General features: G+C 40.8%; 9 protein-coding genes, 2 non-coding genes and 1 pseudogene across 18 annotated transcripts; 6 read left to right on the forward strand and 6 right to left on the reverse strand.

Moving 5' to 3' along the window:
- Positions 1-18,309: 18,309 nt before the first annotated feature.
- Positions 18,310-69,433, forward strand: LOC124152449. Of its 2 annotated transcripts, none has more exons than XM_046525386.2 (16): positions 18,310-20,051; positions 27,412-27,526; positions 49,342-49,470; positions 50,766-50,830; positions 52,245-52,389; positions 53,039-53,160; positions 54,325-54,519; positions 54,859-54,951; positions 55,556-55,723; positions 56,894-57,054; positions 58,701-58,833; positions 60,089-61,190; positions 62,427-62,757; positions 64,021-64,287; positions 66,535-66,592; positions 67,800-69,433. In XM_046525386.2, the coding sequence occupies exons 1-16, from the start codon at positions 19,815-19,817 to the stop codon at positions 67,965-67,967; spliced, it is 3,489 nt and encodes a 1,162-aa protein (XP_046381342.2). In that variant the 5' UTR covers positions 18,310-19,814; the 3' UTR covers positions 67,968-69,433. The 2 variants fall into 2 exon arrangements, with proteins under 2 accessions (XP_046381342.2, XP_046381343.2); XM_046525387.2 differs by lacking the exon at positions 18,310-20,051 and adding an exon at positions 22,988-23,124.
- A 3,685-nt stretch (positions 69,434-73,118) lies between these two features.
- On the reverse strand, positions 73,119-78,736 carry LOC125376759 (toll-like receptor 4). The gene is made up of 3 exons (XM_048388588.1): positions 78,729-78,736; positions 77,314-78,444; positions 73,119-73,275 (listed from the first exon to the last, which is right to left on the reverse strand). The coding sequence occupies exons 1-3, from the start codon at positions 78,734-78,736 to the stop codon at positions 73,119-73,121; spliced, it is 1,296 nt and encodes a 431-aa protein (XP_048244545.1).
- A 6,349-nt stretch (positions 78,737-85,085) lies between these two features.
- On the reverse strand, positions 85,086-87,902 carry LOC124152432 (toll-like receptor 4). The gene has a single exon (XM_046525368.2). The coding sequence runs from the start codon at positions 87,890-87,892 to the stop codon at positions 85,475-85,477; it is 2,418 nt and encodes an 805-aa protein (XP_046381324.2). The 5' UTR covers positions 87,893-87,902; the 3' UTR covers positions 85,086-85,474.
- A 6,329-nt stretch (positions 87,903-94,231) lies between these two features.
- On the reverse strand, positions 94,232-96,018 carry LOC124152433 (toll-like receptor 4). The gene has a single exon (XM_046525369.2). The coding sequence runs from the start codon at positions 96,016-96,018 to the stop codon at positions 94,630-94,632; it is 1,389 nt and encodes a 462-aa protein (XP_046381325.2). The 3' UTR covers positions 94,232-94,629.
- A 13,601-nt stretch (positions 96,019-109,619) lies between these two features.
- LOC124152451 (toll-like receptor 4) lies at positions 109,620-115,601 on the reverse strand. The gene is made up of 2 exons (XM_046525389.2): positions 115,442-115,601; positions 109,620-112,626 (listed from the first exon to the last, which is right to left on the reverse strand). Exon 2 carries the CDS (start codon positions 112,623-112,625, stop codon positions 110,178-110,180), a length of 2,448 nt encoding a protein of 815 aa, XP_046381345.2. The 5' UTR covers position 112,626; positions 115,442-115,601; the 3' UTR covers positions 109,620-110,177.
- A 2,575-nt stretch (positions 115,602-118,176) lies between these two features.
- Positions 118,177-162,082, forward strand: LOC124152454 (codanin-1-like). 2 transcript variants are annotated; one of them, XM_048388595.1, is made up of 28 exons: positions 118,177-118,282; positions 118,723-119,411; positions 121,065-121,280; positions 122,255-122,437; positions 124,117-124,337; positions 125,881-125,979; positions 127,223-127,301; positions 128,151-128,274; positions 129,073-129,185; positions 129,984-130,149; positions 133,173-133,270; positions 140,705-140,864; positions 142,580-142,654; positions 143,661-143,804; positions 145,014-145,180; positions 145,524-145,605; positions 145,995-146,087; positions 146,376-146,430; positions 148,306-148,430; positions 149,194-149,394; positions 151,658-151,740; positions 152,612-152,757; positions 153,518-153,681; positions 154,566-154,667; positions 155,483-155,546; positions 157,467-157,612; positions 158,500-158,607; positions 159,896-162,082. In XM_048388595.1, the coding sequence occupies exons 1-28, from the start codon at positions 118,199-118,201 to the stop codon at positions 160,508-160,510; spliced, it is 4,602 nt and encodes a 1,533-aa protein (XP_048244552.1). In that variant the 5' UTR covers positions 118,177-118,198; the 3' UTR covers positions 160,511-162,082. The 2 variants fall into 2 exon arrangements, with proteins under 2 accessions (XP_048244552.1, XP_048244553.1); XM_048388596.1 differs by having other exon boundaries at positions 158,503-158,607.
- Positions 136,605-136,797, forward strand: LOC124152472. Its single transcript, XR_006863521.1, has one exon. It is a non-coding gene; the product is annotated as a U2 spliceosomal RNA (small nuclear RNA).
- On the forward strand, positions 138,525-138,712 carry LOC124152474. The gene has a single exon (XR_006863522.1). It is a non-coding gene; the product is annotated as a U2 spliceosomal RNA (small nuclear RNA).
- A 5,992-nt stretch (positions 162,083-168,074) lies between the features above and the next one.
- Positions 168,075-193,257, forward strand: LOC124152457 (circularly permutated Ras protein 1-like). Its single transcript, XM_046525398.2, has 16 exons — positions 168,075-168,201; positions 172,351-172,449; positions 173,779-173,964; positions 174,701-174,883; positions 175,294-175,522; positions 176,844-177,135; positions 177,680-177,888; positions 182,218-182,296; positions 182,720-182,923; positions 183,158-183,347; positions 184,794-185,039; positions 185,840-185,956; positions 187,695-187,790; positions 189,058-189,149; positions 190,905-191,028; positions 192,334-193,257. Exons 2-16 carry the CDS (start codon positions 172,351-172,353, stop codon positions 192,493-192,495), a joined length of 2,508 nt encoding a protein of 835 aa, XP_046381354.2. The 5' UTR covers positions 168,075-168,201; the 3' UTR covers positions 192,496-193,257.
- A 4,086-nt stretch (positions 193,258-197,343) lies between these two features.
- On the forward strand, positions 197,344-212,815 carry LOC124152456 (circularly permutated Ras protein 1-like). Of its 3 annotated transcripts, none has more exons than XM_046525394.2 (16): positions 197,344-197,577; positions 199,971-200,082; positions 203,006-203,191; positions 203,469-203,651; positions 203,987-204,218; positions 204,787-204,970; positions 205,279-205,487; positions 205,923-206,001; positions 206,199-206,402; positions 206,604-206,793; positions 208,452-208,697; positions 208,864-208,980; positions 209,330-209,425; positions 209,580-209,671; positions 210,289-210,412; positions 211,406-212,815. In XM_046525394.2, the coding sequence occupies exons 2-16, from the start codon at positions 199,984-199,986 to the stop codon at positions 211,571-211,573; spliced, it is 2,409 nt and encodes an 802-aa protein (XP_046381350.2). In that variant the 5' UTR covers positions 197,344-197,577; positions 199,971-199,983; the 3' UTR covers positions 211,574-212,815. The 3 variants fall into 3 exon arrangements, with proteins under 3 accessions (XP_046381350.2, XP_046381351.2, XP_046381349.2); XM_046525395.2 differs by having other exon boundaries at positions 199,974-200,082; XM_046525393.2 differs by lacking the exon at positions 197,344-197,577 and adding an exon at positions 199,690-199,755.
- Positions 212,816-221,243: 8,428 nt separating this feature from the next.
- LOC124152459 (circularly permutated Ras protein 1-like) lies at positions 221,244-234,791 on the reverse strand. 4 transcript variants are annotated; one of them, XM_046525402.2, is made up of 17 exons: positions 233,933-234,791; positions 232,393-232,435; positions 232,084-232,192; positions 230,352-230,537; positions 229,893-230,075; positions 229,282-229,513; positions 228,538-228,721; positions 228,021-228,229; positions 227,470-227,548; positions 227,069-227,272; positions 226,679-226,868; positions 225,822-226,067; positions 225,539-225,655; positions 224,952-225,047; positions 224,711-224,802; positions 223,941-224,064; positions 221,244-222,208 (listed from the first exon to the last, which is right to left on the reverse strand). In XM_046525402.2, exons 3-17 carry the CDS (start codon positions 232,180-232,182, stop codon positions 222,041-222,043), a joined length of 2,409 nt encoding a protein of 802 aa, XP_046381358.2. In that variant the 5' UTR covers positions 232,183-232,192; positions 232,393-232,435; positions 233,933-234,791; the 3' UTR covers positions 221,244-222,040. The 4 variants fall into 4 exon arrangements, with proteins under 4 accessions (XP_046381358.2, XP_046381356.2, XP_046381359.2 ...); XM_046525400.2 differs by having other exon boundaries at positions 232,084-232,195; XM_046525403.2 differs by lacking the exon at positions 232,393-232,435.
- A 3,079-nt stretch (positions 234,792-237,870) lies between these two features.
- On the reverse strand, positions 237,871-265,403 carry LOC124152458 (annotated as a pseudogene).
- Positions 265,404-288,358: the final 22,955 nt, after the last annotated feature.

A 288,358-nucleotide genomic window follows, 5' to 3' on the forward strand; every position in this document is an offset into this window, starting at 1 on the left:
CTGAATCTTTTCATGTTTTTGATCAAGGTGCTCACGTGATTTAATGCACTTCGCGATGTAAGACTCGTTTCATCACAATATATAGATCTTTATTATCGATCAGATCGTCTTGACTGGGCGCCACCGTTTTGTTTGAAGCAAATGCAAGTGATACGAGAGGTGGAATCTGATTGGTCCATAGGAGAGGCATAGAAGGGACATAACTCGTAATAGCCACGATGGCGCTACGATCGAGCCCAGCATAGTTCCAGCCTAGTTCGGCAAGGGTGGAAACTGGACTTTTATAGCCAGTTAACTCTCTTGCCTCGGGAAGATGCGATTTTATATGTTTGGTGTGTGACTTATTTGTGCGTCTATATTAATATACATATGTGTGTGGTGTCCTTTGGCCACAACGTGGCAAGATTGTAATACATTATCTTTATAATTATTATTATTGAGCTAGGTGTCTCATAGGCCCTCTGGTCGGATATTTTAACAATGAATATTTTAATGAACTATATATACGTGACATGTACAATATGTGACACCAAAGTAATATAATTTTCTTCTTCTTCTTCTTCTTCTTCTAATGGTTGGGTGAGTGAGGTGGGTTAAACGCCGCTTTGAGCAATTCTATCTCGACGTAAATAAGCCCATAGTGACAGTCTCGGGTCGTAGCTGTAGATGTGGAGCAGTTTGGTGACATCGACGAGCTTTGGTATGAAGTCGACAGACCATGGATCGCAATCAGGCTGAATTTGGGAGTCAAAGCAACGACTAGTCTAGACAACTAAACAACACTGCACAGCATGTCGCTTAAATAAGAGGCCTATATACTGAATAAACCTGTTTCAAATAATAGTATATAGCGATGAGAAAAATAAAAGACGACAATGCAATTTTATAGCGAGAAAAACACAGCTGCGTTAAAAAACAAAAACAACATTTTTATAAACAAATAAAGAAACAGCAGTTGACATGATATATCATTAGATTGCCAAACAGCCCCCGGGATCTTAGAAATAAAAGCTATGTTCCGTTAATTCATTTTTTGTGTAATTATATTCATTTTGTTGTGACAAGTGTATTATTATGCATCAGTTGCATGCGAATGACGGTTTACGAAACACATCATTTTAGAAATACTTCTCTGTATTAATAATGACACGTGTTCTAATGATTCATTACGAGAAAAGCGTGCCTCTTTACAAACAATTCTGTAAGTAAAAAATATAATTGTTTTGTAAGCGTGGCTTTAAAATTATAGTCTTTCTGCGTTTAAATTACTCTCTATTAAATACGCTAGATATAGGTACAATAAACATATTATTAACCTACATAGATAATGATACGATAACCTACATTGCATTGTATAATTATAGAGATTAATGACCCGTTTTCAATAAAAGCAGTCCAAGAGAAATAAAGTCTGTTTTTTCCTACAATGAACGTTTTGTGTGCTGCACACGTGCCGCTAGTAGTTGACTTGGTGCTGTCAACAAAGCAGTGTTGTCAAGAACACGTGGAGACTTTAAACAACATTTTACAGTTTGGTATATGCTACACATATTCTACAAGGACCCTCTCACCCGACTCCCCGTTGCGAGGATTGACAAACAGACAGATATTAGTTCATTTTTTTCAAGTCATCGGCCCACAAAATCATTCGTGACCTGTGTGAATATCGATATGTATTGATAACGTGTAAAAGGTGGGATTAGTGGACAGGTTTTAATTAAATTATATAAACTGCCCAGCAAAAGAAAGAACACACTCATGTTTAATGGCGGCTAAAAATGAAACAAACAAGGAATTATCAATCGATTTTGACGTTTTTGATACGGATATGTCGTAATCATTGCTTTGCTAACGTTTCTAATATTTCGGTCAAAGAGTGTATTTTCTTTTCCCCTATATTGTAATGCATAACTATTGTGTGGGAATTAAAACTTCCATTTCAATGGTTTAAAACCTGTGAAGATCCGGGTTAGAATAGGTCTTCAGCAACCCATGCTTGTCAAAAGAGGCGACAATGCTTGTCGTAAGAGGCGACTAACGGGATCGGGTGGTCAGCTTCGCTGACTTGGTTGGTGCACGCAATCGTATCCCAATTGCGTGGATCGAAGCTCATGATATCAATCACAGGGTTGTCTGGTCCAGACTCGTTGATGACGATACATCGCCATCATCATCATCATCATCATCATCATCATCATCATCATCATCATCATCATCTTTATTCAGCATGAATTTAGGCCATCGTCCCATACATCTTAATTTACAAATGCAGCTAGCAGTGCATGAATTACACGTTAACACTATTGTTCTTAACTGCATTGCATGAAATACAAATACTGCCAAACTTTTAACAATTTCAATGTTATCAACACACATTAGTATATTTTAATTCAGTCGATTTCAACAGAGATGCATCTTGAAAATATCTCCTTAAAGATTATAGTTTACGATGTACAATTTATGTTCAACCGTTCCTTGTACGCTTGATATTGAGGCATTCGGATCCATTCGGCCTTTTCCGTTTTCTATATATTACCTCGGTCATCACATTGATGTTGTCGATGTTCACTTTAAACAGCATACCGACCAATCATTTCATAGTATGAATAAAAGATGCATTACGTTTAATGCATATTAGGTATCATTTTATATCTAGCAATATTTATATAAAGTAATACGTAATGTGAAAATCACGTGAACGAGCGAAACTAGTGAATCCAGGTCCTACATTGTTTCACCCTGATCTCATGAGATTGGGGTGAGCCGAGTGCCATCTGAGGAAGAAAATCTGGTACCAGAAAAATACTTTATAATAGAGGAATTAAAGAGGATTCAACCATCTGAATCCCTCTTTACGTCCAGGGGCGGTCGGGTAGCCTAGTGGTTAAAGCGTTCGCTTGTCACGCCGAAGACCCGGGTTCGATTCCCGACATGGGTACAATGTGGAAAGCCCATTTCTTGAGTCCCCCGCCGTGATATTGCTGGCGATATTGCTGGCGTTCGCTTGTCACACAGAAGGCCTGGGTTTGTTTACCCACATGGATACAATGGGTGAAACCTATTTCTTGTATTGCTCGAATATTGCTAAAAGCGGCGTAAAACCACACTCACTCACTCACTCCAGGTTTAGTCGAGGTCTCTGCCATGAGAGAAAAACTACCATACATCTAGAGCAATTAAGGTAACCGGAGACTGAATTCTATCATAAAGTTTAATCAGATAACGACTTGAGCCACTGTAATCCAACTTCCTAGAACTGCCGGAGACAACCACCTGTACAGAGAGACTGAATGTTGTTTTATGTCACAGTAGGCAATTTAATAGTTTTATCACAACGGCCTTTAAACGATCGAGCCTCCGACTGGACCAGACAAACCAGTGACTGATAGTTTATTTTTACAACGATCCAGGCAGTCTGGTTATAAGTACCAAGTACACTTTGAAACCGCCACAAAAATAAAATACAGTACTACAGTAAACTACGGTTATAACGAACACGCTTATAACGAACTAACAGATATAACGAACTAACTTTTTAGTCCCTACTATATTCTGTAGTTATCCTGTATATATGCTTATAACGAACTACGGTTATAACGAACTAAAATTAGTAGTCCCTTTGAGTTCGTTATAACCGTAGTTTACTGTACGTTTATATCGAACACCCTTATAACGAACTGACGGATATAACGAACTGTTTTGGGGCCTGTTCATTTGCTGTGTATATGCTGTATATATGCTTATAACGAACTACGGTTATAACAAACTAAAATTAGTGGTCCCTTTTAGTTCATTATAACCGTAGTTTATTGTGAATACATTTTATACAAAACATTCAATTTGAAGGTCTACCCGTGTGAAAATTGTCGTTCATGAGATGTTCGATATGGCTGTTTTTGTTTGTTGCATTAGTTTTTAAGGATATCTGAGTTGGATCACAATGATCAAACTGTTCCACACTTACAATATGTCCAGAATGGCCGTTGGGTATCTTTGTGATATATCTGTTTTAAACATATAGCACGGGCCTGCTTGTGTTTGGCCTGTGTTTGGCAAACGTTATAAGTGTCTTAAGAAACATGTACAACATGTTTGCTTACATTTTAATTTCCCCAAGCATCGCCCCTGAGATTATTCCCCTGTACAGTTCCCATACAATCAGCGAGCGTGTCAGGTATGCGCCGATTGTCTGACGCCCGGACTTACGTCACAACAATGTAAGTCAAAGCAGAACAAATAGGTCACGAAGATCCCCGAGGTGAGGGATGAGTCGGTCGTCTGGACAATCAGATCATCATTATAGGATATCCTTACCTCGGATTTTCTGTGCGAACGAATGAATCAGATCGGTTATCTGTAAATTCTGGGTCAGTGTGTAGATTGTTTGTCAAACAGGTCAGTTCACGCTAAACAGAAGGAATACCACAGACTATTCCATTCATTTCATGAAGTCGTTTTAAGAAAACTTGTGGAAACGATCATATAAAGAATTTTTCCAAAGAAATAAATGATTGAGAGCTTTTGACTGAAGGTACGCCTCGGGGGAATATTTTCGTTTTTAAAACGCTATTCATTTTACAGTTTTGTTCTGGAGCCTTCTATCACGTTTAAACAAATCATAAGGTGAACTGAAGAACATGAGTATTTTTTCCAAATAATACTACGTTTGATGTAACGTCTTTTATTTGACCGAACTATGTTTTTCTGAAAATATTTTTTCATCAGGTTGTTTTATGGCAGTGTAATATTTATTTTAAAACAATGTGTAATTGTATTAAAGTGTTTCTGTTAAGATTCAGTAAAAGTTCATGACCTTGTGTTTTAACAATAATTAGTTGTCAGGAATGTATTCGTATCTAAAGTAAGAAGTGGTGTAGAGGTTCCTATATTTTGATGCTTTTGGAGTCAAGTGTGACCTGGAATGTTCTAAAACAGCTGTAGGCCAATCCAGCGTGGTATGGAACTTTATAGAAGGTATTTAGACCATATAACTGGGCAAGTGCACATTACATCAAGAGGTTGTGTGAAGAATATATCTTCACTCCAGCCTGGCCTATTTTGGATAGCTTGACCACTGTTGCTGCTAGGTGAATTATTATCACTAAGTTAATTGCTATTACCACTGCTATTGTATTTTTACTGCTATAATCGTACTGCCATTGAATTTCTGTACTGCCACTCTATTGTGAACTGCCATTGTAATTACTTTGCAGTAATTTGTCTTGATTTGTAAACATAGTTATTGTATCAATTTGGAGTCGACCCGTAACAATACCCTGTAACATTGTGCCATGTTTTGTTCTATAACATAAACATCACGTATAGGTATGATGTTATTGGAATGAGGGGCGGTCGGGTAGCCCAGTGGTTAAAGCGTTCGCTCGTCACGCCGAAGACCCGGGTTCGATTCCCGACATGGGTACAATGTGTGAAGCCCATTTCTGGTGTCCCCTGTCGGATATTGCTGGGATATTGCTAAAAGCGGTGTAAAACCATACTCACTCACTCACTGTTATTGGAATGATTCCTGAAGAAAAAAATATTCCGAGTATTAAGTATCACAGCTGTGGAAACTCATTTGAAAACGTTCTTAATTGTTAGGGCTAACATCCGATTTCCAATGACGAATTTCGAACAATAATTGAGTTTCTTGGTATTTTCAAAACGCCCATGCTTACTTCCTTATTTTGGGGCAAAAGGTTATCACAGGCAGACACTACTTATTACATAAATTAAGCAACTCCATTCTAGATATTTCAGTATACATGCAGTTCCCGCAGTTATCGACATTCTGGGAGATTCGCCCTCGCAGAAAGGTGAGCTACGTCCCCGCTATTGTAACTGGTGTCTTGATTGGAATGCGGTTGCGTTGCAATTTGTCATCAATAGACAGGCGCCCTTCCCAGAGCCTCCTAAACTGACCACACCAGTGTCCAGACTGGCCTCTCTTTGGTCTTTGATGAACGTGATTAGACGTTTGATTGATACAGGGCTCAATGTACGGACATCAACAGCAGCTGTATACAGGAAGTCCTGGGAGTACAATACGCTTTGATAACGCTTGTCACAGCACGCCATGACACACTGATAGGGACCTACGCTGGTGCTGTCTCCATTTTAGTCAAACTAGTGTCTCACAAACAAACAAATAAACAAGCAAACACAACAAAAATAAATTTTAAGCATCCGAACAAACCAAAAACGAGGAAACTATTAACGTTGTTTTTAAATAAATCTTCAAAACACTTTACATTGGAAGCAGTGACTAGCATTGTTGCACGTCTAATACGGGTAAAGCTTAACATTTGTATATAGCCTTATGTGTTGTATACAAATGTAAAGCTTTATTGTTTATTTTAATATTTTCTAATCACTTGTTGTGACTTAGTAACCATCGGTATTTTTTTAGTCTATTTGACATGAATTAAAAATCCTTTTTCAGCACAGGATTTTTTCCGACAAATTGTAACAGACATTGTTCTTAATCCATGTCAGGATCTAATGTTACGTGTCATATTAACATTGTGTATCACCCGTACCTCAATGTCGTACCTTGTACCATATTTGTATCATTCTAACTCTCTCACTCATATCAGGCGCGTTGGCTCAGTTGTCAAACTGTTGACGTAGAGCAAAAAACGACACGACACGATAATTAACGCTGTAAACCTAGCAACGATCACAGCTGATTCCAACTGCACTTGTTTATATAGTTACTCAGTCTGAACACGAATCAGCGACATGTTTACATCTAATGTATACTTAAATTGTTCGTTGTTTAAATACATAAAAAATACAAGTGTCACTTTTTCACTTTCATTGTTAATTATTCTAGAAAGTTTCATTTTGCATGGCTATATTTGATGTAAAGTCATTCTGTCGGCACGGATACAGCATCAGACAAGGTAACAACTTACATCCTCATTCTCATCCTTTATTACATCCTCATCACGAGATGCTGCGTGACGTGTAGAGTGCACTTTATATATAGTCTTCTTTGTAACAGTTATGTTAATACGTCCATCTACAATAGAACAATGGTATTAATACCTCTTATCTGTCTATCGTATCAATTACAGGTTGTATATTTCAAGGCTGTATATATTTCAAGGCGTGCCACATTCTGATCATTGCTGTTGAAAGGTGTAGGATGGTTAACGTGGCTATGGATGGCAGTATTAAAATACCGTAACTACTCTAAATATGTTCAACAACCTTAATATTTCCGGAAAGGTGGCGATGTCGGTTTTGAATTATAACCAGCTGTTGCTAAATTGACACTCTAATTATTTGGCACTTTAATATCCACGTTAAAATTTGACATTTTAGTTTTAAATGTATGGTTATGTTGAGTGTCTATACAATGTTATGTCTGATATCTAGCGATGTCTAAGTGCTACACGTGTTGGTTGAGATAACACATAAAAAGTCGATCATTTAAATTTCTCGATAGGATAATACCTTTTCGAAAGACGATTTAAGCATTTATTGTACGACATTTAGCATTTTCCGCGATACTACAGTAGGTTACGAAATCTCTCAGCTATCCTAAATTTAGACTCCATGTATGAGATCTCGCTGACAAACCTAGAAACATAATCGGGGCGAACCGGGATTCGAATCCACAATCATAGGTTTCTGGCGTGCCCAAGGGACGCTACTCTGCACAGCGAATTGGCGCCTCGGACGACTTGGCCACCCGTGCCCACGCTCCATATGTGTTTTGAATGAACAAACAAACGCATATAATAATTATCATAAAACCAACTACAGGAGGTTCATATGTCGACGCAAACGGAGTTTCAATATTAGCTATAACATAGAGAAAATTCTGTCTGGACCATGACGGTATATCGTTCAAACCGATGTGTCACCCATCGCGAGAAAAGCGAATTCGAGTGAACGTTGTATTGGTGCAATCATTTTCTTCTTTATCTAAACAAATTCTGTTGACGGAGTAATTTTGTTGCATTTTATTTGTAATGAACAATATGTGTCCGTACGTCTTTAAGGGGAAGTCTATAAGGAAAAAAGTCCTATCTTAAATAAACGACGATAAGAATTACATTTTTTATTCAAGTGTTTCCGGTATATGTACATAAAGAACGTTTGTCCTGAATTGTAACAGCGGTGCGCATAATGCGTCATGCTCGACCTGCAACCAGATATGTGCAGTGGCAACCGGAAGTTGACTAGACTTTGCAATGTACAACAAAACCTCCAAAAGACATTCATAGCGGCGTGACGTCACAGCCCGCTTGCAGGTGCGGCCTGTCAAGACAAATGTGTTTTAAACGAAGCGGCTGTAAAATACCCCGTCATAATGCTCATTATTCGTCCCGTATTGTCCGTCTTGTTGCTTTCACTCTCGTATTGGGAGTTGTTGCTTGCGAGTGAGACAGTCAACTTGTCATTTCCTTCTATTGACAAGTATTAAATTATGTCTGCACATATTAATTCAAAATTCTGACGGCGATCGTTGGTTATGTAGAATTAACGATACGACAATAACTATAACAACCTGTTCCGTCAAGCAATGGAATAAATAAATAGTTAACTACGGTTATAACGAACTCAAAGGGATCACAGATGTTAGTTCGTAATAACCGTAGTTCCTTATGAGCATATACATAGCATACATACAGCAAATGGATGGGACTAAAAACAATTCGTTATATCCGTTGGTTCGTTATAAGCGTCTTCGGGATAAACGTAGTTTACTGTACCAGAATTATTTTAACACTTTTAACAATACTTATTATGTAGTGTGTCTGTAGGTATAATTGTACAGTGATCCAGGTATTGCTTACAAAGTATAAATGAGAGGTGTGTCACTCCCGCTTGATAGTCTCGTAATACGACACTGAAGAGCGTTACACCTTGGAGCAAGGAGTGAGTACACGACATGGGTGTTGTCTAGATAAGATACCTGGCATAGCTTCCTATTACCAATGGCGGATAATAATAACATAAGATAATGGGGATGTTCCTTTACCTGTATCGTGTTAGTATCTAATACCTTTATATGTTTGGCACTTGTATCTCGACTGCCTCCGTGGTCTAGTGGTAGAGCGTCCGCTCGGAGAGCGGAAGGTCGGGGGTTCGATCCCCTGCCGCGTCATACCAAAATACGTTAAAAGATGGTACTTGTTGTTACCCCGCCTGCATTCGGCATTAAGGGAATAAAACAAGAATTGGTCGACCCGGAGTCAGTATACTGTGTCTGAGTGGGAATTCATTTAACTGTGGCATGGTATCTCAGTGGTCTAGCACTATAAAATCGAAGTGCAATAATCTCGAGCGCAGCGTTAAACCCCTTTCATCTCAGATCACACGCTATCCCTGTGTATATACCACGGTAGAATAGATCCCAGTTAACCATGCTTGTCGTACAGCTAATCAACTCCATGGTCGGGTGGCTTGGTTGATCATCTGTCTTCATTATCTGAAATCTTACCCAGATCTCGAGGTTTGTTGCTTGTACTATGAACCACACCCAGACCAGTGGGCCAGACCCGATCCCCTACATCTACCAGGAGAGAGGTGGAGTACTGCTGGTAGAGGTACAACATTCATTCTCTCATCTCATTGTTTTGTCATCCACTTATCTGTTCCTCTATGCCGCGTGTTGTGTATCATCCTTAGTCTTCTGTTTCCCTCTGTCAAAAACTATGTTAATCTGTTAAGCGTTGTTGAAAATCGAATATGCTATATCTCGCCATGAAGTCGGGTCTTATGATTTACACAAGATAACTTGGATTCAGAGGATCGACACAGCGCGAAGATATCTTGTAACATACATACCTATTTGTGTAATTTAAAAGTAGAAAACAAACATATGAAAACAAAACTAGATATTTTTTCACGAAAGTTATTAATATTGTTTCATCAATTATCTTTTCAAAGTAATAATGCATATGTTGGTAAAATTGAAACCCACAACGTTGTGAGTGTGGCTGTTTTTAACCATAGATCATACTTCTCTGTGAGAGTTAACTCCGTAATGTTAATATGTTTAGTCCTGTAGCCTGACACGTCAATTATTCACACTGTCCAAAAGTGCTAACACCTCGCTATACAGAAACTGGGTCAACGTTTTCCGCATAAAAAAATGCTGTAGACCTGTCCCCGTCCCTCTCGACAGGCAGAGTGAGTGAGTGAGTGAGTTGGGTTTAACGTCGCTTTAAACAGTATTGCCGTTAAATCACGGCGTGTCAGCTTAATGTGGGAGAAAAGCCCGAAGTGATGCAGGTGTCAGTCGTTTACCGCTTCGCTGAAAGCCACGAGCACGGGTATGGTCCTGACAAACCTAGAAACATAATCGGGGCGAACCGGGATTCGAACCCACAATCATAAATTTCTGGCGTGCCCAAGGGACGCGACCCTGCACAGCGATTCGCGGCGCCTTAGACGACTAGGACACCCTTCCACCCTCGATAGGGAAAAACCTGCTACACGCAAATGGGTCAACGTTTCATCCCAGCGAAATGCCATGCGAGAAAAAGGTGAGCTAGAGCTAGACGAGTAACCTGCCCTCCGTAAGCGCTCTAAGGAAAGTAAACCAGTCTAGGAAAGAGCATGGCTCCCTCCTAAGATTGTGCCAGAAAAACATAAACATGTTAGCGTAAAAATTACAGTTAGGAATGTTTAGAAAAAAATAGTTTCATAATTAGTTATGTAGTTGGAATGAAAGAGGTCTTTGACTACTGGATTGATGCAGGTTCAAGTGATAGTAAGCCAAGGCAGGGTAAGCCGTTGGTTTATAGACAAGAGTGGAAGTTTTGTTCCATGCCGTCGGGGTACAATACCGAACCAACACAGCCAGGTGGTCGAGGGTTGTGGGTCAGATGCCACACTGATTATTCTAAACCAACTGATAACTTTAGAAACTGACCGAATATCGTCAATGATTGTGGGCGCTCACTATGTCGACAAGAGTAGCCTCCCTTTCTGGACGTCGCTTTGAATCCGTGCCAAAAGCTCCGAACATGTCACAACAATTACAATGTGCGTCTTTCATAAACCATTTTAACAAACAACGTTTATCTAATTATTCTGATTTCGAACGTGCATATAAGCTGTTCAACATTTATCGTTCATTCGTTTCGATGTTATCATTAAAGCAGTAGAATAGTATTCAGGAAAGAAGAGTGTGTTATTCTTGTTAATCAGTGACGGTGAATTGTCGTCTGCTGGATGCACCATCTGAAGCAGGTTCAGTGGGAGACCAGGAACCAACATATTTCGTAATATGTGGCTCTTATTTTTATTTAAATATGTATTGAGGTAACTAGTCTGAAGTATTATTAATCTATGTATAGTATGACTCTATATTATCGTGGTATCGGTAAATCTCGTAATCCACACCCCCTGTCGACTGTTTACTTGTATAGATAAATAAGCGGTGTTATTCTCTACCGATCCAAAAACGGCTTCTTTGAAATTTTCATCTTATCCCTTTCGTCCATCAAGATCTTTGGCGGTCATGACATCTACTGCCATACTTTACTACCGGTTGTACCGTGTTCCCAAGTCGTTCATTATTATCATACAAATATTACCAGAAACTAATATCTTTTAACAATTTTGGAAATTTTACGCTATTTCCGTGTATCCCCTACTTTTTAAACAATGGATGTTGCCATCAAAATGCGCCTTTTTCAAATATAAATTCAGGTGGTATATCACGTTAGTGAAGATATTGCGTATTTAATCGTCGACCGAGGGGAGACTTTTACACAAGCAGCATCATTCGTCACCACTCGCAGTTTTCCATCTCCTTTGAGCTTGTACCGGAATAGCACGAGTTGGTAACGAATTGAATGCACCAACTAAAGGGAGGTAACTCCGATAACGCTACTTGTTTCTGTGCGGGCACAAGGTGACCTACCTGTGTCCCAGTTCGTCCTGAGTCCATACTGCTGCCGCTGAGATCAGTGACTGGCTGAGTGAGACGGTTGGTTGCACAAATGAAAATCCGTGAACTCGAACTCCAAAATAACTCCATGGACCCAGCACCATGGTCTCCTATTGACACTTCGGATGTCTCGAACAACGGATAACTCAACATACGATTGTTGATTGATATGTTCTGAGCCTCACATAGAACGGCCGTCATATAGCTCGAATATTGCTCAGTGCGGGGTTAAACAACAAACAAACAAATCACATAGAACGACGTGACGTTAAGACGTAAAGATGCATTTTTCAACATCATGTCCTATTCACCATTATCCACGTTGATGCACAGATGCCAACGTTGTTTGAGGGATTTTATCCCAGTTTCGTAGAAGTCCTTCTTTTGTCTCTTTAATAAGTTCTCCACAGCTGCTGTGAAGCCATCATTCGAATGGAAATGGGTTTCGGCTGGAGCTTTCTTCATGTTTTGGAACAGATGGAGGTCGGATGGAGCCAGATCAGGAGAATAAGGTGGTGCTGAAAACGTTTAAGGCCACATTCGTGGATTGCAGCCATGGCAGTGACTTATTTGTGGACTGCCTCATTGTCCTGGAAGAGTACACCTTTTCGTCAGCTTCCCACGCCTCGTCGTCTTTATTTCATCCAGTAACTGTCTCAAACGTGCAGCATAATATACTCCGTTTATTGTCAGACCTTTTGGAAGATTGTCCACCATGATGACACCCTCGGCATCCCAGGAGGCCATAAGCTTTCAAGTATTCCACGGTTAGAACTGTTGTTGGGACAGGTTCAATCCATAGTCACAAATCGTTGCAAAAACCTTTCTGGGTAAGCGTCAAACAGAGCAAGATTATCACGAGACATTGTGCATTTATGATCAGATGTCAGAAGGTTTGGAACCCAACGAGCGTATACTTTCTTCAGTGCCAATTCATTCTGTTTGAGGACTGTACTCGGTCCAAGGGAATGTCAACTGAACTAGCAATATGTCTCCCTGTCCTTCTCCGGTCGGTCATCACCGCATCGTGTCCACCTCTTTACGGTGCCATAGGAAGGGACATCCTCCCATGGTGTTGTACCCTTGATTCATGGATGGCGTACTTCATTACTGCACGTTCACCGAGTTGGTCCATGTTCCAAAGGTCACAGACCCCTGCATATTTAGTTGTCTCCGCGAAACAGTTTGCTTAACTGACTCACGTTTCTGTGGATATACCTCCATGTCCACAACAACAAAATTCACTATTACGTTATTCCTTCTACGTGAGGCTCAGTACAATCAATCAACCCTCGTACTTGCCGAGTACAGATTGGATACCTCGTTATAAACACTGAATGAGTGCACGCACATAGTTCTAGGGCCTGTTACTTACTTCCGCTGCCACTTACAGGACCCGCTGTATGCATGGCCTGTTACTTATTGCTGTGGCCACTTGCAGGACCTGCTGTATGCATGGCCTGTTACTTATTGCTGCTACCACTTACAGGACCCGCTGCATGCATGGCCTGTTACTTATTGCTGTGGCCACTTACAGGACCAGCTGTATGCATGGCTTGTTACTTATTCCTGTGGCCACTTGCAGGACCCGCTGTATGCATGGCCTGTTACTTATTGCTGTGGCCACTTACAGGACCCGCTGTATGCATGGCATATTACTTATTGCTGCTGCCACTTGCAGGACCAGCTGTATGCATGGCCTGTTACTTATTGCTTCTGCCACTTGCAGGACCCGCTGTATGCATGGCGTGTTACTTATTGCTGCTGCCAATTACAGGACCCGCTGAATGCATGGCCTGTTACTTATTGCTGCTGCCATATACAGGACCCGCTGTATGCATGGCCTGTTACTTATTGCTGTGGCCACTTACAGGAACCGCTGTATGCATGGCCTGTTACTTATTGCTGCTACCACTTACAGGACCCGCTGCATGCATGGCATATTACTTATTGCTGCTGCCATATACAGGACCCGCTGTATGCATGGCGTGTTACTTATTGCTGCTGCCAATCACAGGAACCGCTGAATGCATGGCCTGTTACTTATTGCTGCTGCCATATACAGGACCCGCTGTATGCATGGCCTGTTACTTATTGCTGTGGCCACTTACAGGAACCGCTGTATGCATGGCCTGTTACTTATTGCTGCTACCACTTACAGGACCCGCTGCATGCATGGCATATTACTTATTGCTGCTGCCACTTACAGGACCCGCTGTATGCACGGCCTGTTACTTTTTGCTGCTGCCAATTACAGGACCCGCTGTATGCATGGCCTTTTACTTATCGATGCTGCCAATTTCAGGACCCGCTGTATGCATGGCCTGTTACTTATTGCTGCTGCCACTTACAGGACCCGCTGTATACATGGCCTGTTACTTATCGCTGCTGCAACTTACAGGACCCGCTGCATGCATGGCCTGTTACTTATTGCTGCTGCCTCTTACAGGACCCGCTGTATGCATGGCCTGTTACTTATCGCTGCTGCAACTTACAGGACCCGCTGCATGCATGGCCTGTTACTTATTGCTGTGGCCACTTACAGGAACCGCTGTATGCATGGCCTGTTACTTATTGCTGTGGCCACTTACAGGAACCGCTGTATGCATGGTCTGTTACTTATTGCTGCTGCCACTTACATGACCCGCTGTATGCATGGCCTGTTACTTATTGCTGCTGCCACTTGCAGGACCCGCTGTAGGCATGGCCTGTTACTTATTGCTGCCGCCAATTACAGGACCCGCTGTATGCATGGCCTGTTACTTATCGATGCTGCCAATTACAGGACCCGCTGTATGCATTGCCTGTTACTTATTGCTGTGGCCACTTACAGGACCCGCTGTATGCATGGCATATTACTTATTGCTGCTGCCACTTGCAGGACCAGCTGTATGCATGGCCTGTTACTTATTGCTGCTGCCAATAACAGGACCCGCTGAATGCATGGCCTGTTACTTATTGCTGCTGCCATATACAGGACCCGCTGTATGCATGGCCTGTTACTTATTGCTGTGGCCACTTACAGGAACCGCTGTATGCATGGCCTGTTACTTATTGCTGCTACCACTTACAGGACCCGCTGCATGCATGGCCTGTTACTTATTGCTGCTGCCATATACAGGACCCGCTGTATGCACGGCCTGTTACTTTTTGCTGCTGCCAATTACAGGACCCGCTGTATGCATGGCCTTTAACTTATCGATGCTGCCAATTTCAGGACCCGCTGTATGCATGGCCTGTTACTTATTGCTGCTGCCACTTACAGGACCCGCTGTATACATGGCCTGTTACTTATCGCTGCTGCAACTTACAGGACCCGCTGCATGCATGGCCTGTTACTTAATGCTGTGGCCACTTACAGGAACCGCTGTATGCATGGCCTGTTACTTATTGCTGTGGCCACTTACAGGAACCGCTGTATGCATGGTCTGTTACTTATTGCTGCTGCCACTTACATGACCCGCTGTATGCATGGCCTGTTACTTATTGCTGCTGCCGCTTGCAGGACCCGCTGTATACATGGCCTGTTACTTATTGCTGCCGCCAATTACAGGACCCGCTGTATGCATGGCCTGTTACTTATCGATGCTGCCAATTACAGGACCCGCTGTATGCATTGCCTGTTACTTATTGCTGCTGCCACTTGCAGGAACCGCTGTATGCATGGCCTGTTACTTATCGATGCTGCCAATTACAGGACCCGCTGTATGCATTGCCTGTTACTTATTGCTGTGGCCACTTACAGGACCCGCTGTATGCATGGCATATTACTTATTGCTGCTGCCACTTGCAGGACCAGCTGTATGCATGGCCTGTTACTTATTGCTTCTGCCACTTGCAGGACCCGCTGTATGCATGGCGTGTTACTTATTGCTGCTGCCAATAACAGGACCCGCTGAATGCATGGCCTGTTACTTATTGCTGCTGCCATATACAGGACCCGCTGTATGCATGGCCTGTTACTTATTGCTGTGGCCACTTACAGGAACCGCTGTATGCATGGCCTGTTACTTATTGCTGCTACCACTTACAGGACCCGCTGCATGCATGGCCTGTTACTTATTGCTGCTGCCATATACAGGACCCGCTGTATGCACGGCCTGTTACTTTTTGCTGCTGCCAATTACAGGACCCGCTGTATGCATGGCCTTTAACTTATCGATGCTGCCAATTTCAGGACCCGCTGTATGCATGGCCTGTTACTTATTGCTGCTGCCACTTACAGGACCCGCTGTATACATGGCCTGTTACTTATCGCTGCTGCAACTTACAGGACCCGCTGCATGCATGGCCTGTTACTTAATGCTGTGGCCACTTACAGGAACCGCTGTATGCATGGCCTGTTACTTATTGCTGTGGCCACTTACAGGAACCGCTGTATGCATGGTCTGTTACTTATTGCTGCTGCCACTTACATGACCCGCTGTATGCATGGCCTGTTACTTATTGCTGCTGCCGCTTGCAGGACCCGCTGTATACATGGCCTGTTACTTATTGCTGCCGCCAATTACAGGACCCGCTGTATGCATGGCCTGTTACTTATCGATGCTGCCAATTACAGGACCCGCTGTATGCATTGCCTGTTACTTATTGCTGCTGCCACTTGCAGGAACCGCTGTATGCATGGCCTGTTACTTATTGCTGCTGCCTCTTACAGGACCCGCTGTATGCATGGCCTGTTACTTATTGCTGCTGCCTCTTACAGGACCCGCTGTATGCATTGCATGTTACTTATTGCTGCTGTCACTTACAGAACCCGCTGTATGCATGGCCTGTTACTTATTGCTGCTGCCACTTACAGGACCCGCTGTATGCATGGCCTGTTACTTATTGCTGCTGCCTCTTACAGAACCCGCTGTATGCATGGCCTGTTACTTATTGCTGCTGCCACTTACAGAACCCGCTGTATGCATGGCCTGTTACTTATTGCTGCTACCACTTACAGGACCCGCTGTATGCATGGCCTGTTACTTATCGCTGCTGCCACTTACAGGACCTGCTGTATGCATGGCCTGTTACTAATAGTAGTAGTAGTAGTAGTACAAGTATTGTAGTAGTCGAGAATAGTATTGTGTAATATAATATTATTTAGACTATATGTTGGTCTACAGTAGTAGTAGTAGTAGTAGTAGTAGTAGTAGTAGTAGTAGTAGTAGTAGTAGTAGTAGTAGTAGTAGAACCAGTAGTAATATATTTTTGGTGATCAGTAGAATCTCACCCTCGTGCCTTTAGATATCAAATATGTCAATAAAAACTCCTCGGCAAGCATCGTGTCGACATATGTGATAAGAAAAGACACGAGGGTGAGATAAGTATATGATACAATCAGTTACCATGCGACTATTATCGATATTGCACGAAGAGTTACTAGTCTTAAAATTTATTGCTTTGTAATAATATCTTTGCTCTATTTTCAGTCGTTTTCTACCTTCTGCACTTGATTTACTTTGGCCTACATTCAGAAAATATTAACCAGAGTTTAATGATTTAGTATTCTAACCCAAATATTGACTCCATTGTTTAAAACATGGTCAGTCAAGTTTAACATTAGAATACACGGGCTTTGACTGACGACAGCTGTAACCCTGAAACACAGAGAGAAATATTTACGGCTTATCATAATCATTTATTTCCGCTGCAGGCAACAGCTAGTGCAGCCTACAAAGTTATTGCTTTCCAAAGTCTTTTGTATTTGCAATATTTATACCCAGGTCTTTTATCGTTGAACATGTGGTATAGTAACGAGGGGAGCGAAAAAGAGAAAATGGAATTTCGCACGCGAACAGGAAGTTCTGATCAGTCCACATCGTTCAACAAAGACCGGTTTCAACAACTTGTCATTTAATCAATACAGTCAAACTCAAATGAGGAGGTATTAGGAGAGACGGGTGTTTACTCCGACGTCCGCGCTCGACTAACCAATAATCTAGAATGTTTACATTATCTGCATGTTGCCTTCTATCACGTCCGCGCGATATTAATTACGTGTATGAGTAGATATATATTCTTCGTAGTTTAACATATGGTGCTTCCTTTTGTTAAGCCTGAGTTATGGGGTATTTATGAAAGGTATTCAAGTGAAATGTGTATATGCAAACTCGTTTTTCATAACCGTCATCTGATCTGATGGCCAAATATGTAACCTTTTCATTTATCGTTGTACCTATTTACGGTCTATTGTTTGGCCTCGTGAGAAAGTCTCTCTGTTAGTTGTTCACTGGAGTTCTCAGGACCTTTGGCATGCCTGCGTGCACCGATTTAAATGAATAAGTATCTTACATATTTATTTTTTATTACTAAATTATGACTCAAACACAACACACGCCGCAGAGCGCTAAGTCGTGAAAGAAGATTAATGTTAACCTGAAGACAGTGAATTTAGAGACCTTGTATTGAAAGTTCTCTGACTCATAAACCCAACACGGGGATGTTTTGATGGGAATTTGATGGCGAAGTGAACGACGGACGTTTTCAAAATATTGTTGTCACGGCTCATTGGATTTTAATGGTTTATTCTGACAAAACTTATCACATCAGTTGGCACTTGCAATCATGATCGTACCTACGGGTTATCTATCGGATGATGGGTTTTACAGATAACAGGTAATGACCTCGTTATGTTGTTGAAAAACATTGTCAGTTGTGGCGCATTAGGGCTGCAGAGGTCAGGCCTGTTAGTTAGTGAACTGTCCTCTGTACCTGCTGAACAGGTCAAAGTCGGACTTCTTTGAACTAATACCTCGACTGTAATTCATTGGAAAAAGGTTATCCCGAAGCCACAGGCCGTTGGATGATCTAATGTCAATATTTGCTCTGTTTACTGACAGGATCTTCAAATCGTGAGTAGTTTATCAATTAACATATTCGGGATAAACTTTGACCAAAGCCGTGAAATGAGGAAGATCTCCAACAAAAACGTATACAAATTTGAACAACGCCCGGGAGTCGGTACCTCGCTGGTTGGTCGACGATGCAAAGGTTGCGGCAACAGCTGACGAGGTTGAAAGCGTGTCGTCTGCCTTACCGGACCTCTCACACACGCGCTCAATGTTTGGAAACACAACACAACAGGAGAGGTTGATATGAGAGGAGGGACGATGAGCCGTTCAAACTTTTGTGAGTTACATGACGTTTGTGTGTGAAGTGCCATCCGTGGCGAGATGTTGGCGAGAAGATGGACCGCCGGGTTGGCCATTCACAGTGTTCAAATTGTCGTCTGCTTTTCACTGGAGGTTTGAATTTCATTGATCAGGATAAGTCTAAAGAGTCGATGTCGGATTAACGTCAGAACATCATAATGGATCTCGTTCTGTTTCAATAAGGTTTCTTTGAAATAGATTTGGAATATTGGCTCAGTTTCCAAGTAATGCCAATTTAATGAATATTCACCTGTACGATTCGTCATGTGTGTATGGAGCTTAAATGTCTTTGCGATTTATGGATCTTATCAAGATTGGATGTTAATGAGCTCAGTGGACGCTTGGATATAAAAGCACTTCAATTTGGTGTTGGTCAGTTACCTGGTTACCTTGACAACCTAATATCACGGTGATCCCCCTTTCCTCTTCCCCACCCTCCCGACAGCTTCATCATCGATAGCCTCTCAATCACGAGTCAATTGGTTCGGCTGAGTTCACAGTATTGTCACACGTTACTGTAATGTTCTGTGTTCTAGCCGCTGCATTCGATCGGATTACAACCGCTTTTGTGATTTACTCTGGCGTCCTATTCTGTTAGGATTGGCGTTACATTCGGGACTAGCGTTCTGCACTTCGCACAATGGATGTTTTCACACACACAGTCCCAGTCTTTACATACAATACCGTCCCCAAACAACCAGCATCTTAACACAACGGATATGTTTCTGGTTCTGGGAGCAGACGACAGTTGAGTTCCAATGCTGGGCTTGCTGAACCGAAAACAGGAGCCCGCTGACAAGGATGTAGGGGCTCCCCCCATTACCCCACGTCTGTCGTGGGCGGCGGACTATCCCTCCCCCCGCTCTAATGGGCCGAGAAAGACCCTGGGGGCGGAGCTGACCAACGGGACCCCACCTCGACCCCGTCACCCGCTAAAAGCACCCACCCCTGTCCGATTTACCGTTGGAGGCCCGTGGGCGCTTAAAGAATGCGAGGTGAGTTGATTTATTAAAGTTAATTTTAACTTAAAAAGCTAGAAATATTTCCTGTTTTGTAATTGGTTATGCTGACGTAAGATAATTGGTGCATATCGTGATGTCGTTAGGATGCTGTGGGTAAGGTATAATTATTAAAATAATTGTGGCAGGGTTTTTACGTGATTGGGAATGGATGTCGTTGTCGGTGTAGATGTTTAATTGGAAAATGATGTAGTGAACCATGATACCAATGAAACACATCTCCCCTCCAACTCTTCTTTATGACTCCATCAATGTCCCTAGCGCGGTATAACTAGATATGTCCGACCCCCACAACCTATATTTACAGGCTACTGATCGTTGATGCCTTTCAGTGCGAACATACATGGTGATTTATGGGAGTGTTTGCGGTCCACGTGACACCTCGGTGATGGCTTTGATGTAGAGGCTTGACTCTATCATTAGTCGGACCTGGGCGTCTTCACACTGACCCCCACACTGGGACTTAATCCCCGTGAGGATGGGCATTTAGTTGGGGGTGATGAGACGGATGGGGTGAGGAGGCTTGGGTGATATTCACTTATTGCTGGACCAGGCGATCATGTTATTGTCATGATCTCGATGGTTGTGGATTGTGTGTGTGTGTATATATATATATATATATATATATATATATATATATATAAATATATATATATATATATATATATATAGGATATATATATATATATATATATATATATATATATATAGGATATATAGGATGTTTTGATTGTCGTCTTAAATGTCGTGGAGTCTCATTTACACATTTTTCAAATGAAAGTTTTAATATACTTATTAATAACTATCCTCCTCTTCCTCCTCATCCTCCCCATCATCATCATCATCATCATCATCAACATCATCAACTTCATCACCTCATTATCGCCTTCTTTATTTCAACTCTCACCATTACCGTCATTGTTATTGGCATACTCGTCATCATCATCATCATCATCATCATCATCATCATCATCATTCCATTATCATTGTCCACGTGTATCTATAGCGCATGCTATGCCACAACGTTTAGTTAAGGATGGAGTTAATTCAACAATTTATTTTTAACTGTTTTTCGCATGTCTTTGTATCCCGACATAGTTGTGGGTCACCATAACTTATCACGGTTTAAGAATGACTGTCTGATCTCTCAAAGAAGCGCCCGGGCCGTTACCATGACACATCACTCGCGCTAAATCACTAAATATGAACCTACTGTTTGATAAAACGCTGTGTAAATACATGTCCGTTTCACGAGAGCAACAACGTCTTCAATACCCCGAATCATCAAGCTCATGCTAAACATTGAATAAACCACTTGTAAACAAACATAATGTTATCAAATGCGTAGCCTGCTCCTCAAGTTAAGTAAATCATCGAATGACCTGGAAAGCGAGGGTTACACATTCCATCACGTGGATGCTGAAGAGAGGTTAAATTGGGGTTGTTAGATCGCGGTTAAAGCTGACGTTACATTCCCCACATCATCATCACCATCATCATCACCATCATCATCATCATCATCATGTTCATCATCATTGCACGAGATACATACTGTATTTTGTATTGCATTTTCACATATATTTGAAGTCTTTAGACGTTGAAGGATTTCATGGTGAGTGAGTGAGTGTTGTTTAACGCCGCATCCATCATTATCATTTGTGACGAACCATGAGCTATGGGACTTTATGGGTGAAAAATGACATTTTGATTTTTCATTATATTTTAAAACTACAGCATCTTCGGAACACAAAAATACAATTCACAACTATCAATTCATATTTATTACAGCGACACATGACATCACATATCGATCTTCACTGAAGTAAATTGACGTCAAACGTCTTTGTGACGTCATAGCACAATTGTATCCTAGCGCCCATAGGGTCCCTTTTCCCCTGGTGGGTCACATTTGTTATTTCACGGTCGTCACCTTGATTTTGAAAGAAAGACCCCCAAAACACTTTGGTGAAACCCATGAGAACGAGGCTGACAGAACAAGGATCATATTCGTTGTTAATCTCGGATTCAGGCAGCTATGGGGACGCAACTCTGCAAATAGAGTTTGGGGCGTGGACTCCTGAGCCCGCCGTATCTCCTTGGATGAAAGAGAGTCATCGGGGGGTCAGCGGTGGGTCTGCGTCCGAGGGCTTGATCCACCCCCCACCCCCCCATTATTGATTTGAACACCGTCTCTAATAACCACGCTTCAATTTACAGCCATCAAAATTGGATCGGCTTGGTTTCCACGTGCTATCGTTTCCTCTCGGACCCTAGCCGTGTTAATCAGTGCTCATGCTATCACCCACAGGTTTGTGTGGGCAGATACAAAATGGGTATCACAGGCTGCTGCGAAATAGCTGTCATATTGTTATTTTTAACCCGTATATTGCAGTCAGCCAAAGCGTATATACGGTATAGGATATTGGATTCATGTTTAAACTATCAAGGTTAATAATTTGGTTGTAAATCCCGACCGATGTCGACTTATCTCGTTTTGTAAACGTTTGTAAACAACATTTGCTTAAAACATAACGTGTTTGTTGTTTAACGCCGAACTCCACAATATCCCAGCTGTATGACGGCGGTCTGTAAATAATCGAGGCTGGACCCGTCAATCCAGTGATTGACATCATGAGCATCAATCTACGAAATTAACATTCGATGGCATACATGATGGTGCAAAACTGTATTTTCAAACAGTGAGTGTTCGAAAGTCAGTCAATTGGATTATTTTAATCGATTTTAACTCTAATTGGACATGATTTAAATATAACACAATCAAGGGGTTTTGTTTAGCTATTTGAAAAAACGACGGATCATGGAACCCACATGCCAATCCGACTTTTTTAGTTCGTGTTTTGTATTGTTTCGGTATGTTTTTACTGTTCGACAAGGTGTTGATTGGCGGTGTTGAGTGATGGTGCTAAGTTTTAAGTCAGCACTTGCCTAGATGGACAGACCCTTGCCTGGCTTCATACAGCACAACAAAGTGTCCCGAACACGCGGGCCTCTCATTACACGGAGCTTTTGTCGTGAATATTCAATGCACGTAAGTAGGGTGTATTGTTTGAGGTATGAATGACCTCGGAAACCTGGCACCGTTCATATCTGATTTATGGCGGTGCTGACATGTCCACGCTGGGAGAGCCACTCAACCCGGGCGACAGCGATACTGCACTAGCTGGGTATTGTGCATGCGCTGATTGCATCTCGCCCAGACACTTTGACAAAGAGATGGTAGCAGATATATACAACAGAGGCTGCACCTGATGGTGTATACGTGCTGTTGTAGGGGTGCAGATAACAACCTGCACACGATGGTGTATACGTGCTGTTGTAGGGGTACAGATAACAACCTGTACATGATGGTGTGTACGTGCTGTTATAGGGGTGCAGATAACAACCTGTACATGATGGTGTATACCTGCTGTTATAGGGGTGCAGATAACAACCTGTACATGATGGTGTATACCTGCTGTTATAGGGGTGCAGATAACAACCTGTACATGATGGTGTATACGTGCTGTTGTAGGGGTGCAGATAACAACCTGCACATGATGGTGTATACGTGTTGTTGTAGGGGTGCAGATAGCAACCTGTACATGATGGTGTATACGTGCTGTTGTAGGGGTGCAGATAACAACCTGCACATGATGGTGTATACGTGCTGTTGTAGGGGTGCAGATAACAACCTGCACATGATGGTGTATACGTGCTGTTGTAGGGGTGCAGATAACAACCTGCACATGATGGTGTATACGTGCTGTTGTAGGGGTACAAACAACGACGCTGCACCTGATGGGGTATACGGGGCTGTTGTAGGGGTGCAGATAACAACCTGTACATGGTGGTGTATACGTGCTGTTGTAGTGGTACAAACAACGACGCTGCACCTGATGGGGTGTACGGGGCTGTTGTAGGGGTATACACGGTGCTGTTGTATGGGTACAAACAACAGCCTGCACCTGATGGTGTATACAAATGCTGTTGCACGGGTATAAAATGTTATTTCAAACACGTTTAAAAACAATTAGATATATGTATGTGGCCTTGTAATGTCATCCCTTTCTTATATCAAAGTGGATTGGGTCACCATGTTCTTTGAAGGTTGGGTTAGATTGTACGTGGATTCGAACCTGGGAACGTCTGATTTGCTGCGAACATGCCTACCACAGACCACCACATATATTTCAGCAGAGACCATATAATAGAGTCTCTGATTTCAGGAAATGTTTCACATGTACGAGGTGTAGTTTTGGTGAGTTTCTTCGTGTAGTGTATGCGTATTTGTACGCGTTTGTCCGAATACGCTGTGATATACTGGAATACTTTTCAAAGCGGCGTTAACTTTTGACCAAACTCCCTCCATGACAATATACGTATGTTAACACTGAAACTTGATGAGGTTGTTTGACAGTTGGTATAGGTACTTATTCATGGTTTTTATGCATTTCAGTTGGTGAACAGTTGCTATTAGTAGAATATTTGCCTTCCTATATTATGTTTTCCCAATACATTTTAAGCACTTTAGACAGCCTTTGACTTTATACAGATGGTCAAAAACATATGATTTCTGTTATAACCGGCTCACACATACCAACAGACATTCATAACTGTATGATACGCACCGTTCAGTGTATTACCCCGTTCTATGCTAGATGAGTACGAGCGATGCTACACGGTATTGCAATCTTACGAAATTCATGTACTTAACGAGGCATATGCTGTATTATATGCCGAGAATTTGATCCGTTGAAATTTATATTCTCACGAGATCTCACGAGATCTCACGACGGGATCTACTTTAAGAATCCTTTATTGCGAATTGCACAAGCCTCGCCCGGTATTTCAACTATTATATTATCAATGCAATGTAGTCATACATTGCCTCCAAGTGCGGAGACATGAGTTTAACACTTGGAACGTAACGGATTACATATTCTATACCGTTATCCGGACAGTTAATTGCATTCCCATTTCAACATGCCGTGTTATAATGTGATTAGAGATATGAATCAGTAATCGATCATTCATCGATCACTCAATAACCGATTATAACAAGATCAATGACACACCTGAACAGCCACGCACAGGTGCGTAAGTTATAGCGTTACACCTGTCGCGGGCTCTAATCGCCACCCCCTCTCTCAGGCAGATCAGATTCACAAACAAACTAAACCAGATTGAAAATAGTCCTCAAACCACGCAAAGGTGGAGTTCATATTTCGTTATCCGACGGCAGTGTGACCCTGGGCAATGCCGGGTGTTTAACATAGGTAACTTTGTACCACTGCCGACATTATGGGATTTAGTGTTGCTGTAATTGTTATTTCGTGCCTGTAAGTCAACACACTACTCCGTGCTGGGGGACCGCGTCAAGTGTTTAGTTCCCCGGGTCCCCGATTGCATTTCTGTCAGGTCTGGTCAGGAACGACCTGTCGGGTTTACAGCAGCACCAACGTAAGTTCAGACGGGGTTGAAAAACCAGGGTGAAATTGGGTTTAACGTCGCGTCCATGAGTATTACACTTATATAGCGACGTGTGTGTGTGTGTGTATGTGTGTGTGTGTGTGTGTATGTGTGTGTGTGTGTGTGTGTGTGTGTGTGTGTGTGTGTGTGTGTGTGTGTGTGTGTGTCTGTGTCTGTGTGTGTGTGTGTGTGTGTGCTTATAATAGTCCGGACTGATGCCGATTTATAGTGCTAGCTCACTGGGATAGCATGCTGCAGTTTAACTTCTGGTATTTCTCGAGCGAGAGCGATGGTTATACATGAGTTCTTATACGAGATTCGTAAAATCAGTATGAAACATACCAGTGTAATAATGTCTTTATTATCCATTATTTCTTCACACTTTTGAGCTTCCCTGTAGAAAAATACACTGATCACGACCTCCGCCTTAGAGTGAGTGAGTGAGTGAGTTGGGTTTAACGCCGCTTTTAACAGTATTTCAGTTATATCGCGGCGTGTCAGCTTAATGTGGGAGGAAAGCCCGAAGTGATGCAGGTCTCAAACGTTTACCACTTCGGTGAAACCCACGAGCACGGGTATGGTGCTGACAAACCTAGAAACATAATCGGGGCGAACCGGGATTCGAACCCACAATCATAGGTTTCTGGCGTGCCCAAGGGACGCAACTCTGCATAGCGAATCGCGGCGCCTTAGACAACTGGGCCACCCGTTTTGTGACACATTTTAAACACAATTGCACGAATATTGTACGCGAATTAAAAATCTCAAAAGCACCAGCATGAATATTGACTGAAATAGTCTCTGGCTATATTATGGAGGACATCAAGGAAGGGCTTCACATATTGTACCCATATCGGGATCGAATCCAGTCCTCTGTTTGACGAGGGAAAACATTAACCACTTGCCTACCACACCGCTAGATGATTGAAATATATAAACTGGTTCCATTGTTGGTACGCGACGCAAGCTTAGCGCTTTTTCTAGGTAGTCAGGAGCCCAGTCAAGAGCATATTAATCGAGACATCAACATTAAACCTGAATGTTTCTACTTTATAAACTAACAGCATGATACATATTTATACACATTTATTTTAATTCTTATTGTTTCAGTCAGATTGTTTACTTATATTTTTTTTTAAATATCATCGTGTTGAGGTGTAAATTTATAATGTCTGTCATATGTGTACTATACGTTGAATGAGGATTTTTATTTAAAAAACGAAACACAATTGTCAAAGAGATATTTCAACGATTTCACTTTTACAAAATATGTCCTGATTAAAGTGAGGAGCCGGTGTCTCAGATGTGTGATCTACAGATTGTGTTTCATTGTACACAGAAGGTGTGGTTGGTTGCTCGTACAGTTAATACACTGCCGGGCAAAGGGAAGTATACACTTGAAAATTGGGTTTGATAACAACAAAAATTACAAAAATTATCAATATTATATTAATATTATGCATGAAATATCGCCTATGGTACCCGTATCGAATACGTCACCATCGAACAATCATGTCTTGTTTGTTTCATATTAGCCACCTGCAAACATGGGTGTATACTTTCTTTTGCCCGCCAGTGTACTTCGCATACCTGGACCAGAGTATTTACGTGTCAAAGCTGGCAAAAAATAGCCTTAGTATGAATCAAGACCAACCTTAGCTTAAAACAACAGTAAGAGATAAACTGGACATAAACCTATTACTTCATCGCTACAGTCCAGTGCTAAGTTATGTGGTTTCTGCAGTATTATATGTGCCCATGCATGGCAGCGTCTTTCATTCACGAATACTCTACAGCACAGAAATGTCGCTGTGCAGAGCATACCTTAACGGCTAACACCAGTGCCCACTAAACTTATCCTTTTCAGGAACACACAACCTGGGTAAACGAGACCCTCAGGAAAGCAAAACTCCCACTAATCGACGATCTGAGACGGGCTGTTTCGGATGGAATAACCTTGGTGCGCCTGTTAGGAGCTCTAGGTGAGTACTCAGTTACCCGTAACCCGGAGCGCCACCTACCAGGCGTTATGCGGAGCACAGTCTACCCAGTGTGTGCGACAGGGGGATATACTATTACCCTGCTATTTCACTACTGAGTCCATACGCCACACAGTTGTACGGGGATAAGTTACCACATTTAACACAGGTAAGTGTTTGATGTTGTTAATCAGTTTTCGATCGGTTTGTCGTTTCCTACCTGTTCATATGATATGTTCTAGATGTCAGATCATGAACACATGATTTCTTCAGACACAAATATTACCCACTCGTGGGCTCACTGATAAGGAACTGTCGAGGCATTCAACACTAACTACACCCGCGGACATTTCAGCATAAACACTGTGTTGTGAACACCACAGACTCGACCATTCTGATACAAAATACGCAGGTCTTATTGTCTTGATTGAACTTGATTTAGGAATATCACGATCTGAGGTCAATGCATGTTTTCCATGTCAAATAGAAATTACGGCATGTAATAATAACCAATTAATAAAGCATGTTACACGAACTTTTAAGTATGTCACCAATTCATACTAATTCACATTTCGCATCATCAGTTTTTGCGTCAAGTTTCAGAATATTGAAATGTTTCATGTCATTTCAAGTGCATCTTGAGGCCTTTGAAAAAAAAAAAAAAATTTTTTTTCCAACATGTAGATGACAGTCGTTATTTGTTTATGCCGACTTCAAACATGGGGGGCCTCTGGTGACATTTGAGTTCAAGAGTAGATAAATGTCAGCAAGTTCGTGATATTTGCTCGAGTATTACATCCACGGCATGTTATAGACATGGCATAAACAAGGCTCTGTGTGTGTATATTACATTATGGCTTGCAATCGACATGCAATAAACACGGGTTTTCATTACACGTGTGGGTCACTTACATCTATCGACATGCTATATATCACAGCTAGGAGTGATATATAGCGTTGATTTTACTGACTGCCTAGTAACAATACAGGTGAAACTTGGAGCTTATTTATCTGTACTGAATTACCACTGAATAACAATATGGAAGCTATGAACTGGATTGAGTGAATATTTTATTGTGGACCGTTTCAATTCAAGAAGACTGCGATTTGCAGCCTATGATATATGAAACTTTGGGACATTAAGCTAATTTTAATTAATTATTGATACAATATTTTTGTTGAAATTTCAAAACGCTGCTGAACAATGAAAATGTGTTGAAATAAAAAATAATGCTTCCATGTGGTGCTTTAGGTTGAATCTGTATTAATGTCAACAAATAGGTTGTAATCTGACTTAACCAAAATAGGCCATCATATAAAAAAACAGCCTTTGTCTGTCAACGACATCTGCATATCACACCAAGCATGTCGTCAACCAGCAGTTTCTGACTCCCAAAAAATGTCGGATGGGTAGAACTACCCGTCAAGTTCTAAAGGGTGTCATTCACAAGCCCCCCTCTCATTGTCCCTCCCAAACCGCGCGTTCCGCCTCACGTGCCGATTCATGACCCTTGATCTGTCAACCCATACTTTCCCCAGCCCTATTCATTGACTTCATATCTCAGTTCCGCCTGCGACACAGCAAGCCTCTTCAGCTACCCCCATGTAGACTTATTAAATATGAATAAGTCATACAAAGTGCTATTTGTTGCCGAAAACAGATGATGACAAGTGACAGGTCAGGCCTTGAGGTAAATACAAGCTTACCTGACACACAACAAACCCTGTTGACGTGCATATATATCATAGCCCAGGACAGACAGGTGACCATTGATCGTCCAGACTCAATAAAGTTCACTGTGTGTGTATGTAAACGCGATTGGTATGTAGGTGTATTTGTTATACATATGTTTGTATACATATGTAGGTATGTTATGGTTGTATACATGAAACAAGCCTTTGTTGATGGATGTGTTTAGATTCGACAAAAAGGAAGTTATTGGATTCAAGGTAAATATATTCTCTGATGTGCAAAATAGTCTATATAAACAGCTGTATTGACAGATACGGAGATTGAAAGGAAGGTGTAACACGATTACTGCTATTTCAGATACGAATAAAGGGGCACGGGTGGCCCAGTCGTCTAAATCGCCGCGATTTGCTGTGCAGAGTTGCGTCCCTTGGGTACGCCAGAAATCAATGATTGTGGGTTCGAATCCCGGTTCGCCCCGATTAAGTTTCTGGGTCTGTCAGCATACCCCTGCTCGTGGGTTTCACCGAAGTGGTAAACGTCGGAGACCTGCGTCACTTCGGGCTTTCCTCCCACATTAAGCTGACACGCCGTGATATAACTGGAATACTGTTAAAAGCGGCGTTAAACCTAACTCACTCACACTCAGATATGAATAAGTAAATCGATATTGATACAAATGCATTATTTTTATCAACAACATTCTACTATAGCAATACAATATACAATTTATTCAAGCACAGAGATATATATGAAACAGCATAGCTCCAAAGTTGTGTTTGTTTGTTTGTTGTTTAACAGCGCACTCAGCAATATTCCACCTGTATGACAGCGGTCTGAAAATAATCGAGTCTGGCAGCTCCAAAGCCTTAATATTAATTCATATAACTATTTTCTCTCTATCTCGAAATGTATTTTATCCAATAATGTTTCTCTCTACTTCGAGAAAACCGAGCATGCTGTGCGTTGAGAAACTGGATATTTCGAATAGTACGAAGTAAGCATACCAAGAATAGAATTGTTCGAACTAATTAGCCCTGACTATGCGGCTCGTAAAAGTCTGTCTGTGTATGGAGTGAGTGAGTTTGGTTTTACGCCGCTTTTAGCAATATTCCAGCAATATCACGGCGGGGGACACCAGAAATGGGCTTCACACACTGTACCCATGTCGGGAATCAAACCCGGGTCTTAGGCGTGACGAGCGAACGTTTTAACCACTAGGCTACCCGACTGCCCCGTCTATATAGGAACAACCGTTTCAACGTAATGACTCAAAAATATTTACTGTGTAATCAATAATATTTTTCATCCAAAACTGACTCCCACAGGAGATATCGCTTGGGTGATATCAAGCGATATCTACACTGTAGATATCGCTGCACATACCATGACGTCACAATCAAATGACATCACTAATGGCTCTGCTACTCCGGCGATAAGCAGTACTTTTTACACTTAAGACACTGCTTATAACTGTCTACAAAGTGAAAAAGCTGTCTTTTGATATCAAATATATCAACACTCGTTGATAAAAGTGAAAAAAAACCCTCCTCGGCAAGCCTCGGAATTTTTCCACTTTTATCAACTCGTGTTGATATATTTGATATCAAAAGACACTCGGGTGAGATTGTCTACTTATTATCTCTGTAAGTCCTGTTACATTATTTGTTTTATTTTCTGCTATATTGTTTTTTTTATGCCAACTGGAGTCTGTTTTGTCGGATGATCAAGACTGTTAGTTCTCTGGCATTGACGTTTTATGTTATAATAAACAAACAAACAAACAAACAATACCTTAATGACATTAATGAAGGACATATATTAATTATTATATATTAATAATTGAATCATGAATTAATTGTCTGATTGTCGACCTGTGTTAAAGGAAGACTCTCATTACTCCAAGAAGACATGTTCTTAAACTTAAAAGTTCATTACATATATCCTTTGAATACCATTACGCTTAACTGTTCATATCGTCACGATGATACAAACTAGGAGCCTGTCTATATACTACGGTATACAGTTGAAATACCACACAAGGGTCATTGTCAGTCGTCGCTGAGTCGTAAAGCTGGTTAAGGATACAATGAGATGGGCTTATTGGGGCCCGTGTGACGTCAATCAAGCGATTTATTCTCGTTGTGAGATATAATGTACAATGTTCAGCATTAAATGTCAAAGTAACTGGTTATATGTTGGGATCTGCATGTGTGAGGAGGGTACAGCGGTGTGGTGGGACAATGGCGACACGCTATCAAGCGGAAATGTGGCATCTGTTGTTCATTTTATGAATCTGGTTGAATCATTCTGTGGTTTTAGGTTTATGTGTTGCGTAGCAACAGATGCAAGTTCGGCGCTGGCAGGCTACGGCTACTGACCCCGAAGACATAAACTAGAATGGGAAACTATCATACCATGACTTACAAACAACATGTGATCAACTGACATTGGTATCGAATACTCTTACGTTAATATTAGGGAGTAAGCGTAATGTTTTATGCCGTTTTTGGCAACGTTAAATACATAACGGCGGAAGCAGCAAGTATGGTCTTCGCCCATTGTTACATTCTGAGAACAGAACTTGGGTCATCGGCCTGGCGAGATAAGCCTTCAACCTGGTTTTCACCTCGCCTTAGCATGTAGGAATCTTTAAGAGTAGTTGTGATATTTACAAGATACTTTCGCGAACATACTATAGCTTCTAAAATTCCACTTAAAGATATACTAGAGTGAGTGAGTGAGTGGGTATTGTTGTACGCGGCTTTCAGGGAACACCAGAAATTGGCTTCACAGATTGTACCCATTTGGGAATCGAACCCGGGTCTTCGGCGTGACGAGCTTTAACCACTAGCCACCCCACCACCACAAATATATACACATTTGCCAGGATTTCATCTTATTTCGAAATATTGTTGTTTTAATTTGAAACGTGATGTAGGAAATGGTTATTATATTGGAATGTAGACTAATTGTAAATAGGGGAGCTATCGTAAATTACAACATACGTATGTAAGTATTCAATTACATTCCATATGATCATAATTGGCGATATGAAGCCTATCATCTCCAAATTGGTTCAGGCTAAGTGATACGCAAGGTCCAGTCGAATCACAACACAATGAGTGAGTGAGTGAGTGACTATAGTTTTACGCCGCTTTTACCAATATTCCAGCAATATCACGCTTTTACCACTTGGCTACCCGACCGCCCCTATAACACAATGAACGGTTCACACAACGGTGCGGGAACGGCCTATTCTGTTTCGAGGTAGATCGACAGCAAACTTTCATGAAAAAATAGCATTGCGCAATGATACAAATATTCAGAAAGTCCGACTTGTGCATACCATTCGGTTGAAACGTGATAAAAAATATAGTTCCAACAAATATCAGTAAACATGGGATTGGTCAAGGGAGCCTATTAAGCCAGCGTTGACGTAAAAGGTCGACAGTGTATTTATTATTGAAACAAAAGTGTCACAGCGATATTCATATATTATCTCCTGTAAATAAATCTTTAATCTCTGATATTTAACGCGAGTCATTGCGTTGAGTCATGTTGCCCGTTACGGAATGGCATAAGGACTTCGCGGCTTAGCTGTTCACATAACCATAGATTAGCGTGGATTATCTCAAGGAATGTGTAGACATATAGATCAACCGCGTTGACTAGTTTTGTTTGCCGTTAAAACAATATACCAAATGTGACGGACGATGTGATATATATCTTACCGCTTAACTGTCTTCATTACCAGGAATTATGTGGTATCTAAGCAGCACGTATTCAGCCGTGTCACGATCTTAGTACCCAACACAGACTCTATTATACGCTATGTAAACAGCTTAAAGAAACATACGTCCCGGTTATTATTAGACGCCGTAATTCGCTGCGCTGAGTTGCGTCCCTTGGGCACGCCAGGAACCTATGATTGAAGTTTCGAATGCAGAAACCATAGACTGCAGACCAATTTAGCAATATGCGAAATTGTTGATTTCAACCATGGCATGGCAACACCTTTACGTGTGTAGGTTTTCATATCAACGATGTTTTATTGTGATACAATGCATGGTGATTTGTCTTTTTCCGGCGACATTGTCACCAAATATAAATCGTAGTTTGGAAGGAAATTGTAAACCTGTTAAACCTTGCATACAAAATTATTTGGTGATATTCAGGTAGCATCCGCACGCAAGATGAATCACACTTTCGGCATCTTCAGTACCAAAAGATGAAGCTGTTGTTTTATGTTAATAGTCCTGGTCATAAGGCGCAGCATTTCATGATGACTATAGTAATAAGGAAGAAAATTGATTATTATGATGAACACAACGTTTCGGAGTATATACTTATTCCTTCATCAAAGACTTCACCTGATGAAGGAGTAAGTATATACTCCGAAACGTTGTGTTCCTCATTACAAAAAAGTTGACAGCCATCAATTATCTCCCTTATGAGTATCACTTCTAAATGGTTCAAAGACTTGACTATGGTGATGTCTATAGTAACGGTATCATTGTATTCAAGATGTATTCCTGGTTAAATGACAAACTCACATTGCCATGATATATGGAGCTTTTACCACTGTCAATTTTTACAACTAGTGACAAACACTGTTTATGAATAAGTTGTTGGGAAACATGGCCAATGTTTGATCGTGCAATCTCCCAACAGATCTGTATTGGCCATGTTTCCCAACAACTTATTCATAAACAGTGTTTGTCTCCAGTTGTCCAAATTGACAGTGGTCATCAGGAAAAGCTCCATATATCATGGCAATGTGCGTTTATCATTTATATACATAAATGCTGTTTGGATATTTCCTTAAAGAGGAATACTTGAACCATCAGACTCTCGGCTATGTTTGTCTTCAAATACCTAATTATAGACCGATTGTCTTTAACGTATTATCATAGTCCAGGTTTATCATATTTCATGTCAAGAAAAGTTGTTAACCAAACTCTTGTCCATGTCAACAACGGCAGATTTACCATAGATATTTGTAAGACTAGCGAGCAAGTGAGTATGGTTTTACGCCGCTTTTAGCAATATTCCAGCAATATCACGGCGGGGGACACCAGAAATGGGCGTCAAACATTGTACTCCTGTGGGGATTCGAACCCGGGTCTTCGGCGTGACGGGAGGACCCTTTAACCACTAGGCTACCCGACCGCCCCTTGTAAGACTAGATGCACGTTTAAATTTTCGCAGTGATCTTGGTTCGCGTTTGTTGCAAACATCAACGTGTACATGTCCTATACCCTACGTTTCCGTTATTAAAGACATATGAAATTCGTCTATGTTTCAAACATCCTATATCGTTTGACACTCATTGAGTTTTACACTCATTTTAAACTCATTGTCCAAAATAAAAAATTTCTCCAATGTCCAAAATATGAATTTTCTCCTATGTTCCGCAGTATATTGGAATTCATACCACGAATACCAACGATTCACAATTTTGTTATTTCTATCGGATACTCTCTGACACTCTATCCGTCCTTAATCGTTTGGGGATTACCGGGGGATTATATATAGTGAAGACCAATCATTTTCTAATTCACTGTTCATGAGACACTTTGTACCGTTTGGTGTTCCACACGCAACGATGCGTCACAAGCATGCCCAGAATGACATGGAGTGTCATGCCTTTTGACAGTCAAACATCGTTGTATTGTAATATGTAATCTCCCAACTTTCTGTGGCACTTCAACTTCAGGTATCTGCGGGCCTTGCTATACGTCACTGCACACTGACTGTGAAGAAACTCAAATTTTGATGCCTGTTTTCTAGATATCAAAGAAATAATCACGACACGGTATTCAATTCAGAGGACAGGTAGACTATACACACATACCGCCACTCCCCGTTAGGTGCTAACATAGTATGCTTACAGTCGTACAACGCAGAGATTTCTTTGTTTTTAACACATATCGTATTGATATACATGGTCAGTGGGAGTGGGCAAAAATTATGGAACTTAGGTTGGCCTGTACCTAATACATATGTACATATATTGATTTTTATCAATCCATATACATATTTATATATATTTTCTTATCTATCTATATATATATATATTAGAGTTCGAAGTAACAGGGTGGCCCAGTCGTCTAAGGCGCCGCGATTCGCCGTGCAGAGTTGCGTCCCTTGGGCACGCCAGAACCCTATGATTGTGGGTTCGAATCCCGGTTCGCCCCAATTATGTTTCTAGGTTTGTCAGCACCATACCCGTGCTCGTGGGTTTCACCGAAGTGGTAAACGTTTGAGACCTGCATCACTTCGGGCTTTCCTCCCACATTAAGCTGACACGCCGCGATATGACTGGAATACTGTTAAAAGCGGCGTTAAACCGAACTCACTCACTCACTCACTCACTCAAAGTAACAAAGAGAAATATATTTAGATGAAAAACATATGCCTTTTATCATTGTGTAAAAGGTTTTGTCGCTCTTACGTGTAGATTGTAATGGTTTGATTTGGGGGCAACGTAGGTGTCGTATTCACGCGTAAGTTCCAATCAATATATTTTCTCCTCTTTTTACTAAACTGTCGGGCAGAAGAAAGAATACACTTGAAAATTTAATGTGACGAAAAGAGTGCAAACGTTATCAAAACGTTACTAAGCTGAAAACAAACCCCGGAACATTGCTAATTTAAGATCCAAAAACACAACTATGATACCCGTGTCAAATATCATCAAATAACCATTTCATGTTTGTTTCATCTTTAACCTCCATCAGCCATGGATGTATTAGTACATCGTGATTCAGATAAATACAGATATTTGTTACTTTACGTCACAACCATCATACCAGATACAGCTGAAGCGGGTTGACCTACATGCCATAGTTGTCATTATCACATGCTGTTGTTTATTTGCTTGTGTATTTGATGTGTATTTTATTTAAAATGTTTACTGTTATTTTGTCTGTTGTATTACGCCGCACTCAGCAATATTCCAGCTAATAATCGAGTCTGGACCAGACAATCCAGTGATTGATATCAGGAGCATCGAACTACGTAAATGGGATACGATGAAATGCATCAACCAACTCAGCGCGTTTGACCACCCGATCCCGTTAGTCGCCTGCTACGACAAGCATAGTCGCCTTTTATGGCAAGCATGGTTTGCTGAAGACCAATTCTTTCCCGGATCTTAACGGGTTGTTTGCTATGTATGTGAATAGGAATGCCGGACTCTGTTTATAACTACGAAATAGTTAACCACGCAATGCTTTATTTCACTAACTTAACAAAGAACCGCACGGAGACATATCCATTGGAATTTATGACCAACAACTTTACGTGATCAGATCATGTTCTGCCTGTATATTTAACTCGTATAGTCTTTATGTCATTATGGACACAAGCAAGCGGGGGACTCCTCTGTCATATGATAGATATAAAGGTGTGTGGGCTTCATCTACTGCTGGTTATTACCTGATGACGTATACTTACCCGATGAGGACAGACTTCTTTTAATTTTTTTTTTTTTCTGGTTTGATAGTGAAAATATGCATTGTGCGTATTTAACCCTGTCTATGCCGACATCATGTCAGATTCGTTTGTCTCTCTGAGAATGTTTTTGTCGTGTAGCCATTGTTATCTGGAGTCATTGTTCTCCACCAGACATGACACGCATGGATTTGCATGTTTTTCATCACTTCCGGTCGACCTAACTGTCACGCTAAAGATTTAGAAAAAGGTTTACAGCCATTCACCACTTGAATTAATATCATATCTCCATAGAAATAAAAGCTTTTTGAATCAGTTTCCGGTTTCATCATAAAAAACAGCTGTGTTTTCCTTCATGTTATTTAAAGAAGGGAAGTAACAGCCATCGGGTCGCTTCTTCCCGGCTCTTATTCTCTTAGCTGTGTCGTCTTTAAAGCTCTGAACAGATGTTATACTTCTAATATAGTATAATAACAATCACACTTTGAACACTTTCATAATATCTCTGATAGCTATTGTCAGAGTTGCCATAGCAATGATTAACGTTTTACTATTTCATACAATAACATTTCAGACTCTGTCAGAATTGGCTCCCGCCGTCCACATAACCACGTGTTGCCTTACAGAAGAATTGAAATACCTTTGTGCTCTTTCTTACAATTTTTTCACCCAATACCTGCGAACAAACAAAGATATTTCTTAATCAATATTCCGATATACAGAAACTGTTCCAAAATACAGGACTGTTCATATGCCACAGGTGTCCGATAAACCATTCTCATCCTCGATCAGGTCCCTACCATATATCCCTCGAGACCATATCGAGGATAGTTTTCACACCAGCGTCCTCTGAATGGCAATTTCGTAACAGTCCTTAAGTTTTTGTTCAAGGCTCCTCGTTCTTTTCATGATCGTGAAAGTCAACATTTATAACCAGTTCTCCCGTGGAGCTCTTTATTGTTGCATTTTATTACAAGGATAATATTATAATATTTCTGTCTGTGCCCGATTTAATGAGGCTGGGACGAGTCCAAATTTAGTACCCGGGTACCCACCACCCTATTACCCGACCCTAACCGGGTACCCGCTGTAGATATTTAGAGATAGGTACAAACTGTCCGATTTGGAAAAGTTTAACCGTAGCCCTGGCAAAATGTATTTAGATACGCGTGTAAAAGTTTACTGCATGAAGTTTAATCTTTATTCAAACATATAAAAGTAAGAAGGAATGGGTGCATTGTCAGAAAGAAATGGGAACATTAGTGACTTATAGTGTAACCATAGAGTTTTAGATGTTTTTTGTCATTAAACAATATCTCACGTGACTAACCACGGGTCCGGGTAGTCCTATGGGTACCCGGGTCCTACTCAGTACCCACCCGACCCGAGTACCCGAGTGTCCCGTCCTAGCCCTACTAGAGACGCATGCAACTGTGAAGATCTTCCAAGCATAAATCAGTTAGAAGTAAATCAAGGACAGTCGGTGCGCCCATTGACCTGGTTCAAACGTCGACAATCTAAATGCCGTCACCGGAGCTGCAAACCATTAGTGAGGGATCCCACTGAGGACTTGTGTATGTAAACAGGAATGTTTGTTCATCGTAAACCTTCCTAAGTATGCCTCCTTTTCATATTATACAACAAACACCCCTTCTCTGTCCGCCCGGCTCTCAAGTCATACATATATCTCTTTGAATATAAGGGTTGTGAAAGAAAAATTGAATTAGATTACCTTTGTAAATGAAGGCGATTTTGTTGCTTAGCTGTCGGTCACTGTGATTTAGAGTAGTGTTAGGTTGTTTTGTGAAACGGAGACATAACTAATGATGTGATAGGTTGTAAATATACTGATGGAGTAAAATGAAGAAACATATGAAAATATTAAAGTACAGACCAAGTATCCTGTCCCAGCGATTACATCCGTCACAAAATCCATGCAAAGGCAAGTCAAGTGTTCACCTAAACAAACATGTGATGATATGGTACAAGTCAGAGTATGTAATTTCATAAGACATAATTTTAGTCACTGATGCGTCAATTTTGGAAATGTTATCCACATGTCAACCAAAAGACTTTTTGATAGGCTGAAATGGGTGAGGATCTAAACGGGTCTCGTACAGTGGAGGCAGACATGGGGTGTAAATTATGTTATTATTTACTTTACATAATTGGTCGTGTTACATTATGCATGCGTATGAGGATATATAGTATATACTCCATATTTTGAAAACCAACTATTTCGTAGCGTTTCATTATTATTATTACTCCGGTCACTGGATCAGTCTGCACTCGATTTTCATTGTCAGCTCACTTGGGAGTATACAACCCAAGCTGCCTGGTTCAATGGATCAATGTGCACTCGATTTTCATTCTCAGCTCCCTCAGGAGTATACAAACCAGGCTGCCTGGATCAATGGATCGGTGTGTACTCGATTTTCATTCTCAGCTCCCTCGGGAGTATACAACCCAGGCTGCCTGTGATTCGCTAGGAGGTTAACAGTCACATTACTATCGGGTACCCATTCAATGATAACAGAACACATTACTACCGGGTACCCATTCAATGAACAGATTTCGAACAAAGTCACATGCTTACGAAAACGTCACAAGTGTTACATGTGCTTCAGAGTAGGGCAAGACCAAAGTCATAGAAACTCTCAGGGGTCAAGCTTCCGACAACGGGCACCCATCCAGCTACTCTACGTGACCAGCGTTGCTAAACTTCACCAGAAATGTGATATGTGCTCTGTACACAGGACCACCGCATAATCATAAAATTAAACTGTTCTTTTTCAGCAATATTGATATCGTGTACAGTCTTTCTAATCCACACAAACACGAACCAATAACCGGAAGTGCATGCACGTGGCCCTGATATAAATAACAGCAACAGCAATGTCACGCCACTCCATGAAAACAAGTACGTTGCATTGAAATAGGTCAAGGAGGACATAAAAGCGATCGCATCTATATCGTTTAACCCATTTCAACCCAAAAAACCTTCATTACCATAATCTCTGCCTTTCCTCGCGGTGTGGATCTAAACGAGAGCCCAGGGCTGGTGACAGATTAGGCCGGGTAGGGTTTGGCTTTACGTTAGGAAATACAACACGATGTCAAATGGGCTTTGTAAAGGTTTGAAACATATACTGACAGTTAACGTAGATTGATTTTTGTACCAGTTTGATATGATGTTTTTTTCTTCACCTGAAGCTATTGCGAGAACGGTGTTACTGGTAGTGGGGGCAGTAATAGATAGTTTCAGATCGTGGATATGGGACACACAGATAGCCATCTTAATGGTCAGGTTAACGTCCTCGACGGTGTCTTCGAATTTCCACGGTGGTTTTTCTAGACATTCTAGAATTGACCTACTTCAATACAATTTATATGATAATGAAGACGCACTTAAGATATCCTTTGAATATATCAGACTTTTATTGTTGAAAATATGTTTCGTAAATTATTCAAATGTAGGCTTTATGTACTCGGTTACATGCGGTGACTGACTGGTATTGTAGAATGCATGACGGCCTTTCGCGATCTTGGACCGACCAAAGAAATGACTAACGGGAATTCGACATTAGCCAATCAGAAAGCTGCTTTCTCGAGCTTTACGTAACTGTTTCCGAAATGGCGACTTCCATTCCAGACTATGCTTTAAAAATATTTTTGCAAAGATGTCGATTTAAAATTTGAAATCTGAACAAAAGCAAATTCTGGAATGTCTAAGAGATGGTCGAGATTGTATGGCAGTATTTCCCACGGACTGGGGCAAGTCTCTTCTGTTTCAACTGTTTGTCCCCTTGAAGCGAGAGACAGAAGATGACTAGCATTCGAAATCAGTCGCAACGCCCCTTGTTAACCTTTTCGGGGTAGCATGATTAGAAAACAAATTCGGACTTTCACTTTCGCGATCTCGTAAGCGACGCTCTGATTGGTCGGATGAAAGGTCGTTCTGGCGAGACCTATAATGGGATGTCCTCATCTCTGTGTTTTCCACATTTGATGCCTGCGAATGTGATAGTTGTCCTTTAAATGTTTATGTGTGCTTTCCATATCACTGAAAGTACGAACATAAAATTAACCCTAATATATATATTTCCCTGATAAATATTATTTCAAATTGATATCGGTTACGTATATATTCAAATGAAGACGTAGTTCGATGTTGAATATCTTACATTTGGACGTCAGACAAGGGGGCTGTTTTAGACCTATTTTATTAATATTAGAAACTATAATAAGTTTAAAGACGCCTTAATTCATATGACAACACATTCAAAGAAACAATAGATGGCATGGTCATTAAAACCATAGACACATAAACACCAGGTGTGTTTACTTTTGTCTTTCTTTCTAAATCTGTCTTTGCACTGTGATTGCAGTGTTTATCTGTGGGATCGTCGTGCACATTTCCAAGTGTGGTTATGTTTGGTGAACAAACACGCCCATATCCAGTCTGGGGTCTCTTAACCCAAGGTTAACTCCCGTGTTTGACATGCCTGTCGCTACAAGCTGCCAACACAATTAACTCAATACCTGTGTGTGAAGAGTCTGTACAGGAACGTCAGAATTTGAATATGAATTAGTTTTATAACTTCTCTCAAGTATTTGGTGGGAAGACGCCCGAAGTGTGTTGGTATGACCCTGTTCACACGTTGTAAATGTATGTCAGAATTATGTCTCATGCAATTTTGCAAACATGAGATTATTAAAGAAGGGCATAGCAGTATGAACAAAGATGCTGTACGTTATGCTCCGTCCCTATCCATGGCAAATTTGTAAATGGAAAAGGAATACAGTTCGTAACGACGTTGAATCACAGGACCATGTAACTAATAATAACAAAAAACTCGCAGACGAGGCCGAGTTTGTTTATAAGTATTATTAGTTACATTGTCCTGTGGTTGAATAAAGAATATCTATCTGTAGATTTTAATCTAATAACTACATAATTGATGTATTATCATATGTATTATTATGATTATGAGCACGATTGTGATTATGATTATTATTATGATTGTTTTTATTATGATTACTATTATGATTAATATTATTCCAGCCAAAGATTAGAGTCGATCCTAAACATTGTTTCATGGCAGTGAACGTAATTCCCAAGTATATGTACTTTCAATTATTGTATGAGCACAAATCCCTGTTATCTTTAAAGGGGGGAGCCTTTGCTCCCCGGCTTGTTCCAATTTGCACATGTACGTGGTAATTCCTGTTTTTTTAAGTCTGTCTTACAGACCCTGATACAAGTATATCTAATACAGCCCATGCAAGTCTATTATGTTTGGCAAGTCTAGATTTCTGCTGAAAATGAAGAGAGTCTCGGGGCTCCTTTTTATTTAATTTTTATTAAGATAATTTAACAACTATTGTTTTCTGTACGATATGTTTATTTCAGAGACCAGTTAGTCTACTGGTTTTTATGACATTGGTTTCATAGACATTGGGCGTGTATTAACGGTGTTTTCATTAACTGTTAGGCTGATACACATAACTGTGAAATTAACTGAGAAACAGTGACTTCAGAGACCTAATCAAATCTGCTATGCCAGCCATTTTGCCCGAGTATTGTACTCCTTTAACTCTGCGTATCTTAAACTTATGACACAAAGTTAGAACGATGACACACAACCTGATCTATCCAAGTTCTATTCATCGCAGACACGATGAGCATAGGATTACCATTGGTGAAGTGAGGTGAAATGGGGTTTAACGCCGCGTTCAAGAATAAGCACTTATATAGCGACGACCACGTGTGTGAACCCGTGAAGATCCGGGTTAGAATAGGTCTTCAGCAACCCATCCTTGCGTAAAAGGCGAATGCTTGTCGTAAGAGGCGACAAACGGGATCGGGTAATCAGGCTCGCTGACTTGGTTGATGCATGTCATCGTATCCAAATTGCGTAGATCGATGCTCATAATGTCAATCACTGGATTGTCAGACGTGTGGCGTTAAACAACAAGCAAAAAGCATATGTTGCTGTTTGTAGTGGTCGGAACTAATGCCGTTTGATAGTTCTAGCCCACTAAGATACCATGCCACAGTTTAACATGGATATCCTCTCAGACACAGCATACTCACTCCGAGACGACCAGTCTGTGTTCTATACCCTTAATGCCGAGCGGCAGGCAGGGTAACAACAACTACCATATTTTAACGTCTTTTTTGTATAAGTAGGGGATCGAACCCCAACCTTCCGGGCAGACGCTCCATTAGACCACGGTGGTCGGATCTCCAATGGAGTCGCATTCATGATTAGGATCACATGAATGTGTCCCAACATGGTGGCACATCTACGTCAGCACGTGTTCTCATCCCCTCCCGCCACCCCACAACAACCCCCTCCCCGGTCACTCTCCATGGACAGACAGACATAGGTCCCCCTAGCTTCCACTTTTTAGGCTCCCCTTAGAAGGACAGGTCCGTGGATACAGTGTGTGCAAACTGAAGTTAATTGTTTAAATATTGACTTCGTGTCTTGTCTATAACCTACTGAAAACACCCCTCTCTAGCAAGGCTCGCTCCCCACACGATGTCGTGCTCGTGAATTATAATTTGTGATAGATTGGACCGCATACTTTCTCTGTCGTCGTTAACCTATCCATTGCAACGACATTGTAAGGGGGCGTCTCAAAAACGTTTGTATATTGTATATGTTTTATTTTATTTAGTTTCATTTGATCAATGTGATTATTGCTACAAACTAATTGGCATCGTTAGTTTCATTTGAAACGAGTTGTGTAAAATAATATATCTAAATCATGGAGGTGCTGATACAAATGACGTAATTTTGAAAAGGGTTTTGAAACACCCTTTAATCAGCGTTTCACCCGGTATGGGTGTGCAGGGAAGGTCACCCCAGCGTCAAAACACATTGACATTATCCGGTAGTCTGTGCTGGGAGATTCTGGTCCTCAGGACAGGTGCCGGTTTCATGCACTATTTTACAAATATTATATACTTACTTGTATTGTAATTAATAACATGTATTTCCTGAAATTAAATAGTCTTAATAATTAAAAATTATATTGCCGACGTAGATTTTATCTATAAAAAGCATCGTCGTAACAATACCATTCTTAAAAGATCAAGGTTCGTATGCATAAATGAATCTTAGCATTAAGACTGCTGGGTGGGTGCTACCGGTAGAGCAGGACATGCTGACACTCTTCGCGAACACCTGGTGTCATCGCTGATCAACTCTATTTTACCTTTTACGCCCGATGGAATTTGTTTCGGCGGATAATCGAGACTGGTTATTCTCTGGCGTTGCATTCTATATGACTCGATTACACAGATTATGGGTGTATTAACACAAGGATTCGTTCGTATCGCAGGGTATAAGTAACGGTGGCAAGGACGGGGATTCCATAATCTGAACCTTTCTGTCAGACAGTTTGACAAGCTTGGACAAATCTGTTCACCTAGAAGCTTGAGTGATTTCAAGAACAATGTATATACTACTCAAATGAAGTTAAGGATCACCTGATTCTTTCATATTACAATAGTTAATCTCTCATGCCATGACAGATTAACATTACCATTATGAAAGAATCGGATGATCCTTAACTTCTTTTGAGTAGTATATTAACCTCTTGTAACTATGTAGTACAGATCAGATCTGTGCAGAACAATAGTGCATCTAAGTTGATAGCATCATCTATTGATAATAAGTATTGCGTGCAACTAAATTCGTGTTTATCTTATATCGACAATAATCTGTTTTGGGATCATTAATTGTCAGTTCTCTAAGCCTCACTGGTCATGCAGAGCATCAGCCCCAGCCACAAGACGGGATATGTTCTCATGACGCAAAATGTCCCTTCAGGTAATTACTGTGAATCGATTACTTAACAATCGACTGGCTTAACGCTTTTAAGATCCTTGTCTTCTATCGCGAATTGCCAAGGCGTGTGTGGAAACATTAAAGTACTGTTTCCATAGCAACAGCACGGATATGGTCTTCCGAAATGGTTCTCAATTTTGTGATTTCATGATTTATTAAAAGCCAAATTGCGTGAAATTAAAAATCCTATATGACTTGAGTAAAGGCGACCTTGGAATCTAGGTCAATGTTCTCAAAGAACTGAGATTGATTTCTTTGAATCAGGTGAACAGGTACAGCCAAGACTTTTCAGGAGATTAGGAGATAATTATGAAAGTGAACTGTACATACATCAGACCCGTGAAGATCCGGGGTGGAATAGGTCTTTAGCAACCCATGCTTGTCGTAAATGACGACTTTGCTCGTCTTAAGAGGCGACTAACGGGATCAGGTGGTCAGGCTCTCTGACTTGATTGATGCATGTCATCGCATCATTTCGTGGATGGATGCTCATGATGTCAATCACTGGCTTGTTTGGTCCAGACTCGCTGAGATACAGACCGCCGTCATATAGTTGGAATATTGATGAGTTAAACAACAATCAAACAAACATGAACTGATACTATCCATTTACATATTTTGATATTGTTGTGAAACTTTATTTACAAATCACATCTAGAAATTCAGAAACAACTGGATAATTATTGAGGTAGGGGAATGTATGAGTAAGTAGGAGACTGTGTGAGCGTCTTCTGGGATGTATTGTGATATAGTCACGTAGAATTGGGAGAGGTCGATTGTGGGTTCACGGAGGGAGTACTACCACATACCAATGCTTCCAGAGTGTCATCGGTCGCCCATTGCAATATTACCCAGCAGTATAGATCGTCGAAAGCTGTGTCTACAGTGTACATTTCAGAAGCATTGCACTTAAACTTTCCCGAGACCTGTATTGTACTGTGCAAACGACAATACTGTATTAGGCGCGGTAGGGTAGCCTAGTGGTTTAGGCGTTCGCTTGTCACGCCGAAGACCCGGGTTCGATTCCCGACATGTGTACAATGTGTGAAGCCCATTTCTGGTGTCCCTCGCCGTGATATTGCTGGAATATTGCTAAAAGCGGCGTAAAGCCATACTCATTCACTCACGCAATACGTATACTGTATTATACTGTATTATGTAATATACCATCGGAGACAGAGCTGAATTAAAAAAACGTTTCTAACTGTGATTGAGTATGTTTGGTGGTGCGCCCTTTTGTACATATTCCGACCGCATCCGTGCTAAGGTGGATAGAGCGTCTGCCCGGAGAGTGGACGGTCGGTGGTTCGATCTAATAGCCGCATTTTACAAAAAAGACCTACAGAGATGGTGGCGCCGATGACGCCAACATAGCAAGATGATGGGAATTATTAAGCAGCGTTTGGTGTGAGCGCTTGATGTCTACCTTTTACACATATGTTGTCTCCTCAGGTATTTTAATGCAAACTTTTTATCATACAATGAATATATGTATGTAGTCGTACCTACTTTGACATAAACAGTTTTACACATACACTGTATACAGATTGCCCCCCCCCCCCCCCCTCTCCTTACACACGCACGCGCGCATCCACACAATGTGGGAAATATAGATTTCTGTGATTTATGTAGTTGCTCTCCGTTCATGATATAGCTTCAACACTACCATAGTCCCGACGCACGCTTCCTCTCACCCAGATAATTCCAAATCAAATATGGCCGCCGGTGTCGTCTGACATTTTCCAGGTTGAGCAGGTGATGAGCATTGATTGGGGAGGTATCGATTCGTCCTCTTTTAGTAGAGAGCGTCGCGTAAGCACAGAAATAGTGGTACTGTCGACTGGCAACAAGGCAGGGAAATACTTTGTTCTTCACGGGAGGGGTACGATCAGGCTTCAAAGAAAGGACCTCCTTACAAAACGTTGTGCATTGTGGGTAGGCATATTGAGATTACGCGTGATTATACGAGAGTGTGTGGAAATAATGGTGTTCTCGCTTAGATGGAATGATAACCCTTTGATGTTTGGCAATTGTTCTGGGTCTGTGAAGGCCTCGGATTAACTTCTGTGACTCCAAAACGGAGGTAGGTTGTAGTTTTAGTCAATAAGGCCAGGCGTCATTGTGGACAGTTGATGTACACGAACGTTGCGTTACACATACATAAGTTCAAACCGAGATTGTCATCACCATCCAAGCTAATATCATTTGGGAGTTTTCACGACAGGGAACACAATAAATGAGCCTCGGTCACTGCACCACCGGGGGCACGGGACGCCGCGATTCGGTGTGCAGAGTTGCGTCCCTTGGGCACGCCAGAAACCTATGATTGTGGGTTCGAACCCGGTTCGCCCCAATTATGTTTCTAGGTTTGTCAGCACCATACCCGTGCTCGTGGGTTTCACCGAAGTGGTAAACGTCTGAGACCTGCATCACTTCGGGCTTTCCTCCTACATTAAGCGGCGTTAAACCCAACTCGCGCACACACACACACACACACACACACACACACACACACACACACACACACACACACACACTGCACCACTACTGAAAATCGATCCCCGTCTCCTGCGTTACTAGCGAACGCTTTAACCAACATGCCACTCTATAGCCCAAACACCAAATGATGCCAGGAAAACGTAATATTTTCACATACATAAATCATTCAAAGCAGTACATTCTTTATCATATTTTTTCAAAAGGTCGTGATCTAAAAGGTGTAGGGTGTATGGTTTTGGAAGCTTTATTTAACTCCAGTAGGTTGTAATTACATAGTGTTTGCTTTATGTGACGTTCTGCCTGTGACATAAGACGCGAAGCGTTCTTTTACCTGGGTGCCATCAAGCTATCTAACGGGTAATTAACAGGTAAATGTGTACCCTGCATGCCCTCGGCGTTTGGGTAATCGCCCCATTTACCTGCAAGGTTTTGTTGAAGCGGGTTCAGCTGGGTGCTTGAGTTCCCCGTCAATGGCGCTGAGAGAAGAGATCACTCATAAAGTGCTCCACAATAGCACACCTTCGATAAATACGCAAATAAACTTTGGAATTTTGTTGTGGTAATGGCCCTTATAGGGATTACGTTGAGTTTAAGTATACGAATTTTGTACATACTTTCTACAGGAGAAGGGACCTTTCTCGTAAAATTAGTTTCCATGGCAAACATGTTCTGTATTAACGGATTTGGAGTCAGATGAGCTGTCACTACCAACGCACGTGCATGTACACGCTGAAGCAGGGGATTATATTGGCTTCTTATGAGGTATGAACGCTATTTTGTGATAATAAATTATACGACACGTGCCATGTTTATGCATGATATTATTTTTGATGGATCAGATTATTTATTGTTAATATATTGATTGGAAGCGGTGGATATAAATTGTGAAAACATTATCATCTGTTCAGGCCGTGTATGCAATAAATCCATTATCGAAGTCATTGATTCGATTTTGCGTGAAATTATTAGGTCTTTTCTGATTTAGTGATGGTCTTTTAAGGAAATGTTTGATTTATATTACCAAAGTGTATTAAATGAATATTAGAATAATAGAGCGCGGTTTTCGCACATTGGTTGATTGTATAACAATTATCGACACCGTCTAGAGACCTATTAAATCCGTAATCACTATGGTTTTAAGTGAGTGATTTAGTGAGTGGTTTTACGACGCTTTTAGCAATTATCCAGCAACATCACGGCGGAAATAGGCTTCGCACATTGTACCAATGTCGGGAATCGAACCCGGGTCTTCGATGTGACGAGCGAACGCTTTACCCATTAGACTACTATGAGTTTAAGAGGATAAAGTGTGTAAATATAAATATGATGAAAACGTAAAAAATATGAATAAAGTGAACTAATTGTAAATCTTGCTTTGAAAACGATCACAATACATACAGAAAGGAGACGCTGTGACTTATAATTAAGCCCTATCATCTGACAGTGAGCGTGAGTTATCAGAACAATGTGTGTTTTCGCCGCTATGATCCTGTTCACGTCATTGTCTAGACGCTGTCTACTCCGCTGTCTACCCCACTGTGATGATATACTAACTACTATCGTCACTAGGCAATAAATTACATTTACAGGTAAATGGCTCATTAACAAATAGGTTATTAGGCAGGTGAAATATAGAAACGACTTTACGGTAGGTATGTTGGTATAACCTATGACCTCGAGATCTGTGTTGTTTGTCAACATCGTGGGGAGGATGTGGTTGAGGGTAGTTGTGCCGCAAGACCGCCAGGTAGCGCTCTATTTCTTATATACTCAAGGCTAAAGTAACTGTGACTTTGTAGATTGATAGTTAATTGGTATTTGATGATATTGACCATGTGCTCAATTAATAACTGTACAAGACAAAGCTCCGTCATGTCAGCCATGGTAACTTTTGTGCCGTTTTGAAGGGCATTGGGGTGAAAAAAGGTCACATCCCAAAGAGTTTTTTTTGTTTCAAATGCTGTATATTTCTAATGGGGAATGTTAAAACCAACATTTCGCCATTATTTGTGCAATGAACACAAACTTTGCAAGGGAGAATTTTAAATAGTTTGAGTTTAATTTAAGAACACAATTGAGAAAGTCTTCAATTGTCTCACTCACATAACTATGGTAAGAGGTATGCCATTTGAAGCAGATACATTAATGTTATCATTTTCAGATATCTTTTTATAATGTTTTAAACCTGAATTACCTCAGTTTATTTGTTTTCTGTTATATTAACATATTTATTTATTTGTTTTGATGAAGACGTTATTGACATCTTGTTGAAGTATTCGTCGTGATTTACATCTGCACGTTTTCTTCAGAACGATCACCAGTACCAGGCGCTGAGACTGACCGCTCGCTGACCAGGTCGGAGGTGTTGGTCAACCTATACCGGTGTCTGTCCTTTCTCGCTGACCGGCAGGTGGACACCGCTGGACTAGACGCTGAAGGTAAGATGTAGTGATAGGTTTGTTTGTTTGTTTGTTGTTTAACGCCGCAATATTCCAGCTATAAGACGGCGGTCTGTAAATAATCTACTCTGGACCAGACAATCCAGTGATCGACATCTTGAGCATCGATCCACGCAATTGGGATACGATGACATGCGTCAACCAAGTCAGCTAGCCTGACCACCCGATGCCGTTAGTCGCCTCTTACGACAAACATGGTCGCCTTTTACGGCAAGCATGGGTTGCGGAAGACCTATTCTACCCCGGATCCTCACGGGTGATATATAGGTACACGTACCTAAAGAACAGAGATTATGCAAGGGCCGTAATGTTACCTATGCAGGACCGTCTCCGTGGTCTAGTGGTAGAGCGTTTGCCCGGAGAGCGGAAGGTCGGGTGTTCGATCCCCGGCCCAATACCAAAAGACGTTTAAAAATGGTACTTGTTTTTATCCTGCCTGGCGATTGGCTTTTAGGGGCTAAAACAAATACAGGTCGACTCGGAGTCAATATACTGTGTCTATTTTGGGTATTCATGTATCCAAGTGTTCTTCAAATGTAACAGACATGTGGAGGACATTTCCATATTTACCCATAAGTGACAAAAATGATGTCCGATGCAATTCCCAATTTTGACTTGTACCATATGTTCTCGTGTTTTTTCAGGTCATAAATTGACTTGCCTTTGCATGTGTTTGTGACGGGTGCCACCGGAGAGGCAGGATACGCTGACCTTTTCGCGAACACCTGGTATCATGACTATTTGAAAGTGATTCATAAACACATGGTCATAATATAGTCGGAATCGGACAATCGCACCCCTACCATTCGACGGCGACCTGTAAACCAACCAGACAATGAATCAGAAACTCATGCGTTTCTGTGTACTTTTTTCGCAAATTAAACTGACAAATAATGCTTTAACTGTATACTGTTCAAAGCGGCTTAAAACCCGCGGAGATTTGGATTCGAGTTGTTAGTGAGTTAGTTTCATCCCCACTTTGTATACAGTATTTCGTTTTTATCACGGCGTGTGGGAGGAAAGCCTGAAGTAATGCAGGTCTTAGACGTTTACCACTTTGATGAAACCCACGAGCACGGGTATGGTGCTGACAAAACTAGAAACATAATCAGGGCGAACCGGGATTCGAACTCACGATCATAGGTTTCTGGTGTCCCCAAGGGACACAACTCTGCTCAGCAAACAATTGCTCCTTAGATGATTGGACCACCAGTGCCCCCCTGTTCAATGGACATACACACTTTGTCATTTACAGATATCTTTTTGTGTTTCAGATTTAGCAAATGGGGACTTAAGATCGACGCTTGTGTTACTGGGTAACATTAGAAAGAATTATGATGTGAGTTCACGGTTGCAAATAGACCCATTTCAATAATTGAAGCTTGAAAGTGGCAGGTTTCAATAATCATGTATGTAAGGAAAATAAATAAATAAAACGTTATGCTTTTCAAAATGCGTTTCCTTGGAGTTACAAATACAGGAACGTCTTCCCCCAAGAGTATACATGGCTAATGGTGGCATATGTTATCATATGTACTCTGGTAATGGGAGATAGAAACGAATTCGAAGTTATGTTGATGCTATTCGCCAAAAAATGGCAAACTACCTTTTCATCATTCGAGAACACTTTTATCATAAGCATTTTTACTAAAAATACAATGAAACAAACTTCTCAAAGGTTATGATGCATTGGGATGTGTAGATATACTTAGTGTCATTATTAAAGGGTCACCTTTGTATTTAGGGTGTCAAACATGAATACATGCCAACAAGTGAGTGAGTGAGTGAGTGAGTGAGTGAGTGAGTTTGGTTTAACGCCGCTTTTAACAGTATTCCAGTTATATCACGGCGTGTCAGCTTAATGTTGGAGGAAAGCCCGAAGTGATGCAGGTCTCAGACGTTTACCGGTTCGGTGAAACCCACGAACACGGGTATGGTGCTGACAAACCTAGAAACATAACCGGGGCGAGCCGGGATTCGAACCCACAATCATAGGTTTCTGGCGTGCCCAAGGGACGCAACTCTGCACAGCCAATCGCGGCGCCTTAGACGACTGGGGCTCCCGTGCCCCCTATGCCAACAAGCCTCAAGGTCTGAGTGTGTTGACAATGTGAATAACAGTTGGAGAACATGCCGGTGTCACACTGATTGGATGATTTTATGAAACTGGAAAAATGGACAACGTCTATTAAAAACAATGAAAAGAGAAAGATTGAAGGTGATGGAAAAGGCTACCCAAAACACACGCCTGAACGCAACCAGTCGCATAGAAAATGCACGTTCTTTCCATAAGTAACAGTCATTGTGGGTGAAAATGGTTCATTCCAGATGCAACTGAACTGCACTCTTGGAAGTTGGAAATGCGACGTTTTTGAATATTTGTATCTCATATAATCGGCGTGATCCATCAATAATGAAGAATATTATTTAAGGGATTCTACAACATATCAATTACAGTATACTACGGATATAACGAACTCAAAGGGAGCTCTGATTCTAGTACGTTATAACCGTAGTTCGTAATTAGCATGTAAACAGTATATATACAGCAAATTACCCGGACCAAAAAAGATAGTTCGTTATATCCGCAGTTCGTTATAAGCGTGTTCGTTATGAACGTAGATTTACTGTACGTATTTGTTCATCCGATTTTTGCCTAAATTAGGATGTCACTGTAGGAACACTCAGCCGAGCAATTATCCCTGTATAGTAATACGGTGTTTAATTATAGTTATATATGTGTATTCTTCCAGAGTGGGTACGGGACCCGATCCGAGGGAGACGGAGGGTTGAGTTCCCCGAATCAGGAGTCTGACAACGCCCCCTGGCTCAACATGCCGGGGAGGCTGACAGTCGAGGGGGGACAGAGTCGAGGGCCACCCCCACCCATCAAAAAAGGTAAGAAGGGACATTTAGTTTATGAAATGTTTTTTTTGTGGACAGCTGGTATGGACTTTATCATGTGCTGATAATACTGAACCGTAAAGGAAACGTCACTTCATGAAACTAAAGTTTCTTATTGAAATATAAATACCAGGCTATATGACGACTGCATATAACCAGACTGCACGAATGGTTTCAATGCTTTTAATGTCCACGTGAGAACCATCCACAGATTACAGCCAAGATACCAGGTCACCAACAGCATACAGTCGTTGTTAAGCATCGTTTCACCGATTCTTCGTAAGTCTTGGCACGGCGCTAGTATCGATACAAGAATGTTGGATCCACGTATTGGGGTGTCGTTTATCAGAAAAGGTACAAGGAAACGCAAGTGAATTTTGATTTTCATGGAAAGCATTCGGGACTTTGCACCATGGTCGTTTGTTAAGCTGCGTTTTGGCTACCCATTATATCTATAGTTGTGTCACTTGTTTGCCGTTAACATCAAATTTGAATACAGGTTAATGTCAAAAACGAGAAACATAAAAAAATGCACTGATATTTAAATGGGGAAACTTTCATGAAGTATTTTCATGAAGTGACGTTTCTTTTGCGGTTCAGTATACTTTCATTTTCAGATTGATAAACTTCACTACTATTTCAGACAAGCCCCTCCCCCCACAGCGGAGGTCAGCGTTCGGCGCCCCCGTCCCTGCAGCAGGCATCCCGGGGATGATAGGAAGAGAGGAGGGAGAGCCACGCCCGGTCACAGCTCACAATATAGTTGTAAGTTTCAGAACTAAACATATCAATTGTTTCATAGGCATTTCTTATAAGTTGACGGATGACAAACAAGACTGACAACGGTATAAGGATCTATACCGCTATCTCTACCACAGCATCGTCATGAAATCGTAATCCATAAACTAAACTGTTTGTCTACTTTGAAATATGTCAAGTGCGAAATTCGCAATAACTTGAAGCGATCGTAAAATCTCTAACATCTCAATGTGTTGGTTCAGACCACCGTTTTAGAATTTTTTTTCAAAAATGTCTGTCAGTGTTCAATCTGATTGACGAATTATCGCCCCGTCATATCACGATAAGCATATACGCTATTTATCATTGACGTATTTATTCAATCATTTTTCGCTGTTTTGCCAGATGTATAATTTTATTGGTCATATTTATTAATAATATAATACGTTTGTTTCCGCAATCAAAACGTATAGCTTTAGGATCATGATTGGTACGTTCTCTCACTATAAAGACAGACCGCCTCCGTGGTCTAGTGGTAGAGCGTCCGCCCGGAGTGCGGAAGGTCCGGGGTTCGAACCCCTGGCCGCGTCATACCAAAAGACGTTAAAAGATGGTACTTGTTGTTACCCTGTCTGGCGCTCGGCATTAAGGGGCTAAAACATGGACTGGTCGGCTCGGAGTCAGTATACTGTGTCTGAGTGGGGTATTCATTTTTAACTGCGGCATGGTATCTCAGTGAGCTAGCACTATAAATCGGCATCAGTCCGGACTTGTACAAGCAGCCACACAAACACACACACGTACATGCACGTCGCTATATAAGTGCAATAATCTTGGACGCGACGTTAAACCCCATTTCACCTCACCTCACTATAAAGACACGAATTTGGTTCCCAAAACTTGTGAAACTCATTATTCATTTTCAGGGATAATTGGTTATATTGTTTTAAATTAACCCTTTTAATGTAGATAAGAGATCGAATATAACCTGGAGCTTAAAGTGGAGCCTTGCGATAGAGAGTTCTCTGATTAGGCAAAGATAGCGTCGAGACAAACATACTTCGAGATAACGACATTGTTTAAGTAGGTTACAGTTTGAGAATCATACTATCTCCTCACACTATAACGTGGAGCAAGTAGCTCGATAATACTGAACAGATGTAAGACACTGCCGCACTATGACTCTTTCAGTCGACGACGGAGTTGAGCAGCAATGGCGTGTCACAGTTCGGTGTGGAGGAGAGGCGCCAATTCATGTCTGGCAACCCCTTCCTCCCCACATCTAGGGGGCAGGGACATGCCAACTGGGAGGGGGGTCGTGTGGGGCAGGACAGGCCCCCTCAAGCCGTCAGCGCGTGGAGCTCGGGTGGCCAATACAATGCACAGGTAGGCTTGTGACGTGAAGGAGCGGTGCTTTTATTGAATAGTGACATCGCATCGTAGAGATTGTACTTCCGCTTCTTTTAATTTCTTTTCACATTACATGAATACATAACCCTAAACATTGAAAGATAGAATGATGAAAAATGAATACTATAGCGCCTAAATTAGATATAGTGATTCTTAGTGCAATAGTCGTTGTCATAATCATCATCATCATCATCATCATCATCATCATCATCATCATCATTCTTCATCATCATTCTTCATCATCATTATTCTTCATCATCATCATCACTGTTGTTATAAACATTAGAATTATCTGATTAAATCTTGTTATTGCAGCCCCCAAGTCACTTTACCCCTCCCGTCAGTGTGGAGGATAGATTGAAAAATCTGATAGACAACAAACCTCATGCCGCTAGACCCGCTCCTCATGTACGTAATGTTTCTTTAATTAGACCCGTCTTAAGTTACATTTCATGAAAATATAATTTCAGGTCTATGTTGTGATCTTTTAATCTATATGTTTTATTCTAATAGTACTTGTGAATCCCCTTTTCGGATCATTTTGACAAGTTGCGCAGTTCCGTTGATGCCTAGGAGTGGTTTTGATGAATGGTGTCAGTCATGTCAGTCCGTTGAATACAGATTCAGTGGATGCGTGAAGACCTGGGTTAGAATAGGTCTTCAGCAACCCATGCTTGCCGTAAAAGGAGGCTATGTTTGTCGTTAGAGGCAACTAACGGCATCGGGTGGTCAGGCTCGCTCACTTGGTTGATGCATGTCATCGTATCCCAATTGGGTAGATCGATGCTTATGTCAATCACTGGATTGTCTGGTCCAGACTCGATTGTTTATAGACCGCCGTCTTAAAGATGGAATATTGCTGAGTGCGGCGTCAAACAAACAAACAAATTCAATGAGCATCGATATCTTACTTCACGTATGAGGATGCATTACTTATTTATGAAGTGCCACTTCACATATCCACAGTCCCACTACTGGAGGACGAAGATCACTGTGTTATTTTCCTCCACAGCATGAAGAGGGTGAGTTGCTAGTGCCTCCTGCCCCCTCGCCCCGGGGATATGACGAGACCGTCAACAGCGGGTACTACCGGGGATCCTACCCTGGGCCGGGGCCCCAAACCCCAGGCTACAGCCACCCTGGTCAGGGCAGGCTCCATGGTCACAGTGTGGGTTATGTGGTCAGTATATTATATGATGTCTCAAACCGAACCTTCTTACCTTAAACAACTCCATAACATGAATCTCAATCCGGAAGTTAGGAGTGAGTGAGTGAGTTGGGTTTAACGCCGCTTTTAACATTATTCCAGTTATATCACGGCGTGTCAGCTTAATGTGGGAGGAAAGCCCGTAGTGATGCAGGTCTAAGACGTTTACCACTTCGGGGAAACCCACGAGCACGGGTATGGTGCTGACAAACCTACAAACATAACCGGGATTCGAACCCACAATCATAGGTTTCTGGCGTGCCCAAGGGACGCAACTCTGCACAGCCAATCGCGGCGCCTTAGACGACTGGGCCACTCGTGCCCCCCTCAATCCGGAAGTTAGGAGTGAGTGAGTATGGTTTTACGCCGCTTTTAGCAATAGTCCAGCAATATCACGGCGGGGGACCCCAGAAAATGGGCTTCACACATTGTACCCATGTGGGTAATCGAACCCGGATTTTCGGCGTGACGAGCGAACGCTTTAACCAGTAGGCTACCTCACCGCCCTCGGAACTTAAGAGTATGTGCCCGGAGTACGGAAGGTACGGGGTTCGAACTCCCAGCCGCGTCACACCAAAATACGTTTAAAGATGGCACTTGTTGTTACCCTGCTTAGGGATCCGCATTAAGGGGCTAAAACAAGGACTGGTCGGCTCGGACTCAGTGCACTGTTTCTGAGTGGGGAACCCATTTTAAAATACGGCATGGTATCTCAGTGGGCTGGCACTATAAAATCGGCATAAGTCTGGACTAGTACAAGCAGCCACACACACGTACATGCACGTCGCTGTATTAGTGCATCTTGAACGCGATGTTAATTCCATTTCACCTCAACTCACCTCACCTCACCTCACCTCACCTCACCCGAACTCAGGATCTGCTGATTGTCAGCACTGTACCCGCGTGAGTCTCACCCACACGGTAAACTTGCATGACCAAATTCATTCTCCCAAATTAAGCTGATGTGCTGTGATATAACTGAAATACGGTTCAAATCTACGATAAACCCAACTCATATGTACTCACTCATTTAAAGTGTATTAACTTTTCAAAGCAGACAGTGTTTCAGCACTGTAACAGCACCGATTACAGTCGACAGCTATAGCGATATTTTGAATTAGATTTCCAAAACTTCCAATCCAGCCTTCCAAACCTTCTGAGAGACGTCTTGGTTCCCGGGTAGACAGCATTATCGACAACAGCAAGGCCAAGCTACCCCCTCCCTACCCCAAGCCCACCCCGTCTCCCCGTCAGCAGTATGAGAACCCCGCCTTCACCCCAGACGAGCAACCTGTCAAACAAGGGTAAGTTCATCTTGGAACACCTCACTGTGCCCTCACCTATTGTTATAGGGTACAGGTGTAGTCAGCCGTTCAGCTATATTTGTGATGCAGCCTTCAGCCCTTGAGACAGTGTAGGGATCAGAATAGGCCAAAGTGTATTTCTTTGTTCGTTGTTTAACGCCGGAAGATCCGGGGGAGAATAGGTCTTCAGTAACCCATGCTTGCCGTAAAAGGCGACTGACTATTCTTGCCGTAAGAGGCGACTAACGGGATTGGGTGGTCTGGATCGCTGACTGGTTGATCCATGTCCTCGTATCCCAATTGCGTGGATCGATGCTCATGATGTCAATCACTGGATTATCTGGTCTAGACTCGATTATTTACGGACCGCCGTCATATAGCTGAAATATTGCCGAGTGCGGCGTTTAACAAGAATAAAAACAAACAAACAAACAACAATTTTCCATGTTTGTGAAGGCGGTCTGCAAATAATCGAGTCCGGACCAGACAGTACAGTGACATCATTAGAACTTACCTGCGCAATTGGGATTCATGACATGCATCAACCAAGTCAGCGAGCCTGACCACCCGATCCCGTTAGTCACCTCTTACAAGCATGGGTGCTGAAGACCAATTCTACCCCGGATCTTCAAGGGGCTTATGTTATGGGGAGAGGAGGCAAGACATCACGGGGCATAGTCCAAGTACCCCAAGTTTGCCCTAAAGTGCGGATCAGAGGTTCGAGTCCCGTGTGTTTCATGATTGACCATGTGGGTCATAGCTCATGTTTCCAGGAACTGGTTTGCCCTGTCTAGGTTCGAATCTGTGCAGGCCACGTGTACCTAGTCTGTTGCTGCCCAAGGCGTCAAACAACATTCATTCACTCACCCATTGTGGCAATACGTATAGGCGAATACGTACATCACAACGTCTCGTTGATGGGAACACTGTGTCCTGAAAGGCTGCCATGTTGAGACCACTCCATTCCTATATCTACTGGACACGGCTGTTCTATGTGTTAAGGAGTGCGGGCAATATGGAGACCACATGACAAAAATGATTTATATTCTTAGGCTGGTTGTTGTCAAGGGTTTCGTTTCTATTTGTTGTATAACGCCACACTCAGCAATATACCAGTGATATGATGGCGGCCTGTAAAATCGAATCTGGACCAGGCAGTCCAATGATTGATATTATGAACAACAATCTACGCCGTCGGGGTACGATGACACGCTATCAACCAAGTTACTAAGCCTGTCCGCTCGCCTCTTTCAACATATATGTTGAGGGCCTTTTCAGTTCAGTGCGTGTAATTCAAACTCAAGATACCAACTGACCATCGACAAAGCGATCTTTACTCTCAGAAGCGAATTGGTAAAGATGGACGTACAATTTTGTAGAGATACGTTTCGTCCTGTTTTTTGCCATCTGGCCGGCATGGTTAGAATACTAGCTATATTTTAGGATACAAGGAGTAATATGCTGACCAACTGACCATCAGCAAAGCGATCTTTACTCTCAGAACCGAATTGGTAAAGATGGACGTACAATTTTGTAGAGATACGTTTCTTCCTGTTTTTTACCATCGGGCCGGCATGGTTAGAATACTAGCTATATTTTAGGATACAAGGAGTAATATGCTAAAAGTCCAGTCTTTCCCTGACCAGTGTGTCCAGTGCCCGTCCAGTTAAAGTCGGAGGGGATGACCTACGTTCTGCCTGGAACCGACTGTATGGCGCGCCCGAGTGGAGACCCGCAAGCAACCAGCCCTCGTCACAGAACCCGGCCAACTCCTACTACGTGAGTACTATAGTCTATTATTAAACACATTCGTGACCAACTCGTGTTATTCCGGGACAAGCAGGTTACGGAAAGGGGCGAGTGTTGACGAATGTATTAAACAGTCATACTAAACTGGATATTACATTTAAAGACAATCGGTGCATGAATAAAAAATCTGTCTATTTAGCTATCACGATATTTCATCAACAACCAGACCTGTTCGTCACGGGTGGAACGAGCATTCATTGAAACAGCCATCTGCATAATGCTACCCCTGCGTCACAGGGCCATATGACACAGTTGAACCAATCAACGCAACTCGAAAGGTTGCACGGGAATCACGCACGCACGAATACGGTGTTACCGTTGGGCGACTCAACGTGCGTGATTCCCGTGCACCCTTTCGAGTTAAGTTACCTTCCAGGCTATAGCCCTGTCAACATTACCTGTGCCATTCTCGGTTATCTAGTCTCTTATATCTATAGTGAGTGAGTATAGTTTTACGCCGTTTTAGCAATATTCCAGTAATATCACGGCGGATTATATGTATAGTGTCTCCTTGACACATACCCTAGATACATTCTCTACTTGAGGCCACAGCCCACCTCTGATATCAGAATGTATCTCGCATATATGATTGGATTGTGATATTCGAATCACAGTTAAAAATATGTATTGCATTTAAGGCCTTTAGCCTATACACAAATGAGTTACTTATTTTATTTGGTTACATATTTTCATTTTCATTTTTAACAATTCGTTTTAAAGAGAAATAACATGTTTGTCATATAAAGCCAATTTAAATATGACAACATAATCTTTTGAAGTAAGAAAAGAAATATAATCAGGTACAGGATAACTTGACAGATAGGATTCTGGTATAACATTATTTCTCAGATCACAATATTAAGGACGTACAAAAGGAAAATGGATTTCATTTCCTCTAGCTGAATAGCATACTGGGCATAAACTCTTCGATTTTTTGGTGAACAAGTTTCTTCCTACATTTATCATGAGATCTAACAGAGTTAATCAAACGGGTATGGTGCTAATAAACCTAGAAACATAATCGGGGTGACCCGGGATTCGAACCCACGATCATAGTTTTCTGGCGTGCCCAGTGGATCCGTCATGGATCCTTGTTGGAACGGTGATAGAGGTCATCTTAAAAAAAAATCAAACATCGTCCGAAAATGCATTTTGATGATATACCCTCGTCTGTATATCTGGTTGTATTTACATGACTAACTTACGTTCTTTTTACTGTATTCAGGGTGTATTCACAATGGGACCAACGCAAAAAGAAAAGCAACAGGAACATCATCAACAACAGCAGTATCAACAGCAACAACAGCAGCAACAACATCAGGAACATCAGCATAAACAACGAAAGTCAAGTCTGGACCAGTTGAGTACCACCGTCAGAATTAGCCCTACTGGTCAAAGTTCAAGTACTCAAGGTCAACAATCAGGGTCAAATTCAAGCTCCTTTTCGGGAAAGAACACGGGCTTCAGCACGTTCAAGCCAGAAGACGATGACGATGACAACGCCGATGAAATGAGAGACGACACCGTTGACAGCAACCGGGACGCCATGTCCGAACAGGCACTGGGACCCTCTGCCAAATATCCCGACCAACCAGGAAGTCGTCCTTCAAGTGCCAAACAAGGTCAAGGGTCGTCAAGCAATAGGCAGACGACTGACAGCCGCCATGATCAGGACATTGCTAGGTCTTTAGAGCAGAGGCTTTCGGTGCAAAGGATTGGTGACAGTGAAAAAAACAACGTGTTTTCCAGATTAAATCAGGTACAAATTAAAAATGATGAAAAAAGTGTGTTTTCTAGGACTAATCATGTGCAAAATAGACTACCGCCGGAAATATCCCCTAGGACTAATATTCCTGCTCAAAGACATTCTCAAGCCGAGCCTCACACACAGCATAAAGTTCATCCTTCAAGACTCTCAGAAACAAACACGTCTCCGCATGTGAACCACGGTTTTGTTGATAGCGACGATGAAAGTGGTCAGTATCACTTAGGAGCTGCAGAGAGCATATTTGACTATGCAAGTGAGTCTTCTTCCCGCTCTGTGACCCCGCCCCTTCCTCCCCTGTCCCCCGACTCAACCCCAAGGGGAGGACCAGAGCCCCTCTCTAAGTACAGTCGATCCTACAGCGCCAGTAACGTGTCCCCACCGAAGACGCCTGACCTCCTCTCGTCCACAGCAAGGCCCGGGTCGGTCTTCGACAAGCGAGACCTCAGGGCCTCAAGTAGCCAGATCGACATGGCGGGCATCAGTAGACACAGCAAGAAGACTCCCAGGGTGAACCCAACACCCAGACAACACCACAGAACAAGGACCAATCTTACTCGAGGTGAGAGTTTCTATCAAACTGACGATGAAAAATTAGTATAAAGCCATGTTTGATGGTAGCTAAACGGGAAACAAACACGGAATGGTTATTTCATGGTGATGGAGTTTATACAGGTATCACGGTTGGTTTTTGAATCTTAAATTTGAAGTTTTCAGCCTAGTAACGTTTTGATAGCGTTTATAATTGTTTGTTCTAATCCAATTTACAAATGTGGTTAAAAGCGTTCGCTCGTCACGCCGAAGATGCGGGTTCGATTCCCGACGTGGGTACAATGTGTGAAGCCCATTTCTGGTGTCCCCCGCCGTGATATTGTTGGAATATTGCTTAAAGCGGCGTAAAACCATACTCATTCACTCACTCACTCTTTTTGCCCGGCAATTTACTTCAACTAAAATGTATAGTGGATTAAGATATAATGTCATAACCTTTTATCAAAAAGTAGGGGGCACGGGTGGCCCAGTCGTCTAAGGCGCCGCAATTCGCTGTGCAGAGTTGCGTCCCTTGGGCACGCCAGAAACCTATGATTATGGGTTCGAATCCCCGTTCGCCCCGATTATGTTTCTAGGTTTGTCAGCACCATACCCGTGCTCGTGGGTTTCCCCCAAGTGGTAAACGTCTTAGACCTGCATCACTTCGGTCTTTCCTCCCACCTTAAGCTGACACGCCTCGATATAACTGGAATATTGTTAAAAGCGGCGTAAAACCCAACTCACTCACTCAAAATTTAGTGCATTTGTAAATTTCTTATACCATTTAAATGTAAATCATTTTGCACTGTTATAAATTTCCATAAAGTTTTGGTTTAGTTCCATTCAAGGGCGGTCGGGTAGCCTAGTGGTTAAAGCGTTCGCTCGTTACGCCGAAGACCCGGGTTCGATTCCCGACATGGGTACAATGTGTGAAGCCCATTTCTGGTGTCCCCCGCCGTGATATTGCTGGAATATTGCTAAAAGCGGCGTAAAACCATACTCACTCACTCACTCACTCACTCACTCACTCACTCACCATTCAAACTTCTTTCATTGTGAAGATCAACGGAGCCCCATACTTGCTCAAAAGATGTTTGATCAGCCTAATAATAAGCATTCATTTGACTGTTGCTGACTTGAGGTGACTGATCTCTCACTGACCCAAATAAGACGAACAAGGTCACATCACAATAAGAATAAGATATATTTTTTATTTTACTGAAGAATAGGATAAAGGATAAGCATTACATTCTTCCACACTGGTCAGTTCAAGCACATAGCCTGGAGGACCTCCGAGAATCTGGCAACGAAAGCAACTTGTCCTTCGACGTGGAGAACACGATGTTGATGGTGGACCCTGAGAGCGAGCAGTTCACGGACACCGACAACATCTCCCCGAAGGACGCCCGGGCCCTCCGGCAGAAGCTGCAGGGGCTGGAGTCCGTCTACCACCAGGTCCTCCGACAGGCCGGGGCAGACATCCCAAGGTCCTCCTTCAGGAGGAGGTGGAGTCTCGGGAGCTCCGACACCAGCTCCATCAACAGGGGGAAGCGCTTCCGGTCCAGCGCCTCGCACAGGAACTACTCCCGGGACATCAAGTAAGTCGTCGTTCCTTGGGCTGGTGGCGGACGTTATATTGACACTTGTGATTTGCATTCACGGACAATGTTCATTTTTATGGGTTTTTTTCTATCGCCAACTCAGTAATTCTAAATGTCCTTTAAGGACCTTGAATTTTCACATGTATTGTACAGTAAACTCAAAGGGATCACTAATACTAGTTCGTTATAACTGTAGTTCGTCATAATCATTTCGGGGCTGTCGGTAGCCTAGTGGTTAAAGCGTTCGCTCGTCACGCCGAAGACCCGGGTTCGATTCCCGACATGGGTACAATGTGTGAAGCCAATTTCTGGTGTCCCCCGCCGTGATATTGCTGGAATATTGCTTAAAGCGGCGTAAAACCATACTCACTCACTCGCTCATAATAATTTCGATTGTCAGACGTCTTGGATCAAGTCACGAGACCACATTATGTTACTAAATAAATAATAAAAGCGTGCACTGTATTGGACCGTGTTCAGTCATCCCATTAATGACGTATCGCATATGGCTGCAATATTGCCGATGCGATGTAAAATGTTAACTCACTCACTCATTCATGACATATACATTACATAAGTAAATACACGTCATGAATATTTTTTTTCATACTGTTTCACTGACATACAGATACAAGAATCAAAATAGTCGATCTATAAAGCTTTCCGCTTGCGAGTTATATTCTGTATGATGTATTAGGAAACTATAAAAAAATTGAAGTCATTGATTTTTTACGTTTATAGTTATGAAATTATAAAATATCGTTCAATCCTTATGCAAAGTAGGGTTCCACCCATAATACCGTTACATACGTACACAGGACAAATGCCGTTTCTGAGTATACGCCGTGGCCGTTAAGAGTTGACTTACATTAAATTAGGGATCGGTGGTTGCAATGTACGTCTTGCCAAATGATGTCATCTTATTACGTACCGTGTTGCTCATGCTATCGACCACTGGTTTGTGTGATCTTTTTACAGATTGTTGTGACCCGTTTATGGTTTTACTGATTGCAGCGTAAAATACCATGCGTTATCCCCATTCATGATGCAAAAAGTGTCCTTTAAATTAAAAGATTTAGTTAAAGAAATAATATTTTATTTTATCATTTATGTACTTTACCGGGATATAAGAATGTGGTGTAAATTGGAAAGCCTACTTCGAGACAAGCATACCCTTCGAGACAAGCATACACTTCGAAACAAGCATACACTTCGAGACAAGCAGAGTAGACTCCTTGTGAACTGTAAGAATGTTTCCAGGGCCATCCAGCGACGCTTCCAGAAACTGGAATCCCATGTTGTAACGTTGGCGCGGAGTGTGGCGCACCTGTCGTCGGAGCTACGAAACCAGACGTCTATGACCCACGAGATGGAAACGGTTAAGAAGGAACTACGTGAACTTCGTCAACAGCAACATCTTCACAGCATCAACAACTCACCTTTCAACAACAACGTCAGCGATTTCGAGAGGTTCCGAGGGTGGATTCCATCACTCACGAACCCCAAACGTGTCAACAAGCTGACCAAGTAAGGTTCATTCCGACTACCGGGCATTCTCAGGGTTGAATGGAAGTCTGTCCCCCAGACCCTAGAGAAAATATTTAAAAGTAAATCCAACATCAAGTCTAGAATAATTTTGACAAGTCTAGATCGTCTAAGCTCTGAAATTAAGGTGAGGTGAGGTAAAATGGGGTTTAACGTTACGTTCAAGACTGCACTTGCGACGTGCGTGCGTGACTGGTCGATTATATAGTGCTAGCCTACTGAGATACCATGCCGCTGTCTAACATGAATACCCTACTGAGACACAGTATACTGACTCCAAGCCCACAAGTCATTGTTTTTGCCCCTTAATGCTGAGCGCCAAGCAGGGTAACAACAAGTATCATCTTCATGAATGTCATTTGGTATGACGCGGCCGGGGATCGAACCCCGGACCTTCCGCTCTCCGGACGGACGCTCTACCACTAGACCACGGAGGTGGTCTCTGAAATTATTTTTGTAGATATATATTTTGAAATAAGATAACTTTATTTCTGGGACTAAATGTCAGTCTAAGTTCAGAAGGGATGGCAGTAAATCAGAGTGGTTAAGCCTTCGCTTGTCACGCCAAGTACCGAGCTGTATTCCCGACACATTCGTCAACACTCGCCCCTTTCCGTAACCTGCAAGAAGACTCGTCCCCCTATCGATGAATGGTATGTGCGAAAACACGACAAACCAATCAGAATGCGCGTATGATTTCAAGTTCTTCGTCAAAGAATCCCTCAGAAATATTTCTTTTATTTTACATATGTCTTGCTTCTAAAAATATACCAAAGACACAGTTTAATGTATTCAGTCATACTGTATAATTCTGCACGTCCCGATGTGCTTTAAATTGCATCTGAGATATTAACAATGTATGGGGAAAATGCGTGAACCATTACGCAACGAGTGGACAATTGTTTTAGGTATGCCCGTTTGCGCTAAGACGGAACCCGGTCGCAAAAATGGCCACGAGAGGGGCACGAGTCGCTATTCGGCTTGTCCCGGAATAACACGAGTTGGTCACGAATGTTCCCGGCATTGTGTTCCCACGTCTGATATAGTGCTGGAAGAGCACTCAATGTGTCGAAAGACCATGCGCAGGAACTCACACAGGATTTATTTAAGTAAACCCATGCTTGTCGTAAGAGACGACTAACGGGATCGGTTGGTCAGACTCGCTGACTTGGTTGATGCACGTCATCGCATCCCAATTGCGTAGATCGATGCTAATGACAATCACTGGATTGTCTGGTCCAGACTCGATTATTTACAGACCGCCGCCATGTAGCTGGAATATTGCTGAGTGCACAAACAAACAAACAAATTAAAAGTAAACACTGATTCAGTAATACATATTTGATATGTAGAGTGTTATGAGCTAAACGGGTAGCTCATGGGGGTTTAGAGTGCAGCAACTCACTGTGTAGAGTGGCGTCCCATAGTCTTGCCAGGATCTGTTTATCAAGGGTTTGAATTCCACTTCCGCCCATATACTGGTACGCGGTCACATTCGTGACCAACTCGTGTTATTCCGGGACAAGCCGAATAGCGACTCGTGCCCCTCTCGTGGCCATTTTTGCGACCGGGTTCCGTCTTGGCGCAAACGGGCATACCTAAAACAATTGTCCACTCGTTGCGTAATGGTTCACACATTTTCCCCATATATTATTAATATCTCAGATGCAATTTAAAGCACACCGGGACGTGCAGAATTATACAGTATGATTGAATACATTAAACTGTGTCTTTGGTATATGTTTAGATGCAAGACATATGTAAAATAAAAATATATTTGTGAGGGATTCTTTGACGAAGAACTTGAAATCATACGCGCATTCTGATTGGTTTGTCGTATTTTCGCACATAACATTCATCGATAGGGGGACGAGTCTTCTTGCAGGTTACAGAAAGGGGCGAGTGTTGACGAATGACGCAGTCAGCCAGCGTCGGCCCCTGCTTATGTGTTACACCAAAGGCGTAAATTAGATGCTGCCTCTTGGAAAGGCCTTCACTTGCTAATTCTCGGGGAAGATATATCAAATATTGATACGATGTTCACATTGTGACGTGTTTACATATTTGATATTCTCCTTGATGTCCCGTTGACTATTTTAGGCTCTGAAGTAGCTGTATTAAAAGCTGTCTACTATAATTTAGAATTACAAACAGAACCTATATTTAATTAATGAACAATACAATATTTCAATACAATAATTCAGTGTCTAACAAATGAATTTTTTTCAGGTTCTTTGGTCAGGAACCTCCTCTGTTAGAAATATTTTTGCAGAAACTCGGCTACGACGTAAGTATAAACCTCCGATTGTTTATATAACTCCTATTTCAAGGTGCTACGATAGTATTATTTCCTGTTGTTTACACAAGAAATAGGTTTTATTGTATTGGACGTACAACATTTCCACAGTTTGGATAAACCCTTTCCTGGTTGTCTGCAATGATTTGGTGGCAACGTGTGCCCTACTGAAGGTCATGCAGTTGTCTCCCTTACTCGTGTCAGAATCTGATGGTTGTGGGTTCGAATCCCAGAATTGTCCTGATTATTATTCCCCCGACCTTTAAGGGCAGGGGTAGAGAGTTACACCAAGGAATTCTGTCCGTCTGTCATTTCTGTGTGCAACCTACAGCTTGAAAACTACTACAGTAAAGTACGGTTATAACGAACTCAAGGGGACTACTAACTTTAGTTCGTTATAACCGTAGTTCGTTATAAGTATATATACAGCATAACTACAGCAAATAGTCGGAACCAAAAAAGTAAGTTCGTTATATCCGTCAGTTCGTTATTAGTGTGTTCGTTATAAGCGTAATTTACTGTACATAGATTCTTTTTAAAACTTGGTGAACACTTTTTATATAGGAGAGGTGCAGTTCAAATATTTCAATATTTGAATTTTCTGAAAAAATACAGCTTTTTTCAGTTTTTTACTTAGATTTATTTAATTAAACATTAGTGCCACCTATACATTTCTGCCACCTTTAACTAGAAGACTACTACGTGGATTCTTTTCAAACTAATGGAACAGTTTCCATATTAATAGAAGAGGTGCAGTGCAACGTTTAATTTTGATTTGTGTATTTTCTGAAAACAAATATGATTTCTTTTTCGTATTTTGAACTTAGAAATTTATTTTACATGAACATTTGTGCGACCTATTACTTAAAAACTACTTCATGGATTCACTGCACATAGGAGAGGTGCAGTGCAAAGTTTGGTTTCGATAAGTGGATTATCTGAGAAAAATTGCTTTTTTTCATGTTTGGAACTTCGAAATATGTTGGAGTCGAAGTCGGGGTAGTAGTGAGCTCCGCTTACTCTTTGTCTTGTTATAATTGGTTCAACAAAACCATATCCGTGTCCATGTGTCTTGTCTAAGTGAACCACGTCTACGATACAAGTCAACTTTCCTCCAAAAATAACTGACACTGAAATAATGTTCAAAACAATGTAAAACCCTACTGACCCACTGTAATGCTTCTGGTTTTCCCTTCAGAGATACGCCAAGAACTTTTCCAACGAACACATCGGCATGATAGAGTTGCCCTACATGACCGAGGACCGCCTGCAGAGCATAGGGATCCCCATGGGGCCAAGACTCCGGATCCTGCAGGAGGCCCAGTTGTGTTTCAGACAGGAGAACTTCAACATTTACATTGTGTGACGTCACCAACATTGAGACACATGAGACATTATAGTGACATCACCTCCAGTGAGATGCATGAGACATTATAGTTGCAGGACTTTAACATTTACATCCTATCACATCACCTCCAGTGAGATGCATGACATATTATACTGACACCACCTCCAGTGAGACACATGAGACATTATAGTGACACCACCTCCAGTGAGACGCATGTCACATTATAGTGACACCACCTCCAGTGAGACGCATGTCACATTATAGTGACACCACCTCCAGTGAGACGCATGTCACATTATAGTGACACCACCTCCTGTGAGACGCATGAGACATTAGTGTCACACCACCTCCAGTGTGACGCATGAGACATTAGTGTCACACCACCTCCAGTGAGACGCATGAGACATTATAATAACATCACCTCCAGTGAGACGCATGAGACATTAGTGTCACACCAACTCCAGTGAGACGCATGAGACATTAGTGTTACATCCCCTGTGAGACGCATAGCACATTATAGTGACACCACCTCCAGTGAGACGCATGAGACATTATAGTAACATCACATCCAGTGAGACGGAAGAGACATTATAGTTGCAGAACTTGAACATTTACATCGTATGACATCATCTCCAGCGAGACACCTGCGACGTTACACATGTGAGTCCACAATTGTTCTGAATGACCATCTACTGGTCAAGCTATGTGGGCACCGGAGGACCCGGAGAAACATATGGTCAGGGCAGTGTCAAAGGTTACACAACAGTGCCATGCTCCTCACTGAGGAACAATCATTCGTCATCGTCCATCATCAGACAATTGGAACGTTTGTGAACCCGCAACCAACGGCGTTGTGAGGCTCCCAGTGTGTGTTGTGCAACCTTGACTAAAGGATACCGTTGCTAATCCGTGCATCTTATTGGGTCTGGTAACTTAAGTACAAAGCTGTTCACATATAATTCATGGATAGCACACTCCCCAACATAATCTACGCTAGTGCTTAATTGGATATGTGTTGAATGAACACTGTTTACGTTGCTGGATGTGATGTTTATTCATCAACAGGGTTTTTCTTGTGAATTTTGTGTATACGAAAATAACGACATTATTTGAATAGTTTTGCATAGCATTACGTGATAGCAAGAAGTGCTGAAACTTGACGAGGGTGTTGAAATGTGTCACGAATATACATGTCAACACAACAAATTGAGTCCCTGGTGATATATATCCCTGCTCAAGTGATATATCGGGAGATACTTTTGTTTTTATACGATTACGTCATGCGCTGCAACGTTCTCGATTATCCAGCTTATCAGAAACACTATTCTACAATAGACCACAGGCCATCTCTGGATAATGGAGGGTTGTCGTCAATTTTGGTGCAAATTCATATTGTTTTCGTACTGGATTATTAGAAGCTGACAATCACCTGTATCGATTGAAAGGGCAAGAGCAGCAGAACTACTGCCGGGTAGCATCGGCTAGACAAGAAATGTCAGCCATCCCTACTCTACATGAAACCTTCAGACAATGGGGCAGAGTCAGGCAGAAAGCAACACCGATGTGTTTCGAATGTCGTACAATTCGTGACCTTTCGTGTCACTCCGTGATCTTTGGTTACGGCTTACTCTTTTCCGGAATCATTCGTGACCAACTCGTGTTATTCCGGGACAAGCCAAATATCTTCTTGCAGGTGACGGAAAGGGGCGAGTGTTGACGAATGTTCCGGAATCTGTTTTTACGGAATGACACGGATGGTACCGACTGGAGATTAGCGTTGCTCTTTCTTTCTGTATATGACAGGGAGATTAGCGTTGCTCTATCTCTCTGTACTTGATTGGGAGATTAGCGTAGATCTTTCTCTCTGTACATGATTGGGAGATTAGCGTTGCTCTTTCTCTCTGTACACGTTAGGGAGATTAGCGTTTCTCTATCTCTGTACGTGATTGGGAGATTAGCGTTACTCTTTCTCTCTGTACATGATAGTGAGATTAGCGTTACTCTTTCTCTCTGTACATGACAGGGAGATTAGCGTTACTCTTCCCTCTGTACATGACAGGGAAATCAGCTTTGCTGTTTCTCTGTGTTAGTAGTCTATATCAGGACACACTTTTCATCAATAATGTTTATGTATCATGTTTGAGATTTGCAAAGATAATCATTAATCGTCCTGAATCAGCTAACATCCGACCGTACAAGACAATCAATTAACTCCCATAATTACTGTACGTCCACATACAAAAGCACTTGATTATATAGCCACCATTTGTCAATGCAGACAATTTCATAAGGTACCGTCATCGTCTGTATTAACAAGCACCATCTTCAACATGATGATCAAGTTGCCAAATTAATATGACTGGTGGGGCACGGGTGGTCCAGTCGTCTAAGGCGCCACGATTCGATGTGCAGAGTTGCGTCAATTGGGCACGCCAGAAACCTATGATTGTGGGTTCGAATCCCGGTTCGCCCCGATTATGTTTCTAGGTTTGTCAGCACCATACCCGTGCTCGTGGATTACACCGAAGTGGTAAACGTCTGAGACCTGCATCACTTCGGGCTTTCCTCCCACATTAAGCTGACACGCCGTGATATAACTGCAATACCGTTAAAAGCGGCGTTAAACAAAACTCACTCACTCACTCACATTTGACTGAGGGACCGTGGGATAGCCTAGTGGTTAAAGCGTTCGGTTGTCACACCGCAGGCCTAGGTTTGTTTTCCCACATGGGTACAATGGGTGAAACCTATTTCTTGTGTCCCTCGCCGTGGTATTGCTGGAATACTGCAAAAGCGGCGTAAAACCATACTCACTCACTCCCATATGACTGAATTAGTCTCACGCGAGTACCCAACAAATTAAGCCTACTTTGGACTATTTTTAAGATATGTCCTGATTAAGCTTTTCTAGAAATGTCGTTTTTCCGTATAATCTTTCTATTAACGCTTTTTCATGACTGTTGCACTCAGCCAAATAACACCTTTCGTGAAAAAGGCTCTTTGTGACCCAGTTTAGTAACCGGCGTACATTGCAACGGCTTGGTTGTATAGTACACAGTTAAAAAAGCACGTAAGATAATAATTTGAAAGTATATCGTTTGTCACCATAAAACATTCTCAAAGCATATTTGTGATATTGTGACGTTCAGAATCTCCCACCATATCCGCCAACATTGTGAATTTTATATTGTTTATGAACTATTGACATTAAAAACTGACCTAGAGCTTCCAGTAACTTTCCCCACGTGTGTACAAAAGTCCTAAAATAACCTTCCCCCCCCCCTCCCCCAACGTAATACGTGTCCATTTTTAACGACATTCTCTTTACACTCGTCAATTACCTATAGGCCTACCCCGCGGGACAATGCATTTACCTTTGTCAATCACTTGATTGTTTTGCCCAGATTTGATCATTTACAGACCGCGTCATACAGCTGGAATATTTGTTAAACTACAAACATTTAATAAATCATAATAATGATATGATTCTTCATATTTGTTAACAGTATTTTATCGCCAGAAATAAACGTCGTAATTTTTTTGGTAAAAGTACATTGAACAACAAACATGATTTTACATGATCCATCATGATCTTGAAATTGATATCATATAAACAATATCATAATTATATTGATTGTTTAATTTATGTTTATTTCCCGTAATTTCCGTGATACTCCAATGGATGTGCCATTCCCATGCTATGCATAACAGCACTGAGAACTGATCAGCATTTACACATTGCCAGAGATATACGCAAATACGTCCGTCCAAAGATGAACTATGCACACAGAACATTGACTCGGCATGTCAAGTCAATATTTGTATATGTAGGTTTACTCATTCCTGTACAACTTGTGATGTTTAGATCTCCTTATTGTTTTGTACTTTGTTTTGTATTTTGATGACGTGCGGCTACTTAGGCACTTGGTCCACAGAGCGTCATATTTCCTATTTGTTAAAAGGACCCATTAGGCGAAAAACTGTGCTTAATGTTGAAGTTCGTTAGAGAAAGAAAACTATATTTTGGCATTTTATGTTTTTTACGTGACGAACATGGTTTAGCTTGACTTAGGTGTTACATTCCTGTAGATTCGAATTTAACGCATTATGACAAAAATTTGGTGCTCTCTGTTTGGGCTTGTGCCGTAGTTTCCCGTCTTTTTCGGGTGAGCGGTTGACTTGCTTTTGCATGTGTTTGTGACGGGTAAATCAGTGGGACAGGATTCGTGAACACCAGCTATCATCACTATTTGATAGTGATTTGAAAACACATGCTTATGAAATAACTGTAGTTGTATAATAACCGTCTATCGCCTGATCGTGGCAGCCCCGTTTTTGTGTCTGCCCTTGGCATTGCCACACAAGACATCGACGTTCATGTTTACTAACTGTTGTTTCAATATTCATATTTTGAGAACTATTTTGTCATTTATTGAATATGCGTCATGTTGAAGCATTTATTTTGTATAACATTTAGTTAGCATTGTCATTATAAATGGCTTCTAATTTATATGAAATAAATGTTTGATGATATTGGAATGAGCTCGTTTTTGTTCTTCCCTCTGCCTTGACGAAGTTGGATTTGGATATCTAGGGAAGCTTCGTCAAGTCCTTAACAACGCCCCGTTGCCGGATTGTAACTCATTCAATTATTTAATCGAGGTGGGGTGACCTCTAGTAGGTAGAATGTAGTGGTGGGTGGAAAGCGAATGTCTTCAGCCCAAACTTGTTCCATCAGTAACATGCATGGGGCGGTTGTTAGCGGCCCGGAAGTGGATGATTCGTGGAGCTGGAAATACAGGATTGGGATTGGCTCTGTTGCTTTCTTAGGCAGTTTCTAATGACGTAAATGTTGTGTATATAGCGTCCACATTTCCTACCAGGAAGTGTTTCGGCTTTTGAGGTTTTGGATGTTGCTGCAGCAACTGCAGAGCCTTCATCATTGGCCTGCGTAGCAGCAGCAGCTTCTGAGGATAGTTTCTCGGCCTCCCCTGATACAACAGATTGGCCACTCCATGGCAGCTGTGACTCACCTGTCGGCCTCCATTGCTGTAGGCGTCACAGTGGTCTTCGAAAGTTCAGCCACTCTTTCGGCCTCCAAAGCTGCAGCAATCAGGATCTCCTTCCATTCAGCAGGAGCATTCGCCCCTCTGCAGCAACAGCTTCAGCTCATATCTCAGCCTCCAGTGCCGCAGCTTTTCTTTCCGCATCCAGTTCATCAGCAATCATGAGGTTCTTGTGGACTGCGGACTCAGCGGTAGCGTGTTTAGCTGCATCACGCTTCAGCATCTCCTCTAGCTCATCTTTTGGACCGGTCAGGCGATCACTTAAACAAAGCCAAACACTTACTCACTTCATAAGATGCGTAAAGCACATATAGTGGTGGATAATATTAGATATCTTGCTTTTAATTATTTCATCCAAACAACAAATGGAACTGTTCTGTCCCCACTCCCGACCACCCATCACCATGTAGATGGGCTTGCAGGGAACTAGTATGGAGAGGAACTACTTCTACTGTCACTATTGGTGCCATGTCTGCGAACTGTGGATATATTCTCACAGACGGCCAAAGCCAAACCGTGTAGAAATATCAATGACTCGTATTCAGTGCTGTCGAAAAGAAATTGAAAAGAACATGCTTTTTATAATTCCCCATGTAAAACACCGTCCTTTCTGACCGTCCGCTTCAGTTTATTTCAATATACAATCAATAAAAACGAAGGCACGTTATTGTGAATCTTAATATATATGTTTTATTGGGTTTCGTCGTTAACTTGCAATATTTTGCTTGTGATAATGTTTAACTTGTCCATTAACTGATACACACCATCGAGACAATTTACAAGGTTCTCAAATTAGGACGTATCATTAGGGTAATAAAATATATATCATACAATCAATTATTTAGATCATATTCTCTATTCATATCGTAAATTCAATCAGTTATTAAAATGACAACTCCCGTCTGGATCCAGGGCTAGAATAGTTCCCCAGCAACCTGTGTCTGTCGCAAGAGGCGACCAGATGCATAGGGTAGAAATCATGTCTCTAATTGTGGTTCAGACTTATTGTGTTTTTTTAAGTTATATCCTCGAATGTCGTAATTACAGTAAATCTTGCAGATTAATGTTACATCGGTTTACTACATTTAGCATACAATTTTATGTTAATATTATTCTAAATGCCAAATTCAGAAGAAAATGTCAATTTCTTTTCAAGCTGTATATAATTATTATTCAGTGAAAAAAATAACTTAATGTTGTTTTTTCCCCACTTATGTTTGTTGAAAATAATGTTGATTTGTGGGTATTGATATATTGATCATTCTGTACGTTTGAAAATAAATGATAAAAGGGGGGGGGTCAGTCGTCTAAGGCGCCGCGATTCGCTGTGTAGAGTTGCGTCCCTTGAACACGCCAGATACCTATGATTGTGGGTTCGAATCCCGGTTCGCCCCGATTATGTTTCTAGGTTTGTCAGCACCATACCCGTGCTCGTGGGTTTCACCGAAGTGGTAAACGTCTGAGACCTGCATCACTTCTGGCTTTCCTCCCACATTAAGCTGACACGCCGTGATATAACTGGAATATAGTTAAAAGCGGCGTTAAACCCAACTCACTCACTATTCTATTGGACAACAAAACAGTATATGAACAAATTAAATAATCTTTCCGCCATTGCTAATTTTCTGTGGAATGTCTAAAGTAAATATGACTAATACAGACAGACAGACAGACAGTTTATTCAGTATACAAGGCCATATGGCCCATAGTACAGTTCAGTTTTAACAGATACATAGAAATAAACGTGATATTGAACATAGTATATTAAATTCACCTGAGTCAAAATACATGTTTCAAATACATTGCTAAAGATTTGATAACTTCTTCATTGGTTGAATTCAACAAACTGATCATTAATTGATTGTCTTTGTGTGTAATATCTAAATTAGGTAGAAACTTAAATGTCAACGTTTTATATTTTTCATATATAAAAAGAACATGAAACTCGTCTTCACTCTCCTGGTTGGCACAGTTGGAACATATATAATTTTCAAAATCACAATCCTTGTTTCTACGATTTTCATTGACAAGGGAGTTATGGAGAGAAAAATTTACAAAGAGCTCTCAATAGAGTTTTATCTTGTAACATGCTTAAATATTTTTCTGGTTGTAACAATGATTTAATACCAGCATAATGCTTGAGAAAGTGTGAAGAGGAAACTTGTTGGCGCCAGTTTTGCTGATAATTTTTGTTTAAATTTATGTAAAAATAGCTTTTCATAACCAGTGTCTTATGAGATCCATCCGAAGGGATATGACTAATAAGAGCGTGCGAGTGCTGTGTTTAGATTGACCGACCTATTTATGTAATAGAAGGCTCGCAGTTGTTTGTGATGAACGTAGACGTATGACGTGGGGGCACGGGTGGCCCAGTCGTCTAAGGCGCCGCGATTCGCTGTGCAGAGTCGCGTCCCTTGGGCACGCCAGAAACCTATGATTGTGGGTTCGAATCCCGGTTCGCCCCGATTATGTTTCTAGGTTTGTCAGCACCATACCCGTGCTCGTGGGTTTCACCGAAGTGGTAAACGTCTGAGACCTGCATCACTTCGGGCTTTCCTCCCACATTAAGCTGACACGCCGCGATATAACTGGAATATTGTTAAAAGCGGCGTTAAGCCCAACTCACTCACTCACTCCTTTATAACCTTCCTTTATAACCTTCCTTTATTAACTTCCTTTATAACCTTCCTTCATAACTTTCCTTTATAACATTTATTATTATAATGGCGTTACATGATTGAGTTTGGTAGCAAAATTGTTTTCAAAATATTATATTTTTTAAAATATTTTTTTAAATATATAATTTATTCATAAAGAATTGAATGCAAAAAGCAGTGTTTAAGTGTGTAATCATATCTAAACAAACAGCCCTATTTGTTCATTAAAAGCCAACATAAGGGTGAAATAAAGATCAATACTTGTTGATGTTGTTTCATCTCATAAAGTATATTTTAGAATAAAACCTTTAATGGTCACACACACACGCACACACCTCATTGTACACTGACTCTGATCCGACCGGTTCTTGCCTTGTTTTATCCCCCATAATTCCGAACACCAGACAAGGTAACAGCATCTTCGATCTTTAACGTCTTTTGTTTGTGGCCGGAGATGCATCCCGACCTTTCGTTCTCCGGCAGTCGTTCTTTGTACTGGACCACTGAGTACAGGCATAGCATGTTTTCAGACAGGTATGTTTATTTACAGAATCATGATTACACAGTTTCATTTCATTTCACATTTAAATATTATGCCGTAAAATAAAATGATACCGACAAACCATTTTTCAGGCAGATATATTTATTCAGAGAATAACGATTGCATAATGTGGTTTCATTCAACATTTAAATGTAATTATGCAGTTAAATCAATTATCAATAGAAAATAAAAATAAAATCAATACACAACGCGGAGATTGAGGAAAATGGTGATGATAAACACTATTTATACCATATTAAACAGGGGCACGTTTTATACAGTGGAAAGGGATTTGAACCAGAAAATGAATTGAGACACGCACATTAAAAATATACTTTGAATATCTTACATCTGAAGTACAATATGTGATAACGGGCGACTAACTTAAAAATTAAGACATTCTCCCAAAGGCGCCATTCATGCTGACACTCAATGGAAACGCATAATGACGTGTTTGTGTCTTATCTCGAATGAGTGAGTGAGTGTGGCTTTACGCTGCTTTAAGCAATATTCCAACTATATCAAGGCGGGGGACACCAGAAATGGGCTTCACACATTGTACTTGTGTCGGGAATCGAACCCGGGTCTTCGGCGTGACGAGCGAACGCTTTGACCAGTAGCCTACCCGATCGCCCTAATCTCGAATGAGATTCCAACTGAAACCACATGACTAAATACACGAAACAACACTTAATTTGATTTTTGTGGTTATGATGCCAAATATTAAAAAAAATCGAATATGCGTTTTCAAAGTGTTTCAATATATACAGAACTTATATAACATAGGGCGATTGTATCAGATCCCTCAGAGAAGAAGCAGAGGATATGCCTTTATTGCATGTTATGAAAGCTTCTTTAAGATAAGTCACGATCATTTTTGCGAAGCACATGGATCTGACTGATAGCATGTCCAAATGATTTTTAAGGTGCTACAAGGGTATCTTTGAGAGCAGTCCAGAACGTGTATTGGTCATCTACGGTCTGTGGGTATTCCAGGAAGGTCTGTGTGTGCATCATATACAACAAGTCCCTGGGCACAAGGTTGGGCAGGATCTCCTGGTACTTCACCAGGACAACCATGTTCCTCTCAGTGTACAGACCCTCCAAACTCGTATCTGCACCAGTAACTGTCCAGGAAGTTAGGGGAAAGCACGATGACAACAAGTTTACTTTTTTGAATGGCTGACAGGATGTTGGCAGCTATTGCCTCGCCTGGAATGAAATCACGATGATGAAGACACAGTTGAAGATTGCCTTCTCTTTCAAGCTTCTCGATGAACATGTGCAGAGCAAAGTCACGGTTCTCGTCAGCGTAGGAGATAAAAGCATTATATTCATATTCCCTGTCATTCCCGTGTTGAATCAGGTCAACTTTTCGGTAACGTCCCCGCGCTATGTAATACAGGTATATCAGCTTCCATCGATACCTGTAGAGGATAGAAGCACACAAGATGCAGAGGAAACTTGTTACAGAAACCAACAGTCCCATCGCTAGGCCAAAATGAGAGGTGCACTTTTGTTGAAGTTGTGAAAGAATCTCAAACACATTTTCGTTGTATAACCATCCAGATTGTGATGTACATTTATACAAATGTTGGCTTGCAAACATGTCCTTTCTCTGTGTCATCCATTTTACAAAAGATAATGTCTCACAGGAACAGATAAGTGGGTTGGCTGAAAGATCAACCTTTAAAGCAGAGCTTTTGCTGATTATGTCCAGTTGAGACATAAACATGTGATTTAGGGATGGAATTTGATTTGAACTTAAATTCAAAGATGTCAAATTGGTCATATGACTAACCTTTACTTTCAGTTTTGTGATACTGTTCTCACTTAGGTTCAAGTTTTTCAGACTGACAAGGTTTCGAAACACATTCACTGGTAAAAACTGGATTCTGTTCAAAGATAGATTTAAAAATTCGAGGGTTGGTGAATAAGCAAACACCTGCCCGTTTTTATCGTTACCTAAGAAGGCCCCAAGGTAGTTTCTATTAGCTCTTAATATCTTGAGACTAGTAAAGCCTTTCAGACAACCATCATAAACACGATCGCAGAAGTTTTCTGATAGGTCAATTTCAGTTAAATGGTTTAAACCATACTTTGGACCCGTCCAGTAGGTTATGACGTTTTTCCTGTAACTGATTTTCGTTAGATTGTTTGGGGTGAAGTTAAAAAAAGAAATCCTAAATGTGCTGTCGTCACAGTAGAAAGTCTCCAGTTTAGGGGGAAGACTAAATTATAATTCAGGAATGAAGGGAACAGCGCTGCCAATACTTTCGCTTAGGTCAATCATCCGCACGTTTTGCAGTTGGTTCAAATATTTAAAGAAAGTGCCATACACAAGTCTACTTTTCCTAATGGAAAGTACCTCCAGACTTTTGGGAAGAAGTGACAATACTTCTTTTTCAGCGGTAACAATATGATTATCATTAAATCACAGTTCCCTTAAATTGGTGCTGTGAAGATGCTGCGCCATTAAGTTAGTGATGACAGTACATGTTGCATATTCACTCACCATGGCATTCAGTTTCAAAATTTCAACCGAGGAATGTTTGAGACCATACAAAATATTTTCAACATGTATTGCCGGACATGTCAAGAATTGTGATGTTATCTAAATTAGTTAAAGCCCGTCTTCCAATGCGCGATATAGAACAACTCGTCATGTTCAGATAAGTCAGATGCTTCAGATTTCTAAAGTAGTCGAAACTTATGTTTCCAATATTACATGTACCTATCCTCCCAGATAACGTTAAATTTCTAAGCTTCCTGAGAGATTGAAACTCCTCATCAAATACACCTGAAGGTATACCATCAATAAACAATTCTTCAACTCTGCTAGTACATGTCCTGGATATTCCATATCTGAGAATTGATCCTCATCATTGATGTTGTTGTTTATCTCCAACGACTGAAGGTTACGAAGACCCTGAAACGTGGCATTTGGATATGCCGAACTGTTAAGAGGGAGGTGATTGCCTTCTAAGTTTAGAGGGGCGGTCGAGTAGCCTAATGGTTAAAGCGTTCGCTCGTCACGCCGAAGACCCGGGTTCGATTCCCGACATGGGTACAATGTGTGAAGCCCATTTCTGGTGTCCCCCGCCGTGATATTGCTGGAATATTCCTCAAAGCGGCGTAAAATCAAACTCACTCACTCACTCTAAGTTTAGAGTTTCAAGACTCGTAAGATGAATGAATGCTCTTGGTTGCAAAACACGCAGTTGATTGAAGGACAAATCAAGATGGTAAAGATGAGAGAATCGAGACAAGCCAGAAGACAAGTGTTTTATGTTGATGGTGTTGTTTCTGAGAAGTAAGGTGTTGATGTTCACTGGAAGGCCATGGGGTATGTCGGAGAGGTTCCTGTTACGGCAGTCAGCGATGTATTCCTGTGAATCCACGGTACACGGACGAGCCAATGCAAGCTGGTCGGTTTGAACGAAGGACAATGTTGCTATCGTATATATCAAACCCAGATGACAGGCGTCGATGGAACCCATACTGTAAAGAAAATAAATGAGAGAGTACATCAATAATAATTCAACCAGTCAATCTTCGTTCAAACATTTCACGTCCACAAGCCTTTAGTACATATAGAACGGAGGTGGTACCGACATTGTAAACGCTACATACAAATTTGTTTCAAAACAACGGTGTGTGGTTATTATATATAGGACAGTTTTGTATAACAACTTAACTTTTGTATAACAACTTAATATTTTAACATATACTGAAATATCATAATCTTTGGGTCATTTGGATTTGGACGTAAAGCATATTTCTTTCTGATAGCGGAATATAGTGCACATACAAGGAGAAAGTAGTATAAGTCTTCGATAGTTTGCATATTACAAGACTTACACGGAAACGAGATTGAATTGTTGTAATGGTTTTTAGTCAGGAACTAAGTTGAATGTTGAGGCTTGATATTGCACATTTTTGTCGATTATTTCCAACAGCTCTAAAATATGCCATCTGAATAATTTGATTTTTTAACAATCTATTGTGTCATTTGAAGTTACATACATGACAACCATAAGCTTTAGCTTTCCTGCAAGTTAGGAAAAGAAGAGACGGATGTAACAACCACGCGGTTACAATGGATACTTCACAGTCCCTTTTCTGTTTTATTTTCCCTTACGCAAAGCACTTTCTGTATTGGAAAAGCACTGAATGATGCAAGTCTCGATTTTACCCACGCTCCCTTCACGTCATACATGCATACTAGATTCAAGTCATACATGCATACTAGATTCACGTCATACATGCACACTAGATTGAAGTCATACATGCACACTAGATTCACGTCATACATGCACACTAGATTCACGTCATACATGCACACTAGATTTATGTCATACATACATACAAGATTCATGGCAAACATGTACACTAGATTCATACCATACATGCACACTAGATTCATGTCATACATGCATACTAGATTCACGTCATACATGCACACTAGATTCATGTCATACATGCACACTAGATTCATGTCATACATGCACACTAGATTCATGTCATACATGCACACTAAATTTATGTCATACATACATACCAAATTCATGGCATACATGCGCACTAGATTCATGTCATACATGCACACTAGATACATGTCATACAAGCACACTAGATTCATATCATACATGCATACTAGATCCATGTCATACATGCACACTAGATTCATGTCTTACATGCATACTAGACTAACGTCATACATGCATACTAGATTAATGTCATTTATGCATACTAGATTCATGTCATACATACACCCTAGATTCATGTCATACATGCAAACTGCAGTCATGTGATACATGCTTACAAGATTCATGTAATACTTGCATACTAGATTCACGTCATACAGGGAAACTGTATTTATGTCTGACATGCATACAATATTCATGTGACCCGTGAAGATCCGTGGTAGAATTGGTCTTCAGCAACCTATGCTTGCCGTAAAATGTTTGCCGTAAGAGGGGACTAACGGTATCGGGGGATCAGGCTCGCTGACTTGATTGAAACATGTCATCATATCCCAATTGCGTGGATCATGATGTCAATCACTGGATTGTCTGGTCCAGACTCAATTATTCCCAGACCGCCGTCATATAGCTGGAATATTGCTGACTGCGGCGTTAAACAACAAACTAGATTCATGTAATACATGCATACGAGATGCACGTCATGTATGGAAACTGTATTCATGTCTGACACGCATACTAGATTCTTCCCAGTTTTCCATAGCTCGTGGGTACAATAAATATACTCTGGCTTACTGACATAAAGTGTACATTACGCAAATGAATGTCGAATCGAATCGAATCGAATCGAGTTTTGATGTTCTAATTAGGTCACAGGAACAGATTAATCATTAGTGAAGATCGAGTATCATACAAGGCAATGAAATCCTGAAAACACAACAGAGAACGGTAACGTAAGAGACTGACCTTGACATTCTGCGTGGAACTTTCGGGTAGCCTCTTGTTTAGAATGTCCGTAACCGCCTTGTTTGATTACCCACATGTGTACAATGAAGCCCGTTTTGTTCCCGCCGTGGTGTTTCTTGAATAATGCTAAAACTCGTAGAGTACTAGGCTCAGCCGGAGAAAGTTACACCATGATGCGCAGAAGACGTATAGATATCTGTGGGGAAGAAATAGAATCGAGGCTGTGAACACTAGATATGACATGGCTTCTGTGAGTTACGTACTCTCACTTCCTTGATCGTGGCTGGGGGTCAGCCCGATGTAGTCACATTTAGACCACACCTTATTGCCCATGTATAGTCAAAGTCAAATGTCACTGTTCCGATTGTTTTAGAAAAGAAAATATGTAGAGACGACGACTGATGTCGAACAAACACAACATGACTTGAGCATTTAGCCAGATGAGCATGTCATGTAACCAAAACTATCTATATACACTATTGACACAAATTAAATGTATGTATGTATGTATGTATGTATGTATGTATGTATGTATGTATGTATGTATGTATGTATGTATGTATGTATGTATGTTTGTATGTATAATTACATGTATTCACTATTCACACAAATTACATACATTCACTATTGACACAAATTACATATGTACAATATTGACACAAATTACATGTATACATTTTTGCCACAAATTTACATAGTAATATAAACTATTAACACAAATTACATATGTACACAACTGACACAAATTACATACATACACTGTTGACTCAAGATCGCAATTCATATTACTTCGGGACTTGAATCAATAATTCATTTGATAGGAGATTTTGTTAAAGTTTTCTAGTCTATACACAATAATGTGTATATTCATAAGGCGTCAAATCAACACCCTGAAGCATGCTAAAAGAATAATTGTGCACTCGAATTTCATTCTCAGCTCCCCAGGGAGTATACAACCCACGCTGCCTTACACCTGGAAGGTTAACAGTCACATTACCATCTCACCCACCTGGTACCCATTCACTGCTGGTTGAACAGAATCATATTTCTAACAAAGTTTCGTGCCTAAGGAGACACCACATGTAACACGTGTTCCAGTAGAGGTATGACGCTCATGAGTCAAGCCTGTCAAATACCGTCACCCATCCAACTACTCTCCGTGACCAACTTGTCTTAACTTCGCAAGAGTTCTGGCATGTGCTCTGTACTCAAGACCACGTCTAGTTATATGCTGGTTAAACCCCACCACTCATATGTTTTAAAATTTGAGTAAGTGAGTGAGTATGGTTTTACGCCGCCTTTAGCAATATTACAGCAATATCACGAAGGGGGACACCAGAAATGTACCCATGCCACAAAATGCAACACTTCTGCATTCAGGTGATGTTCAACTCTTATCCTGGTTCGAGTGTTAGTGTGAGTTATTTCTTTTAAACAAATACCAATGCCCACAGTATTCCAGAACAGATCACCAGCACACGATGCTTGAAGTAATGCTCGAGTTTACATGAGGATCGGTTGGTCACAATGGTTCCCTGGCTGATTGTTTGGCATCGTTGTTCGATGGCGTTGTTCGTTGTCTATGTTATTATACAATGACTGGACCTAGACAGGCGTATTGAAGGCAGCTGTAATATTCTTGCTGAATGTGGCAAAAAACATCATCCATACATTCATTCAAACAGGTGCCTTTAAACACAGTTCATGCCTAAAACAACTGTGACCAACCTGTGACTCATCCTCTGTGATGAGGAAGCGGTAACAACGTGTGAGACATCGTAACAGGATGTGGAGAGTGAAGGATGTTCTCAAGAACTTGTAACAAAAGAGGTTTTAAAGAATTGGTTCCTTTATTAACCAGCAAGATTATAGATATTTCAGTTAAGTTGTTTATCCAAGTTGAAGTCTTTTAAAGTTAAAGGCTGATAATATATCGGAGGCAACATCGTCGTGGGTGTATCTGTTCAGAGAATATACAATTTGTCATCAAAAGATTTGACATCGTCATGAGCAGAAAGCATGTGTTCAGTATGTTCTAGAATATGTGGGAATTAGAACGTTTGCTGCAGTCTGATTGACTGATAAACTTTATCATAGGGGATTTGATCCCGGAAATCTTTCGGACTTAAGACTGTATGTTAATATTTCTTTTAAAAAGTATCCCTTTTCAAACCAAAATTAAAAAACACCACACTCGTCATGGAGAGTGATACGGACAAGAGACTTCTGTATTTTACACTGTTACTCCACACCTAATCTTTATATGCTAAATAAGACGCCAACAGATCATGAGGTGCTATAATTATCAGTGATCTCTTTTTCCTCAGAGTCTTAATTCACAAGCGAAAATTTTGTGACTGTACATGGAGGTCGTTTGTTTATTAAGCGCATGGTTCTGATAAACAAGGAATGATTATGTTACAGAAGTAAGTATTGTATTTCTTCTAAATTTTAACAGTTTCAGGAAAAGATGTAAATTACGTATATTTTCCTTGAGAGCATGTCGATCTGAACGGCAATCTTGAAAGTTTAGTCATAGTAAGTTATATTTTACGTCCCACTGACATTAGTTCAGCCATATAGCGACAAGTTTAGTCACAAGATTACAACGAAATGGGTTGAATTTCAAACAGTGTTCCAGTTATATCACGGCGTGTCAGCTTTATGTGGGAGGGAAGCCCGAAATGATGCTGATGTTTACCAAAGGTCACGAGCAAGGTTATGGTGCTTGCAAACCTCGACAGATAATCGGAGCAAACCGTGATTCGAATTCCAACTCCGGAGTGCCGAGGGCTACCTGTAGAGCGGGAGATGCTTACCCTTCAATTCATATAATTTTCATAAGCATTTTACGCCCTGTGATTATTTGATTATTCTCTGCCTTTGACGGTGTGTGTGTGTGTGTACACCGCTTGTTCAAGTCCGGACTGATGGCGACTTTTAGTGATTGCCCAATGAGATACCATGCCGCAGTTTAACATGAATACCCCACTCAGACACAGTATACTGACTCCGAGCCGACCAGTCCCGAGGCCCTTAATGCCGAGCGCCAGACAGGGCTACAACAAGTACCATCTTGTATCGTCTTTTGGTATGACGCGGCCGGGGATCGAACCCCCAACCTTCCGCTCTCCGGGCAAACGCTCTACCACTAGACCACGGAGGCGGTTTAACATGAATACCCCACTCAGACACAATATACTGACTCCGAGCCGATCAGTCCGGAGCCTTGTTTTAGCCCCTTAATGCTGATCGCCTGACAAGATAACAACTTACATCTTTGAACGTCTTTCGGTGTGACATGGCCGCACTATCCACTTCACCACTGAGTACAAGCATAGCATATTTTCAGACAGACACGTTTATTTACAGAATCACAATTACATACTTTTCTCAAAACACACAACCCGGTCATTCGGAAAAGTGGTGCTGATAGGCACTCTTTATTAAACAGAGGCAGGTTTTATACAATGGAAAAGGAATTGCAGCAGAAAATGAATTGACACGTGGATATAAAACTTAATCATTAGAATAGTTTGCATCCTATGTACAATATGTGATTAGGCACAGCAAACTCCATGTAATAACGAATTATTGTCCTCGAAACACATCGAATGAAATTCGAATCCAAACGACGACATTGTTGTGTTTGATTATCTCATGCCTAATTACCCAGAACAACGTGATTTGATTTTTGTGGCAATATTGCCAAACGTTACAAACATTATATAATATAGGACGATACTCCCAGAGAAGAAGCAGAGGATATTGCAATGCTATGAGAGCTTCTGATAGTATATCCAAATGTTTCTCAAGGTGTTACAAGGGCATCTTTCAGAGCAATCCAGAACGTGTCCTGGTCATCTACGTTCTGTGGGTATTCCAGGAAGGTATGTGTGTGCATCATATACAACAAGTCCCTGGGCACAAGGTTGGGCAGGACCTCCTGGTACTTCACCAGGACAACCATGTTCCTCTCAGTGTACAGACCCTCCATCCGGGCCATTTCAAACTCGTATCTGCACCAGTAACTGTCCAGGAAGTTAGGGGAGAGCACGATGATAACAAATTTACTTTTTTGAATGGCTGACAGGATGTTGGCAGCTATTGGCTCGCCTGGAATGAAATCACGATGATGAAGACACAGTTGAAGATTGCCTTCTCTTTCAAGCTTCTCGATGAACATGTGTAGAGCAAAGTCACGGTCCTCGTTAGCGTAGGAGATAAAGGCATTATATTCATATTCCCTGTCATTCTCGTGTTGAATCAGGTCAACATTTCGGTAACGTCCCCGCGCTATGTAATACAGGTATCTCAACTTCCATCGATACCTGTAGAGGATAGAAGCACACAAGATGCAGAGGAAACTTGTTACAGAAACAAACAGTCCCATCGCTAGGCCAAAATGAGAGGTGCACTTTTGTTGAAGTTGTGAAAGAATCTCAAACACATTTTCATTGTATAACCATCCAGATTGTGAGGAACATTTGTACAGTTGTTGGGTTGCAAACATGTCCTTTCTCTGTGTCATCCATTTTACAAAAGGTAATGTCTCACAGGAACAGATAAGTGGGTTGGCTGAAAGATCAACTTTTAAAACAGAGCTTTTGATTATGTCCAGTTGAGACATAAACATGTGATCAAGGGATGGAATTTGATTAAAACTTAAATTCAAAGATGTCAAATTGGTCATATGACTAACCTTCACCTTCAGGTTTGTGATACTGTTCTCACTTAGGTTCAAGGTTTTCAGACTGACAAGGTTTCGAAACACATTCACTGGTAAAAACTGGATTCTGTTCAAAGATAGATCTAAAAATTCTAGACTTGCTGAATAAGCAAACGCCTGCCCTTTTTGGTCGTTTTCTAAAAAGTCCCCAAGGTAGTTACTATTAGCTCTCAATATCTTTAGACTAGTAAAGCCTTTCAGACAACCATCATCAATACGATCGCAGAAGTTTTCTGATAGGTCAATTTCAGTTAAATGGTTTAAACCATACATTGGACCAGCCCAGTAGGTTATGACGTTTTTTCTATAACTTATTTTTTTTAGATTGTTGGAGGTGAAGTTAACATTGACAAAACATACCCTAAATGTGCTGTCGTCACAGAAGAAAGTCTCCAGTTTAGGAGGAAGACTAAATGATAATCCATGAATGACGGGAACAGAACTGCCAATACTTTCGCTTAGGTCAATCATCCGCACGTTTTCCAGTTTGTTCAGATAGTTAAAGAAAGTGCCATACACAAGTCTACTTTTCCTAATGGAAAGTACCTCTAGACTTTTGGGAAGAAGGGAAAATACTTCTTCTTCAGCAGTAACAATATAATTATCATTAAAATACAGCTCCCTTAAATTGGTGCTGTTAAGATATTCCGCCATTAATTTAGTGAAAACAATACATGTTGCATATTCACTCACCATGGCATTCAGTTTCAAAATTTCAACCGAGGAATTTTGGAGACCACACAAAATATTTTCAACATGCCTCGTATCCTGTTGTGAATTGCCGGACATGTCAAGAATTGTGATGTTATCTAATTTAGTTAAAGCCTGTCTTCCAATGTGCGATATAGAACAACTCGTCATGTTCAGATAAGTCAGATGCTTCAGATTTCTAAAGTAGTCGGAACTTATGTTTCCAATATTACATGTACCTATCCTCCCAGATAACGTTAAATTTCTAAGCTTCCTGAGAGATTGAAACTCCTCATCAAATACACCTGAAGGTATACCATCAATAAACAATTCTTCAAGGGCAGATAACTCTGCTAGTACATGTCCTGGATATTCCATATGTGAGAAGTGATCCTCATCATTGCTGTTGTTGTTTATCTTCAAGGACTGAAGGTTACGAAGACCCTGAAACGTGGCATTTGGATATGCCGAACTGTTAAGAGGGAGGTGATTGCCTTCTAAGTTTAGAGTTTCAAGGCGTGTAAGATGAATGAATGTTCTTGGTTTCAAACCACGCAGTTGATTGAAGGACAAATCAAGATGGTAAAGATGAGAGAATCGAGACAAGCCAGAAGACAAGTGTTTTATGTTGATGGTGTTGTTTCTGAGAAGTAAGGTGTTGATGTTCACTGGCAGGCCATAGGGTATGTCGGAGAGGTTCCTGTTACGGCAGTCAGCGATGTATTCTTGTGAATCCTTCCGTAAGGTACACGGACGAGTCAAAGCAATCTGGTCGGTTTGCACAAAGGACAATGTTGCTATCGTGTACATCAAACCCAGATGACAGGCGTCGATGGAACCCATACTGTAAAGAAAATAGATGAGAGAGTACATCAATAATAATTCAACCAATCAATCTTCATTCAAACACTTTACGTCCAAAATAGTACATATAGAACGGAGGTGGTACCGACATTGTAAACTCTACATACAACTTTGTGTCTATACAACGGTGCGTGGTTAATATATATATAGGACAGTTTTTCATTACAACTTAATTTTACTGTTTAACATATACTAAAATATCATAATCTTTGGATCATTTGGATTTGGATATAAAGCATATTTCTTTCTGATAGCGGAATATAGTGCACATACAAGAAGAAAGTAGTATAAGTCTTCGATAGTTTGCATATTACAAGACTTACACATTGTTGTAATGATTTTTAGTGAGGAACTAAGTTGAATGTTGAAGCTTGATATTGCACATTTTTTGTCGATTATTTCCAACAGCTCTAAAATATGCCATCTGAGTAAATTTGATGTTTTAACAATCTATTGTGTCATTTGAAGTTACATAAATGACAACCATAAGCTTTAGCTTTCCTGCAAGTTAGGAAAAGAAGAGACGGATGTAACAACCACGCGGTTACAATGGACACTTCAAAGTCCCTGTTCTGTTTTATTTTCCCTTCCGCCAAGCACTTTCTGTATTGGAAAAGCACTGACTGATGCAAGTCTCGATTATACTCAGGCTCCCTTCACGTCATACATGCACACTAGATTCAAGTCATACATGCACACTAGATTCATGTCATACATGCACACTAGATTCATGTCATGTATGCACACTAGATTTATGTCACACATGCACACTAGATTTATGTCATACATGCACACTAGATTCAAGTCATACATGCACACTAGATTCATGTCATACATGCACACTAGATTTATGTCATACATGCATACTAGATTCATGTCATACATGCACACTAGATTTATGTCATACATGCACACTTGAGTTATGTCATATATACATACCAGATTCATGGCATACATGTACACTAGATTCATGTCATACATGCACACTAGCTTCATGTCATACATGCCTACTAGTTTAATGTCATACATGCATGCTAGATACATGTCATACATGCACACTAGATTCATGTCATACATGCATACTAGATTAATATCATACATGCATACTATATTCAAGTCTTACATGCATACTAGATTCATGTCATACATGTACACTAGATTCATGTCATACATGCACACTAGATACATGTAATATATGCACACTAGATTCATGTAATATATGCACACTGGATTAATGTCATTCATGCACACTAGATTAATGTCATGCATGCATACTAGATTCATGTCATACATGCATAATAGATTCATGTCATACATGCATACTAGCTTCATGTCATACATGCATGCTACCTTCATGTCATACATGTATACTAGATTAATATCATACAGGCATACTAGATTCATGTAATATATGCAAACTAGATTCATGTCATACATGCCTACTAGATTAATGTCATACATGCATGCTAGATACATGTCATACATGCACACTAGATTCATGTCATACATGCATACTAGATTAATATCATACATGCATACTATATTCATGTCTTACATGCATACTAGATTCATGTCATACATGCATACTAGATTAATGTCATACATGCACACTAGATTCATGTCATACATGCACACTAGATTCATGTCATACATGCACACTAGATTCATGTCATACATGTACACTAGATTCATGTCATACATGCACACTAGATACATGTAATATATGCACACTAGATTCATGTAATATATTAATGTCATTCATGCACACTGGATTAATGTCATGCATGCATACTAGATTCATGTCATGCATGCATAATAGATACATGTCATACATGTACACTAGATTCATGTCATACATGCATACTAGATTAATGTCACACGTGCACACTAGATTCATGTCATACATGCACACTAGATTCATGTCATACATGTACACTAGATTCATGTAATATATTAATGTCATTCATGCACACTAGATTAATGTCATGCATGCATACTAGATTCATGTCATACATGCATAATAGATACATGTCATACATGCATACTAGATTCATGTCATACATGCATACTAGATTAATGTCACACGTGCACACTAGATTCATGTCATACATGCACACTAGATTCATGTCATACATGTACACTAGATTCATGTCATACATGCACACTAGATTCATGTAATATATGCAAACTAGATTCATGTCATACATGCACAGAAGATTCATGTCATACATACATACTAGATTCATATCATGCATGCATACTAGATTCATGTCATACATGCACACTAGATTCATGTCATACATGCATACTAGATTAATGTCATACATGCATGCTAGATTCATGTCATACATGTACACTAGATACATGTCATACATGTACACTAGATTCATGTCATACATGCATACTAGATTGATGTCATACATGCACACAAGATTCATGTCATACATGCATACTAGATTCACGTCATGCATGGAAACTGTATTCATGTCTGACACGCATACTAGATTCTTCCCAGTTTTCCATAGCTCGTGGTTACAATAAATATACTCTGGCTTACTTACATGAAGTGTACATTTCGCAAATGAATGTCTAATCGAGTTTTGATGTTCTAATTAGATCACAGGAACAGATTAATCATTAGTAATGATCGAATATCATACAAGGCAATGAAATCCTGAAAACACAACATAGAACGGTAACGTAAGAGACTGACCTTGACACTCTGCGTGGAAGTTTCGTGTAGCCTCTTGTTTAGAATGTCCGAAACCGCCTTGTTTGATTCCCCACATATGTACAATGAAGCCCGTTTTGTTCCCGCCGTGGTGTTTCTTGAATAATGCTGAAACTCGTAGAGTACTAGGCTCAGCCGGAGAAAGTTACACCATGGTGCGCAGAAGACGTATAGATATCTGTGGGGAAGAAATAGAAACGAGGCTGTGAACACTAGATATGTCATGGCTTATGTGGGTCGCGTACTCTCACTTCCTTGATCTTGACTGGGTGTTAGGCAAATGTGGTATATCGAATAACGGGTGGCAACATTGGTGATAACATGTGTTCCAGTTGTTTCAGAAACGAAACATGTTATACATGCACACTTAATTCATGTAATTCATGCATACTAGATTCATGTTATACATGCACACCATATACATGTAATTCATGCATACTAGATTCATGTTATACATGCACACTAAATTCATGTAATTCATGCATACTAGATTCATGTTATACGTGTAGATATCTGTGGGGAAGAAATAGAAACGAGGCTATCAACACTAGATATGACATGGTTAGTTACGCACTCTAACTTCCTTGATCGTGGCTGGGGGTCAGCCCGATGTAGTCACATTTAGACCACACCTTATTGCCCATGTATGGTCAAAGTCAAATGCCACTGCTCCGATTGTTTTAGAAAAGAAAATATGTAGAGACGACGACTGAACAAACACAACATGACTTGAGCATTTATCCAGATGAGCATGTCATGTAACCAAAACTATCTATATACACTATTGACACAAATTACACATATTCACTATTGACACAAATTCCATATGTACACTATTGACACAAATTACATGTTTACACACTATTGCATAAATTCCATATGTACACTATTGACACATTTGACTACATTTACACTATATATATACATCTATATATATATCTATAGATATCTATAGATATATATATATATATATATATATAGATATATAGATATATATATATCTATATCTATAGATATCTATAGACAAATTACATATATTCTCAGCTCCCCAGGGAATATACAACCCCCGCTGCCCTAAACCTGCTAGGTTAACAGTCACATTACCATCTCACCCACCTGGTACCCATTCACTCCTGATTGAACAGAGTCATATTTCTAACAAAGTTTCGTACCACATGTAACACGTGTTCCAGTAGAGGTATGATGCTCATGAGTCAAGCTTGTCAAATACCGTTACCCATCCAACTACTCTCCGTGACCAACTTGTCTTAACTTCGCAAGAGTTCTGGCATGTGCTCTGTACTCAAGACCACGTCTAGTTATATGCTGGTTAAACCCCACCACTCATAAATTTTAAAGTTTGAGTAAGTGAGTGAGTATGGTTTTACGCCGCCTTTAGCAATATTACAGCAATATCACGACGGGGGACACCAGAAATGTACCCATGCCACAAAATGCAACACTTCTGCTTTCAGGTGATGTTCAACACTTATCCTGGTTGGAGTGTTAGTGTGAGTTATTTCTTTTAAACAGCTACCAATGCCCACATAGTATTCCAGAACAGATCACCAGCACACAATATTAAAGTAATGCTCGAGTTTACATGAGGATCAGTTGGTCACAATGGTTCCCTGGCTGATTGTTTGGCATCGTTGTTCGATGGCGTTGTTCGTTGTCCATGTTATTAAACAATGTCTGGGCCTAGACAGGCGTATTTAAGGCAGTTGTAATATTCTTGCTGAATGTGGCAAAAAACAACATCCATACATTCATTCAAACAGGTGCCTTTAAACACAGTTCATGCCTAAAACAACTGTGACTAACCTGTGACTCATCCTCTGTGATGAGGAAGCGGTAACAACGTGTGAGACATCGTAACAGGATGTGGAGAGTGAAGGATGTTCTCAAGAACTTGTAACAAAAGAGGTTTTAAAGAATTGGTTCCTTTATTAACCAGCAAGATTATAGATATTTCAGTTAAGTTGTTTATCCAAGTTGAAGTCTTTTAAAGTTAAAGGCTGATACTATATCGAAGGCAACATCGTCGTGAGTGTATCTGTTCAGAGAATATACAATTTGTCATCAATAGATTTGACATCGTTATGAGCAGAAAGCATGTGTTCAGTATGTTCTAGAATATGTGGGAATTAGAACGTTTGCTGCAGTCTGATTGACTGATAAACTTTATCATAGGGGATTTGATCCCGGAAATCTTTCGGACTTAAGACTGTATGTGAATATTTCTTTTAAAAAGTATCCCTTTTCAAACCAAATTTATGGAGACTGATACGGACAAGAGACTTCTGTATTTTACACTGTGACTCCACACCTAATCTTTATATGCTAAATAAGACGCCAACAGGTCATGAGGTGCTATAATTATCAGTGATCTCTTTTTCCTCAGAGTCTTAATTCACAAGCGAAAATTTTGTGACTGTACATGGAGGTCGTTTGTTTATTAAGCGCATGGTTCTGATAAACAATGAATGATTATGTTACAGAAGTAAGTATTGTATTTCTTCTAAATTTCAACAGTTTCAGGAAAAGATGTAAATTAAGTATATTCTCCTTGAGAGCATGTCGATCTGAACGGCAATCTTGAAAGTTTAGTCATAGTAAGTTATATTTTACGTCCCACTGACATTAGTTCAGCCATATAGCGACAAGTTTAGTCACAAGATTACAACGAAATGGGTTGAACTTCAAACAGTGTTCCAGTTATATCACGGCGTGTCAGCTTTATGTGGGAGGGAAGCCCGAAATGATGCAGATGTTTACCAAAAGTCACGAGCAAGGTTATGGTGCTGGCAAACCTCGACAGATAATCGGAGCAAACCGTGATTCGAGTTCCAACTCCGGAGTGCCGAGGGCTACCTGTAGAGCGGGAGATGCTTACCCCTTCAATTCATATAATTTTCATAAGTATTTTACGCCCTGTGATTATTTGATTATTCTCTGCCTTTGACGGTGTGTGTGTGTATACACCGCTTGTTCAAGTCCGGACTGATGGTGACTTTTAGTGCTTGCCCAATGAGATACCATGCCGCAGATTAACACAAATACCCCACTCAGACACAGTATACTTACTCCGAGCCGACCAGTCCCGAGGCCCTTAATGCCGAGCGCCAGACAGGGCTACAACAAGTACCATCTTGTATCGTCTTTTGGTATGACGCGGCCGGGGATCGAACCCCCAACCTTCCGCTCTCCGGGCAAACGCTCTACCACTAGACCACGGAGGCGGTTTAACATGAATACCCCACTCAGACACAATATACTGACTCCGATCCGATCAGTCCGGATCCTTGTTTTAGCCCCTTAATGCTGATCGCCTGACAAGATAACAACTTACATCTTTGAACGTCTTTCGGTGTGACATGGCCGCACTATCCACTTCACCACTGAGTACAAGCATAGCATATTTTCAGACAGACACGTTTATTTACAGAATCACAATTACATACTTTTGTTTCATTTCACATATAATTATTATTATGCTGTAGCATAAAATGATCATTCAAAAAACTTATTTTCTCAAAACACACAACCCGGCCATTCGGAAAAGTGGTGCTGATAGGCACTCTTTATTAAACAGAGGCAGGTTTTATACAATGGAAAAGGAATTGCAGCAGAAAATGAATTGACACGTGGATATAAAACTTAATCATTAGAATAGTTTGCATCCTATGTACAATATGTGATTAGGCACAGCAAACTCCATGTAATAACGAATTATTGTCCTCGAAACACATCGAATGAAATTCGAATCCAAACGACGACATTGTTGTGTTTGATTATCTCACGCCTAATTACCCAGAACAACGTGATTTGATTTTTGTGGCAACATTGCCAAACGTTACAAACATTATATAATATAGGACGATACTCCCAGAGAAGAAGCAGAGGATATTGCAATGCTATGAGAGCTTCTGATAGCATATCCAAATGTTTCTCAAGGTGTTACAAGGGCATCTTTCAGAGCAATCCAGAACGTGTCCTGGTCATCAACGTTCTGTGGGTATTCCAGGAAGGTCTGTGTGTGCATCATATACAACAAGTCCCTGGGCACAAGGTTGGGCAGGACCTCCTGGTACTTCACCAGGACAACCATGTTCCTCTCAGTGTACAGACCCTCCATCCGGGCCATCTCAAACTCGTATCTGCACCAGTAACTGTCCAGGAAGTTAGGGGAAAGCACGATGACAACAAATTTACTTTTTTGAATGGCTGACAGGATGTTGGCAGCTATTGGCTCGCCTGGAATAAAATCACGATGATGAAGACACAGTTGAAGATTGCCTTCTCTTTCAAGCTTCTCGATGAACATGTGCAGAGCAAAGTCACGGTCCTCGTCAGCGTAGGAGATAAAAGCATTATATTCATATTCCCTGTCATTCCCGTGTTGAATCAGGTCAACATTTCGGTAACGTCCCCGCGCTATGTAATATAGGTATCTCAACTTCCATCGATACCTGTAGAGGATAGAAGCACACAAGATGCAGAGGAAACTTGTTACAGAAACAAACAGTCCCATCGCTACGCCAAAATGAGAGGTGCACTTTTGTTGAAGTTGTGAAAGAATCTCAAACACATTTTCGTTGTATAACCATCCAGATTGTGAGGAACATTTGTACAGTTGTTGGCTTGCAAACATGTCCTTTCTCTGTGTCATCCATTTTACAAAAGGTAATGTCTCACAGGAACAGATAAGCGGGTTGGCTGAAAGATCAACTTTTAAAGCAGAGCTTTTGATTATGTCCAGTTGAGACATAAACATGTGATCAAGGGATGGAATTTGATTTAAACTTAAATTCAAAGATGTCAAATTGGTCATATGACTAACCTTCACCTTCAGGTTTGTGATACTGTTCTCACTTAGGTTCAAGGTTTTCAGACTGACAAGGTTTCGAAACACATTCACTGGTAAAAACTGGATTCTGTTCAAAGATAGATCTAAAAATTCGAGAGTTGGTGAATAAGCAAACGTCTGTCCCTTTTTATCCTTTCCTAAGAAAGCTCCAAGGTAGTTACTATTAGCTCTTAATATCTTGAGACTAGAAAAACCTTTCAGACAACCATCATCAATACGATCGCAGAAGTTTTCTGACAGGTCTATTTCAGTTAAATGGTTGCAGCCATACATTGGACCAGCCCAGAAGGTAATGATGTTTTTCCTGTAACTAATTTTCTTTAGATTGTTTGAGGTGAAGTTGACATTGACAAAACAAACCCTAAATGTGCTGTCGTCACAGAAGAAAGTCTCCAGTTTAGGAGGAAGACTAAATGATAATCCATGAATGACGGGAACAGAACTGCCAATACTTTCGCTTAGGTCAATCATCCGCACGTTTTCCAGTTGGTTCAAATATTCAAAGAAAGTGCCATACACAAGTCTACTTTTCCTAATGGTAAGTACCTCTAGACTTTTGGGAAGAAGGGACAATACTTCTTTTTCAGCGGTAACAATATAATTATCATTAAAATACAGTTCCCTTAAATTGGTGTTGTGAAGATGCTGCGCCATTAAGTTAGTGAAAACAATACATGTTGCATATTCACTCACCATGGCATTTAGTTTCAAAATTTCAACCGAGGAATGTTGGAGACCACACAAAATATTTTCAACATGCCTCGTATCCGATCGTGTATTCCCGGACATGTCAAGAATTGTGATGTTATCTAAATTAGTTAAAGCCCGTCTTCCAATGTGTGATATAGAACAACTCGTCATGTTCAGATAAGTCAGATGCTTCAGATTTCTAAAGTAGTCGGAACTTATGTTTGGAATATTACATAAACCTATCCTCCCAGATAATGTTAAATTTCTAAGCTTCCTGAGAGATTGAAACTCCTCATCAAATACACCTGAAGGTATACCATCAATAAACAATTCTTCAAGGGCAGATAACTCTGCTAGTACATGTCCTGGATATTCCATATCTGAGAATTGATCCTCATCATTGCTGTTGTTGTTTATCTTCAAGGACTGAAGGTTATGAAGACCCTGAAACGTGGCATTAGGATATGCCGAACTGTTAAGTGGGAGGTGATTGCCTTCTAAGTTTAGAGTTTCAAGGCTCGTAAGATGAATGAATGTTCTTGGTTTCAAACCACGCAGTTGATTGAAGGACAAATCAAGATGATAAAGATGAGAGAATCGGGACAAGCCAGAAGACAAGTGTTTTATGTTGATGGTGTTGTTTCTGAGAAGTAAGGTGTTGATGTTCACTGGCAGGCCATGGGGTATGTCGGAGAGGTTCCTGTTACGGCAGTCAGCGATGTATTCCAGTGAATCCTTCCGTAAGGTACACGGACGAGTCAAAGCAATCTGGTCGGTTTGCACAAAGGACAATGTTGCTACCGTGTATATCAAACCCAAATGACAGGCGTCGATGGAACCCATTCTGTGAAGAGAATAGATAAGAGTGTTATACGTCAATAGCATTGCGGGCAATTTAATCAGTCCGTCTTCCTTCAAACATTATTGTAGCCACGAGTCTAGCATAGTACATATAGAACAGAGGTGGTACCTACATGGGAAAGTATCTTTACTGTTCAACATATACTGGAATATCATAATATTTGGATGTAATACATATTTTTCTGATAGCAGAATACAGTGTACACACAAGGAGAAAAAAGTTTGTACATTACGAAACGTACAAATCTTTCTGACCTGAATCTTAGTATTCGCCCAACCTCGATGAATAGACCATGAGGGGAACATATAATCTTCCCTATGCTTTCAGATAGTTATCTTTGTTATGTCAATCAGATATTGCTTAGAATATATTTGAAATTTCAACATTCCAGGAAATATACATTTGTTTGGTAAAGTCACCAAAAAAAAACGTTTGCAAAGTACATATTTGCATATATTTTAATTGATCTTTTATCTGTGTACAAAAGAATTCACAGTTACTTTTTTTCAGCAGTTACCCAATTATCCCTTCCATTCCTGTAATATAACAACATAATATTTCCCCAGGTATCTGAATAAAGTCATTTTAAGCATTTCACCAGTACTTAACTGATTTTAGGTGTAAATAGATCAATAAAGGAAATCTACCACATTGCCCATAAACCGTTGAACTGGATGTGCTAATTTTTACATCAAGAAAATGTCAAAATGTTTCAACCTCCATATACCATACAGTAAAATTGGATTAGTTTTCATCTCAAATGTCGTACAAATTTGTATCACCAGGAATCTGTATACTAGTTTTCTTTATTATGTTTGCATATTTTCTTGAATTTTAACTGAAGCTTGCACCGCTGAGCTGATTTGACCTGATTATTGAAATGAACACCCAACCCACGTGAATTAAAACGTGCAATTCATTCAGGATTATTCATACAGACAATATAAAATTCTTTATAGAACGGAAACAGGTAACGTTACCATGGCTTAGTGTGAGGTGCAAAAGACAAGGTAAACAAAGTGCAGTGGTACTGTAGCTCACTTATATAAAGTCAGCAGCTTGAAATGGCAACAACCACAGACAAACTTAAAGTATGCCAGCAAGATTGAATAGCACAAATGTTTCTAGGACAGCAACTACGATGAATTTTGAAGCTTGATATTGCACAACATTGTTATCGTTTATTTATAACGGGTCTAAAATATGCCTTCTGAGAAAATTTGAGTTAGATCAGTTTTAGCTAACTATTGTGTCATTTTTTAAGGTATGTCAAAACCATGAGCTTCGGCTTTCCTGCAAGTTCGGAAAACAAGAGACGGTCACGCGGTTACTCTCGGTACGTGTCATATTTGCACACTCATCACGTTGATATTTATCTGTTGTTAGTACACGTGGTCTTCACTGAGAACCTATACATTTTTTATTCGACTCTTAAATCTTTGTACCATGCACTGTTACTTGAAAGCTCAAGTTGACTGAAACGTGAAATCAAATACATTACCAACAGATAGTCACACGTTGCAGAGAACTTACTAACTGGACGCATACTATATATGCGTACTAGACTACGTAATGCATGCCAACCGTACATGCATACTAGATTCATGTAATTCATGCGTACGAGATGCTTCTAATGCTCTTTTCCTGGACTTTTCCTGGCATTGTTCTTTCATGATCACCAAGGGTTTTGGTAATCAATGTTCATTATTCTATTTACTGTAGCTGGCTTATCCGATGTTTTCATTGCTTCAAAAAACACTAGAACCGCATGGTCTTAAGACCTTGACTCTTCAAAAAATGGAACGCATAGGAGATAATGAGAAAGTTGACTTTGTTTATTCATGAAACATTCAACACAAATGCAATATTTTTTATTGAACTATGTTAGTAACGTGTTCGTTAAGTGGTGTAGAGCACAAATACACTTTAAACTTTTATTGCTTTATACAGTAACTTTTAAAGACATGCATGAACATGTCATTGAAAGGAAATAAAAGCAAAATGCACGTGCAAGTTGTGACAACCATGTCTAGTGACCATGACTATAAGAGGTCAGTCGTCAGTCAATATATTGTGATATGTTTGGAAGTGGGAAAATGCCGAGGTTGAATGCTGCCAATGAACGCCAAAGGACGTCTTGAAGCTGGAGTGAGTGAGTGTTGGCTTTACGCCTCTTTTAGCAACATTCCAGCAATATCACGGCGGGGGACACCAGAAATGGGCTTCACACATTGTACCCATGTCGGGAATCGAACCCGGGTCTTCGGCGTGACGAGCGAACGCTTTAACGACTTGGCTACCAGACCGCTCCCTGAAGCTGGAGAGTCCCAGTCTGCAGTTGCACGTCACTTGAACGTACACCAGAGACCAATATCTCTTTCATGGGGTCGGTATACCCGACTCGATTCAACCCAAGATCGTCCGAGAAGTGGCAGACCAAGAGTCACCACCCCTGCACAAGATCACTACATCCGGGTCTTTCACCTACGTCATCGACATGAAATTGCCAACCTAGACTTTATGTCCCTGGTTTGAGGAGGGTTTCGGACCAAACAATCAGGAATCGTTTGCGAGAGTAGGGAATTAGATCCAGAAGACCGGTATTTGTCCCTGTATTGATACGTTTGCATCGACGACAACGTATGCGATGGAGCAACACTGTACAGGCATGGTCTCGTTCAGTGATGAATCACGATGTTTCTCCAACGCCGACATGGAAGGAAGCGTGTCTACCGACGTTGAAATGAACGCTTTGCACTGAACTGCGTTCGTCAGGTCGACAGATTCGTTGGCGGAAGTGTGATGGTGATGGAAGCTATATCCTACACACAGGGATCTGGCTTGGTGGCGGTTCAGGGGAATCTGACAGCAAGTCGGTACATCTACCAAATTCATCAACCTCACTTTCTTTCGATTATCAGCCGACAGAGGGAGTTGTTTCAACATGATAACGCTACACCACACACAGCTCGTGTCACTGTTGACTTCCTTCGTAATTCAAACGGCAATGTCTTACCATGGCCTTCCAGGGTCCACTTGCACAAAGCGATCTTAGCGCTACAATTATTGTAAATCCTTAAGATCGCGATCTTAGGCTTCGGTTACAATCGTCATCCACTTGCACAAAGCGATTGTAGGCTAAGATCATTGTAAGCTACAATCGAAACTTACAATTGGTCCGGACCAATCTTAAGTAGCTAAGATCGGTTTGTGCAAGTGGAATAGGACAATTGTATGGTGATTGTAAAGTTGATTGTAGCCGCCTAAGATCGATTGTAACTAAGATTGTTCTGTGCAAGTGGGCCCAGATCTGAACTCGATAGAGCATCTGTGGTGTGAAAGATGAGAGGCGTGTACATCAACGTCAACAAACGCCAACGCGTTGTAGGAAGAATGGAGGAGAATTCCACAGACTGTAGACTTATTCCGTCAGTGCCAAGGAAATGAAGAACAGTGAAAACAGCACACGGTTGTCACACCAAGTACTGATCGGAACGTCCTCTCGTGGACGTACGTGTCAGGTGACAGGACAGTCAGTATTGCAATTATGTCTACATAACATGCGGCTATCGCCGTGCTAATTTCCATCCTTATTACAATCAAATTAAATGAAATATGCAATTTTAATTGAACATAGTAAATCGTTTTGAAATTAGCCTAAGGGTTTCATTTGTTGAAGAGTGTACTTCAACCTAGATGGTTAAAGAACTACTATGCGACCCTAGTTTTCCATAGGTCGGGGTACAATAAATATACTCTACCTAACTGACTTAAAGTACGGGCGTACACAGTTCACAAAGAATTGAATGTTTAATCGAGTTTTCATGTTCTGATTTGACAGGAACAAATCAATCATTAGTGAAGATCGAGTATCATACAGAAGCATTTGATGAAACACAACAGATAATATAACAAACAGACCTTGATACTCTGCGTGGAACTTTCGGTTAGTCTTTGAACTTTGGAACCCGGGTTTGATTCCGACAGATGTGTACACAATGAATGGAAGCCCTTTTCAGTTCCCGCCGTGGTGTTTCTTGAATAATGCTGAAGTTAGTGTATAAGTCTTCTCATGCTCAGCCAGGGAACGCTCCAAAATGGTGCGCAGAGTACGTGTATATAGCTGTTAAGGAGGACATAGAAACGAAACTGATAGGGCACTAGATACGACCTGACTCATGATATTCACTTCCCTGATCTTGGCTCGGTGTCAGCCACATTGTAGTCACATTTAGACCATGTATGGTCAAAGGCAAATGTGATGTACAGTAAACTACGTTTAAAACGAACACGCTTATAACGGACTGACGGGTATAACGAACTTATTTTGGGGTCCCGGCCATTTGCTGTATATATGCTGTTATATATGCTTATAACGAACTACGGGGCGGTCGGGTAGCCTAGTGGTTAAAGCGTTCGCTCGTCATGCCGAAGACCCAGGTTCGGTTCGGTTCGGTTCGGTATTTTACCAGTTTTACCAGACTACCAGACTGATGTGGGGGGAAAGCCCGATGTGATGCCGGCATTAGGCGTTTAACACTTTGGTGAAACCCAAGAGCACGGACATGGTACTGACAAGCCTAAAACATTGTCCACGCGAACGGGGATTCGAACCTACGATCATAGGTTCCTGGCACATCTAAGGGACATAACTCTTCACTGCGAATTGCAGCGTCTTAGGCGACTGGGCCACTGGGTCTTTGAGCAATGGGTCATGCTCATGCTCATCTCATGCACATCCATAGATGATTCTTGTTGCAGTCTAGCAAGCACGTGTTTCACGCTTACATATATGCCCGCCCTGTCGTCATATTAAAACAAACGATGCGATATTTAATAAGCTACCTGTATATAATGTAACAGTTACTGAGTTTGATAAAAACAGCATGCAATTAATACTTGTTCTGTAAAAAGTCCATATGTCCTTAGGTCTTTGGACTCCTGACCCGTTGTCAGGTTTCCGGTCGTTCTAAGAGTGAGTGAGTGAGTGAGTAGGGTTTAACGCCGCTTTAAACAGTATTCCAGTCATATCGCGGCGTGTCAGCCTAATGTGGGAGGAAAGCCCGAAGTGATGCAGGCCTCAGATCGTTCTAAGAGGTACTTGTCCCAGGGTTGAGAGAAGTCCGCGGACAGAAGACGACCGCCTCTGTACTCGTCTATCTTAGTTTCAACCAATATTAATACAGGATGGTGGAATATATCACATGATCAAGTCTCTTTCACCAATGCCAAGAGTTCTTGATAATATAATAACATGCTCAAATTTGATTTGACATGATTGGTATCAATAGGCATGTTCGTGAATGTGAATTGGGTGTATCTAAACTGAAATTAACTACTTACTTTTAACTTACCTTGATAAACGCATGGACACTTTATACGATATTTATGGTCCATGATAATAGCAGGAACATAGTGAGAGGTCATTAAGTACACCCCGATTATCAGTAATCTCAATTTCCTGTACATTCAAGGGAAAGGTCATAAATTCGGTGTCCAGATCACGAGGTTGTTTGATTAAGGACTCTCTAAATACGGAAATGTGTTCACTTACGTAGGAGGCGTTGTATTTGTTTTGTTTTTCAAATGAGATTTGATAAATGTAGATAAAAATAGAAATTAGACACATGGATAAGAAGTCCTTTTCAATTCCAGTTTGTATAACTTTCAACACAGAAAAAAACTTCGAATGATTACAACAAATTGATGTAACAAGCTACATTGGGTGTAGCGCAGTGTGGACATTCATACAGAGTATTACCAATAGAATGGAAGTTTGTTTGTTTGTTTGTTTGTTTGTTGTTTAACGCCGCACTCAGCAATATTCCAGCTATATGACGGCGGTCTGTAAATAATCGAGTGTACAAAATATTTTACATTATGTGTCAAAACGTTTTTGGGCTACAAGTTAAAACCAGATGTATATCTTTCCCCGGGAACCTATGTGACGTGATAGATCAGACGGTCAATCTCCGTGGCTAAGTTGATTGAATGTCATCTTAACCCCAAGGCGTGGATCGCTGCTAATGATGATGGCTAATGATGACTAATCAGTTTTGTTTGTTTGTTTGTTGTTTAACCCCGCACTCAGCAATATTCCAGCTATATGACGGCGGTCTGTAAATAATCGAGCATGGACCAGACAATCCAGTGACTGACAACATGAGCATCGATCCACGCAATTGGGATCGATGACATGCATCAACCAAGTCAGCGAGTCTGACCACCCGATCCCGTTAGTCGCCTCTTACGACAAGCATAGTCGCCTTTTACGGCAAGCATGGGTTGCTGAAGACTTATTCTACCCCGGATCTTCACGGGTCATATCGCATTTGAGTTCATTGAATATGCCTTGTATTAACAACGTCATACAGGTCTCCTCAAAGGTTTACATGATGCTTGATGACAAGATGAAACCTCTCCTCTTTAACCGATTTATTAAGTAGAAGATTTATATTGTATGTCAGACGCTGGAGACAGAATGGTAAGTTTTCTCTAACCTGTTTTCACAGCATGGAAAGTAAGGAATAACTTTTCCAGGTACCTTCTAAAAAGGTGAGAAAAAATAGCATACTCCTGTTTGATGGTGGCTAAAAATGAAACACACGAGCAATGGGATTCAGTGGTGATGTATTTCATACGTATATCATAGTTGTGATTTGAACCTTACGTTTGTCAGTGTTTCGGCGACTGTGTTAACCCTTGAAACGTTTTGATTACGTTTTGATCAAATCAAATTTTCATAGATACTTTCTTTGCCCAGTTGTTTACATTCCTTCCTTTCGGAATTGTGTTGACTGTGATTACAATGACCCTCTAAAGATTACATATATAATATGTTGCCAAAATGTTCGTGCGTTATTGTAGAAACATTTATAACCGCAATATGAAAGACGTGCTTACTTATTAATTCTGACATGACACATGACACTTTCATTTCTGTTGTATGATATTTCGAAGGTTTGTAAGATAGTGTACAAAATATTTTACATTATGTGTCAAAACGTTTTTGGGCTACAAGTTAAAACCAGATGTGTTTCTTACCCCAGGAACTTATGTGATGTCGTAGATCAGGCGGTCAGTCTCCGTGGCTCAGTTGATTGAGTGTCATCTTAACCCCAAGGCGTGGATCGCTGCTAATGATAATGGCTAATGGTGACTAATCAGTTTTGTTTGTTTGTTGTTTAACCCCGCACTCAGCAATATTCCAGCTATATGACGGCGGTCTGCAAATAATCGAGTCTGGGTCAGACAATGCAATGATTGACACCATGAGCATCGATCTACGCAATTTGGAGCGATGACATGCATCTACTAAGTCAGCGAGCCTGACCACCCGATCCCGTTAGTCGCCTTTTACGACAAGCATAGTCGCCCTTCACGGCAAGCACGGGTTGCTGAAGACCTATTCTACCCCGGATCTTCACGGGTCGACTAATTAGTACACGTCGAAGTCGCATAGCTGGAACATTGCTAATTCGGCGTTTTACTACAAACAAACAAACATTTTATAGGAAAATTTATACAAATATATATAAAATACAGCCCATGCAAGTCTATAATGTTTGGCAAGTCTAGATTACTGCAGTATCTGAAAATGAAGAGAGTCACTGGGCTCCCTTTTATGATATTTTTATTAAGATAACTGAACAACTGGTTTTTCTGTACGATATGTTCATTTCAGAGACTAGATGTTAGTCTAGTCATGAGGTACTATTATCAGGGATCTCCTTCATATGTAAAAAAAATGTGACTATGCATTGAGGTTGTTTGTTTATTGAGCGCAAGGTTCTGGTAAACAAGGAATGATTATGCAGTAAGCGTCGTAGTTGTTCTACATTTCAACAGTTTCAGGTAAAGATATAAAATATGTATAATTGCAGAGAGAGCATGCCCATGGGCTACTATTAACAAGAACCAAACTCGCAAAAGGAAAGCCCGAAGTAATGCAGGTCTCAGACGTTTACCATTTTTGTGGAACCCCGGAGGATGAGTATGGTTCTGACAAACCTAGAAACAAAATCGGGACGAACGGGGATTCGGACTTCTGAGGCCTACCTGTCAAGCAGGAAATGCTTATCCTTATCAATTCATATAGTTCCAACGTTATTATAGAAACGTCGCTTGAAACGTTTTGCCTCGCCGTTTGAAACTCGTTTGAGGAGACACAGGACAGAAGGAATTATTGTTGTTTTTTGCCGAGATTAGTAATATTTTCAGCTTCGGCATTGCGACCTGCAAAATAATTGGACAGGCAAACAATCACCCAGGTCTCCCGGATGTCCCCAAAGCGGTCAATTGGATGGATCAGCTCTCCGGACCCGTGGCGATCCGGGGTAGAATAGGTCTTCAGCAACCCATGCTTGCCGTGAAGGGCGACGATGCTTGTCGTAAGAGGCGACTAACGGGATCGGGTGGTCAGGCTCGCTGACTTAGTTGATGCATGTCATCGTATCCCAATTGCGTGGATCGATGCTCATGATGTCAATCACTGGATTATTTACAGACTGCCGTCATATAGCTGGAGTAGTGCTGAGTGCGGCGTTAAACAACAAACAAACAATGCAGCTGTCCAAAGGTCGGCCGCGTCATACCAAAAGACATTAACCGATGGTACTTTTTGCAACCCTGCCTCCTGCTCGCCATTAAAGGGCTAAAACAAATACAGGTCGGTCCGGAGTCAGTATACTGTCTCCATTTCACCTCAACTCACCCAATATCAATCAATCAGTTTATTCATATATATCTGTAAGGTCACAGGCCCATAGTACAGAATAGATGACAATGTGGAAGCGGTTAGGAATGTTACAAGGATTCATTTCTTAATAACATGACATGATATATAAAGAGAGAGAGATTTTGTATAGCCGTTTTGCTCACATGTGAAATTAAACAGATAAACTTGTATTTATTTGGATGTACATAGTATTTCTGTTCAATATATTTTTTCCTTAAATTATCATATTTACAACATACAAGTAGAAAATGAAATTCATCTTCGACAACATTTAAAGAACATTGTTTACATAATCTTAAACATTTGAGTATTCTGTTGTGCCTGTCAACTTCAACCATTAACCTGTGTGAGCTGCATCTAAATTGTGTTAATGATATTCTGCATTTTCTTATATTTACATCAGTTAAATATTTTTCTGCGCATATTTGCATTATAAAATATCTATAATATTCGCTAGAAACATCTACAGTAGATCTCCATGTTTGAAAATACATGTCAAAAAGCGTCTGTCTTATTTTCGATATGAACATGGCATGATTCTCTAAGAAACATTGGTTTTCCCAGATGTAACCATACCCACATTTATACAGTAGACATTTAACATTGTATGCCCAATTTTGATCTACTTACTGGCATTTTTAGTAATTTTAACCAGTATCTTATGATTTTTAAGTAGTGATATATATACAAGGGCATGCGACCACATTCACCATAAACCATTACGTTAGACGTACTATGTTTAACACCAAGAAATCTTTTGCATGCGTATAAATGTACGGATTCAATTTCTTTAGCCTCTGCAAAACCCCATATTTCTGAACCATAGGAAAGAATAGGAGCTATTTTTGTGTCAAAGATTTTGAAGAAAGAAATATAAGCACATTCGCTAATATGTTCAAACGTTTGTAAAATGCCCAATAGCATCTTTTTAGCTTGGATTGCTGCATTACATATATGTCGGTTCCATGATAATTTACTTGAAAATATTACACCAAGATATTTATATGAGGTTTCAGTTTGGAGTAATTGTCCCCGAAAGTACCACTTTTCGTTTTTTGACAGCGTATTTCCTTTGCTAAATACAACAATTTTTGTCTTATCTAGATTAACATTAAGTTTCCACGTATCACAGTACAATTCTAGCTGATTTATCAAAGTTTGTAAACCTTTTACAGTACTCGAGAACATGATTATATCGTCTGCAAATAGTAACATAAATATTTTTATAAGTTCAGGATGTAATTATCATCATCATAATTTCTTTTGATTTGGGCTGCAAGCTCATTAATAAAAAAACAGAACAAAAAAGGGCTTAATACACATCCTTGGCGTACACCAGTATGACATATAAAAGAATCTGAATACATGCCCTTTTGTTTAACACATGATTTAACTTCCTTATAAATACCACATAACAATTTACCCATTTTATTACTGACACCATGTGAATTAAATAGATACCATAACTTATCTCTACAGACTGAATCGAATGCTTTCGAAAAATCTACAAATATAGCATACAATTTTCCACGTTTACGTTGAATATACCTATCTATAAGAGCCTGGAGAATAAACATATAATCAGTGGTTGAGTAACCTTGTCGAAAACCTGCTTGCTCTTCCTCAATCTTATCAAGTGCTTCCGACCTCAATACCAAGCGTTTATTAATAATGCTAAGAAATATCTTACTGAATATACTGGTAAGTGTAATCCCCCTATAATTTTCAACATCAGTCACTGAGCCTTTTTTTGTGAAATTGGAACGATAGTTCCAAGTGTCCAACCTTTTGGAAAGTAAGAGGTATCCATTATTGTATTGAATAATATTTCCAAATACGACGGGGTATTATCAAGAGAGTATTTAAAGAATTCTGTTATAAGTTTATCAAATCCCGTGCTTTTCAAGTTTTTCAGATTTTGAATAACAGATTTAATTTCTTCTTTTGAGATTGGGGAATCTAATATTTCCGTTGCAAAATTGGTTTCATCATTATCAAAAGAGTTCAACTGGAAGTTATTTGTGGAATCATCACCGCTGAAAAGATTTTTGAAGTAATTAAACCACTCATGCATTTCTATGTTACTTTTAGTTTCCTTCTTGTTGCTGATGTTTTTCAAGGTCGTCCAAAACTGTTGTGATGAGCTGATACTTTCTTCTAGTTTTTCTCTGCTTCTATCCATGAAATTTTGTTTCTTTTTTCTGCAAGTAGCTTTATACTTATTTTTCGAATCAGTGTACTTAGCAAGTGCGTCTTTATCCTTTATTTTTTTTTAACAACTCACATTCCCAGTCAAACCACTGTTTACTTTCTCTGTTAGGGGTTACTTCCCTTTTCATTACATTCCCTGCATATGTAATAGCTTCTGTAAATAACGATACACTTTCATCAATATTTGTAAAAACAGAATCAATAGCTTCTCTTAGGAGGCATGCAAAGGTGTCTGATAACAGTCGTTCTTGGAAAATATCTGCTTTGCTGTTATCCCACTTAAACATTGAATGTCTATGGTAGGCGTTTTCAAATGATGTTTTTCCACCTGAATGAAGCGCTCGTAATGACATTGTAATAGGCAGGTGCTGTGATTCGTGGCGTGACTCAATATCAAAATTTTGGCACAAGTCAAATATATCTATGGTGCTAATAATGTAATCGATAACACTTGCTCCAGCATTGCCAACAAATGTAAAATCACCTTTCTCGGGCTCACTTCCACAGCGGCCATTCATTATGTGTACATTTAAAACAGCACATAAATTGATAAAACATTTTCCAAAGTTATTAAGAATAGTATCGTTTGAATATCTACACAGATTAAACCTGTCCCAGTATGAAGTATCCTGGCCATGGAGATATTGAAGTATATCATCCTCTACATAATCTGGCTCTTTGCCAGTTCTTGCATTAAAGTCACCCCCTAAAATGCACGAAACGTCACCAACATCACCTAGGATGTCAAGCAGTTCATCCTGAATTAGCACTATACCGTTTTTAGATCCAACATTACTGTCGTACCATGTAGATCCTTCTGGGTGAATATACACACAGCAGTATAACACGTGTTTTTCAAGTCCAAACAGTGACCTGTCTAGTAATAGATAATTATACTTTTACTACACAAATTCCACCTGAAGGTCTTCCAAAATTTGCTATCTTGTCTGCTGTCTTAATAAAGTCGGTATATTCGCAGAACGTATCATCAAAATTTAGTTTCTGGGTCCATGTCTCTGTCAAACCAATTATGTCAAATGTTTTTAAAAATGATAGACACTCACAGTCTGATAACTTTGAGAGCAACCCTGATATATTCCAAAAACACGAGTTTCACAGCATTAATGATACTACAAGTAGGTTCAGACGACGCCCCCTGTATATCCGGGCCCTGGCCACACCCCTATCTCTTCTGTGTCGGTCTCCCACCCCTGCCTGCGTTACCTCTGTCGGCCCGACGTGGGTTGTTTCCGTCACGTGACTCGGGTCGAGTCACCTCTGTATTTGCACGTGAAGCGTACGTATCACGTACAGGAGCAGACGACAGTTTACCACCTTTATAGAAATAACTCACCCAATAGAGGTAGTGGTGGCCTCTGTCTCTGTGTGTGTGTGTTTGTGTGTGTGTGCGTGCTTGCGTGCGTGCGTGCGTGCGTGCGTGTGTGTGTGTGTATGTGTGTGTGTGTGTGTGTGCAGACATAGCATGTTTTCAGACAGATATGTTTATTCACATATTCTCGATTAAATAGTTTCGTTTCATTTCACATTTCATTATTATTATCCAGTAACATAAAATGACATTCAAATACACAACCCGGTCATTTACGAAATTGGTGATGATAGACATTATTTAAATCCATATTTAACAGAGCCACGTTTTATACAATGGAAATGGGTTTGAACTAGAAAAAGAATTGAGACATTAAAAATAATCATTTGAGTTTTTACATCCTATGTACCATATGGGATATAGCACAACAAGATCCACTATCATAACGAATTTTCTTCTTAACAAGGCGCCGTTCATGCTGACACACAATGAAAATGATGTGTGTTTGTGCTCAAATCCATCTCGAAACAAATGGAATGAGATTCGACCCTAAACGACGACGTTGTTGTGTGAATACCTCGTGCCTAAAAACCCAGAACAATGTAATTTGATTTTTGCGGTTATTTTGCGAAATGTTACAAAAATTATATAACATGGAGATTGTAATGTCTACTCTGGCGAAACCCTCAGAGAAGAAGCAGAGGGTATGCCTTTATTAAAATGTTATGAGAGCTTCTTAGAGAACAGTCATGAGGATTTTTGCATATGGATCTGGCTGATACCATGTCTAAATGATTTTCTCAGGGTGCTACAAGGGTATCTTTGAGAGCAATCCAGAACGCGTCCTGGTCATCTACGGTCTGTGGGTATTCCAGGAAGGTCTGTGTGTGCATCATATACAACAAGTCCCTGGGCACAAGGTTGGGCAGGACCTCCTGGTACTTCACCAGGACAACCATGTTCCTCTCAGTGTACAGACCCTCCATCCGGGCCATCTCAAACTCGTATCTGCACCAGTAACTGTCCAGGAAGTTAGGGGAAAGCACGATGACAACAAGTTTACTTTTTTGAATGGCTGACAGGATGTTGGCAGCTATTTCCTCGCCTGGAATGAAATCTCGATGATGAAGACACAATTGAAGATTGCCTTCTCTTTCAAGCTTCTCGATGAACATGTGTAGAGCAAAGTCACGGTCCTCGTCAGCGTAGGAGATAAAAGCATTATATTCATATTCCCTGTCATTCCCCTGTTGGATCAGGTCAACATTTCGGTAACGTCCCCGTGCTATGTAATATAGGTATCTCAACTTCCATCGATACCTGTAGAGGATAGAAGCACACAAGATGCAGAGGAAACTTGTTACCGAACCCAACAGTCCCATCGCAAGGCCAAAATGAGAGGTGCACTTTTGTTGAAGTTGTGAAAGAATCTCAAACACATTTTCGTTGTATAACCATCCAGATTGTGAGGAACATTTGTACAGTTGTTGAGTTGCAAACATGTCCTTTCTCTGTGTCATCCATTTTACAAAAGATAATGTCTCACATGAACAGATAAGTGGGTTGTCTGAAAGATCAACCTTTAAAGCAGAGATTTTGCTGATTATGTCCAGTTGAGACATAAACATGTGATCTAGGGATGGAATTTGGTTTGAACTTAAATTCAAAGATGTCAAAGTGGTCATATGACTAACCTTCACCTTCAGGTAAGAGAGACTGTTTTCACTTAGGTTCAAAGTTTTCAGACTGACAAGGTTTCGAAACACATTCACTGGTAAAAACTGGATTCTGTTCAAAGATAGATCTAAAAATTCGAGAGTTGGTGAATAAGCAAACACCTGTCCTTTTATATCGTTACCTAAGAAGGCCCCAAGGTAGTTACTATTAGCTCTTAATATCTTGAGACTAGGAAAACCTTTCAGACAACCATCATAAATACGATCGCAGAAGTTTTCTGACATGTCTAGTTCAGCTAACTGGTTCAAGCCATACACTGGACCAGCCCAGTAGGTTATGACGTTTTTTCTATAACTAATTTTCATAACATTGTTGGAGGTGAAGTTTACATTGACAAACGCAACCCTAAATGTGCTGTCGTCACAGTAGAAAGTTTCCAGTTTAGGAGGAAGACTAAATGATAATCCATGAATGACGGGAACAGAACTGCCAATACTTTCGCTTAGGTCAATCATCCGCACGTTTTCCAGTTGGTTCAAATATTCAAAGAAAGTGCCATAAACAAGTCTACTTTTCCTAATAGAAAGTACCTCCAGACTTTTGGGAAGAAGTGACAATACTTCTTTTTCAGCGGTAACAATATAATTATCATTAAAATACAGTTCCCTTAAATTGGTGCTGTGAAGATGCTGCGCCATTAAGTTAGTGATGACAGTACATGTTGCATATTCACTCACCATGGCATTCAGTTTCAAAATTTCAACCGAGGAATTTTGGAGACCACACAAAATATTTTCAACATGCCTCGTATCCGATCGTGTATTGCCGGACATGTCAAGAATGGTGATGTTATCTAATTTAGTTAAAGCCTGTCTTCCAATGTGCGATATAGAACAACTCGTCATGTTCAGATAAGTCAGATGCTTCAGATTTCTAAAGTAGTCGGAACTTATGTTTGGAATATTACATGTACCTATCCTCCCAGATAACGTTAAATTTCTAAGCTTCCTGAGAGATTGAAACTCCTCACCAAATACACCTGAAGGTATACCATCAATAAACAATTCCTCAAGGGCAGATAACTCTGCTAGTACATGTCCTGGATATTCCATATCTGAGAAGTGATCCTCATCATTGATGTTGTTGTTTATCTTCAAGGACTGAAGGTTACGAAGACCCTGAAACGTGGCATTTGGATATGCCGAACTGTTAAGAGGGAGGTGATTGCCTTCTAAGTTCAGAGTTTCAAGGCGTGTAAGATGAATGAATGTTCTTGGTTTCAAACCACGCAGTTGATTGAAGGACAAATCAAGATGGTAAAGATGAGAGAATCGAGACAAGCCAGAAGACAAGTGTTTTATGTTGATGGTGTTGTTTCTGAGAAGTAAGGTGTTGATGTTCACTGGAAAGCCATGGGGTATGTCGGAGAGGTTCCTGTTACGGCAGTCAGCGATGTATTCCTGTGAATCCACGGTACACGGACGAGCCAATGCAAGCTGGTCGGTTTGCACAAAGGACAATGTTGATATCGTGTATATCAAACCCAGATGACAGGCGTTGATGGAACCCATTCTGTGAAGAGAATGTATGAGGGAGTACATTAATAACAAATTCAACCATTCAATCTTCATTCAAACACTTTTAAGCCCACAAGCCTATAGTACAGATAGAACAGAGGTGATCCCGGCATTGTAAACTCTATATACGAATGTGTGTTTGTTGAAGGGTGTGTGGTAAATATACATGGGAATGGTTTGCATAAATAATTTATCTTTACTGGTTCACATGTACAGGAATACATCTTTGGATCATTTGGATTTGGATGTAATACATCTTTTTATCTTATAGCAGAATATAGTGTACATACAAGTAGAAAGTAGTATAAGTCCTCGATAGTTTTCTTAATACACGACTTACATGGAAACGAGATTGAATTGCAGTATTGCAGTCACCAACTAAGATGAATTTTGAAGCTTGATATTGCACATTTTTTCGACTATTTCCAACAGCTCTTAAGTATGCCCTCTGAGTAAAATTGATTTTTAACAAACTCGTGTGTCATTTGGAGCTACACCAATGACAAACATGAGCTTTAGCTTTCCTGCAAGTTAGGAAAAGAAGAGACGGATGTAACAACCACGCGGTTACAATGGGTACTTGTCATATTTGCATAGTCTGTCTCCCAGTGCCTGAACCTATTATATTCCCTTCCGCCGGGCCCTTTCTGTATTGCAAAAGCACTGAATGTTACAGATATTTAAGAAATAAGTATTTACCTATTTATTACTCTTCCAATCCTACCTTATTTAAATATAATACTCTATTATCTTGTAACCGCACTAGTATTGTAACTAATTGTGTTAAGTATATACTGGAAGCACTTGCAATCCGAAATACTGTCACTTAATACCCTCTGTCATCTGCCTCATACTGTATTTTTCAATGAGTATTTGTACGTGGGCCTATGGCCTTTATACTGAAATAAAGAATTGAAAAAAAGCACTGAATGATGCAAGTCTCGATTTCCACAAATTCTGAATCTCCCTTCTCACAGGGGCTCCTTTTAATTTAATAGTTATTATAATTACATATTTTCAGAAACAAAGTGTTAATCTACCACAGTACATGTAAAACGGATGCATACTGTAACAACAAACTGTATTCATATTGTACAAGCATACTGGATGCATACCATAAACCAAACTACTGGATGCATACCATATATGTAAACAGGATTCACGTCAAACATGGAACATATATGTATACCATGTATACGTGCTAGATTCATGTAATATATGCATAAGGGGGCACGGGTGGCCCAGTCGTCTAAGGCGCCGCGATTCGCTGTGCAGAGTTGGGTCCCCTGGACGCGCCGGAAACCTATGATTGTGGGTTCGAATCCCGGTTCACCCCGATTATGTTTCTAGGTTTGTCAGCACCATACCCGTGCTCGTGGGTTTCACCGAAGTGGTAAACGTCTAAGACCTGCATCACTTTGGGCTTTCCTCCCACATTAAGCTTACACGCCGTGATATAACTGGAATACTGTTAAAAGCGGCGTTAAACCCAACTCACTCACTCACTCACTTATATATGCAACAAATATTAATGTTAAACATGGAAACGGGGCAGGATACAAAGTGTGAAGCCCATTTCTGGTGTCCGTGATATTGCTGAAATATCACTAAACATGGAAACTGTATTCGTGTCATACCATCTTCCCGAGGCAAGTGAGTTAACTGACTTTAAAAGTCCAGTTTCCACCCTTGCCGAACTAGGCTGGAAATATGGAGTTATATTTTGGCTGGAGTAAAGAATCTATCCATAGTCCAATCAAAATCGCGTAACGAAATCGAAATCCGGTTCGTAAACTGTTGTGCAGATTTCGGGCGATTGCAGGATTTGCAAAGCATGTGCACCGCCAACACGGGATCAACAGTAATTTTCCAAATCTGTTCATGTTTTTAATCAAGGTCCTCACGTTATTTGGTGTACTTTGCGATGTGAAACCCGTTTTATCACAATATAGATCTCGATTATTAATCGGATCGTCTTGACTGGGCGCCGCCATTTTGTTTGAAGCAAGTGTAAGTGATACAAGAGGCGGAATCTGATTGGGCAACAGGAGAGGCATAGAAGGGACACATCACGTAATAGTGACGCTACGATCGAGCCCAGAAATTGCAGCCTAGTTCAGCAAGGGTGGAAACTAGACTTTTATGGTCAGTTAACTCCCTTGCCTCGGGAAGATGATGTCATACATACATGCTCGATTCATATCTGACAAAGATTCATGTAAGAGATGCAAACTAGATTCATTTAATACATGCATAGGGGGCACGGGTTCCCCAGTCGTCTAAGGCGCCGCGATTTGCTGTGCAGAGTTGCGTCCCTTGGGCACGCCAGAAACCTTTGATTGTGGGTTCGAATCCCGGTTCGCCCCGATTATGTTCCTAGGTTTGTCAGCACTATACCCGTGCTCGTGGGTTTGAAGTGGTAAACGTCTGAGAACTGCATCGTCTCGGGATTTCCTCCCACATTAAGCTGACACGCCGTGATATAACTAGAATACTATTAAAAGCTCCGTTAAACCCAACTCACTCACTCACTCAGTCATACATGCATACTAGATTTACGTTATACATGCATACTAGACTCACATCATACATGCATGCTAGATTCATGTAATTCATGCATACCAGATTCACGTCACACATGCATACCAGATTCATGTAATTCACACAGTTCCCAAATGAATGTCTAATCGAGTTTTGATGTTCTAATTAGGTCACAGAACCAGATTAATCATTAAGGAAGATCGAGTATCATACAAAAAAGCATTGACATCCTTGAAACACAACAGAGAACGGTAACGTCAGACACTGACCTTGACACTCTGCGTGGAACTTTCGGTTAGCCTCTTGGTTGAAACCCGGATTGGATACCCCACATGTGTACAGGTGTAGCCCGGGTTTTTTTTCCCGCCGTGTTGTTTCTTGAATAATGCTTAAACTCGTATAGTACTAGGCTCAGTCGGAGAAAGTTAAACCATGGTGCGCAGAAGACGTGTAGATATCTGTGGGGAAGAAATAGAAACGAGGCTGTGAACATTAGATATGACAAGGTTTATGTGAGTCACGTACTCTCACTTCCTTGATCATGACTTGGTGTTAACATTGACTAATAGACTGATAGATGACTTCCCTGATCTTGGCTGGATGTCAGCCACATTGTAGTCACATTAAGACCATGTATGGTCAAAGGCAAATGTGATGTACAGTAAACTACGGTTAAAAACGAACTCGGTTATAACGAACTGATGGATATAATGAACATATTTTTGGTTCCGGCCATTTGCTGTATATATGCTGTTATATATGCTTATAACGAACTACGGTTATATCGAACTAAAATCAGTGGTCCCTTTGAGTTCGTTATAACCGTAGTTTACTGTCGATTGAATATCGGGTGTCATCATTGGTGATAACATGCACACCAGTTGTCACTGCTCCGATTGTTTTAGAAAAGAAAATATCTAGAGACGGCTACAGGTGAACATTGACTGATACACTCTGTTAAATGGGAGTTGACCGCGGAAATCTTTCGTACTAAAGACTGTATGTGAATAGTTTTCAAAATAAGTATCCTTGTAAGATCCCAAATAATAAAAACAACAACAACAACACACTCGTCATGGAGAGTGATACGGAAATGTACTGAGACTTTTGTATTTTACACTGTCGCTCAAGACCTATTGTTAATATCCTAAATGAAACGCCAACGGGTCGTGAGGTAATATCATTATCAGTGATCACGTTTTCCTGTTCATTCACATGCAAATCGAGGTTGTCTGTTTGTATCTATAGTACCCCATAAACATCATACGTTTATCGACCGCCTCCGTGGTCTAGTGGTAGAGCGTCCGCCCGGGGACCTGAAGGTCTGGGGTTCGATCCCCGGCCGCGTCATACCAAAAGACGTTAAAAGATGGTACTTGTTGTTACCCTGTCTGGCGCTCGGCATTAAGGGGCTAAAACAAGGACTGGTCGGCTCGGAGTCAGTGTACTGTGTCTGAGTGGTCTATTCATGTAAAACTGCGGCATGGTATCTCAGTGAGCTAGCAGCTAGCATCAGCCACACAAACACACACACGTACATGCAGTCGCTATATAAGTGCAATAATCTTGGACGCGACGTTAAACCCCATTTCACCTCACCTCATACGTATATCTGGGCTTATGGTTGGCGTCGGCGCAGCCATCTATCTAGTTCATCCCACAGGTGCTCTATCGGGTTCAGATCCGGGGATCTGGCATCTTCCCGCGGCAAAGGTGTTAACTGACTTTCTCACAAAGTCAGTTAACACCTTTGCCGCGGGAACATGGGGATCTGGAGGGCCAGGGGAGAACATCAACGTTGTTGTGTAGAAAGGCTCTTATGATCCGTGCTGTATGCGGTCGAGCGTTGTCCTGCTGGAATACACCGTTGCCGTTGGCTGCAATTGGGGGGACGTGTGGTAGAATTTCGTTGATGTATCCATGAGCCTTAATTTTGGATATGGACCAAACCTGTCCTGCCATGCTGAGAGATATAGCCGCCCACACTTGGCAACACTATAAATGTACTTGCATGTAGAGTAGACCGCGTTTTCTGAGTTTGTTCTTTTTGAATGGTGGAGTATCATCATTATTTTATTATGGTTATGTTGCGAGGAAGTCAACAGTTAATCGACTTAATTCTTTGTGCATAACAAAATAGCAAGTGAATATATTGCAAGAAGGATGAAATTCTGTATCCATAATTTATGACTGCTCCAACTGTGAGAGGAAGGGACACTATTTCGACGGGGAAAAAACACTAATAATTTCAAGCATTGAATTTTCAGTATTCTTCGAACAATATGTCGTCTTCCAAACAGCAAGAATCTGAAAAGGCATAAACAAGGAATATACTTATATGCAGATAGCCACAGGCTATGACCGTCACAATCTTTACTTTTCCAAAAGCCCAATTCTGAAGAAAAAAACAATGACTTCAAAAGTGTGAATTTGAATGGTATATTTGGACATTCATAATAATGGCCATTACAATAACATATATATTCCTTTACAAGGACTAGCTATTATTTTTTATACACACATATATATATATATATTGTTGACCTGTATGTACCACGGAATATGAAATGTGCCACGAGATCGATGCGGTCGCTTTATCGGTTTTGCCTTTTTCATATCATTTTTACATCTTACTTTGTTTTATTTCGTTTGTCGTAATCTAATCTAATTACGTAGTTCAACGACATCCGATAAACATAATTTGTAACCTTTTGCTGAAATCACTAATTAAGTTTACACGTCTAAATACATTATCCAACCGAACACACACAGAAATTCGCGGGATGTGGTGATTTTAAAGTTGGTCTTTTCGTCTGAACACCGGTCGTATTTATTCGGCATTAATCAAATATCATGTTTTCTAAATCAACTGACAAGGACACAACATCTTATATGAAAGAATGTGGTATCGTTTACATAACACAAACATTCAGTGATTAGTTAAATTATTTGTGTGTGCTAATTTCGAATCTTTCTCCGACGCACATTTCAGTATCAACCCATTCCTGAAAGGCGGGGTAATCAAAATGGCTACCGTGCTTCAGCTTCTGCTGAATAAACAGGTGTCTGCCGAAGCACTCGTTACTTGGTTGGGGAACAAATCGAACAATGTAAGAACTGGACTGATACATTACTCAAAGAATACGTAAAGTTGATCCTTTTCTTTAGCTTGCCGTTTTATGTGGCAAAGTTTATTTTGAGATGTATTTTTTGCCGACAAATGTGACAGTCAAGAGTTTCGATATGCCATATTGTGATCATTTGTAAAGCAGTTGTAATATACTTTTGAGAAAATTCACTTGAATGTGCTAAAATACTTTAAATCTTCTAAATGATAGTTTATGTCCGGTCTTGAATTTGCGGAGCCAGTGACATTGAGTTGAAAAAAAGATTTGTGGCCACGCATGTTATCACAAGATACAAGCAATGCATTTAGTTGTTCACTATACAGCTGCTTTAATTTAACAGGAATGGACTTTTTCACGAGTCTTTGTTGTTTTATATTTGTTTCCAAATAAATCTGCTATATGCTTAAAAAATTACTTTGCAGAATGAACTTCCTGGAGGAATTGAAAGCACAGACAATCTTCGAACTGAATTCATTGCATTTTTCTTAAACTTTCTGCGGGACCAAACTTTGCATCTATTACAGAATGCGAAGTCAAGTAATACATCCCCAGTTAAAACTCCAAGCACACAGAAAGTGGAGACACCAGTTCAAAAACGAGCAACTTCAAGTGCAAAAAGAGTTCAGTTATTTTCAGACAGTCCTGCTGATTGTTTCCGACCGGACATTGATAATGTTAGTCCCCTCTTCTCCCCCAACTCTTCAGTCGATTCTGCCCATATCCATCATCGTTTTGGTGGCAGCGATAGAATGTCTCATAATGACTATCACAGAAAAAGATGGGATGGTGACACGCCAAATAGACGTAGATCCTCATTGTCTCAAACACCAGAAGCTCAACGTACAAAACAGAAACTTTGTCTGGGTGAGTTTCTCCTGACACCAGAATCTGGAAACTCAAGAAGACGACGATCTCCCTATTCATCCCGAGAAGCATCCCCGTCTCCAACTGCCCAACCCCCCAATCGTAGAGCACCAGGGAGGAAGAAAGGGGGATCACCCCTCATCAGAAGTAATGAGGATGCAAGGGAAAGAAGCTCTCCTGTTTTCAGCCTCATCAGCATGAATGATTTTCCTCCAGTGGGAGGAGCTGATGAAAAACGAGAAAAAAGGTTCAATAATAGTTTCTTTGAGAAATTAGTTAATGTCAGGCCCCAAACTTTAGCATTTTACCATGTAGCCATATGGCTAAAAGTATTTTTTCCAGGTAGTTAGTGGTAAAATCAAGAAGTCAAGCCAATATTGTAGGTAGGCCACTGTGTTTGAAATTATCTTATATCAAATAACTATTATGACATGTACAAGTCATAGCACTAGTCTTGGAATTGTATATTAGTAGAAACTGTACTTGATTTTTGTTATTTGTGACTTGAAAAATGATGTAACATATGCTACTAGATTATATAGGTATATCCTTGCTTATCCAATGAGCAATGCCAACTAAAATAAAATACTAATTAAATTAATATTTAAATGTATTTCCGTTCATTGTCAACTTTATGAGGAATTATTTGCAAGTACAATTATTAGCAGATGTTTTCCAAGATCAGCTGTTATTTAATTTGTGTCTACATATGTGTAGCAATAAGATTTAGTCGCTACAAGATATATTTCAAGGTAGTCATTCGGCTACCACTGAATCTTAGACAGTGGACAAATTGAAATTTAGGTCATTTGTAAAGCAGTTGTAATATGCTTTAGAGAAAATTCACTTGAATGAGCTAAAATACTTTAAATCTTTTAAATGATAGTTTATGTCCGGTCTTGAATTTGCGGAGCCAGTGAAATTGAGTTAAATAAAATACTAATTAAGTTAATATTTAAATGTATTTCCGTTTATTGTCGACTTTATGAGGAATTATTTGCAAGTACAATTATTAGCAGATGTTTTCCAAGATCAGCTGTTATATATTTTTGTGTCTACATATGTGTAGCAATAAGATTTAGTCGCTACAATATATTTTTCAAGGTAGTCATTTGGCTACCTCTGAATTTAAGACAGTGGATAAATTGAAATTTAGGTCGCATTGGCGACCGTTTTAGGTCTGAATCTCAGTTATTAATGTATATACTGTTGTACTTTCACACGTATGAAATTTGAACACCTTTACATGTATGTTGCAAGTCATATGATTCCTTTTCAAACACGACAGCCTCCGTGGTCTAGTGGTAGAGCCTCCGCCCGGAGAGCTGAAGGTCCGGGGTTTGATCCCCGGTCGCGCCATATAAAAAAATGTTAAAAGATGGTACTTGTTGTTATCCTGTCTGGTGCTCGGCATTAAGGGGCTAAAACAAGGACTGGTCGGCTAGGAGTCAGTATACTGTGTCTGAGTGGTGTATTCATGTTAAACTGCGGCATGGTATCTCAGCGAGCTAGCACTATAAATCGGCATCAGTCCGGACTAGTACAAGCAGCCACACAAACACACACAAGGACATGCACGTCGCTATATAAGTGCAATAGTCTTGGATGCGACGTTAAACCCATTTCACCTCACATACCCTTTCAAACACAACACTGATCATCAGTAATTGAAATACTTCATCATTCACAATTATGTATATGATGTCGTATGGCTGTGTGGATCTACTCTGTACAATTTATGGCTTTTAGCTTTAGGTTATCGTGCTTACGTTTAGCTTATTTCTGTGTTGTGTGCTTACTGCTTCATGTATTTGATAGCTCTATTATTTGATGTAATGAACTTGTTTGCATTACAAGCTTTTGAAGATTTTGCTCAAATTTTTTAACTGTTATGTTTCAGTGATACCAAAAGTGTCCCAAATAAATCTCCAGAAGCATCCAAACCACGAAGAATAACTCTAACCCCTGTGACTAAGTGTCCCCAGGAGCTAGGGTTATCTCCCTTTGCCAAAGCTGTCGCTGCAGCTGAAGACTTTGATGCAGTTGGAGGAGGTGGTGACTATTCAGGACCAAAATATCAACAGCCCAAGAAGATAGAGGAAAAATCATCTATCAGGTATCATGATACTGTAATCATGTAGTTAAGTCTTTGTGTCATGTTTAAGATTGGTTGGTTGGTTTGTTGTTTAACGCTGCACTCAGCAATATTCCAGCTATGACTATGACGGCGGTCTGTAAATAATCGAGTCTGGACCAGACAATCCAGTGATTAATATCATGAGCATCGATCCATGCAATTGGGATCAATGACATGCATTAACCAAGTCAGCCAGCCTGACCACCTGATCCCGCTAGTTGCCTTTTGACAAGCATAGTCACCTTTTACGGCAAGCATGGGTTGCTGAAGACCTACAGTTTACCCTACCCCCATGTATAGTGTTGTTTTGTCCCGAGCTATAATCATGATAATAATTAAAGCGTGAGGACACACATTCGCAGGTTTTGGCTTTAGTTTTATCTCAAGTCTTCTTGAATCTTTATTCATGCATATATTTCAACATAAGTACCCTTTCATGTTCATCGGCCCGTGAAGCTCCCGGGCGAATAGGTCTTCAGCAAACAATTGTTGCCGTAAAAGGCGATTATGCTTTTCGTAAGAGGCGACTAACGTGATCGGGTGGTCAGGCTCGCTGACATGGTTGATGCATTTCGTCGTATCCAAAGTGCGTTGAACGATGCTCTTGATGTCAATCACTGGATTGTTTGGTCCAGATTTGATTGACTACAGACTGCCATCATATAACTGGAATATTGCTGAGTGCGGCGTTAAATAATAAAGAAACAAACAACTTCATGTTCATCATGTTGATTTTAAATTGGTTTGACATGCTCAAACATGCATGTGAAATTGAAATTACAAACAACAATTTCATGTTTTGTCTTATGTTTCTCAAAAAATCGGTTGGGCTGATCCTATCATCAACATGATTTTGCAAAAACTTCCCCAAACTAGTGATGATTAGAAGCTCTTTCACAACTATCCTCTTTTTCATGTGTAACCATGGTTCCCTTGACATTCGCTTCTTCCAGATCGTCTGAAAAACGGAAACCACGGCGAATTAATCCGACTCCAGTGACAAAGTCAACCAATCAGGGATCATCTCCCTTCTCTGCGGCTGTGATGGAAGTGTCACCCCCAGTGAGAGGTTCGGGGGATGCGTGGGGTGGCAAAACTACCCAGCATACACTCATGGAAGAGAGGGAGCTACTCCGGTAAAAACAGCAAATACATTTGATCATGTTAATCATTTACCACATCATCGTGATCATATGTATCACACATCATGGTCACATGACTCTTTCATTCGAAAACTTCCTTTTTAGAAATAATGGTAAATTACAGGGGTTACTTTACTAGACCTTGCCGAGAGGCTGATACTTGACCCGAAATCTGGATTGATTGGAAAACACATGGTCCTATGTGCAGAGCAAAGGTCACAAAACAGGTGCCTGATCGTACAAGTTCCATCCAATCGATGATGTTACGATTCAGATTGTTTTTGTTTAAAATTAATTTCATTGAAATTTGCTCATTTTTAGAAATCAAGTAACTTGAGTGTTTTCCTTTCGTCAGCAAACAAAAAATTAGGATCGAATATGAAAAATGATAATATGATAAAGAAAATATCGGACTGCATGCCGCTCAACGTGATGTGCCAAAAGTCAACAATGGCCGTTTCTGGTAGTTGTGTCACAACTTGTGTGCTGATAAATTTAGTCATTGCTTTCCTACTTGCGATGTTTTCTTTTAGAGGTAAATTTAGGTAAAACTCTAACTTAGAGTTTTGATATTTTGCAAGCTGAGCAGTTACACATACCATACGTAACTTAAAATATATGCAAAGCCTACTCGTTAAACAGTTATAGCGAGTTTCATTTGGGGGTGTCCTTCGACTATGCGCCTGTCGAATGGGTTCGACAGTGGCATTTAGAGCATTAAGCAACATAGATCTCGTAGAGTCCATGGACGAGTGACTGCGTGTTGGCAGCTTGGCGTCTGAGAGTTTCAAGGTCTTCGGTCCTGCCCCACACAGAAGCACATGTTACACATGTGGTGTCTCCTTGGGCAAGTGACTTTGTTCGAAATGTGCCTCTGTTCACCCAGCAGTGAATGGGTACCTGGAAGGATGAGATGGCAATGTGGTTGTTAACCTTCTCGTGCCTAACAGGCAGCTTGGGTTGTATACTCCCCAGGGAGCTGAGAATGATTGTTGAGTGCACACTGATTCAGTTACCAGGGTAATAAAAGCGCATACCCCTGTGTGGTGTGGAAATATACACACTATGAAGGGTCAACTTCTACATTGGAATCAATAATTTCCCAATTCCTTTTAATATATTTTGACATGTGTTATGGCTTTTGAGCAAGGACTTGTATATCACTGTTACAAGACCAATACAAATGGAGGGGTTTCTAATGCTTGGTTTTAATTGCAGTGAATCCAATGTAATTTTTATGTTAAGATAATTTGAATTTACAAATATAAGAACTTACCGGTTTAAAGAATAAAATAGATAAGAAGTTGATTATCCATTCTATCATAAGTTTTCTTTGTAGTAGCAATGAAGATATGCGTAAGAGGTGACTAACGGGATCAGGTAGTCAGGCTCGCTGACATGGTTGATGCATGTCATTATATCCCAATTGTGTGGATCGATGCTCATGAATTTAACGATGTCAATCACTGGATTGTCTGGTCCAGTCACGATTATTGACAGACCGCCGTCATATAGCTGGAATATTGCTAAGTTCGGCATAAAACAACTGACAAACAAACAGCAATGAAGAACTGCGCTTTTCGGTGACCCTCGGGGCAATTTGCCCACCATGGGCACTTAGTTTAGAATTCTGGATAAACACCTGAATTATGACCTAAAATGTTTAACTGCAGGCAAGAAAAACTTCGTCGACAGAAACTGATAGAGAATGATCCATGCGCTTCCCCAAAGTCTGCCAAGTCTGACCTGGATTCCGTGCCATGTGTCACGCCGACCAAGACAGTCCTGGAGAGGAAAGCTAGTCACATAGAGTACGTCCATGCTGATCCGAGTCAGGTGACCCACCAACATGCTCTTGATGTCATGGCAGACCTATATTCCAGGGCACTGACAGGTAGGAAGTTTTTGTTGTGTAAGAATTTTGCTACGGTCATGTTAAGGGTCAGTTTGATATTCAGTACCCCAAGTTCAACACATTGTTTTGAATTTCACCTCAGTCTTTTGATAGAGACAAATTGCAACATTTTCATGATTTTATCAACTTTTCATATTGTTTTGCTTGTTGTAACACCTCAACCAGCAAATTCCAGTTATATGATGTCCAAAAATCTGGATAGCTTATCTAGTGATTGATATTATGAACAACAGCCCAAGCCGTTGTGGTACAATGACCCACTATCAACAAAGATTTATCTGGGCTTGCTTAGAGATTGATATTCTGCCCAGGTGTGAAGCACAAACATCAGTAAATATTTTCAAATTGGAACTACAAATTTCCCAATACATGTTTCATGATAATAACCAATTATGGCTTTGTACCGGTGACTTATATTTCACTGGCCAATGAGAGCATAATAACCCTTTTTATCTTCAAATTTGCCTGCCAAGGGCACTTAGTTTGGAATCCTGGATAGTGAGTGAGTGAGTTGGGTTTAACGCCAGTTAACAGTATCACAGTTATATCGTGGCGTGTCAGCTTAATGTGGGAGGAAAGCTTGAAGTGATGCAGGTCTCAGACGTTTACCACTTCGGTGAAACCCATGAGCACGGGTATGGTACTGACAAACCTAGAAACATAATCGGGGCGAACCGGGATTCGAACCCACAATCATAGGTTTCTGGTGTGCCCAAGGGACGCAACTCTGCACATCGAATCGCGGCGCCTTAGACGACTGGGCCACTCGTGCCCCCGAATCCTGGATAAGTCTGTGATCAACCTGATCTGGTATAGGTTGCTTTGGACTCATCTTCCTGAGGCAAGAGAGTTAACTGGCTTTAAAAGTCCAGTTTCCACCCTTGCCGAACCAGGCTGGAATTACTGGACTCGATAATTGTGTGTGTGAATCTCAGCATAAATTAATGAATATACACATGGCACTGATTCAACCTCTGGAACTACACTAGGAATTTGGCACAAAGTATCATGAATATTACGTTGGTCTTGCTTTTCAAACGGAAGTGATTATTTGTGACGATCGCTATTTGCTATGATTATTGGGTAATAGAGACAAGGCACACCTAAACTGAAATTGGCACACCTGAAAAACAGGACCAGTGCCCTTGGGCACACCTGATTTTTTTCTAATTTCGAGCCCTGAAGTTTATTGCCTAACGCACCTTGAAACCATACTAATTTACCCCTAATATGATGATATATTCAGCAACCCATGCGTGCTGTTAAAGGCGACTTTCCTTGTCGTAAGAGATGACTAACAGGATCAGGTGGTCAGGCTCGCTGACTTGGTTGATGCATATCAATGTATCCCAATTGTGTGGATCGATGCTCATGATGTCAATCACTAGATTGTCTGCTCCAGACTCGATTATTTACAGACCGCCGTCATATAGCTGGAATATTTCTGAGTGCGGCGTTAAACAACAAACAACAAATATTAAGTGATGAGCCTCATTTTACTGGAGTTGTCTCCCCTCCACAGATTATCTCTTCCCCAACCTGACGGTGGAGCTGTATTTCCTCACCCAGCTTCTCACCTCGGTAGGTGAGGAGGTCCAGGAAGACAAAGATGTCAGTCAGGGTGAGTCTGGCCTGACAAATTAGTCCTTGATACCAGGTAATGAATACACTCAAGGATCACACATGCATAACATTGTAACTTACTGATCCTCATTTTAGTTCCTTCTGACGACAAGCTTTTTGTACCATGTGCAGGGTTTTATGACTCTCAGAATTGTGCGTTCAGTATGCACAAATGTAGATACCCGACGCAGAAAAAGAATACTCTGCGTCCCAAGGAACGCACAGTAATATTCATTTTACCTTCACCTCACCAAGAGAATGGGTGTCTGTCAATTCATCCATCAATCATGACCACTGTCAACATGAAGATTGATTCATTCCAGGCTCTAAAGTAATTATCAAAATGTGCAGTACACTAAACCATGTTAATACTTTACCATGTTTACAGGACCCTCATATTGTCTGCAAGGATCCTTAAAATTCATTATTTGGAGTCACCTGGGCCCACTTGCACAAAGCGATCTTAGCGCTAAGATGATCATAACTCCCATACATTAACATAGGCTTACGATAGTCTTAGCGCTAAGATCAGTTGGTGCAAGGGGACCCTGGACCCCCACTTTTGTAAGTCAAGGTAAAACACCGCAGGCATACATCAGAGCTCCAGATAAGCTTTTGGTGTTGTGGGTATTTTACCCATGCACTAGTTTTTACACATGTGGGTATTTAAGTTAAATATTTAAAAACACTATTCATCTAGTCCCTGCAAACTGGTGTCGTGTGGGTTCGAGAGCTTTATAGGACTCAAAATTACCACGATACTTCCACAAGAAAGTGTGATGGCAAATGATCATGATGTAACTGTCATCGTGGAGTTTGGCAAGGTTGACGGAATGCCTGTTTATAATTTCAAAATAAGTTGCTGATTTGCTAATCAAATACGCAGGGTTACTTCACAATATTTTGATGATACGCACAAGTTTTAGTTTTGTAGCGTATCTGTAATGTTCGTTGCGTATTTGATACGCTTGGATTTTATTTTACTGCATATTTCTGCATTTCTAATGCATATTTCACGCAGATACGCAGCTTATCTGGAGCTCTGCACACATGGAACCTGTACCATTAGTTTGTGAGTTATTACACTTGTTAGCAATCTCATTATGATCAAATCTTTTACTCTAATGGGACCTTTTTATAGAGGTGTCCTCAGATCTTGATTGAGACATGTTAGAGAGCCTTCATATCAGCCAAAGATTTGATTTTTCAGAGATTGACTTGTTATTGTTGTCATGTTGCAGAGTCAGATGAAGTGAAGTACTTCTCCTCCGTACATAATGCCGTGTACTTTGCTGTCACCATCATGGAGAAGCAGGTCAGGTACGCAGGTTACTGGATGTGTTGCTGCAAGATCTTGTGCATCTGTTGCATTTGACTGGTGTCAGCACATAATTTTGCAGAAGTTTTTACGTTTTGGATTATCAGATCATTGTATTTTGAAGTTGGATATGCAAATTGCAACAAATAACACTGTTGTTACTTGCTCACAAAGTGTATCACTTGCTTGATAACTGTATCTACACCGAAACATCACTGCAGTTGTATTCAAGAAGCTGATCATTCATACTTTCATTCGTAGTTATTTGTGAAAAACTTTGCTTTACCCCCAACTCTTGACCCGTGAAGATCTGGGTTAGAATAGTTCTTCAGCAACCCATGCTTGCCCTAAAAGGCGACTATGCTTTTCATAAGAGGCAACTAACGGGATCGGGTGGTCAGACTCGCTGTTATAGTTGAAGCATGTCATCGATCCCAATTGCGTGGATCGATGCTCATGATATCAATCACTGGAATGTCTGGTCCAGACTCGATTGTATGTAGACCGCCGTCATATAGCTGGAATATTGCTGAGAGGGGCGTAAAACAGAAACCAAACCAAACCAACTCTTGACCTTCATGGCACTGAGAAGTAATTTGGAATAGACTATTTACAGACAATATATGATTTAGGACATTTTTATATTTTTTGAAACTTTAAGTCAATGTTGATGGAACATTCTTCTGTATTACTACCAGATTTGTTACAATAATATTTTGGATGACAGTCAGGCAATGTATAGAAATGAACTGATCTGGTTTAGGTGCATTAGATGCATTATTTTCTTTTTAACTCTTGGCAAAGTGTGTCTGCCTTGTACTTTAAAAGATGCAAATGTTTGTGGTGTCCAGAATCCTGAGTCAGCTGGACAAGAGTACTCTCCGGTTCCTCACAGACAACACCAGGATCACGGAGTTCTCCCCTCATCTGCAGCAGCAGCTGCGAGAGGCCTACGACAAGGCCAACACTGCTAGGGTAGGTACAGCACAAGAGAGGCCTACGACAAGGCCAACACTGCTAGGGTAGGTACAGTATAAGAGAGGCCTACGACAAGGCCAACACTGCTAGGGTAGGTACAGCACAAGAGAGGCCTACGACAAGGCCAACACTGCTAGGGTAGGTACAGCACAAGAGAGGCCTACGACAAGGCCAACACTGCTAGGGTAGGTACAGCACAAGAGAAGCCTACGACAAGGCCAACACTGCTAGGGTAGGTACAGCACAAGAGAGGCCTACGACAAGGCCAACACTGCTAGGGTAGGTACAGCACAAGAGAAGCCTACGACAAGGCCAACACTGCTAGGGTAGGTACAGCACAAGAGAGGCCTACGACAAGGCCAACACTGGCCTACATGAAGGGGTCCAATAATGCTGGGGTCCAGTGATTGTGAATGAGGCAAATTGTTGTTGAAAATTGTTTGTCATGAAATAACAACTGTATGAGTGTTGAGATATATTTCACACCACTGTCAACATAAGTCCTTATTGCTGGTGTGCAAATAAGCTGGATAATATGGTGCCAAACTTTGGCCATGCCCACATATTCATTGTGAGCCAGGAAGTTTGTCATAACATTGTTTGTAAGTCTGTTTATATGGATGCTTTTGAGTATTGTAAGGCAGTCTTAAACTTCATTGGAAGACGTTGATACCTTACAGTAGAAATAGGGTGTGGACTTTAAACTGTATAAATAATTTGCTAATTGACTTCGTATGCAAGAAAGCAGATTTGTGGACCACAAATCAAGGTTGATATTTGTGTTTGTATTTTCAGAGTATCCTGTCATTCCCAAGGTCACCAATAGGTGGCGTGTCATTTCAGGCCGACACGGACAACAGGAAGAGCTTTCCCAATGATAAATGCTTCCATCAGTTCAAAAAACAAAGGTGAGAGAAATGCTTTATTTCAAGGGATTAGTACCCAGGGGGATTGTTTTTTAGGACAGGTCCCCAGAAACCCATACTGGTTGCATGAGGCGACCAAAGGATTGGTTGATCAGACTTGCTGACATGGTTGATGGTGTGTCAACAAACCCCGACAGTATTGTTTGTTGTTTACAATATCAATCACTGGATGGTCTGGTCCAGAGATGATTATTTACAGGCTACCGTCATAGCTGGAGTATTGGAATACATTTTATGTTATGCTTGTCGTAAGAGGTGACAAATTAATTGGAAACAAGACAGTTCTATATTTGTTGTCCATCATTTATCTTAAAGTCACAGATGGTACTTGTTGTTAACCTGTCTGGTGCTCGGCATTAAGGAGCTAAAACAAGGACTGGTCGGCTCGGAGTCAGTATACTGTGTCTGTGTGGGGTATTCATGTTAAACTGCGGCATGGTATCTCAGTGAGCTAGCACTATAAATCGGCATCAGTCCGGACTAGTACAAGCAGCCACACAAACACACACACGTACATGCACGTCGCTATATAAGTGCAATAATCTTGGACGCGACGTTAAACCCCATTTCACCTCACCTGTTTCATCTGAAGCATCTTCAACATTTTCAGTATCCCAGGATCAAATCCACAAAATGACCCGAGGCTAGTACTCTCACATACTTCGTTATGTTCTACTTACCATGATCTTAAGGGTCAAAGTATCTCACAGAATGGGAACATGGTAATCCTTTTACCAAAGACATTATGTTTCTGACACAGTGTACTTCATTTTTCCCCAGGGACGTATTCTACGAACTGATACGAGACTGGGAAGACAAGCGCCAGAATACTGGTTGGTCACTGGTGGATGTCCACGGGGAGCGGATCCGCTGGTTGGTTACTTTCCGCACAGACCTGACCAATCATCTTCATTTTGCCCGCCTCTTCCTGTCGCAGCTTATTGTGGTGAGTACGTCATGGGACAGTTCCAGGCCTCTTGCACTAGCATCAGGGCTGGACAAATGGGTCAACTTTAAGTTTCTTGACAGTGATGGATGTGAAACTTTGCAATAACCCACATTTACTACTTGGTCTCACGCTGTGAAGATGTGGGACACTCGGCAACCATGCATTTCCTCCTGTGAAGATCCGTGTTAGAATTGGTCTTCAGCTACCCATGCTTGTCATAAGAGGCGACAAACAGGATCCAGTGGTCATGCTTGCTGACTTGGTTTAAGCATGACATCATATCCCAAATGCATATATCGATGCTTATGATCAGATATGAATCGCTGGATTGTCTGGTCATTCAATTATTTACAGACCACCGTCAAATTGCTATAGTATTGCCGAATGCATCATTAAACAACAATGGGGTCCAAATAATTGGTGGGCGTTATAGACGATGAGCCGTTTAACCGAGGCCGAGGTGGGGGAGCGCGCTCGGCCAATCTCACGATCTTCGCCTTGTCTCGCACATTGCAATGATACAAGTTGTTTACCGTTCATAGTGTAAATATATATATCTATTATGCTTTCGCCTTTTGTTATTATTTACTAGCCTTAACTGCCACATTCAATGTGAATGTAGTCTACTTACATTAAAATATGGATCGATAATGGTAGTAACAGATGCTATGAGTGAAGAGCCAACCACAATTCATTACACAAGTACAGAGTGTTTCAGTGGCATTGATTGGACATGTTGCTTAAAATACTGAAAACGAGAGTTTTGACCAGCACTATACGCATTCATACACATTCATATAAATATAGATACTCATTCAAGCCAGATTAATTTGTTTGATACGGTTACTTGATCCGAATCAAAAGGAATGACCGCCGTGTCAGCGATAAACGGTTGATTATGCAATGAGAAGCGTTATGTGCAAATGGACAACGAACAACAATACAATCATGTCTGTGTAAAACTCTCAGTATTAAAAGTGTACATAAATTTTGGGAGCCATGCGTTACCGCGCGTAGTAACCGAGGTAGCGCTTTATCGAAGAGCACAATAGCGAGGGATCACTGTACCATGAAGATCCGGGGTAGAATAGGTCTTCAGCAACCCAGGCATGTCGGTGACTAACGGGATCGGGTGGTCAGTCTTGCTGATTTGGTTGATGCATGTCCCAATTGCGTATGATATCAATCAGAGATTCCTGTCCAGATTCGATTATTTACAAACCGCTGTCATATAGCTGGAATATTGCTGAGTGAGGCATTAAACAACAAACAAACAAACAAACAAACAAACAGACCATCACCATGATAAGAATGAGTGTAAATTGAGTGAAAGACATACTGTTCTAAATGCTAAGTTAATGCCAAAACAGTACAAAGGAGGTGGCACATCGCGGCTCAAGTTTCGATATGGATCAGTACATGAGGCAGGTGTATCCTGAACACCTCAATGTTTACATATTAATAATTACCACCAAATGATAGTGTCTACCCAGAGAGTTGAAGGTCGATTATTCGATTCTCTACATTCCCAAGCCACATCATACCAAAATATATTAATTGATGGTGCTTGGCATGAAGGGGATAAAACCTGGACTGGTTTGCTCAGGGTCTGTATGTTTCTGATTAGGGTGTCCATGTTAAACTGATGCGGAGAGCAGAAGGTCGGCGGTTTGATCCCCTGCTGCGTCATATCAAAAGATGTCAAACATGGTACTTGTTGTTACCTTGCCTGGCACTCGGCAATAAGGGGCTAAAACAAGGACTGGTCGGCTCGGAGTCAGTATACTGTGTCTGAGTGGGGTATTCATGTTAAACTGTGGCATGGTATATCAGTGGGCTAGCGCTATAAATAGGCATCAGTCCGGACTAGTACAAGCAGCCACACACACACACATACACCTACATGCACGTCGCTATATAAGTGCAATAATCTTGGATGCAACGTTAAACCCCATTTAACCCTACCAGTAACTGAGGAATGGCATCTCAATGGGCGAGCACTATAAAACCGTAGACACACACGTCACACACATGTCACACACACACACACACACACACACACACACACACACACACACACACACACACACACACACACACACACACACACACACACACACACACACACACACACACACACACATCTGTCTCTCACACACACACGTCATACACACACATCACACATGTACGTCATACACACTTCACACACGTCACACACACACACACACGTCATACACACACACACATGCATGAATGCGTGAAGTAAAGTTTCATGTGCAGACTCAGTGCCTTGGCTTCACGGTTCACAGATCGCAGCAACCTATGCTGGTCGTTAGGGTTGACCGACCCGTGAAGATTCGGGGTAGAATAGGTCTTCAGCAACCCATTCTTGCTGTAAAAGGCAACGATGCTTGTTGTAAGAGGATCGGTTGGTCTAACTTGGTTGATGCATGTCATCGTATTCTAATTGCGTGGATCGATTCTCATGATGTCAATCACTGCATTGTCTGGTCCAGACTTGATTATTTACAGAAAGCCGTCATATAGCTGGAATATTGCTGAGTGCAGTGTTAAACAACAAGCAAACAAACAAACAAACAAACATAAGAGGTGTCCAAATGGATTGGTTGGGCAGGCTCAGTGACTTGCTTGATTCTGTGTTACCCAAATATTGATCACTGGGTGAAACTACCAAGGTTCATTTTGATTGTTAACTCTTGCTTATAACAGTTATGATTTTTCTTTGAAAGGATTCAGAATTTCATAACAATTATTCATACAGACTTGACACATAGTAAAGCCTTTGGCCACAGAGCTACAACTCAAACTGAATCAAATTGGAAAGGTTGATGTTCATTCTATGAAGAAGATGAACAATTTTGTCAATAAAGATTGACTTTAGACTTGATCTGACATATATTGGCATTATTTTGATAAATCTTTAATTATTTAGGAACTTAGGCTAACTGGGTGTCTAAATGAAGCTAAACTGATATTGCCTATTTTCTCCCCCTGCCCAGATGTGCAAAGGTGACAAGTCAGTGAAGTGTGACGGAGAGGATGAAACAGTCACACTGCTCACGCAACTCAAGAAGACAAACCCAGAAAAATTTAAAAAGTAAGTTTCTGTTTCTTCATTAGAATTATTAGTGCCTTGCATTTATCCTTTCAACAGTGATGGTGACCATGGTAAACTCTTCAACATTTAGCATTGAAGAATTGTACAAGGACAGAACTTTTAAGCAGCTTAGTTATTATTTATTTTGAATATGAGGTAAATATTATATAAACTGGTGTTTTGGGTATTGTGAACAGATACAATTGTTTTTTACAATCAGATTGGTTGACATATATTGGTAAACAAGGTGAAATGAGAAATTGCAAAACGTCAACAAAGCGACCTGGAATGAACGATCGGCTGATCCCACTGACTCATTTCGATCGTCTATCAAGTGGTTTAATATTACAATATAAGCGGTCATCATCCCAGCTATGTCATTGAATCACGGAACATATTTTAGGACATGGCAATATATAGATCATAGTTTAGGCGATAAGATATACTGTCAATACACCACCGTGATCGTGGGCGAACTGTCTGGGTAAGCGGACCTAGTGGGTTAGTGAAGGGAAGATGAACCGAAAAAGAAAAGCCATTGCTTTCCTAAAATTTATCAGTGACTTCTATTAACCAGGCAGTTCTTTTAGTGGTGTCCAGCAGCTGGCCAAGGGATTATCCCCATCGTGTTTGTTTAAGCTGGTGGCTCCTCTCGATTCTCAAAAACTGTAGAGAATCTGTGGATGCTTGTATAACGATTTACAACTTAAAATACACACCGGACTTGTCTTTCCTTCACATATGAAATTTAGATGTGAAACAGCATTTTGATAACCATTCACTTTCTGGTTGGCATGAATTTGTCAACACTCCGGTATATTATAAAACATTACGCTGGAAAAGGTATTAATCTTATAATTGATTTGATAGACGAAAGTGGAAATTTTTAAACCTTAAACATATATACGACTGTAAAACACATCTTCTGGAATACTCTAGTCTTATCCAAGCATTAAAACAATATCTCAAGTGTAGGAATATATCCCTAACATCGGAGTTACATCTGCCCTTAATACCATATTTCCTTGAAAACTTGGTGTAGAGGAGGGGATGTAGAATAGTTTATGATATATTAAATAAGGTATCCAACAATCTTGATATCCCAGGGGGCACGGGTGGCCCAGTCGTCTAAGGCGCCACTATTCGCTGTGCAGAGTTGCGTCCCTTGCGTACGCCAGAAACCTATGATTGTGGGTTCGAATCCCGGTTCGCCCCCATTATGTTTCTAGGTTTGTCAGCACCATACCCGTGCTCGTGGGTTTCACCAAAGTTGTAAATGTCTGAGACCTGCATCACTTGGGGCTTTCCTCCCACATTAAGCTGACACGCCGTGATATGACTGGAATACTGTTAAAAGCGGCATTAAACCCAACTTAGTCACTCACTCACTAACTTGATATCCCAAAAATACATTCAAAGACGGGAACTAGATCTTGGCCTTAACATGACGGAAATTGTCTCTTCTCCCTCTCAAGGCCATGGTCTAGGTTAAAGCGGTACTTGTTCTTCTGGCGTCAAACTACCTGATCGAAAATAGGTGACCATAATGAAGTGAATAATTGTTTTAATAATGACATTGCTGAATTCCAAAATGACACCATTTTTGTCTTTTGGTTCCATTTGTGGAGATCGTACTACCAGTACAAAGATCACCTATAACTGCGGTAGGGGGTACGACCGTACGGTAGGCCCAGTTGTCTAAGGTGCCACTGTGCACAGTTGTGTCCCTTGGTCATGCCAGAAACATATGATTGTGAGTGCGAATCCAGGTTTGCCCTGATTATGTTTCTAGGTTTGTCAGCACCATACCCGTGTTCGTGGGTTTCACCAAAGTGGTAAACGTCTGAGACCTGCACCACTTCGGGCTTTCCTCGCACATTAAGCTGACACGCCATGAAAAAAACTGGAATAATGTTAAAACATACGTAAAACCCAAGTCACTCACTATAACCGTGATGACCTTGTATCCTCGTTGCCATTGGTAAAAGTGTCAATAAAATGTTTTCTTCATCAGATTTGCAGATAGTGTGTTTATTTTACTCCAGTTAATAACATCTGGTTTATAGGTATCATAGCAAGTAGGGATGTCTTGTTTTGAAAATTTTTTAACTGGTTACTCGTCTTTTTGTGTTTTATCCTACACATAACATCAGTCATAATTATGTTAACAAGAATTGAGAAATTTTTAATTTCAATTTGGGAAGTTTCACTGACATTTTGTGCAAACTTGGGGCCGAATATCTGCCTTTGTGCAGGTGGAGATAAATCTCTGTTGACAGTATTGCAGACTTGGGGCCGAATATCTGCCTTTGTGCAGGTGGAGATAAATCTCTGTTGACAGTATTGCAGACTTGGGGCCGAATATCTGCCTTTGAGTAGGTGGAGATAAATCTCTGATGACAGTATTTCAGAGTGTGGGTTTAGTGTATTTTACAGTGAATACATCAGATTACAACAAAATTAATACTGACACTTACATAACAACAAATGATTATAAATAATAAGGATAAGAAATACAATTTTTCACATTCATCATTGGCCTAGTAGCAAAGATTGTGTGACGGGTTATTTTTTGTTTAGGTGACAGTTTAAGTTTGATAAGCCTGTGAGTGAATAATTTGAGATTATAGAGCAACTTCATTCAGTTTAAGATCTAATTTATCTCCCTTGAAATGTTGCTATATTTAGAATTTCTTTGTCTGACCCATCAACAAATCGAAGTAGAATATGTCTGAGTGTGAACTTTCTAACAACTTTTTAAAAATATAATTTCATATTTTATTTCTACAGTAAACATAATAAAACATTCAAATATCATAAAATACATCTTAAGTTTTTTATACCAAGTTTAAACATAAATGATCTGATTATTTGAAGGAAATATATTTGTTCAAACTATGTCATAAACATTCAAGCAAATTTCTGTTTGTAATAACCATAGAAGTTCCACAATGTTTTTTGCTTTTTATACTCAGGTTCAGTTGGTATCAGAAGCAAGAGAGCTGTTATCATTTGTTGAGCGTGGTTGAGGTTAAAGTAGGTCATTAGCTATTTATAGCACAACGGCTGCCTCCACTGTACGTTCAAGCGTGTTAGCGACAGCCCGATATCAGTCATAGATTCACACATTTCTTTTATTATAGCCTTCTCTGTGAAATAAAAAATAAAATAAATTTAATCATAATTGAGATATAATTTCTGCCAATATTGTGTATATATATTGATAAGTTTATCCTACTTTCCCAAAATTTAAATTTGAAAAAGAAAACTGGAATATACCCAACCTCAGAAAATATGACCGCAGGTATAATTGTCAAATGCACCATATCTCGGTATCGCTTCTCGGCCTTTTGGCTAAGATCAAAGTGTAGTATCTGTTCTTATCAGCTTAATATCTGATACGTCCCCCATTGGGGGACATCGATATTAAACTGATTTTTGGTACTCGGCGAAGAGTCAGGGGCTTGCTCCGCCTTTGCCACGGGTTGACCTGGTATTGCAGTACCTCCAGGACCGGCCCACTCCCTCTGGGGAGAAATAAATAAATAAAAGATAGAATTCCCCCTTCAGCAAGGAGATTGACACTCCTCTTAAATGGTCCTCAGAGTAAAACAAAGTTTGATAATAAACTTTTAGGAGGGGCTGATATTTCAAAAAGCTACATTTAGTAATGTTCACAGACTGTTCAGAAACAATGTCTAACATTTCAGTTGATATATGTAAGACAATATTGTATGTTGACGTGGTGTAAGATTGTGACATGAATTTCCAATGTCAGCCTAATCTCTGCTTTCAGTGAGTGTCAGTCACTTAAATAAAGATGATCCCCCCGTAGTTATTCCAGGTAAGACTAGATTCCCAGCAACCTATGCGGGTTGTAAGAGGCGACCAAAAAGATGGGGTGGTCAGATTTGGGTGACTTAGTTGTCGGCGTGTCATTGTACCCCTATTGTGTGGATCGTTGTTCACAAAATCAATCACTGGATTGTCTGGTCCAGACTTGATTATTTACGGGTCATCATATAGGTGGAATACATCTGATTGTGGCGATAACAACATCTTACAAATGAAAATACAGGAATCCACTAAAGCGACAATTAATCCTATTTCTAAATTGATGTATTAACAAAACAGGAACCACATTCTCTGCTGAAACAATTGTATCGGAACCATTTTGACCTATGGAAAGAATATGAGACAAAATCTATGAAATGGATGTGTAACTTTTAAGATATATTTTTATATTGTGAACTTATCAGACCATTCTTACGAAGTCAGAATACAGTATAATGCTAAAACTATTTGTGCTCTGCTTTAGGCTGGTCCTGATATAAATAGATTACTTTGGTTGGTTGTATAGTTATGTTCTAAAACAACACCCCACCTCGCCCCTGAAAGATCATTATTTAATGTCCAGTTTCATATGGATGTAAAGCTGTTTCCCCAACCGACCACTTACAAGATGATATACAGGGTATTGAATGTATTGAATAACAAACACCCCAGATTTGAGGGGGATAATCTGAGTGATGTGATCCAAAACCTGAAACTAGATAATTCTGTACCGTGTATACTGTAATTGTAGTATTAAACAGCCCCAGGTCTTAACCTAGAAACATTGTCACACCTGAAGCATTGCCTGTATTCTTTTAATAGACGGTGTTATTGACGTTCTCACTACGTAATGAACGTTGCCTGTATGCACAGGTTGAGGGAAACGTAGACAGTGTTATTGACGTTCTCACTACGTAATGAACGTTGTCTGTATGCACAGGTTGAGGGAAACGTAGACGGTGTTATTGACGTTCTCACTACGTAATGAACGTTGTCTGTATGCACAGGTTGAGGGAAACGTAGATGGTGTTATTGACGTTCTCACTACGTAATGAACGTTGTCTGTATGCACAGGTTGAGGGAAACGTAGACGGTGTTATTGACGTTCTCACTACGTAATGAACGTTGTCTGTATGCACAGGTTGAGGGAAACGTCGGGCGAACATTTCACAGGTTTAATAGCTGAACTTTCACTGACATTGTTTTCCTGTTGGTTTGGTTAGTTTGTTGAGTTTAACTTGACAACTTCTGGATGTAATAAAATCACATTCAACTGGGACCAGTTGCCATGGTAACTGGACAGGTTTATGTCCTGCATCATGGAATAAACATTTATATATCTCAGCCCGACTCTACCAGTACACTCCAAATGAGATTGATAGTCATTGACAATATAGATGTCCACTTTTCTGGGGTCGGTATCGCTTTGCGGCTGAAATGGCCAAGATCAAAGTGTAGTATCTGTTCTTATCAGCTTAATATCTGATACGTCCTTCATTGTGACATCGATATTAAACTGATTTTTGGTTGTGGGCAAAGTGAGAGCTTGCTTCTCCTTGCCACGGGTTGACCTGGTATTGCAGTACTTCCAGGACTGGCCCACTCCCCCTGGGGAGAAATAATAAAATAAAAGATAGAAAGACAAAGGGTAGACACTTGGGAAAATTCTAACTCCACATGAATATATACAAGTAATGGGGAACATAACATGATTCTCTTGTAATAACATCACATGGAACTGTAGTCCTTGCCACTTGAAATGGAATCACGAAATATCGCAATGATTAATTAACGAAGATAGCTACATGTGTGGTAATACTTGTAAAATGAAAACAAGCCATTCTCAAGATAAGGAATAGTACTTCAGTAATGCCAAAAATTGCAACATACGCTTTTCTTAGCTATAAACATGATCATTGAGTTTTAATCGCGTGGTTACAATCCGGACAAGAATTGACGGTCAGGTGACTGCAAGCCGTTATATTTAGGAGTAACGGTGGTCAACAGCGTCAATACTACATCTGCACATACTTATCTCTCAGTAATGTGTATACGTTGCACACTCTGCCAAAATTATAGTCGCTCGCAGTCACCTGATCAATGATGACCAACACATGTAACTGCCACAGGTACATTAACAACTTCGGAAATCTCTTGTACTTGTACTTGTGTCTTGTACTTGATGTAAATGTATTATGACGCACTGTCGTTGTGAATGACTTAGTGAGGTAGTTCTTAACACACCTTTCTCTCCCAATGATGATATTTTTTTAATACATTTGATATAAACAAACTACAACAGATGTTCCTTTAGAGAAAGTTGAGCATACATACTCTCACGCCACCTCTCTTTAACTATTTTATTCCGCGATACAGCTGGTTGTTGTATGGCTGTCAAAGTAAACATGAAGTCACACTGGATACTAAATGAAATTGTGTATAGATCTACACCTACATCCTTTGAGGTGAAAAAAAGTGATATAAAAAATTATAAGAGTTGACTTTCACTTTGTGTGAGTTTATTGCAGTATGAACCTGCATAGTGAGGGCCAAACTGTATGAGCGTTTATATGAAGTGTTCATTTACCATGAACCCAGATCAGTTTATTACCTCCACAACATTACATTGCCCTTACATAACATACATGGATATTTCAGGGCTCGATTTAGCTGTATAAAACATGCACAAGTGCAGCCTATTATTGCAAAATGCCACCTTACCTTTATGTCAGCATGAACCAACACTGGTAGCAGATCCGTCTATGTTTGACAAATTTATCGGTACAGGTTGGGTTTGTTTGGTGCAAGTTAGATCAAGTTCTTTAATCGAGCCCTGAATTTATCCTAAACAAACTGCATGACACTCTTTGTCCTATCATGCAATATCAAATCCTCAGACCAAGTTTAATCTATATGTTTATTGGGTAGAATAGGTCTTCAGCAACCCATGCTTGTTGTCAAAGGTGACTATGCTTGTCGTAAGAGGCGACTAATGGGATCGGGTGGTCAGGCTCGCTGACTGGTTGCATGTCATCGAATCCCAATTGCGTGGATCGATGCTCATAATGTCAATCACTGGATTGTCTGGTCCAGACTCGATTATTTACAGACTGCCGACACAGGTGGAATATTGCTGAGTGCGGTGTTAAACAACAAACAAACAAACAAATCTATATGTTTGTTCTAAATTCTATTTACTGCGGTTAAATCTACAAATAATCTAGCTTTATCTCCTTATCAAAATAAACAGTTTATTAGGTGAAGATTGCAAGATTTAAAGTGTGACTATGTTGTCCTGTGTATATTCTCCAGATTATAGGATTGCAAGATTTAAAGTGTGACTATGTTGTCCTGTGTATTTTCTCCAGATTATAGGATTGCAAGATTTAAAGTGTGACTATGTTGTCCTGTGTATATTCTCCAGATTATAGGATTGCAAGATTTAAAGTGTGACTATGTTGTCCTGTGTATTTTCTCCAGATTATAGGATTGCAAGATTGCAAGATTTAAAGTATGACTATGTTGTCCTGTGTATATTCTCCAGATTATAGGATTGCAAGATTTAAAGTGTGACTATGTTGTCCTGTGTGTTTTCTCCAGACTACAGGAGCGCTTCATCAAGCCCTTCAGCCTGGGCGGGCCGTGTCCGACACCCAGTTTTACTGGCTACCAGGAGTTTTTCCGGGATTTCATCACAGCTGCTGGCAATGCTATCTTCAACCAGCATCTGACTAATACCCTGGTTGCCAAGGTTACTGAGGTATTATTTTTTGGTGACCGATTTTTTCCAATCACAGGTATTTATATAGGATTTCAAACTAAGTGTGCTTGGCATGCAAACTGGGAAAATTATTCAAAATTGATACTTTCTTAAATTGTTATTCACTGGTGCATTCACTGTAATGGTGGAAAGGTGAGCACTGAAGCCTTTTTGTTCGTCTTTTTTTTAAACCTTTTATCAGTGAAATGCAGCGTTAGAAATTGGCACTAGTCCTATAGTCCTTGCCAAACTGCCCAATAGTAAAGGTATCATAAGGACTAGTAGAAATTTGTCATTTTTAGGGGGTTTGCAATTTGTTATTATTATAAGGACTAGTGGACTGAAACTGTTATTTTCTACCGCTGGAAATGCAAGTGACCTTTACAAAGCCATAACACTGGTCATCATTGGTTATAACTGCTTGAGGAGGCACGGCTTGCCCAGTCGTCTAATTCGCCGTGCACTGCTGCATCCCATGAACTCGCCTGAAACCTATTGTTGTGGGTTTGAGTCCCGATTTGACCCGATTGTGTTTCTAGGTTTGTTAGTACCAAACCGGTGCCAGTAGGTTTCTCGTAAGTGTTAAACACCTGAGACCTGCGTTACTGAGGCTTTCCTCCCACAGACTAGAATGATTCTTTTTCTGATTTTTAGGGGATCCGGGGACAAACCCCTGTTTCACAAGGCAATCACAACATAAGAACTCCCATAAGCTACACTTTAATATAGAATTACAATAGTCAATCCAATGAAATATCTTTGTGGAACAACCCGTGAAGGTCCGGGTAGAGATTAGGTCTTCAGCAAACCATGCTTGCTGAAAGAGGCGACTATGCTTGTAAGAGGCGACTAACAGGATTTGGTGGCCAGACACGCTGACTTGGTTGATGCATGTCATCATATCCCTGTTGCGTAGATTGATGCTCAAGATGTCAATCACTGGATTGTCTGATCCAGAGTCAATCTTTTACAGACTGTGATCATATGGCTGGAATGTTGTTAAACAACAAACAAACAAACAAATCTTTGTGGAACAAAGTCCAAGGACATGAAGTCCGGAAAAGTCTTGGAATTTTGGTACGATCTTTCCAGGAGTGAAATAATTTGGGAAAATAAATAATTGTTAAAAGGTCAAGGAAGAGTCAAGGAAAACTTATATTTTCATACCAGTTTTATATTTCTGGTGAGATATCAGTGACTGGAAAATAATTAAATTTCTCCATTTGGCCTGTTTTTATGTTATTCGGAATTAATACTCTTAATGTTTGTTATTTCTGTTGTGTTTTTTACTGATATGATGTCATGGAAAACTGACATAATACCCTGGAAACAAACATGGAAAAAAACTGGAAATTTGTCAGGCTAATTGTGTATAAACCCATCTTCCCGAGGCAAGGGAGTTAACTGACTGTAACAGTCCAGTTACCACCAATGCCGAACTAGGTTTGAATTTCTGGGCTCGATCGCAGCGCCACCTGTGGCTATTACGAGTTATGTCCCTGGACTTTAATAGTCAGTTAACTCCCTTGCCTCGGGAAGATGGTATGCACTCTGTATCATACATTTCGTAAGAGCTGACAAAGATAGGTGTTACATTGTGTGACTGCCTGTATCATCCTCATACCATGATGCTCTGCTGAGCCCAGAATTGAGTCTTCACAAGCTGCAGTGATATTGCGGATCACCCACTGATATGCATCGTTTGTTGTGTACAGTTGAACAACACAGAGTTTGGGACGTCTAGCGGTGATCGCACCATTTCGACCAGCTCGGAGACTGAGGAGGAGGAGGTAAGGAGTTTCACAGGAATTTCTTGTTTTTCATGTTCAAAATTCAGGAGTCATATAGTTGTTTAATGAATATTTCCTCTGTGAATATCAAAAGAGGTGGTGAACTTTCACAAGAGAAATTCAAATAATGAACTTTTCAGTGAAGTGTTAGTTCTATCTCAGACAAAGTTAAAAAGATCAGAAAACAAGATATTTATCAGAACCCCCTTAAACATGTTGATCATATTACACTCCACTTAATCAACCCTGTCATCATTTGGTTATGTTTTGTTGTCATTTTCAGAGATTTTCAGAGATGTTTTTCCTTACCTGATGCGACACAGTGCTTTAGCTTTCCCACCTTATACAAACAGACAGTACTGAAACAGAGAGACAGTTGAAACACATGAGCACATTTTCGCGCCAGTCGCCATCTTGCTTTTATCGTGTTGTTTGTCAATGCATCTCTCCCAGGATGGGCACCCACCTTCTCCAGGGATAACTCGTGGGTATCGGGGCACGGGCTATAGTCTGTTTCAACTGTTTCTCTGTTCCAGTAACCGCCTCCGTGGTCTAGTGGTAGAGCGTCCGCCCGGAGAGCGGAAGGTCCGGGGTTCGATCCCCACCCGCGTCATACCAAAAGACGTTAAGAGATGGTACTTGTTGTTACTCTGTCTGGCGCTCGGCATTAAGGGGCTAAAACAAGGACTGGTCGGCTCGGAGTCAGTATACTGTGTCTGAGTGGGGTATTCATGTTAAACTGCGGCATGGTATCTCAGTGGGCTAGCACTATAAATTGGCATCAGTCCGGACTAGTACAAGCAGCCACACAAACACACACACGTACAAGCACGTCACTATATAAGTGCAATAATCTTGGACGCGACGTTAAACCCAATTTCACCTCACCTCACCCTTGTTCCAGTACTGTCTGTTTGTAGAAAGTAGAGAAGCTGAAGCTGTGTAGCATCAGGTAAGTATAAAAACATTGCATTTATCCCGAAATGCTCATATTTATCTTTATTAGGATCAGCACGAGTTGTTTGCTTCCTGTTTGATGACGCTGCGGCTTCTGGGGAAATTCCTGGGTTTTGTGACATTCCTGCCATACCAGACCACAGAACCGCTGCCCGACTCCATGCGGGCCAGCTATACTGCTCATAGGAACACAGTATGTTTGGAGCATGCTTAGACAGCTTCACAAACTAATTTTGAGTATTAGAAATTACTTAGTCTGTCAATGTAATGCCCAGGGCTCCAGATATTTTCTGAGCCAATTATGATTCCAGGACTTGATTTATCGATATAAAACATGCACCAGTGCAACCTATTGTTAAAAAATGCATCTTAATAGTTATGTCTACATGCATGCACCAAGTGCATGTAAAACAATTCAAATTTGTGTCTTACTAACCCTTACTTGTTGATACAACAACGATCTTTGAACCCACTCAATTCCTCAAAGTTGTATTTACCATATAGTACATAACTAATAACTGTATTATGTGTAATTCATAATTACACAGTCATCAGAGATCTGAGATTTTACTTATTTAGACTTATTTAATGCATCTATATTTCAACTTTGATGATTTTATGGGACCAGGGTGCAACCTGGTTTTGTCCAGTGCAACTAGCTTTTCATATCAACTTTCACCTGGTGCAAATTAAGCCAGGTTCTTAAATTGAGCCCTGTGATTCAGATGTGATTATACTTACACATAACTTCTTTTTATCCCCCGCCCAACAAAGTTGGCTGGGGGTATAGAAACGGGCTCCGTCCGTCTGTCCGTCACGTTACGTTTCCAGATCATAACTCAGAAACCGTCCAATATTTTTTCATGAAACTTTGCAGGTCTGTCAGATACATGCTGAACTGGTGCCTTTTGCTATTTAGAAATTTTAGAAATTTATGTTTCAATGGCGACAAGATGGACTTAGGTTCCAAACTCTTCTTTTTTTTACAATTTCCATGACAAGTTCCACCTTGGTTAAAAAAGGTTAGGGTTTGTTTAGATTTAATTATGTCATAAATTCTGCAACAGGGGCGGGGGATATAGCCACATTCGTGGCAAACTCTTGTTACATTTTGTAAGTGAGTGAGTTAAAATTTAACGTCGCATCGGCATTATGTCAGCCATATAGCGATGTATTTGTAAGTAAGCAACTCAAAATTAATTGGGTTATTCTGATTTATTTTTGCATATTATACACAGCTTATCTGATGCTCTGAATGAAATGACATGAAGTTGTGAAAGAGATAATGGAATATGGCTGGTCTCTCATCCAGCTGGACAGTTCAATTCACAGAAAACTGTGTTTTGTGTTGTGGCTGACGAGATGTTTTGTGCTGACTGGAACCAACAAATTGTTTCCCCAGATTCCGTCTCCCCTGGACTTTGTGGCCACGGTACACGGCGCCATCTCCTCCCGGAGACTTGTCCTCACCATACCCTGGCTGGTGGAGTTCGCCTCCCAGATGGACTCAATCGCTCCCACGGTGCAGGTGTACCAGCGCTTCCTGTCCGGCCTCCGACATGTCCTCAGGTAGGGGAGACAACTCATGACTGCCAATACTACTTGTTATTTTGCAGACAGATTTTTATTCAGAAAAATTTTGTTTGGTTATACACAGTTTGGGAAAAGAACCATTTACAAGAAATAATAAAAGCAAATTGCTGTTCGTAGTCCATTTAATGGTGTTTGTTGGAAAATTTAGCAACATTTTGTAATTTCTGCTTGAAGTATTGACTGGGGCATTGAAAAATATTCACTCATTTACTCACATCTGATGGCATTTTGAAGGGTGATACTTTTTATGTTGATTAGTTTGAGTGAAAATAGTTTTGAACTGTATCTTCCTTGAAACAGACTGGGTATTGTTTTGCAGAATATCATGGGAGAGAGCGTCCACAAACCAGTGTTTCTATGGCAACCTGATGGTGGTCGTGTTGATAAGCTGGCTGTTTGATGTAAGTTGACCTCCAAGAAGGTGATATTCTTGTCATCTTGTCGTCATGTGCTCTCTCTCTCTCTCTCTCCTCTCTCTCTCTCCCTCCCTCTCTCTCTCTCTCTCTCTCTCTTTCTCTCTCTCTCTCACTCACTCACTCACTCACTCACTCACTCACATACATCAAGCTTAAGAGCCGATGTAGGAATCTACATTGAAACGTCGCTATATGCAATAATCAAGAAGTTGTTATCCATAAAGTTGTACATTTTCTTACTTACCAACTTCAAGAAGGATGTTTATGATGTCAATCACTGGATTGTCTGGTCCAGACACCATTATATACAGACTGGCGTGAGTGCAGCAGCAAACAACACACACACATGTTCACTAAGTCGCTACCTCTTCCAGACCCCGATGATGCCCGACGGTCTGTTCTTTAAGGAAGTAAGTGAGGAGGAGAACAGAGGTGACAGGGGCGACACCACACAGCTTCTACCTCTGGTGAGTAGCAGCACCTGTCTGGGGGGACCAGCCATTCAATTAACGGAGGAGCAAGGGGGTGGGGACGTCAGGTAGAAAGAAAAATGCAAACCTAGTTGTTTAAATGATAAAACACAATAAATTGTTCAAATTGGATGGATTATGAAATAACATTGATAATTTAAATACATGCAAATGAATTCTTTAAGAATACATGGTAAAATCTGCATTGATTATTTTCTGTGCCAGTTGAAGGAACAGGTAGTATTATATATCATTGTACAGGCAGGATTGAATTTTTGTTTTCAGGATGACCTTGACCTTGTGTCACAGGATCTTCTGTACACATGCTGTCCTTACGTGGGTGAGTAATGACGGTACAATTATCTGAAACCGTTGGGTTGGTGTTGATAAGTATCATTCTCACTATACTATGTACATACAGGCATTCTAAACATTTCAAACGAAACAACAAATTCTGAATGAAACAGTTTTCAATGCTAAACTCCTGTGCAATGTACAGAATCCTGAATCTGTCTTATCTGCCTTGATGCATCTTCCCGAGGCAAGAGAGTTAACTGACTTTAAAAGTCCTGTTTCCACCCTTGCCGAACTAGGCTGGAACTACTGGGCTCGATCGCAGCGCCACTAGTGGCTATTACCAGATATGTCCCTTCTAAACCTCGCCTACGGACCAATCAGATTCCACCTCTCGTATCACTTGCGATTGCTTCACACAAAACGGTGGCGCCGAGTCAGGACGATCTGATCAATAATCAAGTTCTATATTGTGACAAAACGGGTCTTACATCGCGGAATGCATCAAATCACATGCGCACCTTGATTAAAAACATGAAAAGATTTGGAAAATATCTGCTGACAACGAGATGTCAGTGCACATGCTTTGCAAATCCTGCAATCAACCGAAATCTGCGATTTTGATTGGACTATGCATAGACTCGTTAGTCCAGCCAAAATGTAACTCCATAATACCAGCCTAGTTCGGCAAGGGTGGAAACTGGACTTTTATAGTCAGTTAACTCTCTTGCCTCGGGATGATGGCCTTGATGTGGAGATGAAACCAAAGCCCAGGATTTTCAGTCAGTGAACATTCTCCTCCCACTTGTGGACCTGTCCCTTGTGTGGATGCCAGGGCAGAATAGGCCCCCAGCCTCCCATGTTAGCCCCATGTTCGTCCAGTGTCCCAAATAACTGCCTGTCCATCTGCCCGTCTGCCCGCCTGCCCGTCTGCCCGTTGCTAGTAACATTTCTGCTGGTCTGCATGAAATTTTCTTCAACCTGTGCGACTGTCTGGCAGATAACTTTAAGACTACTACATATTCAGTTTTATTATAACTCCTTGTAGTTTCTCAAGTAACTAATTGCATTATTCCCCAATTTGGAATTAAATATTTGCCAAGTCGTGTTAATGTTTGGCAGAGGTGACTTGCATTCCTCCAATAACAGGACCAAAAACACGAAGAGTCTTTCAGTTTTATGTCCAATTTCGAACAAAATCATGTTGTTGTTTTCCAATTTGTTTAACAAGGGCACTTTGTTTGACATCCGAGATAAGTCCCTGACTGTTCACTATCTCGAGGACCGGTCTCCATCTTCCCAAGGCAAAGGAGGTGACTGACTATGTACATCCAGTTTCCACTCTTGCCGAACTAGGCTGGAATTATGGAGTTATATTTTGGCTAGACCAACGAGTCTATGTATAGTCCAAGTGTAGATTTCTGTTGACTGCAAGATTTGTAAAGCATGTGTATCGCCAACTCAACATCAACATATATTTTCCAAATATTTGCATCTCACATGATTTGATGCACTTCACGAGGTAAGACTTGTGTTTTCATAATATAGATTTTCTTGACTGGGCGCCACAATTTTGTTTGAAGCAAATGGAAGTGATGTGAGATTGGTCAATAGGAGGGACATAGAAGGGACAAAACTCGTAAGATCCACTGGTGGCGCTATAATCGAAATTCCAGTCTTGTTCAGCAAGGGAGGAAACTGGGCATATATAGTCCGTTAACTTCCTTGCCTGGCAAGATGCCGATCAGTTGATGGTACGTCTTGTGATCCAGTTGTTCAGCAAGGGAGGAAACTGGGCATATATAGTCAGTTAACTTCCTTGCCTGGCAAGATGCCGATCTGTTGATGGTACGTCTTGTGATCCAGTAGATCAGAGTAAGATTGGGAATGTTTCTCCAAAGTGTCATGGTTTGTTCTGCAGCCGAGATGCGCAACTTGATGATGGAGTTTGCTGTGGGGACCAACACTCGAGGCACCATCAGGAAGATCACCCCTACCGCAGCCAACACCGGGCAGTCGGCGACCTTCACCCAGAAACAGCTGCAGGTGAGACAACAGCTGAAGTTGTTCATAAAGGAACTTAATGTAGATGGATTCAAAAGCTGGTTCCCCCCGATTATGTTACTAGGTTTGTCGTGGGTTTCATCAAAGTAGTAAATGCTAAGACCTGCATCACTTAGGGCTTTCCTCACACATTAAGCTGACACGCTGTGATATAACTGGAAAACGTTTAAAGCAGTGAAAAATCCAACTGGATCCACTGGTGGCGCTATAACTCACTCACTCACTCACTCACTCACTCACTCACTCACTCACTCACTCACTCACTCACTCACTCACTCACTCACTCACTCACTCACTCACTCACTCACTCACTCACTCACTCACTCACTCACTCACTCACTCACTCACTCACTCACTCACATAGATGGATGAAACATAGATAGTCAATGAGAGATGACAAGCCATGTAATATTGGTCATTTAATTATGCAGTAAACATAGTGACACAGTCTGGAAGACATCCTTCCAGCGATACTTACCAATGATGAGTTAATCAGAAAATGTGTCGGATGAAGAGGGTTTTACTGTACCAATGGCCAGATAAGTTGATATCACAGATTTTGCTTGTTTACATACATTTTAGCCTGTTTCCTGCCAATATTTTCTTACTGTGCAGAGTTGCATCCCTTAGTTGCAACAGGATATGCTGGTTTTGCCACAATTATGATCCTGGTTCTGTCAGCTTTTGGGGGGGAGGGGGAATAAAATCCAACTCAAACCTCCTGACAATAGATTCTTAATTACAGACTCAGCTGGAAGAGAATTTCTTTCACAACCATCCATCGTCTCTCAAACGTACTGTGGAGTTTGTAGGGGAGAGAACTGCGTCCAACTTCATCAAGCAGTTTCGAAGCTCCATCCTTCCAAAGCAGTTGACAGCAGCTAAACAAAGGGTCAAGGATCTGAAGGAAAGGTTAAAACTGCTGGACAAAGACAAGAGAAAAATGGTAACGTGTTCTATGAGCTTGACAATCTTAGACCTGCATCACTCCAGGCTTTCCTCTAACTTTAAGCTGACATGCCTTGATAACACTTAAATAGAACTCACTCGTGGTCAAGAGTGAGTGAGCGAGCATGGTATTACGCCGCTTTTAGCAATATTCCAGCAATATCACGGCGGGGGACACCAGAAATGGGCTTCACACATTGTACCCATGTCGGGAATCGAACCCAGGTCTTCGGAGTGACGAGCAGCGCTTTAACCACTAGGCTACCCGACCACCCCTCGTGGTAAAGAGTGGTCAGTGAAACATGTTTCAAACTAAAGCCAGGTTTTGACCATCATGGGATTCTTGATCGGGAGAAATCCCCAGTCTCAGTGAATCAGATGAGTACTGGTGTTACAACAGGAAGTTTTGATTACGATAATAAAATTGTATGCCCTTTATTCTATCAAACACCTCTCTCTCTGTATGAATACTCTAGGAGTGAAATGACATCTCTCAAAATTTCACACATCCCTGACACAAGTGTCATAGTTCAATGGAATTGTTAATGCAATAGGCAATTATGCAGTCATACAGTCTACCACTACCTGTACTTTTGCCTATCTTTATTGGGAGCGGTCGGGTAGCCTAGTGGTTAAAGCGTTTGCTCGTCACCCTGAAGACCCTGAAGAAGAGACGTAAAACCATACTCACTCACTCACTCACTATTTTTATTGCAAGTTTTGAGCCAAGAAGCCATGATGTGATGACATGACAGTGTTTGAAATAATTTTAAGACCCAACAAGACGGTCAGGCAGGTCACCCATAACTGCTGCCTGCCCATCTTTAAAGTTATCTGCTTGCTTTCAGACATATTATCATGCAGCCCGACAGAAATGTTACCTGCTTGTCGTAACGGATTGGGTGGTCAGACTCGGTGACTTGGTGGATAGCGTGTCATCGTATCCCAATTGTGTGAATCAATGCTCATGATGTTAATCACTGGATTGTCTTGTGTAGACTTGATTATTTACGATATGGCTGAAATATTGCCGATGTGACGTAAAGCATTACCTCACTCACTCACTCACTTGATTATTTACAGACCGCTGCCAAACAGCAGTAATATTGCTGAGTTCAGCGTTATACATGCTAATAAAAACAGAACAGAACAGACCTGTATTCACTCAAGGCTATGAACATAGAATAATGGCGTGCTTGCAGAGGTCTATTATTTGTGATGTGGCAGCAAAAGATACAATAGTTGTTCCATTAAAATGTACAAGAAGTGAGACAGTTTCCTAAGAGTAGATATGTTTTTAAATTGAATGTTTTTTGGTTTTGGTTTGTTGTTTAACGCCACACTCAGCAACATTCCAGCTATATGACGGCGGTCTGTAAATAATCGTGTCTGGACCACACAATCCAGTGATTTACATCATGAACATTGATCCACGCAATTGGGATCGATGACATGCATCAACCAAGTCAGCGAGTCTGACCACCCGATCCCGTTAGTCGCCTTTTACGACAAACATAGTCACCTTTTACGGCAAGCATGGGTTGCTGAAGACCTATTCTATCCCGGAATCTTCACGGGTCTTTAAATTGAATGACTTGGTCATTTTGAAAAGTGATGATCGATTGATGTAATAAAGAGATAAGAACCTTCTTGTTTCATTTAAATGCATAAAAGGGTTTTCTACTGCAGTATCATTTAATGGATATTTATACAGGTTCTTCTGCCATCTACCTGTTTCTACCTATAGATAGACGGTGAAATCTGAAAGTCTGAAATGAACTAAACTATTTTACATTTACAAGACAAATTTTGTAGATAAAATTCAGTGTCAGTTTTTTCTTTAATTGTCTTGTTGAATCTGCTTTTACTCGATGTTTCTCGGTCAAACAAACAATCACATCCTAATTGCTTTACTTTAAATAAACATGCATCACTAGTAGACCACGTATCAGCCTCATGTGTTTACGAGTGATGTAGTAGACATGTGAAGATCCGGGGTAGAATAGGCGACTAACGGGATTGGGTGGTCAGGCTTGCTGACTTGGTTGATGCATGTCATCGTATCCCAGTTGCGTGGATCGATGCTCATGATGTCAATCACTGGATTGTCGGGTCCAGACTCGATTATTTACAGACCGCCGTCATACAGCTGGATTATAACAAACAAAAAACAAACTAAAACAAGTGATGTAGAACGTTTGTGTATACAACCATGTCTGTGTTGTCATGCTGATGTTGCTTATGTGCTTCTGTCTGTCTAGGGTCTGCAGTCCGAGGAGGTGAACAGACTGGTGCCGCTGGTCTACGCTGACCTCAAGACACTGGTCAACAGAGAACAGAGAGAGTTAGTATATGGGCATGGTGTCCTGGGTGACGTTGTACAAAACAACCCTAGCGCTACTACTGTCGTAAGTCTGTGAGTTATGATGACCTTAGCGCTAAGATCACTTTGTACACCGGCCCCCAGATCTACACAAACAAACACAGGTGTTATGCTGGTTGTGAGGTGGCACAGCAGTTGAAGTGGATGTCTAGGTTAGATTCCCAACAGTGATAATGTTTAATGTTTCGTTTGTGAACTCCTTTGTGAAACATGTGTAGGAATATGTTTATGATATGAAGAAAGAAAAGAAGAGCTCAATTTTTTTGTTTTTTAAAAAGTCCCCACAAGTTTCATTTTTATGTCAAATGTTCATGTTAATTGATCAGACTGATTAATGGACTTCGAATAATAAAGCCAAGATGTTGAATAGTATTGACTGCTAAACACTGACAAATACATCATTTCAGTAAGTGGTTTGAGTCTATCCCAACAAGATGTACCATACGATATGATCTTAACATCCAACCTCAAAGGTTTTAGGGGACACGGGTGGCCCAGTCGTCTAAGGCGCCACGATTCGCTGTGCAGAGTTGCATCCCTTGGGCACGCCAGAAACCTATGATTGTGGGTTCGAATCCCGGTTCGCCCCGATTATGTTTCTGGTTTTGTCAGCACCATACCCATGCTCGTGGGTTTCACCAAAGTGGTAAACGTCGGAGAGCTGCATCACTTCGGGCTTTCCTGCCACATTAAGCTGACATGCCGCGATATAACTGGAATACTGTTAAAAGTGGCGTTAAACCCAACTCACTCACTCACTCATAGGTTTTACTTATACACAAGATGGGATCTTTAAAGAGAAAGGTTTGCATTAGTTGAAACGTTTCTTCAGATTTTGCCAGAAGAAAACACTGGCTGCACTCAAGCTGCTATTGCCGGAGGAACAGTCAACTTCAGTGGTTGCCATGGCAGCAGATATCTCAAGTCATCTGGCAGAAAGTCGGATCACACATTGGATCAGCACTAATATCACACTAGGTGGGTGTCAGTGAAAGTAGTCAGTTAGTCGTATCACACATTGGATCAGCACTAATGTCACACTAGGTGGGTGTCAGTGAAAGTTTTCAGTTAGTCGTATCACACATTGGATTAGCACTAATATCACACTATGTGGGTGTCAGTGAAAGTATTCAGTTAGTCGTATCACACATTGGATCAGCACTAATATCACACTAGGTGGGTGTCAGTGAAAGTATTCAGTTAGTCGTATCACACATTGGATCAGCACTAATATCACACTAGGTGGGTGTCAGTGAAAGTATTCAGTTAGTCGTATCACACATTGGATTAGCACTAATATCACACTAGGTGGGTGTCAGTGAAAGTATTCAGTTAGTCGTATCACACATTGGATCAGCACTAATATCACACTATGTGGGTGTCAGTGAAAGTATTCAGTTAGTCGTATCACACATTGGATTAGCACTAATATCACACTAGGTGGGTGTCAGTGAAAGTATTCAGTTAGTCGTATCACACATTGGATCAGCACTAATATCACACTAGGTGGGTGTCAGTGAAAGTATTCAGTTAGTCGTATCACACATTGGATCAGCACTTATATCACACTAGGTGGGTGTCAGTGAAAGTATTCAGTAAGTCATATCACACATTGGATCAGCACTAATATCACACTAAGTGGGTGTCAGCGAAAGTAGTCTGTGAGTCGTATCACATTGCTTCAGCAGAAATGTTGTGAAAATATTTCGGTACAGTTTGTACATTTTGTCAATTCCAGGTGTGATCCAAACTGAACTTACAGGATCCAGCAGTCGTTTCCTCTGTACCCATCTGTTGCTTGGCAACCAAAATTCCCAGACTGCCCCAGCCACAGAGAAGCCGGACATTAGCAGACACAAGGAGAACACTCGTGGTCTGTCTGACATCATCTGTGACATCAAGGTAAAGGACGCTTTTCTGTCAGTTAAACACAGGACATCAAGAAAGTTCTTTATATAGCAGTACTTTACTCTGAAATTGCATGCCACGACAATAGTTTTTCGCAGGCCTTCAGAATACGGCAGTGTATGTGTTAAAACAACTGTCACTCCGATAAGAGGTCATAGTTCAAATATGGATGCTCGCTTCATAAATCCATGATTGAACTCATTGGTGATTTTGAGCAAGCTTCATTATACAATCAATACTTGCAGTACTAAAGTAAAAAATCTATGACACAGTAGTAACAGTTTAAAATAATTCTGTCACCATACACTTTTATCAATTTTGAGGTGGTTCATCATTGATTAAACACTGCTAAATTTCATTTAAAACCAAATGCATTAGGCTAAAAAAAAAATAGTCTTCGCTCTCAGGCACAGCTCGCATCATCATAAAGTTTGTCGCACGTTTCATTTTTATTTCTTTTTTTAAATTTCTTTTTTTTAAATCCTTAAATATTCCAAGTCAGATGGTAGTCAAATACTGTATTCCAGTATTTTACTCATCAAGGACAACATTTATGTAGGGAGACCCTTTCCCAAAACTGTTTATTTGGTTACACATCTGTTTATTTGGTTACATACTAGTTTGAACAACAACAACAAAAATGCCTGAGAACCAATTATTTTATTTTTTTTAGCCTTAGGTACCACATGCTTGTCTGGAGATGCAACTTAACTTTTGATTAGCAACAGGCAGCAGTGTAGTAGTTGTAATACATAAACTCCAATATGCTCACTGCGGCTCACTGATGTACACCATCATTCACTGACTCGTTCACTGCGGCTCACTGATGTACACCATCATTCACTGACTCGTTCACTGAGGCTGACCAACTGTTCCAGGACGTGATAAGATGTCTACTGCTGTACCCGAGCTCCCAGTTGGACCTAGCTGGGTGTCTGGACCTGCTGTCTGAGGCCAACACAGCCCTGGTGGAGAGACAGGTAGGACTCACTGAGGCAATATAGGATGTGGTTGGAACGAAGATGGAGCGAGCATGAATTAGAGAAAGACCTTCAAAAACACTTGTTAAAGCAGTCTTTGTAAGGCGTTAAGAAGTTGGGAGAACATAAATGCATGCACTTTTTTATGGATAGCAACTTCTATTGTTCTTTGTACGACGTTTCAGAGCTACTTCTTGCTCCTTCGTCAGGTGAATGCTTAGTAAGTGTCATTATGTTCTATCTTTGTACATTAATCCTATGTCATTGGCTTTGTCATAATGTTGTTATCTTTGTACATTCATCCCACCTTGTGTTGTGTGAACGTCATGATAGTATACACACTAGTACAAATTTTTATTGATGTAAAGACGCCTCCGTGGTCTAGCGGTAGAGCGTTCGCCCGGAGAGCGGAAGGTCCGGGGTTCGATCTACCAAAAGACGTTAAAAGATGGTACTTGTTGTTACCCTGTCTGGCGCTCGGCATTAAGGGTCTAAAACAAGGACTGGTCGGCTCGGAGTCAGTATACTGTGTCTGAGTGGGGTATTCATGTTAAACTGCGGCATGGTATCTCAGTGAGCTAGCACTATAAATCGGCATCAGTCCGGACTAGAACAAGCAGCCACACACACACACACACACACACACACACACACACGTGCATGCACGTCGCTATATAAGTGCAATAATCTTGGACGCGAGGTTAAACCCAATTTCACTTCACCTCACCTATTGATGTAAACGTCTTTGATGCAGAGAGCCATGGCATACATGAAGTTCTGCTCTGGTTCTTCAACTTGTTCTATATTTGTTGCAGGATCTTGTGCCACTTGTAGTCAAATCTTTGGCTCAGCTGATTTTCAACCTAGCTATCACAGCTGGTAAGTCGGGATATAAATGTGTAAACCAGTGCTCATAACTTTGGTATCAGATACACTTCAATGAAATTGTTGATATTAGATATTAATTATGCAATATTTTCTTGAATCATCCTGCACATTTAAAGAGTATCAGCATTTACAGTGATAGAAACTAACATTTTTTTTCCGTGGTCTAGTGGTAGAGCGACCGCTGGGAGAGCGGAAGGCCCGGGTTTCGATCCCCGGCCGCGTAATAGCAAAATACGTTTAAAAATGGTATCTCAGTGAGCTAGCACTTTAAATCAGCATCAGTCCGGACTAGTACAATCAGCCACACACACGCGTTGCTATATAAGTGCAATAATCTTGGATGCGACGTTAAACCCCATTTCACCTCACCTTTAATGATAACATGTAGCAAAACTCTTCAAAATGGCAAATTTCTACTCGTTTTTATGGTACGGTAACTATTAGGCAATTTGGCAAGGGCTATACAGGATTCATACAGGCTTGAAAAGGCCTTGAATTTTAAGGTCCCCCTTGAAAAGTCGTGATTGTTAATGTCGACCTTGAAAAATCCTTGAAAATGACAAAAATAGCTTGATTATTAAATTTTGCTCACTGTATGCTTGCCAGCCACCCGATATGGAAGTATGCTAAACTAAAAACCGGACAATCCTGTCCTAGGGGAGGCAACTCCTACCGTTTAAATGTTTTTCACTCTGGAAAAACACTTGATTTGTACAAAATGATATATATATACATGTGCTTGTTTATAAAACTATTAAAATACTTAATAGACACAGTTAGATCTTCACTGGCCCAGCAGTTCTTCCACCAGGTACCTGTCTTACAGTCAAACAATGTCACTCTTTGCATATGTCACATGAACTGACTTGTAACTTATGCAGTCATTGACCACCTCCATGGTCTAGTGGTAGAGCATCAGCTCTGAGAACACAAGGTCCGGGGTTCAATCACCAGCCGCGTCATACCAAAAGACGTTAGAAGATGTTACTTTTGTTACCCAGTCTGGCACTCAGCATTAAGGGGCTAAAACAAGGACTGGTCGGCTCGGAACAGTATACTGTCTGATGGGGGTATTCATGTTAAACTGTGGCATGGTATCTCAGTGGGCTAGCACTATAAATCGGCCTCCGTCCAGACTAGTACAAGCAGCCAAACACACACATGCATGCATGTCGCTATATAAGTGCAATAATATGGACGCAACGTTAAATCCCATTTCACCTCACCTTATGCAGTCATCACAACAGCAGGTCACTGAATAGCCGCTAGAGCCAGTGAAGATTTGGGAGAGAATAGGTCTTCAACAACCAATGCTTTTCATAAGAGCCAACTATTCTTGTCGTAAGAGGCGACCAACTAAACAGGATCGGGTGGTCAGGCTCGCTGACTTGGTTGATACATGTTATCGTATCCCAATTGTGTAGGTCGATGCTCATGATGTCAATCCGATGATTGTCTGGTCCAGACTTGATTATTTACAGACCACTGTCATATGGTGGGAATATTGCTGAGTGGGACGTTAAACAATAAACAAACAAATAGCAATAATCAATCCGTCACAACAGGTCAGAGTGAGAGTGTCTGTGGTTGGTTTGTTTGTTTGTTGTTTAACGCCGCACTCAGCAATATTCCAGCTATTTGAAGGCGGGCTGTAAATAATCGAGCCTGGACCAGACAATCCAGTGATTGATATCATGTGCATCAACCCATGCAATTGGGATTGATGACCGTGCATCAACCAAGTAAGCGAGCCTGACCACCTGATCCCGTTAGTCGCCTTTTACGACAAGCATAGTCGCCTTTTACGGCAAGCATGGGTTGCTGAAGACCTATTCTACCCTGGAATCTTCACGGGTCGAAAGTGTCTGTGACCTATATAATGTGTGTTGAGAGTTATTCCCCCTTCTTCAGTGCTGGAGCGGCCTGGTGCTGTGTCTACAGAGATCTGTGCACGGTGCATCAGTGTGTGGAGGCAGCAGCTGGGCAAGGAGACAGAGTTTGATGGTTTGTGTTGTGCCAGAGTCATCCATGGCTTGTCCAAGAGTCACAAGTCGCAGGTACATACATGTAGTTCTCAAATGGCAATTTAAAATCTTCATTTTGAAAACTTGATGTTGGCACATATTATGTAAGGTCACATATCTATGTTCTTTATTTTCATAACTTGATAATTGAAGATGCAGAATGAATGTTAAGTTTCAATTGCTGACAGAAATAGCAGCCTGTCTGCTTTCCCGTGGCTGGTAACATTTCTGAGGGGATATGTGCAGCGTATTCCTATAATTTTTTAATATCATATACAGTGTTTCCATCGGACGAGAGGTCAGTCACATGACAGCGAAATTGACATTCATAAGTGTATGAACGTGACAATTTGACAGTCATACGTTTTTACGAGGATCAATGCTCATGATATTAATCACTGGATTTTCTGGTCCAGACTCAATTATTTACAGACTCTATAGACTCATATAGCTGGAATATTGCTGAGTGCGGCATTCAACAACAACAAACCAACCAACCAATCCTATGAAAGGCCTTGTTTGATGATATGGTCAAGAAAAGGCCTTGTTTGACAATCTGGTCTAGAAAAGACCTAATACTTGGCAATCTTTGCCTTGTTTGACAATATGGTCTTGAAAAGGCCTCATGTTTGACAATATGGTCTAGAAAAGGCCTCACACTTGTCAATCTGGTCTGATAAAGGCCTAACATTAGATAAAAAGTCTTGAACTTGCAGCCACAATTTAATAACTTTGCTATCAGATAATGTACAGTTGGAGTCATTCTGACAGTGGGAAGTATCAATGTCCTAGTAAATCTATTTAAAGGCACACTTTGGCCTTAACAAGTGTGGTCATTGCCTTCAGCGTGTAGAAAGCCTCAACCTTGATGGCTTAAATTTTGTGTGAAACATAACACATTGTGTTTTAATTGACTTCAGCAGGCCAGGTCCAGCTACACGCAGTTCGTCATTAGTCTGCTGGAGGAGAAGATCACCGAGCCCTCGACGTTCAGGGATGCCTGTCATAGGGTTATCAAGATCTCACAGGTGCTCAATGTTTATACATATAGGGGAGGGGGTGAGGGGGCCAAAGACGTCATGCCACAATTTGCTGTGAAGAGTTGTATCCCTTAGGCAGACAAGGAACCTATGATAATGGGTTCAAATCACAGTTCGCTCTGATTGTGTTGGTTGTCAGCATCATACAGGTGTGCCTGGCCTAGACTGTAACTTTAATAGTTGCTGACTCTGGCATTATTCAACAAATACTAAAAGACTAAATTAATGTTTTGTATTCGTGGACATGTTTCAATTTTTATGGTTTACAGTTTTAAAAGGACCAGGGCAAAAATATGTCATTGTGAAAATATAAACTGGGAGGTAACCCCCTGTGCTGCTTACTGTAAACGATTTTGATATTGACTTGTCACTGCGCAGAGCTACGGTTTGTTCTGTATTTCCTAATAGTTCCCCGATCCAAATCTGCATTGACTTTATATGCTTTAACATCATGCATGTGTCAACAAATTTAAATGCCTGAATTTTGAATTTAAGAATAAAAAGAAAATCCCAATTTTGAATAAATTTGCATGCCAGTGAGTGAGTGAGTTGGGTTTAACACCGCTTTTAACAGTATTCCAGTTATATCACGGTGTGGCAGCTTAATGTGGGAGGAAAGCCCGAAGTGAAGCAGGTCTAAGATGTTTACCACTTCGGTGAAACCCACGAGCACGAGTATGGTGCTGACAAACCTAGAAACATAATCGGGGTGAACAGGGATTGGAACCCACAATCATAGGTTTCTAGCGTGCCCAAGGGACGCAACTCTGCACAGCGAATCGCGGTGCCTTAGACGACTGGGCCACCTGTGCCCCCAACGTGCATGCCAAGGACACATAGTTAGTCAACCTAGATTAATATCACTACTGTTCAAATTTGGTTTCCTCCGTGGTAGAGTGTCTGCCCAGAGAGTGGAAGGCCCGGGTTCGATCCCCGGCCACATCATAGCAAAAGATGTTAAAAAGATGGTACTTGTTGTTCCCCTGCCTGGTGCTCGGCATTATGGGGCTAAAACAAGGACTGGTTGGCTCAGAGTCAGTATACTGTGTCTGAATGGGGTATTCATGCTAACTGCGGCATGATATCTCAGTGAGCTATCACTATAAAATTGGCATTGGTGTGCATGCACGTCGCAATATAAGTGCAATAATCTTGGACGCTGCGTTAAACCCCCTTTCACCTCATCTCAAAGTAGCTTTTAGTTAATTTGTTTAGTTAACATGTTAAAGTTAGAAGTTAGAAGACTTTGTTTAAGACCATTCATGTTCTGTTTCAGTCAGCCAGTCTGGACTTAGTGCCACTTGGTCAGGTTGTGGGAGACCTTTTACGGCATTTCCACAAAACAGAAGCTGTGACGTCCTGCTTCTGTAAAACTCTGGAACGGCTGTTTCACATCTCAGCCGAGGGTTCCCAGCTTGCACGGACAGTTCTCCCCCTGCTGGACAAGTATGTCCCATTGGAAGGGGAAGAGGACAAGGAGCATCCCGAAAAAGAACCTCAAAAGATTGAGCAAGGTGAAAATGTTGATGCGTTCCAGGAAAACAAACATGATGATGTTCCTGATGATGGTGTTCCTGATCAGGATCTGCCTGGTCAAAGAAAGGACACAGAAGCTTATTGTGTCAACGATGTAGACAGTGTGACAGATGCGGTACAGATGTTGGAGATTGATGCACAAAGTGACAGTGTGGAGGAAAGTGGTTCCAACTCAGGACATAAGCTCTTACCCTCGTCTCCAGGGAGAAATCATGTTGAATGTGTTAAAATTGTAAAACGTGTATCGTTGTCGGGGATCGTGGAATCCCAAGATGAAAATGGAAATAGAAATAAGGCTAAAGAGGAACCAAATCTAATACTTAGCTCACCTGGCCACTGTCTGGAAACATCTTAACCCTATGTTGTTTGTAGAATAAGACATGTTGTTTTAAAGGAATTACACTGGAAGCTCAAACTGACAATTACTAATTGCCAAGTAGGGAACAGACTTATCTATATGCAAACACTGGTTTCCCATGTAATTGCTTGTCATTATAACCTCTAAGAATGTACACTGGTTATTCACATTTAATGGATATATTCCAGCTTTTTTCACATGGTATGTTATGTAAATATGTAAATTGCTCCCATAATCAAACCCTCTCCATCACTAATAATAATATGACATTGTGCAAAAAATATGAATGTTGTATGGGGATTCTGGATGAGGTCAGGTCCTTTTCCTGATCTGGGGGAGAATAGGTCTTCAGCATTCTTGTTGTAAAAGGCGACTAACGGGATCAGGTGGTCAGGATCGCTGACTTGGTTGATGCATGTCATCGTATCCCAATTGTGTAGATCGATGCTCATAATACAAATCAATGGATTATCTGGTCCAGACATGATTATTTACAGACCTCTGTCATATAGCTGGAATATTGCTGAGTGAGACATAAACAACAAACAACAACCACAGGCCACCAGGATAAAGTTTGGATATTTCCGACAGCTGGCTTAAACAGCATTCACATATCATGATGACATTGCTAATTGGATTTCTCAGCCATTTGTGGGAGGAAGCTCTGTGAATGGAGTGACTGACAAAACCTAACCAATTGACAATACAACTTAAACTGACCTGTATTACTATCAACTGTGATAGACCATGATACACCAAACCTGTTGCTTAATATATATATATATATATATATTAGGGCTGCAATGAATGCACTATGAGGCGAATATGATTCATATCATGAATATGTGGTAACAAATACGAATATTTATTCATGAATACAATAACAAGTCAGCAGTTGATCTTTAATCTATTACATTCAGTGAAAAATAACAACATAAATTATTTGACATGGTTGGATAATTATTAATATATTATACATTTATACACTTCATTTATCCAGGTACCAGTATCTGCTCAAATACGACAATGACCGGGGACCACAATACTGTCAAATTATATATATGAGTGTTGTCTTTAAAGAAATCTCTGCATATAATATGTTCTCATGGATATTTTTAGGTACAGGGTATGTAGATGCACATGAATGCATATTCGTAAATATTCGATTCGAGTGACGACGAATAACGAATTCAATTCATGAATTGATACGGTTTGATTCACTGAATACGCGAGTGAATCATAACAGCCCTAATATATATATATACTACTCAACATTTGCTAAGGACCACACATTTAACTAGTATAAAATATTTCGAAAATGACCAATGAGCTATTAGGGATTGTCTTTTCCAGTGTGGTGTTAATCTCAAGCCTTCTGACAAGTCACCTCTAGGATTCATTCACAAGGGACAGATAATCTGTAATTCTAAGTTTCGAGTAGGTTATTCTACATACCGTATTCGACGTAAAAAGCGCCCAGGGCGCTCGCAAAATTAGGAATAGGGGGCTCTTATTCGAATATTATTTTGGTGTAAAAAACAGAGTTGAAAGATAAATTTTGTGGTTTAAGCTGACAACCTGAAATGTTTATGTACGACAGATATATTTTTCCAGAATTAAATTGCCCATAATTAAGGGTGCATTTAACACACGAGTGTGTATTATACGCGAATAAATAAGTCTTGTGTACATTGATCAGTTGGAAGGGGTGCTAATTGGGATTGTTCACTTGCCAATATATAAACAAATATCGCCCTGGGCGCTTATTGGAGCGGGACGCTTATTACGTCGAATACGGTATTACTCATTGATATTATAAGGGAGAAAAAAAAGTAGGAAATGGCAACCCTACAAAGGAACTTCGCTGAAGGCAGATTATTGTTCAGATGACGTAATGTAATCAATTTGTGACATCATAAACAATGGATGACTTCACATCAGTTTTTGCTCAACAAAAATTAATTCAATTGAGATGAGGTGAGGTGAAATGGGGTTTAACGTCCTGAGGGGTTTTACTGCACTTATATAGCCACACGAGGCTGCTTGTACTAGTATGGACTAGTGCTGTTTCATAGTGCTAGTCCACTGAGATACCATGCCACAGTTTAACATGAATACCCTACTCTGACTCAATCTACTAACACTGAGCCGACCAGTCCTTAATTTAGCCCCTAAATGCCGAGTGCCAGGCAGGGTAACAAAAAGTAACATCTTTTAACTTTTTGGGGTATATGATGAGGCCGGGGATCAAAACCCAGACCTTCCCTACTCCGTGCGGAGCTCTACCACTAGGCCACGGAGGTGGTCGGCTTCAATTGACTGATAAGCATTAAGAATCGAAACTTACTAGGCACTATCATTCTACCCTTATGGGTAATATGTCGGTATCGTTATCAAAATTGAGTATTATGTAAGCACTGAGATGAGTTTTGACTTCATAGGGGAAACATTATAAAAATATATGTTGTCCTCATATGGTTCAATGGGTAAGCTTTTGGGGTTAGAATTGGTCTTCAGCAATGCATGCTTGTAAGAGGCACTAAGGGTGTCAGACTCGCTGACTTGGTTGATGGATGTCATGGTATCCCAATTGTCATACCATGTCAATTACTGGATTGTCTGGTCCAGACTCGATTATTTACAGACCGCCGCCATATAGTTGTAATATTGCTGAGTGTGGCGTTAAACAACAAACAAACATCAATGGGTAAGCTCACCATGGATGTATAGTTGTATGCCAGTGTCATTGTACCGCAGATCTTTCATAATATAATAGCAACACAATAAAAAGGGATCCATTTTATTTAGAGTTTGATGTTTTATTTGTTTTGTCATTGTCTTCCCTCTGTGCAGGGAGGTAGCACAGTGGTCATGGCGTTCTTTTGCTAGGCCTGGTACTACCGGGACTTCCTGGATTTAAGCCCTCCAGCCTAATTACGGAAAATAGCACTTTCTCATTTAAGATATGTTATCCGAAATTAAGCCCATGGCTCAATTTCGGAAGTGCTAACGCTTTCTTACCTAAATAGGGAACGCCCTTTGCTGAAAAAAATCACAAACTGTTACGTTGTTTTAACTGAGAAAATATAAAACATGAATTTTAACTTTGAACCGGAAATAGTTTGATAGAATGCAAACCTTGAGCTTTAACTTACAGTCGAATGCACATTACGATATTCCTCGTGTAGTGCATCGCCACATATTAACTTTATTAATTTCAGGAAGATACTCCCAAATAGATACCCGAATTTAAGTACGTGGGCCTGTTAAAATACGGAATTAATTCTGTTTCAGCCCCTTGAGCGTAATGACGCGTAGCCCTAAATACGTGAAGTATGTGTGAAACCCATTTCATGGCGTTGCCCAACTGGATATGGCTAGAGTTATACTAAGAACCAATCATTAAGATCAGATCTTTTACTCTGATACGATACCTGATCTGATTATTTACAGGTCGCTTCCGTATAGATGTATTGCTGAGTGGAAGTTTTGATGAATGTCTGTCAGCAACATACGGTTGCTCTTTGGTTTCACCAGTATAAATCTAAAACTGAAATAGGGGCCTGAAATAGTGCTTCAAGGGTCATACAACTCAACTCACTCACACATAAAGAACCTGTCGAGCCAACCTAACTTGAACCAGGAAGTTTCACTGTGTGACCTGGCTGATCCAGTCATCCATCCACCATATGCTCCTCACCATTAGACCCGTGAAGATCCGGGCTAGAATAGGTCTTCAGCAACCCATGCTTGCCGTAAAGGCGTCCATGCTTGGTGGTCAGGCTTGCATGTCATCTTATCCCAATTGCGTGGGTCGATGCTCATGATGTCAATCACTGGTTTGTCTGGTCCAGATTCGATTATTTACAGACCGCCGTCACATAGCTGGAATATTGCTGTGTGCGTCGTTAAACAACAAACAAACAAAAATCATCACCATTAGTTATGAACAGGCTGCTGTGATGTAGTTGTTTTCGAGCCGACTGAAGCTAAAACAATATTCTATCACCCAGACCAAGAACAAGACCACTGGGGTGGATTTCACTCACTCACTCTACACACTCAGTGGACCTCCTGACAAATTCCCCTGCTGTTAGACATTTCGTCATGTGATAACCTCGCTTACATATGTGTGTAAAGATATAGGGCGGCTAGCACAGAACACTGTTTACATAATGTGAGAAGAGAGTGAGTGAGTATGGTTTTACGCCGCTTTTAGCAATATTCCAGCAATATCACGGCAGGGGGGGCCCCAGAAATGGGCTTCACACATTGTACCCATGTCGGAAATCGAACCCGGGTCTTCAGCGTGACGAGCGAACGCTTTAACCACTAGGCTACCCGACCGCCCCTAATGTTAGAAGAGTTGGGACTGCTCCATGTCGTTCAGGCAGACCAAGTGCCTTTTGGAATTGAAATTGAGCAAGTTTGCTTATAGTAAGAGGCCAACGATCAAGTTGGGAGTGTCCGATGTCACTTTATTTACGTTGTTGATTTGAAAGGATGTAAGTAATCTCTAAAGGAACTAACTACTCACATGAGGAGTGTACACCTGGCATGGTTTTTCTGCCAGTATAAGATAGCTACGCAATAAATCCAAGCGTGCCGTGATGAAACGAAGCGTGTTTTATTTGAGAAAAAAACGAGTGGCAGTTGTTTATCGTACAATAAAACACTGCCGGGAGAATAAACCACGAGGAGCGCAGCCATATTTTGTTTAAAGGCTGTTGTCAGTGATTCCGTAATTCACATCGATAAACCTACTCAAAACACTGGACTCAACCAATGCCGCTTCACTCCATATATTTGCTGACACCAAGAGTTCCCGTTTTATTAATGTCCCCTTCACATACACGGATTTTTCTTACGAGTTCTTACTGATCGCCAACTCGTAGTCAATCGCAAGCATCCGTAAAGAAACTCGTCACAACTCGCAACAACTCGCAGACACTCTGAAGAGAGAGGCACATTTTTTGACATGTCAAAAATCATCTTACGATTGTCCACGGATTCATTTTTTCGTAAATGACCCATAACAATCCGTAAGAATCGTAAACCGCTCGCAACAACACGTAACCATCCGTAAACTGCTCGATAGAATCCGTAAATGACTCGTAACAATCCGTAAGAGTCGTAAACCATCCGCAAACTGCTCGCAAGAATCCGTAAATGACTCGTAACATTTTACGCTTTGTTTACGGATTATTACAAATGCTTACGTGTTGTTTACGATTTGGGGAAAGGTATAAAAGCTGCAAAATCGAACACTTCATTTTCAGTTGATATTAAGAAGTCATAGAAGTCCCATCTCTGCATATCTGCTCTACAATATCTACAAGCATGGCTCCAAAGAAGAAGACAGTCAACAAGAAGTCTCCTGCTCTTCAAAAAGGACTCGCAAATACTCGTAACTAACTCGTAACTATTCGTAACAAGACGTAAATAGGTCGTAACTAACACGTAAAAGCTTCGATGAATAGTAACATTCCGTAATACTCGTAACAATCCGTAAAAAGCTCGTAAAATGCCCGTAAGTTGCTCGTAGTTAACCGTAACATATCGTGGAAGTTTGCCGTAAATACATCGTGATAACTCGTAATAATCCGTAATAAACCGTAAATAGCTCGTAATTACTCGTAACAACTCTTAAATCGGTCGTAAAAGTGACCAAATCGTAAGGATACGTGAATTTGTGCGAAGGACTCGTAAGAAAAATCCGTGTATGTGAAGGTGGCATCCGTCAGGGTAGAATGGAGATAAACATACTGTGTTTTTAATGTAGACCTAGCTTACCTGTAGATTTAACCGCGCTAAAATTAGCTGACGCTACACAGGGCTATCGATGTAGCGTCAGGTAAGTATAAAAACATTTCATTTAATCAGAAATGCTATTTTTTTATACTTACCTGACGCTACACCTACGGCAGTGTGTAGCGTCAGGTAAGTATATAAACACTGCATTTAATCAGAAATGCTCATATTCGAAACCTCAAGCTGCACGTTCAGTTACAAATTCAATTTCGCGCGGTTAAATCTACAGGTAACCTAGCTCTACACTGAAAACACAGTATGTTTATCTCCTCATTAACTCGGTTATTTCTAACGGTATAAAAATACCTATTTTTATTTGGTGGAATTTAACAGTACGGCTACTTCGATTGTTTAATATCTTCTGAGTTACGAAGACAGACACTAAGATATAAAACAGTAAAACAAATTTGATCTCCTGCTGGACACAAAAGGAGATAATTGCTTTCAATATCATTTCAAATCGTGTTTCATGAGAATTCTTCAGTTTTTGGTAACAGAGGGGACATTTAATTCTCAAGTGGTCCTATCACACTGGGTAGCCTAGTGGTTAAAGTGTTCGTTCAATTCACCGAAGACCCGTGTTTGAGTCCTCCTATTGGCACAATGTGTGAAGCACATTTCTGTCCCTCGTGGTGATAATGCTGGAATATTGCTTAAAGCGGCGTAAAACCGTACTCACTCACTTAGTCAATCACTAACAGCGTGGCGTCAGTTCGTCTCATTGCTTGGCATGTTCACTGTTCAAAACACAAGTTAGGGGATTCCCCTTGAGCCTCCCGTGAAATATACCCACGCAGTAAACATTGCGCAGTTGTGACAGTCTGTAATATTTTGTCGGTAGCACACGAGGAAATGTTTAGCTTGTATCCACACAAAAGAATTGACTGAATGGCAACAGTAGCAAGCATGTGAACAAGCCCCGTTGTTCGGCATGTGTTTATCCTGATTCATGATAATTCCGTTTTGTGTAAACTCTTTGAGATCTATGCCAGTGGCGTGTTATTTAAATTGGTGTCTGTCACGTCAGGGACTGGTCATGTATTATAGGGGTGAGTTAAGCGGTGAGATTGGTCTTTGGACTGTATAACATTTTGCTGAACCTCCATTTTATTAACACCCCTCCACCCGCTAATTTCATCGTCCCCCTCCCTAAAATAAATTACCAGTCCCTAAGTTCTAACTGCGAAATGTTTGACACCGGTGTGAGCCAGTTCTAGAAACTCTGGATGACGAACAATCTACGGCAGCTGGCAATGTCACCCATCACCCAGTACAAACATACCCGCCGCCGTTACCCCCAAACAGTATTCCCAACCCTCAAATGTAACCCCAATCTCAGTAAAATCAGATCTTAGTTCTCGCTACCGTTAAACAAAGCGATAACTAAGATCTGATTTAAATGAGATTGCCCCGACCCTCACACGAATCCCACTTTCAGTTGTCCCCGACCCCGCCATATTTGCAACCCGTTGAAAATCTGTAAAATGCACCGTTGTCTCAGAATGATTTTGAGAAAACGGCTATTCACATCCACAATACATTTTAATGGCTTAATATTGTTGTACAATAATTAATTCTTTGTACGGTTTCAAAATGTGTACTACATCTGTTTCAGGATAGTTGCTTTCGGTTCGTAGTAGTTCTACTACACACGCTTGCACAATTTCAACCGGATCCGCGTTAGCTGACCACGTGGAAGTGTTATTGAATCTATTTATAGCAACTGATTCAGTCTAGCCAATCAAATTGCTAGGCTAAATATAACAGATGACGTTCAATATATAAACGCGACGAACAACTCGACAGAAAGAGGATTTTGCCGATCTGTCAAACGAGAAACACACCTGAGTTGGAAGGAAGACATTCACAGTAATAAGGTATGTTGGCTCTGCAAGTGTGCATCGTTCAAATAATCAACTGTCATCGCTTCACAGTGACTGACACACAATATTATGTACATGTGTTGAGGCCGAACTTCGGCCTCGTCTGCGAGTTTGTTTATCATTAGTTACATGGTCCTGTGCTTAGGAACAAAAAGCGGATATATATGTGTCTACGACGGGCACTTGTATAGATCGCTAAGTATGATGTGAACTGGGGCAATGCGAATTTATGCTTAATTCAGTAACATATACTGTTGGAAGACAACCGCATGTCTTTAGACTCAAGTGCGCGTTCCTATAACGACGTAAGGTGAGACGTCGATCTGGCCTGTGTTGAGCTTCGATCGCTCTCGACCCACGCGAAACACTGCCGGGTTGTTGTGAAATCACTGATTATCTATTGACGGTAGATTGTACTAGATACTATTACCCATCGCGCTATACATTACGCATTCATGAATTTATTATCAGGAATAAGCAACGTTATATTGTTGATTTGCCATGTTATGGGAGTATTGACGAACCCACTATTATGTCGTACTGCCCTAGGCCTACCGCATGCCTTAACTAATGCCATAACTACTGTACGCATGAATGGACAGACATTCCCGACATGGGTGTTGTCCATACTTATGTACAGATTTGTAAAGTGAAATCTTTATGCTTACTGGTCACCCTGGTAAAAGATGACAATATGGGAGAATAGATTGGGGTGTATATGGAGTTTGGGTAGGGTGAGGTAGGGTGCAGGCTAAGATGGGTAGATGGTTGAGGAGGCTAAGGTGGGTAGTTGGTGCAGGAGACTAAGATGGGTAGTTGGTGGGGGAGGCTAAGATGGGAAGTTGGTGGAGGAGGCTAAGATGGGAAGTTGGTGGAGGAGGCTAAGATGGGAAGTTGGTGGAGGAGGCTAAGATGGGTAGTTGGTGGAGGAGGCTAAGATGGGAAGTTGGTGGAGGAGGCTAAGATGGGTAGTTGGTGGATGAGGCTAAGATGGGTAGTTGGTGGAGGAGGCTAAGATGGGTAGTTGGTGGAGGAGGCTATGATGGGTAGTTGGTGGATGAGGCTAAGATGGGAAGTTGGTGGAGGAGGCTAAGATGGGTAGTTGGTGGGGGAGGCTAAGATGGGTAGTTGGTGGATGAGGCTAAGATGGGAAGTTGGTGGAGGAGGCTAAGATGGGTAGTTGGTGGATGAGGCTAAGATGGGTAGTTGGTGGGGGGGCTAAGATGGGAAGTTGGTGGAGGAGGCTAAGATGGGAAGTTGGTGGAGGAGGCTAAGATGGGTAGTTGGTGGGGGAGGCTAAGATGGGAAGTTGGTGGAGGAGGCTAAGATGGGTAGTTGGTGGATGAGGCTAAGATGGGTAGTTGGTGGGGGGGCTAAGATGGGTAGTTGGTGGGGGAGGCTAAGATAGGTAGTTGGTAGAGGAGGCTAAGATGGGAAGTTGGTGCATGAGGCTAAGATGGGTAGATGGTTGAGGAGGCTAAGATGGGAAGTTGGTGGAGGAGGCTAAGATCGGTCATTGGTAGAGGAGGCTAAGATGTGTAGTTGGTGAAGGAAGCTAAGATGAGTAGTTGGTAGAGGAGGCTAAGATGGGAAGTTGGTGCAGGAGGCTAAGATGGGTGATTGGTAGAGTAGGCTAAGATGGGTTGTTGGTGGAGGAGGCAAATATGGGTAGTTGGTGGATGAGGCTAAGATGGGTAGATGGTGGGGGAGGCTAAGATGGGTAGATTGTGGAGGAGGCAAATATGGGTAGTTGGTGGATGAGGCAAATATGGGTAGTTGGTGGATGAGGCAAATATGGGTAGTTGGTGGAGGAGGCTAAGATGGATAGTTGGTTGAGGAGGCTAAGATGGGCAGTTGGTGGAAGAGGCTAAGATGAGTAGTTGGTGGATGAGCTTAAGATGGATAGTTGGTGGATGAGGCTAAAATGGGTAGTTGGTGGGGGGGCTAAGATGGGTAGTTGGTGGGGGAGGCTAAGATGGGTAGTTGGTGGAGGTGGCTAAGGTCGGAAGTTGGTGGATGAGGCTAAGATGGGTAGTTGGTGGGGGAGGCTAAGATTGGAAGTTGGTGTGGTAGGCTAAGATGGGTAGTTGGTGGAGGAGGCTAAGATTGGTAGTTGGTGGGGGAGGCTAAGATGGGTAGTTGGTGGAGGAGGCTAAGATGGGTATTTGGTGGAGGAAGCTAAGATGGGTAGTTGGTGGGGGAGGCTAAGATGGGTAGTTGGTTTGCAGACGAGGATAAGATGGGTAGTTGCTGGAGGAGGCTAAGATTGGTAGTTGGTTGGGGAGGCTAAGATGGGTAGTTGGTAGAAGAAGATAAGATGAGTAGTTGGTAGAGGAGGCTACGATTGATAGTTGATGGGGGAGGCTAAGATTGGAAGTTTGTAGAGGAGGCTAAGATGGGTAGTTGGTTTGCAGAGGAGGCTAAGATGGGTAGTTGGTGGAGGAGGCTAAGATGGGATGTTTTTAGGGAGGCTAAGATGGGTAGTCGGTGGATGAGGCTAAGATGGGTAGTTGGTGGATGAGGCTAAGATGGGATGTTTTTAGGGAGGCTAAGATGGGTAGTTGGTTTGCAAAGTAGGATAAGATGGGTAGTTGGTTTGCAGAGGAGGCTAAGATGGGTAGTTGGTGGAGGAGGCTAAGATGGGATGTTTTTAGGGAGGCTAAGATGGGTAGTCGGTGGATGAGGCTAAGATGGGTAGTTGGTGGATGAGGCTAAGATGGGTAGTTGGTGGATGAGGCTAAGATGGGTAGTTGGTGGATGAGGCTAAGATGGATAGTTGGTGGAGGAGGCTAAGATGGGTAGTTGGTGGATGAGGCTAAGATGGGTAGTTGGTTTGCAGACGAGGATGAGATGGGTAGTAGCTGGAGGAGGCTAAGATTGGTAGTTGGTGGGGTAGGCTAAGATGGGTAGTTGGTAGAAGAGGATAAGATGTGTAGTTGGTAGAGGAGGCTACGGTTGATAGTTGGTTGGGGAGGCTAAGATGGGAAGTTTGTAGAGGAGGCTAAGATGGGTAGTTGGTTTGCAAAGAAGGATAAGATGGGTAGTTGGTTTGCAGAGGAGGCTAAGATGGGTAGTTGGGGGATGAGGCTAAGATGGGTAGTTGGTGGATGAGGCTAAGATGGGTAGTTGGTGGATGAGGCTAAGGTGGGTAGTTGGTAGATGAAGCTAAGATTGGTAGTTGGTGGAGGAGGCTAAGATGGGTAGTTGGTGGGGGAGGCTAAGATGGGTAGTTGGTGGATGAGGCTTAGATGGGTAGTTGGTGGATGAGGCTAAGATGGGTAGTTGGTGGATGAGGCTTAGATGGGTAGTTGGTGGATGAGGCTAAGATGGATAGTTGGTGGAGGAGGCTAAGATGGTTTGTTGCTGGAGGAGGCTAAGATTGGTAGTTGGTGGGGTAGGCTAAGATGGGTAGTTGGTAGAAGAGGATAAGATGCGTAGTTGGTAGAGGAGGCTACGATTGATAGTTGGTGGGGGAGGCTAAGATGGGAAGTTTGTAGAGGAGGCTAAGATGGGTAGTTGGTTTGCAGAGGAGGCTAAGATGGGTAGTTGGTGGAGGAGGCTTAGGTGGGTAGTTGGTTTGCAGAGGAGGCTAAGATCGGTAGTTGGTGGAGGAGGCTTAGGTGGGTAGTTGGTTTTCAGAGGAGGCTAAGATGGGTAGTTGGTTTGCAGAGGAGGCTTAGATGGGTAGTTGGTTTGCAGAGGAGGCTAAGGTGGGTAGTTGTTTTGCAGAGGAGGCTAAGATGGGTAGTTAGTTTGCAGAGGAGGCTAAGATGGGTAGTTGGTTTGCAAACCCGGGTACTTTTACCGCTAGGCTATCCCACCACCCCTTAACACTTTTAATCTCTTATATTGTTTGTCACCAAACAGGCATGACATTTCTTGGAATATCAATGATACAATTTATTTGTTTGTAAAATCTTTGTTTTGCCAGCCATTTGAGGCACAATCTCATTAAAATCAAATCTAAGTTCTCGCTATCGCTAAAGCGAGAACTTAGATTCTGATTTTAATGAGATTGTTTGAGGCATGGATGGGGATTCAGTGGCTGTAAGAGGATTAGACAAGTCAAGCCCTTGAAACAATATACTTGTGTGTAATTAGTATTTGGCAATAGCAATATTAAAATGTTTTTATTGATTACAGATGGATTTCGGTAGCAATTTTGTATATGTTGGAGATGACGAGGAAGAAGTCGTCTACTCTGACCCATCATCAGATGAGGAGACCGATAAGGATGAGATGGTGAGACAGCCATGACAGATGAGAGATAAATACACAAATTGATAACAAAATTTGTATTAATTAACATGTCCCTGAATTAAAAATCCAAACGAAATTATATTAATAAATTTGCTTTAATAATACTATGACGGGTATACTAATGACTTTGGTTGATTGTTTCAAGAAGAAACATCCAAATTTCAACTTTTTCTTTTCTCAAAATGTTATGTACCGGTAGGCATAAAAAATGAAATATAAAAAAGATAAATGTGGGTGAGAGTTTTTACGATAATTTTTCAACTGGTTTAAATATGATAAATAATATATTTATATTGATAGCGGCAGAAAATGAGTTTTTGTTTTTTTAACATTTTACTTCATTCTGGTCGGTGGAATATAAACCCAACTGCTTTTTTTTCACATTTCATGTTTTTTGGAGCCAATGGATTTGTAAACAAAGTTCAAGGATAAGTGTGGCCTAACAGTGATTAGGCATTCATGGTACATTTTGGGTGTCATGGCAACTGCTGCCTTGGCCCTGGAAAATTGATGGGGTGTTGGAGGAGATACCCTAGAATCTCTTATTGGACATTTTTGGAAAACTGTTTTGTTTATGAAGTCTGAATTTAAGCTGTTTGCTTTTTCTTTGCTACTCTAGAATTATACCTGATATACTTGTGAACACATAGTATTGATGTCGGCATGTTTTTTTTATTTGTTTGCATTTATTTAGAATTTGATCTTTTAAATTGCAGTGGTCAAATACAACAATGTAGATTCATTGTCTGAAACTTGTGAGATCTTTAAATGATTTAACAAATCTGATTTTCAATATGGCTGCCACAAAAGATAAATCAATTCTGATTGCTTCAGGAATGTATTCTAGACATCCTAGACAATGCAAGAAAGAAATACAGTACAAGATAGGAAATACAAAACAAGATAGGAAATACAATACAAGATAGGAATACAGTACAAAATAGGAAATACAATACAAGATAGGAAATACAATACAAGATAGGAAATACAATACAAGATAGGAAATACAATACAAGATAGGAATACAATACAAAATAGGAAATACAATACAAGATAGGAAATACAATACAAGATAGGAAATACAATACAAGATAGGAAATACAATACAAAAAAGGAAATAAGATACAAGAAAATAAATACAATACAAGAAAAGAAATATTTTACACGGGACAATCGGGTATACATGAAAAACGAACTTTTGGCCATTATCTTTACATAATCTTAACCAAAAGGAACCTGCGGAGACTGCCAATGTTGTGTTCAACATGGCAGACACAAATCCTGTCACTACAGTTAGTATCTTTGTTTCAGGAATGTATGCTGGACATCCTCGACACGGCCGGGCAGGAAGAGTACTCCGCAATGCGAGATCTGTACACTCGGTCAGCTCAGGGCTTCATCATTGTGTACGACATCACGAACAGGGAGTCCTTCGAGGAAGCAACGGCCATGTTTACTTTCCTGGAAACAAGTAAACAGGGAGAAAAAATACATGCTGTGGGTATAATATTTTATTTTCGAGTAAATGAGTAAATGTGTTTCACTGGGAACAATATTACAGTTATATCATAATAGAAAATAATCCCACCTGAACCAGACAAAAGACGGTGTTTCATGGCACCAGCAGTGATCATATTTGCAGTGGTCAGTACCATGACACAGTCATCAAGGAAAGAGATTTGTGTACATTAATATGGTTCATTTCACATTGAAGGGCGGTGGCCTAAGCTTGTGGTATAAGTGTTCATTTGGCACTCCAAAGACTGACAGGGTTCAATTCCCCACATGGTTATTATGAGTGAAGCCAGATTCTAATGTCTCCCGTTGTGATATTGCTGGAGGAATGGTAAAACTGGCATCAAAATCAACACTTTCACTTAGGAACCGATCATTTAGTACAGGGAGTCAGATCAATGTACTGAAAATAATTACCCTTCCCAAATGCTTGTCATATTTTTGGACGACCCTCCCCATGTCCTTGTACATTATTTTCATGACCCTCTCCGAAAAGACAAAACGCAAAAGCACTCAATATTTAATTATAAACTGTCCATTTTCATCACTCTCCGCAAATATGTGTATTAATTTTTATGACCCTCCCCTTAATTTTTGGTGGCCCTCCCTGACTCCCTGGCCCACCCCCCCCTACAATAGATGACCAGTCCCTTACCAGACTCTGCTATCAAATAAGAGGTGTATGTATGTTTTCAATTTATTTTTTTATATTATACAGGTTCTTTGCGGTAACAAGTCTGATCTGGATGCCCAGCGAGTTGTTTCCACAGCGGAGGGTAACGATCTGGCCACCAAGAAGAACGTGCCCTTCAAGGAGACATCGGCCAAAACAGGGGAAAACGTCACTGAAGCCATTGAAGCGTTACTCAGGACAATCCCACGTCAAGGCATTGAATACAAGGTACAGAGAGGCTATTCATGCACAGAAGAGAAATGAAATCATATTTAGTGAAACCTGAACAGGTTCAGGATTTAGTCAGGACTTACAAAAGATTGGTTAATCAAGGAATTGTTTTTGGTGTTCTGGTGTCAGGTGTCAAAGACCATATATTGGTATATGGTTTCTGCTGGTATACCGGTATATGTTTTCAAATATAGGCCACACCCGATAACAGAATAAATGTCCTGATTGGCAGATAAAAGTATGAGTGGGGCTTCTTGTGATGTGTTCTTCCGAGTGATGGCACAGATTTCACTCTGTTGTCTAAATTATTTTGTGTGTTCCTGATTCAAAAAGCAGTCTGTGAAGTGAACATTTTAATTTCCATTAGTTACGCCCCTGTTTAATGTCATTCCACTTTAACATTGCAGCTAGCTACCCTGGGAACAGGTGGGGTGGGCAAGTCGTCTGTCACCTTGCGTCTAGTGCAAGACACGTTTGTAGAAAACTATGATCCCACCATAGAAGACTCCTACAGGAAGATGATCAACGTCCAAGGTCTTCCCAAGATGGAGGCCAAAAAAAGGAAAAAGAAGTCCGCAGCAGCAGTACCAGCACAGGCATCTGGTGGACTACAACAAAGCGCTACCTCATACGGGGGTATGTCTCATTATCTCCAATGTATTTCAAATAATTGCAATAATTGTGTTACCGATTACAGATTTTGTAAGAATTTCAATAAATTTGTCAGGATTACAGGACTATAACCATGTCAGTCTGGAAACAAGGATCACCGTTATTTCACTGAAGATATGATCCCAGAGAATGTGAGAAGAAAGCTTTCAACATTGGGTCTAACTTTTAGGACTGGCATGGCAAAAGAGAAAAAAAAATTACCCTTAAATGACTGATGAATAAGTTTTAAGGGACTGGTCATTTATTATAGGGGTGGGAAAAGGTGGGATTGGTCTTCGGACTATAGCATACTTTGCCAATGGCCTCCATTTTATGTAACATTTTGTCAGTTTTGAGATATTTTGATTGCTTATTCAAGTATATACTGAACAAAAATTGTTAGGATCCTGAATACTTTGGGGGATATTTTTAAGAAATGTGGTTGCTCAGTCTTCACTACAAAAAAATTCCCCAAAAATATTCATTATCCCTTAGTTTGTTTGTTCAGTAATGTTTCAGGAGCTATCAGTTTAATCTTCCAAACAGCTGTAAATAATATCACTTGAAAACCCATTAAGCAGGGATTTATCTAGACTTGCTTCCAGGCCCATATCAGCCCCAAGTCTACCGTAAATGTCGGAAAAAATCCCAAATATGAATTAAGCATTTCCCACTTTGTTATGTGCTTTGTAAGGAGACTTTCACTGATAACAGGACCAACATAGAGAAATAGGCATTGATGCTTGGGTTTAACATCATTCAATTTCATCCAATGTTAAATTTACTGTTACAATGCCTCAGAGTTTAGGAAAATATAAGAACTTAAAATAATCCCATTTAGAAAGAAATAACACTTTTTCCAAATTTGCCTAGCAAGGGCACACTCCTCCCACAAAACAAAATTATTGTCAAAAATTATTTTTCTCATTTGTGTCCCACCAGGAGAAAATGTACCTTATGGGTGCTAAGATACAATTGGGCTGTGATGTCATAAAGACAGTTTGATGGGAACTTGCTTCAGTGAAGATCGCCATCATTTCTTATTTTTCTCTTGTTAGTTTGTAATGTTATAAAAACATTATTACAAAACCTTTCAGCAACCATAAGTTGGCAATTGAGTGTTACTGTCATGTGTCTCTGTAATACATAATGAATTGAAGCTTGTGAATTTGATTTTGTCTTCAGATGATGCTGTAGTTTTAAAATTAATGAAAAGTAAAAATGTGATGTTTCACCCATAAGGTCACATTTGCTGTTTAATGTCAGTCAGTACATCAAGGTTTCTTATGAAGTTATTTCCTTTCAGTCAAGAAGAAGGGTGGCGTCATGTCCAGCCTGAAGAGAGTATTTAGTGGAAGAAGAAAAGAGAAATACAGCCCTCCAAATTCCTCTCCCCTTCCACCTCCCCCTCCCCCTGGACCTAGGACCCCCATCAAGACAAAGAAGATAGATGGCAATGTGGTGCACATCCCCCTGGGTACACTGGCCGATGATCCACAACTTGTGACCGGGGATCCAGTTCGGTGCAGGAAGTGTGACGCCGTTCTGTGCCAGACATCAAGCCTCATAGACAATGGAGCTACAAGGCAGTGGACCTGGTTAGTGCCAAACTACTTTTTAATTGGCTGGTTTTTCACCAATCATAAAATATATTATGAAAGCAACAAGTGACACCACTATAAGTGACATCACTTACACTATAGTTTATAAGGCACTGAGAATTGTATCATGCATTGGTGGAGAATTGATAAATTATTCTCAATAAGATCGTTTCTCAGCTATGTGGTCAGTGCCAATGTTTTAATTGACATATTTATAATATTTTTTTCGGATGGAAAAGTAAGCCTCATTGCTACAGCATTGATATTTGTTTGTTGTTTAACACCACACAATATTCCAGCTATATGACGGCAGTCTGGACCAGACAATCCAGTGATTGACACCATAAGCATCGATCCACGCATTTGGGTTCCGATGACATGCATCAACCAAGTCAGTTGACCACCTGATCCCATTAGTCACCTCTTACGGCAAGCATGGGTTGCTGAAAATTTATTCTACCCCAGATCTTCACGGTGCACAGCATTGTAATATGCATTGAGTGACATGAGGTGTGACATTGAATTGTGTTCTACCTTTCAGCGAGTATTGCGGGAAAGAGAACAAAGAACTAGACGTGACCTCGGAGGAGATACCCAGAGAGTTGATGTTTGACTACATGTTGAGTCCTGCAACAGAGAAAGAGGAGGCGGCGGCTGAGGTTGTCCAGAAGGTCACGCCAGGAATAATTGTCTACTGCATGGACATCAGCGGCTCAATGGATGCCAAGGCAGATGTCCCAGAACTACAAGGTTAGACACTCAGAACTTCAGATGCAGTGTTTGACATTAGGCGTAGTGTGGGACAACTTCCAGATGCAGTGTGTGACATTAGGCTCAGTGTAACAGAACTTCCAGATGCAGTGTGTGACATTAGGCTTAGTGTAACAGAACTTCCAGATGCAGTGTGTGACATTAGGCTTAGTGTCACAGAACTTCCAGATGCAGTGTGTGACATTAGGCTTAGTGTCACAGAACTTCCAGATGCAGTGTGTGACATTAGGCTTAGTGCAACAGAACTTCCAGATGCAGTGTGTGACATTAGACTTAGTGTGACAGAACTTCCAGATGCAGTGTGTGACATTAGACTTAGTGTGACAGAACTTCCAGATGCAGTGTGTGACATTAGGCTTAGTGCAACAGAACTTCCAGATGCAGTGTGTGACATTAGGCTTAGCGTGACAGAACTTCCAGATGCACTTTGTGACATTAGGCTTAGTGCAACAGAACTTACAGATGCAGTGTGTGACATTAGGTTTAGTGCAACAGAACTTCCAGATGCAGTGTGTGACATTAGGCTTAGTGCAACAGAACTTCCAGATGCAGTGTGTGACATTAGGCTTAGTGTGACAGAACTTCCAGATGCAGTGTGTGACATTAGGCTTAGTGTAACAGAACTTCCAGATGCAGTGTGTGACATTAGACTTAGTGTAACAGAACTTCCAGATGCAGTGTGTGACATTAGACTTAGTGTCACAGAACTTCCAGATGCAGTGTGTGACATTAGGCTTAGTGTAACAGAACTTCCAGATGCAGTGTGTGACATTAGACTTAGTGTCACTTAACTTCCAGATGCAGTGTGTGACATTAGGCTCAGTGTAACAGAACTTCCAGATGCAGTGTGTGACATTAGGCTTAGCGTGACAGAACTTCCAGATACAGTGTGTGACATTAGGCTCAGTGTAACAGAACTTCCAGATGCAGTGTGTGACATTAGGCTAAGCGTGACAGAACTTCCAGATGCAGTGTGTGACATTTGGCTTAGTGTAACAGAACTTCAGATGCAGTGTGTGACATTAGGCTTAGTGTGACAGAACTTCCAGATGCAGTGTGTGACATTAGGCTTAGTGCAACAGAACTTCCAGATGCAGTGTGTGATATTAGGCTTAGTGCAACAGAACTTCCAGATGCAGTGTGTGACATTAGGCTTAGTGTGACAGAACTTCCAGATGCAGTGTGTGACATTAGGCTTAGTGCAACAGAACTTCCAGATGCAGTGTGGGACATTAGGCTTAGTGTGACAGAACTTCCAGATGCAGTGTGTGACATTAGGCTTTGTGCAACAGAACTTCCAGATGCAGTGTGTGACATTAGGCTTAGTGTGACAGAACTTCCAGATGCAGTGTGTGACATTAGGCTTAGTGTAACACAACTTCCAGATGCAGTGTGTGACATTAGGCTTAGTGTAACAGAACTTCCAGATGCAGTGTGTGACATTAGACTTAGTGTGACAGAACTTCCAGATGCAGTGTGTGACATTAGGCTTAGTGCAACAGAACTTACAGATGCAGTGTGTGACATTAGGCTTTGTGTGGGAACTTCCAGATGCAGTGTGTGACATTAGGCTTAGTGTCACAGAACTTCCAGATGCAGTGTGTGACATTAGGCTTAGTGTAACAGAACTTCCAGATGCAGTGTGTGACATTAGGCTTAGTGTGACAGAACTTCGCGATGCAGTGTGTGACATTAGGCTTAGTGCAACAGAACTTCCAGATGCAGTGTGTGACATTAGGCTTAGTGTGACAGAACTTCCAGATGCAGTGTGTGACATTAGGCTTAGTGCAACAGAACTTCCAGATGCAGTGTGTGACATTAGACTTAGTGTGACAGAACTTCCAGATGCAGTGTGTGACATTAGGCTTAGTGTGACAGAACTTACAGATGCAGTGTGTGACATTAGGCTTTGTGTGGGAACTTCCAGATGCAGTGTGTGACATTAGGCTTAGTGTCACAGAACTTCCAGATGCAGTGTGTGACATTAGGCTTAGTGCAACAGAACTTACAGATGCAGTGTGTGACATTAGGCTTAGTGCAACAGAACTTCCAGATGCAGTGTGTGATATTAGGCTTAGTGTGACAGAACTTCCAGATGCAGTGTGTGACATTAGGCTTAGTGCAACAGAACTTACAGATGCAGTGTGTGACATTAGGCCTTGTGTGGGAACTTCCAGATGCAGTGTGTGACATTAGGCTTAGTGTCACAGAACTTCCAGATGCAGTGTGTGACATTAGGCTTTGTGCAACAGAACTTACAGATGCAGTGTGTGACATTAGGCTTAGTGCAACAGAACTTACAGATGCAGTGTGTGACATTAGGCTTAGTGTCACAGAACTTCCAGATGCAGTGTGTGACATTAGGCTTTGTGCAACAGAACTTACAGATGCAGTGTGTGACATTAGGCTTAGTGCAACAGAACTTCCAGATGCAGTGTGTGACATTAGGCTTAGCGTGACAGAACTTCCAGATGCAGTGTGTGACATTAGGCTTTGTGTCACAGAACTTCCAGATGCAGTGTGTGACATTAGGCTCAGTGTAACAGAACTTCCAGATGCAGTGTGTGACATTAGGCTTAGCGTGACAGAACTTACAGATGCAGTGTGTGACATTAGGCTCAGTGTAACAGAACTTCCAGATGCAGTGTGTGACATTAGGCTTAGTGTAACAGAACTTCCAGATGCAGTGTGTGACATTAGGCTTAGTGTGACAGAACTTCCAGATGCAGTGTGTGACATTAGGCTTAGTGTGACACATTTTCCAGATGCAGTGTGTGACATTAGGCTTAGTGTAACAGAACTTCCAGATGCAGTGTGTGACATTAGGCTTAGTGCAACAGAACTTACAGATGCAGTGTGTGACATTAGGCTTAGCGTGACAGAACTTCCAGATGCAGTGTGTGATATTAGGCTTAGTGCAACAGAACTTCCAGATGCAGTGTGTGACATTAGGCTTAGTGTAACAGAACTTCCAGATGCAGTGTGTGACATTAGGCTTAGCGTGACAGAACTTCCAGATGCAGTGTGTGACATTAGGCTTAGTGTAACAGAACTTCCAGATGCAGTGTGTGACATAAGACTTAGCGTGACACAGCTTCCAGATGCAGTGTGTGACATTAGGCTTAGTGTGACACAACTTCCAGATGCAGTGTGTGACATTAGGCTTAGTGCAACAGAACTTCCAGATGCAGTGTGTGACATTAGGCTTAGTGCAACAGAACTTACAGATGCAGTGTGTGACATTAGGCTTAGTGTCACAGAACTTCCAGATGCAGTGTGTGACATTAGGCTTAGTGCAACAGAACTTACAGATGCAGTGTGTGACATTAGGCTTAGCGTGACAGAACTTCCAGATGCAGTGTGTGATATTAGGCTTAGTGCAACAGAACTTCCAGATGCAGTGTGTGACATTAGGCTTAGTGCAACAGAACTTACAGATGCAGTGTGTGACATTAGGCTTAGCGTGACAGAACTTCCAGATGCAGTGTGTGACATTAGGCTTAGTGTAACAGAACTTCCAGATGCAGTGTGTGACATTAGGCTTAGCGTGACAGAACTTCCAGATGCAGTGTGTGACATTAGGCTTAGTGCAACACAACTTCCAGATGCAGTGTGTGACATTAGGCTTAGTGTTACAGAACTTCCAGATGCAGTGTGTGACATTAGACTTAGTGTTACAGAACTTCCAGATGCAGTGTGTGACATAAGACTTAGCGTGACACAACTTCCAGATGCAGTGTGTGACATTAGGCTTAGTGTAACAGAACTTCCAGATGCAGTGTGTGACAATAGGCTTAGTGTAACAGAACTTTCAGATGCAGTGTGTGACATTAGGCTTAGTGTGACAGAACTTCCAGATGCAGTGTGTGATATTAGGCTTAGTGTGACAGAACTTACAGATGCAGTGTGTGACATTAGGCTTAGTGTTACAGAACTTCCAGATGCAGTGTGTGACATTAGACTAAGTGTGACAGAACTTCAAGATGCAGTGTGTGACATTAGATTTAGTGTTACAGAACTTCCAGATGCAGTGTGTGACATAAGACTTAGCGTGACACAACTTCCAGATGCAGTGTGTGACATTAGGCTTAGTGTAACAGAACTTCCAGATGCAGTGTGTGACATTAGGCTTAGCGAGACAGAACTTCCAGATGCAGTGTGTGACATTAGGCTTAGTGCAACAGAACTTCCAGATGCAGTGTGTGACATTAGCAGAAGATGCAAAATGAATGTAGCTCTTGGATTTGAGAACTGAACAGTTGTAAAGGAAGATTTTCAATTGTTCATGATCCTTTGTGTCTGTTATAGCGGCATGGAAGCAGGCTCGGAGTGGGGAGACGCTGGAGGCTAAGTCGAGGCTGGAGTGTATCAAGGAGGCTGTGATGAGGTACACAGTAGATTTCACTGGAATGAAATAGCAATTTTGTTTCAAATTAATATGGTATTTATCACAGAATGAATAATAAATGCAGCATCTTTGCATTTTGTCCGATAACTTCTTATTGATTGATATGTAAAAGTTGGTATCTTCATAAATGGCATAGACACAAGGTAAATGTAAACTTTACCACAGGTTAGGTATTTATCTTAGATAAATACAGGTTTTCATCACTAAATACATGTACATATTGTACCATGAATTTGATAATTACTTGATTCTGATTGGTCAGTCACAGGTATCAAATCACAACATCTCCTAAATGAACTGTATTAATATGATTATGCATATAATAGTTTAAGCTAATGTGAATATTAGTTGTCTTTACCAACGAGCATGGATGTATGATGGCAAACTCTTGTCGTGTTACAGACAGGTGGAGCTGCTGAAACTGGAACAGCCGGAAAAACAAGTGATGCTCGTCCTCTTTGACTCAGAAGTCGAGATCGTAGGTGATGGGACGGGACAACCTAAAACAGTCACTGGAGTTAACATGAACAACTTTGATGCACTCATCAAGAACGGGAAAAAACTAGCAGATAAAAATGAGATTAAACCTCTGCGACTTTCTCATGAGTAAGTGAATGCCTTGGGAACAGTTTCAGAACGTGTCATATATTAATTAAAGCTATTAATTTTAATTTATTAATTGGAACTGTTAAAATGTTTGATTTTTTTCTATGTATTTAAGACAATTTATGTCAATATGTTTTCTGTAATAATTCAAAATGAATAGTCGAGATTTCTTAAAATTGTCTGTGATATGAAATAGTATTGCTTGTATAATACAAAATTGAAACAATTTTCCAGTGGTTTGATGGGGAAGGTGGCAGACTTGCACACGCGAGGCTGTACAGCACTTGGCCCTGCACTGGCAACATGTGCTGGATTTGTGAGTGAAGTGCCTTCATCAGAGATTGTGCTGTGTACTGACGGGGCTCCAAACTCCGGCATTGGCTCCATGACTGGCGGTGCCCATGACTCTGAATTCTACACAAAGGTAAGCTGTGATTCTGCTGCAATAAATACTGTAAATCTGGAAATGATGTGTCTCCAAATTAACATGTCTGCTGACCCCTACCAAAAATGCAGCTCAATATCCTCCCCCCCCCACCCCCCATCCCCAATGGAATGATACTGATCCTTACCTTATCAAATCAAAAAGCAAATAGCATCGCTTATTTACACTGAGTAGATCACTTCCGTAAAAACAATAAACAATGTTTTCCTTAAAACAACACACAGTTAATATGTTTACTTGGTTGACTGGCATTAAGGAGTGAGTGAGTGAGTGAGTTTGGTTTTACGCTACTTTTAGCAATATTCCAGCAATATCACGGCTTCGGGTCTTTGGCGTGACGAGCGAAAGCTTTAACCACTAGGCTACCCGACCGCCCCTGGTATTAAGGACGTTCAAAGGCAATAAAATAATTGAACCAACAACAGTTCACCATTTGGTATGCGGAATTGTCAACAAGCTTGACACGAGTGGGTGGATAACTCACTGGATGCCCTCTGTGTAATACCTATTCTTTGAATGACATTGTTATGTACTTGTTACAACTGCTGCTCAATCAACCATGTTTGTATATATTCAAGTTGGTATTTCCGCTATCCAAAGTGTGCAGTGAGGCCGTCTTATTGTTGATAGTAATTTCGAGACATAAATGCGAAGTTTCATTAATGCAAGCAAAGACCACTTGCATTTTTCGCATTTAATTCATGCTCGCGTTAATTTCAAGATTTACAGTAATTAGGTCAGATTTTCAATCTTTTTCAGACCTGTTACTCCATTATGATACCTTTCTGCATGAAGATCTGATGAACTTTCTAATCAGTTAATCAGTGTTCTCGGTATGCAAATCAGATTACAGACAAGCATGTCCGATTTCTGTATCTTCAATATGAATATAATAGAGGAAATACAAATTTGAAAATGTGCTTCTATGCTATTACATTGTCGTGGATATTTTACATCCCCTGTCGTTTCTGAGCGCCATGGCATCTACACCTAAGGGGCGAAGGGGTAGCCTAGTGGGTAAAGCGTTCGCTCGTCACCCTGAAGACCCGGGTTCGATTCCCCACATGGGTACAATGTGTGAAGCCCATTTCTGGTGTCCCCCGCCGTGATATTGCTGGAATATTGCTAAAAGCGGCGCAAAACCATACTCACTCACTCACTCATCCTGTTTCAAGCAGGTGTATCATATTTACCAGAATAAGTGCAGTTGAGGTGTAATTCTTTATTTATCTTTTTATCATCCATTGAGTATTCTTCATGATTAAGTTCACCCTTTCAGTTTCTGATGCACATTCAGTTTTAAGAATATTTATGTTCAACAATGCAGACTAAATGTGTCATGTTCGATGGATTTGGCGTGAGCATGATAAGGAAATCTAATTACCTGTTATTGTTTCAAAAATATACATTTCTATGTAATTCCAGATCGGCAACTATGCTCGTTCGAAGAACATCGTCATCAACATCATGGCAGTGGAGGGAGAGGCTGTCGGGATGCAGCATGTCAGTGCATGTGCACTGGCTTCAGGCGGCACCGTCAACGTCCTTAACCCCATGGAGATTGTCCGGGAGCTGCGCCTCATCTGGCAGAACAAGATCGTGGCTTCATCAGTTCATGTTACCTTCTTGCTGCATCCATCCCTTGTGTTTGTTGAAGAAGGTTATCCAAAGGTAATCATACTTTGAATCTTTTATGTTTTGGAGAGTGTTTAATTGTCTCAGCACACTGTTGTTCTTCTGTTTTTTTGTTCCTCTGCTTGAGGGGGAACGGGTGGCCCAGTCGTCTAAGGCGCCGCGATTCGCTGTGCAGAGTTGCGTCCCTTGGGAACGCCAGAAACCTATGATTGTGGGTTCGAATCCCGGTTCGCCCCGATTATGTTTCTAGGTTTGTCAGCACCATACCCGTACTCGTGGGTTTCACCGACATGGTAAACGTCCGAGACCTGCATCACTTCGGGCTTTCCTCCAACATTAAGTTGACACGCCGTGATATAACTGGAATACTGTTAAAAGCGGTGTTAAACCCAACTCACTCACTCACTCACTCACTCACTCACTCACTCACTCACTCACTCACTCACTCACTCACTCACTCACTCACTCCTCCTCTGCTTGAAATCATCTGCTTGACTTCAGATAGAAACTTGACATTTTTACACAGATACATGTTACCCCTTTCTGTGTTTCATTACTGTATGGTGTTCCTTGACCCATGCTTGCCGTAAAAGGCGACTATGCTTGTTGTAAGAGGCAACTAACGGGATCGGATCGTCAGGCTCGCTGACTTGGTTGATGCATGTCATCGTATCCTGATTGCGTGGATCGATGCTCATGATGTAAATCTCTAGATTGTCTGGTCAAGATTCGATTATTTACAGACCGCCGACATATAGCTGGAATATTGCTGAGTGCGGCGTTAAACAAACAAACAAACAAAAACATTACGGTACAGTATGTCTTCTCTGTTCCAGGACTGCAGCAGGTTGGTGAAGGAGGTGGGCAACGCCCTGAAGGACACAGACCTCACATTTAACTTCAAACTCAAAGATCCGGACACCATCCCAGAAATTGATGAAATCCCTTTCCAGGTACTGTCCTTGATTCATTCATCCCAAATCTTTCAGATGGGGATGCCAAAGCTGAAAACCCCAACGTCCCGAGGGAAGGGAGATAACTGACTGTAAAAGTCCAGTTTCCTCCCTTACCAAACTTTTCTGGGCTCGATCATAGCGCCACCAGTGGCCATTAATGTAATGTCCCTTCTATGTCCCTCCTGTTGACGACTAAGACTCATCCTCTCATATCACTTGCATTTACTTTAAACAAAATGGCGGCGACCAGCCAAGACTATCTGATCGATAATCCAAGTCTATATTGTGATAAAACGGGTCTTACTTCGGGTTCATCAAATCACTTGAGCATCGTGATTAAAAACATGAAAAGATTTGGAAACTATCTCTTGACACCAAATTGATGCTACACACCCTTTGCAAATCCTGCAGTCGACCAAAATCTGCATGGCATTTTACGAACCTGATGTTGATTCGTTAGTTCAGCCAATAGATAACTCCATAATTCCAGGCTAGTTCGGCAAGAGTTGAAACTGGAATTTAATGGTCAGTTAACTCTCTTGCCTCAGGAAGAAAAGTGAAAACCAAAGTTTCCCATGCTTTTTGGACAAAAAATGTGATGTGTGCATGTTTATATATACCTTGGACAACTCTCAGTTTGTCATATAAGCTGGTTCATATTTGCTCATGATATCCACCACTGCTTTGTCAGGACCAGGATTGATCACTATGAAGGTTGCCATGGTGATTGTGGGACATGATTAACCAAAGCCCAAATACTCAAATAGCATGTTGTTATGGCCGTCGGGACTCCAGTCTGGATCAGAACTGGGATGTGAGATAGTCCATGTAGTGTGACGATGATGAGGAAGATATATCATTCTCATATTAAGAAAAGAATTGAAGTTCTAGAATGTCTCATTAACCATACTGAACTTGACTACAATAATATTTGTTTGTTTGTTTTGTGTGTTTTTTGTTTAATGCTGCACTCAGCAATATTCCAGTCTGGACCAGACAATCCAATGACTGACATCATGAGCATCGATCCACACAATTGGGATCGATGACATGCATCAACCAAGTCAGAGAGCCTGACCATCCGATCCCGTTTGTCGCCTCTTACGACAAGCATAGTTGCCTCTTACGGCAAGCATGGGTTGCTGAAAATTTAATCTACCCCGGATCTTCACGGTGCACAGCATTGTAATATGCATTGAGTGACATGAGGTGTGACATTGAATTGTGTTCTACCTTTCAGCGAGTATTGCGGGAAAGAGAACAAAGAACTAGACGTGACCTAGCATAGTCGTCTTTTACGGCAAGGACCACAATAATAAAAAGTAGAAAGAATCACTGAATTCAAGCATTTTATTCTCAATGTCCACTTCAAAATGCTATTGTAGTGCTGAGGTTTTTTTTGATGCTGGCATCCTGGGGTTATCTGCCTGGACAAGGACCTCTTGACTTTCATTCACAAAGTAATACACTGCTATTGATGAAGACAGTCAAAAACTATATATTCCTTTCTGTGAAGGGGGCGGTCGGGTGGCCTAGTGGTTTAAGCGTTCACTCGTCACGCAGAAGACCCCGGTTTGATTCCTGACATGGGTACAATGTGTGAAGCCCATTTCTGGTGTCCCCCGCCGTGATATTGCTGGACTATTGTTAAAAGCGTCGTAAAACCATACTCACTCGCTCGCCTTTCTGTGAAGATGTATCCAGATTTGATGAATGACACATTTCTCTGTTCTAGGTTCAGATCGCCTACACTCGCAAGAACGGCATGAAGTGTCTCCGTGTCATGTGCAAGAGTCACAAGTTCACCAAGGACAGGAAGGTCATGGAGGAGGTAACACATGACATCTGTTTGAAGAACTCATGCAATTTATTTACAAACAGTGTGCAATTACATACTGCTCCCATCGAGCAAGAGGGCGTCTGGTAGCTAAGTGTTTGAAGGTTCCAGTCATGCATGTTACCATATTCCTGGAATAAGGCTTAAAAAAATAAAAGAATTTGTGCTCAGGCAATGACTATTGAAATTATAGTGTGGGTGGGAAGTGTTTTTTTCGCTTGTTCAAACTAGTATATGACCAAATGTACAGTGTACCATCAACCTGGGAAAGGGCCTCTCTACATAAACAAGCATACAAACTCCTATTGCCGCCATTACCATAACACAAGATGCTCAGTAAACCAGTGTGCATGTCAAGGGAATAACTGCGCGCTATATTGGATCGCATTGTTTTCAAATGTAAGGGTTTTAAAAATATAAACGAAACGTGCCGCAGACTTAATGAGGATGTATGCATGCCTGAGAACCAAGACTATTTTATTTTAGCCTAATATGTGGCATAAAACAATACTCGCTCACTCATCCATCGGGGGAGGTCGGGTAGCCTGGTGGTTAAAGCGTTCGCTCGTCACGCCGAAGACCCGGGTTCGATTCCTGACATGGGTACAATGTGAAAAGCCCATTTCTGGTTTCCCCCGCCGTGATATTGCTGGAATATTGCTAAAAGCGGCGTAAACCCATACTCACTCACTCATCCATTAAGGTAAATAGGGAAAATTTATTAACTAAATTTATAACTAGAAATGGTCATTATAATCTTCAGATAATTATTAAATTAATACAAGATATTTTTTAAACTTTCAATTGAAAAATTAAATGAACTTTTTATCAGATTTGGAAAACAAATTAAAAAAACTTATCAGTGCCTGATGTTAACATGGCTAAAGGAGATCAGCTTGAGAATAATAAATCTAGTGCTAGGCTTCCAATGGGAGACTTGTTCAGAAAATCAAGGATAGATATTCTGGAAATGGTAGATGTAGTTAGGAGAGATTGTGAGATTTGTTACTTGCATGACAAGTTATCACCCATGAAAGTAACATATTTTCTTTCTACAGTAAACGTTTATAACAAACATGCTTATAACGAACCAACAGATATAACAAACTTATGTTATTGTAATTTTCTGTAAATATGCTGTACATATGCTTATAACGACCTAAGGTTATAACGAACTAATGTTAGTTGTCCCTTTGAGTTCGTTAAAGCCATAGTTTACTGTAATTCTAAAGATGGTCACGTCCTTTATCTTTGTTATCAGAACATCAATGTGGCAGTCGTGGGATTGGCCACGATGCAGAAGACGGCTGAGATGGCAAAGAACAGAGCCCCTCGTGAGGCTAGGGCACAACTGTAAGTAGCTTCAGAATAGAAAACTATTTACTTAACTATTGTGTGGTAGTTAGGCATTGTGTTCCAATGGTTTCCAACCAAACATGTTTTTTGTTTATTTTGTGTGTGTGTGTGGGGGCATTGTCCAACGCTGCACTCAGAAGTTTTCCAGCTATATGATGGCAGTCTGTAAATAATCGAATCCGGAGCAGACTATCCAGTGATTGATATCATGAGCATCGATCCACGCAAGTGGGATATGATGACATGCATCAACCAAGTCAGTGAGCCTGACGACCCAATCCAGTCAGTTGCCTCTTGCGACAAGCATGGGTTGCTGAAGACAAATTCTAACCCGGATCTTCAAGGGTCCCAAACATGGTGTTGGACTGTGTGATCTACTATGTTGCCGGGGCGGTTGGGTAGCCTAGTGGTTAAAGCGTTTGCTCGTCACGCCGAAGACCCGGCTTCGATTCCCGACATGGGTACAATGTGTGAAGCCCATTTCTGGTGTCCCCCGCCGTGATATTGCTGGAATATTGCTAAAAGCGGCGTAAAATCAAACTCACTCACTCACTAATATATTGCCGAAAAAGAATTTGTTCCATCATTGCAAATCCTAGTATTATTTCTGTGTTCCAAATGATTTAAAATGGTAAATTCAACTTCATTTGCCTAACCTATAATCACCTGGATATCTTTGCAAATACAGTGGTAGAAATAAAAGTGGGTCCAGGGTACTTGACATTAAGAATCCCCTAAGACTGGGGTAATGACAAGATCACAACAGACCTACAAGATTTTTATGGTGCTTTACATTTGCCATCAGCATACATTATTCATCCTCACTGCAATCACTGCCTCCGTGGTCTAGTAGTAGAGCATCTGCCCGGAGAGCGGAAGTTCGGGGGTTCTTTCGAAGCCACAGCATCCCAAAAGATGCTAAAAGATGATACTTGTTGTTACCCTGTCTGGTACTCGGCATTAAGGGGCTAAAACAAGGACTGGCTCAGAGTCAGTATACTGTGTCTGAGTGAGGTATTCATGTTAAACTGTGGCATGGTATCTCAGCGGACTAGCAGTTTAAAATTGGCATTAATCCAGACCAGTACAAGCAGCCTCACATACGTACATACACGTCGCAATATAAGTGCAATAATCATGAACGCGATGTTAAACTCCATCACTTTACCTCAATGTAATATCAGTGTAGTTTGATGGGTGACCCGGTTATCTACGTTACCGGAATTGACTGTGCAGGGCTGCATCCCTCAGACGTGCTATAAACCTGTGTTTAAGGATTCAATCGTTTCACGCTAATTATGATTCTTGGTTTGTCAGTTTGTTTGTTTGTTGTTTAATGCCGCACACCTCAATATTCCAGCCATATGACGGCAGTCTGTAAGTAATCGAGTCCAGTGACTGACATCATGAACATCGATCCACGCAATTGGGATCAATGACATGCATGAACCAAGTCAGTGAGTCTGACCACCCGATTCCGTTAGTCGTCTCTTATGACAAGCATAGTCGCCTTTTACGGCAAGCATGGGTTGCTGAAGACCTATTCTATCCCGGATCTTCATGGGTCCTTGGTTTGTCAGCTTCATACTGGTATATGTAGGTGTCAATATAGTAGTGAGTGTAAGTGTAAGACCTGCATCACTTCGGATAGACCTCCATCATCAAGCTGTCATGCTGTGATACAACTGAAGTAGTCTTCAAAGTAGTGGTAAATCCAACTCATTATTTAATTGTAGTTTTACTTTTATTCAGATTGGCAACCAAGAATATGATGAAGAGAGGTGCAAAGACAGTGGAACAACGTGAAGAACAATTTGCATTTTTTAATGAATGCGAAGAACTTGAAACAGACATTTCCTCCAACTTAAAAGACTGGGTAAGTAATAAAGAATAATGAATAACTTATTAGGGGGACAGCATTTCATTGAAACATTATCATCACTCTTGGCACACGTGGCCTCCAAGCTTACAGTTGTCAAGGTCAAGGTCAACTTGTAAAGGTCAAGGTCAAGGTCACTAGAATGCAATTGGACTATTATTGAAGATTAAGTTGACAAAATTGGATTGAAATACTTCATTTAAAATATATAACATCATATGTTGGTATTACTTTATTTGTGAAAGCGTCATTATGTAGAAACTGAAAAAATGTTTTTCATTGATTTGAGGCTGCTATTTATCCAAACATTACTGCTTTGTAGTTTTCATATGCCATATACAAAAAGGCTAGAATCACATTTGTTCTGTTTGGAGATACCATTTCTTAAGTGCAGTCAATTTATTCTAATGCTATTGTTTGCATATATTTAACAGATACTAATTATTGAAATTATAAATATAAATTGTAATAAAGCAAAGAAAAACAGATCGTATCTTGAGTGAAAAGAACAGCAACTTCACATGATAATATTTCAGATCTTTGGTATTAAAAAATCTCAGTTAAAATATATCATTATGTGTTGTATCTTATCGGAGTGTAGTATGGTTTTAGCTGGTTTAGCAGTCATTTGTATCATTGAATGAAGGTGAACTTCTGTCCCACTGGTATTCTGTTGCCATAGAAACAATTTAAGACCATATGCTTCCGAATACAGTTTTGGGTTTTTACAAAATCTTATTAGAAATCACGATAACTTTATGAAAAGCACAAACATTGACCATTACTACCTTTTGCCAAGTAGTATTTTCAAATTTCATCTTTTGTCCTATATTATCTTATCTTTATTGTCTATATATATCTTATATATTTTATATTGTATATAAATATTGTATATATTGAAGGATGTCTCCGAATGCCTTTCCAAACTTCACGTTTGACCATTTTAGACAAAACGCAGTGCAAACGTTTCTTTTTTCACCACCATAGTTTTTGTAATATTTCCCTAGTAGTTTGTTTCAGGTCAAGTCTGAACTGTTTCATTTTCTCTTCATCCCAAATAAACACCTCATACTTGACCATGTGTTCACTAATGTTGTAATCATAATATACTGCTCCAGACAAATGTGGACCAGTGGTTAAAGCAATCGCTCAGCTTGTCGAAAACCTGAGTTCGATTCCCCTCAATGAGTGAGGCCCATTTCTAGTGTCTCCCACCATAATTTTGCTGGAATATTGCCAAAAAGGGGTGTAAGTCACTCACTCACTCCAGTCACATGTAATGAAGTCCTCCTATTCTTTCAGGAACTTGGTACAGCAAGTGATTCATCCCACAGAATTGCTCACAGGTCACACCAGGCCAATATGGATAGGTTCCACGGAGCAAAGAAGAAAGCTGCTGTAGTCCAGCAGCGACAAGTCAGTGACAAAAATAATTATGACTCGTACTTGAATTACAAATGTTAAACTTCATCATCGTCAGCCTGCATGACTGCATATTGAGACCAGGAGTGCCCCTGGAGGAAACCGACACTATGGAATCTTTCCTTCTGTTGAACACTCGAGCTATATCTCTGCCGTGTTGTCAGAATAGGATTCTAGACCTGTGCACTATTCCGATGTTGTTATGTGATGCTATGTATGTGTTATAGATGCATCTGTGCATGCTGATTCGACAATATTTACTCATTGTAAGTAACAAGACATGCCATGTAATATTTGTATCACAAATGTAAACAGCTATGTACGTCTTCATGTCTTTACCAGGTATGTTTACTTATAGCTGATGGCCCTATTAGGCAATATGTTGTTATACAAGTTGCTAACGTTGATGGGGAGGTGGGGTAGCCTAGTTGTTAAAGCGTTCACTCGTCATGTCTAAGGCCCGGGTTCAATTCCGCGATGGGTACAATGTGTGAAGCCCATTTCTGGTGTCCCCCGCTCTGATATTGCTGGAATATTGGTAAAAGCAACGTAAAAGCCATACTCACCCACTTCCTGCTGCTGTTGATGGAATTAGTGAGACTATGTCCAGTGATATTATATTGTTTTTGTAAGATGTGTATTTTACAGACTATTCCCAGTTTACTTGTGACCCGTGAAGCTCCGGGGTAGAATAGGTCTTCAGCAACCCTTGCTTGTTGTGGCGACAATGCTTGTCGGCGACTATCACGATCGGGTGGTCAGGCTAGCTGACTTGGTTGATACATGTATCCCAATTTCATGGATTGATGCTCATGATGTCAATCACTGGATTGTCTGGCCCAGACTTGATTATTTACAGACCACCGTCATGTAGCTGGAATATCGCTGAGTGCAGGGTTAAACAACAAATTAATAGAAATAAAAATATAGTTTACTTGTTCCCTTTATATTTGTTCTGTTTTACATGTATTTAAGGAATAATGTTTTTATGCCCTATGCTCACCTTTTCATGAACACCTGGGGTCATCACTATTTGATGGTGATTCTTGAAGTATGATTTAGTCGGAATCACACAGTGGATTGATTTCTTGTTAATGGAAATGTTTTTTGTCGCTTTTTATTCATTGAAATCTGTTTACTCATGTTTATATCACAGTATCTTGTACACAAGTGCCATCTGCTATGTTCGCATTTTTTGTTAGGTTTTGTTTTGATACATTTTATTGACCTAATGTTTTAGTGTTTTATATGTAACACAGGAATATGAAACACAAATAAAATTGTTTTTCGTTGTGACTTGTGCCATCATTTCTCATACGACTCGTATCTTTGATCTCGAAGAATGTTATTGAGGCTGAAGGGGTCGTTATCGGCACAGGTATTACAGAAATGTATCCCAGGTATGTTTCTCTATATAGGAATGTACCCTAGCCAAAATCAAATACAGAGTCCATTCCGATGCAGGGCCGCAGGGTGCAATGCGCGTAACTGGTTCTTCAGGTAGCCTATTCGTCACTTCCTGTATGCCAAACCGCGGTTAAATTCAACATGGCAGAACACGGTCATCAGGAGAAACTTTTGTATTATCTTCTTAACCTGCATACCAGCGTATCATATAGGAAACGATCATACACAGTGACGTACGTACATTAATCTAATATTCCGGCAATATTCCGTAATCCACGCATGCATTCGCAATCAGGCGAACTGGAACTAAACATGAACTGGTTTCGGGTTGGGGAATATGGACTTATCCGACGTTTTTTGTACCAGGTACGTTCTGTATTGTATTTTGGCAAGGGTACATTTTATAGTACATTTTATACAGTCAGTTAACTCCCTTGCCTCAGGGAGATGCCACTCGTTTTGAGTTGCCTATTGTAATTCCAGCCCAAAACAATTCCGCTGTCAGCACCTAGTTCTAAAATTGAGAAGGTGCTAACAGGTCCTAATGGCTGTCAAAACTGAATATTAAAAATATTATTTAGATGGGAGTGTTAGCGGGATTACCAAGGAACAGCTTTTGTACTGTATGAAGCTGTTTGACCCCATAAGTGTCAACCCAGATATTTGTGCAAAACCAAGCCTAAGTATGCCATGCTTGCAACAAGAAACTGTGGAATGTTTGAGATTGGCTTTGTGGCGCTTTTATTTGTTTGTTTGTTGTTTAACGCCGCACTCAGCAACATTCGAGCTATATGACGTCGGTCTGTAAATAATCGAGTCTGGACCAGACAAGCCAGTGATTGACATCATGAGCATCGATCCATGCAATTGGGATCGATGACATGTATCAACAAAGTCAGCGAGCCTGACAACCCGACCCCGTTAGTTGCCTCTTACGACAAACATATGCGCCTTTTACGGCAAGCATGGGTTGCTGAAGATCAATTCTATCCCGGATCTTCACGGGTCGTATGGCCTGTGATCAGCATTTCAGTTATATCATCTTAATGTGTGTCTTTTAGCACTTTGCTGAGCCCATGATATACATGAAAGTTGAGGTGAGGTGAAAACGGATCGCGTCCAAGATTATTGCACTTATATAGCGATGAGCATGCACTCGTGTTTGTGTGCCTCTTGTACTAGTCGGGACTGATGCTGATTTTAAAGTGCTAGCCCATTGAGATACCTTGCCGCGGCTTAACAAGAATACCCCACTCAGACAGTGTTATGACACCAACCCGACCAGTCCTTGTTTTATCCGCTTAATGCCGAGCGCCAGACAGGGTAACAACAAGTACCATCTTTTAACGTATTTTGGTATGACGCGGCCGGGCATCTCCGGGCGGACGCTCTGCCATTATACCACGGAGGCGGTCATACATAAAAAACCAGGATGAATATTGAATTTGAAGCAAGGATCACTGCATGTCTCCAGGATTGAACCCGACAACTGGACCACCTTTGTCCCCAAGCTGATTTTGTGATTAAATTGTGTGAGATGAGTTGCGTTTAATGCCGCTGTGACCAGTATTCCAATTATCACGGCTTGGTGTGGGAGGAAAGCCCGAAGTAATGCAGGTCTCAGATGTTTACCACTTTGGTTGAACGCACAAGCATGGATATGGTGCTGACAAACCTAGAAACATAATCGGGGCGAATCGGGATTCGAACCCACACTCACAAGTATCTGGCGTGCCAAAGAGACGCAACTGCACAGCAAATGGCATCACCTTTGACGACGGCCTGTTTTGGCTGTATTTCTGTCATCCTGTCCAAAGTGGATGAACTGTTTCTCATGCTTTCAACTACAATTTGCTGTGCCTGTATTTGTTTTGTACAGGTGGCTTTGATGCTTCATCTATATTTCTGGCTTCTGGGATCACACAAGTATATTCACTCATAAGGAACAACATGCTCACATCAGCGTCTTCCCAAAATGTGCCATGCTAAAATGGCCTCAACTCCTTTGTGATGTATTAGAGGATCAAAGTTGAATTGGACATATAATACATCTGAGACCTGCATCATTTAGGGCTTTCCACACACATTAAGCTGACACGCCGTGATATAACTGGAATACTGTTAAAAGCGGCGTTAAACCCAACTCACTCACTCACACTCAACCACTTACCGAATGATCTCAGCTTAAAAATATGGATACACCTTCCGGATTATTGATTGATTGTAGTATTTACAAAGGATCCGGCAAAAGAAATACAAATACGGAATTTCAGCTCGTATTGGCAAGATCAAAACACGGGGATTTGATCAAGAAAATTTAACTAACGCTTCAGTTACATCGATGTGATATCGTTAAATAATGGTCGACCCGTGAAGATCCGGGTTAGAATTGGTCTTCAGCAACCCATGCTTGTCGTAAGAGGCGACCATGTTTGTTGTAAGAGGCGATTGACGGGATCGGGTGGTCAGACTCGTTGACTTGGTTGTTGCATGTCATGGTGTCCCAACTGCGCTGTTTAAAGACTACCGTCAACTAGGTTTGTAGCAGTAAGTCAATATATCTAATGTGTTTTCATTATAGCATGTTCCACTAAAGTGCTATGTACACAGTTATTATAGCTAGTTGTTGTACCAGCACTGTAGAGTAGTAGATCATTGGGAGTAAATCCCCTTTAGTTGATTAAACATGTTTATAAACCAGACATGTGCTTTTGACTCACTAGAAAGTTGAACCTCCTAAAAAGAAGTTCCAGAAGTCAATAAAACATTATAAGGTTCAATACGATCGCCTTGAGTGAGTGAGTGAGTTCGATTTCACGCCGCTTTTAACAGTATTCCAGTTATATCACTGCGTGTCAGCTTAATGTTGGAGGAAAGCCCGAAGTGATGCAGGTCTCAGACGTTTACCACTTCGGTGAAACCTACGAGCACGGGTATGGTGCTGACAAACCTAGAAACATAATCGGGGCGAACCGGGATACGAACCCACAATCATAGGTTTCTGGCGTTCCCAAGGGACGGAACTCTGCACAGCGAATCGCGGCGCCTTAGACGACTGGGCCACCCGTGCCCCCGATCGCCTTGAGGAACGAGGCCTTGCACCTCAAAGTTAACAATCACGTCACAATACCCGATGACGTAACATGTGGAATTTTGTAGCAAGATCCATCGCAAGCTCCTTCCCAGCGCGTGACACCTTCGTTACACTCTCGGTAGTATAGAGAGCTCCGCGAACGGGCTATCGCTGCATGGAGCTTGGATCCATCGGCGAAACATGTAAGCCTAGCAACAAGGTTGCTGGGGTCATCGAGTGTGCATAATCTCCTCTCAGTGATCTATCATCTCCACACGCAATGTCCTTGAATAAGCCAAGGGGTGTTGAGAGCTTTCAATATTTGTTCGTGAAACGTGTTCCGAGAGAACATAAGCACGCGTTTTGGTATTACACAATGTGTAATACAACTGTATGTTTATTAAACGGGTGATCTCTTCTCGGGCAAGTAAGAAAGTGACATCCAGCTTGTGTAACATGTAAGACATGTGACGCAATGTTAGATATAACAATATGTTCGATATGACACGCGAATTGTTGGAGCGTCTATTTATAGCCACTGATTCAGCTTAACCAATATAACAGCGCGACCGTATTTCCCACCCGGTAGACACTTACCGAACAGCGCACACAAGAGTTAGAAGGGAGTCATACACTGCTACAAGGTAAGTGTGCTAAAACACATATTCAAATGATATCTATAGGAAATAGATCACGGTGCGACATTTATTAATGTATTTAACTTAATGTGCTATTACTATTTACCATTGAATAACAACTGTTTTGTCCAAATATTAATATTTGACGTTGCTTTTGAATCATGGAACATCGGCAATTATTAATTAAAGTCTAATTACATTAACTAAGAAAGTTCTGTGATACATAAAGCTTTGTTGACTTCAGCAACGTATTCAGGTCTTATGATGAAAATGCCATGTAAACATTCTATTTGCGAAGAAAAAGATTCTATTATTTGAGTATTTTTTATCTTATCGGAAGTTATCCTCTTTATCTATAGTGTGTGACAGACTGAAAATAGGTCGCCATAAAGTGAGTTGTCACCCGAGTGAATGAATGGTATTTTGTTAGAGAAAAATATGTAACTGAGACCCAAAATGACCACACGGCTCACATTCACTAACTTTTCCTACGGGGCGATCGTAGCTTCCTGGTGTGGCCAAATAGAAAATCTAATATTGAACGAGGAAAGGACACGGTAGGCAATCGCAGCCAACGAGTCTCGGTGTATTCATGTTTCCCTCTGTTGTGAAATCTCTTTATCGATCGTTGCGCGGCGCACGCTTGGCTGGTTGGTTGATTTGTTGTCGCCGCACTCGGCAATATTACAGTATATGACGGCGGTCTGTAAATAATCGAGTCGGGACCAGACAATCCAGTGATTAATATCATGAGCATCGATCCACGCAATTGGGATCGATGACATGCATCAACCAAGTCAGCGAGCCTGACCACCTGATCCCGCTAGTCGCCTTTCACGACAAGCTTATCTTCACAGGTCATAGGGTCATAGGCGCACAAATCCACCATGAGAACGCTTTAACTGTCAAATGAATGTACATGAGACATGTTGTAGGGCTGCGTTAACCATGTTTGTATTTATGATTGATCACGGCATTATGATTTAACCGCTTTCATTCTGAATTGTAGTAGTAGTAGTAGGTATTACACAAAGGGCATCCAGTGAGTTACCACTGCTGGGTTCAAGAGTTCCACCCACTCGTGTCCAGCTGCTTGACAATTCCGCATACCAAACTGTGAACTGTTGTTGGTTCAATTATTTTATTGTCTTTGAACGTCCTTTATGCCAGGGGCGGTCGGGTAGCCTAGTGGTTAAAGCGTTCGCACGTCACGCCGAAGACCCGGGTTCGATTCCCGACATGGGTACAATGTGAAAAGCCCATTTCTGGTTTCCCCCGCCGTGTTACTGCTGGAATAGTTCTAAAAGCAGCGTAAAACCATACTAACTCACTCACTGAATCGTAGTATTTATTTGATTGTGAACTGGTGTAATGGACTCGTGAAGAGCCAGGTTAGAATAGGTCTTCAGCAACCCATGCTTGCCGTAAAGGCCACTCTGCCTGTCGCAAGAGGCGACTAACGGGATCAGGTTGTCAGGCTCGCTGACTTGGTTGAAGCATGTCATTGTATCTCAATTGCGTAGATCGATTCTCATGTTAATCACTGGATTGCCTGGTCCAGATCGATTATTTACAGACCGCCATCATATAGCTGGAAATTTGCTGAGTGCGGCGTTAAACAAAATAACAAGTAAACAAACGCAGCATTACCATAACAGAGTTAATATATTGATCGATTATATTTGACGGAACTATTGTCATACAAGAGTGACCTCCCCTCAAACTGTCTCCGTTTATCGAAAGTGTCTAGCCTCTACACAAACTGTTGACTTCCTTTTTACGTTAGTTCCACATTGACAAGACAAAATAATGACAGATAGCCATTTATGGTGTTAATATTGCTTCAGGCTGATATTCTTCTTGAAAATGTTTTGTTGTACACTGTAAATTTCTTACTTAACTCGTCAATCCGAGACTGTTCCTTTCCCAAAGCGCCATTTTTGTTACTTACACAACGTGTATTCTTTCACTTCCAACAGTTGTTTGGTAGTTTTCAAGTATATTTTTTTTGTAAAAGATGATTTTGTATTTAATCGTATCTATATGAATGATACAGAATTGTCGAGCCACAAAATAATTTTTGTTACTTTTGTTTATATTTTTTAACAGATTTTGCAAACACGAAACTCCTTTTTTTAGTTGCAAACACAATTTAAGGGGTAGTGAACCGCCCAAGTGTGATAGGTAGGGAGAATTTACGTCTCACGGCTTTACATTTGTAATGGAATAATATAATTTCCGGTTGAAAACAACACAAAAAGTACATAATAAATAGGATGTTCCATGTTTCTCGCATTTTCTCGTGACGGGTGAAAAGGAGATATTTCTTTCCCCTTTCACTTGATGAAAGAAACAAGAAAGTTCACTCGACACTCTATTTATTTTCTCTTTACATATAGCAGATCTGTTCAGATGGATTTCGGGAGCGAATTTGTGTATGTTGGGGAAGACGAAGATGAAATCCTCAATCTCGACTCGTCAGAAGAAGAGGAAACGGAAATGGATGAGATGGTGAGACAAATCAGATGTTAACTTGCAACAGAACGACAAAATAAGATCTTTAGGTCACAGATTACATAAAAACACACATCATTATCACATGATAGATTTAGTATTTATTTGCGTGTTGTTTAACGCCACACTATTATAGCCCGTAAATAGTCTGGACCACACAATCCAGTGATCGACATTGTAAGCAACGACCCACGCCGTCGATGACGATGATGTACGATGACACGCAATCAACCAAGCCACGGAGTCTGACCATCTGATACATTTAGTCTGATCTCACGACAGCATAGGTTGCTGGGGATCAATTCTAACCCGAAATCCCTAACATTTCATTTGAAACAGATGAATAAATATATTCAAACAGTCGAATAAACACATCCTCGATTATCCAGTGTTTTGCATCTCCATTCTGTTATTATTCATACCCATTTGACCACACTGTTTCGTTTTTAACCCGATTTGAATAACACAACGCCAGAAATAGACGTCCAATCAAAAGAGCGAAAGGAATTCTGTAATAAGTGAGGAATAAGAGTGATGACGAAACGAAATTATGGCAGCGAACGAGTCCAGAGTTTTTATCGCAATAGAAAGGAAATATAATAAAAGAAAGGAAATACAATGCAAGAAAGGAAATACAATACAAGAAGTAAATATAATACTAGAAAGGAAATACAATACAAGACGCAAACACAATACAAGAAAGGAAATACAATACAAGAAAGCAAATACAATACAAGAAAGGAAATACAATACAAGAAAGCAAACACAATACAAGAAAGGAAATACAATACAAGACGCAAACACAATACAAGAAAGGAAATACAATACAAGAAAGCAAATACAATACAAGAAAGGAAATAAGATACAAGAAAGGAAATACAATACACGAAAGGAAATACAATAGAAGAAGCAAATAAAATATTAGAAAGGAAATACAATAGAAGAAGCAAATAAAATACAAGAAAGGAAATACAATACAAGAAAGCAAATACATTACAAGAAAGGAAATAAGATACAAGAAAAGAAATACAAAACAAGAAAGCAAATACAATACAAGAAAGGAAATAAGATACAAGAAAGGAAATACAATACAAGAAAGGAAATACAATACAAGAAAGGAAATTAGCTACAAGAAAAGAAATACAATGCAAGAAAGGATAAAATACAAGAAAGGAAATACAATACAAGGATGGAAATACAAAACAAGAAAAGAATTACAATACAAGAAAGGAAATATAACACTAGGAAGGAAATATAATACAAGAAGCAAATATAATACCAGAAAGGAAATACAATACAAGAAGCAAATACAATACAAGAAGCAAATACAATACAAGAAAGGAAATACAATACAAGACATGAAAAACATATACAAGAAAGGAAATATAATACAAAAAATGAAAAACATATACAAGAAAGGAAATTCATTCAAGAAGCAAATATAATACAAAAAAGGAAATACAATTCAAGAAAAGAAATACAATACAAGAAAGGAAATACAATACAAGAAAGGATATGCAATACAAGAAAGTAAATATAATACAAGAAAAGAAATACAATACTAGAAAGGAAATACAATACAAGAAAGGAAATATAATACAAGAAGTAAATATAATACTAGAAAGGAAATACAATACAAGAAGCAAACACAATACAAGAAAGGAAATACAATACAAGAAAGGAAATACAATACAAGAAAGCAAATACAATAGAAGAAAGGATACAGTACAAGAAAGGAAATACAATACAAGAAAGGAAATGCAATACCAGAAAAGAATTACATTATAAGAAAGGAAATATAATACTAGAAAGGAAATATAATACTAGAAAGGAAATATAATGCAAAAAGCAAATATAATCTTAGGAAGGAAATATAATACAAGAAGCAAATAAAATACTAGAAAGGAAATAAAATACAAGAAGCAAATACAATACAAGAAAGGAAATACAACACAAGAAATGAAAAACATATAGACGTCCAATCAAAAGAGCGAAAGGAATTCTGTTATAAGTGAGGAATAACAGTGATGACGAAACGAAATTATGGCAGCGAACGAGTCCAGGGTATTTATCGTAATAGAAAGGAAACATAATAAAAGAATTAGCTACAAGAAAAGAAATACAATACAAGAAAAGAAATACAATACAAGAAAGGAAATGCAATAGAAGAACCGAATTACAATACAAGAAAGGAAATATAATACTGGAAAGGAAATATAATGCAAAAAGCAAATATAATACTAGAAAGGAAATACAATACAAGAAGCAAATACAATACAAGAAAGGAAATACATTACAAGAAATGAAAAAACATATACAAGAAAGGAAATATAATACAAAAAATGAAAAACATATACAAGAAAGGAAATACATTCAAGAAGTAAATATAATACAAAAAAGGAAATACAATTCAAGAAAAGAAATACAATACAAGAAAGAAAATACAATGCAAGAAAGGACATATAATACAAGAAATGAAAAACATATACAAGAAATAAATATAATACAATAAGCAAATATAATACAAGAAAGGAAATACAATACAAGAAAGGAAATACAATACAAGGAAGAAAATATAATACAAGAAAGGAAAAACAGATACAAGAAAGGAAATACAATGTAAGAAAGGAAATACAATGCAAGAAAGGAAATAAGATACAAGAAAAGAAATAAGATACAAGAAAGAAAATATAATACAAGAAAGGAAATTCAATGCAAGAAAGGAAATATAATACAAGAAAATAAATACAATACAAGAAAAGAAATATTTTACATGGAACAATCGGGTATACATCAAAAACGAAATTTTGGCCATTATCGTTACATAATCTTAACTCAAAGGAGCCTGCAGAGACTGCCAATGTTGTGTTCAACAAGGCGGACACAAATCCTGTAACTACAGTCAGTATCTTTGTTTCAGGAATGTATGCTGGACATCCTCGACACGGCCGGGCAGGAAGAGTACTCCGCAATGCGAGATCTGTACACTCGGTCAGCTCAAGGCTTCATCATCGTGTACGACATCACGAACAGGGAGTCCTTCGATGAGGCCACTGCCATGTTTACTTTCCTGGAAACAAGTAAACAGGGGGAAAAAATACATGCTGTTAGTACTTAAATTCTCGCTTATTTAAATAATCATCCCAGAAACCAAACACTCCAAACCAGAGACCATGTAGGAACTTGTTTTCTCGTGAAGATGAACATAACCAGATCATCTTGGATGTACAATGTGAGAATAGTGGTGCGATTGAGAAGAATTTAAAGTACAATTTATTACCAGTTTTCCATTTTAATACCGAATGACTATTTGCTTAATGTCTCTTATCTCATATGTGCAAATGCATTAAACATATTCATGTTATTAATTCAACATCAAACAGGTTCTGTGCGGCAACAAATCTGATCTAGAGAACCAACGTGTTGTCTCCAAGGCAGAAGGCAAAGGTCTGGCCAGAGCCAGGGACGTGCCCTTCAGGGAGACATCGGCCAAAACAGGGGACAATGTTAAGGACGCTATAGAGGCCTTACTCAGGACCATCCCTCGTCAAGGGATTGAATATAAGGTACAGAATTGGTCTTTGATTTCTTCTATGTTCTTGTGAGTTCATCTGCTGTAAACCAAAATCACAGAGAGTGTTTTGTTATAGGTAGCTGTATATTCTTTGTTCATATTCACACAGCCAGTGAAATATGTATCTGTATGATACAAAATTAGGTATCAGAGGATCTAGAAAAACATTATGATGACGATGATGATGATAACTGTCCAGTTCTATACTGCTTTACACTGTCACTCCCCTCCCCACACATTCTGCCTAATAAGTGTCGACAATGCAATCTTCTATTCCTCCTACGTTAAGCCTAAGTTATCAGGATACCCAATGTTCATGATTTACAGCTTGTTACAATGGGAACAGGTGGTGTGGGCAAGTCGTCTGTCACCTTGCGTCTAGTGCACGAGTCGTTTGTAGAAAACTTTGATCCCACCATTGAAGATTCCTACAAGAAGATGATCAACGTCAAAGGTCTTCCGAAGATGGAGGCAAAAGAAAGGAAGAAGAAATCTGAAGCATCAGCAACCGAATCTGCGCCAGTACAAGCACGGGCAACTGGTGGACTACCACGGGAAGGTTGGTCAAATGGTCATTGATGTTTGGGTATCTGGTAACATGGTTAAGGGTTGGTAGGCTCTACCATTATAAGAGACGGAAAGCCCAGTTGAATGAAAGTTAACGAAAAAACATACATGTACTTATTCTTATTATTTTAGTAATAACAATTTAATTGGGTTGATGGAGAAAAAGAGAACTTGTGAGTTTACAAATGTATTAATTGCGTTGTAAACGTCTCATGAAAGAGAAAACCCGGTTCTACCATGGTTCTAGTTAATTTAAATACTAAGGTTAATAGAACCGACAACAACTATAATATGTACTGAACAGCAAAAGAAACGCAATCATAACTTTTTTCAAATTTTGGAACAAAAGACAAACGCCATGGTGTCAAATTACATAGAGAACTGTCAGTTTACGAGCTAAAGGTGTTGGAACTACAGACGTTTACAAAAGAGCACGGAAAACATCCCACCCCACCCACTGCCACTTCACCTCACACCTGCACCTATATCACACAATAGATTAAGGTTTCAATTCTTTAAATCAAAGGCTTATTGATGCATACAAAATCATACCCCTCCAGCTGCCGGTAGGACCCCCATCAAGACAAAGAAGATAGATGGCAATGTGGTGCACATCCCCCTGGGTACACTGGCCGATGATCCACAACTTGTGACCGGGGATCCAGTTCGGTGCAGGAAGTGTGATGCCGTTCTGTGCCAGACATCAAGCCTCATAGACAATGGGGATGCAAGGCAGTGGACCTGGTTAGTGCCAAACTACTTTTCAATTCGCAGGGTTTTCACCAATAATCGAAATTGCTAACTAGGCAATAGGTAACAACACTATACTTGTAGTTTATAAGGCAATGAGAATGGAATTAATAGAATATTCTCAATACAATAATTCACAATGAACTGAATCTTGTATGAGCTTTAATGAAGAGAATGATTTTCCTTTTACTATCTGTACAGTTTAGTTTCATAATTGTATTTTTGTCTCAGGTTAACTGAGGAAGACCGGTTTATAATAAACTAATCCGTATGTGTCTTTAATATGTAACTTACTTTTTCAGTGAGTATTGCGGGAAAGAGAACAAAGAACTAGACGTGACCTTGGAGGAGATACCCAGAGAGTTGATGTTTGACTACATGTTGAGTCCAGCAACAGAGAAAGAGGAGGAGGCGGCTGAAGTTGTGCAGAAGATCACGCCAGGAATAATTGTCTACTGCATTGACGTCAGCGGCTCAATGGATTCCAAGGTAGATGTCCCAGAACTACAAGGTTAGACACTCAGAACTTCCAGATGCAGTGTGTGACTTTAGGTTTATTGTATGAGAACTTCCAGATGCAGTGTGTGACAATGGGTTTATTGTTTCAGAACTAACAAATGCAGTGTGTGACATTAGGCTCAGTGTGACAGAACTTCCAGATGCAATGTGTGAAAAATTGTCAACATTGTAATACTGAGAACAAAGCTTGAATATTTACTTGTAAAACCATATTTGTCAAAACATTAGTTCCACCTCTGAAGCTATTACGACTATCATATATTTATAAACTAATAAAGTGTTTAAGCAAAGGGGTGTAATCCCAAACTCATTGAAAGAATTTTTGTAATGTAAAAGCTATACATATATATCTAGAATACATACCTTGTTTGCCAAAACATCCAAGGGACAAGTACAATAACCTGTCCTCTGTCTCCGTTTGTTATAGCGGCATGGAAGCAGGCTCGAAGTGGGGAGACGCTGGAGGCTAAGTCTAGGCTGGAGTGTATCAAGGAGGCTGTGATGAGGTACACAGTGTCATGTCATGGAAACAATGAGCATGCAGTTAGGTGTTTGGGGCTCAGTAAATAAAACCACATGTTAAATATATTATCAATAATATTATTTATGTTGGATTCCATCTTTCAAATCATAAACAATGTGATTTGCGAATAAAGCAACAAGCTTGAGTACATTAATTTTGCTCTTTTGCTGTCTGTAACAGACAGGTGGAGCTGCTGAAACTGGAACAGCCGGAAAAACAAGTGATGCTGGTCCTCTTTGCCACAAAAGTCGAGATCGTAGGTGATGGGACAGGACCATCTATAAAGAGCACCGGTGTTAACAATAATGACTTTGATGCTCTCATCAATAAGGGGAAAGATCTAGCAGAAAGAAATGAGATCAAACCTCTACGACTTTCCCATGAGTAAGTATTTGGCTTGAGAACCATTCTAGTGCATGTCTAATAAGGAAACAATGTTTTTCAAGTGCTACAGTTATTTGTTTGGTTGATTAAGTGACTTTTTGTTCATATGAAATGAATAGTGGAGACTTTTATTAATGGCGGTATTGTCTGTGAAAGGAAATATTATTGCTTATATAATATCAAATTGAAATCATCTTCCAGTGGTTTGATGGAGAAGGTGGCAGAATTGCACACGCGAGGTTCTACAGCACTTGGCCCAGCACTGGCAATATGTGCTGGATTTGTGAGTGAAGTGCCTTCATCAGAGATTGTGCTGTGTACTGATGGGGCTCCAAACCGTGGCATTGGCTCCTTGAGTCATGGCGTCTCTGACTCTGACTTCTATACGACGGTAATCACCGAAATTTGAACAACGATATTTAACTGTACCAGTTGAATTGCTTTAGATTTCATGTAAATACGTTTTGCTCGATTTGGAACATGGAATGAATAACAATTATAGTTAGAAATATAACAAAATCACATCCAATTGAGATTCCTTTAAAGCTTTGGAACTATTAGCTGGAAAAAGAACGCCTTGTGTGGACCATTTTATCTCTTGATTAGAAGAAGAAGAAGAAGTCTTTATTTGTACCAAGGCCACTGGCCCATATACAATACATACATTTGAAATCGTGTGGTACATGAAAAAAGGTAATGTCAGGTACAAATTTACAGGTTTACAGGCTTTTCATAATTACGTCTTCTTTCATAGCTGTAATACAGGTATTTACATAGTTTTCCAAGTAATTGTTTACACGAAGATGACAGTAGCGTTTTAAATTTATGCATATTTGGATTATTGCAAAATGTTGTTGGTAAATACAGATGTCTAATATCGTTGTAATATTCACATTCTAAAGTAAAATGATATTCAATCTCTATACTTGTTTCACATATGGGGCAGAGTCGTAAACGTAAGTCAATATCAGCCCATCTACCTTCGTTTACCTTAAGTCTTAGTAGCCCGGCTCTAAGCCTTATCAAAACATTTCGATATTTTATTTCAGTAATAATGGAAAGGTATTTTTCTGGTTCCAGGAGACTTTTGAATTCTTTATACAGAATGTACCTAGAACTAGCCTTGATAGTACTATTCCATGATTGGTAGAACATATTTATCAAAACGTTTTTAAAACTATTCATGAATGATGGTTTGTCGTCAACAGCTTGACTGAGCCAAACTACTCCGAATCCGTGAGAAAATAATATGGAACGAATAGAAGAAGCATAGTTATGACGACCACACTTGTCGTTATATACAAGCATATTATAAGATTTTCTTGGTATCCTATCTTCGTCCATTTCAATCAGTTTTAGCCAATACTTTACAGAACGACACATAGCATTTACATGTAGTGGGTACCGACCGCATTCCCCATACACAATAGCATTTGGGGTTTGCAAACCAACGTTAAGAAACTTCTTACAAGCCATAATATGCACTTGTTCTATTTTTTCAAATCTGTTTACACCCCATATTTCCGCACCATATAAAAGAATAGGTTGAATCTGAGTATCAAATATTTTAAAGAAAACTGAAGTGTCAACAAAACCAATCTTCCGTAGATTGCGAAATATTTCCATTAAAGCTCGTTTACCCCTTACATTCAAACATTACTCCATACACCTTTCTGGTCAAATATAAAACCGATAAAATGTAATAAAAAATGAAAGTAATGATGTGTAGACAGTGATATAAAGTCAGAGCAGATATGCTTCAAGAAGATGTTTAAATGTTTGTAGTGAAGACGCGGACTTGAGATCAACTGGACAGGTATTCCTGGCATCAACTGGTACCTTGGAAGATCACTTACATCCACAAGTCTTCATGTTTGTTTCAATTTAGCTTCTCAGCTTTCCTGACAATATACCATGTTGTTGTCTTATGTTTGTGAAAGATGGTAAGAGGTAACACATCAGACGCATATCAAAGACAACAGTTAGGGGAAACAGAGTGAACAGTTTTACGCAAATATATCTAGATTATTTCTCTGCTGAATATTCCAGATCGGCAACTATGCTCGTTCGAAGAACATCGTCATCAACATCATGGCAGTGAAGGGAAAGCCTGTCAAGATGCAGCAAGTCTGTGCGTGTGCGCTGGCTTCAGGCGGCACCGTCAACGTCCTCAACCCCCTGGAGATCGTCCGGGAGCTGCGTCTCATCTGGCAGAACACGATCGTGGCTTCATCAGTTCATGTTACCTTCTTGCTGCATCCATCCCTTGTGTTTGCTGAAGAAGGTTATCCAAAGGTTATCATACTTTGAGTCTTTTACGTTTTCGAGAGTGTTTTATTGTCTCAGCACACTGTTGTTCCTCTGTTTGAATTCAAATAGAAACTCGGCATCGTCACAAAATATATGTTTTCCCTTTCTGTACAGTGTTTCATTACGGTTGAGTATGTCTTCTCTGTTCCAGGACTGCAGCAGGCTGGTGAAGGAGGTCGGCAATGCCCTGAAAGACACAGACCTCACATTCAAATTCAAACTCAAAGATCCGGACACTATCCCAGAAATTGATGAAATCCCTTTCCAGGTACTAGTCAAGAAACTCGCCCGACACCTATTTCGATTCCTGCGCAAACAACCGACAGTGTAATAAGGGGGGGGGGGGGGGGGAGCTTATGAGTGTGCAAGAAAATTATATCATCTGTTTTCATCATCATCTGTCAAATTAAATACCAGTTAAACAGAACATCCTTTTCCTTGTGGCATCATTCCTTGGGTGCACGGATGGACATGCTGTATAAGGCTTCGCAATTAACTGTGCAGTTGCATCGCAGTTTAGAATCCAGTAACCGTGCTTGTATGTTTCCCCGAATTTGTTGCATCATTTCAGGCTTTAAACCAAACTCAACCATTCACTCACTCACTCCCCATTTTAGGTTCAGATCGCCTACACTCGCAAGAACGGCATGAAGTGTCTCCGTGTCATGTGCAAGAGTCACAAGTTCACCAAGGACAGGAAGGTCATGGAGGAGGTAACACAATGACATCAATTTATTATGCAATACAGTCCTACAGCATGTGTGACATTTCAACCGAATAGAAATGACAAATACTGCATGTATCTGACGGACTGATCAGCCACCCAAGTGGTTCAATCCTTGTACAATCTTGCATCTTTATTATCAGAACATCAATGTGGCAGTCGTGGGATTGGCCACCGTGCAGAAGACGGCAGAGATGGTGAAGCAGGGAGCCCCAAAACAAGCCAAGGGACATATGTAAGTACATCCATATGTTGGAGGTTTGTCATTGTGCTAATCTCCAATAAATAATAATATTGCAGAACCATGATTTCAAAGAATTATATAGAGTTGTTGCTGAGATATTGCTGACATCGATTCTTGGTATTTTGGACAACACGTTTCATAATTGTTTTATCTGTTTTCGCTTGAAATAAAAAAAATACATATCCTACAATGATCATATCAAAAACAGACTGTCAGTTAATCATCGTAGCTATTACTGTATTGGTATGTGCTATACTCTTGGTTTACCAGAAACTAGCCACACATGTACAGCAGGATACAAGTAGACACATACACTTTCAGCTGAAATACCGTGAAAACCTGTTCATGTTTCTCCTGGAGCACGGCTAGCTCCGTCGTCTAATGCGGCGCAATTTGCTATGCAGACTGCCAGAAACCTATGATCGCACTGATTGTGTTTCAAAGATTGGCAGCACCAAATCATTGTTTGTGGTTGGTAAACGTCCATGACTTGAACTGCTTTTCGCTTTTTTCCCACCAAGCTGACATGATATAACTGAAATATTGTTCAACGCGTCGTTCAATCAAACTCACACACTCAATATGATTCCTCATTTACAAATATTCAGACGGGCAGCCAAACATGTGATTAAGAGAGGTGCGAAGACTGTGGAACAACGCGAGGAGCGATATGCATTTCATACAGCATGCTCGGAACTGGAAACAGACCTGGATAGGAACATGACAAATTGGGTAAATAATCAAAATAATGAATAATCCTCATTGTTTTCGGTGCCTTAGGTTTGGTACCTCCCAATCTGTCCCGATATACGAGGAATACAGCCCTTGTAACAATCTGGGTAATGCAGAAGGCTGCAGTCTTCACATTCTCCGAAAAGTTCTGGGTGGGTTTGACCAGGCAGCGCTTCCTGGAAGAAGTCCTATTCGCTGTCTGGGCTGCATGTTGAAGGGGCAAGGGCCCTGAGCTGATGATGAGCCTAACCAGCCTAAATGTGCCCGGATCACCTAAACCCTGGTTGCTGCATTTTCAAAATTAGATAATCAAGATAAGGTATTCGATTTCTTTAAAACTTGGCACACATCATTGTCATTGACCAAGGTTCCATATGCCACACATGGAACAGCAGATTTTCAAGATGAAGGTCATCTGTTCTCAATAAATGGCCACCAAAACTGACTGGCATCGTCGTCCCATCAAATCAGATCCCGAATTGGTCCTGGGGAATGTTCACCCACTCTGTTGGCAATGCTCGCTTTCGTTGATCCATTGCATCTATTAATGTTCGAATTTGTTTAAATCTGGAGATCTGGGGACCCATGGGAGGAGCTGGATGTTGTGATTCCAGGAAATGGCTGTTGTCTTGCTGTGTGAGGTCAGGCGTTTTTTGTTGTTGGAAAATGACATTTGCTTGATGAAAAAAGGTCACACTACCACCAACACAATTATCTTTCCACTTCCTGTATGCATACATACATACATACATACATACATACATACATACATACATACATACATACATATATGGATTCATTTGAACAGAATCTGTCCCAATTGGCTCAAAACTATTGGTGTGCAATGAGTTCATATGTACGACTTGACATATGTCGCGTTGAAGAATGTGAGTGATTATGCTTGGAATCATTATGCGTACATTTATTATGTAGATTGACACATCAACTGGTTGTTTGATATTTCTCATAACCCCAAGCTGTCATTATTTTCAGGAACGGGGCAGAGCAAGTGACTTTTCCCACAAAATCGTGAGCCACGCGCTGAAAGCTCCAGCGTCCCATTTCCATGGCTCACGAAAAAGGGTGGTGAAAACCAAATCTCGTCAACTCAGCAGTACAGCTGCAGATAACTATTACGACTATCAGCATTACAAGTGTTAGGGACCTCGATTGTGTGGCATGGTAATCGATGGCACCACTTGCGTTTGCATCATCACCGAATCATTCATCTGCAGAATTCAAACAGAGCAATGTTTGAATGGTTGTTCCAAAAGACGAAGAGTTTTCATAATTGAAGTTAAAATGTCGACCTCTTCAAATTCAACGAAAATGTCGAGGTAAAAATGTGACTTATATATTTCGTGAATCTTGTGGTACAGACAACTGCATTTTAAATGAAACCAAAAACTTGAACCAACATTACTACAAACCTAAACTAAAGTTGATATTACCATATAAAATGGTTTTGCTTTCTTAAAGTCAGTACATGGCTGTCATGCTACATTTGTCTTTTGCTAATCACCTGTCAGCGCCAATTATCTGTTGCCGTCTCTTGTTAAGTTTCCACATTTGTTATCTTATTACTGTTGCTGTTCTAACGGGTACATATATTTTATATATATTTTAATCTATTTTCATATAATTTATTCACCTGAATATATTATCATTTATATCATGATTTAACATTGATACTAAGTTTTCATATACTAATTAGATCCACAGGTGCGTTTAGCATTGTTGGTGTAACATTTATACAAAATTTCATATGATTACAGAACAGGAGGTAATACATATTATGATCCAGGACAAATGCACATACAAAATATTAGAAGTTTCAGTTATGTCTACATAGTTTAATAAATTTAAAGCTTTTTATAAAATACCAGCCTAAGGTAACAAAATCCCATCCCCCGGACATACTATTCAATAAGACAAGAGATATGTCTTCATAGTCTTATAGATTGCCTTGAATTATTTTATTTAAGTAAATATGTCATCACTAATATTTGAATAACATTCAACAAATACTCCAATTTGGACTCATTAAGGATTAGCCCCATACAAGCTCGCGATCGTCTGTAGTGATACCATAATCTCTTTCCAAGCACCCAGTAAATATGTCAAAAAGATTAGTGCCAGTCCAACAGGATAAAGAATTCCCCTCTGTCTAGCCATTCATTAACCGTAGGGCACATCCCATTGTGTATCAACCAATCATATTCATTTTTATTGCTCTAAATTATAGTTAAATAGAAATAGAAGCAGGATGTTAGGCAGAAGGGGTTTGACGCTCAAACCACGCAGACCTGTCACCCAAGGCCCAGGGGGTTGTACCGACTCTCTGTGGCACCCTCAGCTATATTTAAGATATTGTTCATTGTTCAATGTTCTTGTAAATAAAATTGTAATTAGTCTCCTGTGACTTCGGCTCTTTGCTGACTAATTCCCCAAGAAAACCAGCACGCCATTTGGAAGGTTTTGTACATCAGAACAGAGTCAAAATAACATACTCTGAAACGTTGTGTTCCTCATAATGTAGAATTAGACATCCATAGATTCTCTGTCTGTTTTCAGTATAAAACGTTGATCTATATAAGATAATACCATATCGGGACTGCACGTTTCTAAATCTTGGTCTTAATTACGGATTTTGCCTATTTAAATAAGAAACAGTTTATTTTAAAAATTTGCAGTTCAGGTAATGGAGAACACAGTCTGTGATGTAAGTGCCCATCAATTCGTTAAACGTTTGCGTGTTCTGTCCCACTTATGTGTGGCTGAGACACAAATTTTATGGTATATATAAGTCCTTGGTTGAGTGCATAAACAGGTGAGACCAGTTCATTGCTACAGGCACGAATCATATACATACTAGACTGACCCGTGAATATCCGGGGTAGAATAGGTCTTCAGCAACCCATGCTTGCCGTAAAAGGCGACTATGCTTGTCGTAAGAGGCGACTAACGTGATCGGGTGGTCAGGCTCGCTGACTTGGTTGATGCATGTCATCGTGTCCCAATTGCGTGGATCGATGCTCATGATGTCAACCACTGGATTGTTTGGTCCAGACTCGATTATTTATAGACCGCTGTCATATAGGTGGGACATTGCTGAGTGCGGCGTTAAACAACAAACAAGTCAAGTTTATGATGCCTAGATGATAATACAAGATCACGAACATCTTCCACTTGGTGTCAACTTTAGGGAATGATGCTCCTTATTTTGTCACTGTTAAGAGGTGGGCAGCGGGGTTGAAGAGGGTTAGAGAGAGCCTAGATGATGATACAAGATCACGAACACCTTCCATTGCCACGACTAAAACCTGATGATACAATGCATGATATGAATATGGATGGTGAACGACTCAGCACACATCAAATAGCCAATACAGTTGGCATGTCCCGTGAGAGAGTTGAGAACATTCCGAGGAATGAACTGGGCTTGACAAAGGTTTCAGCACGCTGGGTTCAAAAGGTTCTGACTCCTGACGAGAAACTAGGTTCACCATCTCAGCGGCCCGTGAATATCCGGGGTAGAATAGTTCTTCAGCAACCCATGCTTGCAGTAAAAGGCGACTATGCTTGTCGTAAGAGGCGACTTACGGGATCGGGTGGTCAGACTCGCTGACTTGGTTGATGCATGTCATCGATCCCAATTGCGTAAAACCATCTGACAAGAGGGATGACTTCAACTTTCCAATTTTCCATTTTAACTGTATGTAGCTCCAGTCACCCGTGTCTACATTTCACAACTTTTCAGGTACAATCTTTCTACGAAGATTTCAAAGATCGTAATTCAACTCAAAAAGTTGTTTGATCAGGGTTACAACATTCAAGGCCTCAGTAAACCTTTCGTGAAGTTGTTATGGTTGACATCTGGAGGGCAGATCCACATCTGCGCGTCAGTGACAAATATGATTGTCGTATTTTGACTTGTACCATGTGTTTCAGTGTTTATTCAGGTGAACAACAGACTTGCCTTTGCGTGTTGTTGTGACGGGTGCTACTAGTGGACGTGAACACCTCCCTGATATTATTACTATTTTATTTGATTCATAAACACATGCTCATGATATAGTCGGAATCGTACACACAACTCTGCTTTTGTCATAGATTTCTTGTGGCTATGGTAAGGGTTTTGTTGCTTTTATTTATTTGAAATCTCCGTGACACGCCATTTGTTGGAAATCACCAATTGATGTAATTTCTTGGAAATCAACATGACATTTCCCATTGTAGAAATAGTGAGAAATAGAAACATTTGCTGAACGAATTTATTTCTCCAATGAATCTTATAAAATAAAAGGATTTGAGTTATTTTGAAGTTGTGCAGTTGGTTTGAAACATTTCCCTAACAGTAATACATATTATCAATGACTTTCTCTCCACCCCGAATTTCGACCTGGCTGAACTTGTCTCTTTGATGTCCATGGTTGCCAAAATGGTTGTTCATGGTGACAGTGCTATTTAAAAAATACATACACCCAGAGGACACTCCCGATCTGTAGTTATGTTCAACATACACCTGATGATGTACTGGGTGAAATAAGGCTACTAGCACAACCATTGCCAACGGAACCACCCTGAAGTATGGTTGAATACCGCCGTTTTCAGCTGTAGATCACGAGAGCGACAACAAATTTTTTGACCGATGAAAATGTGCTGTCGCTATCGTATCTGTCAATAGATCGATGTTTCAATACGCACTGTTTGTTTTTGTGTAAAAAAAGTATCAACAGGGAAAAGGATATTCTTCAATGTCATGGTAGAATCAGAGATTTAACCTTCAGCTGATCCTGGCCTGGCTGCTTTAGTTTGTTTGTTTGTTTATTGCTTAACCCTGCACTCAGCCATATTCCAGCTATATGACGGTGGTCTGGAAATAATCGAGTCTGGACCAGACAATCCAGTGATTGACATCATGAGCATCGATCCACGCAAGTGGGATCGAGGACATGCATCAACCAATTTAGCGAGCCTGGCCACCAGATCCCGTTAGTCACCTCTTATGAAAAGCATTGTTGCCTTTTACGACAAACATGGGTTGCTGAAGACCTATTCTAGCCGGATCATCACGGGTCTGGCTCCTTAAGATGAGGGATGCATCACTGTACAGAACATTCTGACATGACTCCTTTAGTCCTACAGTCAAATCTGTGTAAAACCTACTTTTGCTTGACCAAATACATGTCGTTTTGGAGAGAGGGACTAATAAGTGAAAAATAGTTTTGTAAGGCGATAAAGAAAGCGAAATACAGATATGGTTGAAAGAAATATTACTATTTATCATTTCATGGTTAGTTTTATTTCCGAAAGATAAAGCCAAAGATAAGAAAAATATCTGCTAAGGTATTTAACGACAAATATCAAAAGAAAAAGGTCAGGCAGATACTAATTTCAGTTGAACCAATACAGACAATTGTCGTTATTTTTCAAACGTTCACTGAAGCGTTTTGTTACCAAATGCCATGTAGTTGTTTTCAACATCAAAATGTTGGTCTAAGATACCGAAAGTCAGTGTCTTACAAATACGTTTCAGATGAATCGTTATTGCCTTGTCCGACCGACTAATCCCTGATCTGACTGGTAATAAATTAAAATGCACACATTGACGGAAAACGTGCAATATTGAGATACCGTTTGTGAGAGATAAACATATTTTTTCCACAAAAGAAACTAAGAATGACATTATACGATAAAGAAGTCATCACGCCAGTGCACTTTGGAATGGTATATATCCTGTATTAGGAATAAACACGATCTACGTTGAGTCATGTTCTTCCTAATACAGGATACTCACTATCCCCAAACACACTCCCATGATAATCTCTATATATCATAGTATATTTTGGGATCTTTAATAACTCCTGATTAGTTAGAGTTCTGTTGTTAAAGTTTTCTTTGTGCAGTGAAGATACTAATTCATGTGAATAGCTCATATCCAACGTCAAAACTATTCCCTCTTTTTACGTCAGTCTTAGAGTACTGGTACCCTTGGTTCTAGGGCTTACAATGCATCGGTGACCTTAGTGTTCACAAGCATCATCCCTTGTAAACATTCTGATAATTAACAAATTGATCCTGACATATGTTACGGCCCTGTTTATAACAACTAAATGTCCCTATGGACTATTAATAACGGAGGCGTTGACGTGGCTCGTCGCGTCGAAGGCCAAGGCTCAATTCTCATCATGGGTATCATTTGTAAAGCCAATTTCTGGTTTCCCTCTCGATGATATTGATCGATTATTGTGAGAAGTGGCTGTACTAATCAACCAACCACACAACCACATACGTACTCTATATTAGATATACACAATAGGAATCCCATCATACGTTTTTTATCGATCCTGACTCATCAGATACTAATAACCTATATTACCTACAGTGTAATGCTGGCATGCGCTGTCTCTCCCGCACTAGGACGTATTTTGTCATCTTTTATTTAGATACTTGACAAAATAATGACAACTCAATTCGACTTTTAACCTATATACGGTGGACATAGAATTCACAAAGGAGTTAAAATGTTACATTTGGGCCGTACCTCCTGTACTAATGTTATTAACCAAATGGAAGCTCATGGTATGTTAATAAATATATGAATAAGATGTATGATTGACCGTTTGAACCATAACAGATTGTTACAAGCTGTCAGATGAGGATGACCAGGAATACGTATAAATATATGTCAGAGGTACCATTACCAGTGATGTTGTGGATGTCGAGGACCTCGGTGAGTATGCTTTCAATGTGGCCCTGCTTATTCGTGGTGATCTTGTGCTGTGAACAACAACAACCTGCTGAGGTTGTTTTAGACCACTGTGCATGACAACGTGTGTGCGTCATTGTGTCCATTTACTGACAATAGAACACTTCTTCTGAAAACAAAACATTATACTATTGATGATATATGTTATTGAACTTCATCATGACAGACCAAGCACAAGTGGGAAACGCCACTTACAATGGAACGAACACTACAACCGCTAGTGCCGATCTTTTCTGTATTCAAATATTGGCATCTATATCAACAAGCATTGCAATCTGTGGTTTCATTGGAAATATTCTGGGAAGTGTTGTTCTTCATCGAATGCAAAGAACAAACAAGGGTCTCAGACTGCTCAAATACCTTGCTCTTTTAGACATCGTCGTAATTGTATGTGTGTTTTTTGAATCAAGTATGTCAAAAATGAACATTGGATACGATATGTTGGACACAATACACTGGGTACTAAACCCATTCCCTTACCTGCTAGGAATGACGTTCTACATGTGTGAGATTTACCTGATTGTCTAATAGCTGTGCAGAGAAGTATGGCTTTGGCACTACCATTCCAATTTGAACGATACATGCGTGACTCTGTCGTCAACAAGATTCTTGCTGCCACCATCATCTTCACTGTTGCCTATAACATCCCTCTGTGGCTTAAATATTGCCCTCGTCCTTATTGGAATGAACGTTTACACATGATGCTATTTGAGACCGGAAAATGTGACATCATTGGTTTAAGAGCTTTCCTTGTGTACATGGGTCCGGTAACCTTGGTGTTTAGATGCATCATTCCCTTGATTATTCTGATAGTGAGCAATATGATTCTCATCACATCAAGGCGGAGAATGAAAAAACGAGTCCACAGAGCTGAGGACAGAGGAGCTGACCAGCTGACCATAGTAATTCTTGCAATCACGATCATGTCTGTCATAACCCATGTCACAACTGCAGCTCAACTCGTATTATTTACGAACATTTCAACTACAGCCTACCCTTGCTTAAAACACTCTGCATTCACAGGCCTGTTGATAACTATTAACTGTTCCTTGAACTTCATATTCTATTACTCATTCGGAAAGGAATTCCGTAAAGGTTTGACATCTCTTTTTAGATCAAACAACTGACATTTAACCACCACTTAACTGTTGAAGGATACTGTGTTCTTGAGGACGGTTCCGCCAATGTTATTTTTTATCATGTGGATGGCATTCCAGTGAAGGTTCGAAATAATTTGATTGCCAAATATTTGAACAATAATTATGAATTACTATTTCCCAAATGAAAACCGCTTGACACAAACGACAAACGGTACAGATTGTGAGCAACTGTGTGTTTGGGAATAGGGATGAAAACACGACAACACAAGCGTGTGTAAATCCACAAGGAACCATTGGACTTGTCCATACTGCACTTGTGTGGGACCAAACTATTAGTCCGGTGGTCAGGATAAGAGGTCGGGATAACTGAGATATTAGCAGGAGATGTGTCCCTCGCTGTCACGATATGACCAGTATTGACCGAGATCCGGATTGGTCAGTTTTGACAGATTTCACTTTACCCAAGGGGAACACCTCTGAGCTGGCACTTCGCCTTAAGCTGCATTTTAATGTCTCGTGTACTGGTGAGTTGATGTTATAGTTACGTCCATGGCGTGACGAGTCGTTACAAGTGTTTATATTTGTTCTTTGTAAACTGATTTTGTCTTAGGAACCATTATATGGTCATTTCACTGTTATTAATCATTATTAATAATGGTTTGAGTATTTTGTCATGAATGGAATATTATAACTATGTACAGTAAACTACGCTTATAACGAACACGCTTATAACGACAGGACGGACAAAACGGTCTTATCTCTTTTGTCTCGACCATTTGCTGTACATGTGCTGTATATGCTTATAACAAACTACGGTCATAACGAAGTGAAATGTGTGGTCCCCTTGAGTTCGTTATAACCGTAGTTTACTGGGTTTTACAGGCGTCTAACGTATTTGCTCCCATTAGTTGTGCCAGAATCATAGAATCACTGTTGCAACTAAAGGGCACGTGAACGGAGCTGACAAACCTAGAACAAATGTTTAGACATAACCAAGGCGAACCGTGATTCGAACCTACCATCACAGGTTTCTGGCACTCCCTGAAGAACCCAACCCGTGCCTCCTGATTTTAGGTACCTTTAGCAAGCCGAACTTTGTTCATATTATAGTTCGTAACTACTACTTACGGCACCCAATCCCTAACTGTGTTTTTTTTCATTCATGTATGGGACCCGTAAAGATCCGGGGTGGAATAAGTTTACAGCAACCCATTTTTGCCGTTTAATCGCGAGGTTAAAGATTTCCCCCTGTGAAGATCGTAAGCCTTGTAGTAGCAGTTCGTCTTGGTGCGACCGCCTCCGTGGTCTTGTGGTAGAGCGTCCGCCCGGAGAGCGGAAGGTCCGGGGTTCGATCCCGGGCCGCGTCATACAAAAAGACGTTAAAAGATTGTACTTGTTGTTACCCTGTCTGGCGATCGGCATTAAGGGGCTAAAACAAGGACTGGTCGGCTCAGAGTCAGTATACTGTGTCTGAGTGGGGTATTCATGTTAAACTGCGGTATCTCAGTGAGCTAGCACTATAAATCGGCATCAGTCCGGACTAGTACAAGCAGCCACACACACACATACACGTGCATGCACGTCGCTATATAAGTGCAATAATCTTGGACGCGACGTTAAACCCAATTTCACCTCACCTCGTCTTGGTGCACTGTAAGCACCAGTATCAGCATTCCGCGTCCACTCGCCTGCCTGTGCCTCTGTTGACTCACTGAGCATCAAGGCTCAGCGCTCAGTTCTTTTGTTTGTTTGTTTATTTGTTGTTTAACGCCACACTCAGCAATGTTCCAGCTATATGACAGCGGTCTGTAAATATTCGAATCTGGACCAGACAATCCAGTGGTTGAAGTCATGCACATCAATCCACGCAATTGGGATCGATGACATGCATCAACCAAGTCAGAGGGCCTGACCACCTGATCCCGTTAGTCGCCTCTTACAACAAGCATAGTCGCCTTTTACGGCAAGCATGGGTTGCTGAAGACCTATTCTACCCCGTATCTTCACGGGTCCGTCTCGTAAGGATATGACTCGTGCCTGTAGCAATGAACTGGTCTCACCTGTTTGTGCACTCAACCAAGGACGTATATATGTACCATAACATTTGTGTCTCAGCTACACATAAGTGGGACAGAACACGCAAACGTTTAACGAATTGATGCGCACTTACATCACATACTGTGTTCTCCATTACCTGGACAGCAATTTTTAAAAATAAACTGTTTCGTATTTAAATAGGCAAAATCCGTAATTAAGACCAAGACTTACAAACGTGCAGTCCCGGTATGGTATTATCTTATATAGATCAACGTTTTATACTGAAAACAGACAGACATTTAAGGACGAGAATCTATGGATTTCTACTTCTATACAGTATTCTATATAGTATTGTGGGGAACACAACGTTTCAGAGTATATTATTTTGGATCTGTTCTGATGTACAAAACCTTCCAAATGGCGTGCCGGTTGTCTTGGGGGATTTAGTCAGCAAAGAGCCGAAGTCACAGGAGACTAATCACAATTTTATTTACAAGAACATTGAACAATGAACAATATCTTAAATATAGCTGAGGGTGCCACAGAGAGTCGGTACAACCCCCTGGGCCGTGGGTGACAGGTCTGCTTGGTTTGAGCGTCAAACCCCTTCTGCCTAACACCCTGCTTCTCTATCTATTTAACTATAATTTAGAGCAATAAAAAAGATTATGATTGGTTGATACACAATGGTGTGCCCTACGGTTAATGAATGGCTAAACAGAGGGGAATACTTAATCCTGTTGGACTGGCACTGATCTTTTTGACATATTTACTGGGTGCTTGGAAAGAGGTTGTGCTGTCACTATAGACGAGCTTGTATGGGGGCTAATCCTTAATGAGTCTAAATTTGAGTATTTGTTGAATGTTATTCTAATATTAGTGATGACAGATTTACTTAAATAAAATAGCTCAAGGCAATCTATAAGACTATGTAGACATAATTTATCTCTTGCCTTGTTGAATAGTATGTCTGGGGGATGGGATCTTGTTACCTTAGGCTAGTATTTATCTAAAAAGCTTTAAATCTATTAAACTATGTAGACATAATTGAAACTTCTAATATTTTGTATGTGCATTTATCCTGGATCCTAATGTGTATTACTTCCTGTTTTGTGATCATTTAAAATTTGTATAAATGTTACACCCACAATGCTAAACGCACTTCCTGTGGGTCTAATTATTATTTGAAAACTTAGTATAAATGTTATATCATGATATAAATGATAATATACTTACTAAGGTGAATAAATGATATGAAGCGGAGAACATTTATATGTATCAGTTAGAACAACAAAAGTAATAAGATAACAAATGTGGAAACTTAACAAGAGACGGCAACATATAATTGGCGCTGACAGGTGATTAGCAAAAGACAAATGTAGCATGACAGCCATGTACTGACTTTAAGAAAGCAAAACCATTGTATACGGTAATATCAACTTTAGTTTAGGTTTGCGGTAATGTTTGTTCAAGTTTTTGGTTTTATTTAAAATGCAATTGTCTGTACCACAAGATTCACGAAATAAATTAGTCTCATTTTTACCTCGACATTTTCGTTGAGTTTGAAGAGGCTGACATTTTAACTTCAATTATGAAAACTCTTCGTCTTTTGGAACAACCATTCAAACATTGCTCTGTTTGAATTCTGCAGATGAATTGCTCGGTGATGATTCAGACGCAAGTGGTGCCATCGATTACCATGCCACATAATCGAGGTCCCTAACACTTGTAATGCTGATAGTCGTAATAGTTATCTGCAGCTGTACTGCTGAGTTGACGAGATTTGGTTTTCGCCGCCATTTTTCGTGAGCCATGGAAATGGGACGCTGGAGCTTTCAGCGCGTGGCCCACGATTTTGTGGGAAAAGTCACTTGCTCTGCCCCGTTCCTGAAAATAATGACAGCTTGGGGTTATGATAAATATCCAGTTGATGTGTCAATCTACATAATAAATGTGAGCATAATGATTCCAAGCATAATCACTCTAATCCTTCAACGTGACATATGTCAAGCCGAACATGAACTCATTGCGCACCAATAGTTTCGAGCCAATTGGGACAGATTCTGTTCAAATGAATCCATATATATATATTGGGACAGATTCTGTTCAAATGAATACATATATATATATATATATATATATATATATATATATATATATATATATATATATATATATATATATATATATACTTGTAAGGCTATAAAAACGTTTTGTTTTCATTTGCATACCATCACAATCTTATAGCAACTGAACAGCGAAAACATGCCACGACCGACGGAAGCCCAACGAAACAACGTCATCGACCGACTCCAAACAGGATAGCAAATATCATCATTACAATACTGTGGAGCCTTTATCAGACACACGGGACAAGCTGTGACCTTCTCAGGTCCGGTCGACCACGTATCACTAGTGGAGCACAGGACAGATTTATTCGGCTTACGTGAAAGAACCACCTAGGCAAAATCAGGATTGTGTAGGATGTCAGCCCAGACAGTGAGGAACTGTTTCGCGCAGAAGGTATTCACGCTAGCGGACCAGTTCTAGATGTAATTTTGATGGACCTACATCGCAGACTGGGACGTCAATGGAGACATGTTCGGTTTAGTGACAAGTCACGTTTTATGCTTCGTCGTGCACATCGTAGACGTCATGTTTACAGGCGTTGCGGGGAACATATGCACAAAACTGCATACAGGAAGTGGAAAGATAATTGTGTTGGTGGTAGTGTGATTATGTTGGCAGCCATCTCCTACACCGGTATAACAGACTTGGAAATGTGGGGAATTTAACGGCATAATGTTATTCGGATGATATAATTCAGCCACATGACCTTTCCATTTTTCATCAAGCAAATGTCATTTTCCAACAAAAAACAAAACGTCCGACCTCACACAGCAAGACAACAGCCATTTTCTGGAATCACAACATCCAGCTCCTCCGAAGGGTCTCCTGGTCTCCAGATTTAAACAAACTCGAACATTAATAGATGCAATGGATCAACGAAAGCGAGCACTTCAACAACAACAGATCTCTGACTGTTGGCACACGAATTGCCAGCAGAGTGGGTGAACATACCCCAGGACCAAATCGGGATCTGATTGCCTTGATGGGACGACGATGCCAGTCAGGTTTGGTGGCCATTTATTGAGAACAGATGACCTTCATCTTGAAAATCTGCTGTTCCGTGTGTGGCATATGGGACCTTGGTCAATGACAATGATGTGTGTGCCAAGTTTTAAAGAAATCGAATACCTTATCTTGATTATTTAATTTTAAAAATGCAGCAACCAGCGTTCGGGTGATCCTGGCACATATGGGCTGGTTAGGCTCATCATCAGCTCAGGGCCCTTGCCCCCTCAACACGCAGCCCAGACAGCGAATAGGACTTCTTCCAGGAAGCGCTGCCTTGTCGAACCCACCAAGAACTTTTCACAGAATGTGAAGACTCCCTAACACTGCAGCCTTCTGCGTTACCCAGATTGTTAGAGGGGCTGTATTCCTGGTAGGAATCCCGGGTACTCTCCCAATATCTGTCAACAGATTGGGAGGTACCAAACCTAAGGCACCGAAAACAATGAGGATTATTATTATAATCATTATTATGATTATTTACCCATTTTGTCATGTTCCTATCCAGGTCTGTTTCCAGTTCCGAGCATGCTGTATGAAATGCATATCGCTCCTCGCGTTGTTCTACAGTCTTCGCACCTCTCTTCATCACATGTTTGGCTGCCCGTCTGAATATTTGTAAATGAGGAATAATATTGAGTGTGTGAGTTTGATTGAACGACGCGTTGAGCAATATTTCAGTTATATCATGTCAGTTTGGTGGGAAAAAAGCGAAAAGCAGTTCAAGTCATGGACGTTTACCAACCACAAACAATGATTTGGTGCTGCCAATCTTTGAAACACAATCAGTGCGAATCTAGAATTCGAACCCACGATCATAGGTTTCTGGCACTCTGCATAGCAAATTGCGCCGCATTAGACGACGGAGCTAACCGTGCTCCAGGAGAAACATGAACAGGTTTTCACGGTATTTCAGTTGAAAGTGTATGTGTCTACTTGTATCCTGCTGTACATGTGTGGCTAGTATCTGGTAAACCAAGAGTACAGCATTTACTAATAAAGTAATAGCTACGATGATTAACTGACAGTCTGTTTTTAATTTGATCATCGTAGGATATGTATTTTTTTATTACAAGCGAAAACAGATAAAAAAATAATGAACCGTGTTGTCCAAAATACCAAGAATCGATGTCAACAATATCTCAGCAACAATCCAGCAGAATATAATTCTTTGAAATCATGGTTCTGCAATATTATAATTTAAATATTGGAGATTAGCACAATGACAAACCTCCAACATATGGATATACTTACATATGTCCCTTGGCTTGTTTTGGGGCTCCCTGCTTCACCATCTCTGCCGTCTTCTGCACGGTGGCCAATCCCACGACTGCCACATTGATGTTCTGATAACAAAGATGCAAGATTGTACAAGGATTGAACCACTTGGGTGGCTGATCAGTCCGTCAGATACATGCAGTATTTGTCATTTCTAATCGGTTGAAATGTCACACATGCTGTAGGACTGTATAATAAATTGATGTCATTGTGTTACCTCCTCCATGACCTTCCTGTCCTTGGTGAACTTGTGACTCTTGCACATGACACGGAGACACTTCATGCCGTTCTTGCGAGTGTAGGCGATCTGAACCTAAAATGGGGAGTGAGTGAGTGAATGGTTGAGTTTGGTTTAAAGCCTGAAATGATGCAACAAATTCGGGGAAACATACAAGCACGGTTACTGGATTCTAAACTGCGATGCAACTGCACAGTTAATTGCGAAGCCTTATACAGCATGGCCATCCGTGCACCCAAGAAATGATACCATACGGAAAAGGATGTTTTGTTTAACTGGTATTTAATTTGACACCATTTCAGATGATGATGAAACAGATGATATAATTTTCTTGCACACTCATAAGCTGGCAAAATCATGTAATAATCATTACACCCCAAAACATCGTTCTCTGGTTATGGTGGATGTTCTGACAAAACCTATGTTGTGAAAAAGGCGAAAAGGTTGGTATCTCAAAATAAAGACTCAGGACCTCAAGAATATTACACCGTCGGAATCTTACAAACATAAACTTGTTGTTTGCGCAGGAATCGAAATTCATGTCGGTCGAGTTTTTTGACCAGTACCTGGAAAGGGATTTCATCAATTTCTGGGATGGTGTCCGGATCTTTGAGTTTGAAGTTGAATGTGAGGTCCGTGTCCTTAAGGGCATTGCCCACCTCTTTCACCAACCTGCTGCAGTCCTGGAACAGAGAAGACATACTCTACCGTAATGAAACACTGTACAGAAAGGGAAAACATATATTTTGAGACAATGCCGAGTTTCTATTTGAGTTCAAGCAGAGGAACAACAGTGTGCTGAGACAATAAAACACTCTCAAAAACATAAAAGACTCAAAGTATGATAACCTTTGGATAACCTTCTTCAACAAACACAAGGGATGGATGCAGCAGGAAGGTAACATGAACTGATGAAGCCACGATCTTGTTCTGCCAGATGAGGCGCAGCTCCCGGACAATCTCCAGGGGGTTGAGGACGTTGACGGTGCCGCCTGAAGCCAGTGCACACGCACTGACGTGCTGCATCCCGACAGGCTCTCCCTCCACTGCCATGATGTTGATGACGATGTTCTTCGAACGAGCATAGTTGCCGATCTGGAATATTCAGCAGAGAAATAATCTGGATATATTTGCGTACAACTGTTCACTCTGTTTACCCTAACTGTTGTCTTTGATATGCGTCTGATGTTTTACCTCTTACCATCTTTCACAAACATAAGACAACAGCATGGTATATTGTCAGGAAAGCTGAGAAGCTAAATTGAAACAAACATGAAGACTTGTGGATGTAAGTGATCTTCCAAGGTACCAGGTGATGCCAGGAATACCTATCCAGTTGATCTCAAGTCCGCGTCTTCACTACAAACATTTAAACATCTTCTTGAAGCATATCTGCTCTGACTTTATATCACTGTCTACACATCATTACTTTCATCTTTTATTACATTTTATCGGTTTTGTCTTCGACCAGAAACGAATATGGAGTAATGCTTGAATGTAGATAAAATGGTCCACACAAGGCGTTCTTTTTCCAGCTAATAGTTCCAAAGCTTTAAAGGAATTGGATGTGATTCGTTTTATTTCTAACTATAATTGTTATTCAATCCATATTCCAAATCGAGCAGAATGTAAAAACGTATTTACATGAAATCTAAAGCAATTCAACTAGTACAGTTCAATATCGTTGTTCAAAGTTCGATGATTACCGTCGTATAGAAGTCAGAGTCAGAGACGCCATGACTCAAGGAGCCAATGCCACGGTTTGGAGCCCCATCAGTACACAGCACAATCTCTGATGAAGGCACTTCACTCACAAATCCAGCACATATTGCCAATGCAGGGCCAAGTGCTGTACAGCCTCGCGTGTGCAAGTCTGCCACCTTCTCCATCAAACCACTGGAAGATGATTACGATTTGATATTATATAAGCAATATTATTTTCTTTCACAGACAATACCGTCATTAATTAAAATCTCCACTATCATTTCAAATGAATAAAAAATCACTTAATCAACCAAACAAATAACTGTAGCACTTGAAAAACATTGTTTTCTTATTAGACATGTACTGGAATGGTTCTTAAGCCCAATACTTACTCATGGGAAAGTCGTAGAGGTTTGATCTCATTTCTTTCTGCTAGATCTTTCCCCTTTTTGATGAGAGCATCAAAGTCATTCATGTCAACACCGGTGATGTTTATAGGTTGTCCTGTCCCATCACCTACGATCTCGATTTCTGAGTCAAAGAGGACCAGCATCACTTGTTTTTCCGGCTGTTCCAGTTTCAGCAGCTCCACCTGTCTGTAACACGACAAGGAATAGCAAAATTAATATACTCAAGCTTGTTGCTTTATTCGCAAATCACATTGTCTATGATTTGAAAGATGGAATCCAACATAAATAATATTATTGATAATATATTTAACATGTGGCTTTATTTACTGAGCCCCAAACACCTAACTGCATGCTCATTGTTTCCATGACATGACATTGTGTACCTCATCACAGCCTCCTTGATACACTCCAGCCTAGATTTAGCCTCCAGCGTCTCCCCACTCCGAGCCTGCTTCCATGCCGCTATAACAAACGGAGACAGAGGACAGATTACTGTACATGTCCCTTGGATGTTTGGCAAACAAGGTATGTATTCTGGATATATATGTAGAACTCTTACAATACAAAAAAATCTTTCAGTGAGTTTGGGATTTTACCCCTTTGCTTAAACACTTTATTAGTTTATAAATATATGATAGTCGTAATAGCTTCAGAGGTGGAACTAATGTTTTGACAAATATGGTTTTACATGTAAATATTCAAGCTTGTTCTCAGTATTACAATGTTGACAATTTTTCACACATTGCATCTGGAAGTTCTGTCACACTTAGCCTAATGTCACACACTGCATCTGGAAGTTCTCATTAAATAAAACTAATGTCACACACTGCATCTGTAAGTTTCCACACAAAGCCTAATGTCACACACTGCATCTGTAAGTTCCCACACTAAGCCTTTTGTCACACACTGCATCTGGAAGTTCTGAGTGTCTAACCTTGTAGTTCTGGGACATCTGCCTTGGCATCCATTGAGCCGCTGACGTCCATGCAGTAGACAATTATTCCTGGCGTGATCTTCTGGACAACCTCAGCTGCCTCCTCCTCTTTCTCTGTTGCAGGACTCAACATGTAGTCAAACATCAACTCTCTGGGTATCTCCTCCGAGGTCACGTCTAGTTCTTTGTTCTCTTTCCCGCAATACTCACTGAAAAAGTAAGTTACATATTAAAGACACATACGGATTAGTTTATTATTAACCAGTCTTCGACAGTTCACCTGAGACAAAAATACATTTATCAAACTTAACTGTACAGATAGTAAAAGGAAAATCATTCTCTTCATTAAAGCTCATACAAGATTCAGTTCATTGTGAATTATCGTATTGAGAATATTATATTAATTCCATTCTCATTGCCTTATAAACTACAAGTATAGTATTTTTACTTATTGTTTACTTAGCAATTTTGGTGATTGGTGAAAACCCTGCGAATTGAAAAGTAGTTTGACACTAACCAGGTCCACTGCCTTGCATCTCCATTGTCTATGAGGCTTGATGTCTGGCACAGAGCGGCGTCACACTTCCTGCACCGAACTGGATCCCCGGTCACAAGTTGTGGATCATCGGCCAGTGTACCCAGGGGGATGTGCACCACATTGCCATCTATCTTCTTTGTCTTGATGGGGGTCCTACCGGCAGCTGGAGGGGTATGATTTTGTAGCCTTCAATAAGCCTTTGATTTAAAGATATGTAACCTTTATCTACTGTGTGATATAGGTGCAGGTGTGAGGCGAAGTGGCAGTGGATGGGGTGGGATGTTTTCCGTGCTCTTTTGTAAACGTCAGTGGTGACAACACTTTCAGCTCGTAAACTGACAGTTCTCTAATTTGACACAATGGCTTTTGTCTTTTGTTCCAAACTTTGAAAAAAAGTTATGCATGCGTTTCTTTTGCTATTCAGTACATATAATATTTGTTGTCAGTTCTATTAACCTTAGTATTTAAATTAACTAGAACCATGAGTGAATGTATTCATCAGGTTTTCTCTCTCATGAGACGTTTACAACGCAATTTATACATTTGTAAACTCACAAGTTCTCTTTTTCTCAATTTAATTGTTATCACTAACAAGGGCAAGTACATGTACATGTATGTGTTTTCGTTTCATTCAACAGGGCTTTCCGTCTCTTATAATGGTAGAGCCTACCAACACTTAACCATGTTACCAGATACCCAAACATCAATGACCATTTGACCAACCTTCCCCTGGTAGTCCACCAGTTGCCTGTGCTTGTACTGGTGCAGATTCGGTTGCTGATGCTTCAGATTTCTTCTTCTTTTCTTTGGCCTCCATCTTCGGAAGACCTTTGACGTTGATCATCTTCTTGTAGGAATCTTCAATGGTGGGATCAAAGTTTTCTACAAACGACTCGTGCACTAGACGCAAGGTGACAGACGACTTGCCCACACCACCTGTTCCCATTGTTACAAGCTGTAAATCATGAACATTGGGTATCTTAACTTAGGCTTAACGTAGGGGGAATAGAAGATTGCATTGTCGACACTCATTAGGCAGAGTGTGTGGGGAGGGGAGGGTGGTGACAGTGTTAAGCAGTATAGAACTGGACAGTTATCATCATCATCATCACCATCATCATCATAATGTTTTTCTAGATCATCATCATCATCATCATAATGTTTTTCTAGATCCTCTGATACGTAAATTTGTATCATACAGATACATATTTCACTGGCTGTGTGGATATGAACAAAGAATATACAGTTACCTATAACAAAACACTCTCTGTGATTTTGGTTTACAGCAGATGAACTCACAAGAACATAGAAGAAATCAAAGACCAATTCTGTACCTTATATTCAATCCCTTGACGAGGGATGGTCCTGAGTAAGGCCTCTATAGCGTCCCTAACATTGTCCCCTGTTTTGGCCGATGTCTCCCTGAAGGGCACGTCCCTGGCTCTGGCCAGACCTTTGCCTTCTGCCTTGGAGACAACACGTTGGTTCTCTAGATCAGATTTGTTGCCGCACAGAACCTGTTTGATGTTGAATTAATAAAATGAATATATTAAATGTATTTGCACATATAAGATAAGAGACATTAAGCAAATAGTCATTCTGTATTAAAATGGAAAACTGGTAATTAATTATACTTTTTAATTCGTCACAATCGCACCACTATTCTTACATTGTACATCCAAGATCTGGAGATGTTCATCTTCACGAGAAAACATGTTACTACATGGTCTCTGGTTTGGGATGTTTGGTTTCTGGGATGATTAATTCAAATAAGCAAGAATTTTGGTACTAACAGCATATATTTTTTCCCCCTGTTTACTTGTTTCCAGGAAAGTAAACATGGCCGTTGCTTCCTCGAACGACTCCCTGTTCGTGATGTCGTACACGATGATGAAGCCTTGAGCTGACCGAGTGTACAGATCTCGCATTGCGGAGTACTCTTCCTGCCCGGCCGTGTCGAGGATGTCCAGCATACATTCCTGAAACAAAGATACTGACTGTAGTTACAGGATTTGTGTCCGCCTTGTTGAACACAACATTGGCAGTCTCTGCAGGCTCCTTTAAATTAAGATTATGTAACGATAATGGCCAAAAGTTCGTTTTTGATGTATACCCGATTGTCCCGTGTATTATATTTCTCTCTTGTATTGTATTTCTCTTCTTGAATCTTATTTCTTTTCTTATATTATATCACCTTTCTTGTATTATATGCCCTTTCTTGTATTATGTTTCCTTTCTTGTATTATATTTCCTTTTCTTGCATTGTATTTCCTTCTTGTATCTTATTTCTTTTCTTGTACTTTATTTCCTTTCTTGTATCATATTTCCTTTCTTGCATTGTATTTCTTTTTTTGTATTTTTTTTCATTTCTTGTATTATATGTCCTTTCTTGCATTATATTTCCTTTCTTGTATAGTATTTTCTTCTTGTATTTTATTTCCTTTCTGGTATTATATTTGCTTCTGGTATTGTATTTGCTTCTTGTATTGTATTTCCTTTCTTGTATTGTATTTGCTTCTTGTATTGTATATCATTTCTTGTATTGTATTTGCTTCTTGTATTGTATTTCCTTTCTAGTATTATATTTACTTCTTGTATTATATTTGCTTCTTGTATTGTATTTGCTTCTTGTATTGTATATCATTTCTTGTATTGTATTTGCTTCTTGTATTGTATTTCCTTTCTAGTATTATATTTGCTTCTTGTATTATATTTGCTTCTTGTATTGTATTTGCTTCTTGTATTGTATTTCCTTTTTAGTATTATATTTGCTTCTTGTATTGTATTTGCTTCTCGATTGTATTTCCTTTCTTGTATTGTATTTGCTTCTTGTTTTGTTTCCTTTCTTGTATTGTATATCCTTTCTTGTATTGTATATGCTTCTTGTATTGTTTTTCCTTTCTAGTATTGTATTTGCTACTTGTATATTATTTCCTTTCTTGTATTATGTTTCCTTTCCATTACGATAAATACCCAGGACTCTTTCGCTACCATAATTTCGTTTCGGAAGTGATGGATCGTCATCACTCTTATTTCTTTCCCTATTTTGATTGGACGTCTATGTCTGGCGTTGTGTTATTCGAATCGGGTTAAAAACAAAACACTGGGTCAAATGGGTATGAATAATAACAGATGGAGATGCAAAACACTTGATAATCGAGGATGTGTTTATTCGACTGTTTGAATATATTTATTCATCTGTTTCAAATGAAATGTTAGGGATTTCGGGTTAGAATTGATCCCCAGCAACCTATGCTGTCGTGAGATCAGACTAAATGTATCAGATGGTCAGGCTCCGTGGCTTGGTTGATTGCGTGTCATCGTACATCAACGGCGTGGTCCGTTGCTTACAACGTCGATCACTGGATCGTGTGGTCCAGACTATTTACGGGCTTTAATTTGGCTGAGTGTGGCGTTAAACAACAAGCAAATGAATACAAAATTTATCATGTGATAATGATGTGTGCTGTTATGTATGCTGTGATTGTATCGTTCTGTTGCAAGTTAACATCTGATTTGTCTCACCATCTCATCCATTTCCGTTTCCTCTTCTTCTGACGAGTCGGAATTGAGGATTTCATCTTCGTCCTCCCCAACATACACAAATTCGCTCCCGAAATCCATCTCAACAGATCTGCTATATGTAAAGAGAAAATAAATAGAGTGTCGAGTGAAATATTTTGTTTCTCTCATCAAGTGAAGGGGAAAAGAAACATGATATTTTACTGGACACATGGAATATCCCATTTATTATATACTTTTTGTGTAGTTGTCTACAGGAAATTTTATTATTTCATTACAAATGTAAAGCCTTGAAACGTAAATTCTCCCTACCTATCACACTTGGGCGGTTCACTACCCCTTGTGTTTGCAAAATCTTTAAAAAAATAAAAACGAAAGTAACAAAGATTATTTAGTGGCTCGACAATTCTGTATCATTCATATAGATAGGATTATATACAAAATCATCTTTAAAAAAAAATATACTTGAAAACAACCAAACAGCTGTTGGAAGGGAAAGAATACACGTTGTTTAAGAAACGAAAATGGCGCTTTGCGAAACGAACAGTGGTCGGATTGACGAGTTAAGTGAGAAATTTATAGAGTATAAGGAAACATTTTCAAAAGAAGAACAATCAGCCTGAAGCAATATTAACACCATAAATGGCTATCTGTCATTATTTTGCCTTGTCAATATGGAATTAATGTACAAAGGAAGTCAACAGTTTGTGTACAGGCTAGACACTTACGATAAAGGGAGACAAGTTTGGGGGAGGTCACTCTTGTGTGACAATAGTTCCGTCAAAGTATTAAATATAAACGATCAACATATTTAACTCTGCTATGGTAATGCTGCTTTTGTTTATTTGTTTGTCTACGCAATTGAGATACAATGACATGCTACAACCAAGTCAGCGAGCGTGACTAAACGATCCCGTTAGTCGCCTCTTACGACAAGCAGAGTCGCCTTTTACAGCAAGCATGGGTTGCTGAAGACCTATTCTAACCCGGATCTTCACGGGTCCAAAATCATTATTGTATTGAGAATATTATATTACTTCCATTCTCATTGCCTTATAAACTACAAGTATAGTGTTGCTATCTATTGATTACCAACCCGGATTTTCACGATTTTCCAGTTCACTACAATTCAGAATGAAAGCGGTTAAATAATAATGCTTTGATCAATCATAAATACAAACATGGTTGACGCAGCCCTACAACATGCCTCATGGACATTCATTTGACAAGGGGACAGATAAGCGATCGATAAAGAGATTTCACAACAGAGGGAAACATGAATACACCGAGACTCGTTAGCTGCGATTGCCTACCGTGTCTTTTCCTCGTTCAATATCAGCTTTCTATTTGCCACACCAGGAAGCTACGATCGCCCCGTAGGAAAAGTTAGTGAATGTGAGCCGTGTGATCATTTTGGGTCTCAGTTACATATTTTTCTCGAACAATATACCATTCATACACTCGGGTGAAAAATCACTTTATGGCGACCTACTTCCAGTCTGTCACACACCATAGATAAGGAGGAAAAGATAGAAAATACTCAAATAATAGAATCTTTTTCTTCGCAAATAGAATGTTTACATGGCATTTTCATCATTAGTCCTGTATACGTTGCTGAAGTCAACAATGCTTTATTTATCACAGCACTTTCTTAGTTAATGTCATTAGACTTAAATTAATAATTGCCGATGTTCGATGATTCCAAAGCAACGTCAAATATCAATATTTTGACAAAACAGTTGTTATTCAATGGTAAATAGTTATAGCACACTAAGTTAATTACATTGATAAATGTCGCACCGTGACCTATTTCCTATAGATATCATTTGAATATGTGTTTTAGCACACCTACCTTGTCGCAGTGTATGACTCCCTTCTAACTCTTGTGTGCGCTGTTCGGTAAGTGTCTACCGGGTGGGAAATACGGTCGCGCTGTTATACTGGTTAGGCTGAATCAGTGGCTATAAATAGACGCTCCAACAATTCGCGTGTCATATCGAACATATTGTTATATCTAACATTGCGTCACATGTCTTACATGTTGCACAACACAAGCAGGATGTCCCAGGGTAAGGGGCAGGCAACTAACAAAACCAAACACTGTAGAAAATCAATTCCAGTCATTTTACAGAGTGAGTGAGTTCGATTTAACGCCGCTTAAGGGACGCAACTCTGCACAGCGAATCGCGGCTCCTTAGACGACCGGGCCACCCGTGCCACCGGTAAGTGGTTGACGTTTTAGGGGATTATATATAAGACATTTATGGTAAGAGCATCATGTCAGGTCATCCTGCATCACATAATTATTGTCAGATACTTGTGAGTGTGGGTTCGAATCCCGGTTCGCCCCGATTATGTTTCTAGGTTTGTCAGCACCACACCCGTGCTTGTGGGTTCCACCAAAGTGGTAAACGTCTGAGCTCTGCATTACTTCGGGCTTTCCTCCCACATTAAGTTGACACGTTGTGATAATTGGAATACTGTTCACAGCGGCATTAAAATCAACTCAACTCACACAATTTAATCACACAATCAGCTTGGGGACAAAGGTGGTCCAGTTGTCAGGTTGAATCCTGGAGACATGCAGTGATCCTTGCTTCAAATTCCATATTCATCCTGGGTTTTTTATGTATGACCGCCTCCGTGGTATAATGGCAGAGCGTCAGCCCGGAGATGCCCGACCGCGTCTTACCAAAATACGTTAAAAGATGGTACTTGTTGTTACCCTGTCTGGCGCTCGGCATTAAGCGGATAAAACAAGGACTGGTTGGCTCGGTGTCATAACACTGTGTCTGAGTGGGGTATTCTTGTTAAACTGCGGCAAGGCATCTCAGTGAGCTAGCACTTTAAAATCGGCATCAGTCCGGACTAGTACAAGCAGCCACACAAACACACGCGTGCATGCATGTCGCTATATAAGTGCAATAATCTTGGACGCGACCTTAAATCCAATTTCACCTCACCTCAACTTTCATGTATATTATGGGCTCACCAAAGAGCTAAAAGACACACATTAAAGTAATATAACTGAAATACTAATCACAGCGCCATACGACCTGTGAAGATCCGGGGTAGAATAGGTTTTCAGCAACCAATGCTTGCCGTAAATTGCGACAATGCTTGTCGTAAGAGGCGACTAACGGGATCGGATGGTCAGACTCGCTGACTTGGTTGATGCACGTCATCGATCCCAATTGCGTGGATCGATGCTCATAATGTCAATCACTGGATTGTCTGGTCCAGACTCGATTATTTACAGACCGCCGTAATATAGCTTCATTATTGCTGAGTGCGGCGTTAAACAACAAACAAATAAAAGCGCCATAAAGCCAATCTCACTCATTCCACAGTTTCTTGTTGCAAGTATGGCATACTTGGGCTTCATTTTGCACAAATATCTGTGTTGACACTTAAGGGGTCAAACAGCTTCCTACAGTACAAAAGCTGTTCCTTGGTAATCCCGCGAACACTCCCATCTAAATAATATTTGACAGTCATTAGGTCCTGTTAGCACCTTCTCAATTTTAGAACTAGGTGCTGACAGCGGAATTGTTTTGGGCTGGAATTACAATGGGCAACTCAAAACGAGTGGCATCTCCCCGAGGTAAGGGAGTTGACTGCCTGTAAAAGTGTCCACTCTTGCCGAACTGGGCTGGAATTTCTGGGCTCGAGCCACCAGTGGCTATGGCGAGTTATATGCCTTCTATGTCCCTCCTGTTGAACAATCAGATTCCACCTCTGATATCACTCGCATTTGCTTCAAGTAAAATGACGTCGCCCAGTGAAGAAGATCTGATCGGTAATCAAGATCTGTATTGTAATAAAACAGGTCTTACTTTGCGAAGTGCATCAATTCACGTGAGCACATTGAATAAAAACATGTAATGAATTGGAAAATATCTGTTGACGCTAAGTTGTCGGTACACATGTTTAACAAATCCTGCAATCAACCGAAAAATGCTCAGCAGGTGTTGATTTCGTTACATGATTTGGATTGCACTATGCATGCACTCGTTCATCTTCCCGAGGCAAGAGAGTTAACTGACTTTAAAAGTCCAGTTTCCACCCTTGCCGAACAAGACTGGAATTCCTTGGCTCTATCGTAGCGCCACCAGTGGCTATTACGAGTTATGTCCCTTCTGAGCCTCTCCTTTACACCAATCAGATTCCACCTCTCGTATCACTTGCATTTGCTTGAAACAAAACAGTTGCGCCCAGTCAAGACGATCTGATCGATAATCAAGGTCTATATTGTGATACAACGGGTCTTACATCGCGCAATGCGTGAGCACCTTGATTAAAAACATGAAAAGATTTTGAAAATATCTGTTGACAACGAGTTGGCGGTGCACATGCTTTGCAAATCCTGCAATCAACCGAAATCTGCAGGACAGTTTACGAACCGGAATTCGATTTCGATGCACGATTTTGATTGGACTATGCATAGACTCGTTAGTCCAGCCAAAATGTAACTCCATAATACCAGCCTAGTTCGGCAAGGGTGGAAACAGGAGTTTTTTAGTCAGTTAACGCCCTTGCCTTGGGAAGATGGTACTCGTTAGTCCAGCCAAAATATAACTCCATAGTTTCTGCCGAGTTCGGGAAGGGTGGACTCTTATTATCAGTTAACTCCCTTGCCTCGCAGAGACGAACGAGTCGTTCAATAACGTTGAAGGGGTTGTTCTCGGAACAGGTACTGCAGAAATGTACCCCAGGTATGTTTCTGTATACAGAAATGTACCCTTGCCAAAAAAAAATACAGAACGTACCTGGTACAAAAAACGTCGGACGAGTCCATATTCCCCAACCCCAAACCAGTTCATGTTTAGTTCCAGTTCGCCTGATTGCGAATGCATGCGTGGATTGCGGAATATTGCCGGAATATTAGATTAATGTGCGTACGCCACTGTGTATGATCGTTTTCTATATGATACGCTGGTATGCAGGTTAGGAAGATAATACAAACAATTCTCCTGATGACCGTGTACTGCCATGTTGAATTTAACCACGGTTTGGCATACAGGAAGTGACGAATAGGCTACCTGAAGAACCAGTTACGCGCATTGCGCCCTGTGGCCCTGTAGCCCTGCGGCCCTGCATCGGAATGGACTCATTCTGGAGTATGTTTCTGTATTTGATTTTGGCTAGGGTACATTCCTATATACAGAAACGAGCCTGGGATACATTTCTGTAGTACCTGTGCCGACAACGACCCCTTCAGCCTCAATAACATTCTTCGAGAACAAAGATACGAGTCTTATGAGAAATGATGGCACAAGTCACAACAAAAACAATTTGTGTTTCATTTTCCTATGTTACATATAAAACTGGAAAAAGGGTTTACCAATGACCAAAACATTAGGTCAATAAAATGCAAACATAGCATATGGCACATGCGTACAAGATACAGTGACATAAAGATAAGTAAAATGATTTCAATGAATAAAAAGCACCAAAAAACATTTCCTTTACAAGAAATCAATCCACTGCGTGATTCCGACTAAATCATACTTCAAGAATCACAATCAAATAGTGATGACACCAGGTGTTCATGAAAAGGTGAGCGTAGGGCATAAAAACATTCCTTAAATACATATAAAACAGAATAAATATAAAGGGAACAAGTAAACTATAATTTTATTTCTATTTATTTGTTGTTCAACCCTGCACTCAGCCATATTCCAGCTATATGACGGTGGTCTGTAAATAATCAAGTCTGGACCAGACAATCCAGTGATTGACATCATGAGCATCAATCCATGAAATTGGGATACATGTATCAACCAAATCAGCGAGCTTGACCACCCAATCATGTCCGTCGCCTCTTACGACAAGCATTGCCTTTCACGGCAAGCATGGGTTGCTGAAGACCTATTCTACCCCGGATCTTCACGGGTCACAAGTAAACTGGGAATAGTCTGTTAAAAACACATCTTACAAAAACAATATAATATCACTGGACATAGTCTCACTAATTCCATCAACAGCAGCAGGAAGTGGGTGAGTATGGTTTTTACGCCGCTTTTACCAATATTCCAGGAATATCAGAGCGGGGAACACCAGAAATGGGCTTCACACATGGTACCCATGGCGGAATTGAACCCGGGCCTTAGACATGACGAGTGAACGCTTTAACAACTAGGCTACCCCACCTCCCCATCAACGTTAGCAACTTGTTTAACAACATATTGCCTAAAAGGGCCATCAACTATAAGTAAACATACCTGGTAAAGACATGAAGACATACATAGCTGTTGTGATACACATATTACATGGCATGTCGTGTTGCTTACAATGTGTAAATATTGTCGATTCAGCATGGACAGATGCATCTATAACACATACATAGCATCACATAACAACATCGGAATAGTGCACAGGTCTAGAATCCTATTCTGACAACACGGCAGAGATATAGCTCGAGTGTTCAACAGAACGGAATATTCCATAGCGTCGGTTTCCTCCAGGGGCACTCCTGGTCTCAATATGCAGTCATGCAGGCTGACGATGATGAAGTTTAACATTTGTAATTCAAGTACGAGTCATAATTATTTTTGTCACTGACTTGTCGCTGCTGGACTACAGCAGCTTTCTTCTTTGCTCCGTGGAACCGTTCCATATTGGCCTGGTGTGACCTGTGAGCAATTCTGTGGGATGAATCACTTGCTGTACCAAGTTCCTGAAAGAATAGGAGGACTTCCTTACATGTGACTGGAGTGAGTGAGTGATTTACACCCTTTTTGGGCAATATTCCAGCAAAATTATGGTGGGGGACACCAGAAATGGGCCTCACTCATTGAGAGGAATCGAACTCAGGCTTTCGACAAGCTGAGCGATTGCTTTAACCACTGGTCCACATTTGTCTGGAGCAGTATATTATGATTACAACATTAGTGAACACATGGTCAAGTATGAGGTGTTTATTTGGGATGAAGAGAAAAAGAAACAGTTCAGACCTGACCTGAAACAAACTACTAGGGAAATATTACAAAAACTGTAAGCTGGTGAGAAAATGAACGTTTGCACTGCGTTTTGTCTAAAATGGTCAAACGTGAAGTTTGAAAAGGCATTCGGAGACATCCTTCAATATATACAATATTTATATACAATATAAAATATATAAGATATATATAGACAATAAAGATAAGATAATATAGGACAAAAGATGAAATTTGAAAATACTACTTGGCAAAAGGTAGTAATGGTCAATGTTTGTGCTTTTCATAAAGTTATCGTGATTTCTAATAAGATCTTGTAAAAAACCCAAAACTGTATTCGGAAGCATATGGTCTTAAATTGTTTCTATGGCAACAGAATACCAGTGGGACAGAAGTTCACCTTCATTCAATGATTCAAATGACTGCTAAACCAGCTAAAACCATACTACACTCCGATAAGATACAACACATAATGATATATGTTAACTGAGATTTTTGAATACCAAAGATCTGAAATATTATCATGTGAAGTTGCTGTTCTTTTCACTCAAGATACGATCTGTTTTTCTTTGCTTTATTACAATTTATATTTATAATTTCAATAATTAGTATCTGTTAAATATATGCAAACAATAGCATTAGAATAAATTGACTGCACTTAAGAAATGGTATCTCCAAACAGAGCAAATGTGATTCTAGCCTTTTTGTATATGGCATATGAAAACTACAAAGCAGTAACGTTTGGATAAATAGCAGCCTCAAATCAATGAAAAACATGTTTTGAGTTTCTACCTAATGACGCTTTCACAAATGAAGTAATACCAACATATGAGGTTATATATTTTAAATGAAGTATTTCAATCCAATTTTGTCAACTTAATCTTCAAAAATTCTAGTGACCTTGACCTTTACAAGTTGACCTTGACCTTGACAACTGTAAGCTTGGAGGCCACGTGTGCCAAGAGTGATGATAATGTTTCAATGAAATGCTGTCCCCCTAATAAGTTATTCATTATTCTTTATTACTTACCCAGTGTTTTAAGTTGCAGGAAATGTCCGTTTCAAGTTCTTCGCATTCATTAAAAAATGCAAATTGTTCTTCACGTTGTTCCACTGTCTTTGCACCTCTCTTAATCATATTCTTGGTTGCCAATCTGAATAAAAGTAAAACTACAATTAAATAATGAGTTGGATTTCCACTACTTTGAAGACTACTTCAGTTGTATCACAGCATGACAGCTTGATGATGGAGGTCTATCCGAAGTGATGCAGGTCTTAGACACTCACTACTATATTGACGCCTACATATACGAGTATGAAGCTGACAAACCAAGGACCGATGAAGATCCGGGATAGAATAGGTCTTCAGCAACCCATGCTTGCCGTAAAAGGCGACTATGCTTGTCATAAGAGACGACTAACGGAATCGGGTGGTCAGACTCACTGACTTGGTTCATGCATGTCATTGATCCCAATTGCGTGGATCGATGTTCATGATGTCAGTCACTGGATTGTCTGTTCCAGACTCGATTACTTACAGACCACCGTCATATGGCTGGAATATTGAGGTGTGCGGCATTAAACAACAAACAAACAAACTGACAAACCAAGAATTATAATTAGCGTGAAACGATTGAATCCTTAAACACAGGTTTATAGCACGTCTGAGGGATGCAGCCCTGCACAGTCAATTCCGGTACCGTAGATAACCGGGTCACCCATCAAACTACACTGATACACATTGAGGTAAGGTGATGGAGTTTGACATCGTGTTCATAATTATTGCACTTATAGTGCGACGTGCATGTACGTGTGTGTGGCTGCTTGTACTGGTCTGGATTAATGCCAATTTTAAACTGCTAGTCCGCTGAGATACCATGCCACAGTTAAACATGAATACCCCACTCAGACACAGTATACTGACTCTGAGCCAGTCCTTGTTTTAGCCCCTTAATGCCGAGTACCAGACAGGGTAACAACAAGTACCATCTTTTAACGTCTTTTGGGATGCTGTGGCTGCGGAACGAACCCCCGACCTTTCGCTCTGCAGGCAGATGCTCTACTACTAGACCACTGAGGCGGTGATTGCAGTGAGGATGAATAGTGTTTGCTGATGGTAAATGTAAAGCAACATAAAAATCTTGTAGGTCTGTTGTGATCTTGTCATTACCCCAGTCTTAGGGGATTCTCAATGTCAAGTACCCTGGACCCACTTTTATTTCTACCACTGTATTTGCAAAGATATCCTGGTGATAAGGTTAGGCAAATGAATTTGAATTTACCATTTTAAATCATTTGGAACACAGAAATTATACTGGGATTTGCAATGATGGAACAAATTCTTTTTCGGCAATATATCAGATCACACAGTCCAACACCATGCTCAGGACCCTTGAAGATCCGGGTTAGAATTGGTCTTCAGCAACCCGTGCTTGTCGCAAGAGGCAACTGACTGGATTGGGTCGTCAGGCTCGCTGACTTGGTTGATGCATGTCATCATATCCCACTTGCGTGGATCGATGCTCATGATAATCAATCACTTGATAGTCTGCTCCGGATTTGATTATTTACAGACTGCCATCATATAGCTGGAAAACTTCTGAGTGCAGCGTTAGACAACCCCCCCCCAAAAAAACAACAACAACAACAACACACACACACACACAAAAACCACACCCCAAAAACATGTTTGGTTGGAAACCATTGGAACACAATGCCTAACTACCACACAATAGTTAAGTAAATAGTTTTCTATTCTGAAGCTACTTACAGTTGTGCCCTAGCCTCACGAGGGGCTCTGTTCTTTGCCATCTCAGCCGTCTTCTGCATCGTGGCCAATCCCACGACTGCTACATTGATGTTCTGATAACAAAGATAAAGGACGTGACCATCTTTAGAATTACAGTAAACTACAGCTTTAACGAACTCAAAGAGACAACTAACATTAGTTCTTATTAACCTAAGGTCGTTATAAGCATATGTACAGCATATTTACAGAAAATGACGGGACAATAACATAAGTTTGTTATATCTGTTGGTTCGTTATAAGCATGTTTGTTATAAACGTTTACTGTAGAAAGAAAATATGTTACTTTCATGGGTGATAACTTGTCAGCAAGTAACAAATCTCACAATCTCTCCTAACAATATCTACCATTTCCAGAATATCTGTTCTTGATTTTCTGAACAAGTCTCCCATTGGAAGCCTTGCACTGGACTAATTATTCTCAAGCTGATCTCCATGTTACCATCAGGTACAAATAAGGTTTTTTTAATTTGTTTTCCAAATCTGATAAAAAGTTCATTTAATTTTTCAATTGAAAAATATCTTCTAATAATTAAATAATTATCTGAAGATTATAATGACCATTTCTAGTTATAAATTTAGTTAATAAATTATTACTATTTACCTTAATGGATGAGTGAGTGAGTATGGGTTTACGCCGCTTTTAGCAATATTCCAGCAATATCACGGCGGGAGAAACCAGAAATGGGCTTTTCACATTGTACCCATGTCAGGAATCGAACCCGGGTCTTCGGCGTGACGAGCGAACGCTTTAACCACCAGGCTACCCGACCTCCCCCGATGGATGAGTGAGCGAGTATTGTTTTATGCCACATATTAGGCTAAAATAAAATAGTCTCGGTTCTCAGGCATGCATACATCCTCATTAAGTCTGCGGCACGTTTCGTTTTTATTTCCACATTTTTTTTTAAAACCCTTATATTTGAAAACAATGCGTTCCAATATAGCGCGCAGTTACTTCCCTTGGCATCTTGTGTTATGGTCATGGCGGCAACAGGAGTTTGTATGCTTGTTTATGTAGGGAGGCCCTTTCCCAGGTTGATGGTACACTGTACATTTGGTCATATACTAGTTTGAACAAGCACAAAAAACACTTCCCTCCCACAGTATAATTTCAAAAGTCATTGCCTGAGAACCATTTTTTAAATTTTTTAAACCTTATTCCACGAATATGGTAACATGCATGACTGTAACCTTCAAACACTTAGTTACCAGACGCCCTCTTGCTCGATGGGAGCAGTATGTAATTGCACACTGTTTGTAAATAAATTGCATGAGTTCTTCAAACAGATGTCATGTGTTACCTCCTCCATGACCTTCCTGTCCTTGGTGAACTTGTGACTCTTGCACATGACGCGGAGACACTTCATGCCGTTCTTGCGAGTGTAGGCGATCTGAACCTAGAACAGAGAAATGTGTCATTCATCAAATCTGGATACATCTTCACAGAAAGGCGAGCAAGTGAGTATGGTTTTACGACGCTTTTAGCAATAGTCCAGCAATATCACGGCTGGGGACACCAGAAATGGGCTTCACATATTGTACCCATGTCGGGAATCGAACCCAGGTCTTCTGCGTGACGAGCGAACGCTTTAACCACTAGGCTACCTGACCGCCCTCTTCACAGAAAGGAATATATAGTTTTTGACTGTCTTCATCAATAGCAGTGTATTACTTTGAGAATGAAAGTCAAGAGGTCCTTGTCTAGGCAGATAACCCCAGGATGCCAGCATCCAAAAAAACCTCTGCACTGCAATAGCATTTTGAAGGGGACATTGAGAATAAAATGCTTGAATTCAGTGATTCTTTCTACTTTTTATTATTGTAGTCCTTGCCGTAAAAGACGACTATGCTTGTCGTAAGAGGCGACAAACGGGATCGGATGGTCAGGCTCGCTGACTTGGTTCATGCATGTCATCGATCCCAATTGCGTGGATCGATGCTCATGATATCAATCATTGGATTGTCTGGTCCACACTGGAATATTGCTGAGTGCAGCATTAAACAACAAACACACAAAACAAACAAACAAATATTATTGTAGTCAAGTTCAATATGGTTAATGAGACATTCTAGAACTTCAATTCTTTTCTTAATATGAGAATGATATATCTTCCTCATCATCGTCACACTACATGGACTATCTCACATCCCAGTTCTGATCCAGACTGGAGTCCCGACGGCCATAACAACATGCTGTTTGAGTATTTGGGCTTTGGTTAATCATGTCCCACAATCACCATGGCAACCTTCATAGTGATCAATCCTGGTCCTGACAAAGCAGTGGTGGATATCATGAGCAAATATGAACCGGCTTATATGACAAACTGAGAGTTGTCCAAGGTATATATAAACATGCACACATCACATTTTTTGTCCAAAAAGCATTGGAAACTTTGGTTTTCACTTTTCTTCCTGAGGCAAGAGAGTTAACTGACCATTAAATTCCAGTTTCAACTCTTGCCGAACTAGCCTGGAATTATGGAGTTATCTATTGGCTGAACTAACGAATCAACATCAGGTTCGTAAAATGCCATGCAGATTTTGGTCGACTGCAGGATTTGCAAAGGGTGTGTAGCATCAATTTGGTGTCAAGAGATAGTTTCCAAATCTTTTCATGTTTTTAATCACGATGCTCAAGTGATTTGATGCACCCGAAGTAAGACCCGTTTTATCACAATATAGACTTGGATTATCGATCAGATAGTCTTGGCTGGTCGCCGCCATTTTGTTTAAAGTAAATGCAAGTGATATGAGAGGATGAGTCTTAGTCGTCAACAGGAGGGACATAGAAGGGACATTACATTAATAGCCACTTGTGGCGCTATGATCGAGCCCAGAAAAGTTTGGTAAGGGTGGAAACTGGACATTTACAGTCAGTTATCTCCCTTCCCTCGGGACGTTGGGGTTTTCAGCTCTGACATCCCCATCTGAAAGATTTGGGATGAATAAATCAAGGACAGTACCTGGAAAGGGATTTCATCAATATCTGGGATGGTGTCCGGATCTTTGAGTTTGAAGTTAAATGTGAGATCCGTGTCCTTCAGGGCGTTGCCCACCTCTTTCACCAACCTGCTGCAGTCCTGGAACAGAGAAGACATACTGTACCATAATGGTTTTGTTTGTTTGTTTGTTGTTTAACGCCGCACTCAGCAATATTCCAGCTATATGTCGGCGGTCTGTAAATAATCGAATCTTGACCAGACAATCCAGTGATTTACATCATGAGCATCGATCCACGCAATCAGGATACGATGACATGCTTTAACCAAATCAGCGAGCCTGACGATCCGATCTCATTAGTCGCCTCTTACAACAAGCATAGTCGCCTTTTACGGCAAGCATGGGTTGCTGAAGACCATACAGTAATGAAACACAGAAAGGGGTAACATGTATCTGTGTAAAAATGTCAAGTTTCTATCTGAATTCAAGCAGATGATTTCAAGCAGAGGAGTGAGTGAGTGAGTGAGTGAGTTGGGTTTAACACCGTTTTTAACAGTATTCCAGTTATATCACGGCGTGTCAGCTTAATGTGGGAGGAAAGCCCGAAGTGATGCAGGTCTCGGACGTTTACCACTTCGGTGAAACCCACGAGCACGGGTATGGTGCTGACAAACCTAGAAACATAAGCGGGGCGAACCGGGATTCGAACTCAAGCAGAGGAACAAACAAACAGAAGAACAACAGTGTGCTGAGACAATTAAACACTCTCCAAAACATAAAAGATTCAAAGTATGATTACCTTTGGATAACCTTCTTCAACAAACACAAGGGATGGATGCAGCAAGAAGGTAACATGAACTGATGAAGCCACGATCTTGTTCTGCCAGATGAGGCGCAGCTCCCGGACAATCTCCATGGGGTTTAGGACGTTGACGGTGCCGCCTGAAGCCAGTGCACACGCACTGACAGCTGCATCCCGTCAGGCTCTCCCTCCACTGCCATGATGTTGATGACGATGTTCTTCGAACGAGCATAGTTGCCGATCTGGAATTACATAGAAATGTATATTTTTGAAACAATAACAGGTAATTAGATTTCCTTATCATGCTCAAGCCAAATCCATCGAACATGACACATTTAGTCTGCATTGTTGAACATAAATATTCTTAAAACTGAATGTGCATCAGAAACTGAAAGGGTGAACTTAATCATGAAGAATACTCAACTGATGATAAAAAGATAAATAAAGAATCACACCTCAACTGCACTTATTCTGGTAAATATGATACACCTGCTTGAAACAGGATGAGTGAGTGAGTGAGTATGGTTTTACGCCGCTTTTAGAATATTCCAGCAATATCACGGCGGGGAACACCAGAAATGGGCTTCACACATTGTACCCATGTGGGGAATCGAACCCGGGTCTTCAGGGTGACGAGCGAACGCTTTACCCACTAGGCTACCCCTTCGCCCCTTAGGTGTAGATGCCATGGCGCTCAGAAACGACAGGGGATGTAAAATATCCACGACAATGTAATAGCATAGAAGCACATTTTCAAATTTGTATTTCCTCTATTATATTCATATTGAAGATACAGAAATCGGACATGCTTGTCTGTAATCTGATTTGCATACCGAGAACACTGATTAACTGTTTAGAAAGTTCATCAGATCTTCATGGAGAAAGGTATCATAATGGAGTAACAGGTCTGAAAAAGATTGAAAATCTGACCTAATTACCGTAAATCTTGAAATTAACGCGAGCATGAATTAAATGCGAAAAATGCAAGTAGTCTTTGCTCGCATTGATGAAACTTCGCATTTATGTCTCGAAATGACTATCAACAATAAGACGGCCTCACTGCACACTTTGGATAGCGGAAATACCAACTTGAATATATACACAAACATGGTTGACTGAGCAGCAGTTGTAACAAGTACATAACAATGTTATTCAAAGAATAGGTATTACGCAAAGGGCATCCAGTGAGTTATCACTGCTGGGGTCATGAGTTCCACCCACTCGTGTCAAGCTTGTTGACAATTCCGCATACCAAATGGTGAACTGTTGTTGGTTCAATTATTTTATTGCCTTTGAACTACCTTAATGTCAGGGGCGGTCGGGTAGCCTAGTGGTTAAAGCGTTCGCTCGTCACGCCAAAGACCCGATATTGAGCCGCATTTTTGGTAGGGGTCAGCAGTCATATTATTTTGGAGACGCATCATTTCCAGATTTACAGTATTTATTGCAGCAGAATCACAGCTTACGTTTGTGTAGAATTCAGAGTCATGGGCATCGTCAGTCATGGAGCCAATGCCGGAGTTTGGAGCCCCATCAGTACACAGCACAATCTCTGATGAAGGCACTTCACTCACAAATCCAGCACATGTTGCCAGTGCAGGGCCAAGTGCTGTACAGCCTCGCGTGTGCAAGTCTGCCACCTTCTCCAGCAAACCACTGGAAAATTGTTTCAATTTTGTATTATACAAGCAATACTATTTCATATCACAGACAATTTTAAGAAATCTCGACTATTCATTTTGAATTATTACAGAAAACATATTGACATAAATTGTCTTCATACATGGAAAAAATCAAACATTTTAACAGTTCCAATTAATAAATTAAAATAAATAGCTTTAGTTAATATATGACACGTTCTGAAACTGTTCCCAAGTCCTTCACTTACTCATGAGAAAGTCGCAGAGGTTTAATCTCATTTTTATCTGCTAGTTTTTTCCCGTTCTTGATGAGTGCATCAAAGTCGTTCGTGTTAACTCCAGTGACTGTTTTAGGTTGTCCCGTCCCATCACCTACGATCTCGATTACTGAGTCAAAGAGGACCAGCATCACTTGTTTTTCCGGCTGTTCCAGTTTCAGCAGCTCCACCTGTGTGTAACACGACAAGAGATTGCCATCATACAACCATGCTTGTTGGTAAAGATAACTAATATTCACATGACCTTAAACCATTATATGCATAATCATATTAATACAGTTTATTTAGGAGATGTTGTGATTTGATACCTGTGACTGACCAATCAGAATCAAGTAATTACCACATTCATGGTACAATATGTACATGTATTTAGTGATGAAAACCTGTATTTATCTAAGATAAATACCTAACCTGAAGTAAATAACCTTATGAGACGTGGTAAAGTTTACATTTAACTTGTGGCTGTGCCATTTATGAAGATACCAACTTTTACATGTCAATCACTAAGAAGTTATCTGACAAAATGCAAAGATCCTGTATTTATTATTTATTCTGTGATAAATACAATATTTATTTAAAACACAAAATTGCTATTTCATTCCAGTGAAATCTACTGTGTACCTCATCACAGCCTCTTTGATACACTCCAGCCTCGACTTAGCCTCCAGCGTCTCCCCACTCCGAGCCTGCTTCCATGCCGCTAAAACAGACACAAAGGATCATGGACAATTGAAAATCTTCCTTTACAACTGTTCAGTTCTCAAATCCAAGAGCTACATTCATTTTGCATCTTCTGCTAATGTCACACACTGCATCTGGAAGTTCTGTTGCACAAAGCCTAATGTCACACACTGCATCTGGAAGTTCTGTCACACTAAGCCTAATGTCACACACTGCATCTGGAAGTTCCCACACTAAGTCTAATGTCACACACTGCATCTGGAAGTTCCCACACTAAGCCTAATGTCACACACTGCATCTGGAAGTTCTGTCACACTTAGTCTAATGTCACACACTGCATCTGGAAGTTCCCACACTAAGCCTAATGTCACACATTGCATCTGGAAGTTCTGTCACACTTAGTCTAATGTCACACACTGCATCTGGAAGTTCTGTCACACTAAGCCTAATGTCACACACTGCATCTGGAAGTTCCCACACTAAGTCTAATGTCACATACTGCATCTGGAAGTTCCCACACTAAGCCTAATGTCACACACTGCATCTGGAAGTTCTGTCACACTTAGTCTAATGTCACACACTGCATCTGGAAGTTCCCACACTAAGCCTAATGTCACACACTGCATCTGGAAGTTCTGTCACACTAAGCCTAATGTCACACACTGCATCTGGAAGTTCCCACACTAAGTCTAATGTCACACACTGCATCTGGAAGTTCCCACACTAAGCCTAATGTCACACACTGCATCTGGAAGTTCTGTCACACTTAGTCTAATGTCACACACTGCATCTGGAAGTTCCCACACTAAGCCTAATGTCACACACTGCATCTGGAAGTTCCCACACTAAGTCTAATGTCACATACTGCATCTGGAAGTTCTGTCACACTTAGTCTAATGTCACACACTGCATCTGGAAGTTCTGTCACACTAAGCCTAATGTCACACACTGCATCTGGAAGTTCCCACACTAAGTCTAATGTCACATACTGCATCTGGAAGTTCCCACACTAAGCCTAATGTCACACACTGCATCTGGAAGTTCTGTCACACTTAGTCTAATGTCACACACTGCATCTGGAAGTTCCCACACTAAGCCTAATGTCACACACTGCATCTGGAAGTTCTGTCACACTAAGCCTAATGTCACACACTGCATCTGGAAGTTCCCACACTAAGTCTAATGTCACACACTGCATCTGGAAGTTCCCACACTAAGCCTAATGTCACACACTGCATCTGGAAGTTCTGTCACACTTAGTCTAATGTCACACACTGCATCTGGAAGTTCCCACACTAAGCCTAATGTCACACACTGCATCTGGAAGTTCCCACACTAAGTCTAATGTCACACACTGCATCTGGAAGTTCCCACACTAAGCCTAATGTCACACACTGCATCTGGAAGTTCTGTCACACTTAGTCTAATGTCACACACTGCATCTGGAAGTTCCCACACTAAGCCTAATGTCACACACTGCATCTGGAAGTTCCCACACTAAGTCTAATGTCACACACTGCATCTGGAAGTTCCCACACTAAGCCTAATGTAACACACTGCATCTGGAAGTTCTGTTGCACAAAGCCTAATGTCACACACTGCATCTGGAAGTTCTGTCACACTTAGTCTAATGTCACACACTGCATCTGGAAGTTCTGTCACACTAAGTCTAATGTCACACACTGCATTTGTAAGTTCTGTCACACTTAGTTTAATGTCACACACTGCATCTGAAAGTTCTGTCACACTAAGCCTAATGTCACACATTGTATCTGAAAGTTCTGTCACACTAAGCCTAATGTCACACACTGCATCTGGAAGTTCTGTCACGCTAAGCCTAATGTCACACACTGCATCTGGAAGTTCTGTCACACTAAGTCTAATGTCACACACTACATCTGAAAGTTCTGTCACACTAAGTCTAATGTCACACACTGCATCTGTAAGTTCTGTCACACTAAGTCTAATGTCACACACTGCATCTGAAAGTTCTGTCACACTAAGTCTAATGTCACACACTGCATCTGGAAGTTCTGTCACACTTAGTCTAATGTCACACACTGCATCTGAAAGTTCTGTCACACTAAGTCTAATGTCACACACTGCATCTGGAAGTTCTATCACACTTAGTCTAATGTCACACACTGCATCTGGAAGTTCTGTCACACTAAGTCTAATGTCACACACTGCATCTGAAAGTTCTGTCACACTCAGTCTAATGTCACACACTGCATCTGGAAGTTCTGTCACACTAAGTCTAATGTCACACACTGCATCTGGAAGTTCTGTTGCACTAAGCCTAATGTCACACACTGCATCTGGAAGTTCTGTTGCACAAAGCCTAATGTCACACACTGCATCTGGAAGTTCTGTGACACAAAGCCTAATGTCACACACTGCATCTGGAAGTTCTGTTACACTAAGCCTAATGTCACACACTGCATCTGGAAGTTCTGTTGCACTAAGCCTAATGTAACACACTGCATCTGGAAGTGCTGTCACACTAAGTCTAATGTCACACACTGCATCTGGAAGTTCTGTTGCACTAAGCCTAATGTCACACACTGCATCTGGAAGTTCTGTCACACTAAGTCTAATGTCACACACTGCATCTGGAAGTTCTGTCACACTAAGTCTAATGTCACACACTGCATCTGGAAGTGCTGTCACACTAAGTCTAATGTCACACACTGCATCTGGAAGTTCTGTCACACTAAGCCTAATATAAGACACTGCATCTGGAAGTTCTGTCGCACTAAGGTTAATATCACACACTGCATCTGGAAGTTCTGTCGCACTAAGGTTAATGTCACGCGCTGCATCTGGAAGTTGTGTCACAATAAGCCTAATGTCACACACTGCATCTGGAAGTTGTGTAACACTAAGCCTAATGTCACACACTGCATCTGGAAGTTGTGTCACACTAAGCCTAATGTCATACACTGCATCTGTATGTTCCCACACAAAGCCTAATGTCACACATTGCATCTGGAAGTTCTGTCACGTTAAGTCTAATGTCACACACTGCATCTGGAAGTTCTGTTGCACTAAGCCTAATGTCACACACTGCATCTGTATGTTCCCACAGTAACCTAATGTCACACACTGCATCGTAAGTTCTGTCACATTACGCCTTATGTCATACATTGCATCTGAAAGTTCTGTCAGACTAAGCCTAATGTCACACACTGCATCTGGAAGTTCTGTCACACTGAGCCTAATGTCACACACTGCATCTTGAAGTTGTGTCACACTAAGCCTAATGTAAGACACTGCATCTGGAAGTTGTCCCACACTAAGCCTAATGTCAAACACTGCATCTGGAAGTTCTGAGTGTCTAACCCTGTAGTTCTGGGACGTCTGCCTTGGCATCCATTGAGCTGCTGATGTCCATGCAGTAGACAATTATTCCTGGCGTGACCTTATGGACAACCTCAGCCGCCTCCTCCTCTTTCTCTGTTGCAGGACTCAACATGTAGTCAAACATCAACTCTCTGGGTATCTCCTCCGAGGTCACGTCTAGTTCTTTGTTCTTTTTCCCGCAATACTCGCTGAAAGGTAGAACACAATTCAATGTCACACCTCATGTCACTCAATGCATATTACAATTCTGTGCACCGTGAAGATCCGGGGTAGAATAAATTTTCAGCAACCCATGCTTGCCGTAAGAGGCAACTATGCTTGTCGTAAGAGGTGACTAATGGGATCAGGTGGTCAGGCTCGCTGACTTGGGTGATGCATGTCATCGTATCCCAAATGCGTGGATCGATGCTTATGGTGTCAATCACTGGATTGTCTGGTCCAGACTGCCGTCATATAGTTGGAATATTGCTGACTGTGGCGTTAAACAACAAACAAATATCAATGCTGTAGCAATGAGGCTTACTTTTCCATCCGAAAAAAATATTTGATGTAAATATGTCAATTAAAACATTGGCACTGACCACAAAGCTGAGAAACGATCTTATTGAAAATAATTTATCAATTCTCCACCAATGCATGATACAATTCTCAGTGCCTTATAAACTATAGTGTACGTGATGTCACTTATAGTGGTGTCATTTATGGCTTTCATAATATATTTAATGATTTGTGAAAAACCAGCCAATTGAAAAGTAGTTTGGCACTAACCAGGTCCACTGTCTTGTAGCTCCATTGTCTATGAGGCTTGATGTCTGGCACAGAACGGCATCACACTTCCTGCACCGAACTGGATCCCCGGTCACAAGGTGTGGATCATCGGCCAGTGTACCCAGGGGGATGTGCACCACATTGCCATCTATCTTCTTTTTTCTTGATGGGGGTCCTAGGTCCAGGGGGAGGGGGAGGTGGAAGGGGAGAGGAACTGCATTTCTCTTTTCTTCTTCCACTAAATACTCTCTTCAGGCTGGACATGACGCCACCCTTCTTCTTGACTGAGAGGAAATAACTTCATAAGAAACATTGATGTACTGACTGACATTAAACAACAAATGTCACCCACCAGGAGGGGCCCTTATGGGTGAAATATCACATTTTGACTTTTCATTTATTTTAAAACTATAGCATCTTGACAGTAACACTCAATTGCCAACTTATGGTTGCTGAAAGGTTTTGTAATAATGTTTTTATAACATTACAAACTAACAAGAGAAAAATTAGAAATTATGGCGATCTTCACTGAAGTAAGTTCCCATCAAACTGTCTTTATGACGTCACAGCCCAATTGTATCTTAGCACCCATAAGTTACATTTTCTCCTGGTGGGACACAAATGAGAAAAACAATTTTTGACAATATTTTTGTTTCATGGGAGGAGTGTGCCCTAGCCAGGCAGATTTGTTTTTTTCTAAATGATATTATTTTAAGTTCTTATATTTTCCTAAACTCTGAGGCATTGTAACAGTAAATTTGAACATTGCATGAAATTGAATGATGTTAAATCAAAGCATCAATGCCTATTCCTCTATGTTGGTCCTGTTATCAGTGAAAGTCTCCTTACAAAGCACATAACAAAATGGGAAATGCTTAATTCTTATTTGGGACTTTTTCCTACATTTACAGTAGACTTGGGGCTGATATGGGCCTGGAAGCAAGTCTAGATAAATCCCTGCTTAATGGGTTTTCAAGTAATATTTACAGCTGTTTGGAAGATTAAACTGATAGCTCCTGAAACATTACTGAACAAACAAACTAAGGGATAATGAATATTTTTGGGAAATTTTTTGGTAGTGAAGATTGAGCAACCCCATTTAATAAAAATATCCCCAAAAGTATTCAGGATCCTAACATTTTTTGTTCAGTATATATTAGAATAAGCAATCAAAATATCTCAAAACTGACAAAATGTTACGTAAAATGGAGGCCATTGGCAAAGCATGATATAGTCCGAAGACCAATCCCACCTTTTTCCACCCCTATAATAAATGACCAGTCCCTTTAAAACTTATTCATCAGTCATATAAGGGTAATTTTCTTTTCTCTTTTGCCATGACAGTCCTAAAAAATAGACCCAATGTTGAAAGCTTTCTTCTCACATTCTCTGGGATCATATCTTCAGAGAATTAACGGTGATCCTTGTTTCCAGACTGACATGGCTATAGTGCTGTAATCCTGATAGATTTATTGAAATTCTTACAAAATATGTAATCGGTAACACAATTATTGCAATTTGAAAAACATTGGAGATAAAGAGACATACCCCCGTATGAGGTAGCGTTTTGTTGTAGTCCACCAGATGCCTGTGTTGGTACTGCTGCTGCGGACTTCTTTTTCCTTTTTTTGCCTCCATCTTGGGAAGACCTTGGACGTTGATCATCTTCCTGTAGGAATCTTCTATGGTGGGATCATAGTTTTCTACAAACGTGTCTTGCACTAGACGCAAGGTGACAGACGACTTGCCCACCCCACCTGTTCCCAGGGTAGCTAGCTGCAATGTTAAAGTGGAATGACATGAAACAGGGGCGTAACTAATGGAAATTAAAATGTTAACTTAACAGACTGCTTTTTGAATCAGGGACACACAAAATAATTTAGACAACAGTATGAAATCTGTGCCATCACTCAGCGGAAAAACACATCACAAGAGGCCCCACTCATACTTTTTATCGGCCAATCAGGAAATGAATTCTGTTATCGGGTGTGGCCTAAACTTGGAAACATATACACCAACAGAGACCATATATCAATATATGGTCTTTGACACCTGACACCAGAACATCAAAAACAATTCCTTGATTAACCAATCTTTTGTAAAGTGACTAAGTCCTGAACCTGTTCAGGTTTCACTAAATATGATTTCATTTCTCTTCTGTACATGAATAGCCACTCGGTACCTTGTATTCAATGCCTTGACGTGGGATTGTCCTGAGTAACGCTTCAATGGCTTCAGTGACGTTTTCCCCTGTTTTGGCCGATGTCTCCTTGAAGGGCATGTTCTTCTTAGTGGCCAGATCGTTACCCTCCGCTGTGGAAACAACTCGCTTGGCATCCAGATCAGACTTGTTACCGCAAAGAACCTGTATAATATATAAAATAAATAGAAAACATACATACGCTTCTTACATGATAGCAGAATCTGGTAGGACTGGTCATCTATTGTAGGGTATGGAGGGTCAGGGAGGGCCACCAAAAAATATGATAGTCTCCAGGGGAGGGTCATTAAAATAATACACATATTTGCGGAGAGTGATGAAAATGGGCATTTTATGATAAAATATTGAGTGCTTTTGCGTTTTGTCTTTTCGGAGAGGGTCATAAAAAAATGCACAAGGACATGGGGAAGGTCATCCAAAAATATGACAAGCATTTGGGAAGGGTAATTATTTTCAGTGCATTGATCTGACTCCCTTTACTAAATGATCGGTTCCTAAGTGAAAGTGTTGATTTTGATGCCACTTTACCACTCCGCCAGCAATAGATCCGTGAAGATTCCGGGGTAGAATAGGTCTTCAGCAACCTATGCTTGCCGTAAAAGGTGACTCCGCTTGTCGTAAAAGGCGACTAACGGAATCGGGTGGTCAGGCTCGCTGACTTGGTTGATGCATGTCATCGATCCACACTGCATGGATCGATGCTCATGATATTAATCACTGGGTTGTCTGGTCCAGACTGGATTATTTACAGACCGCCGTCATATAGCTGGAATATTGCTGAGTGTGGCGTTAAACAACAAACCAACCAACCAACCTCCAGCAATATCACAATGGGAGACATTAGAATCTGGCTTCATTCATTATAACCATGTGGGGAATTGAACCCTGTCAGTCTTTGGAGTGCCAAGTGAACACTTATACCACAAGCTTAGGCCACAGCCCTTCAAAGTGAAATGAACCATATTAATGGACACAAATGTCTTTCCTTGATGACTGTACTGTTATGATATAACTGTAATATTGTTCCCAGTGAAACACATTTACTCATTTACTCGAAATAAAATATTATACCTACAGCATATATTTTTCCCCCCTGTTTACTTGTTTCCAGGAAAGTAAACATGGCCGTTGCTTCCTCGAACGACTCCCTGTTCGTGATGTCGTACACGATGATGAAGCCTTGAGCTGACCGAGTGTACAGATCTCGCATTGCGGAGTACTCTTCCTGCCCGGCTGTGTCGAGGATGTCCAGCATACATTCCTGAAACAAAGATACTATCTGTAGTGACAGGATTTGTGTCTGCCATGTTGAACACAACATTGGCAGTCTCCGCAGGTTCCTTTGAGTTAAGATTATGTAACGATAATGGCCAAAAGTTCGTTTTTGATGTTTACCCGATTGCCCGTGTAAAATATTTCTTTTCTTGTATTATATTTCCTATCATGTATTATATTTCCTTTCTTGTATTGTATATCCTTTCTTGTAATGTATTTCTTTTCTTGTATTGTATTTCCTACCTTGTATTGTATTTCCTATCTTGTATTGTATTTCCAATCTTGTATTGTATTCCCTATCTTGTATTGTAGTTCTTTTCTTGTACTGTATTCCTATCTTGAATTGTGTTTCCTATCTTGTATTGTATTTCTTTTCTTGTATTGTATTTCCTATCTTGTATTGTATTTCCTATCGTGTGTTGTATTCCCTATCTTGTATTGTATTTCCTATCGTGTATTGTATTTCTTTTCTTTTCTTGCATTTCCTATCTTGTATTGTATTTCTTTTCTTGTATTGTATTTCCTATCTTGTATTGTAATTCCTATCTTGTATTGTATTTCCTATCTTGTATTGTATTTCTTTTCTTTTCTTGTATTTCCTATCTTGTATTGTATTTCTTTTCTTGTATTGTATTTCATATATTGTATTGTATTTGTATCTTGTATTGTATTTCCTTTCTTGTATTGTATTTCCTATCTTGTATTGTATTTCTTTTCTTGTATTGTATTTCCTATCTTGTATTGTGGTTTCTTTCTTTTATTGTATTTCCTATCTTGTATTGTATTTCCTATCTTGTATTGTGTTTTCTTTCTTGTATTGTATTTCCTATCTTGCATTGTATTTCCCATCTTGTATTGTATTTCCTATCTTGTATTGTATTTCCCATCTTGTATTGTATTTCCCATCTTGCATTGTATTTAATATCTTGCATTGTATTTCCTATCTTGTATTGTATTTCTTATCTTGTATTGTATTTTCTTCCTTGCATTGCTGATATCACTACTATGTTTTAACAAGTATATCATGTATAATTCCAGAGTCGTCAAAGAAATATCAAACAGCTTAAATTTAGACTTCATAAACAAACCAGTTTTCAAAAAATGTCCACAGAGAGATTCTAGGGTATCTCCTCCAACACCCCATCAATTTTCCAGGGCCAAGGTAGCAGTTGCCATGACACCCAAAATGTACCATGAATGCCTAATCACTGTTAGGCCACACTTATCCTTGAACTTGGTTTACAAATCCACTGGCTCCAAAAAAACATGAAATGTGAAAAAAGAGCACTTGGGTTAATATTCCACCGACCAGAATGAAGTAAAATGCCAAAAAACACACAAAAAAACCTCATTTTCTGCCGCTATCAATATAAATATGTTATTTATCAAAATTAAACCATTTGAAAAATTATCATAAAAACTCTCACCCACATTTTTCTTTTTTATATTTCATTTCATACCGGTACTTAACATTTTAAGAAAAGAAAAAAATTGAAATTTGGATGTTTCTTCTTGAAACAATCAACCAAAGTCATCAGTATACCAGTCATAGTATTATTAAAGCAAATTTATTAATATAATTTCGTATGGATTTTTAATTCAGGGACATGTTATTAATTCTGTGTATTTATCTGTCAATTGTCATGGCTGTCTCACCATCTTATCCTTATCGGTCTCCTCACCTGAGGATGGGTCAGAGTAGATGACTTCTTCCTCGTCATCTCCAAGGTATACAAAATTGCTGCCGAAATCCATCTGTAATCATCAATAAAAACATTTTAATATTGCTATTGCCAAATATTTATTACACACAAGTATATTGTTTCATGGGCTTGACTTGTCTAATCCCCTACCGGTCACTGAATCCCCATCCTTGCCTCAAATGGCTGGCAAAACAAAGATTTTACAAACAAATAAGTTGTATCATTGATATTCCAAGAAATGTCATGCCTGTTTGGTGACAAACAATATAAGAGATTAAAAGTGTTAAGGGATGGTGGGACAGCCTAACCGTATAAGTACACGGATTTGATACCCCATGGGTATGTGTGAAGCACATTTCTGGTGTCCCCTAATCTCCTTCAAATCAGATCTTAGTTCTCATTACTCCGACCTTTGTTTTTAGAAGATTCGGAAAACTTCTATTTTGTTATTACGCCAAATGCTAAACTAACAAGAAAAAAAGTGAGCGTGGCTCACTAATACCCCCGACCCGCCTAGTCTATCAGTAGGTTCAAATTAAATAGCTAGGATAGGGTTAGGGTTTGAAAAATTCATAAAATATGGAAAATCAATAAAAACATGTTTTTTCTTTTGACTGCACCCTTCTATATAACACAGATTATATGTACAGAGTTTGAGATGAATCCACTGAATAGTTTAAGAGAAATCGCGCGGACAAAGTTTTCGGACGGACGTTAGGGTTTGAAAAATTCATAAACAAATAGAAAAACAATAAAAACATTTTTTTTCTTTTGACTGCACCCCTCCATATGACAGACATATATTATATGTACTACTTTTGAGATGAATCCACTGAATAGTTTAAGAGAAATCGCGCGGACAAAGTTTTCGAACCTTGTTATAACTATATACCCCCGACTGTTTGTCGGGGGTATAAAAATAAGGCATACAATACATAAAATGAGGTTATAACTAACGCTGCACACATGACAACATTACTGTTTCAAGAAAACAAAACAATCAGAAATATATTTTGCATTTATTTTTGTTTAACCTACAATGATGTACAATAAGATATGTCTTTGCCATCTCTACTAACCTCCCATCTTTGCTCCCGACCCCCACCATCCCCTTCTTACTTTCCAACTTTGTTCCCTTCACAAAAGTCCCTCTTAGTCTCCTCTTCATCAGCTACCCATCTTAGCCTCCTCTGCAAACTACCAATCGTATCCTCCTCTGCCAACTACCCATCTTAGCCTCCTCCACCAACTACCCACCTCAGCCTCCTCCACCAACTACCCATCTTAGCCTCCTCAACCAACTACTCCCCTCAGCCTCCTCCACCAACTTCCCATCTTAGCTTCCTCAACCTACCCACCTCAGCCTCCTCCACCAACTACCCATCATAGCCTCCTCAACCAACTACTCCCCTAAGCCTCCCCAAACAACTACCCATCTTAGCCTCCCCCACCAACTACCCATCTTAGCCGTCTCCACCAAATACCCACCTTAGCCTCCTCAACTAACTACTCCCCTCGGCCTCCCCCATCAACTACCCATCATAGCCTCCTCAACTAACTACTCCCCTCGGCCTCCCCCATCAACTACCCATCATAGCCTCCTCAACCAACTACTCCCCTCGGCCTCCCCCATCAACTACCCATCATAGCCTCCTCCACCAACTACCCATCTTAGCCTCCCCACCAACTACCCATCTTAGACTCCTCCACCAACTACCCATCTTAGCCTCATCCACCAACTACCCATCTTAGCCTCCCCACCAACTACCCATCTTAGCCTCCTCCACCAACTATCCATCTTAGCCTCCTCAACCAACTACTCCATTCAGCCTCCCGCACCAAATTCCCATCTTAGCCTCCTCCACCAACTTCCCATCTTAGCTTCCTCCACCAACTACCCATCTGAGACTCCTCCATCAACTTCCCTTCTTAACCTCCTCCACCAACTACCCATGTTAGCCTCCATAACCAACTACCCCCCCCCCCCCCCCTTAGCCTCTCCCATCAGCTACACATCTTAGCCACCTCCATCAACAATTCTCTTAGCCTTCTCTGCCAACTACCTATCTTAGCCTCCTCTGCCAAATACTTATCTTAGCCTCCCCTACCAACTGCCAATCTTAGCCTCTTCAACCAACTACCCACCTTAGCTTCCTCCACCAACTACTCATCTTTAAAGGCTCCTCTACCAACTACCCACCTAAGCCTCCTCCACTAACTACACATCTTTGCCCCCTCCACCAACTACCCATCTTAGCTTCCTCCACCAACTACCCATCTTTGCCTCCTCCACAACTACCCATCTTAGCTTCCTCCACCTACCCACCTCAGCCTCCTCCATCAAATAACCATCTTAGCCTCCCCCACCAACTACTCCCCTCAGCCTCCCCCACCAACTACCCATCTTAGCCTCCCCCACCAACTACCCATCTTAGCCGTCTCCACCAACTACCCATCTTAGCCTCCCCACCAACTACTCCCCTCAGCCTCCCCCACCAACTACCCATCTTAGCCTCCCCCATCAACTACCCATCATAGCCTCCTCCACCAACTTCCCATCTTAGCCTCCTCCACCCACTACCCATCTTAGCCTCCTCAACCAACTACTCCATTCAGCCTCCCCCACCAAATTCCCATCTTAGCCTCCTCCACCAACTACCCATCTTAGCTTCCTCCACCAACTACCCATCTTAGCCTCCTCAACCAACTACTCCCCTCAGCAGCCCCCCCACCCCCCACCCCCCCCCCCCCCCCCCCCTCCACCAACTACCCATCTTAGACTCCTCCATCAACTTTCCTTCTTAACCTCCTCCACCAACTACCCATGTTAGCCTCCTCAACCAACTACCCCCCTTAGCCTCCCCCATCAGCTACACATCTTAGCCACCTCCATCAACTATTCTCTTAGCCTTCTCTGCCAACTACCTATCTTAGCCTCCTCTGCCAAATACTTATCTTAGCCTCCCCTACCAACTGCCAATCTTAGCCTCTTCCTCCAACTACCCACCTTAGCTTCCTCCACCAACTACTCGTCTTTAAGGCTCCTCTACCAACTACCCACCTAAGCCTCCTCTACTAACTACACATCTTTGCCCCCTCCACCAACTACCCATCTTAGCCTCCTCCACCAACTACCCATCTTTGCCTCCTCCACCAACTACCCACCTTAGCCTCCTCCACCTACCCACCTCAGCCTCCTCCATCAAATAACCATCTTAGCCTCCCCCACCAACTACTCCCCTCAGCCTCCCCCACCAACTACCCATCTTAGCCTCCCCCACCAACTACCCATCTTAGCCGTCTCCACCAACTACCCACCTTAGCCTCCTCAACCAACTACTCCCCTCAGCCTCCCCCACCAACTACCCATCTTAGCCTCCCCCATCAACTACCCATCATAGCCTCCTCCACCAACTACCCATCATAGCCTCCTCCACCAACTACCCATCTTAGCCTCCTCCACCAACTACCCATCATAGCCTCCACCACCAACTACCCATCTTAGCCTCCTCCACCAACTACCCATCTTAGCTTCCTCCACCAACTACCCATCATAGCCTCCTCCACCAACTACCCATCTTAGCCTCCTCCACCAACTACCCATCATAGCCTCCTCCACCAACTACCCATCTTAGCCTCCTCCACCAACTACCCATCATAGCCTCCTCCACCAACTACCCATCTTAGCCTCCCCCATCAACTACCCATCTTAGCCTCCCCCATCAACTACCCATCATAGCCTCCTCCACCAACTACCCATCTTAGACTCCTCCACCAACTACCCATCTTAGACTCCTCCACCAACTACCCATCATAGCCTCCTCCACCAACTACCCATCTTAGCTTCCTCCACCAACTACCCATCTTAGCCTCCTCAACCATCTACCCATCATAGCCTCCTCCACCAACTACCCATCATAGCCTCCTCCACCAACTACCCATCATAGCCTCCTCCACCAACTACCCATCATAGCCTCCACCAACTACCCATCTTAGACTCCTCCACCAACTACCCATCTTAGCTTCCTCCACCAACTACCCATCTTAGCCTCCTCAACCATCTACCCATCATAGCCTCCTCCACCAACTACCCATCATAGCCTCCTCCACCAACTACCCATCATAGCCTCCTCCACCAACTACCCATCATAGCCTCCACCAACTACCCATCTTAGACTCCTCCACCAACTACCCATCTTAGCTTCCTCCACCAACTACCCATCTTAGCCTCCTCAACCATCTACCCATCATAGCCTCCTCCACCAACTACCCATCATAGCCTCCTCCACCAACTACCCATCATAGCCTCCTCCACCAACTACCCATCATAGCCTCCACCAACTACCCATCTTAGCCTCCACCAACTACCCATCATAGCCTCCACCAACTACCCATCATAGCCTCCCCCACCAACTACCCATCATAGCCTCCACCAACTACCCATCTTAGACTCCTCCACCAACTACCCATCATAGCCTCCACCAACTACCCATCATAGCCTCCTCCACCAACTACCCATCATAGCCTCCACCAACTACCCATCTTAGACTCCTCCACCAACTACCCATCTTAGCTTCCTCCACCAACTACCCATCTTAGCTTCCTCCACCAACTACCCATCTTAGCCTCCTCAACCATCTACCCATCATAGCCTCCTCCACCAACTACCCATCTTAGCCTCCTCCACCAACTACCCATCTTAGCCTCCTCCACCAACTACCCATCTTAGCCTCCTCAACCATCTACCCATCATAGCCTCCTCCACCAACTACCCATCATAGCCTCCTCCACCAACTACCCATCTTAGCTTCCTCCACCAACTACCCATCATAGCCTCCTCCACCAACTACCCATCTTAGCCTCCTCCACCAACTACCCATCATAGCCTCCTCCACCAACTACCCATCATAGCCTCCACCAACTACCCATCTTAGACTCCTCCACCAACTACCCATCTTAGCTTCCTCCACCAACTACCCATCTTAGCTTCCTCCACCAACTACCCATCTTAGCCTCCTCAACCATCTACCCATCATAGCCTCCTCCACCAACTACCCATCATAGCCTCCACCAACTACCCATCATAGCCTCCTCCACCAACTACCCATCATAGCCTCCACCAACTACCCATCTTAGACTCCTCCACCAACTACCCATCTTAGCCTCCTCCACCAACTACCCATCTTAGCCTCCTCAACCATCTACCCATCATAGCCTCCTCCACCAACTACCCATCATAGCCTCCTCCACCAACTACCCATCATAGCCTCCTCCACCAACTACCCATCTTAGCCTCCTCCACCAACTACCCATCTTAGCCTCCCCCACCAACTACCCATCATAGCCTCCTCCACCAACTACCCATCATAGCCTCCTCCACCAACTACCCATCATAGCCTCCTCCACCAACTACCCATCTTAGCCTCCTCCACCAACTACCCATCATAGCCTCCTCCACCAACTACCCATCTTAGCCTCCTCCACCAACTACCCATCATAGCCTCCTCCACCAACTACCCATCTTAGCCTCCCCCATCAACTACCCATCTTAGCCTCCCCCATCAACTACCCATCATAGCCTCCTCCACCAACTACCCATCATAGCCTCCTCCACCAACTACCCATCTTAGACTCCTCCACCAACTACCCATCATAGCCTCCTCCACCAACTACCCATCTTAGCTTCCTCCACCAACTACCCATCTTAGCCTCCTCAACCATCTACCCATCATAGCCTCCTCCACCAACTACCCATCTTAGCCTCCACCAACTACCCATCATAGCCTCCTCCACCAACTACCCATCTTAGACTCCTCCACCAACTACCCATCATAGCCTCCTCCACCAACTACCCATCTTAGCCTCCTCCACCAACTACCCATCATAGCCTCCACCAACTACCCATCATAGCCTCCACCAACTACCCATCTTAGACTCCTCCACCAACTACCCATCATAGCCTCCACCAACTACCCATCTTAGCCTCCACCAACTACCCATCTTAGCCTCCACCATCTACCCATCATAGCCTCCTCCACCAACTACCCATCATAGCCTCCACCAACTACCCATCATAGCCTCCACCAACTACCCATCTTAGACTCCTCCACCAACTACCCATCTTAGCCTCCACCAACTACCCATCATAGCCTCCTTCACCAACTACCCATCATAGCCTCCACCAACTACCCATCTTAGCCTCCTCCACCAACTACCCATCATAGCCTCCTCCACCAACTACCCATCTTAGCCTCCACCAACTACCCATCATAGCCTCCTTCACCAACTACCCATCATAGCCTCCACCAACTACCCATCTTAGCCTCCACCAACTACCCATCATAGCCTCCTCCACCAACTACCCATCTTAGCCTCCACCAACTACCCATCTTAGCCTCCTCAACCATCTACCCATCATAGCCTCCTCCACCAACTACCCATCTTAGCCTCCACCAACTACCCATCATAGCCTCCTTCACCAACTACCCATCATAGCCTTCACCAACTACCCATCTTAGCCTCCTCAACCAACTACCCATCTTAGCCTCCTCCACCAACTACCCATCATAGCCTCCTCCACCAACTACCCATCATAGCCTCCACCAACTACCCATCTTAGCCTCCTCCACCAACTACCCATCATAGCCTCCTCCACCAACTACCCATCTTAGCCTCCTCCACCAACTACCCATCATAGCCTCCTCCACCAACTACCCATCATAGCCTCCACCAACTACCCATCTTAGCCTCCTCCACCAACTACCCATCATAGCCTCCTCCACCAACTACCCATCTTAGCCTCCACCAACTACCCATCATAGCCTCCTTCACCAACTACCCATCATAGCCTCCTCCACCAACTACCCATCTTAGCCTCCACCAACTACCCATCATAGCCTCCACCAACTACCCATCATAGCCTCCTCCACCAACTACCCATCATAGCCTCCACCAACTACCCATCTTAGCCTCCACCAACTACCCATCTTAGCCTCCACCATCTACCCATCATAGCCTCCTCCACCAACTACCCATCTTAGCCTCCACCAACTACCCATCATAGCCTCCTTCACCAACTACCCATCATAGCCTCCTTCACCAACTACCCATTTTGGCCTACACCCTACCTCACCCTACCCAAACTCCATATACACCCCAATCTATTCTCCCATCCTGTCATCTTTTACCAGGGTGACCAGTAAGTATAAAGATTTCACTTTACAAATCTGTACATAAGTATGGACAACACCCATGTCGGGAACGTCTGTCCATCCATGCGTACAGTAGTTATGGCATTAGTTAAGGCATGCGGTAGGCCTAGGGCAGTACGACATAATAGTTGGTTCGTCAATACTCCCATAACATGGCAAATCAACAATAGAACGTTGCTTATTCCTGATAATAAATTCACGAATACGTAATGTATAGCGCGATGGGCTATCAATAGTATCTAGTACTATCTACCGTTATTAGAGAATCAGGAAATTTACAACAACCCGGAAGTGTTTCGCGTGGGTCGAGAGCGTTCTAAGCTCAGCACAGGCCCGATCGATGTTCCAACTTCATTCGTAAAAGGAACGCGCACTTGAGTCTAAAGACATGCGATTGTCTTCCAACAGTATCTGTTACTGAATTAAGCGTAAATTCGCATTGCCCCAGTTCATATCATCCTTAGCGATCTATACAAGTACTCGCAGACGAGGCCGAAGTTCGGCCTCAACACATGTGCATAATATTGTGTGTCAGTCACTGTGAAGCGATGACAGTTGATTATTTGAACGATGCACACTTGCAGAGCCAACACACCTTGTTTCTGTGAATGTCTTCCTTCCTACTCAGGTGTATTTCTCGTTTGTCAGATCAGCAAAATCCTCTTTCTGTCGAGTTGTTCGTCGCGTTTATATATTGAACGTCATCTGTTATATTTAGCCTAGCAATTTGATTGGCTAGACTGAATCAGTTGCTATAAATAGATTCAATAACAATTCCACGTGGTCAGCTAAATCGAATCCCGTTGAAACAGTGCAAGCGTGTGTAGTAGAACTACTACGAACCGAAAGCAGGTATCCTGAAACAGATGTAGTACACATTTTGAAACCGTACAAAGAATTAATTATTGTACAACAATATTAAGCCATTGAAATGTATCATGTATGTGAATAGTCCGTTTTCTCAAAATCATTCTGAGGCAACGGTGCATTTTACAGATTTTCAACGGGTTGCAAATATGGCGGGGTAGGGGACAATTGAAGGTGGGATTCGGGTGAGGGTCGGGGCAATCTCATTTAAATCAGATCTTAGTTATCGCTTTGTTTAACGGTAGCGAGAACTAAGATCTGATTTTACTGAGATTGGGGTCGGGGTTACATTAGATTTTGAGGGTTGGGAATACTGTATGGGGGTAACGGCGGCGGGTATATTAACTGGCTTACACCGGTGTCAAACAGTTCGCAGTTAGAACTTAGGGACTGGTAATTTATTTAAGGGAGGGGGGCGATGAGATTAGCAGGGGAAGGGGGAGTTCATAAAATGGGGGTTCAGCAAAATACGGGCTTGTTCACAATATGCTGGCTACTACTGCCATTCAGTCAATTCTTTTGTGTGGATACAAGCTAAACTTATTCTCGTGTGCTACCGACAAAATATTACATATTGTCACAACTGCGCAATGTTTACTGCGTGGGTATATTTCACGGGAGGCTCAAGGGGAATCCCCTAACTTGTGTTTTGAACAGTGAGCAGCGAATTGGCTACGCAATGAGACGAACTGACGCCACGCTGTTAGGGATTGATTGAGTGAGTGAGTACGGTTTTTACGCCGCTTTAAGCAATATTCCAGCATTATCACCACGGGGGACAGAAATGTACTTCACACATTGTACCACTAGGAGGACTCGAACACGGGTCTTCGGTGAACTGAACAAAAACTTTAACCACTAGGCTACCCAGTGTGATAGGACCACTTGAGAATTAAATGTCCCCTCTATTACCAAAAACTGAAGAATCCTCATGAAACAAGATTTGAAATGAAATCACTTGGAAGCAATTATCTCCTTTTGTGTCCAGCAGGAGATCAAATTTGTTTTACTGTTTTATATCTTAGTGTCTGTCTTCGTAACTCGGAAGATATTAAACAATCGAAGTAGCCGTACTGTTAAATTCCACCAAAAAAAAAGAAGGTATTTTTACCGTTAGAAATAACCGAGTTAATTAGGAGATAACAATACTGTGTTTTCAGTGTAGAGCTAGGTTACCTGTAGATTTAACCGCGCTAAATTGAATTTGTAACCGAACGTGCAGCTTGAGGTTTCGAATATGAGCATTAAATGAGATTAAATGCAGCGTTTTTATACCTACCTGACGCTACACAGTGCTGTAGGTGTAGCGTCAGGTAAGTACAACAAATGAGCATTTCTGATTAAATGCAATGTTTTTATACTTACCTGACGCTACACAGTGCTGTAGGTGTAGCGTCAGGTAAGTACAACAAATGAGCATTTCTGATTAAATGCAATGTTTTTATACTTACCTGACGCTACACCGATAGCACTGTGTAACGTCAGGTAAGGTAAAACGTTAAATTTAGCGCGGTTAAATATACAGGAAAGCTACGTCTACATTAAAAACACAGTACGTTTATCTCCATACCGATGTGCAAACTTTTGTAAGACTCCGCTAGTGGCGAAAAACACAAGTCCGGAAAAAACACATTTCCCACAATGAGCATAAAGTCTGAACACAGAGAATCAGTCATCAGAATGGCCATAATCACTTACCTAATCTCTATAATGCGTGGTTCAAGTCTGCTTGTGTCACTGGTACCCTAAAGAATTCATGTGGCATATCCTGTGGAACTATATAGTCTTTGGCATGTTCCTTCACTTTGGCACAAACTGCCATCTCAAGCAAACGCCTATGCTTGGCTTCCTTATAAGGTTCTTTTTTCAGGCGATCCTTTACAAAAACGTCCATACTGCGTGCGTCTATATAGATTTCCGGTTCTTTCTTGTTTGTCCTGGTCACTTTCGTTCGTGGGTACAATGTGTGAAGCCCATTTCTGGTGTCCCCCGCCGTGATATTGCTGGAATATTGCTAAAAGCGGCGTAAAACCATACTCACTCACTCACTTTCGTTCGAATCCACGATGTTTTCCCCTCATTACTGGAACTGTCTCTACTACTGGCACCTTTCCCCTGAATAGCTCTCATTTCTGTCGATGCTCTGTGTACTGCTGGTACTGTGACAACAACCGCTATGACCTGGTTATCTTCGAGGTCAGAGCTTGGAACACTTGAAAAGCTCTCCATGTCGTCATCGTCATCTGTAGCACTATCGAGTTCATATTTCTCTTCCATCTGTTCTTCCCAACTGGGCTGACTCTGAGATGGAGGTTTCAGTAATGTATAGAGTTCGGAATCATCCTTGTGTCCTTGAATATCTTCTTCACCAGCATCCTCCCCAGGCATGTCCATGGTCGCCATGGCAGCATCCATCTGGGAAGGCATGTCCATAACAGTAGGTAACATATCCTTCTCCACAGTGGTAGGTCTACCTTTCTTCCCCTTTACACTCGCGACTGTCTCTGACGGTTTTTCTCTTCCCAACTCCTCCCACCACCGGGGGAACATCCTTAACAACATCCTTGACAGAAGCATCAGTGTCCTCAGGAATCACTAGACACATTGTCTTTGGTCTTCGGGCACTTCGCCGTAACATGCTCGTGCTGGTGGCACTTCAAACAGATGGGGAGTCGTCCTGGAGCCGTGATCAACACGGACTGTTTCTCACCGAATCGCACAATGTGAGGCAAGGCCTTCTTCTCATTTCCCGAGAGTTCCATCTTTACTAAACGAACACCTGTGAAAACATCCTCACCATCTATCACATGGTATTCTCTGAGCATTTTAATAATTTTCCATACTTTCCGAAGAAGTCCTGGAGGAAGACACTCCTGATGGTGGCATGGAGCCAGTGTACACGAAATACAACCATATAGATCCCATATGAATAAAAGTATAGCTCATTGTTGCCACAAGTCACACCACAGTCCTCATAGTAAGGTAGACATGTCCAAAGTGTTCTGTCCTCCATACTACCACATAGGCACTTACTTTAAATCCCGGAACAGAAGCCTTTAACACATCCATAAAATCCTGAAGTGAGGAGACTTTTCCAGTGTAATAGACATGGACCGTCCGATTAGCAGAATCGAGGTCTACATACTGATCAGGGATGGGCCCATGATCCACTGCTGCTGTGAACGCCATAGGGAAAGGTGAGGAGACCACTAAAGGTCACACAACTACAAAGTAGCGGATGCCTCACGTACACCTGGTATAGGAAATGTCAATGGTCAGCACACAAAAACACAAATCAATGAATCACAGTAAAGACATCATGGGAGAGGATCGCTTCAAGGTGTGGCTAAGATACTTTTTTTAAATAAAAAATATATTTATTTACCACGAAGAAATGAAAAAAAAAAGTGCGGACAGCGCTGAATAGCATACCGCTCCACTATAAAAGACAGTATCACAAAAGAGTGTGGAGTGGCAGCAATAACAATATAGAAACTAGAAGAGGAAAACATTTGTAGTCATATCAAGTATAGAGGATAACCATACAATGAAGAATCGGCTCACTCAGAGTCATCATCATCCTCGTCGGCCTTAATACAAGGGGGAACAAACGGAGAGACGGAATATTCACCATCACCAAGACTAGAACATTTCTAGGCTTTTAGGTCAGCTATGACCACATCTCTTAACCTGTCTCTCATCAAAGTTCTGTAGCCATAACCGTATTGTTCCGACCATTGTTCTAGGATGTCCTCTGGGAAGTTAACAATCACTTGACCTTTGTCTCCACGAGTCAGCTTTACTTTCAAAGGAAGCAATTCTTGGGCAGCATTGACAGGGGATTCACAGCTGGTCCACGAAGTTCTTCATCACCGGGAGGCAAGTCTTGGGTAGCAGTTTTAACGTGAGAACAATCCACATCGGTTCCATGAATCTCTTCATCACTTTTAGAATTCGGGTCCATCATACTGTCAGGAAAGTCTGCTAGAACGGCGTCCAGCTGGGACGAGTGTTCTGCCCAACTGGGCGGGGATACTTGGTTAGCTGATATCTGAACAGAGTTATCCAGGAACCTCCCCAGGCATGTCCATGGCTGCCATGGCAGCATCCATCTGGGAAGGCATGTCCACAACAGTAGGTAGAACGTCCTTCTCATGTACAGTGGCAGGTTTTCCTTTCTTCCCCTTCACACTCACAACTGCACACTCCGTCGCAGTGGTGACTCAGCATAACACCACTGCCACAGGCTAATTTGCATATCACGTGACCGGACTTTTCTCTTCTTTGTAAACAAACGCGCTTTTTCAGAAATCAGTATAGATCGGACTAATGCAAGTATTTGGGGGCGCTTTACATATTGTTTTGCATAACTATATAGATATGCTACTACAACTGCGACAGTGAGTTGCATGACAATATATATTTATGCATCAAAGTGACCGTGTCGCTAGCTCTCCGTTGGGCTTCGATGACAGCACGTGGAGCCGTACAACCAATGTAAACATAGGATAACTACGCAAAAACAAGTTGATGTTTACGTATTTGCAAACTTTCTCAATGAAAGTTAACCATTCTTTGACATTTGTTTATGAAAACGTGTAGACTTGTCAAACATGAAACGGATGAAAAGCATATGCAATATCTTGAATGGACTGTGAAAGATGTGACGAATCGTCACATGGCGCTGGCCTGTGGCAGAGGTACTATGCTAGCTGACTGCCGGCCGCATGGAACTCTGGGTAGGAGAGTGTCACAACTGCCGAGTGTTTCCTCTTCCCAACCACTCTCACTTCCGGGAGAACGGGATCCTCAACAACATCCTTGTTAGAATCATTCGGCGAGTCCGGAACGAAATCTCGAGAATCACTAGGACCTTGTCCTTGGTCTTCGGGCACTTGGCCCTCACATGTCCATGCTGGTGACACTTCAGACATATCGGAAGACGTCCCGGAGCTGTAATCAACATCGACTGTTTCTCACCAAATCTCACAATATGGGGCAAGGCCTCCTTCTCATTTCCGGAGAGTTTCCATCTTCACAAGGCGAATACATGTGAACACATCCTCGCTGTCTAGGATGTGGTATTCCCTGAGGACTTCTAAAACCTTTCCATAATTCCCGAAGATGTCTTGAAGGAAGACACTCCTGATGGTTGCATGGAGCCAATGTACACGAAGTACCACCAATACTTCCAATATGAGTAAAAATACAACTTGTTGTCACCACAACTCGCACATTGTAGGTCTAGGAGTGAGTCTACATCCGCCGCATTCCTCATAGTGAGGTATATCTGTCCGACGTGTTCTGTCCTCCATACCCCCACACAGGCACTAACTCAAAATCCTGGTACAGCAGTGTTCAAAACGTCCATAAAATCCTGGAGAGAGGACACTTTGCCTGTATAATAATAGAGGAAACGAGGTCCACATACTGATCAGGGATGGGCCCATGATCAAGTGCAGCCGTGTAAGCCATGAAGGTGGGGAGTGAGGTGACCACTAAAGATCACACAACTACAAAGTAGCTGATGCCTCCCGTAAACCTGGTAAAGGAAAGTCAAGTTAAAGTACACACAACCACAAATCAGTAAATCACTGTGGAAACTCCATAGGAAGGGATCAGTTTAGGATTCTGGCTAAGATACTTTTTTTATTTATTTTTATAATAAATTTATTCACATGAAAAAGGAAAATATAATACAGATTTGGACAGTAATAAGACCACTACTCCTAAATAAAATAAAGTATCACAGTGGTCGTCACAAACAAGTAAAACGTAGAACCACAAATATATATACAAATTAAATAAAGCGGGGATGGGGAGACATACTAGTAATAATGTACAAATGTTGATTTTATTTACACTTTATATTGATATGTATATACAATTCTAAAATAACCATTATATGTTAATATATATATATGTACATCCATACATATTCGTATATACTATACTTTACTATCAGAGGGGGCCTAATTTTGATGTACTGTGAATTAAAAAATAATAATGTGGGGCAATTGGGGTCAATCTTTGGGTCAGCACACTACAAATGGACATATGATGCTTTTATTATTATAATATGACATGATAATGCAATTATTGATAATATAGTGAATCTTTATATTGTTAGAACAGGAAGGTTAACACACCCGCATTGACTTTGCAGAAAATTGAAGAGGAAAGCCAGAAGTTGGCAAATGTAGAACTGGATAGACGAAAGAAGTCGACCCGAATTCGTACTTTTAGAAGTGACAAAAAACGAAACACAATATCATTCCCTTTTAATTGTTTGTGTTCATATTTATTAACGTTTAGAATCCACCAAATACTGTATTTTGCCAAAGACACCAAATATGCACAAACAGCAAATTCATATGAATCTGGAATGTTTGGTACGAGACCAAACTTTATGATTTCATGTGATGTTTTTACTAGCCCTGAAGAAAGTTGGTGCAACCAAGGAAAAATGATATTCCACAGGACATTAACACAAGGACAAGAAACAAACTGATTGTCTGAGGATTCAAGTGCACCTAGACAAAGAGAACAGTTTGGAGATGTAGACATTCCACGAGTATGGAGAATATAGTTGAGAGGGAGAGCATTAAAGATGAGACGGTAATTAACTGTTTTCGGCAAGATATCCATGAATGAGTGATGAAGGTTACGCCAAACAAGTCCAAAATTCAATTGTGGATATAGTCTCTCCACTTTATTTTCAACAACGTTTTGAAGAAGTGCATTATAAAATTGTTTAGAAGTAAATTTCGATAGCTCACCTGAAGGGTCTGCAACAATAGACTCAAACAACTTAACTGCAGAATAACACTTTTGATAAAAAGGAGATAACGTTTCAGAATGACGAATACGTAGAGATAAGAAACTAGGATTATAGCGGCGCAAGGACATACCTAACCAGTATTTTGCAAAAAATGTCCATTTAGCTGAACTTCCTTTTAATAATTTTTGAACATGTTTCAAGTGAAATGATTGTAATTTTGATTTGATGTGTAAAACACCAAGACCACCATCCAAAATTTGTTATATAAAATGGAACGTCTAATTGGTTCAGCTGTAGACTGCCAAATAAACTGAAAAGTCTCTCTCTGGACAAGATCGACATAATGATTTGACACTGGGGCCACTGCTCCACGGTACCACAGTTTAGCAAGACCTAAAATGTTGCACAGTACTGTTTTGCCAAAAATAGAAACTGATCGCCCTTTACACATTTTTAGGACAGTGCGGAATTTCATAATTACCGGATGAAACTGATCATCATCATTGATCCCATTGCCCATTATAATTCCAACTATTTTCGACTGGTCGATCCAAGAAATACCAAAAGGGTGGTCCGACCGTGACTTCCATTTACCAACAAAAATTCCTTTTGTTTTAGTCATATTCAATTTGGACCCAGATGCTTTGCCAAACATATTGTATACTTTCAAAAGATTCTGAATTGAAGCATCTGTTGTACAGGAACCAAGACCATCATCAGCATAGGCAGATATTTTAGTTGAATCATCAATACCTGGAAGCTGCACGCCTGTGATTAATTGGTTTTGTCGTATTTTATTGAGTAGAGGTTCCAGTGAAAGTACGTACAAGGAGAAACAAAGGACACCAGTGAGACCGCCTCATCTATTTCATATCTAGATCTATGCATACTGATTCAGAGTGACAACACACTCTCCACGAGACTGTATGAAAAGAGGGATGACTTCAACTTTCCACGTCAACGTTCCCTTCATGTCGAACAATATTCCAGCAGCTCCAGCCTTTTACATTCACATTCACACCTTTTGGGATACAGCGTTATACGATTCTTGCAAGTTGTTTGATCAAGGTTACAACCTTCAAGGTCTCAGTGAAGCTTTTAAAAAGTTTTATTGTAGACATGTGGAGGACATTTGCAAACTTGACGCATCAGTGACAAAACTTATGTCCGACGCAGTTCCCCATTTTGACATTTACAATATGTTCCCGTGTATTTTAGATGAATAATAGACGTGCCTTTGCATGTGTTTGTGACGGGTGCCACCGGCATGGTAGGATACCCTCACCCTTTCGCGAACACCTGTTATCATCTCTAGTTGATAGTGATTCATTAACACATGCTTATGATAGTCGGAATCGTACTATCGATTTTTCTACTGGATATGGAAAAGGGTTTTGTCACTTTAATTTGAAAGCTTCCATTGTGAGAAAATGATTGAGTGAGGATTGTTTAAGCAGTCAGCATTATTCCAGCTCTATCATGGCCAGAGTGACCATTGGCTGATGACATGAGGCCGCTAGGGACTGCTCATAAATCGAGCCTTTCGACAAACATGAGATGCTGGGGATCTATTTTTCAACGGAATCCCCACTCAGGTTGCATCCAATATGGTTTAATACATGTAGTTTGTATGGTTGGTTGGTTGGTTGGTTTGTTATTTAACGCCGCACTCAGCAATATTCCAGCTATATGACGGCGGTCTGTAAATAATCGAGTCTTGACCAGACAATCCAGTGATTGACGTCATGAGCATCGATCCACGCAATTGGGATCGATGACATGCATCAACCAAGTCAGCGACCCTGACCACCCGATCCCGTTGGTCGCACTTTACGACAAGCATAGTCACCCTTTACGGCAAGCATGGGTTGCTGAAGACTTATTCTACCCCGGAATCTTCACGGGTCAGTTTGTATGGGGATCGTATACATCCCACTGGGTGTTCAGGGTAATTCGACTGCCTCCGTGGTCTAGTGGATAAAGCGTCTGTCGGATAGCGGAAAGTCGGTAATTAGATCCCCGTTCGCGTCATACCAAAGACGTTAAAAGATAGTACTTATTGTTAACTTGCCTGGTGCTCGAAATTAAGTTGGATACAAGGAAGGGTCGGTTTGGAGTCTGTATACGGTGTCTGAGAAGAGTATCTATGTTAAAACTGCGGCATGTTAAGACAGCGGACCATACAATAAAGTCCAAACTAGTACAAGCAGCAACATACAAAACCAAACACGAACGCGCGCACACACACATGCGCACAAACACACACATATACACACGTGTAATAATATAAGTGCAATGTTTCTATACTCTAATCAAATTCAGGAAATACAGGAATTTACTGTGAGATGTAAAAGTTGTTACAGAGAAGAATCAACATACACGCATCGCTTTATCAAAGTTTTATTTAAGCATGATGCTTTCACACAGATCGATAATAGTATAAATGTACAAGCTATTAAGATTATTAAAATGTTTACAGCAACATTGAATAAGTCCAACTTGAGAATAAACATGCTTGTTGTTCCTGACTTTAAGTTTACAAGAAGATGTCAAACTGGTAGATGCAGTTGAAAGAGAAAATCCATTATAACTAGCAAATTGAGTTACTTTTTGAATGGAATTACAAGCGTATCACCAGATATTTCGACTTGGCAAAAGAATTAGCACGTAACTTCTAATTTTAGAGTCGTCTGTGTCGCGCCTGCAAAACATGAAAAGTTGTGTGATGTCTTTTCATGTGCGGTTGTGACGTGAACCCAAAGTTCTTGTTTTAAGATCTTGAACTCGATATTTCGAGAGCCATTACAAGTTCGCTACCAACTAGTAACCGCTGCTCGAAATATCTACAGACCCACTCGTAATTCCATTCGATAACTAACACGAATCTTCTGGACAACATACATAATTATGATAAATAACAATTCTTAACAAAAAGTTAAAGATTCATTATAATGTGTATGTGTATAATGAACCAAATCCATACCCTAAAGAATGTTGACAGCGTGACATCGGTACCCCGGCCAATATATTTCTATAGAAATATAGTTTCAGACAGTACGTTACTTAGTTACATTATGATCCGCGTCACTGCGTTTAGAATAGGTCTTCAGCAACCCATGCTTGCCGTAAAAGACGACTATGCTTGTTGTAAGAGGCTACTAACGGGATTAGGGGGTCAGGATCGCTGACTTGGTTGATGCATGTCATCGTATCCCAATTGCGTGGATCGATGTGCATGACGTCAATCACTGGATTGTCTGGTCCAGACTCGATTATTTACAGACCGCCGTCATATGGCTGGAATATTGATAATCAAACAAACAAAAAACTGAGTACTGAGCCTTGATGCTCAGGGAGCGAACAGAGGCACAGGCGATTGGACGCGGAATGATAGTACTTGTGCTTACAGTGCACCAAGACGAACTGCTTCTACAAGGCTTACTATCTTCACAAACACAGGGTGAAATCTTTAACCCCGCGATAAAACGGCAAAAATGGATTGCTGAAAACTTATTCTACCCCGGATCTTCACGGGTCCCATACATGGATGAAGAAAACCACAGTTAAAGGGGAAGTGTACACGCAAAAATCACTTTCTTTCTTTTTCTAAACAAAACGCAATTTTAGAATTAATTAGTATCTGTGTTTGAAAATATACACTCATTTTTTTCACAGTGAAAGTAGGAAGCTCACAATAGTGTGAAAATGATATGCCGTTATGAGGCCTTCGTTTTTCGAGCTAAACAGGCCTGAGTTATCCCCCTTAGATTATGACGTAATTGGTGCCAATTCAACTGGGTCCCTGTCTATTCTCAACGCAAAAGATATCAAGTACCAGTTTGCGGTAAAACAACATGGCCTACGACACACTCCGGCGCAGTGGTGACTTAGCATAACACTATGCTGGCTGGCATCTGAGACGCTAGAATCACACACCTGGACCTACACCACGTGAAGTGGCTCTAACAAAGCATAATGACGTCATAATGTTTATCAATTGGCACCAATGACGTCATTTTGCAAGGGGCATAAGCCATGGTGTTTTTGTTGTGGAAATAGAACACTTGGTAAATGTGAAAAATATAAATCGTTTTAATGGGAAAAATATGTTAATTAATTGTGATATTTTTATATTTTTGTCTATGACACTTCTAGGTTAACACTTTTAATGTGGAAAAAGTACAAGAAAAATAGGTTCATTTCCGTGTGAACTTGCCCTTTAAGGATTGGGTGCCATAAGTAGTAGTTACCAGCTATAATATGGACAAAGTTCGGCTTGCTAAAGGTACCTAAAATCAGGAGGCACGGGTTGGGTTCTTCAGGGACACCTGTGATGGTAGGTTCGAATCACGGTTCGCCTTGGTTATGTCTAAACATTTGTTCTAGGTTTGTCAGCTCCACACACGTGCCCTTTAGTTGCAATAGTGATTCTATGATTCTGGCACAACTAATGGGAGCAAATACGTTTGACGCCTATAAAATCCCGTAAACTACGGTTATAACGAACTCAAGGGACCACTTATTTCAGTTCGTTATAACCGTAGTCTGTTATAAGCATATACAGCACATGCACAGCAAATGGTCGGGACCGTTCGTTATAAGCGTGTTCGTTATAGGCGTAGTTTACTGTACATAGTAACAATATTCCATTCATGACAAAATACTCAAACCATTATTAATAATGATTAATAATAGTAAAATGACCATATAATGGTATAAACGTGTGCGAAATAATGAGGTTTCGTCATATTCTTATTGCTCGAGTCAATTATGTCATTATGTTCTAGTGAGTGAGTTGGGTTTTACGCAGCATTTAGCAATATTCCAGCAATATCACGACGGGGGACACCAGAAATGGGCTTCACACATTGTACCCATGTCAGGAATCGAACCCGGGCCCTCCAGCGCTTTAACCACTAGGCTACCAGACCGCCCCTTCATCAGGTTCCAAAGACAAAAACAATTCACAGTTAAAATATAAAAACACTTGTAACGACTCGTCACGCTATGGACGTTACTATGACATGAACTCAGTACACGAGACATGAAAATGTAGTTTAAGGCGTTGTACCAGCTGACCAATCCGGATCTCGGTCAATACTGGTCATATCAAGTCAAGTCAAAGATGTTTATTGTATCAAAGGCCATCGGCCCATATACAAGTTCAGATAAATACAGTGGGTGAGAATTTACAGATTGGGAGATACAACAAAAATTATATAAATATAACATTCATTTAACAATCGGTGATAATCATGAGGACTTTCTAGGGTGAGGTAATTAAAATTATGAATTTCCACTCAACATGTTATTTCGTAGTTCCATCCCATGTTTTACAAATAAAGACAGTTTAAACATTACATCGGCATCATTCGATGACAAAATAGAAACAAAAGCTATTCTACTTGTCTTAGATAAGAAACATTCTGGTATATATTTAGTACGTAATTCTGCATAATAAGGACATTCAAAGGTAAAATGTATTTCGTCTTCTATTGCAGAGTTACAGAATGGACAAATTCTTTGTATTCTTTCAAGTGATATATTCCGTCCATAGTTAATCATAAGTTTTGACAAGCCAAGTCTGTATTTAATATATCCATTTCTTAGGTGACTATTTGTTAAAACTGATAGATATTTTTCTGGCTCTAATAGAGTCTTAAATGTTCTGTACAAATCATAACGTGAACTATTTTCCAAGTTGCATTGCCACCCTTGATAGAACATATTTATTGCTATTTTACGAAAATCATTTAGAAATAAATGTTGATCACCAACAGATTGGTTAAGCCATATATACCCATATCCATGTGAGAATAATAGTGTCCTAATATGCGATACCCATGTAACCTTACCGATACTATCTAAATGAAAGAGCATGTTATAAGCTTTTTTCGGAAGCCGATGTTCTGGCATACGGATGATATTAAACCAATATTTTAAACACTTTATTTGTGAATTAATGTAAAGTGGGTATCTTCCACATTCTCCATATATCATATTATTTGGTGTTGCTATTCCAACGCGAAGAAACTTTTTACATGCCAGTAGGTGAATTCTTTCTAAACATTCATATCTTCGGTAACCCCACACTTCAGATCCATACAATAAAATTGGCTGTATTTGAGTATCAAATAATTTGAAAAATACTTTTGGAGTAATAACTCCAAGTTTATGTGAAACAGACATTATATTAAGTAAAGCTCGTTTCCCTCGCAGTGATAAGTCAGATACACATTTGTTCATATTTAGTGTTGAATTAAACCTTATGCCGAGATACTTATAACCATTAACTACATTAATTTGTTGTCCATTTAAGTACCATCTTTCCCTAAAATTTAAAGGACCCCCTTTTCTGAATACTATAATTTCTGTCTTATCTAAATTTACAGATAAATTCCATTCCTTAGTATATTTATCTAATACATTCAACTGATTCTGTAGACCAATAACAGTGTCAGATAGTAAAATAACATCATCGGCAAAAAGGAGCATAAGAAGTTCAAGGATGTCAGGATACATCTGTATACCATGCTTGCCGTTACTTGAGATTTCATAATATAATTCGCTTATGAAAAACGAAAATAACAGAGGACTCAGTATACATCCCTGACGTAAACCAGATGGGCAATCGATAAAATCAGTAACACCATAATCACTACGTACACATGACTTGATATTTGAATACATTGATTGTATTATATTAAACATCTTCCCTTGTAGTCCAGCTTTTCTTAAACAACACCATAATTTATAACGATCAACTGTATCAAATGCCTTTTTAAAATCAATAAAAGCAACGTAAACCTTGTGTTTACGACGTGTTAGACATTTTTGAATTGCAGCATATAATGTAAAAATATGATCTACGGTTGAATAATTTTTTCTAAAACCAGCTTGAACTTCCGGTATTTTATCTCTCATATTTGCCCAGTTAGTAAGCCTGTTATTCAAAACAGAGGTAAAAATTTTCCCCAAAACACTCATTAATGAGATCCCCCTGTAGTTGTCAGGGTTTCTCGGATCGCCTTTTTTATGTAGAGGGACTATTTCTGAACAAGACCAACTGTTTGGAAATATTTGATTATCAAAGAGTTTGTTGAAACATTTATGAAGAAATGGCATAATATCTAATTGGGAACATTTAAGCATTTCTATCAGCACTTGATCGGGCCCGGCGGATTTTCCTTTTTTTAACTTATTTATTGATGATGTAATTTCATGTTCAGTTATCGTAGAATTTAGTATGAATGCATCAATATCTGTAAACTGATTAGAACTGAGTTCATTTTCATCATCTAAGTGAGGAGAAAAAACATTGTCATTTGCAAAAACCTCTCTAAAATGGCACAGCCATTCTGCTTTCGTTATATGATTCTTCTGTCTGGGTTTGTTTTGTAATGATCTTATCTGTTTCCAAAAGCTAGATTGACTATTTATGCTTCTATGCAATCTTTCAACTGATTTCTTACGTGAAATGGATTTAAATTTTCTGCAACAAAATTTATAATGATTTCTTTGTCTACAGTACACAATTCTGTTAGCGACTGTTCTTTGTGTTCTAAATCTCCTAAGTGCCCTACGTGTTTCTCGTTTCGCTTGTCTACATTCTAGACTTAGTGGTTTGTGATTGGCAAATTGTGGATTATGTCGTATTGTCTTTTTCATGCAGTTAGCAGAGTCTAATACAATGTCGACAAAGTGGCTAATTGCGTTTTCAATAGCATTATCAATTTCTTTAAGGACCATTTCTTTGTTTTCAGTAAAATTATATCTCAGGTTATCAAGAAACAAACTGGAGTAATGATCATTCCATACAATTTTCTCTAATGCTTGTGGATCCATACATGAATCATTATTGCACCTCTTACCCATATTTGGAAATCTACACATCAATTCTAATGGAAAGTGATCAGAATCAGATCGATCACCGACAGTGAACATATTGATAAACTGAAAAAAATCTGGTGAACTTATAAAATAATCGTTCACACTAGATCCATGTTGGCTACAATAAGTAAATTCCCCATTAGTATCACCATATACACGTCCATTTACGATGTAAAGTTTAAAAACATAGCATAAATCCAACAACATTTGACCAAATCTATTTACAACTGTATCCTGTGAAGTACGATCCTCAACAGGGTCATCCTCCTCCTCAGGGAAAGGGGAGGTATGATTGAAGCTATCATCATCATTGCTAATATCAGGGTTATTTCTCTCACCTGTTCTAGCGTTCATATCTCCACAGATTAAATTGTATGAATTTGAAAACATTTCATCATTATCTATTAAGAATTCTTCTACTTTTACAATGTTACTATTGGTGTTTACATGATTATAATAAGGAGACCCCATTGGAGGGATATAGGTACATAACAAATTCACATTTTTGTCAATTCTAAATAAATCTTTAGATAACGAGAGACCAATTATGTTGTCTCTATCTGCTTGGATAACATTACAGAAACTACTCAGTGATTGACGTACACACAGACAAATACCACCTGATAAACGTCCATAGTTGGATAACTTAACTGCAGGACAGTAAAAAGTATCATATCCATGTAGCCAATGTTTTCCTGGAATATTTACAACAAATGTCTCAACAAGGCACACAATATCAAATTTACTGATGTAAGTTAAAAAGTCAACATCATTTATTTTGCTGAGAAGACCACCAATATTCCAACATACAAAGGAGAACGCGTCTCTGTTGACATCAGTAACACTGTGAGCGCGAGTATCACCGGTGTGCACATCGGAGGTTCCTTGTGGGAGATGATCCGGGCCATGGCCATTGTGCTATTTCCCAGGGCGCGACTTACTTCTGTTTGGTCGAAGTCTGTCCGACATTCGGTTTTCTGAGTCTTGATTTGTAGATCCACGTTGGTCAGCCGACGTACGAGGCATCGTAACAAGCTTGCCATTCTTGAAGAAGCCGAAATTTCCCGTTCCTTTTAGGGCTTGCAATTGTTCGCGTTGACGCGTGGTTAAATCACTTCCAATTCCAAGTCCATTCGATTTAAATGTCGCTCTGGCTTTCAATGTTCGTACCTTGTCGTCGGAGAGTACCAGTTTTGCAATTATTGGTCGTGGTCTTTCACTACCAGGCTTCTTCACACCGAGGCGATGGGCGCGTGCAACGTCAGTCGGTTGCCAAGTTTTGAATGTTGCGTTTTCATTAAGTACGGCGATCGCTTTTTCTTTACAGGCTATAGATTTTTCGCCTTCATCTTCATCAACACCATAGATAATGATATTATCTCTTCGGCTAAACGACTCGAGTTTATCAAGTTCAACATCAATTTGCGAAAGTTTGTCATTTATGATATCCACTGTCTCAGCAACCGCATCGACGTCAGATTGCATTACGTGGTTCTCAGCTTCAATTTTCTTCATGTCTGATTTCAGTTCCGAAACTGATTTTTCTAGATTGTCACACTTAGTTCCGATACTTTTGACTTCTGTTCTTAGATTAGAAATGTCGTTACCTAGGTCGGATTTGACGTTTCTCAGTTCGGCAAGGATTGCTTCTTTTATGTTGTTAAGATCTTGTAGGGTAACAGGCCCGGGGTTTGTCTCCACGTCATTTGCACACAGTAGCATAAGCGCTATGACACGCTTGGGTAGCATGTGCTCGGGGTTTGTCTCAACCTGATTTGTAGACAATAGTATAAGCGTCATAACACGCTTGGGTAGCTCGTGCATCTCACCTGGATCGCATACATTTCGTGTATGGGTCAACATCATGCAGTATGTGTTTGACGTGACGTCACCAAAGGTGTTGGGTGATACCTTGTTCAAATCACCAATAATATTATGATGATCATATGTTAAGTCAACAAAGTAGCTTGCAAATATCCTGTGATATTTAACACATAACGTTCCCAAACCCATGGTTAGACTGCAGACAATAGCCACACTCAGAAGTCGATATGCGAAGCTCATACCTGGTGTCCATCTTGTCTCACCTGTGTAGCGTTCAACCTTGTCGACGTTTCTATGTCCACGGGGAGGGATGAAACACCCGATCCTTGCTCGCCAAACATCGAGCGTTATACCCATAGTGATCTAGATGCAGATTTGGATGCAGAGTTGTATTAGTGAGCCATCTTTTCGACAATATTCACAATTTTGTAGGACAGCTGAAACCTGCGACTTCTCACCTTCACGCATGCGCAGCATATCGTGACAGTGAGGGACACATCTCCTGCTAATATCTCAGTTATCCCGACCACCAGACTAATAGTTTGGTCCCACACAAGTCCAGTATGGACAGAATGGTTCCTTGTTGATTTACACACGCTCGTTTTGTCGTGTTTTCATCCCTATTCCCAAACACACAGTTGCTCACAATCTGTACCGTTTGTGTCCATCGGTTTTCACTTGGGAAATGGTAATTCATATTATTGTTCAACTATTCGGCAATCGAATTATTTCAAACCTTCACTGGAATGCCATCCACATGATAAAAGATAACGTTGGCGGAACCGTCCTCAAGAACACAGTATCCTTCAACAGTTAAGTGGTGGTTAAATGTCAGTTGTTTGATCTAAAAAGAGACGTCAAACCTTTACGGAATTCCTTTCCGAATGAGTAATAGAATATGAAGTTCAAAGAACAGTTAATAGTCATCAACAGGCCTGTGCCTGCAGAGTGTTTTAAGCAAGGGTGGGCTGTAGTCGTTTTTTCATTCTCCGCCTTGATGTGATGAGAATCACATTGCTCACTATCAGAATAATCAAGGGAATGATGCATCTAAACACCAAGGTAACCGGACCCATGTACACAAGGAAAGCTCTTAAACCAATGATGTCACATTTTCCGTTCTCAAATAGCATCATGTGCAAACGTTCATTCCAATCAGGACGAGAGCAAAATTTAAGCCACAGAGGGATGTTATAGGCAAGAGTAAAGATGATGGTGGCAGCAAGAATCTTGTTGACGATGGAGTCACGCATGTATCGTTCAAATTGGAATGGTAGTGCCAAAGCCATACTTCTCTGTACAGCTATTAGAACAGTCAGATAAATCTCACACATGTAGAACGTCATTCCTATCAGGTAAGGGAATGGCTCTAGTGCCCTATGTATTGTATCCAACATATCGTATCCAATGTTCATTTGTGACAGACTTGATTAAAAAAACACACATACAATTACGACGATGTCTAAAAGAGCGAGGTATTTGAGCAGTCTGAGACCTTTGTTTATTCTTTGCATTCGATGAAGAACAACACTTCCCAGAATATTTCCAATCAAACCACAGATTGCAATGCTTGTTGATATAGATGCCAATATTTGAATACAGAAAAGATCGACACTAGTGGTTGTAGTATTCGTTCCATTGTTAGTGGCGTTTTCACCTTGTGCTTGGTCTGTCATGATGATGTTCAATAACATATATCATCAATGGTATAATGTTTTACTTTTAGAAGTGTTCTTTTGTCAGTAAATGAGCACAATCACGCACATCCGCAGGACAACACTTGTGGTCGGTCATGATGGTTTTCAGTAACGAATATCGTGAATGTTATTATTGTTTGTTTTCAGAGGAAGTATTCTGTAGTCAGGAACTGAACACAATCACGCACACACGTTGTTATGGAGAGTGGCCAAAACAACACCAGCAGGTTGTTGGTCGCTATACGAGATCATATGAATAACTGGTGTCTAGCCGGGAGAGCCACATTTCAGAAATGGCTATTGCCGGTAGAGACACATTTTCAGCTGAGTGCATTTCACCTATTCTAGCGGGTAATTACTTAATCCGATTACCGATACCTTTATATGAGTGTCCCACATTTAAATTATTAAGCGTGGTGTTCTTTAGAGATACCTTTAAATGAGTGTCCCACATTTAAATTATTAAGCGTGGTGTTCTTTAGAGATACCTTTAAATGAGTGTCCCACATTAGTTGGACTTTGAACGTGCAGCTCACAATGCCGTGACTGATGTATTTCCTGGGACATTAGTTAGAGGGTGTTTCTTTCACTTCACCCAATGTTATTCAAGCTTCTTGTTATGCAATTTAAACTATAATGTAATTCAGAGACATTACGCATGCCTGCACACTTAGAATGTTATTCAAGCTTCTTGTTATGCAATTTAAACTATAATGTAATTCAGAGACATTACGCATGCCTGCACACTTTGACGAAAACAACTGCACATACACAGCCCGGATGTGATGCAGTGAGGCTGCAACGTTCCCACAACTACTTGTGTGCAACGACTTCGGTATGTGCTACCCCCCAGAGATAACATTAACATACACACTTAAACTCACGATAAACTCATAGACACCAACAGGCATTTATCATGAAACATACAACTGCGCAGTTGGTGATCATGAAACGTAAACGATACCCAAAATTGTTTAAGCTGAAAACGCCCAGCCGACAGGTAGCAAACAAAGTAACGATTTAAGCTTATTTCTCAGAAAAAACACTGATTTACAAGATCCAGCTCCTGAACCAACACCTGAGTGAGATGGAATATGCTGACCACGTGGGCGACCTCCTTCATCTGCAGTAATGACATTAAATCCATTATGATATTCATATGCTATTCATATTCATCAATGTAAAGTTTTGATGAATATGTTATCCTTGTTGAATAAAAAATGAGAAAACAAGACTTGTTTTGTTATATACGGTAACCTGTTAGAATCACAAAGCATGTTTTGACAGCATAGCCGCGAGAGCCACATCATACAATCACGCAACCATAACCATTGCCGAGAGAGCCACATCAATTTGGGCTATCTATTTTCGAAATGTGGCTTTGCCGGCCTGTAACCGAATAACTATAACCACACTGGAATAAACGTTACCAAACTCCTCGACATCCACAACATTCCTGCTAACGATTCCGGTGATATAGCTTCGCGCATTCCTGATCATCCTCATGTGACAACTTCTAACAATCCACTCTTGATTCAAATCGCTAATCATTAATATGTTATTCCTATATTTATCAAAAGGCAACGTGCTGCCATTTTGTTAATGACATTAGCATCGGAGGTATTATTTTTTAATGTATTATTTTAACTCCTTTGTGACCTATATTATACTAACGTGAGGAATAGAACCTAGACCTTCAAAACAGGACTCTGCAAAATCAGGAGTTATGTCAATACTGGAACACATTAGCGATCCCGAACATATGTTGTTTGTTTGTTTGTTTGTTGTGTACCGCCGCACTTCGCACATCCCAGCTATATGATGGCGGTCTGTAAATAATCGAGTCTGGACCAGAGAATCCAGTAATTGCCATCATGTGCATCGATCCACTCAATTCTGATATGATAACATGCATCAACCAAGTCAGCGATCCTTACCACCCGATCGTCAGCGATTCTGACCATCCGTTCCCGTTAGTCGCCTCTTACGACAAGCATAGTCTCCTTTTACGGCAAGCATGGGTAGACCTATTCTACCCCGGATCGTCACGGTCCGCGAATATATTATGATATAAAGAGTGTATCACGCGAGTGTGTTTTACGATGGTAAATATCCTGTATTAGGAAAAAACAGTCTACAATGTACATCCTGTTACTTCTGATACCGGATATTTCCATACCAGAACACACACCCGTGATTTATCGCATAATGTCATTCTTAATTAAAAGCAGCGAAAAAGTATTCTCATATCCTTGAATGTGCGCATCAAGTCTTTACAAGTCAGGTCAGTGATTAGTCTGTCGGACAATGCACGTTACGTGTAGTTCCAGGGAAATATAGTGCCAAATGAAACTGGTTTTTGACACTGATTTTCGTTATTTTAGAGTTTTATGCTGATTATGATAATCTTAGCTAAAGGACCCATGTCAGGATCTACTGTACACAGATGCATCCATTGTCTATAAGGAGCCATGTCAGGATCTCCTGTACACAGATGCATCCATTGTCTAAAGGAGCCATGTCAGGATCTACTGTACACAGATGGATCCATTGTCTATAAGGAGCCATGTCAGGATCTACTGTACACAGATGCATCCATTGTCTAAAGGAGCCATGTCAGGATCTACTGTACACAGATGCATCCATTGTCTATAAGGAGCCATGTCAGGATCTACTGTACACAGATGCATCCATTGTCTAAAGGAGCCATGTCAGGATCTACTGTACACAGATGCATCCATTGTCTATAAGGAGCCATGTCAGGATCTACTGTACACAGATGCATCCATTGTCTATAAGGAGCCATGTCAGGATCTACTGTACACAGATGCATCCATTGTCTAAAGGAGCCATGTCAGGATCTACTGTACACAGATGCATCCATTGTCTATAAGGAGCCATGTCAGGATCTCCTGTACACAGATGCATCCATTGTCTAAAGGAGCCATGTCAGGATCTACTGTACACAGATGCATCTCTTAACTAAAGGAGTCGTGTAAGGATCTTCTGTTCACAGATGCATCCCTCAGCTAAAGGAGTCCCGTCAGGATTTACTGTACACAGATGCATCCATTGTCTATAAGGAGCCATGTCAGGATCTCCTGTACACAGATGCATCCATTGTCTATAAGGAGCCATGTCAGGATCTACTGTACACAGATGCATCCATTGTCTATAAGGAGCCATGTCAGGATCTCCTGTACACAGATGCATCCATTGTCTATAAGGAGCCATGTCAGGATCTCCTGTACACAGATGCATCCATTGTCTAAAGGAGCCATGTCAGGATCTACTGTACACAGATGCATCCATTGTCTATAAGGAGCCATGTCAGGATCTCCTGTACACAGATGCATCCATTGTCTATAAGGAGCCGTGTCAGGATCTCCTGTACACAGATGCATCCCTCAGCTAAAGGAGTCCCGTCAGGATTTACTGTACACAGATGCATCCATTGTCTATAAGGAGCCATGTCAGGATCTCCTGTACACAGATGCATCCATTGTCTATAAGGAGCCATGTCAGGATCTACTGTACACAGATGCATCCATTGTCTATAAGGAGCCATGTCAGGATCTCCTGTACACAGATGCATCCATTGTCTATAAGGAGCCATGTCAGGATCTACTGTACACAGATGCATCCATTGTCTATAAGGAGCCATGTCAGGATCTCCTGTACACAGATGCATCCATTGTCTATAAGGAGCCGTGTCAGGATCTCCTGTACACAGATGCATCCCTCAGCTAAAGGAGTCCCGTCAGGATTTACTGTACACAGATGCATCCCTTGTCTAAAGGAGCCATGTCAGGGTCTACTGTTCACAGATGCATCCCTCAGCTAAAGGAGTCCCGTCAGGATTTACTGTACACAGATGCATCCCTTGTCTAAAGGAGCCATGTCAGGATCTACTGTACAATGATGCATCCCTCAGCTAAAGGAGCCATGTCAGGATCTACTGTACACAGATGCATCCATTGTCTATAAGGAGCCATGTCAGGATCTCCTGTACACAGATGCATCTCTTAACTAAAGGAGTCGTGTAAGGATCTTCTGTTCACAGATGCATCCCTCAGCTAAAGGAGTCCCGTCAGGATTTACTGTACACAGATGCATCCCTTGTCTAAAGGAGCCATGTCAGGATCTACTGTACACAGATGAATCCCTTACCTAATGAGTAGTGTCATAATTTACTGTACACAGATGAATCCCTTGTCTAAAGGAGCCACGTCAGGGTCTACTGTACACAGATGCATCTATTAACTAAAGGAGTCGTGTCAGGGTCTTCTGTTCACAGATGCATCCCTTAACTAAAGGAGTCGTGTCAGGATCATCTGTTCACAGATTCATCCCTTTTCTAAAGGAGCCATGTCAGGGTCTACTGTGCACAGATGCATCTCTTAGCTAAAGGAGTCGTGTCAGGATTGACGGTACACAGATGCATCCCTTGTCTAAAGGAGCCACGTCAGGATCTTCTGTTCACAGATGCATCTCTTAACTAAAGGAGTCTTGTCAGGATCTTCTGTTCACAGATGCATCCCTTGTCTAAAGGAGCCATGTCAGGATCTTCTGTTCACAGATGCATCTCTT

This window comes from Haliotis rufescens, unplaced genomic scaffold (assembly GCF_023055435.1).
Source record: "Haliotis rufescens isolate VD_foot unplaced genomic scaffold, xgHalRufe1.0.p SCAF_74, whole genome shotgun sequence".
NCBI classification, from domain to species: Eukaryota; Metazoa; Mollusca; class Gastropoda; order Lepetellida; family Haliotidae; genus Haliotis; species Haliotis rufescens.

Coding starts and splice junctions, on each gene's coding strand:
- LOC124152449 (XM_046525386.2), top strand. CDS start 19,815: ATGCTGGGCTTGCTGAACCGAAAACAGGAGCCCGCTGACAAGGATGTA. Junction 57,055..58,700: donor GAGCAACCTGTCAAACAAGG/GTAAGTTCATCT, acceptor TTCCCTGACCAG/TGTGTCCAGTGCCCGTCCAG. Junction 62,758..64,020: donor AACTACTCCCGGGACATCAA/GTAAGTCGTCGT, acceptor GAATGTTTCCAG/GGCCATCCAGCGACGCTTCC.
- LOC125376759 (XM_048388588.1), bottom strand. Junction 73,276..77,313: donor TGCAGATACGAGTTTGGAGG/GTCTGTACACTG, acceptor GCTTTGTTTAAG/TGATCGCCTGACCGGTCCAA.
- LOC124152432 (XM_046525368.2), bottom strand. CDS start 87,892: ATGTACACGATAGCAACATTGTCCTTTGTGCAAACCGACCAGATTGCT.
- LOC124152433 (XM_046525369.2), bottom strand. CDS start 96,018: ATGATTGACCTAAGCGAAAGTATTGGCAGTTCTGTTCCCGTCATTCAT.
- LOC124152451 (XM_046525389.2), bottom strand. CDS start 112,625: ATGGGTTCCATCAACGCCTGTCATCTGGGTTTGATATACACGATATCA.
- LOC124152454 (XM_048388595.1), top strand. CDS start 118,199: ATGGCTACCGTGCTTCAGCTTCTGCTGAATAAACAGGTGTCTGCCGAA. Junction 119,412..121,064: donor GATGAAAAACGAGAAAAAAG/GTTCAATAATAG, acceptor GTTATGTTTCAG/TGATACCAAAAGTGTCCCAA. Junction 124,338..125,880: donor ATATTCCAGGGCACTGACAG/GTAGGAAGTTTT, acceptor TCCCCTCCACAG/ATTATCTCTTCCCCAACCTG.
- LOC124152457 (XM_046525398.2), top strand. CDS start 172,351: ATGGATTTCGGTAGCAATTTTGTATATGTTGGAGATGACGAGGAAGAA. Junction 185,957..187,694: donor TTGATGAAATCCCTTTCCAG/GTACTGTCCTTG, acceptor TCTCTGTTCTAG/GTTCAGATCGCCTACACTCG. Junction 191,029..192,333: donor CCTCCAACTTAAAAGACTGG/GTAAGTAATAAA, acceptor CTATTCTTTCAG/GAACTTGGTACAGCAAGTGA.
- LOC124152456 (XM_046525394.2), top strand. CDS start 199,984: ATGGATTTCGGGAGCGAATTTGTGTATGTTGGGGAAGACGAAGATGAA. Junction 200,083..203,005: donor AAACGGAAATGGATGAGATG/GTGAGACAAATC, acceptor TCTTTGTTTCAG/GAATGTATGCTGGACATCCT. Junction 204,219..204,786: donor TGGTGGACTACCACGGGAAG/GTTGGTCAAATG, acceptor ATACCCCTCCAG/CTGCCGGTAGGACCCCCATC.
- LOC124152459 (XM_046525403.2), bottom strand. CDS start 232,182: ATGGATTTCGGGAGCGAATTTGTGTATGTTGGGGAGGACGAAGATGAA. Junction 228,722..229,281: donor TGGTGGACTACCAGGGGAAG/GTTGGTCAAATG, acceptor ATACCCCTCCAG/CTGCCGGTAGGACCCCCATC. Junction 224,803..224,951: donor ACAGGAAGGTCATGGAGGAG/GTAACACAATGA, acceptor CTTTGTTATCAG/AACATCAATGTGGCAGTCGT.